At 41.7% G+C, this 288,358-nt stretch overlaps 6 protein-coding genes across 26 annotated transcripts; 4 read left to right on the forward strand and 2 right to left on the reverse strand.

The window, feature by feature from the left end:
• Window positions 1-1,221: 1,221 nt before the first annotated feature.
• On the reverse strand, window positions 1,222-223,096 carry MYO18A (myosin XVIIIA). 21 transcript variants are annotated; one of them, XM_072138302.1, is made up of 47 exons: window positions 154,969-155,108; window positions 151,884-151,963; window positions 148,788-148,846; window positions 143,100-143,822; window positions 135,901-135,975; window positions 134,195-134,233; window positions 132,866-132,934; window positions 130,851-130,938; window positions 128,506-128,612; window positions 127,436-127,612; window positions 120,990-121,200; window positions 120,314-120,456; window positions 119,129-119,229; window positions 118,340-118,397; window positions 116,155-116,299; window positions 108,541-108,717; window positions 106,937-107,027; window positions 102,060-102,252; window positions 100,493-100,579; window positions 91,303-91,444; window positions 88,790-88,949; window positions 86,927-87,113; window positions 86,169-86,406; window positions 83,159-83,268; window positions 70,194-70,259; window positions 67,726-67,854; window positions 61,891-62,034; window positions 55,213-55,302; window positions 54,051-54,170; window positions 50,484-50,595; window positions 49,041-49,168; window positions 48,437-48,591; window positions 46,839-46,962; window positions 43,021-43,221; window positions 39,807-39,917; window positions 38,687-38,791; window positions 38,414-38,560; window positions 35,550-35,663; window positions 31,328-31,444; window positions 28,850-28,933; window positions 24,117-24,254; window positions 23,018-23,203; window positions 21,000-21,139; window positions 20,831-20,875; window positions 12,469-12,591; window positions 9,496-10,889; window positions 1,516-1,654 (listed from the first exon to the last, which is right to left on the reverse strand). In XM_072138302.1, exons 2-46 carry the CDS (start codon window positions 151,921-151,923, stop codon window positions 9,500-9,502), a joined length of 7,389 nt encoding a protein of 2,462 aa, XP_071994403.1. In that variant the 5' UTR covers window positions 151,924-151,963; window positions 154,969-155,108; the 3' UTR covers window positions 1,516-1,654; window positions 9,496-9,499. The 21 variants fall into 21 exon arrangements, with proteins under 21 accessions (XP_071994406.1, XP_071994407.1, XP_071994410.1 ...); XM_072138297.1 differs by lacking the exon at window positions 132,866-132,934 and adding an exon at window positions 142,556-142,642 and having other exon boundaries at window positions 134,099-134,233; XM_072138303.1 differs by lacking the exon at window positions 132,866-132,934.
• Window positions 223,097-231,247: 8,151 nt separating this feature from the next.
• LOC140119367 (protein kinase C theta type-like) lies at window positions 231,248-235,198 on the forward strand. Its single transcript, XM_072138312.1, has 4 exons — window positions 231,248-231,692; window positions 233,205-234,076; window positions 234,212-234,248; window positions 234,624-235,198. The coding sequence occupies exons 1-3, from the start codon at window positions 231,405-231,407 to the stop codon at window positions 234,234-234,236; spliced, it is 1,185 nt and encodes a 394-aa protein (XP_071994413.1). The 5' UTR covers window positions 231,248-231,404; the 3' UTR covers window positions 234,237-234,248; window positions 234,624-235,198.
• Window positions 235,199-241,225: 6,027 nt separating this feature from the next.
• On the forward strand, window positions 241,226-248,073 carry LOC140119368 (protein kinase C theta type-like). Its single transcript, XM_072138313.1, has 4 exons — window positions 241,226-241,620; window positions 244,838-245,709; window positions 245,845-245,881; window positions 246,257-248,073. The coding sequence occupies exons 1-3, from the start codon at window positions 241,354-241,356 to the stop codon at window positions 245,867-245,869; spliced, it is 1,164 nt and encodes a 387-aa protein (XP_071994414.1). The 5' UTR covers window positions 241,226-241,353; the 3' UTR covers window positions 245,870-245,881; window positions 246,257-248,073.
• A 5,262-nt stretch (window positions 248,074-253,335) lies between these two features.
• LOC140116749 (protein kinase C theta type-like) lies at window positions 253,336-260,103 on the forward strand. Its single transcript, XM_072133182.1, has 4 exons — window positions 253,336-253,774; window positions 257,305-258,176; window positions 258,312-258,348; window positions 258,725-260,103. Exons 1-3 carry the CDS (start codon window positions 253,487-253,489, stop codon window positions 258,334-258,336), a joined length of 1,185 nt encoding a protein of 394 aa, XP_071989283.1. The 5' UTR covers window positions 253,336-253,486; the 3' UTR covers window positions 258,337-258,348; window positions 258,725-260,103.
• A 5,847-nt stretch (window positions 260,104-265,950) lies between these two features.
• Window positions 265,951-274,213, forward strand: LOC140119369 (protein kinase C theta type-like). Its single transcript, XM_072138314.1, has 4 exons — window positions 265,951-266,334; window positions 269,868-270,739; window positions 270,875-270,911; window positions 271,288-274,213. Exons 1-3 carry the CDS (start codon window positions 266,047-266,049, stop codon window positions 270,897-270,899), a joined length of 1,185 nt encoding a protein of 394 aa, XP_071994415.1. The 5' UTR covers window positions 265,951-266,046; the 3' UTR covers window positions 270,900-270,911; window positions 271,288-274,213.
• Window positions 274,214-281,293: 7,080 nt separating this feature from the next.
• LOC140116750 (gap junction delta-2 protein-like) lies at window positions 281,294-285,164 on the reverse strand. The gene is made up of 2 exons (XM_072133183.1): window positions 285,080-285,164; window positions 281,294-283,226 (listed from the first exon to the last, which is right to left on the reverse strand). The coding sequence occupies exon 2, from the start codon at window positions 283,216-283,218 to the stop codon at window positions 282,154-282,156; it is 1,065 nt and encodes a 354-aa protein (XP_071989284.1). The 5' UTR covers window positions 283,219-283,226; window positions 285,080-285,164; the 3' UTR covers window positions 281,294-282,153.
• Window positions 285,165-288,358: the final 3,194 nt, after the last annotated feature.

Genomic DNA, 288,358 nt, shown 5'->3' on the forward strand with positions numbered 1-288,358 from the left:
ACGGAGTTTCACGTATTAGTGTATGCATTTAGCTCCTCAACTCCCTCTAGTGGCAGCCAGCATGGCAACTCCGGCAACCATATAAACAAAATGAATTAACACATAATTTGGATCCTATTTGGGAAAAAAATGTGCACTTATCTGCTAATCAAGAATTTAAGACTGTTATAAAGCTGTATCTGGATGTGTTTTTGTGTGCCAAATCGCCCATTAAAATTGTTTATGTATCAAATAATGATGCTCAATAGTTGGCAACACATCGTCCTGTATAACAATTGTTCCCACACCATCAGCCAATGCAGCTCATATCACGTCATGTTATATATGATATCCCATCATATCATATGATGTTATATAACTGATAGGAGTATGTACGTGCCTGGAGCGGGTCATGAGTACTAACTAACCAACCAGATGGTCTTCACAGATCACCATTGTGTTTCGTAAGATCCTACAAACAGCATCCTTCATCTCAGCTTCCGAGACTCTTGAGACAACACGTGGCTTATAAGCACCTAGATGACGGGGTATTAGCGGACTCGGATCTAACGCTCCACTACATGCATGAGATTCAAGAACTGTGGCTGCGATCTTTCATTCTATATCAGGGGGGGCAGCAACAATGCCCCATTTTATTGATAAACCGCGATGCTGTAAGTACTAGTGTCACTGTTACACTGTAGCAAAATTCAGGCAACGATAAGTGTTCATGCTGCAAGACTTATACGCAGAATGGTTTCCTCTTAAAATTGACTGCAGATGACTAAAGGAGAATTTGTTTTGGCCAAAAAGTTGTAAGATTATTGGTATTATGCCCGAAAAATACCAATGTGATAGCTCTGTGTCCACCCCGTGGCTACCTAAGAGAATTGGGATAACCCCACGTTAGAGGATGTTATATACCTATATATTGCAGCTCGCATCTGTTCAATATCCGCAATAATGACCCCCAGAAGAGCCAGCCCTAGTGATCCTATACATAATACCTGCTGTCCCAGGATAGCGACTGTATATACATAACACACGTATGTAAGAAGAAGAAACAGGATGATCACTTTCAGGGGTCTAGTAATAGCAATGTGGGCAGAGAAAGGCACCGTTCAGCTAGGAGCCCCCATCAAGAATGTCCAGGACTCTCCTAATATTTACCTATACATAGAGCATAGAGAAATCCCAGCTATCGAAAATTCACCAAGGGGTGAAAAAAGATGCAGAAAACAGTACATGAAAATAATAATTTATCTCATTCTCTTCTCCATGAGCCACCAACAAGTAAAAAGTAAAAGACAATCCAATGAAAGCACCCTGCAACGTTACACGCAGAAATGAGCCCATGCAGAAAGGTTGTCAGGTGGTGGCAAGAATTTGGGGGGTTTCCTTTTAAAGTTTGTATTGAGATGTACTGAGGTGCGGGTCATTGTTCTGCACACACAGTTCAGGGACACCTATAGAAACGGCATATCTGAGTCCGTGGCAATATTCTCCCCTTCCTATAGGTGGCACTGTTTAGGACAAGGGTTCAGAGGATTTGGTTTCTGTGTCGCTGTCGCTCAGGTAGCTCCGGGAGGAATATTTCGGTCGGTATGTGCTTTCATAGTTGTCCTGGTCATCGTCGCCTCTGTCGTAGCTCAAGGCTTTCCTATAGGTTGGGGGGCTGAAAAAAAAAAAGGAATACAGGATTATTTTTCTATAGTGGCAACGATTCATTTTGGTTATAAGTATATGAAAATCTGAGAAGGTCAATTATTTTCCACACACAGAAGGTTAAGAGTTTTAGTGCGTCACCTGTCAGGCACAATGCATACAGGTTATCATGTCAAGGATTACAGTACAGTTATTGCTACATATACAAGTATATTCCATACTCATGCAGTTTACAACCATCATTATGTTATAGAACAGGAGGAGCTGAGGAGATTGGACATAGTTTACTATATGCACAAATCACCTATATAAAGCAAGAGCTGCTGAGCAGATTGTATATAGTGTCCTATCTGCAGGAGTCATGACATAGAGCAGGAGGAGCAGAACACATATGCTTGCAGATAGAACACATTCTGTACAATCAACTTATAAAACAAGGGTCAGGAAGTAAGAGTTCTCTTATGGAGAGTTTGCCAATTAAGGTCGCCTTGTAGGCATGTGGAGACTTCTAGCCATTGATGCTCCACTATGAGATTCTGGGATATATGCAAATATGTTTTGCAAGGTGGGAAATGGAAAATAACGCCTCAATTTCCTTAAAAGGCAGCCCCCTGAAGATCATGTTCTTGGGCTTCTTGTAAGTCATGCTTGATGTGGGATTAAGCCAAACCAGCATATCTATTCCAGAAGAAACAGACTCCCCAGTGGAGCATCTATGGCTTTAAGTCTCCACATGCCTATAAGGCGGCCTTAATTGGCAAAGTCTCTATAAGGAGAACTCTTACTTCCTGACCCTCTCACTCCAGCCAATCCAGTTCCCTGCGCTGTACTGAGGAGATACAACCAGGTCGGAACAGTTCTGTCTACTGTTGGGAGTCTGTTCCTTCTGGAATAGATATACTGGTTTGGCTTCATCCCACATCATGTTATTAGGCTTCTTGTAGGTCATACTTGGTGTTAAGGGGGCTGCCTTTCAAGGAAGCAAAAGGAGGAATTGTTTTCCATTTATCACCTCGAAAAACATACTTTCATATCCCCCCCTCCCCCACGTGTAGAACAAGAGCAGCTGAGCCGATTGTATATAGTGACCTATCTGCAGGTGGCATATTATAGAACAGCTTGCAGATAGAACACTATGTACATAATGCCTGCAATTAGGACACTATATCGAATATAGAAGAGCTGAGCAGTTTGTACAGAATGTCATATATGCAGGAAGCATGTTATAAAGCAGGTGGAGCTGCTCAGATGGTACATAGTGTCCTATCTGCAGGACCCATGCTATAGAGCAGGTGGAGCTGAACAGATTGTACATAGTGTCCTATCTGCAGGACCCATGCTATAGAGCAGGTGGAGCTGAACAGATTGTACATAGTGTCCTATCTGCAGGCAGCCTGTTATAGAGCAAGTGGAGCTGCGCAGACTCTAGTACAATAATTTTGTACTGGTTAGACCACATTAATGATGTTCTTCTTTCTAAGTGACAAATACTAAAGGGCATTTCTGCCCTTATTGTTGACATACTCTATAAACCCCTGCTATTGAGTGTGCCCAGTCAGCAAGGAAAGCTTATTTTGGAGAAAACGATCTAATATCCATGGTCTGCCTCTAATTAAAGTCTTAAAAGCCCAGCACAATTTGGCCTCACCCTTTAAGAAGCACAGTTTTTAAACTGCCGATTCCGGCCTCCATTGCTTTCCATCTCATGTGAGGTGAAGAGTGGCCACTTATCTGCAATCTATCAAATGAGGCATGAAAAATATTGTATATATTCATTCTTTCTTAATCTTAAGTAGATTACCGCTCCTCGTTGCCTCCGAAACGACATCCTGCGCTCTGGCATGCACGCGGTTAATGCTTTGGCATGACACAATAATCCTAATGAATCTCCCCCCATCTCAGTTTATGAAAGAGGTCTGCACATCCTGTGATACTGCACAATGCGGAAGGAGAAGCAGCATCATTAAGTACTGATGGCGTCCGCTCCATCATCAGGCGGCCGGGGACATTAATCCATTTAATAGATGCAAACTACCGACTCCCACTAATTAATACATTAACCATAGCAATGCGCGGGGAACGCGGCTTCCCAACCACCGGGCTCTGAATAGCGTACACCCCATGTGACATATGTATACGATAACTTACTTCACGCATACGACTTCCATCTAACTAAATGCTGATAGAAGCCGGAGAAATTCAGTGGGGAGACGTTCCAATCAGAAAGCTGGAAGCTGCGCTTAGTAATTGCTCATAACTGCACCCGCGTGTGCCCTCCTTGCTCGTATTCCTGATTTTCTACCCCTATGAATCTATATTCGGCTCCGAAATGTGACCTACAGGCAGAAACAAATTGTGTTGAAGTTGTGCAAATTGCAGGCAACGCCGGAGTATTAATCCAGATCAATGAGCGGAGGGAGATGGAAAAACAAAAGGATCTGTCGGGGAATTAGCTTCCTGCCCTGCGAGGATTCTTCTCCTAAATAAGAGAACATGCAGAGCCTGGCAGCCATGTCGCTCTGATCGTAGGTGGAGGGCAACGTGGTTCATGTAACCCGTATCACAAGTAACCTCCACCGGCTACAAAATGTACAGCTAAACCTTGTCATGTAAAGGTCACGTATGCTGCGAGAGGTTACCTGAGATCAGGAAATGTGTTTTTTTTATTATACAACCACTTAATAATAATATTAGTGGTTCTTTAAAGATACAGGCAGTCCCCGGGTTACATATAAGATTTGTAGGGCTATTCTTAAGTTGAATTTGTATGTAAGTCGGAATTGTATATTGTATAATTGTAACCCCCAAATTTTTTTTGATCTCTGTGACAATTGGATTTTTAAAATGTTGGGTTGTCATAAGGATTACCAATAAAATTTAATTGCAGATACATATTTATTATAGCGGTTTAAGGTTAAAGTACTGTAAATTACCAACATCCAGAGGTCTGTATGTAACTAGGGGTCATCTGTAAGTTGGGTGTTCTTAAGTAGGGGACCACCTGTACTTTGCCTTGACTATTCACATAATTCCCTTTTTACACATAATGATCAGGGAACATTGTTTTCTGCTGCTTTGCTGTGTAGACTCGGACAGAAACTGTACCACAGTTGTGCTGTTCTGAACGATGCTGGGTCCTGGGCTGTATGAAAAACATGAGTCTAATTCTGCATTTCAGGGTCATTGGCGGGTCCTAGATGGGCTTTTGTATACATGTGCGTCAGGAGCCAGCACACATGTATGAGGGTTTCAGCGATAGAACAATATCTAGAGTATTTGGTGGATGTTTTGGTGGCCATGGGTAGCCCCAGGCTGCCACCCAAACCATCCGTATTATAATCCACTAGTGCTGTCAGTCCCTTGTTGATCAGGGGGAAAAAAACAGAACTCCTTGTGGTGTTTGCCATTGCAGGGCATCTTTTCAGGTTGACAGAGCCTTAAAATGACACCTACCACCAGGATGTAAACCAAGCACACTGACACTGATACTGGTGGGTCCCCCTCTGGCAGGACCCATGCTTTTGTTTTTAAGACTAAAAAAAGCTTTAAAAATTATGCAATAAGCCTGAGGGGCTCCAAGCTCTATACATGTTAATGGACCAGAAAGGCGTGATGGGACACCGTAATGTGACCAGAAAGAGGTGATGGGCTATATCATGCTGACGTGAGGGCACTGTCTTGCATCCATTGGTGGAATTGTAATGAATGCTTTGGGGGCTCAATGGGGACTATGTTGTTGAGAAGGGCTTCATGTGAGCAGTTCTATTAGGCATTTGCCCTTGAGCGGATGTAAAGATCTTCCCCCTTGATAAATCTTAGCAGCACAACTATTTTTAGCCAACCCAAATATTTGCCAAACTGCTTAGAGAGCGACTAATTTGTAGGCAAGAAATATCAATTAATATATTATAAAGGTCGACATTTCATTAGTAAACCTAACACACCTTAATTATATATCCTAATTACAAGTGAAAGGAGCCAAATTGTGTCTCCGAGCTGATGGCAATGCAGGCAGAATCCAAAACGTATAGAGAAGGAGGCTGATCAACCCAGAGCTGGGGGAGGCGGGGGGTTGTGTACTGCATATCTAAGATGTCTCCTAAGTAGATTGTAACTACCAGAAAGGTTTGTGCACCTTTGTCACTCTTATATTCGCCATCTATGGGAGAGCTTTGGGATGGAGCAGTAGGAAGCGTATGTGTGGGAACGAGATCCCCATTACCAGGGATCCTGTTCTCGTGGTTGGTGGTGGTGGTGCTAGAAGTCAGACCCTTACTGATCGGCTTGTTATACCCTACCTTGTGGATATGATATTACTATTTAAAGTTAAGATATAACCCATTCAAATTAAAATGCCTATTTACAAAACCTCCAGTTTCTGATGTTTTTCCCAAGAACAAAAAGTTAAAAAGTCCTATTTCATCTAATTTATAATGAAAACTGGGATACATATGAACAATTATTCTTTATCTGTCTCAGGAAGTCAACTTTTACGTTGCTCTACTTTATGGTCCTGTGTCTGGCTGTATTGAGTGTGCCCAGTCAGCAAGGTTTGAGGTCTGCCTCTAATTAAAGTCTTAAAAGGCCAGCACAATATGACCGCCCCCTTTAAGAAACACCGTTTTTAAATGGTGCTGTGCCCTGCCTGAAGCAGGGCATGAAAATAGTCCCCCTAATCAATTTTCAGCTGACATTGAAATGTTCTGCAAATGTTCTATCGGATCATGCAAATTGCTCTGGGTTTTGTGGTCCGCCCTAGCTATGCTTGTAAAGACCATTCAATCTTCAAGGTGGACTTTTAGCCAACTCCATCAACTTCATTCCCTTCTTTCCTTTTTGAGGTGACATGTCACAGATTCTGCAGCAGTTTCATGTTTTTCACTAGTCCTCCTGATACCCGAGCAACCAATATACTGGGTGTTGGCTCCCAATATACTAATTAAAGGGATTCAACCACCAGGTTCAATGATTTTAAACTAAGCAGACTAATATGCAGGTGTGTTCCCCCTGCTATTCCCTTGTTTTTAATAGCTATGGAGCCCAGAGCCCCTCAGGCTAACTTACATGCTGGTTTCTGCCCCAGTTTTTATGAAAAAAGGGTTGAAAAATTTATGGAAGTGTGCTTGGTTTACAATTCTTAATCCTGGTGGTAGATTTTCTTTAAGCATTCTATCGTCGGGTGGGTGGTAGCACACAATGTATTCCAAACCGCCAACATAGGCATTACAGGCGGTCCCCTACTTAAGGACCCTTAGTTACAAACGGACCACTGGATATTGGTAATTTACTGTACTTTAGCCCTAGGCTTCAATGTTCAGCTATAACAGTTATCACAGGTGTCTACAATTAAGCTTAATTGTTAATCCTGGTTTTTATGACAACCCAACATTTTTAAAATCCAATTGTCACAGAGACCAAAAAAATTCTGGCTGGGGTTACAATTCTATAGTATACGGTTCTGACTTACATACAAACTCAACTTAAGAACAAACCTACAGAACCTATCTTGTACGTAACTCGGGGACTGCCTGTATTAGCATATTAGGCACTGGATTGAACAGCATTGATTGCTTGGGAACAGAGGGGGCCAGACATTAAACGTCAACTTGGTTTTGCCTTTATTTAGTTATAAGTGCATACACGGAATATGGTAATGAGAAGTGGCAGCATCCTCCTCTCTGGGAGTAAAGGGTTACTCTGTGAAGTGCTAGATTGCTGCACTGAGACTATGGATAATAAAACAGGCGACAAGAACTGCAAACTGTTCCTGCTGTGCCGATTAATTTTCAGTCTGTTCACTCACTGGCTTCCTTGACAGAAAGAGCTTCACAATGCTTAGCAAAAGTGGTATTTTCAACAAATATGTACAGAGGGACATTTGCATATCTGTGGATCACCAAAGACTCTTTTAACCGCACTGGAGGGATTAAGGTCACTCATAGGGGGGGGTGTAGAAGCTGCACAGATTAACAGAACAGCCTTAAAAACATAACTGGGCTCATCATTCATGTGCCTGGATTTCCAGGGTGGCTACAATATGCACATTCACTCTCATCGACGCTTAACATCTTTTAACCCCTTCACGCTCTGTGACGGATATATCCGCCATGTAGCTATGAAGGGTGTATGAAGAGGGCTCACGTGCTGAGCCCTCTTCATACAGAGATGGGCTTTGCTGCATATTGCAGCAAAGACCCATCGTTAACACCCGCGGTCAGCGATTGCACCGATTGCGGGTGTAACCTTTTCTTTGTCGCCGGGAAAGTCGCCGGTGGCACTGAAAGCATGGCGGCGCATGGGTGCAAACGTCATCGGGGGGTATTGGGGGAGGGGGGAACAACGGTTGCCATGGCTGAATGGCTTCTGCATATTCATTACAATGAGCCAGTGGCTCATTGTAATGAATGACCTGCAAAAACTCCATATACTGTGATACAGTTGTATTGCAGTATATGGTAGGAACGATCTGACCATCTAGGGTTAATGTACCCTAGATGGTCTAAGAAATAGTGAAAAAGTATAAAAAATGTAAAAATGTATAAAATATTAAAAGTTCAAATCACCCCCCTTTCCCTAGAACTGATATGAAATATAATAAACAGTAAAAATCACAAACACATTAGGTATCCCAAAATGCCCGATCTATCAAAATATAAAAACGGTTATAACCGGCGGTGACCTCCGAGATGGGAAATGGCGCCCAAATGTCCGAAATACGACTTTCACACCTTTTAACATGAATGTTAAAAGTGATCAAAATGTTGCACAGTCGTCCAAATGGTAGCAATGAAAATGTCGGCTAATTTTGCAAAAAAAAAAAAAAAAGACACCTCGGCTCCATACACCGAAGTATGAAACCTGACAGGTACTCCTTAAATATGACTTGTGGTACATATGTAGACCCCTCAACAAAGTCCATCTCAGCCATCTACTGTCTGAATGACAAATCTCGTGTTCCCCTATTTGGCTGCTAGAGCTAGGATGGGTCATATATATCAGATCAGCCCAAGATCCCATCTTCACTTATCAGCTATATAAAGCTCTGTTTATTGACTCTAAAGACCATCTCTACCACCAGGATAAGGATTGTAACCCAAGCACACCTACATACAGGTGTGTGCTCCCTATGGCAGAATGTGCTCTTCTTTTAGCTTCTTATGCCCTGGTTTAAAAAAATAAATAAATAAAATTATGCAAACAAGTCTTAGGGGCTCTGGGCTCCATAGGCGTCAATGGAGTCTGGAGCCCCTAAGGCTCATTAGAATAATTTTTGAAGCCCTTTCTTCTTAAAAGCAAGGGAATAAATAGCAATAACACCAGCGGACCCTGCGAGATGGTGGCACACACCAGTATGCTTGGATCACAATTTCTCGATCCTGGTGGTAGTTGTCCTTTAAAGAAACAACAATGTCAAACAGCAAAGGTCACCACTACTTTAAGCCTGGAAAGTCCTTTAAGCTGTTCGAACATTAACTTTTTTTAAACTGATCTCTAACATCTCTCTTTAGTATTATAAGATTTCCAGGGTCTGTTGACCGGCTTTCAGCTGGAGTTATTTTCAGCTACATAAATGAACTATGTCTACATCTATCTTGTAAGCGTCCTTGTTATAAAACCAAACCAATGAAGATCCTTATCCGCCTGCAAATATATTACACAATCTACTCTTTGCCAGCAAAGAGTTTCCATCTAAATTGTGGATCACCAGCTTTCCAAATTCCAAACACTATTACAAGAGGTGACACACACTTTGTTAACAAGCACCAGCTTGTAAAACACCACAAATTTTGGTTAGTAGTCCACTCCGTGCAGGGCATGCTACTGTAGGTTGACTCACAAGAAAACACCTACTGCATTAATCACTTTCTGGTCGGTATAAATATTTCATCATCAAGCTGTCAACTTGTTTCTTCCTTTTCTTATCATCCTTCTTTCCCTGTTTATTGTTTTTTCCATCTTTTTTGTCCCCTTGGAGCTCTTCTTTTTCTTCCAAATCCTTACTTTTCGGCCCCTTTTTTACACTGCTTCCACTACGGTAAGATACTGTAGAGCCTGATGAGGAATCAGACTCTGAAGATGATGAAGAGGAGGATGAGGATTCAGACAGTTGTTTCTTCTTTGATTTCTTTTTGGACTTTTTGGAACGTTTCTTGGAACTCTTTTTCTTGCGTTCCTCCTCAGAACTAGATTCCGAACTACTCTTGCGTCTACTTCGTCTGCTGGAAGTTCTGGAGAAGTCTACAGCGGATGCGGACCTTTTCAGACCAGAAGAGGACTCTCCTTTTTCTGCATGTAAGCTCTTCATACTTCTGACACTTTTTGAGTCAATGTCCTCCTCTGAATCTGGATCAAGACTCTTTCTCTTGAACTTTATAGGCTTATAGCTCAGAACTTCATTGATTGCAGCTTCTAGATCTGGATCTAAGTAGTTACGGTGGGAGACAGGTTGAAGATCTCTACTTTCTAGTTCAAGGTCTTCTGGGCCTGGTGTTCTAGCCTGAGGTGGTACTGAAAAACTACGTCCAGAGGAGTGCTGACTATAGAGAGACCGACTATCACTAAACCCAATGCTTACAGAATCATCAAAATCATCTAATGTGCTTCTAGCCATAGACAAACGAGTGTCAGAGCGGTTGCCGAGCGTTGGACTTTCTAATCCAAAGTCTGAACGTCTGCTGAGTGAAGGACTTACTGCTGACAAGCCATTACGTGGTTCATCTAATTTTGAGGTGCTACGTCTTAGACTTGGTGGGCTGGTAATACCAAAACTGAGCGATGATTTTGTTTCATCGTCATCTTCCAAACCACGTCTACTAGAGAGGCGACTGGAAACTACAGACACTTTGTCAAACTCTGGACTCGTAATGGACCATCTCTTATCAAGTCCCTTTCTTGCTCGACTAGATGCTTCGGTAAATGCTTGAGACACCAGTGATGCCCGATCATCCAGGTCTTCACTCCCTTGAGATTTTCTCCAAGAAGTAACTGACATTGTATCATCGAGTACACTACCTGAAGGATCCTTCTGTACCTTTCGAAATGACCTATCAGGGGACTCTGATCTATCTTTCAGAGTGGAAAACAAAGAATCCTCATCACCTTTACCACCTATAGAGTCCTTAATGTTTGCCCTTTTTCTATAGCTCAGAGAACTCATTACCGACACCGGCCTTTCATCCACCTCTTTGACTGGTTTGACAGGCTTTAGTTCTTTTCCTTCCTTTAGCTCTATGCTTTGGCTAGGTCTTTATTTGGGTGAATGTGTGGAAGTTTGATGAAGGATGAAATGGCATGGAAAGCAAAGAAGAAGACAGAAACAGTTAAAAGTAAAACAATAAATAAGGAGAAGATGTAAAAACAGAAAACAGGCATGAAATAGAATAAAATGTTAGAATTGGAGTAGACAGGATAAATGAGCTCTACAGTATTAAGAAGAAAATGAAAAACCCTGGGAATTTTTTTTTTTTCGGCACATTAAATGCAACATCTGCCAACATGTATGACATATAAAAAAAATCTTCACAATTCAATACCCCAAGAAGACATCAACTTCCCCTACTTTACCTGGGAAAATGAGTGCGGGATGTGCTACACATACAAGAAACCACTCATGCCTCTAGCATGGCTCCGAGATGACATTGTTTATTTGGCTAGATAATGAAATTAGGAGATCATAATCTCTGCCCCATTTTAACTTTGCGCCAAGAAAAATGAGTTTGGGGACATTGTTGTTCGAGCTTCGATGCTGTGGCGCGTTGCTAATTGCTTGGAAATGACTAATGTATTGAGTGATATGTGCTGGCTAGAGAGCACCCCAAGTTATAAATTGTGATTGGTTTCGTGGTTAATGACGCACACTATTTGCTGATGACCCTCAGCAGAGGGATAGAATCGGAAATAAACACGCTTCTTCAAGAATTCTTCGGCGCTTATTGTCTCCTTCACAATTGAAAAATACAGTTACGACTGCAATGTTTGGCCACAATGCACAGATTGGAAAAAATGAAAAATGCAGTTACAGAGTGATGGATCTTATTGCCTAATTAAAGGGGTTGTCCAGAGATATTATACTCTCCCAATTATAAAAATACTTCTAATAGGACCTATGCACAATATTTGGGTTTGGATGAAGTGCAGCATGACCCAGTTCAGGTCAATGGGCTGCAGTCTCAAACAGAACCAAATCAACTGACTGGAAGGGAACCCATAGCAGAGGCTAGTTACACTGCTGAATCTCAACAGCCCATTTTCAGCATTAGTCAGGGGTTGGACAACCACCAAACAAAATTGTTTATAAGATGCTAACATGCTAAAAACAACAAAAAAGTAATGAGAAGTATAAACAATTCCCGATACTTGAAGAATTCAGAGACTATATAGATCTTAAAAATTCATGCCTGAATTTTTTTTTTTTTTAACATTTGCGTTTTTTCTGTTTCCTACAGGAAGCTATATAATCTTCTCTAAGGGATAAAGTAGCAGAGGTGCCCCAATATGCAGTTCCCAGTTTCAGTCCCTGCTTTATTTCCAAGTCTGTGCTCCGCACAGGATAGAGTTTCCCCGTTTGGCACGTGACCAGTTTCTTTCAACGCTGACCCATAGGCAGATAAGGCGGCTACACACAAGGCACTTCTCACGAGTTGACATTGGGAAATCCTATCCTGAATGGAGTACAAGTCAGATGTGGAGCAGAAACTGGAACCGACAGCAGAACATCAGTACATCTGCGTAAACCTGGCTAAGGAATGGCTTATTTAGATTTAAATATAGTATACTGGGGTAAAAAATGTAGCCTTATAACCTGCAATATTAATATTCACTAACCTTGAACTCTTTAAACTGCCGTCATCTGAGTAGGCTTTGGAAGAACTTTTGTTTTTAGACAGCCAAGACTTTACTCCGTCCACTCGTTCATCAAGTTCAGAGTCCGCATCGGAGTCTCCATCACTGTCAGAAAGCAAAGATGCCAATTAATCCCAGCAACGGAGAAGATCAGGCAGGCGGCCAGGAGAAGGGGGCATGCTATAGTCTTACAGGGTTAGTCATTGTAAAGTTTTCAAAAAGATTAAAAAAAAAAGCAACTGTGAAAAAAAAATTATAAAGTTTTCAACATTACAACGTATGTGTTCCTTCTAATTTTCTGAGCTCTACTCTGCTTCAACAAATTTTAGGTGAAGAAAGGTAATAGCAAATCTGACCCCAAGATACCAACGTAAAAAGTATTTTACTTATAATTCAGCCCAACTCAATATAATGTGCATTATTACATACACAGAATGTAAACATCCTAAGTATTCAAATTATAACTCCGGACGCTATTGTGTCATTTCTTTGTAATACATGATAAACATGTGAATAAATTGACAAATGGGTGTTACCGCTTTGTCAAAGGGATGTCCTACACAGTCTGGAAGTCTTTGTCATTATTACACTGTTACACCCAGTTATTAGTTTATTTATCTCTTTCTAAGGTGAATAAGGAGAACAGAACAGTTATTAGATAAGATGATCCAACATTATTATTTCCCTAACCAGAAATACCAGAAGAGGCGACAGATGTTGTTTAATGTTGTCCATGATGATTATGTGTTATGACTACAATGGGAGTCATGCCTACAGCACCCATCCATTACACTTTCTAGCGGTCTCCTCAGTGCGGTGCCAATCAGAGGATAGACAACCCTATTAATTTGTTGTAGCTAGAGAAGATTTTCTATTTCTATGTTTAGTATAAGTCATCAATGTTCCAATATTGGTGTATGAATAACCTTGATAAAAGGGATTCTGGCAATAACCATAAAAAGGGGTTGTACCAAGTTTTAAAAAAAAAAAAAAAAATTGTAGAAAAGGGACGCCATTCACCAAATTCACCCCATGGAGCTTTTTCCGACTTCGAAAGACTTTTGTGTCGTGGACTATTTCAAGGGACTAGAACACCGTGTGCCACTTCCCTCCCAGTCTAAGTTACTAAATATACTGATCTTACAGAATGTTTGCGATTTTCATTTAGAAAGGATGAGACAAGAACTTGGAAGCAGTGGCGCAGCATTTCTATTTACTTGTAACAAGTTTGCAAGTTATCCCCTATACCGTGGACAAAGGACAACTTGCTGATCAACTGCTGGAACCATCATCAATCACAACAACGGGACCCCTAACAATTCAAAGAAAGGCAGTGCAGATCAAACTTTCCATGCAGTAGCATGGGAGTGTCAGAAATGCTGGCACACCTATTTGCTGTCTAAGCAAGTAGCAGAACTAGGCAGGGCGGTACTAAGCAATTTCTGACACTCCCATTCTTTTGAATGTAGCGGCAGGACACATGCAGAACCGGCCACTTTACCGATTAGTGAGAAACGGAGCCTCTCTATTGATTGCTTTGAGTTTTTTCTTGTGATCGGTGTGGTTCCCAGCAGTCATGCCCCTACCCATCAGACTGTTATCCGCTATAATGTGTGTAGAAGCTAAACCCCTTTAAACAATGTCCCAAAGATAGGTATATACACAAAATAAAGTGTTTTACTTTGTCTTTTTTTATTATCTATGACCGGAGTGTGAATGATCCTTATTTTGTATATTTAGTGATACAATTCCCTGACAAGGTGAGGGAATAGAGCCTTGCAACATTAGAAATCTATTCATATTATTAGAGGAGTCTGGTAAAGGTTTAGCATCAAACAGGAATGCCAATTGCAGTGTGAAGACAGATTCACTCAGGCATCTGCTAGCAAACCTGAAAGCATCACGGGTAATTTAAGCCGACTCGCCTGTTACAATAATTTAAAATCAATAAATATTTCAGCATTTCTGGCCTGGCATCCGTATTGGAGATGACTAGAGCAGAAGGCTGGGCGGCAGGACGGGCTGTAAGCGGGAGAGGAGATTTCAGCCAAGGCAGCGTTACATAATATTTAGTGATGCTATGTAAAGAAAACTAATTTGCGGCACACAGTGTATTAAAAGGCTGCTGTCACGGCAATGTGTCACCAGCCAAACTCTTCATCCCCACACCGGCAGCTGGTACTATTCATCAGGGAAATAGCTTTACAGACGTGTGAAAGAAAACACCAGAGCATCCAAAATAAAGGACACCTTTTAAAATATTGACACCTAGCCATAATAACGAGGGAGTAGTAAACTTTCCAAATAATAAAAGGTAGAGCAAGTGCATCGGCTCAAAAAAACCTATTAGGGCTTCAGCAAGCAAAGCTCAACTTAAGGGTAAGTTCCAGCAAAGGGGTGGTGTTGTTACTGATCACCTATACTGTGGTTATTGGTATCTGATCAGGGAGGGTCCAGCATCCGGATCCTGCACAATTGCCTGCTCTGCCGTAGTAAATAGGACAGATCTGTAAGCAGGAAACTATGTACCCTATATATCAGTGATGGCAAACCTTTTAGACACCGAATGCCCAAACCTACATACCTTTTAGCAAAGTGCCAATTCGACAATTTAAGCAGTAACTTATGACTCCCTGCTCTGTCACAGGTTTAGGGTACATTTACACAGCGTATGCCCTCCGGTCGCAGCTGGGCGGGCATACCACTGTGCGCTGGAGAGGAGGTGGCGACCCCTCCATAGAGAAAAGCGGCTCACGGTCGCACACATGGGGAAAGATAGAGCATGCTTTATCGTTTCCCCATGTAAGGCGCAGAACAGTGCCACACATATGTGGCACCGTACCGCCATTGCCATCTGAATGTACCCTTAAACAGGCATTTGAATGTACCCTTAAATTGTAATAGTGCCAGAGTAGAAAGAAGGAGAAAAAGTTTCAGATTATCATTGTAGCTTCCTTCGAGGGTCCTAGGGTGCCTGGGACTGCAAGAGGCCTTGAGTCCTGTCTGGCGAACTCTGCGTCCAGTGATGGTGCGGGTGCCCATAGATAGGACTCTGAGTGCCACCTCCGGCACCTGTGCCATAGTTTCGCCACCACTGCTATATATCATAGCTGGCAAACGTTTTTGAGGTTCCCAAACTTCAACCAAAACACACATAATTATCACAAAGTGGCAACACAGCAATTTAAGAAATAACTTATTGCTCCCCTATCGCAGGCACCAACATAGCAGAAATTAGGAGGGCAAATTTGGAATATCATTGTAATTTTTCTTCAGGGTCCCTCTGTGCAGGAAGAATCTTGAGGCCAATAGAAGGAAATCCAAAGATAATCAACCTTGTCCACACATTCTCACTCTCTGGCACCCTGCTATAGGTTCGCCACCACTTCTATACATTGTGAACAGAGTATTGAAATTCTTCTCGTGTGAGAGCTGCAGCTTCCAAGCACATCCACCACTACCTCCGTCTCCTGCATAGATTTCAGCACCATAGACAACTGACTGTGATCGGACCCTAACCCATCCAACACCGATAACCAGGAGACCAGGCAACCTCTTTAAATGCACACAGCACAAGTTTGTTTCCAAAAATCCATTGTTTCCATATTTAGTATTTTAGTAGTGTATCACACTACATAGCAAGCTGCAGGATGCCTCTCGTGGTGGCTCAGTCTGCAGCTACTTCTCTCTTCTGACTTCTGTCTGAACAATCTTCTCAGTTCAACTGTGATCAAATTAACCCAAAAATAATTTACCTTAAATAATTGCTTAGGACAAAGCTGCAGGGACCAGACACCACCATGTGAGCATTCTACGGTTTGCAATGTAGTGTAATAAATATAAGCAGCCATGAAGCTGAAGCCAAGAGGTTGAAAAAGTTTAATTAAAAAAAAGTAGTAAAAGGAATTAACTACCCCTCTACGAACAGACACCATCTTTGTATGGTCAGTTATGTACTTGCAGTCCCGAGTTGCCATGAAGGATTAATGGCTGCATGAAGTACTGTTTTTTCTATTCTTGAACAGTTAGTCGTGGAATTAAAATGATTTTTTTTTCCATCGGAAAGTTTACACTTCACCAGAATGAAATAAAAATAGATCTTTGTGATCTCTTGCTTTACTGTTCCGTAATGGAATCTAGTTTACCCAATAGCTCATTGCTTAGATAGGAGTTTAATGGTGAAATCTAAAACTCCTCCAACCTTGACAAGAGTTTATTTAAGTTAAAAATGTTTGTTTCTGGAGGTTTATACAGCTTTCAGGGGGAAAACAGAGCGCCGCGAACATTAAATGGGGGGAAAATAGTTGAGATTGCTACTGTAGAATAATAGCAGTCCCCTGAAGTGATGGCAGCTAAAGAATTGGCCTTGTTTAACGTCTCCCTCCTCGGAGATGAATAACAATTTGATAGACCAGGTAAACAGAGTTTTTAAAGTGAGATTGGGAATCCGGGGGCCATAATCTCTTCTCATTTGACTTATACCTTCACAGGGACCAAGCAAAACTTGTAAATCCGCTTGACATATGTAGCCCTGCTATAAATTACCGCCTCCTCCTCCTCCTGGCACATAGAAACATCCGTCAGCCGCCCCTCTTCTCCCCATCTTAGCATAGCATTGATCTGATTTCCGACACTGCTGTGGAGCTTTGCTAAATCCATTCCCTGCATGCTTAAAGCAGTTTTCCTGTGACATGGTCTGAATACAGAACGGCCTCCTGCTCTCATTATGTGCAAAAGGAGCGGCCACTGTGGCTGTGCAGAGTAAATGGACGTAATTTCTTTCCTGCTTGGATAGATAATGGTATGAAAAGCGCCCCCCTTCCCTCACCCTTTAACTCTCTCCCTTCTTTCCTCCGCCCGCCCAACTACCACCAAATCGGAGGCAGCAGAGACCAGTCTCCCGGGAGAGCGGGAGAATCTCGGCTCAAATTGAAAGCATGTCTGGAAACTGGTGCCAGGCATTAGTAGCAATAAGCTATTTATTCACTAACATTAGGCTTTTCAGTGTCTAGAGACACCGAGCACCGACCATGTTCCAGCTCATGGTAGGAATTTCTATATCAAACACATCCGACACCAAACTACTGGCAACGCCGGACTACTGGCAACGCCGGACTCCCGGAGAATGGGTCACCCCGAGTTCTATCTTGTACTCACACACACACTCCAACAGTCCGATAGTCAGGAATGATTGGTTTGATACAAGAAGTCAGTCTATCAATACCCAATGATGACTAGTAAGTATCCATACTCCATAAGCTCCACCCCTTATGCAAAGTCAACTATAGGGGACTTTTATAAAATGTGTAACTAACTATTCAACAAAATTTGTACAAATTAAAGAGTACGTTGTGTACATAAGAAATAACATTATTTTTGGCCATTACAGGTCTTATGTTTTGGCCTTTGGCAGAGTCTAATTCTAAGTTGTTCTTGGAGCTAGGGGTGGGAGACTAGCTGCAATAGCTGCATCTTTATCCCCCTCTCTTACATCCTTGCAGGGGGTCATAAAGGATATCAAAGTTTATAAAACTAGGATGTTTAAGGGGTTTGCCAACACCTCTATTGATTGCCTGTCCAAGCGATTAGAGTCTGAGTGTCCAAAGTAAATTTAAAACCACAATTATCATCAACTATCACAGCTTTTTGTAACGGCATCTTGAGGATACCAATACAATTGAAAGAAGAAGAAAGTTAAATTACCATGTAGCATCTCTCCAGGGAACGATGAGCCTGAAGGACTCTGGGGGCAGTACCAGAGCTCCTCAGTGCTGCAAATTCCCAGGCTGTTACACTGTCTGCTCTCTCCCTCCTCCTTCTGCCTGTGTAATCTAGTAGCAGCAGCAGGAAGCGCTCTGCTCATTGTAACAGCCGGTGAAGCTACAGCAATGCAGGGCACTGGAAACACCCACCACAGCCCTTCAGGCTCATTCGAACAATGATAAAAGCTGGTGTAAGAAGGAAGGATTCCTTAGAAGGGAGAAGTGCCTGGTTTGTCATGTTTTATTTTGATGGTAGATTTTGTTAAAATGTTATACTTTTAGCTAACTTCGCTTGAAGGTAACCACTCTCTCTTATGTTTGAATTGAGTGTCCCAAATTTCCCCATATCATTCCCTATAACAGTGATGGTGAACCTTTAGCAGCCGAGTGCCCAAACTGCAACTCAAACCCCCCTTATTTATCGCGAGGTGCTAACCAAAAATTGGCAGTAACTTATTGCTCCCTGTTCTTCAACAACTTTCAATCAGATTGGCCTCCTGAGGACACCAACACAGTAGAAAGATGGAAAATTTTCATCATTCAGCTTTTTTCCAGTGTCCCTCTGTACACAGAGAATCGTGGGGCCAGCCGGAGGTCCTCCAAAAATAATTCGGCCCCGTCTACTCATTCTCCCTCTTCCTACAGTCCCTAGTAACGAAGTATCAGAATATGAGTGAAAGCAGCATCTTTTAAGTTGCTTGGAACTGCAGGAAGATTCTTGTGTGCTGGGGCGATGGCCCAAGTGCCCACAGAAAGGGCTCTGAGTGCCGCCTCTGGCAACCGTACCATAGGTTCGCCACCACTGTCCTATAATCATGTAACTTATCAACCTTCTCTTTAGGCTAGAATAAGTGTTTTTTTTTTTTTAAATAGTGGTCATGGACTGAGGTGTCAAAGGTTTTTATGGACCTGTAGTTTAGTGTCCACATCACCCTATAATATGTTTAGTGTCCCTATTTGCCATGACCAATTCCCTTTAAGGTCCCACTATATGTAGAGATTTTAGGACTTCCGATTTCATTAACAAAATGACATCCACAGACCATTGGGATGGTCTCTTTCAAATATGAACTAGGACAGTGATGGGCAACCTTTTGAGCTTGGTGTGTCAAAATTCGCCAAAAAAATGAGCATAACTCGGGTGGTGTGTCACCTTGACAAAAAAAAAAACATAATTTTGTGATATTTATAGTTTAAATAACAAATATGTATACTATTTAACTTCTAGGGTACTTTAACCGTAGGTTGTCTGATTGATCCTACCATGTACTGCCGTACTACAGTATGGCAGTATATGGGGATTTTCCCAATCATCTATTACTATGTGCAAATCGCACATTGTAATAGATCGGTTACAATCAGACAGGTGTGGAAATGCTTAGTAACCTGTGAACTTTCTGTCATGAAAGTTCACAGGTTATAGCGAGGGCGCAGGCGCCGCTGTCTGTATCTCCCTCATGCCCTCTTGGCATGGAGAAGGTGTGAGGAGCAAAAGATTCGCAATGTCTGGGCTTGTACATCACAAAACTGACACGCAAGCCCTGATGACTGTCTTCTATCATACAGTGCACTGACCTTACTTACTATATGATGAGAGTTGTTGTCCTCCCTTGCCCCTGCTGTGGAGATGGTCAGTGTAGAGGTGGCAGCTGCTGGGACATCACACAAGGCAGCAGAGATGTGGCCTCTGACTGTGTTGCCATCCTACCCCCACCACAACTATCAGGAGCTGCAGAGGAGCCTCCTGGGTGTATGGAACGGGTCACCTCTCCTGCTGTGCCCCATGCTGATACCTGTGCTGACTGGAAACACTAGGCAAAGCTCACACATGGGGAGGGGCCGGCCCGGGGGAGGAGGAGGAGGGAGGAGTGCCGGAAGCTCAGTGTAATCTCTCAGCGTGCACCTGGTCATGTAGGTTGAAACTTAACTCTCAGGCAGCCGTGTGCCAGTGAAAATGGCTACGTGTGTCAGCACTGACACGCGTGTCATAGGTTAGCCATCACTGAACTAGGATAATCTCCAAGATTTCCATTGATGTCAGCTTATATGTGTTATGTTCTGCCTACTGCATGTGAGCTCTTATGAGCATGGACATTATTAGTGTTTGTTACAATACCATTTTCTATATTTAGCCTCCAGTGGAAATACAGATACGCAATACAATATAAATAACTGCAAATAACATCTGCAAACCTAATAAAACCAGGCACTAATGTAATGTAGGCAACTACTCCATCCACAGTGCAATCTGACTATTGTCTCTTATATACACATGAATAATTCAGAATGAAGGAAACCTCTTTGTAATCCAGCGGATAAGGACTTCGGATTTAACATAACAATGTTAATGGATGAGACACTATTAAGATGGACTGCAAGTAAAACAGGTTATGTATTGAAACATGTAAAAGGGTTAAATAAATGGGCATGCACTCGCCAGGGTCAGGTAATAACCATGCAGTTATGACGGAGACCAGGAATCTTTGTAGAAAAATTTATATTTTAGGGAAGGCTTTTGATGCTTAAAGCATGCGGAGGTTAAGGAGTAGTATAATAAACATGGGGGAACATTTCAATCTCACTTTTTATTCTTGCGTTTATGATACTTGGTCACCATATCCTGTAGACTGAAAACATGGAGATAAAATAAAACGTGAAAACAATGAATGACGAAAAGCCAAATCAACAAGTAATGAACCCAATGAGAACTAATGGAAAGCAATGACAGCCGAGGCGAGGCATATTTCCTACCTGTTGATCAGGTCTTCATTGTCATCACTTTCCATCTCATCCTCGATGGCAGCTTGAAGATCTCCAATGCGCTTAAAGGCCAATTTCAGGTCTGACTGTAGACTCTGATTCGCAGCTTCCAGGCTCTCTAGATCCATTTCCTGCAGAGGTGGATACAAATTTAGGTGCCTATAAAGTTTAGTTGTCGGTCATGATTTCTAACCATATTTAAGGCCCCAATCCAACTTCCCACAGGGTAAACAATCTAATTGGTGGGGGTCTGATTGCTGGGATCCCCACCAATCCACAGGATAAGGAGATAACAATCTGATTGGTGGGGTTCCGACTGCTGGAACCCCCCCATTACACAGGATAGGGGAATAATCTGAATAATGGGGGTCTGACTGGTAGGATCCCACCTTCCCACAGGATAAAGCTATAACAATCTTACTGGTGGATGTCCGTCTCCTGGGACACCCCATCATTACACAGAATAAGGAAATAATCTGATTGTGGGGGTCTGATTGCTGGCACCCCCAACATTTTACGGGATAAAATAATAATCGGACTGGTGGGGATTCGTTTGCAGGGACAACCCCAAACCTACACAGAATAATGGGATAAAAATCAGATTGGTGGGGGTATGACTGCTGGGATCCCACCTTTACACAGAATAAGGGGATAATCTGAATGGTGGGGTCTGTCTGCTGGGACCACAACCTTCCCACAGAATAAGGGAATAACAATATGATTGTTGGGTTCTGACTACTGGTAACAAGTGGTCCTGTTATCAATAATTGGATAAAGCAGCAGGTAGCTATGTTAGCACTGGAAACTTCCAAGTACAGTGCTTATTTTTCACCAACGCTCTCAAAGATGGTAACAATGGTAGTGCTGGAGACGGCCAATACGTGTGTTCAGCAATTTCTGGTGCTACCATAATGACTAATGGAGTGCAGGACACAAGGTCAACTTGTTATCCCCTATCCTATGGACATTGGCTAACAATCAAAGTTGTCCCAACCACTTCTAATCTTTCACTATGACACCTCAGTGAGCTTCTGTCTGTCTTGCTAGGAAGAGGAAATTCAGCAAATTGCAGTGAATCTCTTTACAGGGTAGCGAGTCACAGCAGTTAGGTCTCCACCCGCCAGTAAAAAACACTGTAGAAATAAGAGTTACATATGATACATGTGGGCAGTTTAAGTAACAAGAAAAATAGGTTCTACTTTTTTCTAGAAACAGATTTACTACTGGGTATGAGCTGTGCCTAATGTTACAATTTAGCCTCCTGCAAGCGAATGGAGATAAGCTGCAATGCCACCAACAGCCTACTAACAACTGTGGCGCTGTTGTGGGGCTATTATAGGAAAATTAATTGTGAGGTAAAATTTATATAGGTCTAATATGCAACAGTATTTGTAGATGAGGATTCACTTTGAAGTAGGACTGGTCAATCTCAGTGCTAATCAATTAGGGCTGCAGGAGATATCTAGGACTCCCATGACTCCTATGGGGCTGCATGAGATATCCAGGACTCCCATGACTCCTATGGGGCTGCAGGAGATAATCAGGAGTCTCATCACTCCTATGGGGCTACAGAAGATAACCAGGGCTCCCATCACTTCAATGGTACGATCAATATTTAGCATGTGCTCCAGAGCGCCATAGAATAGAGGATTCACTTTGAAGTAGGACTGGTCAATCTCAGTGCTAATCAATTCATTCAGAAGTTCTGTGTTTTTTTTGTTACCTAGTTATTCAGAGTAGATATTTATAAATAGATTGACAACTGGGTGGTGTCCTTGCACAGTCTGAGACTGTCTAATCAGTGCTAACAGGGCCATACTGTATACAGCCACACCCCTTTGACAATCTATGCACAAAATACTAGAAGAAATAACAGAGGAACAGTAAAATGTCATAAGATACAAACTAAAAGAAATGACTCAAAACAGACATGTCAGGGTGGTGACAAGTCCCCTTTAAGTGAACCAACAGCAAATGTGATTCTTGTACCAAAGAATGGGTCTATTTACCAATTCATGTTTTTTCCGGCTGGCTTCTGCCTCTTTCTTAGCCAGTTCACCCATCTCTTCCTTCATGTCTCTAATCTGCCGCTGCATTCTTTTATTCTGTTCTTTTTCACGGTTCTCTGCTGCGGCTCGCTGATCTCGCTCCTCAGTCAGCTTCTCAATGTTCTCTTTTAGCCGTGTTACGAGGCTCTGCAGGGGACAAAAATAGGCTTTTAACAGGAATACATCTACCTTTTGTTATCTACAATACTCAACAATCGCGATACATATTTGGTATGATAGATTAGCTGGATAAAGCAACTAACTAAGCGATCATCAGCTATGTTGAAAAAGGGTGTAAGACCCCCATACACATTAGATTAAAAAGTTACAGTCTGCAGGAGATAACCAGGAGTCTCATCACTCCTATGGAGATACAGGAGATATCCAGGACTCCCATCACTCCTATGGGGCTGCAGGAGGTAATCAGGAGTCTCATCACTCCTATGGGGCTGCAGGAGATATCCAGGAGTCTCATCACTCCTATGGGGCTGCAGGAGACATCCAGGACTCCCATCACTCCTATGGGGCTGCAGGAGACATCCAGGACTCCCATCACTCCTATGTCTATGTCAGATGCAGGAGATAATGAGTATTCCAATCACTTCTATGGGGCTGCAGGAGATATCCAGGACTCCCACCACTCCTATGGGGCTGCAGGAGATATCCAGGACTCCCACCACTCCTATGGGGCTACAGGAGATAATCAGGGCACCCATGACTCCTATGGGGCTTCAGGATATAACCAGTATTCCCATCACTCTTATGGAATTGCATGAGATAACCAGTACTCCCCATCACTCCTATGGGCCTGCACGAGAGAAAAAGGGCTCCCATCACTTCGGTACGATCGGTACGGTATGCGCTCCAGTGTGCCATAGAATAGTACACTTGCCGGTTCACATTTTAAGAAAGACACAGATGCTGCCCCCCCAGCAATTAAACATGTTTCCCCTATCATGTCTACCTTGAAGGAAACCGTTACCTCTAGATTTTGGAGATAAACCACTGACAGAGGAATCTGTGGTCTTCTCCTCTTTGACACATGCATAAAAAAACCTACCTCCATGCGTTTCACTTGGGTCCTTTCAAATTCCAGACGAGTTTCCAGTTCCCGGATTTTGGCCTCCTGTCTGCTCACCACAGATTTATCCACCATGGATTGCTCCAAGAACTCCAGCTGACTTTGCAATCCTTGTAACTGCACAAAAATGTGAAGAATATAAGCGAAACTTAAAAAAAAAACATGGATAAACAACAAAAAAAACTAAAGAAAAGCTGCAATTCTCCCAATGTGTTTGCTAAATTTTTACAAGGCCCTCCATGTGTTCTATATAAAGTATAAAAAGTTAAGCATAAAACCAAAGACTCCACAGTTCATCCCAAATTTGGAAACTGAAGAAGTGTTAGTCATGGTCTAGCCATGCTTGGTATAAATGGTGGAGCCATTGATGGAAGTGAAAGCCAAAACGTTGGCCTTGGAGGTTCGACATTTTCAAAGAATGGAGTCATTGTGATATAGAAGAAGAGGACTGGCTTGTCAAGCTTTTGTTGCTTGTATTACAAGGCAAGGGATAAAGAATTTGAGAGTCTAAGGTCTTGAGGTGGGAAGTCAAAGAGTTTATCTTTAGGGTTTGTGATACTGACCACCAATCCTATGTGTAGGGATTGAGTGGGATATACGAAGGATATGCCATCAATTGTCAGTCCCAGACAATTATTTCAAGGCAGATGAATAGTAATGTGACTATGAATACTTTTCTAGAGATCGATATCAACCTCTCTCCCGATAAGGATGGATTTGGGGCACAGCCATATAAATGATAGCCTAATCCAACTGGCATCCGACATGTACTGGAGATCAATAGGTCATATTATTCTTTAGTACATTTTGCTTCATTTTCTTGGCATCATAATATTAAAAACCCCATTCCCCCCCAAAAAATTAATAAAAGTATTGGGTTAAAATGTGATTAAAAAACAAACAAACAAGGCTTACATAGGGATATTATAGAGGAAATACACAAAAAAAAGAAAAATCTATAACATATTGACTCCTTATTCCTCCAAGCCTAGATTAATCCACCAGTGAAGAGGTGTCCTCCTGCTCTTACATTACTATTGACTGGGAATTACTTAATGCGTTTTATTTACTCGGTTTCACTGGCCCGCATCCGCGCCGCTCTTAATTACTAAAGATGACTGCACCAGGTGAATGACCTGTATATATCCACCATAGGGGGATGGGAAAAGGTCACGCAGGTACTCGCTCTCCACAGTTATCTCTAATGGAGACCTGCAATCCTGCAAACACTTCATACTCATATTTAGGAGTATCTACTAGAGAGAAAACCTGAGGCTCTTGTAAAACTTAGGCTGCATTCACACTACAGTATGGGGGACGTATTTACGGCCGACGTATATGCGGCCGATATACGTCCCCCATACACTTCTATGGGCTCGCAGCCCTCTACGGGAGCGGTATGGTGCAGCACACATGCGGCACAGTACCGTTGCGTAGCCCGGGAAAAGATAGGACAAGTCCTATCTTTTCCCGTATTACGGCGCCGCGGCCACACATCGCTATGGAGAGGCGGCGGGCGTGAGCTGCGCTTTATGTCTGGCAGTCTTTTCCAATTGTCCTCGGTACGTGAGTGACGCTTACCCAATGATGATAAGAAAGTTGTTTGGTCCAATATAACTGCACACGTTGCGTGCAAGTAGGTTAAGTCTGTGGGTTTGACCTATATCTAATGGGTAAGGCAAATAGGTAACACTCTCACACATTGGGGCAGATTTACTTACCTGGTCCTGTCGCGATCCCGCGGTGCTTTGTCCAACGAGGATTCGGGTCTACTGCGATTCATGAAGATCGTCTGCGGCCGAGTTCCTGCATGTGTCGCTTCCGCACCGAGGTCCCGCCAGAGTTCACATTCCTCTTGGTGTCTGGTGTCTTGCAACACAATTCTAAATATTAAATCTTGCGCGTTGTCTGAATCCGTCGGGTTGTCCGACCCCCCCCCCCCCCCTGATTTCTGTCACATCCAAGCCGGTGCCGATGCACCAAAATCGGATCACGTGCGCCAAAATCTCGGGGTAATTCAGCGCAAACCGGAAATCGTCGGGAAACCACTGACCCTTAGTAAATGAGCCCCATCGTGTCTGAATTTCATTCAGAAACACAATTCAAAACTGATTCAAATTTAAAGTCTGAGCTTGGCCTAAGTCTTTAGTAATATGAAAATGCAAAGAAACTCTCCACTTTTTTACAAGGACACTGCTAGTTCTCCAATACCCTCATGCTCCAAAGAACTGAGAACTGCTCCAAAGTGGGGCACCCCAAAACTTCATGCAGCAATGGCGAGATGCAAATGGTAATGAGCTATGCAAAATATATGTACGTCGGTCACAACTCATCACCTGAAAGCACAAGCATTCATTTTACTTCTCGGTGAATCGTTTCTTTTTCCCTGACCGCATAATTTTCCTCTTGGCTCAGCTTAGAGCACAGAAGATATGGACGCACCAACCACAACCTTCTGTAAATTAATGATGCAAGCTTTAATATATTAACATATAGATTTAGTTTAAGAAAAAAAAAAAAAATAGGATCAATGTTTTAGGCTTAGTGCCGATGATCCCTGTTGATGCCGAAGACTTACCCTGACAACTGAGGGATGAGATATCATAGATTAGACGATGCCTCATTAAGTTCACACTTACAGGTCAATGATACAATTTGCATCGGAGTAATAGTATTTCATTTGGCTCCCGTGATCTCTCTCAATCAACTTCTAGGTTTCTTTTAATGTCATCTAAAATTGTTGACTGCACAAATCTAACAATTAGTGGGTCAATTTGGCTGCAAGGTTACATATGCCACAGCCATTAATTGGCTAATGATACCTAGCGCAGGCCTGCATTAAGGAGAAATTACAGGTGAAGAGGAATTCAAGGGAGTGTGTTGCCAATTTTAGCTTTTTGACCGATTCAAACCAGATAACAGAATATAACTTTTTTTCTTGTTTGTATTTTTTTTCTGAATGTAGAATTTTTACTTCCATTTATGGGCTTGGGAGATGCAATTTTGCTTGCGCTCTAGTAACTGCATTTTGTGATATGCTTTACAGCAGCCATGGGCATATGCTACGATGGTCTGGAGAGGATTCATTGAGGTCTATAGAGTTGTCTAGGTATGCTCTATGTGGATAGGCTATGACAATAAGATTCTGAACTCTACAGCATCGCACCTCCCATCACCGCTGGTCTGTGCTTATATACGGAGGATCAGCAGTGATCTGGCATTAACAGTGGATGCCTTTTGCATGACTCTCGGCTTGAAGTCACCTTTGTATATAAACAGATAGTGTAGGGAGCTGCACTGGAGCAGTGTCTGATGTGTATGTGGTTCCAAAGACCCCTCCAACTTATTATAAGGCCCCATGCACACGATGGTGCACTCATCTGGGCTGGAACCCAAGGGGGGCACACCGCTAAGTGGAGAAGATGGGTTGAATTAGTGCTCCCCACCCCTCTCAACAGGGAACAGAGCGTCCGCGCCGCAAATCAGGATAAGAACACCGACTCCGCCATAATATGGTGAAACACTCTGTGCTCATCGCACTGTGACTAGGCACCAACTATAGGGTGTTACAGTCCCCATTACCCATTAATGTCCTGTGCTGGCAGCATAGTGGTGGCAGCATACATGTATAAGTCACCAGTATGACACCTGATGATCACTTACTCTGAGGATAGGTAACAAGTTTAGAACTCTTTAAATTTCTACACGGCATGGCTTGCAATCGCCAATTGGCATTCACTTCGAGCATTAGCCCAATCATTCCACTAATAAAGAGCATGACCTCTGTCTGCTTATGCAATCCTGCTATAACGTATGTAGTAATTAAGGTAAAAAGTAGATAAAAGACTTTCTGTAAAGATAAAGAGCTTCTAGTCCCAAGACAATTATGTGTTTCAAGATTTATCAAATTATTACCATGCTGTCTGGGCCGATTATTAGATCTGTAAAATGTGCATACAGGCAGCAGAAGGAAATTCATACAGCGTCTTGTAAGGTGCATTAATGTTACCACAGGAAACGTGAAGAAAGACTTACAAAGAAATAAAATTGTAGACAGTCAATAGAAGTTTAAGCCTTTTTACCAAGGACAGCTATGTTCAGACAAGTGCTGCAACCTCTTCCCCAGTTGGTGTAAAAATAAGAATTTATACTCGCCTCTCCCCTCCTCCCGCGTCTAGGCAGGCGTCTATTGAGACTGCAACGTCATGTTGACAACAGTGTGCACCCGCACAAGTTGCATGAAAGTTGGGGCGATTGCACCAAAATCGATTGTGTGCGCCAAAAAGCCCTGTTAAATGTGGTGCAATTCATAGTCGGGAAACCCGATGGAAATGCGGTCCACGGACCCTTCGTAAATGTGCCCCAATGTCCCTGCCGAGGCTTGCAGTGCCAGGCAGTAGCAGAGCATCCTATGAGAGGAGCAAGTGTACATTTTTGTTCTTCTTCTTCTTATTATTTTTAACTAAAAAAGCATTAGCAAAGCATTTTCCAGGAAAACCCCTTTAGTTCTTACCTTTTTGGCGGTACTAATTGGCAAGTAGCACCCTATGTAAGGTGTAGAGCCCAAACTGAGAATCATTATAGGGGAAAGTATGAAACATGTATCCTCTCTTTTCCCTTTTATGTGCTATATAAAACGTTATACGTTTGTGTCAGAAGGCTACTTTAGGATCAATACACACATCTAATGATAGCAGAAAGACTCCATTTACCTTTTCCTGAATTTCTTGCTTCTCCTTACTGGCTTCCTCAAGTTGCGTCTGCAGATCATTGATTTGAGCCAAATCTCTGGAGGACTAAAAAGGAGAGAATGACAAGGTTTGTTAGCTGGCTCATTTAGAAAGGGATGCCCTCCCTACCTAAAAACACAAGGAAATATTCACTGCTAAGAGTTGTACAAAACGCACCAAGTCCCAAGGCTCTCAGGCTGAGCTAACTGGTGTGCAGCGAAAATCAATGTGATTTATATACATTACAGGCAGTTCATCTATTGATAAAGTTGTGCATTTAATTAAACTCGATGTTTCTAAGCAGCAGATTTTTGTGCTGTACGTCGTCTGCTCAAGCATTCGGCTCAGTGTGCAATAATCCAAGCTGTAGGGCAAGACCTACAAAAGGCACATGAGAAACTGTAGTATAGCTACTATGTCTGCTGGTGAATACATATACAGTATGTGTGTATGTATATACAGTAAAACCGTTTACATTTTTCACTCTTTTTTGATCTTGCCAATTGGCTTCAAGCAACAAAGTTAAAAACTGAAATATCACATGCTCATAAGTATTCAGACCCTTTGCCTCGAGACTCCTTGAGATGGTTCTACGCCTTCACTGGAGTCCAGCTGTGTTTAATTATACGGATTGGACTTGATTAGGAAAGGCACATACCGGTCTGTATGTGTGCCTCAAACATATGGACAGTGCACATATAGACAGTGCATGTCAGAGCACATAAGAATCATGAGGTCTTAGCAACTGCCCAAGGAGCTCAGAGAGGTCAAATATCACTGCAGCCTTCACCAGTCAGGGGTTTATGGCCGACAGATGCCTCTCCTCAGTGAAAGACATATGAAAGCAGCGGCTTCAGAACAACTCTGCTCAGTAAAGTACAGCTTTTGAGCTAGTACAGCTGGTCACAAAGTTTCTGAATACTTATGACCATGTGATATTTCAGTTTTTCCTTGTTTAATAAATTAGCAACAATATCTACATTTTTCTGTCAAGATGAGGTGGAGAGTGTACATTAATGAGCAAAATAAAGCCAATTGGTAATATCAAAAAGATTAAAAAAGAGTGGAAAATATACAGGGGTCTGAACCCACTGTATACATAAATATATAGATACAGGCGTATGTGGCATGTACACGGTTTTCCTGCTTGGCTCTAGGCCTAACTAAATACATAAATGGGCTTGATAGTTGGAAAGATATTTCTCTTCTGCATTGCCTCCATTGCATATTTGGCTTCTCTGTAACTCAATGTATTGTTTCAAGGCATATCATTTATAAGATCGGATAACCGGATACATCTTTGTTACACAGTATTACCTAAAGCCTTCATAACTTTTTGCACCTCTCTTAAAATAAACTTGTGAACTTTCTCCTGCCCTTAGAGTAGGACATAATCGAGAGAGAAGGAGGATTCTGTGATACATAGGTTTATTTTGCAGCAAAATGTCACTGTGTGTGGGTGGGGTAATTAGGACTATCATTATAGGTCATTGTGTGTGTGTGTGGGCGGGGTAATCAGGACTCTCACTGTCAGTCACTGTGTGTGGGCGGGGTAATCAGGACTCTCACTGTCAGTCACTGTGTGTGGGTGGGCGGGGTAATCAGGACTCTCACTGTCAGTCACTGTGTGTGGGTGGGCGGGGTAATCAGGACTCTCATAGGTCATTGTGTGTGTATGGACAGGGTAATCAGGACTCTCACAGTCAGTCACTGCGCATGAGCGGGGTAATCAGGACTCTCTCAGTCAGTCCCTACGCATAGGTGGGGTAATCAGGATTCTCACTGTCAATCACTGTGTGTGAGTGGAGTAATCAGGAATCACTGTCAATTACTGTGTGTGGGTGAAGTAATCAGGACTCTCATTATAGGTCATTGTGTGTGGGTAGGGTAATCAGGACTCTCATAGGTCATTGTGTGTGGGTAGGGTAATCAGGACAGTCACTGTCAGTCACTGTGCATGGGTGGGTTAATTAAGACTCTCACAGTCAGTCACTACGTGTGGGCAAGGTAATCAGGACTCTCACTGTCAATCACTGTGTGTGGGAGGGGCAATGACGATTCACTGTCAATCACTATGTGTGGGAGGGGCAATGACGACTCACTGTCAATCACTGTGTGTGGGAGGGGCTATCAGGACTCTCACTGTCAATCACTGTGTGTGGGAGGTGCAATCAGGACTCTCACTGTCAGTCACTGTGTGTAGGCAGAGTAATAATCACTCTCACCATCTCTCCTTGGATTTAACTTTCTTTTTTTACTCTGTAATCTATCATCATATAAACCTATGTATCACAGAGATCTGCTTCACACCCTCATTCATATCTGGGATATTCACTTTAAGAAGAAACTACTTTCCTAACATATTAGGGACAATAAAAACTAAACAGATAAAAACAAACAAACAATAACTATACAAAATATCAGGTATAGTCAGTATATCAGATACTGCTGAGGAGTCACCTGGGCTACAGCTGCCTTATGTTTCTTCATCAGCTCATTCATGTCCTCCTGGTCCTCCTCCATCCGGCTCTGTAATTCATTCTTCTCCCTCTGCAGGCGGCTGAGCTGCTCCTCCAGCTGTTAATTAAAAGGACAGAATCCATTATTGATGAGCAAAGACCAGAGACAAAGAAACAAACATTAGACTATTAAAGTTGTCATCTATTTCCAGTAACTTTCATTACTTTAATCCTTCTTCTCATTTCCGACGTCACTGATGTGACCAAATATACAATAGAAACCATCAAAATGCAACCAGTGCAATGAAAATAGGAAGGAATATGTTTTCTATTTTATCAAAATCATTCAATCACCTTAAAGAAGAAGTACATTCATACAGTAACAGCCAGAGAGAGGAGCAGCATAATAAACACAATATTAGTAACATAAAACTATATACTATGAGAAGGAACCTCGGTATTCTCCATATTGTTGGCATGGCAGGTAAATTAGTCTCTGTTCACACAACCATTGTGGCTTTTATTTGGGGGATCCGACGGCCCCATTGACTTATAAAAGAGGTCCAACAAGTTTTATTATGGTTTAAGATAATTTGACAAATTTGACTAAATATGCCAGGACTTCTAAATGGAGCCTCTATATTTAGAGACTGCGAACATGTAACACACAAGATAGGTAGGTAGGTAGGTAGGTTTGTTCTTAAGTTGAATTTGTATCTAAGTCGGAACTGTATATTTTACTATTGTAGATCCAGAAAAAAAAAAAAAAATTTGCCGCAGTGACAATTGTTTCAAATTTTTTTGCTGTAATTGGACCAAGTATTATCAATAAAGCTTCATTACAGACACCTTACATCTGATCATTGCAGCCTGGGACTAACGTAAAGCATCCAGAGAGCTTCACCAGAGGCCACAGTGGGCAGAGGGGTCCGTCTTTAACTATTGGTCGCCTGTAAGTCGGGTGTTCTTAAGTAGGGGACCGCCTGTATATCCATAGACTACATGGAAGCAAGGGCCTGAGACTATGGAGGACGTAGCTATGGCCAACCTTATCACACTTATCTACTGGAAGTAGGAGACTGAAGGGTGGATGAGAGCTATAAGGTCTATATACCACGTTCATGCATTGCATTAGTGTTCACCCGCTCTTCTATAATACAATACATTAGTCATTCCCCACTTATTAACCTCATAATTTGATCTCATCCTCTTTAATATCAAATCTATGAGAAATGTAATCTGTCCGGTAAAATCCTTCTATACTTGTTCTGGAAGATTCGTGGCTCCTCCTCATTATCCAGTGTCTGGATTACAAGACAACTGGCTGGAGCAGGAGCCGCTCCCATGTGTATTATTTGCCTGCAATGGAGAGATCTGCATGACACCGTTTCATTATTATTTCTATGACCAGAGTTTCTTTAATTCAGAGGAGGTTAAAAACATGTGTGGTCACTTATGGTATGTCTAATAATTGAGATTATTATACTGGATTTAAAATAATGATATTGACTATTCTACAAACTGCATCTTCCTCTCACAGGGTGACATTTATCAGGGCTTGTACACACTTTTTCTGGTGTATATCTATAAAAAAAAAAAAAAGCATAGAAGAGTTATATTTGTCTGAGAGGAGTCAAGTCTAGAGGCTGCAGGTGATGTAAGTACTATGTTTGGTTCTGTAGTACCTAGAAACATATCTCTGGTGTCGTATTAAAGATAATAATCTCATCTTGCAGATTTTGCAAACAAGAAATACCCAGTCATGGACAATAGTGGCAAGCATAGGAATGGGAACGCTGGAGGTCCATTATTTTATTATTGTAATATTCTTTGATCTTCTCAGAGCTTTGCGGCATAGCAGCTAAAGGCAGAAAGCCCCGATGCTGGGTTTGGGAGGGGTAGCGCTGTTAATAAAGAGAATAATGCTGGCTTCAGAAAGTTAATGAATCTATTAGCACATCATTCCAAAGCAAAACGACTTCTCTGGCTCCGGCTATGCTGTCATCTATCTTATTATTACTGGGGGGGGGGGGGGGAACTGGACGCAGCTTAGGAGAGAAATTTATTAAACTTTGTTTAAATGAAAATGTCATTGCAAGGCTGCCTGCCCCCGCTATCCGTATCAATGTATCCAGCAGCAGAGAGGTTAACCGAGGACAAAACTTTATTCGGGACTCAATGCAACTGTGACGGTCACAACGCAGATTGTGTTATTATGCTGGAAAACCAGGATCATGAGATCCAATTATGTTACTAGCAGGATTTTTTTTTTTTTTTTTGGTAGAGACATTTGAAGGTCTTCTGCAAATATTCTGTAGGTTTTGTATTACAATAAATATATCCTAAAATAGAGTCAGTGACAGGGGCATCAGATGCAAACAGGATAGGTCTAAACTCATACAAACGACATAGCCATTGCCCTTGAATAAGGCAATGATACTGCTGTGCAATTACAATCGTGTCCAAAGCAGAGGCCTGAAAACTGTTCTGTGGAAGTAAATGCCTGATACAAGATAATAAAGACACAAAACGTAGATGGTAAAGAGCTGAGACAAGATAAGTAGATACCGGGGAGTCAAAGTGATACAACATAAAGGCAAGCGATGTATTTCAGCATAGCCAAAAACAGAGTCGATAGTTTAGATACCAGAGCGGGGACGTGCAAAAGATCTGGGACAGAAATCACATTCATATAGTGCAGAACTGAGCCATAGGTAGGTTATCCGTACCCAACAAAAAGATTTGATTTGCGTAAGGAAATCTATCATCAAAATCCATCATTATAAACCAGGGACACTAACTTGTAGATCCAGACACAGTGACTGTGGTATCTTCTTATATGTGTTATCCATGGCCTCCTTCTTTCCAAAATCAACTTTTTAGGGCTTTGTGGGCGTTACCAAGGCCGATACGGGTCGGTAAATTCTCAGGCTCTTACACTGTGCAGGAGCATCCCCCCGCCACAACATTTCTCCTCCCTTAGCCTTCTTCAATCTCTTACAGCGGCAGTGGGAAGTGCTCCTCTACAGTGCAACAGCTCGTGAAACTGCAGCACCAAGGAACCCTAATAACACCCCCATAGCATAATGTCAAAAGTTGATTTTAAAAAGAAGGCCATGGATAACAAATATAAGAACTTCACCGCAGTCACTGTGCCTGGATCTATGACTGTCCCTGGTTTATCATGATGAACCTTTTCAACATCTCACAAACATATATAAACAAACATACATTATGTAAGGGCTGATACAAAGATTTAGGGAGCACTTAGATTTTCTTTCTAGCTCCCATGATTGCTAAAATATCAGGCACAGTATCTGATCATTAAAATCCTCTCCACTGTCAGAGAGGAGGGACTGGAGCAGAGGTGTAATGTGTAATGATAGGCTTCTATTTGTCAGAGAATATTCGCATAACACACGCCCCCTTCCAGAACCTCATTTCTTACAGTAGAGATGATTATAATGGTCAGATACTGGGACTAATATCTTAATTGTGGGAACTAGAAAAAATTCTGTGTCTCTTAATCTGTGTAGCAGGCCTGATAACATGGTATATTTATCTCTACATTTGTGAGGTGGTGAAAGGTCCTCTTTAGGATATCTTTCTTAAAGATAAAATGGAGGAACCTTCATTCATTTTTTTTTTGTGTTTTGACATCGAAGGATCTAGAAGGAATTGTAAAAATACAGCACATTTATAAGGGCTGTTGTATACTCTAATATTGAACCTGAAAAAGTGCACTAAATCCAATGCAGTAATTCCACGTTACCCAGTTGAATAAATTTGGTACAACTTGCATCAGACGTGGAGATTCCTAAATTTTAACAACAGCTTCACCCAGAATGCTGAAGAAACTATAACCAGCATTGCAGTGTATAAGGATTTGATGTTGAATGTTTTCACACTGCATAGCGGTGGATTAGTTACGAGTGCTCCTAGCAGTGGGGTCAGACAGGTTTGGATGTTTTCCCTGTATCCTTAGAAGTTTACACAAAGAGCACCAACTTCCTCCCATACTTGAAAAAACCTGATTAAATTAATTGGCTTCCAATGAGACTGGCCCCAGAGTATGCATGGACGCCTGAGATAGGGAAATTACATTCAGAGCCCCAGGAAAAGCGCGTTCAATAGTCGTGCATTCTCTGTATATCACTGCTGGATATGTTGGCTCTAGGTAAAAGAACATTTTATAAAAAAAAAAAAAAAAAAGTAAACCTTACCGCTGTCTTGGCTTTGGAAAGATCATCGATCTGAAGATGGAGATCCTCCATTTCAACCTCCATAGATTTTCGAGACTTTACTGCAGCTGCGCAAGTAAATTCAGATTCTTCCAGCTGTGATTAAAATACAGAATTCAATAAAGACGGTTAGGCAAAGACTCGGGGCTATCGATATTTCCTAGAGATTTGAATTACAGCCTGAACTTCATAGACGGTAAGGAGGGAGGAAGAAGAGCAGTAGCTATAGTATAAAACCTAGATGAGAATTATACATTCACATCAGCCAGCACCAGCCTTGAGGAGATGCACAAAACTACTTTCATGACTCGATTCCTATGGAACTCCTGTAAAACATCCTACTGATGCATGTATACAGTCTGTCTGCTATGATAGCAGATACTTGAAGGCAGATTTACAGCACGGTGTGTCAAAGCCAGGGAATATTTCACCAGGAGTAAATAACATTGCAGCAAAGAGACAATTTATGGCTTGGCAGTATCGGGAGGGAGAAGACATTGTGAGCACAGGGCACCCGTCTGCTTTACATTATGGAAGAGCCTCTTGGGGATTTCTCAAAGCTTTCTGATAATTGTTTTACCCCTATGGCGTATACTTGAGCACGGAAAGGAAAGCTCGGAGGATGTAACACTTTTATCAAGAAGCTTTTGCTGGAGCGATGGTAAGTAATTCCATTATGTGCTCAGCTCTTTTATGATAATTACAAAAGGTACTTTTTAAAGGGGTTTACCATCTTCCGTATTTATGACATGTCCACAGGTTAAGGCCCCATGCACACGACCGTATAAAAAAAAAGGCCGTATATATGACTGGAATACGGCCCCATGCATTCCAATGGTCAATATGGCCATCCATGTACATGACCGCATTATCCACCGCACCGTACCGTAAGCGAGCCGTATAAAATATAGAGCATGCCCTATTTTTCCACCATATTTCGGTTCGGTGCGGCCCATAGAAGTCAATGGGAAGGTATAAAATATGGGCTAAGTACCTGCTGCATATGGCTGTGCACCGTACGCTGCCTTATATACGTGCAGTATCCAGAACCAGTGGGAGGTGCGCTCTGTCAGCCAGCTAGTAGTCAGCCATCCATCATTTACCAGCCCAGCGTATTTTATACGGATACAGTGCAATACATTGAAATACTGCTGCAATACGTCCTGTATTTAAGGCCAGAATACAGCCATATGTACAGAAAAGACCATACGGTCGTGTGCATGAGGCGTAAGGTTGCATTCACACAAACGTGCGACTTCTCCAGTCGCACGTTTGTGTGAATGCAAACGTGCATTCACGTTCAAGGTATATCCGTATGAATCCGTATATAGGTGGCGATTTTCATCCTTATGTGCACATATGTCACTGTATCCATGGCACTGGCAAATGATGGATGGCTGACTATTGGCTGGCTGACAGAATGCACCTACCACTGGTTCTGGGTACTGCATACGGGTGCACAACCATATGCAGCATGTATGCAACACGTATTTTATTTGTTCCCATGGGGCATGCGGAACGGAAATACACAAGAAAGTAGAACATGCTGTATATTTTTATACGACTTGCTTACGCTATGGTACGATGGGCAATACGGCCATGTAAATGGATGGCCGTATTGCCTATTGAAATAATTGGGGCCATATGCTACCTGTATATAAGCCGTTTTCATATGTTAGTGTGAATGCAGACTAAGTCATAAATACATGTTATGTGCCATAACCAGAGGTGCCATAACAGGATCTGTAGACCCCCTTCCCAGCTGATTTAAAAGGTTGCTGCACTTGCGCAACCACTCATATAATATAAATGCAAGGCTATTATTATGCTCCCATAGACATGAATACAGAGAGGGTGGGCATGCATGGCAAACTTTCCATTTACGTCTATGGGAGCACCAAGTCGAAATGATTGGCTATATTTGGAACACCCATAGACCTGAACAGAGAAAGGGTCTATGGGAGCACCTAGAACAAATGGTCTGCTAGTTTCGGTGCTCCCCCAGACAATAGTGAGCTTGTGTGCATGCGCAGCAAACTATCCAGCTCTCTCTCCGGTTAGGATGTTGAAAGGGGATCTGTGGATTTGTCATAAATAAAGAATATGCCAAAACCCCTTTATCCAAGGCATTTTAAAGAACATTTTCCACGTTCAATCCAGCGATTTTGTAAATCAATCAGTGACCTGATTGTGCATTACTTGCAAGCTCAGCCATTTCATTCAGTAGGGCATTAATGGTAAAGCAGATGGAGTGTTTAACAGAGTATTCCCATAGTGCATAGCATAAAAACCTTGTAGATTTTACCCCATGGATCTCAAGAACAGGGCCTGTTCTAGACCGCAGGTAAATGGATAGGGTTTGCAGGCACAAATTAAGCTACATTATTTTGGGATTTCCTATTAAAGCAAACAAAGACACTCTCCCATGTACTTGCAACCATGAATAGTGACCCATTCCCATTCTCAAGATACATGCTGGTTCCGGTCATTTATAACATATACTATGGATATAGCCATAAATACTGTGATGGAATAGCCTTTAACAAAAGATTGAAGCTCCTCCTAGCTGAAGTTTTGTAGTTGTGGATAAAGGAAGACCAGCCCTGCCCTGTCCTGGACCCTTCCATGATTTCCAACAATTTAGCAATTATAACCCTACACATTAGGCGGATTATAATACCTCTTACCAGAATACCTCTTATTACCCCAACAAATATGTTGCAGCTAGGAATACAATAAGGATCTTTTAACAAAAGAAAGAGAAAAATACATAAAAAAACACACATTGTGCCGCCTTATAATACCGGGAATGCAAACAATGTCTGACATATTCAGTTTATTAGTACCTGGCTTCTAAGCTGTGCTATTTCCCGCTTGCTAGGAGCATTGTTCTTTAAGTGGTCCAGCATGATCTGTGCATCAGCCAGCAGAGCTTTGGTTCTCTTCAGGTCTTTTCGGAGACGTTTTTCAGTTTCAAAGTCACGATGGCTGACCTAAAGCCAAAGGAACAGTGTGAATGATGATCCTGGAGCCCGGTTCTGGTCTAGTACAAGCTGCTTCTGGCGCTGAGGCTGGTGCCATGCATGGCTGCATGTACTGACCTTTTTATTTTTACATACCTGCTCGCTAACAGAATTTAATCTGCTTTCCAGGTCTCTCTTCTCTCTCAGGACCTTCTGCTTATCCTCATATTCCTCTTCTAATTGAACTTCCATCTGTTTCAGCTATACAGAACGAGAGAAGAACAAGGTTTAAAAAAACGGTGTCTTCAGTAATATGACAATAAAAATCACAAACACGTTCTGAGTTTAGGAAGCAATTGTTAGATTTGTAATTTCTTGATTTAAAAAAGTTTTCAGGGCCCAATGCTGAAATGTGAAGATAGGAACCTTTGTAGTCGCTTTATACAGCATGATATGTAATTGCACCATGCAATAGATCACAGATAAGAGCTTCATAGAAGGGGTTGTAAAGATTTATACAAATAAACGTGCTTGGTCTGTGAATCTCAGACTGCATGGTGGCTGGATTTCATAGTTATATATGATGTAAAGAGTCCCTGCTTCCCCTACTTGTAACATAAAAGCTGGGAAACAGGGACACTGTGTAATACTGAAAAAATGTAAAAAGGGGGAAAGGGAACAGATAAAAAAGACAGCACCAGTATCACGGGTGTATGTAGAGATTATGGTCCTAGACAAACTTAAAACAAACTCCACATTACATCACGTCCTTGCTCCTAGTCTAAAGAGGAAATACAACAATATATACTTTAATGTGTCATAATAAAGGATGACATCTTGAAAATTGGAGTGCTGGATTAAACCCTCTTTTCGTTTGTTGGACTTGATGTAACGTATATCACTATGATGAATCCCATCCCCCGTCATAGTGTTTGATCTGTCAAATCGGCAAACACATGATCTGGGAATCACGGACCAATCATCTTCACAGATTTTAAAGGCTTAAGCTTAGGCTCAATTCAACCTCCTGTATCACAGACTCTTTTACTTATAACAAAGCCTCTAGGGGCTTGTCTACAGCTATTGTACAGGCCATAAACAACTAAACAAACATGATGAGCACAAGGACATCTAAAGTCAACCAGACTGGGACCAGGTCTGATAGTTGAGGGGGCACACTATCCCTTATAGGGATGGTACAACCTCTTCAACTCTCACCCTCAAAACCATGTGGCCAAATCAATCTGTAATGTCAGGAATACATTTATTCCATTACCTTTTTCTGACAAGACTGACGGATTTCCTCCACTTCATCGTCTTTGTTCTCAAGTTCCTTGGAGTGTGACTGTCTTAGCCGTTCCATCTCCATCTCAAGGCGCAGTTTGGACTTAAAAAGTGGGGGGGGGGAAAAAACATAAAAAATACTTTTACTTAAAATATAAATGACTGATAATCCTGTTACAATATCATATTTAGTGACCTTTTCAATTGTTTGGCAGGACAAGACACGTCTTGTATTGTTTTTACCATTAGTAAAGCAGCTGAAAATGTAGCTGCGGTGGGGATTACAATATTCTCTTTCATCCGACATTCTGAGGGGTTTTTGGGTAATGATTGCGGTCAATGCACCAACTTTCTTACAAAGCCTTCAGTTGTCCACATGAGAGAGATTTCTGGAGCCGTTACTCTACAAGCATGGACAGATCCATCAACACAGAGAGGAGTATATCTGTAAAACACACCCAAGGGGGCACTAAAGGAGAGTGACTGCCCCACAGAGGAGCATGTAAAATGCCTGCTCACCGCTACCAGGCCACATTTTCTGCAAAAAGATGATATAAGCAGCGAGGAGAGAGCTCCAAGTGCTGAACATATAGGAACAGAGGCCAGACAAGTCTCCTGGTGACCATTCATCTCTCCGGCCCAGTCGCTGACTCTGCAATCGCTCCCTGATGTGCGGACAGCTAATGGCACTTCTTTAACTTTTACAGCTACCAACAAGGAAGATATATAGGTAACGGCCAAAGAAGTGCCCAGGGAGGAGGAAGAGCAGCGGATGAGCAAGGACATGAATTTTTTTTTTATTATTATTATTATTCTAACAGTGAAGGCATGAATGGCCAGGAATCAGAGCCATGTACTGTGTTGATTGAAACCTGCAGCAGAAATGGAAACAGGATATCACCAGCCTTGAGATGCTCCTGTAAGAGACCTTAACCTCAAATCTACAACATACAGATATGGGGTCCTAGAATGACGTTTAAGGGGAACCGGTCATCAGAAATTGACCTAATAAACTGTTACCAATATGTTGCCAAGCAGCTGCTGGATGATGTTTCTTTCATGGTCCAGGTCGGTGTCATCATTCAGAAAATCAACTTTGAAGTAAGATGTAAGTTGGATGTATAAAGTTAGGGAGGCGGAGAGTTTAGCACTAAAGTTAAGCTCTCCATGTCTCTGAACACCTCCTATTATGTGACTGACATCATGTGTCTGACTGTCCCTGGATGCAGGACCGTCAATTACATTGTAATGGGGTATTCACTGAGGCAGAAAGAGCTTGACTTTAGTGTTAAACTCTCCGCCTTCTTGACTTCACTAAACCAATTTACATCTCACTTCAAAGTTGATTTCCTGGATGATGCCACCACACTCATGAAAGACACAGGGAGGTGTTAAGCTGCTTGTCAACATACTGGTAGTGGTTTAGAAGGCCAATTTCTGATGACAGGTTCCCTTTAACTCCACAGTCAAATTATGTCCTTCTCTGTCTCTCTGAATTACAGTTTTCAAAACATTCTTAAAGGGGTGGGACACGTTTTAATAAATCTCTTCTATAAGACTTTGTGTTTGCCTCCTTTGAAAGCTTCAGCCTTTCCTGTTCTCACCATGCTGCACTCTGCACATATACACTGCATATATAACTTCCTATTTCTCACTCCTTTAGTCCGTCTAATGGCGTCTACCACTGTGTCTCTATCTCTCACAGTCTGTCTCACTAACTGACATAGATAGAGAGGAAAGGGAGAGCAGGATGAGTCATAACTCCCCTGCTACAACTCCTCCTATCCATCAGAGACATGTAAGAATCAGGAGAGTCTGCACACAGCACTAAAATAAGTAGTAGGAATGTTGAATCACTTGATGAGCATCAAGGGATTTTTAAGGCAGTAAAAACACATGGAAAACTTACGTAAAAGAGAGGCCAACCACTATAAATTAGATCAATATGTTATGTAAAGTGATAGGCCCCCATCGCAAAGATGGGGAGGTGTATGACTGGCCCTATTGCTTGCAGGGTAGGTAATTGGCACGTCCCTGGTGCAATAAAAAAGGTGCCTGCCCCTCACTGTGAACATGCCCACTAGAAGGCTACAGGACCATGAATTAGCCACAATTTGTGCAACACCCGTGTGCATGAGGCCTTATGGTACCAAACCTGTTAAACTCATCGTTATCCGTCCCCAATGAAAATTAAATTGAGCTGTACAACCCATTTGCCTGATGTGAGGAGCACAAGAGGTGATCAACAAATTAATGTGTGTTCAAAGCATCTGACAGGTTCCCTTTAACAAAATTTAAAGCGAAGGTAAGCGCAGACTGTCTGTATGGTGTAACAACCCTTTGTAAATTTGTCTATAGCACAAAACATCAATGGATTATCCTAAGGCTTTCTTCTTGAATGTTCTTGGCTTTTACAAGTAATACATAGTGTAGACATTGATCTATAACAATCTGATAAGCCAGTGTCTCGCTGATGCCTCCATCAGATTTAAGAATTCCCGCTATATTTAAAGAAGTGTATGAAGCTTTCTAGTAAACCCCAATAAATCCGATTCAACTTTTCTCCTCCGTTGCTCAGCTTGTGTTTACACTGCATTTAAAAGAAGAAATCCTGTGAATTCAGCACAATGTCCTCCCACTATCTCTCTAACTCCTTATTACTATTCCCCATCTCTCTCAGTACTCTGCTACCATTTACCCCTTCAAGTGTACAATAGTCCAAAAACTCTAAGCCAAAATGACTGTTCAGGGAAGAAAAACCTGTGTTGATATCCGGAGTACAACAAGTTGCTTTGTAGATCCCTATTACTCATAGTTAGTCACGCTCCAATACTTTCCTAAAGTAGATTTCTCAGACACAAAAGCAAATGCTTAAACTTCAATGTAAAAGATACGAATGGGAAAAATATAAATATAGATATAGGAAAAAACGGCGGCAGCTTGATCTGGACGCACACAACTGTGATTATAGAGAACCGAAGCTGAATTGTAGGCAGTAACATAATTTATCATTGATCCATAGGGGACTTTCCAAAACCCCTATCAATACTCACAATATTTGGAGATCGGTAATCAGTGCGTTACAATTTGTGACTCTGGGCATCAGTGTGTCAAAAAAAAAACAAAAAAACACTAGAAAATCTAAAAATTTCAGTTATGATAAATCTATCTCATCTACCCATTGGCTCTCATATATGTGGACGTACCTGCTCCAACATCTGGATGGTTCCCGCTTGTTCATCAAGTTCTTCTTCTTGGTCTTTGACTTTGGCCTCCAAATCTCGGAGCTGCTTCTTGACCTTGGCGAGAGACGCCTCATCCTTGGATTCCTGAGAGGAGATATCCTGGAGTTCTGCCTCCAGCTGATCCACCTTATGTGTGAGGATTGATATCTCCGAGTCTTTCTCCTGATAAACAGAGGAAGAGGTAACATTTTAAATATTTTAGAAACCAAGTAGCTTCTAGAAGATAATGAATGAGGACCTAAGACGTGTGAAAACACTACAAACTGATGCATTGGAGGGAAAAAAAAAAGATGGGTTATTTTCTGTTGTAACAAATATCAGAGCAGGTATAAAAAGACAAAATTACAGTAAAGTGCCGGGCTATTGATTTTAGAGAAGTTTAAGTTGGCGGAAGAGAGAATAATAGGTTATCCTGCTGAGCTAAGCATGCCATGCAGCGCCACCATTTATACATGAGAGTCTTCTTAAAGTCCCACAGCTTAATAATTCCAGGACTGTCATGAAATCATTATGCAGAGTTGCAGGGGTCAATATTTTGTACTAAATATGAAAGACTATTGATGCATCATAATAATTCTCCATGCTGTAGCTACTTCAATGACCTATAAAGAGCGGCTAGAACATGGGCATCACTGTCTTTTCCTGCTAACAAGATTAATATTTGGTGCTGCTGTTCGGCAGGGAAGCAGGGACTCCTTGCACTATGATGCGCACAGTCCTGTCCTCTACACTGGTCAGTTCACATAATACTGCACCCACAGCATCTGTTTTTCACAGATGTGACACTGTCATGTGGTGACGACCTTATGCATTATACAAATAGATTGTAGTATAACTGGGAGTAGTCTGTGGAATACAAGTGTAGTTATCAAAACAATATTTTTGCTCTCCACATACATTTACTCATAGATCCAGGCGCCGTGACTGTGGTAATATTCTTATATTTGTTATCCATGGCCTCTTTCCTTCTAAAATTATGCTAATGAACCACAAGGCCTCCTATGGGTGTTAAAAGTGCCCCTCCGTGATGATGCAGATTCACAGACTGTTACACTGTGCAGGAATACTCTCCCTCCCCCCCCTCACCGTGTGATGAAACTTCCTCTGCTACAGTGAGATTACATAAGAGGGAGTCATAAGAGTTACATACAGTTACATAAGAGGTAAGTGCAATGAAAGAAAAGGGGAGGAGTGAGACATTGTAATAGCCTGTGAAGCTACACCAGTGGTACTCTCGTACCACCCCAAAAAGCCCATCATTACTACTACCAGTATATTGTCAAACAGCATAACACCTTCAAGTTTTTGTTTCTTTCAAGGTCCAGGGTGGTGGCATCATCCAGAAAATCAACTTTAAAGTGAGCCGTAAATTAGTTGTCAGGGAGGCGGAGAGTTTAACACTGAACTCAAGGTGGGGAGCTGTGAACGATGTGATTGACTTCATGCATCGCACTTCAGGAGATCTGGTTGGTGATGTCTCTGGATGCAGGACCATCAATTACAGTGAAAGGGGCTTTCTGAGGAAGAGAGAGCTTGACTTCAGTGCTAAATTCTATGCATCTTTGACTTTATACAGCCAATTTACCACTCACTTCAAAGCTGATTTTCTGGGTGATGCCACCACACTGGGTAATAAAAGAAACACAATCTGGAAGATGTTCAATTGCTTGGCAACATACTGTTAGTTGTTATTAGGTCCCTTTCTGCTGACAGGTTCCCTTTAAGCTCATTAACATAATTGTTAAAGTTGTAGAAGGAAGGAGGCTGCGGATAATAAACATAAGAGAAGAGTCACTGTACCTTGATCCATGAATAAGTGTCACTGGTTTATCATTCTTGATGGTGTAGTTCCTTTAAAGTTTTTTTTTTTTTTTTTGGAAAAACTTTTCAGGTTACATTATATGATTATATAATTAAGACTGCAGTTTTCCAGATGTTATTGCACTAAGGCGCAGGCCACAGTATTTTTTTAAAATGATAAAATCCAGGCATTGCTTTCCTTCACTTTCTCCACTCACACAACACTGGAATCCATAAGAAAGCAATCTAGACTATAGATGTACATAAGGACAAGATCACGGTGCAATTACTTGAAGTGCTTCTTAAGCAGGAGCCCCCAAAGCTATGGAATAATATCTAAAAATCATGAAGACACAGAGATCATCACTCACAAGGCTCATCTTCTACAAAAATCATGTATGTTCTGTATCTACTACGATTCCCTCTAAATAAGCCCTAGCGTGATTTTTAAGCCTTTTTGGAGAAGGGTTGAAATAGAAGCCCCAATCTGAGAATAAAGCCTAGTTATAAACTGCTATATCTTCTATACCAGTGCACAAAAAAACAAACACAGTGCTGGTTTCATTTAGAGGAGGTGAATCATCATTTTATTATCACATTACAGGAAGTCCCCGGGTTACATACAAGATAGGTTCTGTAGGTTTGTTCTTCAGTCGAGTTTGTATGTAAGTCGGAACCGTATACTTTATTATTGTAACCCCAGGCAAACTTTTTTGGTCTCTGTGACCATTGGATTTTAAAAATGTTTGGTTGTCATAAGAACCAGGAGTAACACTAAAGATTCATTACAGACACCTGTGATAACTGTTACAGCTGTTTATTGTAGCCTAGGACTAAAGTACAGCAAATTACCAAAATCCAGAGGTTCCGTTTGTAACTACGGGTTGTATGTAAGTCAGGTGTTCTTAAGTTGGGGACCGCCTGTATTTATTATTAATGTAGCACTGGAACTGGAGAGATCTATGGTAAATGTGACTAGACAGTAACTGTGGATATCTCTGCGTCTGTGGCACCTAGAAACACAGGGGAGATCAGTGACGGGGAGATCATCACTTTCGAAATAATGTGTTTCCAGGTCCCACAGTTCAGAAATTATGGCAGTATCAAATGTGTCCACTACTGTCAGCTGAAGGCAGAACTGAAGAGGAGGTGGGAGCCGACGGGTAGAAGGGGGGAGCCGACAGATGCAATGGCTTCAGGAAGCTACATGAACATAAGGGGATTATATAAGGAACGTGCCATGAGAAAGTGGGGCCAATGATTCACAAGAAATTCACAATGGAATTCAGCATTTTTAGATTTAGCATGTTCCAGAAGGTGATGGCATGATTATATTTTAATTACAAAATAAGAGATCCCCTAATTAGAAAATAAAATAAGACTCTGCCTAATATAGACTTTGTTGTAAGTTTTGCTCTGTTGGTCAGGCAAGGGGTGGGGTAGGGGGTCACGGTTTAAAATCTATGATTCAATTTACATATAGGGGCAGATTTATCAAGCTAAAAGTCAGAATATTCTTAGTTGCCGATGGCAACCAATCACAGCTGCCCTTTAAAATATACATGAGCACTGGTAAAATGAAAGCCGAGCTGTAATTATTGCCATGGGCAACTAAGAATATTCAGACTTTTAGACAGCTTGATAAATCTGCCCAATCATCTTAATTCTACTCCCTATATACAATAACAGTAATGCAAGTCAAACTGACTTGGGTATAATGTAAAATAAAAATAAAATTTCACTCAAGAATGTAAAACATGAAGTACATAGTAAGGTTTACTTTAATTTAAGTTAGTTTTTGGCTACAGAGGACAGAAATCTGAATACGTAGGTGGTGTATACATGTAGCACTAGAATAACAGATCCTACACGGCACAGATGACTCATCTCTGCAGATGCTCATTGTACCTGACTATATACTACCATGTGCTGGTATGTATTCAGGCTCATGTCACAACTCATGAGTATAACAGACTTACCTCCAGCTGCTGTCGGAGGCTGAACACCTCAGATGTGAGCATGTCCTTTTCTCGGCTCAGCTTTTCCTTCATGATCTTCTCCCTCTGTGCCTCCTCCTGTGCCTGTGCCAGCTCAGTGTCAAACCTGAGAGAAATACAATGCCAGTGTGTACAGAGCCTGAGGCAGTTTCAAATTGTTAAAAACTTTTTGGATTTGAGAAGGTTTCAATGGAACAAGGGAGGGAAATCTCTGCACTAATTACGTGGCTAACGCAATCTGCTAATCACATGGAAAGTGTTTAATGTGCACAAGCCCCATTACTTGGCTGAGGCCATGAGCCTACAACTTTTTAGGGGAGGGTGGAATCCAGAGGACACTATGATTAGGTTTACTGGAGGATGTAGACAATGACCACAGCTACCAACGCGCTAGAGGACAAATAGTCCATGTAATTACAGGAAAAACTTTTATATTCGTTTTTATGGGCAGTAATGTCTTCCTGTCAGGATACTTTGGTCTACATTATCCATCATGATAAAGCAGGGACACTTACTTATAGATCTTGGCACTGTGGACTATGGTAATCTGCTTATATTTGCTATGCATGGCCTCCATCCTTCTAAAATCAACTTTTAAAATCATGCAAGAGGCTACCCTTGCCCCGCTGTGATCTGGCTTTACAGGCTGTTACACTGTCTAACCCTCCCCCCTGCTCCCTCAGAACATGTGCAGTGCAGCACTTGCTGCTATAACCTCAGTACTGAGGGAGCAGGGGGAGGGTGAGACAGTGTAACAGCCTGTAAAGCCAGATCACAGGGTAGTCCCTAAAGCTCATTAGCATAACTTTAAAAGTTGATTTTATAAGGAAGGAAGTCATGGAGAATTCTCTGCCAGGAAGTAGAAGGTAATGAGGATCAGGGCATCATCTTTACTGGATCAGCAGACCGGGGGCGCATCTTCTGCCGAAGCAGCCATAGCAGTGGGGGAGCTTCATGCGTGAAACAGTTCTACTTTAGGTCCCACCTGGAATAGAACTGTGCTACAATCTGCCGCCCAAACCTGGCGCACTACACCCCTCCCTGCCCAATCGGCCAAAAGGGCAGAGTAGTCACTCTGTGCTGGGAGTTACAACTACATCAAAGCTTGCATGACACTATTCAGGCATACAGGCCCTGATAAATCATGTTTATTGCTTTGCTAGCCCCCTATGAAATATATTTTTATATATCCTCGACAACCATGTAATGCTTTAGGTCCCCTGTGGAGGCGCTGCAGGGAAACTGAATTATACTGCAGAGTGCAGAAAAGAATCACTGTGACCAGCCTTTTCTGTATACCCCAACCTGACCCAAAAAAACTCTGTACAAAATGGATAACTTAATTTTTAAAAAATATATGAGGCCCAATGATTATATAGATAATAGACTATGGAGTATAGCACCATAGGAAACTTGTAACCTAAAATATTAAATACAAACTGCACATATAAAAGGACAACTATATGCATCGCTCAAGTTCTACAATAATGAACCCTGATAAGTGCATCCAGCTTTCACAGCACACAATTTCTTCTGTAAAAATGAGCAGTGAACCGAGGAGAACTTGTAACATCACTGACCTTCGCTGCTTCTTCTCCAGTTCATGATTACGTCCCTGGTGCCCTTCTAAGTGGAGCTTGGTGTCTTGTAGCTCAGACGTCAGCCTCTGGCACTTCTTCTTCAGTTGCTGCAGCGTTCTCTGCGACTCGTCATTATCTGCCTGCAGATCTGCAAGCTAAACCGCAGAAAGTTTTATGTAGAGAGCACACGAGTGGACAGCACCGAGAACAGAGAGAAATTTCCTGACCCTGAGGTTTCAGCATTTCAGAAATGGTTTATGTAAAGAAAAGGGGAACATACAAATAGTTCAAACTACATATCCACATTGACGTAAAGAAAGACCACCACCGTTTTGGGGCTGTTGAATATGCCCTTGCCACCTCCCTCTCCCACCCTCCGTGCAAGGGAGAGGCTGGTGACGAGGGCGTGCATAATTAGCAGCCCGGAGTGATGGACATCTTGACCCCAAGCTCCGGCATGCTAATTATAAGTCTTTTTTCTAAGCATCTCAACATTATAGAAGACCAGCACCAGGATCGGAATGAAGAGGAGCGAGTATCTGTAGATTGTTTTTTGATAAACAAAGTGGTTATTTTCCTTTAAGCAAATTCTATCACAACTTACTCTGCGTTCCAGCTGCCTCTTACTCTGCTGCTCCACTTCCAGTTTATCTTCAAACTCCTGCTGCATGCGCTTCTTTGTAAAGTCAATCTCACGTACAGATCGCTCATATTTAAGGCGCCATTCACCACCTGCAAGGAAAACAGCGGAAAAAGAAAAAAATGAAAAAAAAAAATCGAATATACAGGTGTCTGATTAGAAAAGAAAACAGTCAAGAGAAAAGAACTTGGGGGGAACGTACTTTATACTTTCACCTCCTCCCCCTCCCTATACAATGGGGGTCATTTACTAAGGGCCCGATTCGCGGTTTCCCGACGTGTTACCCGAATATTTCCGATTTGCGCCGATTCTCCCTGAATTGCCCCGGGATTTTGCGCACGTGATCGGTTTGTGGCGCTGGCATGCACGCGACGGAAATCGGGGGGCGTGGCCGAACGGTAACCCGGCGGATTCAGAAAAACCACCGAATTAAAAAAATAAAAAAATTGGTCGCACGGGCCATACTCACATGCACCACGTTGAAGACGATGAACTCCGGGGCACCTCAGCGGACTTCGGTGCAGCAGCCCACCTGGTGGACATCGGGCGCAGGACCTTCATGAATCGCCGGAAGGCCAGAACGCTCGGCAGAGAAGCCGCCGCTGGAACGCGAATGGACCGGGTAAATAAATGTGCCCCAATGACTTCTGCACAGGTCCCAGAGCATGCCCACAACACTCTCCCATAGTAGACAATGAATGTTCAAAGCAGCTCAGGCAAGATGTCCGCCATCATTATCCTGCCCCGCAGCAGCCTTTGCCTTCGACCATTCAAGCCTGAGTGGTCGCTGGTAATAGTGCAGTGAACTGTACAGAATCGCACCTAGCCACTGAATATATCAGGCGGCCAGAGCATTCGGACGTATCTAGCGGTGTTGAAGGGACGTGGCTTTTATAATATACAAGAGACATGTCTAATGGAACAGATAAATACCCCACAGTGGGTATATACTTCTAAAAGGAATCAAAACATTTGGAACTCCAAGATTAGTTTTAGAATAATCAACCTCATGTCGCTGCCTATATACACATATCTGCAGGTGTCCATTTACTACATGGATTTAAGGAGATAAATAATTATGTACACCTATATGGTAGAAATCCAGATAGTGGATGCAAAACTTATATAAACTTATGTAAAAAGAGTGGCCAACCCCTTTAAGGCATTGGTCATTGGAAAAAGTGACCAAAAAGAGCACCAAAAGAATAGAAAAAAAAACCTGCCTTGGAAGAAACATTTATGGGTGACTACCCTGTAAATAAACACACAACCCCATTAAGGTGCCCATACACATTGGATGGGAGCAGTTTTGACTTGAGGGCACTGGAGGGTTGGTTTTCTTCCTAGAGGAATTGGAGAGTTTTATTGATAAACAAAGATGAAGGGTAACGAAAAGCCGCGGCTTACCAGAATCATCATCATCCATCTCTCCATTCAGCTCTGCCGCTCGGATCAGTCTGGCCTCCATTACCTCCACTTCCATGGATTCCATCTGCTTTTTAAGTGCATCATATTTGGCCTACAGACAAAGACAACTGGTTAGAGGACATCACTGGTCACATATCCATATCACACAGTCCATTTGTTTAAACTATTAGGCATTTATCAAGGTCCTCTTAAAATATGAAATAGACATTACAGCCACACGTATTAACAGGGTTTCTGAAGAGAAGCCGTGTTATGAACTCACATACAGACAGATTGGTGGAACAGATGAGAATATTAGATCCTGTCCGCTATTGACAACTAGACCCCCGAGGGTGCTGCATATATCTGCATAAGCAGATTCTCACGTTTTGTCCAGAATAGGAGACACTAATGCGTCTGTTTAAAGCTACAGCTACCTGGTACATACTGACAGGGACACTTACTCATAGATCCAGGCACCATGACTGTGGTAATCTTCTTATATTTGTTATCCATGGCCTCCTTTCATCTGAAATAAACTTTACAAATTATGCTAATGAGCTTGAAAAGCTACTGGGAAGTCCTAAAAGCTAGTGGGAGGCCATGGATAACAAATATAAGAAGATTACTACAGTCACAGTGCCTGGAGCTATGAGTAAGTAACCACTTGTCAGGTTATGGCTTCCTTGGCAAAATAAGGTTATGCTAGGGCTGGAATTTAAGGCGATTTGCTCATCTCCTTGTAAACTACAGTCTATGTAGAGTTGTCAAACAATGGTACAAACCTATTATTTCCTGCCCCCATATTAGTTTTTGATACTGTTGATCTACCTGCAGGAGATCCCACACCCAAATCCCATTATCCTGTGGACAGGACATCATGATCTTGCGCTGTGGAATATGATGGCGCTTTCTAAACGATTTTTTTAATTAATCAGTATAATATTAATAAGGGACAACAAAACCCCTTTACATTAATATATTGGGGTCACATTAAATGTGAGTGCTCCTGTATGACAGACACAGGAGATTGCCATCTCGTGACTGGTGGAGGACAATTTAAGAGCTTTATTAAATGCTGGCATTAGGTAATGAAATACTTTTAACTTTCTTTGCAAGACAAGTTTTATCTTGTGTACCAATAAGAATCCCAGTCCTTTAATCTAAATGGTAAATAGATCATTACGGAAATGTAATTATGTCGCCATTAGTGAAACAAATGGTAGCCATTAATGCAATGGTCCTGAAAGCATGAGAAGATCATTTACTCCTCCAGGATACTATATATATATATATATGGAATATATATATATATACTCCAGAGTGACTGAAAATGAAGTGCAATTTTATAGAAAGGAAACCAATGCACAGAGTCTCCGGATCAGAACACAGGTCGTCTATTCTTCTTGCGGAGTCAGACTTTATAAACCTGCACAGAATACTTTTCCCACATTAATACTGGCAGACAAAACAAATCTGAAGTGTTCTCAGTCACAAGAGGCACTCGGACCACGGATCTCGCTGCCAATCTCCTCCACTCCATCCCAGACTTACAAGTAATCAGTATTATTAGAAATGCCGACAAAGCCAATCTGGAGCGGGCACAATACAAACACAATGGAAGAGAATAGGAGGGGAACATCCTGGCTGGCTACTGAAAGGGTGTTAAGGTATTAGAGGTAAAGCTATTCCCTAAAAACAAACTAGGACACGAGCCTGCAACACCTGCAGAGTAACGTAACATTACACTACACGGCCAAAAGGCAAGGGAAGAGCCTGTGGTAAAAGCCAGATGGCACGACAGAAGCTTTTTAAAGCATCATGGACATCCTAAAATGGTAAGTACTGGAAATGAAAGACCCCTGTTCAATGTGCTGGAGGACTTTGAAGATCCATCTGTCTATTCTGTAAACAAATGTAGATCTCTATTGAAGGCTTACAAAAAGTTTGTTGTCTAGAAATCAGCATAAACTTGATATACAGAGTACGAGATCAACGCTTTAAAAACTTCAGCATTGTGTAGGGCGCCTTATAAGCCTACATGGTTCACAGGGATATGGCATTTTAGGGAAAATACAAGTTTTTAGGCATAGGAGGTCATCAGTGCATAAAAAGGGTCTAGTTCTGACTTGTGGTGCACCCATTTAAACTTTTATGCTGCAGAGCCCCACCCATCACACAATAAATTATCTATGGTAAGCAGATATTTCTGGAAAGTTTTTTTGTACCCTACAAAATGGGGGAGATGCACTGAACCTTGTCTGCATTGCTCATTAAAATCATCGCTGCAGACTATTTTATGCTGTTAGCGCCCCTGGCAATCTACTTTGGGCGTGACAGGACGTGCAGCGGAAAGCATTTGGGGGACGGACGAGCCCCCCTTCCACCAGCATGCCTAAGTTACTAAAGACTCTACATGAAAATACTCTGGTTTTTAGACCGTTTTTTAATTTGGTACGCTGGTGGAGTGGGGGGGGGGGGCGGACAACGAAGGTTGGGGTTTAAAATGCCAGTCTTCGTACACACCATCTGAATGTGGGATGATCTGTAAGAAAGTGGATTGATATTGACTACCGGCACCACCAGTAAGGTGCTTTATATCTGTGAGGTTTGCACTAGCTGTACAATTCAGAAATAAGATCGGGAAGAGGATATTGACTTCAATGAATCGCTGTGCAGACACCAAGAGCATCAGAAAGGAGTTTGATGTGCCTTATTGGACTGATCTATAGGCAGGTATACATTTTTTCTGATAGTTTCAACATACAGAGATAACAAGGTGTTTAGGGGCAGTAACCACGGGTTCTCAAGGACCTGTAGTTGGTTTATCGACCCGATATCTGTAAACCTGACTGTTGACGAGTATGAGTGCTCCCTTGTATGATGTTCACTTATATGGCATAAAGATAGAGACCGTCTTTTAGAACATTACCCCATAGTGATTAATCTTACAGCAATTATTTGTGTAGCAGAGAAGTCTCGCAGCCCCCGTAACTTCTTGTTAAGGCCAACGAGTCCTTATAAGGTTCTGTGAAGGGCAGCACTTAGACAAACACAGCTGAAGAGGTCGCCACATTGGGGCACATTTACTTACCCGGTCCAGTCGCGATCCAGCGGCGCGTTCTCTGCTCTGGATTCGGGTCCGGCCGGGATTTATGAATGTAGTTCTTCCGCCGTCCACCAGGTGGCGCTGCTGCGCTGAAAGTCATCTCATCGCGCAGGAATGCACCACCTCGGACCAGGTGAAGGTAAGCGCTCCCCAAGCGGCACTTTTTCGGTTTTTAAATGCGGAGGTTTTTCCGAATACGTCGGGTTTTCGTTCGGCCACGCCCCCCGATTTCCGTTGCGCGCATGCCGGCGCCGATGCGCCACAATCCGATCGCGTGCGCCACAATCCCGGGGCAATTCAGGTACAATCGGCGCAAATCGGAAATATTCGGGTAACACGTCGGGAAAACGCGAATGTAAATGACCCCCATTGTCTTTTGTAACTATAAGATCATATCCAAAGAGATGAAGAGGCAGATGGAAGCGCAGGGATCAGACATCAGCAATAAGAAGTTTTACCTGCAGATCCCTCATGTCTTTTTCTACTCGCAGCCTCTCGGCAGTCTCGCTCTCCAGTAGCTGGGAGGCAGATTCGCCCGTATTTCTCTCGTCTGTGAGCTCAGAATTCAGTTCTGTGATCTACAAGGAGATTAGTACATGGCATTGTCAGATTTTTCCACAGAAGAAGAAGAAGGACTTAAGCCTGAAACAGACGTAAAGATTTCTCCTAATCTGATCGACCAGATTTTTTTCACTGTCGTTAAATATAAAAAATAAAGATTAAAAAATGTTAAAAATGTAAAGATTCTTGAAAAATATTTTTCAGTCTTTTCCCCGACACAAATCACAACGATCGTTTCATGGCCCATCTGTTTATAGGCTAAAAGTATAACAATAAAGAAATCTTCCTTCATAACCGGAAAGCGCTCAGTAAGGGCATGACAGACACACACATTCTCTTTGTGAAGAAGACAGAAGTGTTGGGGATCATAATCTATGTATATATAACCAGGTTTATAGTCAAACATTTGGTTTAAATCCCTCATTTTTTTTCTCCTATGAATAAAGATGGCAGTACTTCAATCCCATGTACTTACACGCATCTTTTAATTAAAGGGGTTTTCTGGGGCTAAAAATATTGCTGATATTGGGATAGGTTCTGAATCTCAGATTGGTTCTGGTCCAACAACCCAGCACCCCAAAGATCAGTAGGCAGACCGTTCTCTTCTGTCACTGCAGCCTCAACCCCATTTAAATGAATAAGAGATGAACTGCATTTACCTGCTCAGACGACTACACAGATCTGATCTGTGGGGGTGCTGGTTGCTCCGGTGGAGGACCTACATTTAACTGGTCTGTTGAGATGGCTGCCTCCCTTGGCACAACCATTATAGAGCATGGAGATGGAAACACAGCGCTGTCTACAGTATAGTGGTCAATTTGGTTCTTTACAGCTCAGTTCCCACTTATCATCACGGAGAATCCAGACATTTCCATGAATGTCAAGTATCTTGGCCATGAACACAGTCTGTTGATTCAACAAGAGTTGCTAGGACTGAAAATATTACCCAATTCTGATCAAAATCGTACAATTTGACACTGGTCAATCGGCAGATTTATTTAGGATTAAACTAATATGACTGTCTATCCTAAGAGCTGATAGCTGTGCAACAAGTATTACCCTGCTCTCCAGGCGGTCGTTGTTCAGACGAAGCTCATTCCTCTCTTTCTCCACTTTGTCCACCCTACTTTTGAGTTGTTGTATCTCTTCCTGCAGAAAGAACAAACATAAGAATTGAACATTTTAATTTTGTGTAATAGATAAAACATTCTGAAACTAATTACTCTAGCCTATTTACACCTTTCTTTACTGTGTAACAGACATACATATCTTATATAGCTACTAGAAGAAAAATGACCTATGTCCATTAAGTTCAACAAATGGAACACAATTCTATATTATAATATAACCATCTAGGCCAGTGGTGGCGAACCTATGGCACGGGTGCCAGAGGTGGCACTCGGAGCCCTTTCTGTGGGCACCCAGCACAGAATTTACCAGATAGGACTCAAGGCTTCCTCCTTCAGTCCAAGACACCTATTTGGCTGCCAGGACTACAGGAGGAGCGAGATGGTGTGGGCAGAGATGGATTATCTTTGGAGCCCCTGCTTTGGGTCCCCTGATTCTTTCTGTTCAGGGGAGCCTGGAGGGAAGCTACAATCCAAATGTCTCCTGCTTTCTACTGTATTGGTGTCCGCAGGACACCAATACGATTGAAACTTGTGATACAGCAGAGATCAATGGGGTACTGCCCAAATTGTCATGTTGGCACTTTGCGACATAAAAGTGGGTTTTGGTTGTAGTTTGGGCCCTCTGTATCTAAAAGGTTTGCCATCACTGATCTAGGCCATTCTACCTTTAAAAAGAAACTATGCTCTTTCTGAAACTCTCTGCCATCTCTGCTGTGCTCTGCTCCTGAGCTTAGCTGTTCGTCAGATTCACAGTTCTGGTGCAAAAGCTTTGTCTCTTCTGGAGATTAAATGATTCTGGTTATCTTGACTAGGGGATAACCAAATTCCATAATAAATAATTATTTGGTCAGTGGTTTCTTACTGCTGATTAAGAAGTCACTTCTCTTACTGAGAAGTCACAGTATATAGCATAGTAATAGGTCTACATTAAAGAGCTATGCCTTGTATACATGGAGAACCTCACTAATATGTAGCAGACTTTATGAAAATCTGCAATGAAATGCAACATCCAAATCAACAACTAATTGTTTTTCAGCCAATTTAAAACTTGCAACTTTAACTGATAGAAAAAATTGATCATAGCCGAAAATATTGAGAGGTTCTTCCCAAAATTCACTGAACTTAGAAAATGCTCCATCCTTACATGCAGGAGGACTATAGTTACAGTGAGCCAGGTATAAGTTGGAGGTCAGACTTTCGTCAACTTTGTGCGCTCATTAGTGCAGTAATTTATCACTTGTACCATGGCATCCGTCTCCCTCCCTCTGCAAGGCAGTAACAGAGCTAACAATTCCCTTGTGTGGTTCTTGCTAATCATAAACATATTCTCTGCCACTCCTCCTCGCTCAGACAATCCTCCGGTGTACAATAAATGTAATGTGAACATCCCTCCCAGCAGCAGCTTCTAGCCGAGGGGAGGAGAGGCAGCAGGTCTCTCGGCTCACATTAATTCTAACATTCACACTTCCCTAGGTCTGCAAGGTTATATTTCATGGGATGGTTGGCAGCCGGTGCCAATCAATGGCATTCACAAAGGCAGTGGGGAACAACCTCTAGGATCCTTAAAAGCAGGACCTAAGGCCTGAAATAATGTATTCAATAAATAAACCAATTAGGGTTTGTAATAAATCTCAACTGGTTAAAGAAAACTGATCATTGTGAAGATGGAGTATCTGCATGCATCATGTTACAGAACAAGAGGAGCAGAATGATATACATAGGCCCAAGATCTATTATGTTAAAGGTGCACCTAAAAAAAAAAAGCTGGTGCACACTTTAAGAAGTAGTGCTGGGTGCAACAGATTATTGAGGACCATGCGGCAGTATAATCTGGCGCACCCTGCACATTCGAAGCGCAAACTGCATTACTACTAAAAATCTGGCCCATACTGTGCTATGTGCATGCAGCATGTTATATAGAAGGAGGAGCTGAGCAGATTGTACATAGTGTCCTATTTGTTGGCAGCATGTTATAGAGCAGGAGGACCTGAGCAGATTACACATAGTGTCCTATCTGCAGGCAGCATGTTATATAGAAGGAGGACCTGAGCAGATTATACATAGTGTCCTATCTGCAGGCAGCATGTTATATAGAAGGAGGACCTGAGCAGATTACACATAGTGTCCTATCTGCAGGCAGCATGTTATAGAGTAGAACAACCGTCTATCTGCAGGTCGTGTTTATAGAGAAGAAAGAACTGGGCAGGTTGAACAAAGTCTCCAATTTGCAAGAAACATGTTGTAAGGAAGGAGAGCAAAAGAAATTATACATAGTGTCACATGTCCTGGCAGCAGGTTACAGAGTCTAAGTCGAAAAGTAAACGGTGTCTGCAGGCAGAATTTAATTGGGCCGGGTGAACTATAGAGATGGTGCATACTGTCCTATCTGCTGCCAAGCAGAGTGATTATAAAACAATATTGTTTTTGGGCTAAGAAGCAATGTTGAGTGGACGTGAACTGCAAAATTTAGGTCCATCTCACCTCACTTCCCCTCCCCCATAACGCCTGCGATCGGTACCATTCCCTGGTAATTTTGCCAGCAGCATTTAAATTGTTGTGACCGGGAGCGATGACCCTCCGCAAATTGGCGGGGCGCATCAATTTAATTTCCACTGGTGAATTAGCCAGCAGCATTTAAACAGTTAACACCTGTGATGGAACATGGGCATTATTCGTCAGAGTTTGGTACATGGACAGATTTATAAAATTCTAATTTTAATCATAGCTACTTAGGCTACATAGACATGTCCACAGCTGACATGTGCCAAGAGCGAGGAGAGAGAGAGAGGAGTGGGGGGTGAGGACTACTCTCCCCTCCCCTCTCTACAGTGAGCTGAGTGTCCACAAGGCCCGGACAAGACGTGGTGAGGCACGATGTTCTCACCGAATGGTGTCCGAGCACAATGCACACAAAGACCACAGCTAGCTCAATGTCGCTACTTGTGGATTTGGGAATATACCCTTAGAGTGAGCAAGATGAGCAGATTGTACATTGTGACCTATATGCAGGAAGCGTGTTGAAGAACAGGACAAGTTGAGATGTTTGTACATAGTCTTCAACCTGCAAGTAGAATGTTAAAGAATGGTGGGAAATGAGAAGGCTGTCCACCGTGTCATATCTGCAGGCAGCATGTTATAGAGCAGGAGGAGCTGAGAAGATTGTATATAGTGTCCAACCTGCAGGCAGCATGTTATAGAGCAGGAGGAGCTGAGAAGATTGTATATAGTGTCCAACCTGCAGGCAGCATGTTATAGAGCAGGAGGAGCTGAGAAGATTGTATATAGTGTCCAACCTGCAGGCAGCATGTTATAGAGCAGGAGGAGCTGAGAAAATTGTATATAGTTTCCAACCTGCAGGCAGCTTATTATAGAGCAGGATGGGATGAGAATGAGATATAAAGCTTTCAATAGAGACATGCATTATAGCTGCTCTGGCCACAATGACTCAAAATACCGTAGTCTTAATTTTCTTTAAAAAAAAAATTAACATAACTACAAAATATTGGTTACTATTGAGGTGCCCTGTGCATAGAAAGTTTTAGGTCTTGAGTGCAAATGCCCATTCACATGGCAGGACACAATGTGGGAACTTAGATTTTTACTGGCAATATTTTTTTATAATTTTTTTTTTTCACTTTCACATAAAAGACTCTTTAAGCTTCACCAGTCGTCGGGATTACAGCCCAGTCATTGTGTGACGGGGTGAGTCATTGTCCTAAAAAATATAAAGTGAATCAGCTCTACCAGTAAATGCAATCGGTTCTCCCATTAGGAACAGATTTCACAAACCGTGTTGTACTGGAGGACACAATGGGCTGGTAACAGCTGTAATTTTACCTCTATAGGAGTTAAAGGACCACTTAACCCAAAATGCAAGCAGCTTTATATGAAAGACCTCCATACAAATATCCAGCATGCAAAAGCGACTATGACTTATTAGGAAATATTGCAGATATGATTTAGATTACGGTGGAAGATTTCCTAACACATGCCCAGCGTGCGCCATTTTCTCTAGTAACACGGAGGCGCCGCTGGAAACCCTCTTACCACTTAATCCTCCTGATAACAGTGAATCACTTGCATTCATAGCAATGGTACACAATATTCATGTTATTTAAGACTTTCAAAAGTTGTATTATTTCTTCCAAAAGTTTATCGGGATCATCATGTTTTAGGCAGATTGTGTATAGGACAGCAATAACGCTTATTGGAAAGTGACGCGCTGTAACGAAACCGTAGCGGTCACGGTGCATGGAGAACATCTAGGGATCACAGTCTGATGCTTTCCAGGTGCTTCACATTACGTCCTGTAAACATATCTCCTTGGATTTCCTTCTTGAGGCTTTCACGGGAATACTCAATTGTTCCATTTGTAGGCTCCAAGTTTAATAGAGAGTCCTAATAGAGCGTGGTAAGCCAAGCTTTATATGGCATTTATAGTGGAGAACTGCTGACCACCAGCAATGCCAACCACAACTACAGAGAAGTGTGAGGATTATGTATCTACAGCATCCCCCTATACGAGAGATGAGAATGTAAGGGGAGCACCTCACCAAATACTAGTCACCAAACTATTACAGTCCTAAGTGCTCCGCGCTAGGCTTCTCCTGCATCTCCGCAGTAATGATTTTGGCTGAATCTTGGACAGAGAAGAAACCACAAGAACTCCACATAGGAGGCTAAAGTTACAAGATAGATTGTGCTTGGCCTCTGTAAATGTAGTATCCATTTCCTCCGAGTACAGACATTTCCCATTAGATGGAAGTGTACAGCAGAACAGCCATCGAGAAACGTACAAAGGCTCAAAGTGGAAATGTATGAGAAGACATAAATGTGCTAATATAATTCTATTCTCATAAAGGGACGCTGTCATCAGATTTTTCACCATTAAATTAGCCCTAAGGTAGGGTATGAAAGTCCTTTCTAGAATTTCCCCTTTTAAGAGGTTGGCCACTATACATGTTTTTTGTAGTCTGTGTGGGGGCAGGATATGAGGCAATTTACCAATATACATTTATGAAAAGTTCTGCTCCACTTTCTTGATATGTAAAGTGAAGCCTCCTGTATTTTACCTCATCAGTCTGACATTCCTGTCCATAAAATGGCTGCAGATGGAGGGTCATGTGATCTCTGACGGTTTATGAACAATGAACCCGCCAGGACCTTGATCTTATATTAATGAATATTATCATAACGTGCTGGCAGGGTGATTGCTAATGGACAGATGGAGATCACATGACCCTTCATCTGCAGCCATTTTATGGTAAGGAATCTCTGGTTGCTGAGGTAAAGCTGTCCTTGAACAATGAACCTGCCAGGACCTGGATCTTATATTTATGAATACTATCATAAGGTCCTGGCAGGGTGATTGTTCATGGATAGATAGAGATCACATGACCCTCCATCTGCAGCCATTTTATGGTAAGGAATGTCTGGCTGATGAGGTAAAAGACAGGAGACTTGACTTCACATTTCAAGAAAGCGGAGCAGAACTATTAATAGATGTATATTGGGAAATTACCCAATATCCTTCCCCCCACACTTACACACATTACAAAATAACTTGTTAAAGTGGACAACCCCTTTAAATCTCCCTCATTTGCATATTAAAAAAAAAATCACCACCAGCAAATGAACAAAAGAGTCATGTACTACTTGAGATGAATCACTTTGTGAGACGGGAGGCAAAGAGTCACTTTAGATGCCCCTATTTTATGCTCTATAGCACCTAGAAACATGCTTTTGATGTAACGAAGATAGGAATCTCCATATTTCAAGATTGCGGTTTTGTGAACTACAAACCCGGAGATATGGGCAGCCAAAGTCTATTGCAACTAAGCTCCAATCATTCTCTATACAGCGGAGCAGCCCATGGTCAGGTTTGGAGCTGTTTTTGGAAGAGAGCAGCCATGTTTTTCAGCCTCCGGACAACTCCTTTAAGAGGAGCCCAACAACCATTACATATGTATTCTGAGTTATTCAGGATGGTAGACGTAGGGGGAAGAAAAAAGTTGAACATGCCCAATGCTTGTGTCCTTGGTGACCTATATTATAAGCATATGCTATGTATATGGTCAACCTTCCAGTCCCAATTGTAGTCATCCAATATGTTTTTTGCTTTTCTTTTCTAGTGTATGATGCACAAACATTGAAGTAATAACGAAAATACATTATTGTGTGTCAATTTTTAGTTACTTATATAGTGCACTTGTATCCAAACCAAAATGTTAGCACTAATACAGCATGAAATCTAGTATTATATCTACATTTACACAGTCATACACAAAACACATATACCACGTACAGACAGCATTAGCTTTCGCTTTAGCATTTATCATTATGCATCCTTGGCTTGGAAATAACCGCACTTGACTACAATCTCTAGGTTACGCATTGTATTAGAGGATTTAACCATTGCCGTCATTTTCTGGAAATCAGCAGAGAAATGCAGACAGTTTTCTGCAGGGGAAGCGCCATCTTATAACACGTCTAAGGTCGATAAATGTATATTATATCCTTATACATAAAGCATTCAGATCTTCGTGCAATTTCCTTTAACAGCATAGACACAGCACATATAATCGTGTCTCTAGACCGTCATACTTACGTCTTTTCCACGGATTTGGTCTTCCGTGAGCTGCACCTGTATCAAGGGTCGGACAGTAGTGAAGAGTTTCCACCAGGGCCAGTCTTTTACACCTTTGTTCTTCTTGATGTTTTTCTGGATGCAGCGAATCGCAAGCTCTTGGATCTATAGCAACACAGAAACAGGGATCAGTGATCAAGAGCGCCAGCATGTTTGATCATCATAGTAATAACGAGAGGCAATGTGCAGTCATGAACATCAGGCAACGTAGACTGGAAATAAAAGAAAACAAGCTGCTTTCAGCAGACAGGAACAATGCCAAGGACATCACTCCGATAAACTGTAGCCAGCGCGCCTTGTATGGGAGAAAGAGAAAAGAAAGATGGAGATGTATGGTAAAGGCAGGACCATGACCAGAACACTATTGTGCAGAACAGGGACCGACGGGAGTTACGGAGAATGAGAGGACGGAAGCCATTGTAAGATGTGTGATAATGATGAGATAAAGGGAGAAGACACAACAACAAGGAGTGGCAAGAAAAACAAAATGTAACTCGGCAGAAGATTTACTTTGTGGTTGGAGCATTGTCCTATTGTCACTCATGCGCTGAGCAGAATACACCTGCAGCAAAAGATGTCAATCCAAAGCGCCGTCACAAGTGACAACTCCGAGAGTGGAAATTATTCTTTGAGTGACACTAATAAAATCGTCTGCAAACTACTTCTTGACGTCTTATTCAGCAGTGAGATGATGTGCTTAGTGTTACCTAGTAGGAGCTACACAGTCTATACAATCTACTGCTAGGTGGTTACTGCCCCATGCCCCAAGAACAGGGAGATAGAACCAAGTACTGCTTTACCACTTCAGTTCTCAAGTACCACCGTGAGATCATGGCTGGAGTTTGTCCCGTAGAGAGAAGACACAGGGTAATGCACAGACAATTATTACATCCCATGTTCAAGTTAGGCTGGACCCATGGCCTTTAAGTATTGAGAAACTTACTGGCTTGCATATTAGGGACAAACAGTCCCACAGGTTGACACACAGTGCTCTGTATTTGGAGCAGGGGGTCATCCAGTCCATTGCCCAGGACTCTACGAGCTGGAATGTCATCCAATCTAGTGCACCAAACTCTAGTCATCCAATCTTTTGTAATGGACTCTACGGGCGGGGGGCATCCAGTCTAATGCACAGGATTCTACAAGCTGAGCAGGGGGGTCATCCAGTCTAGTGCACTACACTCTATGAGCAGGGGGGTGGGGTCATCCAGTCTAGTGCACTACACTCTATGAGCAGGGGGGTGGGGTCATCCAGTCTAGTGCACTACACTCTATGAGCAGGGGGGTGGGGTCATCCAGTCTAGTGCACTACACTCTATGAGCAGGGGGGTGGGGTCATCCAGTCTAGTGCACTACACTCTATGAGCAGGGGGGTGGGGTCATCCAGTCTAGTGCACTACACTCTATGAGCAGGGGGGTGGGGTCATCCAGTCTAGTGCACTACACTCTATGAGCAGAGGGGTGGGGTCATCCAGTCTAGTGCACTACACTCTATGAGCAGGGGGGTGGGGTCATCCAGTCTAGTGCATTACACTCTATGAGCAGGGGGGTGGGGTCATCCAGTCTAGTGCATTGCACTATAGGAGGAAGGGGTCATACCGTTTGGTGTACTGTAACCGAAGACTATTAACAGGTTGTCTCATTTATACCTACACTGTAGCTCAACATTGAATTGAACTTTTATTTACTAATATTCAGTACTGTAGTCTAGGAATATGTTAAATGCACAATAGGCCTAGGAACTGATGCACTATGCCCTAGGAAACTTGTGGCTATATGTTATACTGAGAATATCATACAGAGCAGTAGCAATGACTATTTTAGCAGACTATAAATACATATACACAGAATCCTTCCCACAAGAACAAAAGATCATTATTGTACATTTACTGATGTCAACAAACTTTGTGACACAAGACATTCCCCTCACCTCAATGAAGTCATTAATCAAATGAATATGACCTGAACATATGAGAAAACACTAGCGCATCAAAATGCAACATTAACTAAGTACTCGACTAGTTGGGACCTATGGAAAAATAATAAATACTTCAACCCATAACTTGACTGTGTGCTCTGGACAGATGAACACTCACAGCTTGCCACTACCCCCACCTAAATAGCTTACCTCCCCCTCTTCAATTTCTTGGGGTTTTGTCGATTCCCCACCATTTTGGTTTGAAGTATTATAAACGTTACTTAGGAAACCGCAGTTTCTCTTGTACCGTACTATTTGTGTTACACCTGAGGACTGATTTAATTAAAGAAAAGGACACTATGGATAACACCAAGCAATCGTCAAGAACCAAAGGACGGTCTTTAGCAATTGAAAAGTCTTAATTTTTCTTACTGTACTCAATGTTATGTCATGAATTGTAAAAACTTAATAAAAAGAATTTACAAAAAAAAACAAAAAAAAAACCATAGCACATCCTGCTGGTCCCTGCAGGTATAAGCCATTAAATTCGGCTAATGACCCTTCTCCTCACGCAGAATGGACTTAAAACACTTAAACGATCAAGCTGCCGGGTAACCCCCAGCCCTTAATCCAGAGACTGCTATCTACAAATATTATGTGTCAGTTCTGGCAGAACCTCTAATCTCAAGTCTGATGCAGAAGGCAGAGGGAATTGAAAATATATAAAAATTCATAAACAATAACATTCCTGGATAAAAATTCAGTTCGCCAGATGTACTCCCTGTGATAGGAGAAAGCTCCTCAAACACCAGCAAATTTCATTTAGAATATGGCCGTCATCTCATTTGTGCAGCTGTGTAAACACGTCCGTGTCCTGACAACAGTCCTGTCTCTGCTCGGAGCAAAATATTATTAGAACTGCAATGGAAATGTATTTATTCAATAAATATGTATAAAACGAACCTGCAAAGTGAGAACAAATTTGGGTCAGAATTCTGTATTGCATGTACGTGGCTGCGCAGTGAGGAAATCTTCTTATTATAAGGGATTTCCCTACCGATGAGGAGCAATGACTCGAAGAGACTTATCCCAAGTCATATCACAAGGCTCCTTGAAAGTGGGGACAATGATCTATAGAGAGCTGCCTTATTTAAGAGGCATAGGTATCCTTTTCAGATCCTGAAATACTTCGTTGCATATTTCTTTCCCACCGCCAATTCTACATCTACAAGATAGGGAATTATGTAATACTGGGGGTCCAACTGCAGAGACACCAATGTTTAAGTGGTGCCCAAGCCTTAGTGAAGTAGCAGTACACATACATGACCAACAGCTACCCATGTCAGTCCCACAGAAGTAATTGGAGCAGTAGTGACACCTATGTAAATGTAGTAGAAATGTACATAAGACTCAGGTGCCCCGGGATGTGTCCTCCAGTGCACTCATCAATAAGAACCTAACGCCAATGTTGAAGGGCTTTTCCTATGAAAGAGTATATGGATATGTCATAAATGTCTGAGAGATGCTGCTCCATTACAATCTCAAGGAGAAGCATAAGGCTTATAGTAAATTGGAATAATGGAAAGAGGGTAAACCATGACTTGTGCCATTTAGGGAATTCTGATTCACTTCTATGAGAGTTACCAAAACAGCGTTGTTCAGTTCCCCACTGATTATGTAAAATGTCAACCACTGACAAGCAGGGAGCCGTGATAAATGGGTTATGCACTTCATGTTAGAGATAGAGGTGTGGGCTCCAGACGTGGGACTTGTGTTCATCAGACCTTTAAAGGGGTTGTCTGGAGGTTGAAAGTCGTGGCTGATTTCTTCCCCAAAAAAGTGCCTCCCTCATCTGACAATGGTTTGTATTGAAACTAAGCTGCACACAGATGAATGGAGCAGAGATACAATACCGACTCAAACCATAGTCAGGTGTGGCGCTGCTTTTGGAAGAAAAATGCCACATTTTTTAACCTCTGGAAACCTTTAAGACATATCCAATCGATATACTGTAAATGTCTGCTGTGGGAACCCCTTTAACTTTCTTAAATAATACCTTTCAACAATAACAGGTGTAGGATATTTACTTTTGTAACTGTATTATTAGTAATCTATCTGTAGTTGGCCAAGTGGGTGTTACCAATTGTTGGGGGGGGGGGGTAACACAGACTGACACATTTGGTTCTGACTGGAGGTGGACACATCCTAAATTGGTACTACTAAATGAGTAACTCCTGATAAATTACTATGAAGAATAACAGAGGAACCACACAACACAAAGTTGTTACAACAGAATTAGTTAATGGGGAGTACAATCCCTGAATGTAATGAAATAGACTTGTCAGGACTGTTGACGGGATCTCTTTAAAGGGGTGTTACGATTTTGTCAAAAGTAATAAAATTATTCTTGGCCAATTGTCCAAAAATTGAGCACCACTGCACGTTCAATTGTTTTCATGGAAATAGGGTTGAGCTATAATACCAAGTCACTATGAAATAGGTATGACCGTACACTAGGCCAAGTCTCCACAGTCTCTTCCCTTTCATGATCCCTGACAACCCCTTTAAGATAAGCTGCCATTAAACCGGTTGTGATTCAGTAATAAATACTACTACTCTAACATAATAAACTGTGTAAAAACCACAGTCAAAAAGGTTTCTAAAAATACTTCTGCAGATCAATACGAACGCACATGGTGTATATGTAATTTTGCTACTAAAATAAAATCATACAACACACAACTCTGTTCTCATACATATTCTTTGTGGGGAATTTACTTACACAACATTATGATGTCTAGCTGCTGCGGTAAAATGTGACACAGCCAAAATGTAACCCGATATACGCGGTGTCCGATGTGAAATGAGTGAGCAACCCTGAAACTTCTTCATCTCCTTTCCGTAGAACAATACTGTAGTGATCTTTTATGTATGTGAAACAATGGGAATACGTTTTTTTCTTAATTGTATACATTGGAAAATCTGCTAAACGACTTGTTGAATGCAGGTTCAGACAATTTTTGTCTTGTGTGTGTGTGGATCCTGAGAAATATATCTTATTGTTGCAAGGTTAAATGCACAACAAAAATAAGAATCGAAAACACTACGCAGGGTATGGACTTAAAGGAATAAAATATTCAATATTCTTGTGCACGCAGTCCCCAGGTTATGTACAAAATAGGTTCTGTAGAATTATTCTAAAGATGAATTTGTATATAAGTTGGAACGGATACATTTTAGAATTGTAACTGCAGACAAATATTTATTTTTGTTCCAGTGACAATAGGTTTTTCAAAGTTTTCTGCTGTCATGGGAACAAAGATTATCATCAATAAAACTTTGTTACAGACACGCAACAGCTGATCATTCCAGCCTGGGACTAAAGTAACATCCAGAGAGCTTCAGCAGGGGTCACAGTGTGTAGAGAGGTCCCTCTGTAAGTTGGTTGTCCTTAAGTCGGGGCCGACTGTATAGATAAATGTAGCAGGGGAGGAGAAATGACACGTCTGTAGCAGATCTGATCACACTTGACCCGAATATTCCGCAGTAAATAGACAACTGATTATTCTTCATCGTTCTAGGAACCCAACCCCATGCATGTGATAAGAAGCACCCAGCCCTTACCGTATCAGAGAGCACTTGATCCCAGCTGTGTTACTAGGCACTTGATAAAGTCTCTGCTGAAACACAGCTGAGCTGTGAAGGGGAACACAAAAAAGACCTGACTGTCCCTCCCAGTCCGTGCAGACGTTTACAGGGAAACCCCCCTGTCTGACATCAGGCTGTAATCTTTTATAAAAGGCGAGGAGTTTACCATTTTAGGTTACTGGAGAAGAAAGTTCTCAGCAACTCCAAGTTGCCAGCCTTAAACTTTTTACCTTTCTCTTCTTGAACTGCTGACGTGCCAGGTAACCCCTGCATGCGGCCTGGAACAGTACCAGGTTCTTGCGGGTCTGCTCATCCCTCTGTTCTTCAAGCTTTGTTAATGTGCCTGCTCGGAAGAAAACCTGAGAAGACAAAAAGATAGAAGTAGATTGAGACCAGAGACGCCTGCAGAGTGTCACATACCCGCAGACCCTCTTACTACTGGAAGGGAAATGTGTATTGCTTCTGATAAATGCAGTGTGTATACATGTGCAAGTTAACACAGATGGCTCAAGAGATCAATACAAGCAGAAACAGAGATAAGCTTGTCAAAATAGGAAAGACAAGTGTCAATGCAAGAAATACTTTTTTTTTCTGGTCAGTGTTAATATTAGGATGGTAAACCCTGACCTGATGAGAGGTAAGGTCTATAACCACCAAGCGCACTTATAGGCTGGGACTATAATGAATGTTCTTCGCCGTCTACATCCTAAACAAGTGCCGCTTCAGATGGGCAAAGAATAAACAGACACACTTAGTTTATAATAGAAGGCTGCACAAGAAGAAGCCAGTGACCTCCCTTTTATCAGTGAAAAGTAAGAAGCCGGGATTCCAGAACTTTACCCTTTGTTGTCTGGGCAGTGAACGCTTGGCACCAGTAGATCAAATACAGACACCTTAGCAATGCAGAGGATGAACGTGTTAACCAGGGGGGGCCTGGACCTCTCTAAGCCTTCCCTGTATTCCCCCCAGGCTGATTTGCATGAGGAATTCTGCCTGTGGGAAGAAACTCCTGGTCTGCACATTATACAAGCCACAGTATGCACAGGGCTTTATTCTACTACATGCAAGCAGTGCATTGTGAGGGCATGAATGGTGGATGAATCTGCTGCATTCTCCCGTTACTGCTGGACATGACGCAGCATCGCTTCACCCATCCAGGATATGACCGCTGGCATTTACAAAAGCCCCTATGATGGTCCTTTAAACATAGTGATTAAATAATCCCGCTCAGAGAGTTCTACTAGTTGTAGGAAGTCCAAGCGCGGACACATTACTGCTGACAATGCGAGATATGGATGCAACAATAGGTTAATGGAAAGTACTCAATAGAGGGAAACCATGTAACACCGAGCAGTGAAAATGATACCTAGCAAGTATAGTACAAGCAGCCACATATGTAAAACGGATCATCTCCCCATAAAGGGAATTTAACTAGCATGGACTGAAAGACTGTGATATGTATAGAAAGAAATTTCACTCAATCCTAAACCCGCCCAGAAGCCGAGTTGTATAAATTGTTTAACGTAAATTATTTGTATGAAAAATTGTATTTGTTTTAACATGCAAATATTTTATCATACACATTTTGTTAATATAAATATTTGATATTGAAACGTTAAATATTTGAAGAAAAATATTTTAGCACTAATATGTTATAAAAATTATGAAAATATCTGCATGTTTGGAAGAAGATGGGCACGGATGCTTCATAGGGAGGTCACAAATGGATCCCCGTGGAACCTATTGGTTATAATGGGATCAATCAGGTCACTGTTCCTCTGCCAGAACTGGCTGTCTATTTTTATTAGTGGCTTTTAAGGCAAAAAAGCTCTGAGGGTGCGTTCACACGTGGGGTTAACACATGCGTTTAATACCGCATTGCAAAAGATGAAGAGTTGTGCCTAATTAAATTGCTGTTAACATTTGTGTTAGCAAATACATCAACATTGTTGTGTTTTGTTAACAGTCCGTTAACACATGTGTTTTGGTACAGCAGTGTTAACACATATGTTCATATGCCTGAGATTAGAAAATTATTGTTATTCTGCAGGGGCTGATATAAAAACAATGGGCCTGTAGTTCCCCTCGTCTTCTCTCCAGTCCAGCACAGCGCATTGTATTACAGTGGTCTGGGTTTGCATGTGACCACTTTAGCCTATCACCGGCCTCAAAAGTGTTGTGCTGAGGCCAGTGATTGGCTGCAACAATGATGTGCTGTCGATGTGATAGATAAAAGCACTACAGGACTGGAGGGGAAAAAAAGACTGATTGTGTAAGTGAAAAGTCATTCAAGTGGAAAGCCATTCAAAGAAGTCTGTCTCTATAATTTATCTACACAAACTAACAGCTATATTATGTAGGGCTGCACCTTCCATACCAAAACATGGGTTATATGCAAATGAGGCTGAAGTGCTTTAGGGGCTGTTAGCAGAGCACCTTGGGGCTCTGGTTCCACATCTCACTAGACCCAGGAGTGATGTAGCTGAAGAGGGAAGGATAAGAGAAGCCTTTGGGTGATGGAAGTGTAGCTGGGGGCATTGTTGTGATGCTTGAATTAGGAGTGCCTGATAAACTTCAACCTCATTTGCATATTTCTAAACTTAAAAGTTTTGGAACAGAAGGAAAAGATTCCATATAATAGAAGAAGTATATAGAAGATCACCAACATCCACACAATCATCCAGAAATCTGCACGTACCCGGCTCAGACCCATATGATAACTGCTCTTCTCCAGATCCAGGGATTCTAGAAGCTCTTCTACAGCCTGGAAAAAAAAAAATATATTAAAAAAATTCTAGTAATAGCAGCAAATATCATTTACAGCAAGTATCATTTACATTATAAATGCAGCATAACATTATCTCTTTGAATTCCAAAAGTGCGAAAACCATGACCCATTTCGACATAATATTTGTTGATCAAAAGGACTGGACTGCCCACTACGAACCCATCTATATAAAATAATGAGCAGTACATATTGTATTGTCTGCGATGGCTATAAATGATACCACTAAAATGAAAACAAGGACAGTTTTGTTGGGGGCCGTCAGAAGACAAACCATATTATTGCATAATGGAAAATTAAAGGAAATCTACCATCAAAATCCATCATGACAAACCAGGGACATTTGCTGCTAGATCAAGGCACTGTGACTGTGGTAATCTTCTTATGTTATCCATGGCCTCTTTCCTTCTTTCTCATTAGCATAATTTTAACAGTTCATTTTATGATTTTTAGAAGAGCTCTGGCCGAATTGCCACCCAGGCTGCGGCTTCACAGGCTGTTACACTGTGCACTTCCCCCTCCCACTGTGGGAGATAACAGATGGGAGGGGCGAGGGGGGAGCAAATGAGCAGGTGAGAAATGCTCTTGCATAGTGTAACATTGAAGTAACAGCACAAAGGGGCTCTGGTAATGACCCCCAGAGCCCTTCTGACTCATTAGCATAATTTGAATAGTTGATCTTAGAAGGAAGGAGGCCATGGATAACAAATATAAGAAGATTACCACAGTCACGGTGCCTGGATCTATGAGTAAGTGTCCCTGGTTTAACATAATGGATTTTGATGGTAGATTTCCTTAAAAGGGTATTCCCTATACAAGTTATACATGACATACTCATGGGAACATGGGAAACCTGAAATTACGACTGCAACAGGCCTTGCAAAAAAAACCCAGTAACTTTTACAATATGATGCTGAAACCTGTTAAATACACGTCTACCCCATGAACGTTGTTCAGAACCTTTGCTAAATAACACTACATTGATAAGGCAAAATGTCCATTTCATTTCAGCTGGAGACAATGCCAGGCTCTTTAACACTTCTTGTCACGACTCACATTGCCTGCTCCCCGCTGATTTATAATACTCATTAACACCTTTACTTCTAGCAGAACACGCTGCACATAAATATTAATACATCCTCATGTAGATGCGATGCTATGTGTGCGGCACAACCAGGGAAACGTATAATGACTTGTCTTTGGAGCCTGCTACACTACTATTGAGTACAATGCTATACAGAGGCAGGACCGGGTCCCTTGCTTTATCCAATCTGTATCTGACTATCACATTCCATATGGAAGAGACAGCGTTCCTTTGAAAGGAAATCTATTAAGCATAGTGACAACGTTTTGGGTGAGAACCTACCATTCTTCAGACCTATTATAGGGTACCACAAAAAAGATAAGGGCTATGGAGGGTCTCAGTTATGAGGAAACTAGATTTATTTAGTCTGGAAAAGAGACGACTAAGAGGGGACGTGATTATATTATATAAATCCTTTCCTCATCCAATCCCTTCCTTTCCTTGGTTGAACTTGATGGACATGTGTCTTTTTTCAACCGTATAAACGATGTAACTATGTAATAATGAGAGGAACTGCAGGCAGAAAAACAACCCTATCTTATTCTTGCCACTTTATACAGCAGGAAGCAAGGCCAACAATAACCAAACCAGCTGCTAACGTTGTCCATACACATTAGGTAAAAATCATGGTAATCAGCCAATATCTACTGGATCAGGCCACCTTCTAAAAAGTGTATGGAGGGGGAACGACCTGGGCTAATAATTACCAGATGTTTATGGGCTCCATCCTGCGAAAAGATTACAACCAATGTTGTCTATGTTAAAAACGGCTCTGTGACATGCATAAAACTACAAACAAGCGGGAGGAGGACCCCATCTGTGAGGGCTCACAATCTCTATGATTGCACATAGTAAAAACACCATAGATGTCAAAACTAATTTAAAAAAAAAAAAATGTAATGTAGAGATGTAGGATGAACCCCTCAACTAGAGCTCACACAATGGGGGTCATTTACTAAGGGCCTGATTCGCGTTTTCCTGACGTGTTACCCGAATATTTCCGATTTGCGACGATTTCCCCTGAATTGCCCCGGGATTTGGCGCACACGATCGGATTGTGGCACATTGGCGCTGGCATGCACGCGGCGGAAATGGGGGGGGAGGGGGACGGATTCGGAAAAACCGCCGCATTTAAAACACAAAAAATCTGTCGCGGAACTTACTTCAGTCAGCCCGAGCCGGTGAACTCCAGGGCGTTCCGATGCTTTTCAGCGCAGCAGCGCCACCTGGTGGACGGCGGAGGAACTACCTTAATAAATCCCGGCCGGACCCGAATCCAGCGCAGAGAACGCGCTGCTGGATCGCGAATGGACCGGGTAAGTAAATCTGCCTCAATGAGTGTTTCATACATCTACCAACAATGCCAAACAACATAAGCCATATCTAGAAGATCTGAAATAGAATCCTGATGAGCAATAAAAGCCTTCAAAAGAAAATCACACAACGAGAAAGCTTCTCTTTGAGGAAGAACAAATTGTACGTTCCAGGACCCAGGGGAACAAGCCGAGGTCTATATCAACAGCTTCTCCTTTAAATCCTTCCCACATCTTTATTTTTACAAAAATTAAAGCCTTCAAATTATAATGAAAATTACCTATAGACTGCAGGATTATGGGTATTTATAGTATTCAGTGCAACTACTTTATCAGGTTTATAGCATTTCAATACCTTCATATAGGTTTAGTGGTGTGGGGAGGGGGGGATCTTTTTGGGAAAGTCCCTTTGGAGCTAAAAAACTTCTGCACAACAGTTTTAGACACAGCAGCTTAAAAAAAAGTTTTGTCAAAAATTAACTTGATCAATTTTCAACTTGGGTTTGACCTCCTTAACCAATTTCTTTTAGTAGGGTCCAGTGGTATCCCCTTTACCCGGAGGTAGGTTAGAGACATTAGATATATATTGCCTGATGCAATGTTGCAGGACTTACTAACAAATTTATTTATTTTAAGTAAGACACACCCTAAACCAGGGAGCCTTTTGGATTGGTCGATTTTGGGGATTATCGAGGACACTTAGTGTTTTTATACAAGTTACTAATTTCCATACTCACATAGAATCAAAAAGCAAGTATGGGGAGAGATCATCCATGGTAAATATCTGGGTTACAAGTATCTGAGGAGTCACTTTTATGGACTTGTGCTGATGAACATGCGACCATGTGCTAGCAAGCTTTTTGTGGGTAAGACAAAGCCCCATTATTTTCATTATGATCATGCTCATGGTCATTGCATGCTATGGACGAGTTGACTGCCCGCACCACAAGTTAGAGGGCAGGTCTTATTTCTTCCCATTCTCCATGGACAGTCATTTTCTATTGACATCGGTGATGTGAGTGATGCTCAACCACCAATGTCAGACACCCGAAAAACAAGCAATCACATTCCCTTGTTTGTGGCCCAGAAAGTGCATTAGGCACATAATCATCAGAATGTGTGTTTTTTAATCATTCAGATACTACTGAACAAAGTTCAAGATGCCACATAGAATGAGCACTAGAATGTCTCCATTAAAAACCTTGGTCAAATGAAGATGATTGTTCAACCTATTCCTACTCCCATAAAAAACAAGACCTGGGACACCAGCCCGAGCCCTGTTGTCTGGCTAGGCTGACAACCAAGCAGATCAATGTCCAAGCCAGGGTCAAAGTCTTTAAATACGACTCCTACCAATATGTAATAACAGTATTTTGACCCATCTAATCTTTATTTTGGGTTGCATACTTTATAATGTTCTTAGATGGGTAGGAATGTATATTTCTAGTCTACCTTTTAAAGATCAGTAAATTACATTTGACTATTCAAGACGACATTTTACGTCCTCCTTAATTTCCAACATTTGGTTTCATGTAACTATCTAACAATTTCACCTAAAGGAACAAATAAAACATATTCCATCACTAGGATTGTGCAATAAATAAGAAAATATACAAGTCAATAACTTTTTCCTCTACAGTAATGAACGGTTTATTGGGTCTTCACACGAGGCAAAACAATTCTATTGTTTTGAATATCACTTGTCGTTCTTATGATGCATATTAAAAGTTACGTTACGATGACACGCATTAAAGAAGTTTATGAAAAAAAGAAAAGTTTTATACGTCAAGTTTTTACTAACTTTTTTGTTTTCCTCTAGCATTTTCACATTTTATCTCCAGCTGCCAGTGCACAAATTATGTACAGAGCGACAGAAGATAAAGTTGAGTGTGATGGTCCTTTGGGGAGAGAAGGAGGGATAAACTTAGATCAGCGCTTATAGCTGTTAACCCTCTCAACGTCCTAACGTAGAAAAACTATTTTTAAGTCACTTCTTATCACATATCAATGTGGTCTTAAACAAAATTGTAAGAAATGTAGATGCATAAAAAAAAATGTAAAAAACAAAAATTACATACTTCTATTCAATTTCCTAAAACAATTTTAGATTTAGTACTTTGCACTTATAAAAACAAATAACTGATTATTGGCAAAAAAAATGCATGCATGAGCAGTTTAGACAACTTTTTAAATGTGTTTTATATGCTATTTTAAAGGGGTTTTCCCACGAAGGAAGGTTAGGCCCTATCCATAGGGCTTGCTGATCAGTGGGGGTCTCGGTGCTGAGACCCCTGCAGAACGCGAAAACGAGGGTTGGACCCCTCGTCACTCTGTCAGATTAATGGAGCAGATGGTTGTGTAAGACCGTTCTGCTCCAGTCATCTCTATGGAGCTGACGGGATAGCGCTCGGCAATTTCCGGCAGCTCCATAAGGAAAGGTCATGCAATCTGATGGAGCGACGAGGGGTCAGACGGACCCCTCGTTTTCGCAATTTGGGGGGGTCTTTGGGTCTTAGGCCCTATCCTGTGGAAATCGTAATCATGTGGTTATACGAAGAATAAAGCCATTGGCCACAGCCACAGTGTAGCAGTAACCCCAGGGAATTGTAGGTTTTGGGATTTTTATGTGAATGAGGCCTACTATGTTTACGGTGAGTAAAGAGGTCGGCTCCCCTATAGGCAGAAATATTTGCTTCCCTCAGCTAATCGGAATGGGTGCCTATTGATAGGTCATTAACGGATTGGGGCTGAAAATCCCTTTAAAAGAGAAAGTAAATGGAACAATAGAAAGTAAAGAACAATGAAAGGTAAAGGACTATTGGTTACTATGTGAATAATTACTATTGTTAATTTTGGTAAATACAATATTTATTGGGCCGGCATTAAAACTTATAACACATTAACTGCCCATTATAGGACCAAGTTCAAGGAGTTAATTGGAAGAAGAAAAACATCAATTGAATTAGTATATAAAAAAATAAATACTTTTGTCAAGCGGCGCATTGAAATTACTGTGTAAATTAATGATGACTCATGCAAATAAACCGTTTAGCATTTCTAATCCTCTGCCAGTAGGGACCATGATTTTATTAAGAGCAAAAGAATTGTTCTCTCCGGGCCTGCAGAAAATGAATTGTAATATTCAGTTCTCTGTGGTATTAAGAGATCAGCTGTGTTTAGAGAACAGCCATCCAGACTTCCCCCAGTGACTCCGCATTGTTTACGACGTCTGCGCTTGTACAGGGCGACCTGCTGAGGGCTACAAGTTTATGGGCAGTATCTTGACCTCCGCACATAAAACTTTATACTACAGAACTGGTAGCCTCTGTGGTTTAAGACTGACAGGGGCAAGGCCTGGAGACGAAACCACTGCAAATCAACAACTCCGACTTGTCACAATGCATAAATATAGCTTTATATCCATAGGCATGGAATTATAGAACTACAATATTAACAACTAATACATAGCACATAATGCAAAGAAAGGATTGGTGTGGAAACCTGGTGACATTGGACAGGTAAGTCTAGCAATACAAACAGAACCTGTCACCAGATACAAGAGGCTGATGGATATCCACCATTTCATTTCTGCTAAGCTGATCATTTATTTATGTGTATAAATTTAAAAATTTGTCTACCCATTCAAAGAGATGTCCTCAGTAAGCCAATGTGTGAAGCAACACCAAATTTTGCAACTTAAATTTTTCTGGAATTGTCTGTGTATGGTATGAAAATATGCCCCCCCCCCCCTTGGCTAGTATGAGTCAATATAATCTTTATAAAATATAATATTCCAGGGGAGGTAATAGCTTCTAAAATGTGGGGCACACAATGGACATAGAATTGTACCTCATCCACCCTGTTAGTGTTTGAATAAACTCGCTTTATGTTTAGCCCAGTAAGTCAAATACACGGAGCAAGTTTGTAGGAAATAAACTCACATGCAAGCAATCGTGGACAAAGAAAGACCATCAATAATAAAACAGAAATTCACATCCACTATATAGCCACAGAACAGCACCATAAACTGGATCCATCAGGAAGCTCATATATGGATGAATCGCAAATGAAACCTGGTGGACCAGTTAATGCGTATTTGATGCTTACAGGAGGAAGGCGGGTGTATAATTTCATTATTTTTCAAGTGTCTATTTCTCAAGGAGATATGGCATTTTCAATTCACCTGTTTCTATTGAGAATACATGCATGCTCAGCAGATTAGGGGGGCACTGGTATAGAGAAACACTTGTTGGCCAAAAACCATCCAAGATGTATGGTCTCCTTCAAGCTATGGCTGAAACTAGGTAGACAAGTTAATGGTGAGGAGTGTACCCATCTCTACTTAATTCCGTCTGTGCTGTTGTGTCCCTCATCAATGATTACATTAGTAAGATCCACAATTCTAGATTTGCTCAATCAGATAATAAACTAGAAATCCATTAGCAAGCAAAATGTGCAGCACTCGCTAGATGGCCACTAAATTGTCAATGCTTTCAGGCTGCTAAATAGCTAAAGTAAGCACCTGAACGTCTCTTCACGGTAATCCACCGCGCCATAAATTGGCAGGCGCATTATGCTAAAACCAGGAACATTTTTATAACAAATCCCTGAATGCTAAAAGCTTTATTACCATATTATATATCCACAAGGTAAGTTAAAATGTATGAGGACATAGTTAACCATCCATCTGTAAACAATACACATAGGGTGGGTATTTATATACTTTTGGTAAAATAGTATATTTTTAACGTTTCAAATCTACAACAATGACTGCAAGTGGAGGTCTCCAAGAGTGAAAACTGAAAAACAGCAAAGCGGTTAAAACTTGGTTCCTTTATTAATTCATGATTAAAAAGTGATGAACAGTGCCCTGCGAAAGTATTCGGCCCCCTGGAACTTTTCTACCTTTTGCCACATTTCAGGATTCAAGCATACAGATATAAAATTGTAATTTTTTGGTGAAGTATCAACAACAAGTGGGACACAATTGTGAAGTGGAACAACATTTATTAAATATTTTAAAGTTTTGTAAAAAATAATAAACTGAAACCTGGGCGTGCAATATTATTGGGCCCCTTTACTTTTAGTGGAGCAAACTCCCTCCAGAAGTTCAGTGCGGATCTCTGAATGATCCAGTGATGTCCTAAATGACTGATGATGATAAATATGATCCACCTGTGTGTAATGAAGTCTCTGTATAAATCCACCTGCTTTGTGATAGTCCCAGGGTTCTGCATCATGAAGGAACACACCAGGCAGGTCCTGATGCTGTTGTAGAGAAGTTTAAAGCTGGATTTGGATACAAAATTATTTCATAAACTTTAAACATCCCAAAGATCCTTGTGCAAGCGATCATGTTGTAATGTAAGGAGTATCAGACCCCTGCAAATCTACCAAGACCCAGCCGTCCCTCTAAACTTTCATCTCAAACATGGAGAAGACTGATCAGAGATGCAGCCAAGAAGCCCAGAATCCCTCTGGATGAACTGCAGAGATCTACAGCTGAGGTGGGAGGGTCTGTCCATAGGACAACAATCAGTCGTACACTGCACAAATCTGGCCATTATGGAAGCGGAGCAAGAAGAAAGCCATTTCTCAGAGATATCCATAAAAAGTCTTGTTTAAAGTTTACCACAAGCCACCAGGGAGACACCAAACATGTGGAAGAAGGTGTCTGGTCAGCAATGCCAAATAATATGTTTGGCGTAAAAGCAACACAGCTCATCCCCCTGAATACACCGTCCCCGCTGTCACACATTGTGGTGGCAGCATCATGGATTGGGTCTGCTAGTCTTCAGCAGGGCCAAGGAAGAAGGTTAAAATTGATGGGAAGATGGATGAAGCCAAATACAGGACCATTTTGAAAGAAAACCTGTTGGAGTCTACAAAAGACCTGAGACTGGGACGGAGATAAATCTTCCAACAAGACAATGATCCCAAACCTAAAGCAAAATCTACAATGAAAGGTTCACAAAGAAACGTTTCCAGGCCAAGTCACATCCAGACCTGAATCCAATCGAGAATCTGAAAAGTTCTTTGAAAGTTTATTGAAATAAATGGACATTTTAATGGATTAATTATCCTCCTTTTAGTGACAAAGGAGAATAATGGGTGTCAAAAAGCAGGTGTGACCTGGGGGCCTAGCCTAGAAATAGAGATGCACTTTTTGTAATTAGAAATGACAGAAGCTGGAGATAAGAAACAATAGCGTAAACCAAGTAATAAATATATATTCTATGACCTGATTCCTGGATATAGAAGATACTTGGATGTTGATCATCACCCCTCATCCCTCGGCAGGCATCACCGGCTCTCCTGTGGAATTAGCAGTCATGGCAGCATGCGGACAGAAACGCCATGGCTGCCCCTCGTGCCTCAGTTGTATTTTTCTATTACCGTTGGCTTTGTTAAGCAAACAAGCTAAACCCCCGGATTGAATTCCCACCGGCGATCAGACACGCACAGGTGGTGCATATTACATGAGGAGTCGGCTCTTGCAAACACGCTGTCAGATCGTGGAGTCTCGGGGTGACATTTAATGCTAAACAGCGAAGAATAGCTGAGGCTTCTAAACAGCACAATAAATGGCATTGAGATGTGCAGATGCTCAGGTGACTATTCCATGGGCATCGCAATTATACAAGATGCGGAGGCCCTGCAACGCTTAGCATTTCTAGGTTATTGTTCTGCTGAATGTCTTGTTATGACGCCCGATACACTGCAGGCGCAGGGGCACAGCGTCTCATTCCCAAGAGAAAAATTATTTCTGCCTCCCAGGCGAGGAGGATGGTTAACCACAGGTTTCAGGGTGGATCCAAATTATTTTGACATTAACCCTTTTACATTTTCAAGCAACATGTAAAGGCCTTTGCGACTTAAAAAAATAAAAATAGTAAATAATAAATACAATTTTTCTTGGAACCTGGAAAATGGTTGATTTTTGTGATCACATAATAGTCATAGGGAATTTTTAAACCTTACATTGGGTTTATATCACAATGGCCATTGATAAAATGCACATACAAGTGCCGTACGTATCCAATATATTTCTTAAGGAACTTTAAGATGGGTGCCATGGGGTCAAGATGCAGGGAGTCCAGATCAGATCATGGACTTCACATTATTTAGTGTATGAATATTAGCCCTCATCCTGGATGACAAAACATTCCTCTTCAGTGCTACCTTATAAAAAGTAGATATTATAAAAGTCAAGGTCCAGCCATTATGGTCATGTGACAGGGCAGACAATGTGAACCCATACAAGCAAGCATTACTGCTATCCATATTGAACCCTTCAATGGTGCAAAGGTACTTTTTGTCCTTTTGACTGAATCTCATCCTAAGGGACAATTGAAAAATGAAGCGAATGTCCGACCCTTTAACAGGCCTTGTGTAACCTGTGCAACCAATCACTGTACAGTATAAAAGCCGAAATAACCAGCAGGATCTACTATTCTACAGGGGCCACAGTATGATCTCTTCAATTGGTGTCAACTCATATCCTTATATTGGAAATTATAACATTTTAACCCATTTTTGGTCGCTCCTTTGTGTCTCCCAGCTACGTGCATGCACTGTAGAATATTCAACATAAGAAAAGTGCTACATCTCTAGCAATGAAAAAAATATATAAATTCTTATAGGAGAACATCATATGATGTACGGCTTAATATTTCAAACCCTATCAGGCCCTTTTCTAAATTATGAAACCGACAACACCAAGAGAAGATCCCTACAGCATGTACTATTTATGTTACAAACAGGAGTTACAGACGCGGCTTCCAATGATGCATCCTTAATCACAAGCTAAGTCGGCCATATATTAAAAATGCACCGTCCCACTGTCTCTAGAGACGTTTCGCTGTCTTGAAATAGTCACTGGTAAACTCCAAAATCTCATTTCGCTTGACAACCTGTACTAAACAAACAGGATCCCCGATGCGTACTGCTGTGGATATGGCCTTTAGGTATTGTGTCCAAAAACAGCCAACACGCCGTACACTGACCCCCTTATAAGCCACAATGAATAGTGTAACAAGAGCTCCCTGCTGGTGTTATACAATGGTGTCCAGTCACCTGTCACATGCCGTTCTCTTATTTCATGTGATAGAAGAGTTATAATGATACAAAAATCTAGAAGCAGAGTGTGAAATTCCTCACTCAACGGAAACAAGACTGGGATAGGAAAAAGACAGTAAAGTGATGCAGGGAGTGACTATAATACTATATATACATATAGATATACATATACATATATATCGGGTTACGTACAAGATAGGTTCTTGAATTTTTATGTCAGTTGGAACTGTATATTATTTTATCATTGTAACTCCGCCCAAAATATTTTTTGGTCTCTGTGACAATTGGATTATAAAACTTTTGGGTTATCATAAGAACCAGGATTAACAATTAAGCTTCACTGCCGACTCCATTGATAACTGTTACAGATATTTATTGTAGCCTAAGGCTAAAGTACAGTAAATTACCAACATCCAGAGGTCCGTTTGTAACTGGGGGTCGTATGTAAGTCGGGTGTTCTTAAGTAGGGGACCGCCTGTATATATAATTCAGTGTGAGTTTATTTTGACTCATATTATAGTTAAAAGCTATGAAATCTATTAGGATTTGGGGTTTTTTTCAGCGAAATTGCATCCTCCTTGTCCCGTGTTTCGTTTTAGAAGGAGCCTCCCCCCTCAATGGATATTCTGGGATTTTAAAATTGATGGGTGTATCCTTATTAGGACGTGTGGGGGCGGGGCTCTTATAACTGCCACTGATCAGCTGACTGCCCGGCGTTATGTCCGTTGTGTATGGCCAACTTACAGGAATGGAAAGATAGCTGCTCCATTTCTAGTCAGCCAGATGTAAGGTTGGATAAATTATGTTCAAAATTTATGACCCCACAGGTCAGTGGGTCTACAACCTATACAACGTTATAGCTAATACACTTGTACTACAAGTAACCCCAGCACTATTAAATAGGCCGATATTATAAGCTCCATCCCACACACACAAATGGCTCTTTACAGCATCGCTGTAAAATTTCACATATCCCTGAAAGACAAACTAAAAACCTCCTGGGCTAAATTAAAATGCATTTTGATTTAGATAGTCAGGTTGACAAACCAAAAAAAGAAAAAAAAAAAAAAAACTGGACCCACCCCAGAGCCCAACACTAAATTCTCATTTGGCAAAGCCCAGTGGTATTTATAGTCATCACCCTGATGTGCTGCTGCTGTGAAATGCAATTGTCGCTGTACGAGTTTCAGATAAAGACATCAAAGTGGAACAGGACATCCATATAATTTACTATAGAAATTCAATTCAGAAACATTGGGCCCGGAGCCAGCAGTACCGCAGGCAAAAAGCTGCATTCATTCACTGAGAGCATTACCTGCTACAAGCTGAATATCACTCATTCAACTAAGAGCATCATTTTACAGAAATAAAACTCCTGCCGACTCAGATCGGGAAAAGCCAAAAATTCTATACCTGGTGTAAAAATCCAATGATCCTACGGGTACTGTGGGATTACAAGATTACAGGCAAATTTGGAAAAATTTCAATTAAACTATAAAGACTTATAAAAGAAGGAAAATTGTCAATAATTTTCTCCTTTTTTTGACTAAAAATAAAATTTTGCGCCATTTAATTTCATACGGATCTATTATCCAGTTTGTTAGGATCATTATAATTATGTAGTCAGTGAGCTCCCCCTTGTGGTTGCAACAGATATCACAATTTTTTTCTCATAAATCCTCTTAAAAATTGGGCCCTTGGCTCCTACAACTCCCTCCCAAAATGCCCAATTCATTAGTTAAACAGACTGCAGACCATAGAATACAAAGACCGAATGGAAAAGTAGGATTAAGACTGAAGTAAGAGAGTCAAAAATCTTTTAGGCTTCTTGCACAAGACCGTGGTACCTGCCTGTGCACATGGCCTAGGCGGAATGAGCACTCCTCACCTCTTTATGGAAAGCCTAGCACCTGCCACCACATTTTGGTAAAATATAGGACGTGCCGCAGCAGTCCGGCTCTGTCACAGTGCGACGGGGAACTATGTGCTCACAACACCGGGACCAGATGCTATACACCTCTATGGAGGCCGTGAAATGGCTGCAAATTGTGCGGCCATATAACCGCTGAATGGTCTGAATGGGCTCTTATTCTCTTCCTCGTCTCTCTCCATAGAGGTATATGACCTACAGTCTGAAGCCAATTTAGCAGTATATTGGGTAGTGTAGGAAGAAGCCAGTTAAGTTGACAAATTTCTCAGATAAGATATATTACACAACATTCTTTTCATAATTGAATAGTGCAGTCCATAGTAAGAAACTAAGGGATTTAGGAGCTTGCCCCAAAATTATCCCTTAACCCTTTGCAGCTATCGGGTACATATTATGAGTCACAATACATAGAACCTATAAGAAAATGGCATTAAACAGAAGACATTGTTATCATATATAAAAGAAAACCTACCCTCTTTTCATCTGTGACTATATAGTTGCGGCCATGTTTCTTTGTCAGATGAGGGACCAGGACATCAAACCTTCTACGGAATTCGCAGAATACCATGTGATCAGGATAACCTAGACAAATACACAAAGACATATGATGGCAACTGTATAAATAGTTACCCACACGAAGCCTCGACACTATTTCCGCCACACTTCCACACTTCCGCCAAAGAAACGGGAAGTGAATCCCAAACCTGCCGAAAAGCGAGAGTCATACAGAACTCCTCTCACAGACTAGTGCACGTCAATGATACAGTTCTGTAGGTTACCTTACATAGCAGGCCAAGGCCATAACCACGAGAAGTGATAGTAGTTTAAAGGGACTATGTCACCAGGTTTTACCCCCGGAAATTACCAGCTCCCTGAGGTAGTGGATGAAATGTTCTTTTTTAGCATTGCTCATTTTCGTATGAGTTTTATGAAATCTTGCCCAAAGATAAAATCTCCACCAAAGAGGTAGAGAAGAGTATAGTTTAAAGGCTGCATGGGAAGTTTCATTTAAGACAATCCCATCTTCAGTTCTGTAGCACCCAAAAACATGCTTCAGGTGTCATATTTAAGATCAGAATCTCAACTTTAGGGCCACATTCATCTGACATAGCACACAGCCGGGAGAAGGAGGAGGGGTTAGCGATCCTCGTCCCTCCCCTCTCTGCAGAATTTGTGAAGCGGCCTTCAACCACTATTGTCGCTTTGCAACACCGTGTGCTCAATGCACCGTGAACAGGTGCCAAAATCTTCCATGGGGGCAAATTTTGTGGCAGGATCTTGGCCCCCATTACATTCGTGTGAATAAGCCTTAAGATCACATCAAGCTTGTGTTATGAGCTACAAAACTAGAAATACAGTTTTTTCTTTTTCGTTTGTTTTATTTTTAAGCGGTTGCATTTTCAGCTCTGTAGCTCACAGACCCACAAGCCTGTAGTCATCTGAAAGATGAGATTCTAGGTACTATAGAACCAAAAATAAGGGAGTCTGAAGTGACACTTCCCCTGCAGCTTCTAAAATATGACTGTTCTCTGCTTATTTTCATATGACTTTGGAGTTCATAACCTTCCTTAAGGGCTAGTAGGTTATGGTGGTAAACTCTGGTGACAGGTTCCCTTTAACTCCTGGAACACCAACATGAAATATGACTTGGTTCCCAGCCTCTCTAGACAAGAAGTCAAGGACACACAAAAGGCAATAGTAATCTTCACTCAATACTACGTTCTAGGTTGAAAAGTGCAAAAGTTTGTTGTTGTTGAAGGACACGACTTGTATAATGATTCTTAAACTCTGCTTCACTGATGCAAGGACCTGGAAGCGATAATGTAACAAGCCGGAGCGCAGTCGGGGTCATGTTTGCTTCGAGTGTCTGCAAACAGAACGTGAAAACAACCTGAAATTCATTTATACGTGAGATTGAGGCGCTGAATGCGATTGTGTGTGTGTGTAATTAAATCAAGCACTGAGCTGGTTATTGGAAAAGCAGCTTTTGCTCGCAATTGTTGGAGGATTCCACTTCAATTGACTGGCGAGACCAAGACGCTTATGTTCTGTCTCCTAATCTGTCGCTATCTATTGACTGCTGCACCATCCAGCACCGGCACGGTAGGGAGCCTGTATTGATCCCATTGCTGGGATATGTTCATCGATTTTCGTAGGGAGACCTGTTTGTTTATTTTAACAGGACGGTTTTTCCTTTTTTATCATAATGAGTAGCATAACTAAATTCTGAGGCTTCTATTGATGAAGGCTCACATGGCAGCACACTGTTACTTCACTGCCCATACAAGATGAAACCAAGAAGCCAGGGCCATCAGACTATGCAACAGTAGATGGGAAAATAAAACAGTCATTAAAATAAAATAGATGACTCAATGTCCTAATGAGTAGTGAAATAAAGTGAATATGAAATATAAAATTGTGGAAGGAAAAAAGTATTACAAATATGCTTCTTCCCAAGTGAATGGGCTTGGGGGCTTCATTTCCAAAAAATTCCAGCCAGAAAAAATATCTGCTATAAATACAAAGGTCTTCCCTTTGCTCTGAGTAACAGGTGTAATATCCAACTAGATGCACTTTACAGCTGTTATTTAGAGGGTCTGTGTAGTAGCTTAATACAGAAAGCAGTAAGCTCTTCAGGATGAAGCACCTTGTTATCTATGGCCTCCTTCCTTCTAGAATCAACTTATGGTAATGAGCCATAAGGGCTCTGGGTGGGGGTTTCAGTGCCCCTGCATGCTGTAGCATCACAGGCTGTTACAAGTCTCAACTTACCCATCTGCTCCGTCAGCAATTCCCCCTCCCTCTGCCTGATGAAACTTCCTCTGCTGCAGTGAGAGTGCATCACACAGTGGGAGTACACATAAAAAAATCTACAGAATATGACATTACCAGTACAGCAGTGGTTCTCAACCTGTGGGTCGCAACCGCAGCGGGGGTTGAACGACCAAAACTGGGGGTCGCCTAATGCCATCAGAGCCGCAATTTTATTGCATTTTTACTGCGAATCTCATGGTTTGGGGTCACCCCAACATGAGGAACTGTATTGCGGGGTCACAGTATTAGAAAGGTTGAGAACCACTGCACTACAGTTTCTACTAAGATAGGCCCCATGCGCACAAACATGTGCAGGACTGATATCCGACTGCTCAGTTTGCGGATGGATATCGGTCCCCGTTCTCTCTGAGTGTTCACTGTAAAATATAGGACAAGTCCTATACTATGATGTGCTACATCGCCGGCTGGGCGCTTCTCTAGGGAGAGGAGATGGGAGGGTTGAGCAGCACTCTTCCCTCCCTCTCCTATGCGCAGCTGTATGCTCGCCCGGGTGAGAATACGTTTGTGTGCATGTAATCTTAACCTCTTGTTTATTAGCAAAAAAAAAAAAAACATGTGGTTTCCAAATGTACAATTACCTTGATGAAAAATAATTCTCTGCAGTAGCAGAGAATAAGGCCACTTTATAGGCCATGATAGGAAATTACCTTGTCTATACATGCGAAGAGCATCCAAAAGGCGGGAGCCCCGAAACTGAGCCCTCAACAGGGGAACATCGACTTGCATCAGCTCCGCATCACATCGTTCACCTGACAGGTCGGACTCACTGGAGCCAACTCTTGCAGCTGGTACCAGCCGGGCCTCACCACTGAATGCCTCAGCTTTGGGTAGAAAGCAGTAGACAAAGTGAATTTTGGATTTCTTAATAGTGTCAATCAGAGCATCCTAAAGAAAAAGCACAAAACAAAACCCATAAGAAATGAGAATAAATAATTATTGTCATATATAAAATTCCCTTCCCAATACTATGACATCACAAGTGGATTTTATTTAGTTAATTACTCTGACGTCACAAATGGGTTTACTTTTGGTAAAATACCATGACATCACTAGTGACTTTTCATGTGGTGAAATACTGTGACATCACAAGTAGGTTTCATTTAGTTAAAATATTGTGACATCACAAGTGGATTTCAATCAGGTAACATAGTATGAGGCTACTGTGACATCACAAGTGTGTTTCATCCAGGTAAAATATTGTGACATCAAGAATGGCTTTCATTCAAGTGAAGTTCTATGAGGGATCTGTGATGTCACACAAGGGTTTTTCTTCAGGAGGGCTATTGTGACATAACAGGGTATTCTACTGTAACATCACAGAAGATTTCAGCAAGACCATCTGCTGTGATATCACTGCAATGTCATTACAATTGTTTCAGGGAGAGATCTGAGAATCTGCACTTACTACTTGAAGTTTTATCTGAATACAAAGCGACTTCTTCTTCACAGCAGCCACGCCAGTCGTGAATGTTTTTCGCATGCTGGTTGCTCTGCGCAGGGCCAGCTGGGAACCCCCCTCTAGGCCAGCTACTGAACCCGACAAGACTGTCGCTGTGCCCGTTCTGCCAGCAAATAAGCTGCTAATTATTTTCCTGCAGTTGAATAAAAAAATAGTTTATAAAAAAAAAAAAAGAAATCATTTATGTTAATAAAAGTTCACTAAACATGGAAAAACTACATTAAATAAAATAAATTGAAATTCAAGTAATAATGCCATACATTGACTAGACTCCCAGAGCGTTCAGCCATGAGTAAAGCAGCTTTAATAATATTAGAGGTTAAAATAACAGGCCTACGGAAACCAATCAAATGTGTTCCTTAAAATAATAAAGTGCAACTAAAAAAAGCAAAAATCAAATCAGATGCAAAGCAAAATTTATGATCTTATGCATATGGCCAGAACTATGGTGTATACATGATTACAGTGCAGTAGCATCATATTAAAAAAAAGTATGCGCATAGACAATCAAAGGTAACACCATAAGGCAGTGATGGAGAACCTTTTAGAGATCGAGTGCCCAAAATGAGACCCAAGACACACTAGCTTTTCCCAAAGTGCCAACACGGCAATTTAGGCAGTAACAAACTTATTGCTACCAGAATCTTTGAGCTCCAATCTGACCCTAGCCACACCTTCTTACTCTTTGGACAGGACCATGCAGCACAGGATGGGTCACCTTAAAATAGCACTACTATTGGACTACCTGAGACTGCAGGAAGGTGCCATGTCAGGCAAACTCTGTGCCTGGGAGACAACACGTGTGCCCACAGAGAGGTCTCAGAGTGCCATCTCTGGCACCAGTGCCATAGGTTCGCCACCATTGCCCTAAGGTTTTAATCTTCCCTTTCAAACTTTATAGTACAGATCCACATCATTTATGGTCTGTGCTACAGAATTGGTTGGCACTGCCATATACTGTGCCAACAAGACACTGTAAGAGCAATACCTTTACTTATATTAGATGATTAAAGGGTTTTTCCCACTAAACAAGCTAGGCCCTATCCACAGGATAGGGCGTAACTTACTGATCGTGGGGGTCTTAGTGATGAGAACCCCACAGATCACGAGAATGAGGGGTCCGATTGTGTCCCAGGTACCTTCATCAGACCCTTCGTTGCTCCCCGAGATTAATGGAGCAGACGGCTGTGCATAACCGTTCTACTCCATTCATCTCTATGAAGCTTACAGAGATTGGCGAGTGCCAATTTAAGCCCTTTTAAAGGGAATCTGCCATCAGATGTTACCCCATTAAACTACTAGCCCTGTCGGGTACAGTGTGAAATGTCCTTTCTAGAATTCCCTCCTTGATGTGTAATCTCAGCCGTTTACCTTTCAAGATTGCATCAGGATTGTCTGTGAGCTACAGAACCGGAGATGCAGACAGTTAAAAACACTGTTGGAAATGTTAGCTGAAGATAAAGATCCAGTTGATGCCCAATTTTCTTTTTTTATTGTCTGTATCTCCAGTTCTGGAGTTCATATAATCTGAAAGATGTGATTCATATCTTTAAAATGATACAATAATGTATCTAGGTGCTATAGTTAGATGTGTCTGATGCAAACATTATCTGCTCATTCAGGAGTTCCGAGGAGATTTGAATAAAATAGAGAATTCTAGAAAAGACATTTCATACCTGAGTTAGTAGTTCAATGCGCTAAAATCTGGTATAAATGTGCAATAAAAAACAGAGGTGCTTAGGAGAACCCAGAGAGCCCTTATTTTAATTGATGTTTTACCAATACTCAGTCAATACTCAGTGATCTTACTTCTGGGAATCTTGCAGCAAACTAGCAGCGTTCTGCGAGGCAGGATTTTGCTTGGCATAGTTTAACCATCCAGTAGCATCATACTCCACCCAGTTGGTGCCATAGGAGTGCCCCAACATGAAGTGATGTTCTTTATTGCTTCGAAGTAAAGGTTTTTTACCTGAATGAAAACAGCAATAACAAAAGTAGTAAAAAAAATAGTCATTTGTCAAAGGGGAGTTTTTCTTCACGATCTGTCTATGACAGAGAGGCGGGAGGGAAGGGAAGAGCTCTTTTTGGATTTTTGGAAGGTGGTAATTGCTTACAGGCTCACGAGTATGGTTGTAGTAATTCTTATTCAGGTGTGATGATATGTAGGATTGTCTGGACACAGTAGCTGCACTGGTTCTGATGAGAAGCAGAGGTGATATGGAATGGCTCATACCTCCTTAGGCTACATTCACATTAACGTGTGCCAGCCGTACCATAGCACGGCGGGTACATGTTGGCGCCGGGGAGAGAAAGAAAGAGTGCTGCTCACCCCCGCCCCTCTCCATGTCCTATCTTTTCCCGGGGTACGGAACTGTACCGCAGTTCTGCTGCACCGTACCGCTCCCATACGGCGCCGTGCGCCCACTGCGGTCTGTGGGGGACTTGTAGCCGACGTATATAGGTTGCCTGTATATACGTCCCCCAAACGGCTGTGGGAATGCAGCCTTATTTTGTGAGTCTTTGCTACATTCACATGACATGGGGACGTGCATACAGCTGCAAACTTGCAGATGCATATACGTCCCCATAGACGGCAATAAGCTACTGGCAGTGGTACGGTGCCATACACAGGGAAGCCATAGAACAAGTTCTATCTTTCCCAGAATGCATGGCCGTACACCAAGCATCACAATGTAGAGGGGAGGGGAGCGCAGCACTCACCCCTCCTCCTTTCCAGCATGCGTTCCGTATTCCTGCACGGCTATGGCCGGGCATACGTTCGTGTGCATGTAGCCTTATACTGACAACTTGCTTTGGGGCTTTATCAATTGTATAAGACTGGTTCTTATGATGAGGAGAGAGTGGTCACAAGTATGAGTACACCCGTCCCTACACATCATCACAGCCTCAGACACTGCAGCCCTAAAACATTTTCTGATGTTTGTGGTGTGCCATTTCACCACAATCTGACACTATCCAAACTGACTGCACATTGCCTGTGCACGGACATCCCCTTTCCCCCCAAACTAGTAACACTCAGTTGTCAATTTATTCAATCATTTTTAATGTTTATCATGGCAGCCAGGAGTCAAAAATTACCAGTGTCTGCCATGTGTATCTGCTTATTATGCCCTGCCTAAATGTAGAGTAATATACCATGTACATATCTCAATAGTTTTACGTATTACAAGAAATCAGATTGGACCTGCTGTCCACACAACCACAACCCCCTTCCCCCATAAAATAAAAGGGAACCTACCACCACCCTCGTCCAAGTCGGCGGCATCTGCGGCATTCTGCGCATGCGCAGTAGCTCCGGCCCCAGAGCTGCAGCCGCGCAGCCGAAGGCCGGGGACTCGGACGAGGGCGCACAGCTACGAGGAGCTGCGTGCCGAAGATTAAATGGTAGGCGGAGAAGAGAGGCTACTGGGGCGTGGAGTAGCCGCGACTTGTAGCCTCATGTCCGACTACTCCACGCCCCAGTAGCCCCTTAAGAAAATGTACATATCCCAGGATTAAAGTTTTCTAAAAGATAGTCGGGACGTGAGGATTAGCCCAAAGAAGGGCTATCCTCACGTCCCATTCATCCACCTACCACCCAATCTACCTTTATAGGTAGAATCGTGGTGGTAGGTTCCCTTTAAGTGGGCAAAATTACTGAGTTTTCGCTAAATAGATGATGTGCCAAGTTTGTACATTGTGGATAGGGGATAGTAAGTTGACGAATTCCCAATAGTCTGACCCTCACCCATCAATCCCAAGAAAGGAAACCCCAGCAATCTGGAGAGTGAGGATCCCATTCTTACTAATGGATGTAGCTTGTATGGGAGAGTTGGAAATCGCAGAGAATAGCGCTCAGCTATCTCCAGCAATCACTTCTCCACTCCCATTAACGGTCTGAGATAGACGAGCACTGTGCTCAGCAATATCTTGACATATTCTAGCTGCCACTTCACCAGTTAGTGAGAAAGAGACCCCAATTTTTGTGATGAATGGTGATCCAAACAGTCAGAAACCTAAACAATCAGCCATTAAGCCCTAGGCCAAATTATTTTCTTTGCTACTGAGAAATTATAGGAAATCTACCACCAGGATCAAGGATTGTAAATGAAACACACGAACATACTGGTGTGTGTCCCCTCTGGCAGGATCTACTCTTTAGATTCTTATGCCCTTGTTTTTATGAACAAAAAAAAGGAAAAAAAGGCTTATAAATTATGCAAATTGAGTAAATTAGGATGTATATAACAGCAATGGTGTGGCAGTTTTATATGTAAAATTTCTTAAAAAGCTAAAAGTTCATAAAACACTAATTTTATTACCAGTTTCTTCTCCTTCCTGAGGTCCATAGTAAGTAAAAAGTCGCTCCAAAAGGGTGTTTTCATTGCCACCGGGCTGCAACGCTTCTTCTTCCAATAACCACAAAAGACCTCTGGCCTCATCCGTCCTTGCGAGGGTCCTTACCTGCGATTAAAAAAAGTTCAATACCCAGAAACCAATTCTCCCGTCTCCCCCTGTCAAACAATAGTTGGCGACTTATATTTCATGTGCAAAGGAGCGCAATGAGACACGCTAACAAACCCCCATTAATCAGAGTAACAAACTGCTGCGTCCCCTCTTATCCACAATCTCATTTCTCCAGTCCTCCGGCCGCTTTGCCTATAATTGCCAGCCTGATTTTCTTGATGAAATGCAGTAAAGAAAAGGGTATTAAAAAAAAACACACAACAAGGCAGCAGATTCAGCGGGGGTAATTCTCAGCCCTATTTTAAAAGGCCACTCGAAGAGAGGAATCAATACTTAATGCTCGAGATAGTAAAAACACATCATTTTGTAGTAAAACGCTTCAGTCAGGATCATGGGCTCTATTGAAGATTCAGTCAGGGGGAGACTAGAAGGTAAAATTACAGCCGTCATTGTAGGACAAGATAAAGATCCTCCGCACGCTGATACTGGGCCTACGCCTCCTTCACATTCACCAATTACTCATCGTAAACTAGAGGGGGTTTTGGTTAACAGGTTTTTAAAGATCAATAGAACTTTAATTGGTTTATAAATGTATCTAATGGGGAAAAGCAAATCTCGTACCCGTGGAATAACACAAGAGGCGCTCACCAGGAAAAAGGAAAAAAAAAAAACTGGTTGGGATAAGAAAAAATATCACGGTTTATTAAAATATATTACACTTATATGTTTTTTTCGATGGAAACGTTTTTTTTTTCTTTCTTTTTATTATCTATTGTTTTGTAATTTTTGCGTATGTACTTCCCGCACTATGTAGCCAATACCCTGCTAGGGTCCGAACACTTGTACCACTGTTCTCTATGAGGAGCACACAGTGGTGCTGTCACTCATTTGTATGGCTTTACCGGAATAAGGGTCGTCCAACATTATGCAAATGAGCCACCTAAAAGCATATTCAAGGTTAGACTAGATTATTCTTATACCACAGCAGATTTGTCATCCAGTATCAGAAATCTTACGCAGCGCAGGACTGTCTATTGTAACTTTGGTATAACCCAAGGTCTAGGAACTATGATAAATCTGGTGTAGTTTTAAACAGTGAATAATAAATCTAGCACAGTAGAAGGCTTCATTCACACGACCGTAACGGGACGTATATATAAGGCCGCAAGCATGCGCCCATACATACGTCCCCCATAGGCCAGCAATGAGGGCACAGAGCGATACGGTGCCGCACAAGTGCAGCATCCTACCGCTCCGTACACGGGGAAAGGATAGGACATGTCCAATACTGCCCAACTTTGCACCTCCAATAACTTGGCTTAGGGGTTGTCTGGAATTTTAAAAAATGTTACATATGGCTGGATGGATATATAAAAAGGTGCATAGGACACATTATACTTGTGTTACTGGTGACACTAGAAGCTGGACAGATGAATGCTGTACACGATGTGGAAACTGTACTTGAGCCTTATTCATTGTTTATATGATGCATCTTATGTATATGTGCAGAGACACAGAGACTACTCCTTAGTTTTATGTATGATGTCTGTATTTTGTGTTTTTTTTTTCTTTTTTTACTTTTTGAAGACCAATCACACTACAGTACATTTTTTTATTAGGAACATACAAAGTGAAGTTAATCCAACCATGTGCAAAAAGATATTAAAAAGGGACTGAAACATCGTAATACTTCCTTAAAGGGAACTTGTCACCAGGAACCTCATTTTCACTAAAGACAGATTGTAAAAGCCCATGACACCTGCAGTGCAAAAATGCCTCTCTGCCTTCTCTAAGCATTTGCATTACAATCCATTACAATCCTGGGGTAGTCACAGGGGTTGGGCTTTGGTTTGGATGCATTTCAAAAAAACATTGGGGGTCATTTACTAAGGGGCCAATTTTTCCGATTGCGCCAAATTGCCCCGGGTTTTTGGAGCACACGTTCGGATTGTGGCGCATCGGCGCTGGTTGCCCCCGATGGAAATCGGGGAACGTGGCCGTCGGAAAAACATCTGAATTTTTTTTTTAAAGTGTCGCTTGACACGCGCTTACCTGCACCTAGCAACGGTTGGTGAACTCCAGTGAACTACGACGGACTTCAGCGCAGCAGTGACACCTGGTGGACATCGGGCACACTACCATAGTGAATCGCCGGAAGACCCGAATCCTCGACAGAGAACGCACCACTGGATCGCGACAGGACCAGGTAAGTAAATCTGCCCCAATATGTGAATTATCTGTGCCACAGACTCCTTAGATCTTGGCCTCCACCTTTGTGCTCCTGTACAGCTCCTCCCTCCTGCTTCTTCACAGAGGTAACAGCCTGGTGAGCTGACATCAGTGGGGGAGGAACACAAAGGTGGGGGCCAAGAGCTGGGCAGTCTGCATCACAGACAAGTCAAATGTTGTTTTTTGAAATGCATCCAAACCAAAGCCCAGCCCCTGTGACTACCCCAGGATTTTATCAAGGTGCAAGGAAAGTTATAACATCCAATTATATTGCAATGCAAATGATTATAAAAGGCAGGGAGGCATTTTTGCAATGGAGGTGTCATGGGCTTCTGCAACCTGTCTTTAAATAAATTAGGTCCCTTGTGACAAGTTCCCATTAAAGGTCACTGTCCTGCACTTATTAAAGCTCCTGCACCAGTTTTTGGTCGGACTTTGCACGTTCTTTTCCGTGCAAACGGCTTGCACATCTATTTATAAAGTGTCTTAGACACATTAGTGTCGGAGTTGCACTATTCCCAACACAACACAAATTTCTGCACATAAAGGGGCGTTCTGTTGCTTAGTTGGACCGCACACCACATTCATCACACAGTGTACGACAGAAATGTGTCACACCCCCTATGTTAAAAAGTGCACCAAAAAAAGCGGTGCACTCTGTCGGAGTAGTGCAGGGAGCCCCAGATTCATGAAAAACGGGCACCACAGTTCCAGAATCTGGCACCCCCTGCACACTACACAGGAAACTGCACAAAGTACAGACTGCACTGTTTTTGATAAATGTGGCCTACTGTGTTATTGTGATTTCTTTGATTTAAAAGATGCAGAATTTGGCAAGATCCACTGTAACATGAAAAGTCTAGTTTAGGGCTGTGACATAGCTATACCATTTTTCTCCAAAACCTAGCATAGCATGATGGAAGTGACGGGATTAACTTTAGCTTGGCATGTCATTGATAGTTGTCATTTCTTCATTAAAAGAACATCTAGTTTATACATGGCTGCTATACAAAATCCAGAAAGACTGTAGTCATATCTAAAGAACGTCCTTCTTCCTCTGCCACAGCAAATACTATCATTTTGTAGTGTTCTTTCTCCATGAGGAAGGAAATGGCTCTGTGCATTATGTACAAAAAATACTTTAATACTTTTTTTTTTACAAAGTTTTTCTTCAGTGTGTTACATAGGAAATGCATTTATGGGAATGAAAATTATATAAAACCTGCCGCTACTCATTTCAATGAGGGGAATAATATAACGGCATGACCTATCAGACTCGGCTTTTTTACAGAAACTCCCTTAGAAAGTAGAAGGTGGCTCAAAGTCTGCAATGGAATAACTTACATCCTTTGATGTCAATTTTCTGTATGTGTCAGCGTGCCATAAGGGGACCAAAGGAGTAGAGATCAACCTAACTTATTCATTACATGCAGGGCTTCCTTTCTTTTAATTAGTAGTGAAGTTTTTAGCTAAAGGTTTCAGGAAAGGTGCACTCTTCCCCTTATGCTGCAATAAGGCTTAAGGGTGGTTGTCCGGTTTCCACAAATATATCTTATGGTTTATATACAGAAAAATGTAACAATATTCTAACATATTTTATCTATCAATTCTGCACGGTTTTCTAGATCTCTGCTTGCTGCCACTGTACAGGAAGCTTCAGTGTTCACTTCCTGTGGATATCATGAGATGTCACACAGGTGCACAGTTTGTTAGTATCAGAGTAATCAGAGCTGTGTGTTATAATGAGCTGTGCACCTGTGTGACATCACATGACCAGGGACAGGGGTTTTTTCTTTATCCCCAGGAAGTAAACAATTAAGCTTCCCGTTGACTGACAGCAAGCGGAGATCTAGAAAAAGTGAGGAATTGATACAATATTGGAAAATCATACAAACAATATGCATTATTGGCTGAAAATTGACAACCCCTTCAAAAAGAAGCTATGTTATGAGCATTGCACACGATCAGTAAGTAATATTAAAGTATCTGTATGTTCCATTGTACAGGTCACTAAAAAGATTTTGTTTTGTAGAAGGAAGGGCTATAAGTTTTTGCTGTCTTGTCATATTTCTCCATGTTGGGTTATACATCCATCCACTTCGCTACAACTACTGCGTCTGTGCACTTTGCTGAGGTCAACTTCTTTGATTACAGTGGACGAAGCCATATCATTACATATAATATCGTCATTAAATATGCTGGAATCTCTCGGGAACTCATTCCATTTGAAAGATAACACAATATTGGTAAGTAAAAACATATGGATTTCATAGTAGTCTCCTGAAAAATACCCTTAGCCTAAAGAGTGCTACCATAAATGTCAATCAAAGCCGTGATTATGAAGGTTTAGCAGCGAACATAAAATAAATGAGGCGTCACAACTTTCAACCACAGGCCATTAAGAGGTAAAAGCAATTCATATGGGACTTTATATTCAGAGGAGCCAATAATTTCCCATCTGGCGTCTGATAAAAGGTGGGATGGAATTTAAAGGAGAGGATTAGACAGATCCTTGAGATTTCGAGACTAGGTGCAGGGTCAGTTTCAGTGGTGAATCTTAAAATATTGGAATATCAGGGTTTTTTTTCCTGTTTTGGGCCAGAAAGCTTTATTTTGAAATTAATATACAAATCATCTTGGAAATAAATTTTAAAGAGAACCATGAGCTGTTGTAAGTGATAAACTTTTACAGAACGGCTCCCGACATATACGCCGAGCATACCCATAGACTTATACTGGCAGAAAGAGGCATAGTTTTTGCCTCAGTCTTCACAGCATAAAAGTGCAGATGAGAAGAAAAAAATAATAATTATATGTTTCCATCCTGCTCCCTACTGCTCAATGGAGGCCATAGAAACCTATGTGAAACGGATGCAGTATTCGCCCCAGCCTCCAATGAGCATATGATCAGGCAGGTTCCCAGTGAAGTCACTGTCAATATAAGGAGAAATCCTGGAACTTACTGAACATCGGAAGGAGCCAATCACTGGCTGCCACCAATGTTCACTCTTCCAAGACTCTTAGGAGAGGGTGCAAGTCCTCATCATCCTGCCGTCACAAAACATGTGAAGCATTGATATAGGGAGAGCTGTCAATCACGGTAAGCAATTAGAACTCTTAGAGTCCCTCCAAGAGTCTGGTCATGGTTTACCCAGAAATCTTGTTCCAAATACTATAAACCATTTCAGAGAAACCATATTCTGATCAACCAGCTTGAGGAGTTCTTAGAGCTTACATTTACAACCTTCACATGGACAAGGAAAAAGTTATCCCAATGGGAGAATCCTTTAAAAAGGACCTTATGATAACTCTTTATAGCAATCAATCGGTGCAGCCCCACTGATTCCCACATAGTTGGAATTTTTTTTAGTAACCCGTTTCTGCTGTTGATTGTCATGTGGGCGGTCCTGGGCTGGAGACATTCCCAAAGTAGAGCACATAATAAAAATATATAATGCTGAGGTTGCACGCAAACTTGATTGGTCCGTGGAATCATGTGCTTTTCAGTTCCCCTGGAAGGAGCACAGTGCATCAATAGTGAAATATGAAGAAGGGAATCCCATCCACGGCACTGTGCTCAGTCCATGGGATCTGCACAATGTCTCCTTTCCACAGACAAAGCAGTTTAGTCTGTATCCAGCCTCAAAATGGATGCCACCAATTACTCAGGAACAGAGGGGACTAGAGCAAAAAATCCCAACTGCATTGTAAAAAGTGGAGAAGCACATATGAAGTAGGAGAAGTGTGATTTGGACACTACCCCACCCACAATTCCTTATGGAGCGGCGGTTAGTGTTCTTAATCGCCCCCCGTATGCAGATGCAGCACATCCTGGGTTCACTGTGTATGTGCCGTACATATAGAGGACGCACAACAAAGCTGCCCTGTACTGCCCCGGCTTCATTGAAACAACTCATAGTCACCAGGAGAACCAAAGATAAGTACAATGTGCATTATTTGACTACAGGCAGTCCCCGGGTTACATACAAGATAGGGACTGTAGGTTTGTTCTTAAGTTGAATTTGTATGTAAGTCGAAACTGTATATTTTATCATTGTAGTTCCCGACAATTTTTTTTTTTGCCCCAGTGACAATTGGAGTTTCAAATTTTTTTGCTGTAATAGGACCAAGAATTATCAATAAAGCTTCATTGCAGACAATTTTAAGCTGATTATTGCAATCTGGGACTATTTTAAAGCATCCAGAGAGTTTCACCAGAGGTCACAGTGGGCAGAGGGGTCCGTCTGTAACTATGGGTTGTCTGTAAGTCGGGTGTCCTTAAGTAGGGGACCGCCTGTATTATCAAAACCATTATCACTTGATGAAGAATAAGACTCCGCTGATCTCTTGTTTTTTTAGCGAACATTTCGATCGCATAAAGCCACAATTCACAGTCACTTTTCTCTGTAAGCCGCATGTGGATATCTGTATTGAATTTACCTTTCTGGGTCATCAGAAAAAAAGATTTCTTTTATGATTAAAATGTCCTCCCCTGGATATCCCTGTTTATAAGCCTTTTAAATATTCCTTAATGCCGCTGAATACATCAAGACGTGTCTCTCGACAGCGCAACTTGAACTTGAACAACTTTAACGAAACAAACATATTACATTTGTCTTTGATCTTTAAATGACCGAACACGTATTGCGAGGCAGCTGTGCGGGCAGTCTACGGGAAAGCTCTGCGTCTTCTAGTTACCATTCGCGCAGGTCACGGATACTCTTCTGAGCTATGAAAAAAATAAACCGGTTTCCCCTTGAAGAGAAATGCCATATTTAGAATCTTTCCTAAAGCTCTTCTCTCATTAGAAGATTTATCTGCAGGCTGCCTGGGAATGAAAGAGAAGTTTACCTGACCCGGCTAATCTCCCCCGAGAACCGGCGATTCACAGCGCTCGTCTTCAAGTGTCCTTGCAAAGGTGCATTTAAAACTAACTCTCTCCTTCCGTCGCTATTGTTTTTACTTGAACAGGGGTTCAGGCGCCTCTTTATTTAGAGCCCTGATGGAATAAATACCATATAAATTAAATATAAGGAGAAGATGAATCATTTATGAAGCCACAACAGGCTCTCCTGGGTGAAAATGCTTTACTGCTCCCTGCCTCTACCTTGGCTACAGAACCTGCCAGATCTGAGCATATGGGTATTTATGAACTGCTTTGAAATGCAGCTTCTTAAGAGCTTCAGCCACAGACATTTATTGTCAACGTTTTTATGAGTCATGCGGCTGCTGTCACATTCTATTAAACTTTGCAAGTATTTCTGCTACTTTTCCTATTAATGTGAATCTTAAGTTAAGCAAAGCAGCCAAAAGGAGGAAGAGAAAGGTGCGGAAATAAAAAAAAAAAAACCCTCATTCTCCAGAGCATCTTAGTCAGAAAACTCACTCACAGCCGCTTTATGCCTAATAAATTTAAAAGCTGCGTTTGATTGGATCAAAACACGTTTGACGTGATAATGGCGAGAAAGTGGCAGAAGGAGATTTTCCTCCATTTTCTGATTGTCATAAACTTTACTCGTGAAAGGAGATCTTTTTGTAGAAATGCGCTAAAATATTAAGTAAAAGGAAAGGGAGAGAACAGAACAAAGAGAAAAAAAACAGCATTGAAGTGTCTTTTTTGGAGGGAAATGAGCTTCCCTACAGTTAGAAGCAATATAGGTTTCACGTTAACTAAGCAAATATTCCTATGGAGCTGCAACGTACACGAGGGATGGACGATAGGATAAGGTTTCTCTTTAGAAAAGACACAAACTGTGTTAAAAACTGAGAAAATTATTTCTCTCCTTACTAACCCCCTGCTGCTTCCAATACTTGCAAGGCTACTCACAGATTTCTACTTACTGGTGGCATCATTATACATAGGAAATACCCATGTAGACAACCACCTGCCAAAGTGCTTTACCATTTCAAAAACTAATTGGCTAAATGAGCATTTCCATATAAAAGTTGGAATACAGGTGGCCATCAGTGGAAGTCATTCTCGGCTAAAAAGAGGAAGATGTACAAGCACTGATCCAACCCATAAATTACAATGGGGCTAACAGTAATGGACAATAATTCTCATTCAACTGATTTGGTCAACACAGGGTTTGCTACAAAATTATGGAAAAACCTGTGGGATGCTAGGTTTGTAAAATATAAGAAAGCGAACATACCCCATTCTGGTACTGTGCTTGTGGTCCTCAGTGCCCAGCTGGAAGTTTTGCAGTATCACGGGACCTTCTTCAGCCAATGTGTGGCCTTCTTGGACCATGCAACATCAGTTGTGGTGTAGAGAAAGTGACGGCCCATGGTCCAAAGAAGACCACTCATTGGTTGAAGTGAACCTTGGAACTTACTGCTGGGCACGGGTGTCGAAGACTGGAAGTACCAATGCCAAGAGGAATTGGGAGTCCAAGCTAGGAAGTATGCTTTCTTTTTTTTGCCACCCCTGAATGCATCTTAAGTCAGACAGACATTTAGTAACATCGAAGTTCCTAGTACTTCCATGTAGAAAACAAAAAATTATTCCCAGGAAGCGCCGTCACGTAGTACATAGAAATCAACTTTGTAGAATCCATATACAATCTATATACACACAAACTTTACATACATAACTGATTATACGTTAATAGAACTTATTTTTAACAACAATGTAAAGTCACTTACCTCCTGCTTATTTTCCTGCTGGAAATATACATACACACATAATAAACTATACAGTGTCTTTCCCTTTGCATCATTCAAACCAAATTATGTATTAAAAAAAACCCCTGGATCAAAAAATAATAAAAGTGACATCTCTTCAAGACTTCCGGCATGCCCTGCCTTGCTTACCAGTGTTTGATGCGAAGCTTGGTCTACAGCAGCTACTGAGCCAGATGTACTGGACTCAATTTCATCTAAAGCAAGCTCTATATTTTCCTAGAGGGGACAGATGAATGATTAGTATACATGAGACTAAGATTAAAGTTATGTCATCATTAGAGATCAGTCAGAAATTAGAGGCTGGATTTCCATCCTGGTGCATTGGGTATCACTGCGCTGCTACATTTCATATAAAGTATCACACATGAGTTGTCAAATGTCAGATTCGACATAGATCCGATCTGACAATACTCCCAGAATTTGCAAAAAATATAAAGTTGCCTTATAGGAAATAGTAATAGTAAGTTACATGGTGTGATTAGCTAGAAAGAGAATACCCAACTCTCCTAAAAGCTAAATTATTGAGGCAATTCTTTCAAATAATGAAGTCTGTAATCTACAGCGATATAGAGACAATTATATCGAGAGGTCAGTAGCGCAGTAATAACTTCAAACCGGTTGCTGCAGGAGCCCATTGCACCAGATCACTCAACCAATTAGGTCTAATTTAAGGTTCGGCTACGGCAGTACATCTATCAGACAGAATAAGAAATTAGGACTAAACTTAAGATCATCATTAACTGCACAACTAATGAGAAATCATTGAAAGTAGAAAGAAAAAAAAAATAGTATGAGAAGGGAGGGACTGGATGGAACAGACTTAACAACTAGGGAGACTACGGTTTAGAAGCAAACACTGGGAATAACCAGCTGATTGGTGAGGGTCTCACTGCTGGGCACCGCATTGAGCATGAGAGCAGGACCCCTCCACCCGAGACCCTGAGAAGCAGGGCAATCATGCGCCCTGGCACTCCATTTGATTTTATGGGAACAGCCAGGGATTGCCGAGCCCAGCACACAGCTATCTACAGAACTCCAATCATTGCCAATGATAGCTGAGAAATGTGCTCAGCAACACTCCCACAGTATTAAGGGAGCAGCAGGACCCCTGCTCGTTCTATTGCTCTACCCATTAGTGAGATCGGTACCCCTCTTCTCCGGGTAGTGGGGGGTCCAGTCCATGTGATTTTACAGCTGGAACCCCAAACCATCTATAGAATACTAGAATCAATCGGGAATTCCTTGTCCATCACATAGGAATGGAAGAAACATCTCTATTAATTAAAATAATACATTTATAAAATATTGCATCGTAAGGCTTGGGCTACACATCAATTATTCTCTGTGACTTCGTTGTACAAAGAGGGAGTATTTTTTCTTGTTTGAGGGGGCGTTTACAAAATCCATAAAAAACAACTCTATAAAAATTCATTAATATTCTATAAAAGACGGGGTAGCTTTCATCGCATTTATATACACAACGGATTGCATGTCGGTAAGTCATTGGTTGCCATGTAGATCAAGCCTTACATATGACCTAAAATTAGTTTTAGCTTTCCATCAAATCACATGCACTAGATTCCTAGAATTTCTCTTTCTCCCTTTTCCTCAACCTATTGGTGAATTTCCATGTTGGGGTCTTAGTGCTTGGTATGGAATGAGCCTAATCTGTGACCACTTCTGTGTATTAGGATACCTCTTTGTATCGCTCAAGTTCCTGGGCAAAAGTTTTCTCGTGAAACAGAGCTTGTAGTCTCTCCTGTGCATAGTTATGACAAAGTTCCTCAAAAGTAGCGCCACGTCCCTGTTTCACCAGCTCTGGGTTCTGAAAACCTGGGGTGTCCACAATCATGATGGAGCATAGGGAATGCTGGCTGGATTTCAAGGCTCTGTCAAAACAACAAAGAAAAACACAATAGGACGGGATTACAGAAAATTATAAAACGGGTAAATGTCGTGTGTAAAACATTCTAGAGCTGGCATGCTTCCACGGAGGATTTCATCAGCTCATTTCGGAAAGAATAATAAGCGTTAGCTTCTGCATATTCACTTACGCCTTCTATCAGCCAGAATATTAATAGCAATAAGAAAACGCAACATAATAGGAAAGTATAATAAAAAAATAAACACACAACTCTGAGCTCTGCATATCTATAATAATCATTTAAAAAAAATAGTAAATGGATGGAGCTTTACACAAAGTACACGCTCTCTGCCAGCTAGTAATAGCCTCATCCAGTATTTAAACTGCACATATAAAAGATTGGAAGCATGGCTATGAACAGGAGAACATAAATATCTTTTAGCGAGTGCAGCAGAGTAATGTTACCCTATGCACTGCAGAAGAACCCTACAATCATGAATCTCTCCGTGATAAGCTCTGGAGCTGGGATTCCTCCACAGCCCCTCACATAACCAGCAAGAACGTGATTTATACGCATCGAGTCGGCTCTGATTAACCACTACAGATAGAGGGCAATGCATTCTCATGTGTGTCTTAACACATTCATCACAGAGCACAGGTTTACAGTCTTCAGCCTTTAAACCGCTCAAGTGGTAGCGTCATTACCTGGTGGTCATTACCTACTCACAATGTGGTGGCTTTTTCTTATTAATAAATGCACTGCAGGTAGTATAAAGCAGGCCGCTCCGCAGAGGTGAACGCCATTACCCGTATCACGGTGGGTTTACATGCTGTGTTATATACATCATACAAAATTTTTTATAAAATGAGAAGGGCTTCATTGGCTAACACACTAAGGGAGAAACTATTGATATTTTTGGCTCCCAACACCTTAGACAACGAAGAGTTGTATTCACAAAACATAAATGATTATTGAGTCTTACAACCCATCTATATTACATACGGAAGGGGGATAAAAAATTTTTTTTTAAAAATAGACCCTGTGCTTGGATGGCTGGTGAAGTAACAAAAACAGAACCAGTGACAATGGTATGCAAGTTGGAACTGTATATTTTATAATTGTAGCTCCAGACAAATTTTTTCTGGTCTCTGTGACAATTGGATTTTAAAAAATGTTGGGTTGTCAAAACCAGGATTAACAATAAAGCTTCACTGAAGAGAACTTTAATAGCCCAGGGCTAAAGTACAGTAAATAAACAGAAGTCCGTCTGTAGATTGTGTATATACAGGCGGTCCCCTACTTAAAAAAATACCCACACACACATATATTATACACACAAACATGTACAGGTGGTCCCCTATTTAAGAACACCCAACTTACAGACAACCCCTAGTTACAAACAGAACTCCGGATGTTGGTAATTTACTGTACTTTATCCCCAGGCTACAATAAACAGCTATAACAGTTATCACAGGTGTCAGCCATGAAGCTTTATTGTTAATCCTGGTTCTTATGACAATACAACATTTTTAAAATACAATTGTCACAGAGTCAAAAAAAAATTTGGCTGGGGTTACAATTATAAAATATACAGTTCCGCCTTGCATACAAATTCAACTTAAGAACAAACCTACAGATCCTATCTTATACATAACCCTGTAGTTGTATAAGAATACTCTTATTTAGACAAAAATGTACTGCCAAGCAGAAGAGTAAATTCGAGCAGGACAGATATGGTCTTCAAACAGACGCCCATCCTTCCTTCAGCCTCAGTGTGCAACCATAAACTCCACTTGAGTGAGAAATAAATCACTTACTTGATGGATGATGGCAACACAAGCCATTTAAGGTGTGAACATGAAGAGCAGTGACTGACTGCAATTCACCTGAGCAGGAGACTGAAGCCCTAGTTACTGGCATGCTAAACACTCTTCTGTGTGAATACACACGTGACAAGAAAAGAATCGGGAAAGTCTTTACAACTCATATATAATCACCATTAAAGGTGTACAATTTACCACATAGATTGCCCACATTTGATGGTAATGGGTCCTATAATAAGTAGTCATGACTAGAAAGGAAATGGCTGCTAACGTGAAGTAATTCACAGACGGACATAGTGAGAAGATGAACTTTTTATGGCCACCATTTATGGTTAAGGGGCCCATCTACAATTCTTGCAGAAAGCGAGGTGACGCTCCGGTTGCGTTCACACATTCTGGTGGGAATGCGGATGAGCCTGTCCCGATTACAGATGTGTTGCAACTAAAAGCCCATGTGAACGTGTTCAAAGCACGTCATTCTCATTACTGATCGCATGCGTTTCAGCCAAAACGCATATGGGATAAGGACACAACCCCTCCCCGTTACCATTGAATTGCGTTTTAACAATTAATTCAAGCAGAACATGTGCCTCAAACTAAATTTTCTCTCGCTTTTCTCTCAGGTCTACTGCCATCTTCCAGTATGAAAATTTGTGGTAAAAAGCATTCTGTTGAATATGATTTTGTGGATTTTTTCTCATGTATTAGTCACAGATTTCTATAAAAAAAAATAAGGTTACCCGACAGATTTAAAATCTGTAACTCAATTTTTCAGGTTTTAAACTCCAAAATTCCTCCGCTAACACCCGCTATCAATATTATCTACTTCCTACAGGACACTCGTCATTAAGGACAAAGTTATCAAACCCCAGTATTCAGCATTTGCTGTTTACCAGACATTTTAGGATTTCGCTTTTCACTAATGAATAATTTACTAGGCCTCAAGGTCGACAATAGACCTCCTCACAACAGACACAGGGCTTTCTTTCACTGAGCTCTTAGAAAGGAGGGGGGGGGGCGGAACTTGTATTCTAGGCCCGTCAGTAATAGCGTGTAATTTTCACATCACGGTCACACTTATTCTTGTCAATTTTAGCATGTCTGGTTTCTTTTGTCCAGCGGTGAACACGCTTCATGCATATAAAGCAGCTGCCACCGCAATATAAGATCTAGATGAAGTATAATACATCCAGCCATAGGGGGCACTCACCATCTTGTCAGTCGCATTCTGTCACTTTACATGACTGGTTCTATTTGCTTTTGCATTTTCCTTACTATTAAAAGGTAGTAAAGCGCCACATATTTCTTTGTTTTACAACCAGCTTTTATGTGCTCGTATCAGGGAACAAGAATTATTACAGTCATTCGGCTCCAATGAAACTATGGAACCATACACCTTAAATAACCACTAAAGCCAAATGCATGTGGAATAAATCTGGGAGAGATCCTGCCCTTGATACAAATTGTCAAGAGACAGTATAAATGATTCATGGGTCATGTAGCATCCATAACTCTATGAATATATGAAACTAGGGGGTGGGGGGGGTGAAGTCTGCTTGGACCTTCAAACAAGAAGTGATTCAAGGCCTGGTCCAGGGAAACATTCACATATTTCATATATCGACTGAACATGATCATGTACGACATCAGTGGGGTTCAGCAAGCATTAATCAAATGTGTACAGTCAAATTCACAGTACTTTTTTTTCGGACTATAAGACGCACAAAATAATCCTTTGATTCTCTCAGAAATTAAAGGTGCGCCTTATAGTCCAGTGCACCTTATATATGAACCGTACTTACAGACAATAGCTGCCTCGAACTGTGCACAGGTCTGCCACCTGCAGGTCATTCATCCTTATAATCAGGTGCACCTTATAATCCAGTGCGCCTTATATATAAACCTAGACATTTTAGCAGGCATTTATTGATGGTGCGCCTTATAATCCGGTGCGCCTTATAGTCCGAAAAATACTGTAAGTCTGCACTATAAAGGGTCAAATGAGCACAAGGCCAAGCCAGTGTATAGCAATCACGTGGGGAAATGCAACGCAATTCCTGTTCAGTATAGATTCTACAACTGGCGCTCACTGGACCAAGTGATCAATGGGAGAGTCTTGGGTGTCGGATTTTCACCAATCCAATACTGATGACCTAAAACACAAAATATGTCCAGACAACACCATCAAATAAATAAGCCTAGAAGGTTATATGGATAAAGTGCACTTATTCTACTGCAATGTCGGATCTAGATGCCGTATAAACACTCCCATCACTAGGAGGGCCGTGATTAAGATGTGCTAGTTGAAATGCCTGGGTCATTTATTCCATCCCTTGATGTTATACACTGTGCTTTTATCACATTTTCAATAAAGAAGTATTATGTTATCACCATAACGTTTACCTACCCCTGCAGTGCTGGAAGCGATTAATTTGAGTCTCATCATGATTTATGCCAAAAACAGGTGAATACTACTGCACCTAAGCGATGCAGATTTGCGTTTCGGGTGCACGAACACAAGAGATATGGCACACATCTCACTACCCGGTCTTGATAAATCTCCCCTGCAATAGTTAGATGTAAGGTTGCTAAGAAGTGCACAAAGCCTTTTATGACACTGATCATTACGTCCAGACTGCTGGGACTTCTGCTGTTGCAGCTTCAGCCTTGGCCGCCGGTGAAGAACAGGACACCAATCCATTCCCTTACCGATGAGATAGCGGTACAGACTTTGCCACCCCAATTTATAGTACATCTTACCCTGGATACATTTCCCCGGACACTAAAAAGCGCATTTATTTGTGTCAGGAAATTAATTATTAGAAGTCTTAAATTAAATACCACATTCTCCGGCTAATGATCTTTCTTATGACGTCGTCACCCACCTGTTTAGCAGTGAGATGAGCAGTGTAAAAAGTTCAGAGTACAAACCGGAGGCCATTCCCTCCAGGCACTCCAAAGCGGACAACTTAGAACCTGGAGATAAAAAGAGTAAAATTAACATGGGTGGCGTCAAAGTGTAAGGGGTCGTATTTACACATGGAAGAACACACAATACTGGGGTGTAAGAGAAAATCAGCCTCACTTATCCAAAAATATCAGATCCATTATCTAAAATCCTAATTCCAGATGAACTGTTATCATATTAAATTCCATCACTTCCCAGATCCCAAATGTCTACAATAAATGCTTGACCAATACTTGCAGAGGTGGGATTGGCTGAGGAGTAGAAAGTAGAGGCTATTTTGGAAAATATTGATATTACAGGCATTGCTGCGTCCCTTTGGACATCTTCGAGTACAGTCCTCAGGGTTTACCCATTAAAAAGAGATTCTAGAAGTACAAGTGACTTGTAACCGGACCTTAATATGTATACAAGCATGTCCGTAAGGTCAGCGTGTCCTATCATAATGCAGGTCACTAATATGGCTGTACCCAGTCAGGGGGGGACTTATTATAGAGTCACTTATGCACAATCCTTTGCTTTGCCATTGTCTAATTGAAAACGTCAAGCGCAAAAGCAACAAGGACCCAAATGAAAAGAAAATGTCATGCGAACGTCTGAGGCGGCTAAGGAGATGTTTCAATTAAAGGCTGGAAATTCTACATTTCTAAAAGGTTACGGAATTTAAAGTCAACAGAAAATTGTAGACATTAAAAAAAAAAAAAAAACTGGTAGCATTTCAGGCAAAAGTCGAGTCATCTTTTAATATGGTGAAAGTATAATGAAACAAAGCTGTAAATGTCAATCCAAAGAACGGTAGAAAAAGCAGCACTTATAGAATTTAACTTTTCGATTTTTTGGTAAAGACATATAAGATGGCATTAAAAAGATGTTCCACCATATAGTTATATATAAAAGAGACTTTTATTGGAGAATTCCTAATTTATTACTAGTAGGGCAAGTTCTGATGCTCTGGATTGGTAACTTTTAATCCAAATCACTAAAGTTACTTTGAGGGACTTTGTGGGCTAAAAATGTGATGACAATGTATACAAGATTGCTAAGGGTTTCTGATGTCAGATCCCAACCAGTTAAAGGGATTGGCCACTTTACAATAAATCTGTACCATTAGACATGTTTCTACATGTATATGTACCTTTGCCTCATTTGAGAGCTTCAGCTGTGCTGCCCTCTGCATAAATACAGTTTCCTGTTTCAGCACTAAAGTAAGCATCAGGAATGCTGAGCCACTTGATGAACATTCAGGGATTATTATTAAAGCAGGAAAGGTACATGGGAAATTTATCTAAAAAAGAGTGGTCAACTCCTTTAATGAACAGGAACTAGAACCAGAAGTAGATCGTTCCATTCTCTGTGTAGTATCTACTTCCTGTTCTTGGTTTAAGAACAGTTGATCAGTAGAAGGGCTGGTGTAAGACTAGCACCAATCTGATTTCAATGACCTCTAATATAGAAGATTCCAATGTTTTATTGTAATTTGAATCGGATCTACTGATTCTACAGAACAACAAAGGCACTGCTTACCTGGTCCGTCTCCCTGGCTTCCATCATCCAGTCCTTGCCGGAAGGAGGTAGACTTCTGCAGGCCACCGGTTTTAGGTTGGTGCTTGAATATTGAGGAGGAAAGTTCTTCCAGAGAGCATCCCAGGAGATATGCAGCTTTCTGTGCCCATTCGTGGCGGGCAAACTGCTTTCTGCCAGCTTCACAAAAACACAGATTTTTTTTTTTTAATGAAGATCACATTTATCCTAAGAGCAGAGTATAACCTAATGATAATATGGATGCAAGATGTAATTTAAAGATTCTGACCAACTGTAACTAGATATAGAGATTTTTTTTAATTCCTACTGGATGTAAAAGCATATTTATATATAGTTTTGATCAGTGTGTCAAAACTGTAACCATCTCTATGTAAATGGGGTTGGGTTGGAAATAATAAAGTTCTAAATTCATCTTTATTCAAGCAAAGATGAGAAACATCAGGGAAATTCTTTAACAAACATAAAAATTGTTTAAATTAATAAAATATCCTAATATTTTCATTTAAATCTATATTTGTTTCCCAATTGTGATTCATTTATTGTAAGGTCAGTTGTGCAGACAGGAATAGAAGTGCTTCAAATGCTGAGGACATGCCCAGAGTGCATCAACTGCCTCATTAGCATACAGATTAAAATGGGAATTTCTTGGAAATGGCATAACGGACAGAAATTATAGAGCTATGTAAGGAATCGCAGTGAATTTATTATTCAAGACATGCTGCAGATTATAATGTTTGGGGTAGGCAGTCGACACTTTCTAATCTTCCTCGACTTTTATGAGGAGTGGGGAGCAATAGGAGATTATAATTAGATATATTCAAACCAGGGCGTCCCCTTTAAGACTCTGGTTATAAGGAAACTTTTTGTGGAACTATAAACTGATTAACTTTTAAGCTAATAGGGCACACATCAACATGAATGGTGGAAAATCACATTGGTAATAAATGAATTTGCAGCGTTAGAGATAACGGGTTATTATGTAGAGGACGATGTTTATGTTAGCTACAGTGATGTCCTTAATAAAAATGGAAAATAACTTTATGGAAATATCAGAAGTGATGCCAGCTCTGGAGTGACAATCCTCTTGGCAGAGATGGTCTAATAAACAGAGAGATGAAACAATACAGTCACCCAGACAAGGCCCAGGCATGAGAGATGAGACGCACTAGTGTCAATACAACAATGACTCAATTAAACAGCTGTCACACTGCGACCGGCACGGAGAGCGCGAGCATGAATAGAAGGAGATAACACAAGAAACAAATTCACTTGGAGGTATATGAAAGGAGGAACCATGAAACACGTCTTTACCTTCATCTGCTTCTGTATTGCAACGGAGCAGCATGCAACATGCAAAAAAAACACGCAGTTAGAAAACAAACAAACACGACTGACTAATTGTTATGTAGTTCCCAATACTAAAGGATGCGATATTGAGGGAACAGGAAAACTCTGCTACCACATCGCACTGATCATAGGTGCTGCCAAATCAGGAGACTATTTTACTTGATGGATTCAGGGGGATATGAGATTGCGGATTTGTCTTCGTTTTTTCTCATTCAACCACTATCAGCTTTTCATAGTATTTGAAAGACATTAAAATGGTGATATACAAGCTGTTCTTATAAACTAACAATACCATCCTAAGGGCACTAGCTAATGGCCTGGATGCATGAGCTCTGTACTTTCTATTAGAAGCAGTGATTGTATATGGCTTCCTAATAGTGGGTGTAGCAGTAGTTGCAATAGGCTGCATATTTTAAGTACAGCTACAACCTGGCAAACCTGCACAAAGTTTTATAAAAAGCTGCATATCCCTGCATACTGTAAAGCGATGCCCCAGGGAGTCATGTGTGTCCTGTGAACCTCTGAGCTGCACCTGTCTTGAGGACAGGTCCTTGACCAACGTGCCATGGCCATAAAGAATAGCGCTTCTAACTGTAGTCACTTCCCAAAGCCTGTTCTCAAAATTTAAGGGAAGAACCTACATAAAGATGGACACAACCTTTAAAGGCAATCTAAGGAGAGAACATATAATGGTACATCTTGCATAAGAAAAGGAATACATTTGGGGGTTCTGTTAGCTCCCATTTCCTTCCTTTTGTGCCCTAGGGTGCCTCCATATAAAATGGAGCATTAATATTACTACATACAAGTTTCTACATTTTGGAACATTCTGATAAGACTTGTGATTACTGAATTTTTGGACTATAAGGCGCACACAAAAAAATCATTTGATATGATCTCAGAAATCAAATGTGCGCCTTATAGTCCAGTGCGCCTTATATATGAACCGTACTTACAGACAACAGCTGCCTTGAACTGTGCACAGGTCTGCCACCTGCTGGTCATTCATCCTTATAATCAGGTGCACCTTATAATCCGGTGCGCCTTATATATGAACCTAGACATTTTAGCAGGCATTTATTGATGTGCGCCTTAAAATCCAGTGCGCCTTATAGTCCGAAAAATATGGTATGTGATCATGATAGGATATAGGGCTTATATATATTGGTGCTAGGTACTGTAAGGTCCCTTACACACTTGCGAGTGTGATGGCTGGAATGTCCAGCCCCAACCCTTACGAGTTAATTCTGGTTGTTCTGTGTTCGGGTCGGACGTTCCAGCCACCAGACGCTGTGAGTGGGATGCGTGTTAGAAACATTGCACGCAAGTAATGGACCTGTAGATTCCTACATCATCATAATACAGGTATTTAAGTCAATCCATTCCACGCCTCCACGTTAGGACATTAATAATAATAATAATAATAATGTTTATTTATATGGCGCCATCAAATTCTGCAGCGCTGTACAAACAGTAATGTAGATATAATTGTATAGAACGGTAGGATTACATTACATACAACGGTTTCTCATGGATAGTGGTTGAATGGTTTGTAGCATGTATATAATGGCCGAAATTACTGAGCAGCACCTATAATCAGGGAAGAGCGAAATCTCAGTTAAAGAGCAGCTCCAGTCAATACTGATATGAACATTAATCTTCTAGTCAGAACAGAGACCCATCAGAGGAACACCAAGTCCCCTGAGGGATCAAACCTCCCCCCCCCCCCCAAAAAAAAAAAACAACACAATGCTTCTAGCAAAGCTTCCTTTATTCCAAAAAGGCATAAGGCGTTTAAAATATTTGATACGAAGTAAGATTATCTTTGTCCTTTGCTCATTACTATCTCCTGGTATGAATGGATTCTAAGAATCTTCATATCAGATTGGAAGCGCTCTTTATTAAAAACATTTTACCAAAAGGCATTGACACATGCATCATCTAATAAACTCTAGAGAATTTATTTTGTTTAACAAAAAAAAAAAAGAAAACATTCCAGGGCACACAGTGTTAATTTAGATATTCAGGCCATAGAAAAAGTGTAAGAGTAAATGTTCAATTTATTATGTCTGGGAAACAAGTTATAAAAGCATGCGGTCGTGTGGTAGCATGAAGATGGCATGCACCCAGGTTACAATATACATGGATCTGACAGGCCCCCTACCCTACTCCAAGGGCAGCATAGGATAGACTGCTGATGTAGATGGTTTACTATGATTTTGTATGGGGGTCAAGTAAGAGTTCAGCTACATTCACACTGCCGCAAGGGGGACATATATGCGGCCGACGAATATACAGCCGATATACGTCCTCCATAGAGGGAAATGGGCGCAGCACACCTACGGCACCATACCGCTCCATATCTGGGAAAAAGATAGAACATGTCCTATCTTTTCCCGTATTACAGCGTCATGCGCCATAAATCCCTGTGGAGAGGGGCGGGGTGAGCAGCGCTCATCTCCTCCTCTCCCTGCACGCTGCCATGTGCTCATCGTGCTACGGTACGCCAGGCAATGGCAGTGTGAATATAGCCTAAGAGTTCTCCTTATAGAAGCTTTGCCAATTAAGGCCGCCTTTTAGATGTTTGGAGACTTCTAGCCATTGATGCACCACTGGGGGATTCAGGGAATAGCGTTTTCTATGTCTCATAGAGAAATCCAGCAAGTCCTGTTTATTCCGCCCCACAGCAGGCGGCACTCATCTTATATGAGCTTGTAAACAGTGGAGCTGACAATCCATGTGAATGGGCAAAGTTAGACTTGCAGGCTCTCTCTACATGTCCTGGCACTATTTTTACAGTTTTATACATACAAGTTTAAACCAGAGCACACCCTCTCTATCCTATGCTGCTCTACAATACTGTAGAATAGAAGACCCAACAGAACATTATCTGAACTTAGTTAACGACAGATCAATGTCTGCTCTACAGGTCCTATTAGGTTTAATAACACATATAGTGGCACCATGGAGGGCACATAGTCCAGTAACTGTTGGTACCCCACAAAGACCCAAATAAAAAAGGGTTAACTGTGCTGTTTTAATGTAAAAAGGCAGCTGTAGATATACGTTACTTAGTTTGCCCATTGTGATATTCTTTATACATTAATGCATATACAAGACGTGTTAATCATAAGGATAGACATAATTCCTAAAGTAATTACATTTCTATAAGTCTATTTATACACTTTGGTGGAAAACAGTGATAGGAACGCTAAAAACTAATTCCTGTGGATACAGTTACGTGTATGTTAGATTTTGGAATAGAATTAGTGATTTGGCTCATGCAAAGCTTAGATCAGCCTGCCCTCTAGTGGTGTCAAACAATATGGCAGCTGCTATTGCATCATAAAACTTGAATGTCCTTCTATTTGATGTATACTGTACTCTCAATGACAAAGGCAAGAATGATTTACACCTAAATCCACAGGACTTTATGGATTATCAATTCATTAATTACATCTATAATTAAACCAAACAAGTAAAAGGTGCTTTTGTAATAATCTTGTATATTTCTAGTTTAAAGGACATCTACTAAAATCAAGCTGGAAAACTTGGACTTATAATCAACTGTTAAAAGGATGCTAATCAGCCAGAAGGGTTTCTGGGGAGCCTCTCAATGCTGCAGCTTCACTGGCTGTTATACTGTCTCCCCCTCTGCTCCCTCACCACTTTCCGCACTACCACCGCCTGATGTAATCTCACTGTAGCAAAGGAGGCTTCAGGGAAGAGCTCCTGCACAGTCTAACAGCCTGTGAAGTTGCAGCAGTTGCGCTGGCTGTAGGTTGACAGGCTTTTACACTGTGCAGGAGTCCTTCATCCCTCCCACTGTGTGCTGAAACTTCCTGTGATCAGGGGGAGGGCGAGACATTGTAACAGCCTGAGAATCAGTACCACGGTGGAGCTCTGGAAACCACCCCAGTAGCCTTTCAAGCTCATTACCATCGCTTTAAAAGTTGATTTTAGAAGGAAGAAGGCCATGGATAGTACATATGAGAAGATTACCACAGTTGCCTGGATCTATAAATATGTGTCCCTGGTTTATCATACTTCACTTTTGATGGTAGATTTCCTTTCATTTAAAAAGGGTTTTATTAGTCTTCAGGACCTAGGAGATAATGTGATTATTGCAGTTTATGTGATGGAGCAGTAGGGGGCAGGCTATGAGTCTGGATGGGACCATTTCCCCCGGGTCAGCGCCCGCTCAGCTTGGTCATGCTCCATGCTATGGAGTGATCAAGTGTGATCCGCAGCTGCAGGATGAGATAGAAATGCACACAAGAGAGATCGGATAGAAAACACAAAACTCAGCAAGAGTCAAACCAAGTTACCCAGAGCATCTACATCTGAGACTGCAGGGGAAGGGAAGGTTATAGACCAGTTATTCATTGCAGACACAAGTCACATAAAACCATCTGCCTCACAGTTATCAGGGAACTCGCATAAGAGGCACTAAAAGGAAATGCCAACATAAAGTGAGCCCCGAGGGACCTGAGCCACCGCAGGGCACCGTGATAACCTCAGCGCATCTAAACATATGTTCTAGAAATGTCATGTCCTTGAATTAACTCAAGGGTATTGCCAATATGGGAAACGGTGAGAAGACTGTCAAAATATTGTCACTTATGTCAATTAAACCATGGGTGCCATCCCCTGGGCTCATATACACAGATCCATATACTGATGCATAATCCGCCACCTATGGAATCTATACTGTACCACCATGAAGTGCCCGTGTCATGCAGAGGTACATGAAGGATCCTTTGGAAGGAGGCATGTCTGGCTGTGTGCCAAGCTACTTTTTTGCATATTTATATGCGTACATATTGCGTATTTTTAGCAAAAAAAAAAATTAAGTGACAAAATAAAACAACACAATTGTGTCTCAAGAAGTTGATTGAAATCATAATACAGTATTCTATACTACTGATGAGGTGATATAAAAAGGGCAAAATAAATTGTCCTAAAGAGATACCTAAGGACCATGTATTGAGCCATATAGCTCTATAATTTGGAAATTAACAAAACTATAAACATGCTTTTCTGTGTGAAACCTTAAAGGGGTTCTCCAGTTACATAGAAGTTGGGAAGTGGCTGAATTGCTGATAGAGATGAAGAAAGCAGCAGCATCCGTCTGTTCGATTCATCTCTATAGCGCTCGCCAATTATCAGCACCATAGAGATGAATAGAGGCAGCCGGCACACGCCCAATCGGCTGCTCTCTTCATCTCGAGTTACGACGGGAATAGAACAAATCCCTATCTTGTGATCCGTGGTTGTCCCATCACGGAGACCCCCATCGATCAGCAAGTTAGCCCCTATCCTGTGGATAGAGGCAAACTTGTATGTGGCTGGAGAATCTAATAACATATTAGATGAACACAGGCTGTCAGATTCAGGTTCTTGGACTGGCCACCTAATGCTTATTAGGGTTTCCTGACCTTCTCTAGGGGAAATACACACTGCGTATGTTGTATTTTAGACATCCTAATCTTTGTTCTCAAAAATAATCCACCAGTATTTGATGGATTATGAGATGTTGGGTAGCGATGCCACACATGGAGTTTTGAACCCGTTTTTGGTCTGTTTTTAAGCAGTCCATTTTGAAAACGCATCCGTTTTTGATCAGTTTTAATTAAGATAATTGGTAAAACCTGTCAAAAAAATGCATGCGCTTTTTTACAGACTGCTTACAAACGTTGCAAAACTGGGTTTAAAACGCCACATGAGGCATCACCCTTAGGGTGCTGTCACACAATAGCGTTTTGATTCCGGTTTGAAACGGAATCAGAACGCACCGGGTCGTGCCAATCTACATACAAGACACCAGGTGCTGACTGCCAATCGCATTCGTTTGTGGCGCCGGCCTTAGGGTGATGCCACACATGGCGTCCGTTCTAAGCAAGCGTTTTCAGTCCGTTTAAAAACGCATGTGTTTTTGAAAATGCATCCGTTTTTTTTACCATTTTTGTACGGACTAAAAACAGACCAAAAACGCCATGTGTGCCATCACCTTTATATGAAGCAGTTACCCGTTATACAGAAGATATACACATTGGCCAGGGAACTAGGTTGATTTCTCAAACCTGTGTGCAGCCCTATGTTATAAGCTGAATTTCCATTCCCATCATGTTTGCTGATTGTAGTTAATCTAAAATGACTGGGATCATCTGTGTTGTGTTTATATAGTGACACTACTGGAACAGATGTCCCGCCTGTACTCCGCCGTCCTGCAAGGACAAATATTGATACCTTTGGTGGCGCCAGCTGATCCCAGGTGGTAAATTGCTCCAAGTATTAACCAAAAGGCCTTTTGCTCCTCGCTGGAGATGCCCAGGATTTTCATAGCCGTCTGCAGTTTGCTGAACAGCTGTGCCGACTTCTGCTTGTCTTCGCCCTGTACAAAACATTGAAAACGGATCCTGGTGACTTCAGATAGCGAGGACAGCAGGTACTCACACAAGGAAGGAGCTTTATGTCTGGATATTAAATGCCAGCATGGCACAGTATTTAGATGCAGGGATTGTATCTCTACTTACACAATAAGAGAAGACAGTCATATACTTACTACGGATATAGTTAGAGAATTCTTCGGATTAATCAAATTTCCATTAAAAAGTTAGAATTTATTTAAAGGGATGGCATATATGCTAAGGCAACGGCACGGGTCCTGCCTCCCCCACCTACCTACTATTCACTGTGAGACTTTGCCATCTCTCAACTGTTTTTCATTCTTTATGATCGAATCCATAGCATGTAGAGAGTTTCCACTTTCCACACGCTTGACCCCTTTTGCTGCTACACTCTTGCACTTTACATTGTTTCCATCATTTTGTATTGGTCTTTGGTTTTTTGTACATTCATGCATTTTTTGGTCGATATTACTGTAGGGGATATTGTTGGATTTGTACAGATTGCTTTATTGTTTTGAGTTGGCTTGCTCCTTTTGTATCTCAATATTCCTAGGTGGTGCTGAGGGAGATGTCACTGTAGCCCTGCTTTGTACTTTCAGGAGCACAGTGTGCAATGCAACACACTGGGTTGCATTTTTTAGATGTTTTTATCATTTGCATGTTGTTTTGATTTAATAAAGATTTACTTACTTCTATTCATTTGGGTCACTATTGCATCCCTTTGTTCTTGAAATTTCCTGAGTTATAGTATTGATGCATGACCACTTTCTTATGATCCATTGTACTCATTAGTGCCTGCCTTGTTCTTGTTGATTAGATTAAGGCAACGGCACACGTGGCATTTTGAACCCATTTTTGAACTGTTTTTAAGCAGTCCGTTAAAAAATGCATGCGTTTTTGAAAAACGCATCCGATTTTAATTAAGATAGTTGGTAAAACCTGTCAAAAACAAATGCGTTTTCTAAAAAAGCATGCGTTTTTCAAAAATGCATGTGTTTAACAGCCTGCTTAAAAACGGTCCAAAAACGGGTTCAAAATGCCACGTGTGCTGCCGCCTATGCATATACGTCCCCATAGACGGCAATGGCTCTATCTTTCTGAGAGTGTGCGGCCGTGCGCCGCTGCTGGCTATGGAGGGAGGAAGGGTCACCTCCTCACCTAACCCTAATGGTAGTTTAACACTGCCATGATTGGTCCATGCAATGATCACAGCACATAGGTTGGGTACCCGAACATCATAGTGATATGTAATCCAGCAGCAGCACTGATCATTCAGATTCATTCAGAAAGAGATCCGTTCTTTTTCTTTGCAGACCCATGACTTACATTCATCCATGAAAAGGAGCCTTTGCGTCTGATCCATGCCTGCTCTATTATTTAACGGATCATGGGCACTACACAAATGTAAAATGTGTTTGTATGAATAACCCCTTAAAGAGTATTTTAGAAATGGGAATCCCCTTAATGTAAATGTAAAATGTAGAGTATGATATAGTTATTCTGCTGTGGTTTATTTTTTAGGGTATGTTGATAACACAAACACAAGACAAGACTTCCATCTCTCAGGAGCCATATTGCTCTAGACTATACGAAATTATTTTGTCTGGTACAAAGGCTCACTCACCTACAGTGTCCCCATTTAAATTATAATCTGTAAAAAGTCACCTTCCTGACATAATAAGTTCCATTGTAGAAATAAGCAGCTGAATCATCTCTGCACAATGAGGTTATGGAGAATCACAGATACCAGATAATAGTATGAATCCTATCAATGATGCGCCGAGCAGTCACTAAACACACAGGTCTACAGCCAATTAAGTCTTCATACGCTTTAATAAACCCAATATGCAGAGTCTGCTCAGCTGTGACAGATAACAACAGAAGGTGACGGTCACCAGGCTGCTTTTAGCTCTTGGTTGCTGAACTTAGAACTGAGTATGAGCCAATGTGATCCTATACATCACAAGTTACCAGCAGTGATGGTAGAATGACAGCCCTATAAGTAGTGGACGGGCACGACCTACCTTGGATGTAATGCCAAACACATTGTTTTCTGCCAAGTGGTTGAGATGAAGCTCTGTCCTGGAGAGATAAAGACAAGTATACAGTATAACTCACTACTACTACTAAGCCCAATTTGTAAGGCACCAACAGGATGAACAAGGGCAATATAGTATAGTTGTAAAAAGATATACATTTCAGTCTGCGTTAAAGGGGTTGTACTAACAGGACAGGAACACCAGCAACTGGAGAATGGGGGTCCCAGTCTGTCCAATAGGTGGAGTAGCAGGTCAGGTATGTGTCCTGCTGCTTCATTCATTAGCATGTGAGTGTCCAGGTATCTACAGCAGTCTCATTCGTGGTGGAGCATAGCAATGTCTGACACTCCCATAAAATTAAACTTTTGAAGCCGGAAATATCCTAAACCTGCCATCTCTCCCATTGCAGAGACCAGCAACCCCATTCTCTGGTTTTGACTGGTGTCCCAACTTGTTAATCTACATCCTTTAAAAAGTTGGTAAACTCCCTTAAAAGGAAAACTACCACCAGGTTGAAGGATTGTAAACCAAGCACACTTACATACTGGTGTATGTAGGGGCTTCAGGCTCATTTCCATAATTTTTACGTTAAAAAGCTGAAATAAGAGCAGGTCCTGATGGAGGGGGCACACAGCAGGATAGAAGTATGCTTCGTTTACAATTCTTCTTCCTTGTGGAAAATATCCTTTAAAATGTATGATATAGGCAAGATGTAGGTTGTAATTCAGAATGATTTTGCAAAGTTCAATAAGAAAATTTAGTTTGTAGACCTACCGGAGTGTGTTGTCTGCTCCAGCCAGGAGGTAGTAGAATACATTAAATGTTGCTTCATTTTCTGGACGTCTGGCCACTCTGAGTTTCTCCAGAAGCATGGTCTGAAAGGGTGAAAAATGTCAGTAACCAGACAGGTGGGGTTATCCAGACAAGATACACCAGACATCCTTTGGAGTATTTTGGCCACTTTCACACGACTGATTATGGCAGCCGTATGGTAGCATACGGCCGCTGTAGAAGTGCATGGTGTGCTCTCTGTACCGTGTCGTCCACGAAAAAAAGAGAGCATGCTTTATCTTTGGTCAGGAGTATGGTTGCCTCATCACTCCATCAGACTAACAAAGCAGATGGACACGCATGACCGTTCTGCTCCATTAATCTCTATGCACTCTGCAATTTCCGTCAGCTCCATAGAGATTAATAGGGCAGAATGGTCATGCAAGGCCGTCTTCTCCATTAGTCTTATGGAGCAATGAGGGGTCTGACGAATCCCTCGTCCTTGCGATATGTGGGGGTCTCAGCACTGAGACCCCTACTGATCAGCAAGTTAGTCCCTATCCTGTGGATAGGGCCTAACTTTATGTTAATTTTACGTGGGAAACCCCTATAAGGACATCCACAATAAGATTATCTGATGGTAGACCTCCCTCTCCCATCCCCAGGTGCACCGATCTTCTTCTATTAAAACTTGCATTTCCGAGAAATGTAACTTTATAAAACATGCAAACAAGCAAAACTTGCTTTGCCGAGCACCACTGTGCTCTGCCGCTATATAATTTATTCATGCCCTAGGCCCTACTTGGTCCACCTACATAGTGTAATGAGAGCCCCTCATGTCACCGACTCTCTCTCTGCATATCCCTGGTTGTTCTCCTGCATAGGTGAGTTTTGCAGAGAGTCCTGGTGACGTTATCAGCTCTCATTACACTATGTAGGTGAACTAAGTAGGGCCGAGGCCATAAACAAATTATATAGCTGCAGGTTCTTTTCAGAGCACAATTTGCTTATTTGCATTTCATAAAGTTACATTTCTCGAAAAATGCAGCCATTGCAAGTTATACTAAAAGAAGATGACTGCACTTGGTGACGAGACGGGGATCCGAGTTGTAATCATCTACGATCAGCTAATGTGATGGTAGATGCCATTTAAATCTCTTTAAGAACTTCTGAATCCCACACTCTCACCTGTATAGTAGCTGAAGCCACCTGTCCCGCCTGGTCGAAATCCAATGAAATGATCTGTGAGAACCGTGAGGAATTTCCATTCAAACTTGAGCCGCTATTCCCAAAAGCTTCCAGGATGGTATACACAGCTTGCCATTTTTCAGCTACAAAAATCACCAAAAGCACCAAACTCAATAAATCGAGATCTAATATTTATCAGAATTTTTGCAAAGGGAATAGAATCTGCTAAATTAAAAAATGTACACAGGTGGCTAGACTGCAGACTGTCCACTTTCAGCAAATAAAGGTTATGGTTTGTATAATAAAATGTTATACGAATTGCCATATACTTTCTGTTTAAATTCCTTAGTTTTCTAGATTTCTGCTTGCAGTCATTCAGCAGGAAGCTTCATTGTTTACTTCCTGTGGATAAAGACCGGCCCCATGGGGCATGGCTCATTAAATCACACAGCTCTGATTACTTTCTGTGATATAACGAGCTGTGTGACCTCACACAATGAAGCTTCTTATAGAATGACAGCAAGCAAAGATCTAGAAAACAGGAATTTAAACAAAAAGTATATTGGAAAATTGTAGAACTTTTCATCATACACATAATAATATTCATTTGCTGAAACTGGACAGCCCCTTTAAACACAAAATATAGGTTTTCAGATTAACCTGCCATTTCATATACCTGAAAAAATCTTTCCTGTGCTACCAGACACTGTAGCCAGGTATTGGATGACATGCTGACAGCTTGTAGTTTTGCCAGAGCCACTGCTCCCTAGTAAGACAATGGACTGATCCTGGCGAGTCATGAGCATATTCCAGTATGCAGCCTGCGCCACTCCATATATATGAGGAGATGTGTCTTCTCTGCGACATCCTTTGAACATGTGCATCACCTGCAACAAGACAATGAGACAGATTTATATTAAAGTTTCTATTATGGGATTCCATATCCACAATTGTTACTATGCAGGGAGACTGCACTTCCTCAGATGACCACAGTGCTACATGTGTACCGTAGGTGTCCTGTTGTGTTGTACTTCATTATAATATCTTATTTCTGATGATGGGAATTAAGCGAAGAGTACTAAGAGCCCCACAGTTGTGACAATATGTCAGCTACCGCTAACATACAAGTCGTTAATATCACAACACGTTTTGGGATAATATCCAATTTTCTCTATGCTCTACACAGATGCTCCCTCAGTTGGAGGGGGAATTATGCAGATTATTAGAAATAAGATAAAGTAATATGACTAGCAGTTTTGTCAGCGCTAAATGCTTTTTAAAAGAATTACACTAACTATTACAATGGGTGGCTCTCAAAAACCAACTATGGAAAGTATACTGCATGTACAGGAGGTTTCTAATGCAAAAAGTTATTTTTCTGAATTTGTTGTACAATAATAGACATTGACTAACGGTCATATTGCAACTCTGGGCTTTACGCATCTTTGGCAAAACTGAAAACAATTGCGTCTTAGGTTTGGATGCCTAAGACCGGTTGTACACAGGGAACTTTGTTGAGACAGACATCAATCAGTGGGCCTGCAAGGTATACCGGTCCAAACATAAAAATGGCGAGCTGAACAGAGAGGCCGAGTTCTGTTCTGTAGTTCTAGGTTTTGTACGGTAAATCTGCACTGAACTACAAAAGATTTTTTGTTAAAATATCTGCTAAAAATCGGAACAAGACCTTATGCTACACTGCAGTCTCCGATACCCACGTGCTTGTAAGCTATAGCCTTTTTTCCTCTTATAGCCAGGTGGGTGTGCGTAAGAGTAGACTTTCCCCTTTTAAAGGACTTCTACCACCAGAAACAGGGATTGTAAACCAAGCACACTTACATATGCTGATCTGTGCCCCTTCTGGCAGGATCCGCTCTTCTTTCAGCTTCTTACGCCCTTGTTTTACAAAAAAAAAGACTTTGAAAAGGATGCAAATGAGCCACTTGAGGGGCTCAGGGCTCAAATAACAGCTTTGAAGCCCCTGAGGCTCATATGCATAATTTTTAGGTCTTTTTTACAATCCTTGGAATCTTTAGCGGTAGATTACCTTTATCATAAAATCAGGTTTGTGTTTCTAGGTGAAATAGAACCAAAGAGAAGAGATAGCCATTGTTAAAGTAAAAAATAACATAAATACAGATCTCAATTTCTGATTGCAACAGTGGATATCTCCGGTTCTGTTTCACTAACAAACACTATCCTGATACAAAATGGAAATTCTCTTCTTCCCTAGGACCCCAGATTGTATTTCTAGGTGCCAAGGTTCAGGAGATCTGCCCATATGAAGTGAGCCCCCCTCCAACCCATCATTTGAAGGCAGAATGCAGACCGAGACGCAGATACATGCACCCCCTGCCTATATCTCTGAACCTAGAAAATGGTAATGGTAATTGGCACCGTACATACACATAACATATTTTGGTTTATACAATTTTACCGGTTGCATAAAAATTTTTAAACGGAAAAATTAAAAAAAAAAAAAAGTATACTTATTAAGCATTTTTAGTTTTTGTCAACTCTCTTAGAATAATATTATTGATTTAACATTTTTTAGCAAATTAAAGTCTCACATGTCATGAAAAAAAAAACAAAATGTAAAAAAATGTTATGATATGCAATACCATTCCAAAAGATATCATTTATAGAAGAGAAGAATAGAACTGCAAATATCGACATGGACATTCAGGAAGGGGTTAATACATTTTTCTACAATATCCTCTGTGTTCAATTGATGGTTTTAGGCCACTATAGGACATTTCATAAAACTTGAGCCAATCGTAGGGGTATTGGTGCACTTTTCAGATGTCTAATGAATCCTGCACTATGCACATAGGCGAGAGAATGGCAACGAAACTGCGCCCCGTGGCGCCCGGGTGACACTCGTCATACAAAATGGATTTCAGAATAACAGAACTGATGGAAGATGAGGGCTGAGTTTATTAGGCAGTGTGATAGTGGCCATAATTAGCAGTGAAAAAAATAGTAGTGACAGGGATTGAATGATCCAGGCCGCCCCGATGTATTTCACTTCAGAGCAAATTTGTAATGAAGAGCGGGGAGATTGATGTGTCTGTGCTCAGAAATAAGGGGTCTCCGCTGCTGGAAAGGAAGGGTAATTTAAGAGTAAAATGGTCTCCCCTGAGGCCTACTACAGTATGTTATAAAGAGCAAATGGAAATGACAACAGGATACAATTTCACATATACCCATCATCAGGTGCTCAAATGTCCATCTACTCCCAGGCGGCTCTCACCGGTCCTGCTGGGGAGAAGTTTTGGAAATAATACCTTAGGAACGGATCTAAGAAAATTGGGAAAATGTACCGAGGAGAGAAGAACAGATTGTTTTTGCCTAGGTTTTTGCATGAAAGTAACATCCATATAAAAAGTAAGCATATCCCAAATACTAATAAATAAAAAAACTGGAAAATTCAGGACTGCGGAATATGTCTTATACATATGTTCCTAGTCATTTGTGTTGTGCTGTTCCTCCATCATTCCTCTTCGAATTTCATGGCTAAACTGATGACTAGGTGTTCCAATCAAGTCTGTGTTGTACATGATAGTCAGGAGGGGGAATTTTTACACCTTTCCTTTAGAACAGAGAAGCAGTAATATGATTATACTTAAAGGAAATCTACCACCAAAATCAAGCATGATAAACCATCAACACATACATCCAGGCAATATGGCTATGGTAATCTTCTTATACAGGCAGTCTCCAGGTTATGTACAAGATAGGTTCCATAGGTTTGTTCTTAAGTTGAATTTGTATGCAAGTCAAAACTGTATATTTTATACTTGTAGCTCCAGACAAAATTTTTTTTTGCTTCACTACAGACACTTTACAGCTGATCCTTGCAGTCTGGGACTATAGTAAAGCATTCACAGAGCTTCACCAGAGGTCACAGTGGGCAGAGGAGTCCGAAACTAGGGGTTTTCTGTTAGTCGGGTGTCATTAACCCCTTAAGGACCAGGCCCTTTTTCGTTTTTGCGTTTTTATTTTTCACTCCCCACCTTCAAAAATCTATAACTTTTTTATTTTTCCATGTACAGAGCTGTGTGATGTCTTATTTTCTGCGTAACAAATTGCACTTCGTAGTGATGGTATTAAATATTCCATGCCATGTACTGGGAAGCGGAAAAAAAATTCTAAATGCAGTGAAAATGATGAAAAAACACATTTGCGCCATTTCTTGTGGGCTTGGTTTGTACAGCTTTCACTGTGCTCCCCAAATGACATGTCTTCTTCATTCATTGGGTCAATACGATCACGGGGATAACAAATTTGTATAGGTTTTATAATGTTTTCATACATTTACAAAAATTAAAACCTCCTGTACAGAAAAAAAAATTCTTCATTTTACAGTGTTCTTGCGCTAATAACTTTTTCATACTTTAGTGTACAGAGCTGTGGGTGGTGTCATTTTTTGTGACTTCTGATGACATTTTCAACGCTTTTATTTTTAGGACTCTGCGACCTTTTGATCACTTTTTATAGAATTTTTTCTATTTTTCAAAATGGCAAAAAAATGCAATTTGCGACTTCGGGCGCTATTTTCCGCTACGGGGTAAAACGCAGTGAAAAACGGTTATTATATTTTGATAGATCGGGCATTTTCGGACGCGGCGATACCTAATGTGTTTAGGATTTTTACTGTCTATTCATATTTATATCAGTTCTAGGGGAAGGGGGGTGATTTGAATTTTTATGTTTTTTTAATATAATTTGTTTTTTTTTAACTTTTTTTAATTTTCTTTTTTACTATTTTTCAGACTCCCTAGGGTACTTTAACCCTAGGTTGTCTGATTGATCCTATCATATACTGCCATACTGCAGTATGGCAGTATATGGGGATTTTGCAAACCATCTATTACAATGTGCAGATCGCACATTGTAATAGATAGCCGAGATCATGACAGCCTGGGATCTTTATGTGATCCAAGGCTGTCATGACAACGGATCGTCACTCCCCGGTGACGTCACGGGGAGTGACGATCGGAGCCAAGATGGCGGCGCCCACGCGCCGCCGGCTCTTTAATGCCGGCAATCAATTTAATGCGGCAATCAAAGGGCTAACACCCGCGATCGGTGCAAGCACCGATCGCGGGTGTTAGCGACGGGCATTTGCTTCATCATGAAGCAAATGCCCGGTGAGTATGAAGAGGGCTCAGCCCGTGAGCCCTCTTCATACTCCCCCATGCGTAGCAAGACGTAAGGGTACGTCTTATTGCGCTATGGGGTTAAGCAGGGGACCATCTGTATTTTTTTACCATCTTCCATCTAAAATCAACTTTTAAAATTATGCAGATGAGTCAGAAGGGCTAAGGGGGGGGGGGGGTTAATAGAGCCCCTTTCGTGCTGTGGCTTTATAGGCTAATACACTTATCTCTTCCACTATGTGAGATTGTGCAGGGAGAGGGATGGGGTGCTGAAGGAGCATGGTGAGGGGGAGAAAATGTTTCTCTGGTAACCCCCCCAAGAGCACTTCAAGCTCATTAGAATAATTTTAGATTGATTTTAGAAGGAAGGAAGTCACACAACATATATGATTACCACAGTCACGGTGCCTGGATCTAGGAGTAATTGTCCTTGGTTTATCATGCTTGATGTTGATGGTAGATTTTCTTTAATGGACAAAGAATAATTTTGAATTAAGTCACGCCTCCTACTATCCCAAAGCCCTCATACACATGAACGTTGTTTTCATCCATGTCATATTTTTTTTTGCCCTGACACCTTGGGGCTTATTTACTAAGGGTCCACGGCTGCACTTTCGTCGGAAAGTGACAGGTATTTAACTTGGAATTGTGGTGTACGCAATCGGATTGTGGCGCAGCTGCGTTGTCTTTCATGCAACAGAATTCGGGGGTCTTGCAGTCGGACGATCCGACTGATTTGGACTGAGCGCGGGATTTAAATTTCAAATTGTGTTGCAAGACAATGCATTTACATGGACCAGGAAGAAGAAGGTGAACTCCGGCGGACCTGAGCGGGGAAGCGACACATGCAGGATGTTGGGCTCGCGATCTTAGTGAATCGCAGCACAGTGCATTCCGGTTGGACCATGAACTTTTGGGAAACGCGTCATGACGATTAAGTAAATGTGCCCCATTATGAATGAGCCCATGAACATGACTTTTTTCACAGATCCATGTGGAAGCTGAAGAAAAGGTCCAATTCCTTTCAGTGTTTGTGGCTCCAGTCTATGGCAGTGTGGAAAAATACAGACGCCACACAGGTGTCATGTGCACGTCACCCATATTGGTGGATCACTTACTAGGTAACACAATCAAGTGACTGGTGTTACAAGCTGGTGACCTCACTTGCCAGCTTTTTTTTGAGCAAATCTGCAAAAATGGATGACACAAGGACTATTTCTGCAAACATATGGCTTGAAAACATTGAGGACATATGGACCGCAAAAATGTCCCATAGATCTGTAGTTTGCAACCCAAGAACAGCACCTGTAGGATGTATAGTAACCATAACATGTTGCAGGATACAGAATTGGCACATTATTGGAACATAATTCATGAGAATGTAGAGAAAAAAAAAAACACACACCATATTGAGCTACATAAAATAATTTCCAATTTCTTAAATGAGTCTTAGTAAATTGCAGCCTTAAGTTTCTTAATAAGGAAACTGATCATTACTGCAAGAAGAAATGTAATGATAATGAAATCTCATAGTGTAGTACAGCATCCATTATGCAAACCCATTGAGGACTGCAATTGCAAAGAATTCCACTAGGTGGGGATATTGCATTAAGAAGTCTGGAAATAAAAGCGAATATAAAATCATATATGATACACATTATAGATATACATGAAAAAAAAAAAAAAAAAAAAAAAAAAAAATTATATATATATATATATATATATATATATATATATATATATATATATATATATATATATATATATATATATATATATATATATATATATATATATATATATATATATATATATATATATACACACACACACACATAATACACACTTGCTGGATAGTAAATCCCTGCCACTTTATGACCTTCCTATCTTTCTAAAATAATATGCAAAATAATAATAATAATAATTATTATATTATTATAATAATTAAGCTTTGTCGTACCTTCTCAGAATATATGGATGGAGAGCTCATGGGATTCATAATAACCATAGCAGGTCCAGCAAATGTATGAAGCAAGTTCCCCCCATATCGCTGCCGCAGTGTGTGTAGTACACTGGATTCATTCAGGTAAACTAGTGAAGCCAAGTCTTCCACCCGATCATGAGACGGAGAATTAGCCTAAATGAATGGACGTATAATAACAGGTTATGAATATTATACCAACTCAGCATCATACAGCCACAAAGTAACTTCAGGTCGCCTCCTTTGTATTCATTTCGTGGATTTGGATCCTTGAGAATGGATGACCCCTAACCCTGCCTGTGAATGAAGAGTCAGTGCACATGGGTGGCTGCTTCTCTGACCACAGGGAAAATTCACAAGAATATTCAATCCCCATTTATGAAGACTGAAAAATTCTCCCTTAAAGGAAATCTACCATCAAAATCCAGCATTATAAACCAGGGAGACTTACTTATAGATCCAGGCACCGTGACTGCGGTGATCTTCTTATATTTGTTAGGCAAGGCCTACTTCCTTCTAAAATCAACTTTTAATAAATATGCTAATGAGCCAGAAGGGTTCTGGGAGCCGTTACCAGAGCCCCTCAGTGCTGTAGCATCACATGCTGTTACGCAGTGCCAGGAGCATGTACCCCCTCCCATTGTGCAAGATTTCAACAAGCAGGAGGGAGACCGTATAACAGCCAGTGAAGCTACAGCATGGAGGGGCTCTGGAAATGCCCCCGATGGACTCTTTATAGTAATGGCTCATTACTATAAGTTTTAAAAGTAAATTTTAGAAGGAGGCCATGGATAATAAATACAGTGCCTGGATGTATGTTTAAGTGCCCCTTGTCTATCATGCTTGATTTTCATATTAAATTTCCTTTATTCCAAGAACAGCTCCTTACACCGTATTAAAACTAATCTTCAGTTATCTCTACACAGCTGAGATGCAATGCCGGCACAAACCATAGTCAGTTGTAGAACTGTTATTGGAAGAAAGCAGCCATGTTTTTTGTCCTCTGGACAACCCCTTTAAGAACAAGTGTTGGTATACTGAAAAATTACTTTTTCCACATCGTCCTCGTCCACATCCAGTATAGTCCCATCATTCTCCAGTCGAATTTTCACTTTTCCTTCAGGTAGATTGGCGTTTTCTGCATTCAGCTTATTCGCTGTTCACAAAAAATACAATTTATTAGTTTATTCATGTAAATCCGTGCTCCATGATCTTAGTCACAGGATAAGTCTGCTCACTGGTTTTATAACAATCTTCCGTGTATGATCAATGATCAGTCATTAACCAAAATAAGACAGCCCAGTGGACTCCGGGATCATGGGGTCACCTGACTGGTTCACTTCAAGGCTGCATTCATACGACCGCATGAAAACGGCCGTATGCTACCCTTACCGTTAATTTTACGGATTACATACGGCCACATTCATCTCAATGGACAATACGTCCGACCATTTATATTGCCGTTGTTAACACCGTTCCGTACAGTACCGTATACTAGCCGTATAAAAATATAGAGCATGTCCCATTTTCTCCTGTATCTCAGTTCCGTATGCCCTAGAAATCTATGGGGACGTATAAAATACGGGTTACATCTGGGCTGCATACGGATGAAAATCGTCACGTATATACAGGCTCATCATACGGCACGGAAAAACGTTTGTGTGAATGCAGCCTAAGTGTAAGACATAGCTCACACCACCATTTACATCTTACATTATAAAATTTAATAATGGAAACCATGTAAACAGCATACACACAAGCCCTTCTGTTTCTATCATTTCCTGTACAATTGTATGAATGGTTCCCATTCAGATATGCTACTTTTAATAAATCAGGAAAAAATTACCGGGCCTGCGGCACCATTAAATCAGGGTTAGTCTATGAACCATTCTTTGGGGTCCTTTAATAAATGGAAGGGTTATTGCTCCCTTATTTTATTCCATAAAGTAAAAGCAGAATACAATAAATTTGTAAAAATATAATTTGTAATTATAATACATTTTTATTTATAAAAATTTTATTTATAAGCACATCGCTTACTGAGTACTATAGATCTAATAGAGCTGGGGAGTGCCACGCTGCATACTATGCATGTAGCTTCATATTCATACTATAGAACTCCCATCTATAAGTGATCCGTATGAATGGCCATGGACTATTCCTACAGCTTGATGACATTTCTATCAAGACTCATTAAGGATCAGAACAAAATATGAGATTCAGAACATCAGACAATAAAACCGCCATTGCCTAGACCAAGATGTTATTATTGTCACACCATAAACTTGGTAATTGTACTGTCCCTCCTTTCCGGTCAATGCTAGGAAGTCATTTTAACCTGCTGCCAGCTACATCAGACAATCTGTCCAGACACAGGACAAGGCTTCAAAGTATCAACACATCCTTCTGGCGAGTATGCAGCTGTGTCGCCATGTAATGGTTAGTGAAATATACATTGCATTAATATCAATTAGAAATGTAAAACATAACTAAACCTGTGTGATGAGAATAGTAAACTTTGTAACATACATTGAAATATATCCCTTTCTCCTCTGCCTTTCTTCCTTATTTAAGGCTATATTCACACGAATGTATGGAGGACGTATATACGGCCGACGTATATACGGCCAATATACGTCCCCCATACACTCCTATGGGCGCACGGCACCCTACGGGAGCGGTACGGTGCAGCACACGTGCGGCACCGTACCGTTCCGTACCCGGGAAAAAGATAGGACATGTCCTATCTTTTCCCGTAATACGGCGCCGTGCGCCATAGGTTGCTATAGAGAGGGGCGGGGGTGAGCTGTGCTCACCTCCTCCTCCTCTCCCCGTACACTGCCGTTGCCCGCTACGGTACGGTACGGGCGGGCAACGGCAGTGTGAATATAGCCTAAGTTTGTGTAAATCAGTTTTCTGTCCTGTATCCACTGACAGCTGAGAGATAAAGGAGCCTGATAAAGTGTCTGAAGACTTCTCTTTACAGATTCTCTGGATAGTCTAATCTACTCAGAGTGCTAAATAGTCAAGTGAAATATTCTCTAGGTTTGGAAAGAGTTAATCATTAGCCTCCTGATCTGTCTGAAGTTGATGGCGCTTTATAAATATAGGAATTATTGTTATTATCATAGTCATACGTGGTACAAGGATTTCCTGCTTCACAATAACAGTATGGCGCTGCTGGAACTCTTTGTATCATATATCCCATTAATGCACAAAGTCTCATCTGCTCTGTGGTCGGTCAGTCAAATCCGGCCAGGGCATGATCTATGATTCATGGACAGATCATATTGCGTTCTGCTGACCTGCCAATCACCTCAAGCAAAGGGCAAGAGGCAAAAAAAAATGTCCCTAAAATTTCAAATAATCTTTTGTCCCTTAGTCAGTGACATACCTAGGGAGAATCCATCCTTGTGAACCAGCCACACTTTCTCAGTCTCGTACCAGTTCTGCTCCGCAGAGATCTGCTCCTCGGTCTTCGCCTAACAAAAGAAAACAATGCCGTTAACGTTGGAGTACATTAGATAGGTGGGCCGCCGCGGTGAAGCCGGGTGTCCGGATTGTGATCCTTTAATGCAGATTCAAAACGTGAGAGCAGGAAACAATCAAACAAAAGCCTTAGACAACAGACTTTATATGGAGGAATTACATAACACACATAACAACCTACAAAACAACATAAACACCACTGCACACAGAAAACAAGTGAAACAATGACAAAAGCCCCATAGATTATTCATTTATTATAGCGGAATGATACACTGCAGGAATCCTAAGAGGGTGGCAATATGTTCCTTCCGGTAGGAGGTCATTTTATTAGTTAGGATTTGAACCACATCAGATTTTACAGACAATATAAAGATTATGTAACTTCACCTTGGCTTAATTTCACAGACTGAACACTGTGTTGGGAACGGGACTTCAAGTATTCTTGTTATACATGCAAGGAGTGCCTTCTTCCCTGCAGAACAAAAGCCCCATTCTGCGAACATGGTAACAGTTCGGGACAGTTGTTCAGTGGGGAAGCAGGGACTCCTTGTATCATATAGTCATATGATGCTTGAAGACACATCACAGAAATCTGCCCAATTCATGGGCCAACCATAGTTGTGTGTTCTAGTCCTAAAGAGGATTTTAATAACTAAAGCAGAATATGAATCATGTGAAAGGACTGAACAATTGCTTAAAAAGAGCCTGTCAGGGCTATCTGGGGCACTAAACTACGCACAGTTCTTTATGTACCGGTGGTTTAAGGTCCTAAATTGCCCTTTACCAAAAAAAAAAAAAAGACAAACACTTTATACACCCCCCTAGAATGAAGCCGGGGTGTAGCCTTCATTGCTCATGGCTCATGCAGAGTGAAGCTGGGATATACTACACCGGCTTCACTATGAGGCTACACAGGCAGTGGATCAAGCCAAGTATAAAAATTTTTTATTTTAATAGTGCCCACATTTTCTTTCTAAAGGGCAATTTGGGACACAGAACCCCCCACAGGTCTAAAATGCCCTAAAAGGTCCTCTTTAAACACATCTGTGGTCTCAAATATATTTTGCCATATCTGTGCCAAGGTCTAATCACCGGAGGCGATACAAAAATCCTAAATGCAAAAAAGTTTAGAATAACAACACGGATTCTCTTCTTCAGAGAGCAGGGGCAGAGGTGAACTCTCAGTCCATCTGAGTCCTTTCACCAATCACTCAGCTTTCCGGGAACAGCAAGCAACAGAAGAAAAGAAAGAAGAAGTTTATGTGAGTTGTTAGTTTCATCAGGATTGGAAAGAATTAACTTATATTGAAGTTTGACCAAGTGCACAGAGGGCGTCTCCTCACACTGCTGTGCTTTCAGCTCTCAGCACTGAACAGCCTACAGGACCTCCCTCTCTTCATTGAGGGAGATTTATTAAAAATCCTTGCACCAGCATGCAACTTGTCGGAGCTTTCCGGCCTCTAAATAAATCCGGCACACCACTAATGCTCCAGAATGAAATCAACACCAACAATATCCAGACCCAGGATTTGCCTTTTCAAAAAAAAAAAAAAAAAAGTGGCATGTGGGGTGTAGATCCCTCGAAAAGTTTCAAATGCCTGGTCATGCTACTGGAACTGCAACTTTTTGTGCTTTCTATGCCAATAATCTGTTGTACAAGGCTTGATAAATCTGCCCCCATCAGTCCTGTAGTATGTAATCAGAAACCTGCTACAGCTTTTACTCAGAGCAAAAAAGAGCGACTGTGGAGAAGTGCAATGCAGAGAACTAAGAGCACAGCAGTGTGAGGACACACCTGTATTTCTCAGCTGCATAGTGTTAGAGCCTAAAAGAAAAAAACAACCTGCAACCTTGGAGTCAATATTTCAGGTAAAAGACAAAGCACACACAAAAAAGCAACACGGCAGATCATCAGCCAACCTTAGGCAGAGCACTGGGCGAGCTCAGAGGGAAAGCGGAGGCTTCTTCAGTAGTGCCCTGAGAGGCCGACTGGTAGGAGGGAGGGAAGCAAGGTCTAGTTAATGGCGAGTGCACTGCCGGTCATGGAATCAGAGAAAGAAACTAAATGACTCAACCAAGACATTCTGTAAACCATGTTATACCATGTTATAGCATGCAGTAAAAGTTAAAGAGTAACTAAACCTTTGAAGCAATTATTATTATTATATTTCAGAAATGAAAGTTTCTAGGAAAGCAGTTTGTCTTTTTCTGCCATTTCTCCTGCAGTGTGCTCCATCTACTTCAGACAGATAAGAAGCCCAATGATTAACTCTTTCCATGCCTACAGAATGATACAGCTCTCTGTATCCAATATCTGGTGTCAGTAAAGAGTTAAAGGGGTTGTCCCACTTCGGCAAATTAATGTTATTGTTTGTATGATGAAAAATTATACAAGTTTCCAATATACTTTCTGTATTAATTCCTCAAAGTTTTTTTTTAGATCTCTGCTTGCTGTCATTCTATGGAAAGCTTCTGTGTTTACTCCCAGTGGACACAAATCTGATCATGGTCACACATTTGCACGGCTCGTTATATCACACAGCTCTGATTACTCCCTATGATGCTAACAAGCTGTGCACCTCTGTGACCATTTCTGTCCACTGGGAGTAAACACAGAAGCTTTCCATAGAATGACAGCAAGCAGAGATCTAGAAAACCAGGAGGAAATGATACAGAAAGTAACATGGAAATTTGTATAATTTTTCATCATGCAAACAATAACATTAATTTGCTGAAGTGGGAATAGACGTTAGACGCTTTATCCTTTATCTCTCAGCTGTCAGTGGATACAGGACAGAAAGAGGATTTACAGAAACTGCTTCAATAAGGAAGAAAGGAAGGAGGGGGAAAAAGAAGGGCACAGGACCAGCTTTCATAATTAAGTATATTACAAAGTTTACTATTATCAATATTGTCGATTAGCAAATTCAGTTGAAAGTTTAGTTACGCTTTAATTTATAAAACGAGGAATAAAATATTCCAGAGTACGGATTTCGTGCTTTGGATGCTTAGAAGATGCTGTAGCAAACCAGGGTGATAAATCGAGCAGCACATGCAGAACATCAGCCTGGTGTTACAATGCACGCATGCACAGGGAAATGTGGGGGAAGATGGGGTTAGTTATGCAGGAAGGAGATGTGAATAGAGCCTTACACTCCAGCATGACACACGCGCACAGACACCAGCCCAGATGTGGAGAGAAGACGAGGCTGGGTCGGCAGAGAGATCCTGCGGGCAGGGGTACAGTACCTGGCTCAGTGGAGAGGAAGCAGAGGCTGCTGGGTCCAGCTATGGCAGCAAGAGAATGGAAGAGCAAAAACTATCAATAAATGTCAGCGACCGATACCTACAGAGAAGACATCACAAAAGCATCCTGCAGGTCCTTCAAGGGGAGCCTCATCTCCATATACACACAACATATGCGTATAATAGGTGTGTACAGCAGACTCCGTGCAGGATACTACAGAATACATCAAACCGGATACTTAAGTCTTAAATATGTGAACATATCCTCCAAGACGACATCAACACCGCTAGTTAGTAAGAAACTGAACACACATCTAGATATTGTTGTATCGCTAAAATTTGCAAGATTCATGATACTTAAACACTGAGACAGAAGCCAGCGGGACCCTATCATACATTTCATTTTTCTTCTCCCATAAACAGAACAACAGGTCCCTCCGACACCGTGTGTGAACCTTATCCGATCCATTGTGTGCAATAGCAGGACATCGTAGTCATCTTAACATATGGCGAATGGCCACATAAATTACTCAACAGTCATACAACAAGCAGAGAGTTATTTCCCAAATATATAAGTGCAAAAAGATTAGTCGGCGAGAGTATAAAACGCACATTACGGCTTTATGAGGTCATATTCATAAAATTAGAAAAATGCTCCTCACCAGGATGATGTAGTTTTAAAGACCATTCATCTCTGCAGACCGGTCTATTTAAAGGGACTGTATACCCAAAAAGGATTGGGGATCCTGTCCTCACTAATAGGTAGATCAGCAGGTCAAGTATGCGTCCTGCCGCTTCATTTTATCCCAGTGAATGAAAATAGCCAAGTGCTGTGCTCGGTTATCTCCAGCACTCACATAGTCAGTGAATGGAGAGGCAGGGCTCATTATCCACTTGCCGATCCACCCATTAGCGAGTACCAGGGGCGGATTAAGACTGCCATGGGCCCTGGCCATGTATGAATATCATAACTCCTACAATTCTGGAATTAACCTCCTACGTATGCTACTACAACCATGCTTCTTGGGGTATGGGTGATGCTTCCTTTCTGTCTTCTTTCAATCTGCGTTTTCAGGACCTTTGGAGGACCTTCAAAAAGGTCCTGAAATGGCTCTTATGTACATGTGCATTGAGAGCATGAACAGATGTACACACCAAAGTAGTATACTACTTCTCAGTAGTAGGACAGAACCCCTACTCATCTGGGTGAAAACAGACAAGTAATGGTCACTGGCATCGCTGAATGCAAAATTATTGGATAAAAAAAAAAATGGCAAAGGCAAAAAAATGGCAAAATCAAAGCTCAAAATATATAACTAAATATCTAAAAACTTTTACGACAACAGAAGTACACGACTTTGTATATTCAGACAACATGTCATGTCGCAAATAATATTATTTGCCATCAGAAAAAGTAAAAATATTTTCACCAACTTTACACCCCTTTTTTTTAGAGTCTTGTTTACCCAAGCTTGCTGTCTGAAGATTGTCTTTCCTTAACCTTCTTGATAAAAAACAAACAACCAGGAGTCAACAAGTACAAGACAACCTGAACGGCGCCAAACAACGGAGAATAGCTACTGTTCAGACATTAGAAACCACAGTCCAGGGAACAAATGCGCAAATTAGCTGGTTAAAAGCTACGAGTAGAAGCTGAAAACACAGAGCACAAAAAAAATACATGGAGAAACCTAAAAAATGTTATTTACAGATGCCATGAAGATCCTCTCTAGACGTTTCTGGGCCTCCTCTGGCGCGGTCTGCTGGGATACGGGGCTTGTCGCCTAAAGGTCAAATTTGCATTAGTACAATAGTAATAACATCTGACCTAGGAATCATGCAGGTTACCAGAGTAAGACTGTAATTAAGAACTCACAAAAGTGCAAAAAATGAGGTCACACACACACACACACACGACTGTAGGAAATTACGTTTTTTTCCTCTGGATTAAAGGGGTTGGCCACTTTTCCCTCATGTTTTTTGTAACGTGTGTGTAAGTATGAGGAGCAGGATATCTAGTAATTTACCATTATATACAAATAGAAAAGAGGAAGGACGGCACTCACCCAAATTCTGTGTGAAATCAAAGTTCTTCTTTATTGGGAATAAAATCCAAACATCAACACCAGGGTGCAACGGGGAGGGAGTGATGCATGATGCTCAATGGAAGGCAACGGCCGTTTCGCGCTGTCTGCGCTTCTTCCGGCCTCCGTGTGGGGATTAAAACAACTCACAGGATTATAAGCTCTTAGGGTGGGACGAACGCCCGCCCTATTCAGGTACTACAGCCAACAATAGGTTATCGTCATGTCACACAAACGGCCTATGCCAATCAAACGCTGGAAAGGTCAGAAACATTGGCTAAAACTCACCTATGGTTCTTGTGCACCGCACTTGTCCTCCCATTCCACAGGTGCATCCGTGGTAAGCGGTAACTTCCGGACTCGGCCAGTAGCTCCGCCCCCAACAAGACGCATCACGTGGGATGTGTCACCTGATCCTAGCCCCGCCCACCGCACTCGTCGGTCACATGACGCGTCACCGCGGTAACCGCTGACACTGTCTCAGTGACTCTGTATGAGCAACTGGTGGGGGGACAGGGACTTAGGAGAGAGGGTGCGAATGCGTGGAGACCAAAGTGGTGATACGAAGCCTACTGTCGTTATAACCTTAGTGCATTATACATGTATTGTATACCTTATTTGGCTGCCCATTTGAGCTCAACAAAAGCCTGTTAATTAAAAACAAAAGAGTGGATGGATCTTCCACCTAATCACCCAAACAAATGTACAGTGCAATTTTTCTGCAGGATCTAAAGATATATCAACCTAGACCAGGTGAATATAGAAGTTTATAGAAAGACGCTCCAGTCGATTTTATCATTTAACCCCACTGGTCCCATAGCGTTAGAACGTATAATCCATCTATTCTCCGTTTGCAGCAATAGGCGTTCCCCGTCTCCTCCCCTCTCTGGTGTTTCTATAGCCTCAATGCCTGCGAATTTTAGGGCTTTTACATCTCCACCATGGCATTCATGTATATGTTTTATGAGGCGGGGGGCTCCTACACCTGTTTCTATTGATCTCAAATGTTCCCTTATCCTCTGATAAAGAGGTCTGATTGTTTTACCTATATAGTATCTGTTGCAATTGCATATTAGAACATATACGACAAAGCTAGTTTTACAGTTTATGAAACTATTTACTTCCACTCTTTGTCCCCCAAACTCGATCACCTTTTTGGCTAAATTATGTGGGCAACATCTGCACCTGCCACATCTGAAGTTGCCTTTTATGGGGCCCCTTTTTAGCCAATTTTTGTCTTTCTGGGCCGAAGTAAATGAACTCTTCACTAATTTGGATTTAATGGTTTTACCTCTCCTAAAACTGACCACAGGTCCACCTCCTAGTGGTAATGGAGAGTGCCAAATACAGGGCAGAAGCCATGAGATTATTAGGAGATGAGAGAACATATCATAAATTACCCAGGGACCCCACACAAAAGTATGTGACACAGTTAAGAACATTCTTAAGATCACATGTGGAGAAAGGCACATTGTCCAAAAAAATGGCGGAAAGATTGCTACCCCCCTTCCCTAAAAAACCAGAATGGTACTTTTTGCCAAAAGTCCATAAAAACCTGGAGAATCCCCCGGGGCGCCCGATAGTGGCAGGCATTGGCTCAATAACGGAACCGCTTTCACAATATATCGACTGGTTATTGAGGCCGGTTTTAAAAGACATCCCTTCATACTTGAAGGACACGAATGAATTCTTAAATGCTTTAAACCAACAGACATGGGAAGAACACTGGTTGTTAGCGTCTATTGACGTAGAGAGTCTTTACACCCGCATACCCCATGAGAAGGGGGTACAAGCAGTGAGGGAAATAGTAGAGAACGCATAAAAAGGTGAAGACTACACAAGGTTCATTTGTGAGGCCCTACATTTTATCCTAAGCCACAACGCATTCCTGTTCGATGGTGAGTGGTATGTGCAGGGCGACGGTACGGCCATGGGCACCCCCGTATCCTGCACATACGCGAATATCTTCCTCGCAGTTTTTGAAAGTAGATACATCTACAACACTAGCAACCCTTATCTCGCATAGAAGATACATGGATGATGTGTTCATCCTGTGGTCTGGGACCAAGGAGATGTTTGAGGACATGGTCAAATCCCTTAACAATCATAATGATATGAACATGAGATTCACGCACACAATCAGTGAAAACGTCATTGAGTTTCTAGACGTACTAGTAGAGGTGAAAAACAACAAAATCTGCACATCAGTACACAGGAAAAAAACGGCGACCAATTCCTTATTGCATTTCAATAGCTACCATCCCAGTCATGTGAAGAGAGCGGTACCGTACGGACAATTCCTCAGGCTAAGACGTATAAACAACACAAGAGAGGGTTTCGAGGAACAGGCTGAGGAATTGAAACAAAGGCTAAAGAGAAGAGGGTATCCCAGTAAATTGATAGATAGAGCCTATGAGAAAGCAAGTGAAAAAGAACAAGAGGCTTTATTGAAAAAAAGGAGACAGGAGAGAGAGGGACAAGAAAGGTTCTCCTTTACTTTTGATTTTTCTCCCATGGCAGATCTTATTAAAAAGGCACTGAAAGACAATTGGCACATAATAGAAAGTGACACAGAATTGGCCGCAATGGCAGGAGGTGGACCTGTGGTCAGTTTTAGGAGAGGTAAAACCATTAAATCCAAATTAGTGAAGAGTTCATTTACTTCGGCCCAGAAAGACAAAAATTGGCTAAAAAGGGGCCCCATAAAAGGCAACTTCAGATGTGGCAGGTGCTATTGTGAAAGCGGTTCCGTTATTGAGCCAATGCCTGCCACTATCGGGCGCCCCGGGGGATTCTCCAGGTTTTTATGGACTTTTGGCAAAAAGTACCATTCTGGTTTTTTAGGGAAGGGGGGTAGCAATCTTTCCGCCATTTTTTTGGACAATGTGCCTTTCTCCACATGTGATCTTAAGAATGTTCTTAACTGTGTCACATACTTTTGTGTGGGGTCCCTGGGTAATTTATGATATGTTCTCTCATCTCCTAATAATCTCATGGCTTCTGCCCTGTATTTGGCACTCTCCATTACCACTAGGAGGTGGACCTGTGGTCAGTTTTAGGAGAGGTAAAACCATTAAATCCAAATTAGTGAAGAGTTCATTTACTTCGGCCCAGAAAGACAAAAATTGGCTAAAAAGGGGCCCCATAAAAGGCAACGTCAGATGTGGCAGGTGCAGATGTTGCCCACATAATTTAGCCAAAAAGGTGATCGAGTTTGGGGGACAAAGAGTGGAAGTAAATAGTTTCATAAACTGTAAAACTAGCTTTGTCGTATATGTTCTAATATGCAATTGCAACAGATACTATATAGGTAAAACAATCAGACCTCTTTATCAGAGGATAAGGGAACATTTGAGATCAATAGAAACAGGTGTAGGAGCCCCCCGCCTCATAAAACATATACATGAATGCCATGGTGGAGATGTAAAAGCCCTAAAATTCGCAGGCATTGAGGCTATAGAAACACCAGAGAGGGGAGGAGACGGGGAACGCCTATTGCTGCAAACGGAGAATAGATGGATTATACGTTCTAACGCTATGGGACCAGTGGGGTTAAATGATAAAATCGACTGGAGCGTCTTTCTATAAACTTCTATATTCACCTGGTCTAGGTTGATATATCTTTAGATCCTGCAGAAAAATTGCACTGTACATTTGTTTGGGTGATTAGGTGGAAGATCCATCCACTCTTTTGTTTTTAATTAACAGGCTTTTGTTGAGCTCAAATGGGCAGCCAAATAAGGTATACAATACATGTATAATGCACTAAGGTTATAACGACAGTAGGCTTCGTATCACCACTTAGGTCTCCACGCATTCGCACCCTCTCTCCTAAGTCCCTGTCCCCCCACCAGTTGCTCATACAGAGTCACTGAGACAGTGTCAGCGGTTACCGCGGTGACGCGTCATGTGACCGACGAGTGCGGTGGGCGGGGCTAGGATCAGGTGACACATCCCACGTGATGCGTCTTGTTGGGGGCGGAGCTACCGGCCGAGTCCGGAAGTTACCGCTTACCACGGATGCACCTGTGGAATGGGAGGACAAGTGCGGTGCACAAGAACCATAGGTGAGTTTTAGCCAATGTTTCTGACCTTTCCAGCGTTTGATTGGCATAGGCCGTTTGTGTGACATGACGATAACCTATTGTTGGCTGTAGTACCTGAATAGGGCGGGCGTTCGTCCCACCCTAAGAGCTTATAATCCTGTGAGTTGTTTTAATCCCCACACGGAGGCCGGAAGAAGCGCAGACAGCGCGAAACGGCCGTAGCCTTCCATTGAGCATCATGCATCACTCCCTCCCCGTTGCACCCTGGTGTTGATGTTTGGATTTTATTCCCAATAAAGAAGAACTTTGATTTCACACAGAATTTGGGTGAGTGCCGTCCTTCCTCTTTTCTATTTGTATTCAATGTTTGGACTTGCATCCTTTCGGGACATTGGCACCACATTATTCTGGGCTCTGACCACGAGCAAGATTATCTCCGATCCAATCCTCCGTGAAGCCGTCTACCTCAAAAGGGTTGCTGGAGGTGCCGCTATCACTATCTGTTTATACCAATTTACCATTATATGTCTACTAAAAGTTCTGCTCCACGTCCTTGATATGTAAAGTGAAGCCTCCTGTCTTTTACCTGACCATAAAATGGCGACCCCTTTAAAAATATTACTTGTTGTTTTTTTTTTTTACTATTACCTTTGCACATGTGCAACGTTAGTATGAAAAACTGTTAGTATCTTTTTCTATAAAAACACAACGGAAAGAAGGAGGTGGTAAAGGTCTTCTATCTCTGCAAGACCCCGTGCCCACAAGAGGTCCTGCTTCTCCGTCACCAATGTGACATTGTACGAGACACTTTCCCGAGATGTTGTAGAACAGATTTAGATTTGACATGAGGATCACTTAACATCACATGATCACAAGACAAACCTAAGCTCCTTATTACAGGCTTCATATATTTTTGTAATACCGTTCTCTATGAAGTCCCAAAAAAGTTGTCACGCAAGCTTCAAGTCACACTACGAAGTCCTGTATATAGACAACAATAAATAACCATAACCTGAAGTGCCTTCACATACAACTATAGTAACATCTGTACCAGCCAGGGAACGCTAGTAGGTCACCATGACCACAAAAAGTTGCTGACCCAGGTCATGTCACCACGAGAAAGTGTTGAGAATTCCAGCGGTTAAAAAAAAATTAAAAATAGCTCAAAATGATATTTTAAAAAACAAAGCACACTGTGTGTCATTCTCCAACCAGTAATTACTGTAAAAATATACACATAATATACGGGAGATAATGTAATAGGAGAGGCTGGCATGTGCAGTGCTGACCTGGGATATATTTACAGTAAATCACTGTGGCTAAATATATGAGGAAATGGAAATAAATTGGTGAACCAATGGAAGATGCCGTAACAGCAATCACAAGTCTATTTCCAAAAATGTGCATGTATAATAAAATGACAAAAAAAAAAAACACTAGAAAATATATTTCATGAGGAGAGTTTGTAGAGATTATGGATTTTCAAAGAAAATCTTATCTTTTACCAATACCCCCAGTTCTGTAGGGAACACGTCTACTTATACAAGGAATCTCTTTCCACGAAACACTTAAGAGTCTAGAAAGAGTCTCCAAATTCTGGAATCCCTCTTGAATCACATGATACAGAAAATTTAACCTGAAAGCATCCTAAAAACTATGTAAATTTTTAAGTCAGTAAATGTTGAGGCCTCGGCCTGAAAGCATTGTTGATTTTCGACCTTGCTGGATGCTAATCACCAAACATCCCATCATCCAAACCATCTTCAAATTATTGAACGTGGAGGACAACTCTCCTCCTTGGAGAACTCAAAAATAAATGGACCTTTAATGAGTATCCTCATCTATGTGGCTTTTCCCATGCCTATGTCAAGAGTCTCAAGAGTGCAGTGTACAGCAAAATACTCAACTTTTGAGGCTAGGTTTACATCAAGTTTGCCCATATATACATGCTAAACATGTCCATGGCCACCTGGGCTTCCGAATGACCAGTATATACACAAGAAAAACAATATAACACTGTACTGAAAATTAAAAATGTAAAAAAAATTTTAGTTTTAAAAATGGACCCAACAGGTAATGGATGCCCTGTATATCATTTGTCCAAAACATCAATTTTCCAATGTATTTGTTAAATGAAGCCAATAAAACATAATGCAAACCGAGCATTAACGAATGTAGCCACAAACTACTACAAAAAAAAAATCCAAAAGTCTCATTCGGTAGAGGCCACACACCTTGCTTAAGGTTGCTTTATCTTGGGTGACCTGGGCAGTCTTCGACTTCTGAGGTCGGAGCAATGCAATGCCCTTCTTCAGAGAATTCTGAGCAGAGGTGGGAAAATTATTTGCAACCAAACGTTCAGTCTGCAGCTATCTACCACAGATAACGCCCAAGCTCAGCCAGCAAATGGTCCTCAGCCTTTTCTACTTCTACTTTAGGCTTAAAGCTCAAATCTTCATTGATAAAAGCCAAACCTCAAGAGGAGCCAAAAATAGTTCTACAATCAGCAGCACAAACACAAGCTTTAATAGCCACAGGGTCGCATCTTGGGTGCAAAAACCTTCAAAAAAGGTAAATGCCAACATGGGAATAAGCATACAATAAAAATAAAAAGTTCTACTTGAGTCATGCAAAATTATCATCTTGTAGGTTAATATATATTACAGCATACAGCACTGCACACCGGTCCCATGCTTTGTTAATTCTGGTCATCCATACCCTGAGGAGACCTGTATTGTGGTTGGTGTTGCTCATGCACACGTTTTGACACGTGCATACCTCAAGTACAAGTCCTCTAGGTGCTTTTTGTGGCATTTTGTTGGATGGGTCAGGAATAACTTCTTTGGGGGACAGGTTATCCAGCGTATCTGGGATCTTCTCCTCTACAGGAGCAGGAGGAACAGGAGTGCTGGGTTTCTCGCTTGCTTTTTCAACAGATGGGGTAGGAGATGCCACCTTCTCACTTGCAGCTTCCACCTCCACCTTCTTCTCGGGAAGCTTAAACCTATGTCTATGGTCCTTCATCCGACCCCTGGTCATAAGGCTGGTGAGACCCACTGAGATGTCATCCTTCTCTTTCTTTGCTTCAGCTTTTGGTGTGGCCGGTTCTTGTGGAATGGGATTCTTTGGCTGACTTTTTCCTGGTTCTTGGGCGGGCTCATTTTTGCTTCTTGTATCCTCCTGTGGAATGACTTTTCTAACCATTTTTTTAACCACTTTCACCACTTTCTTTTTGCTACCAGTGTCCTCAGAAGTCTCTGAGATGATGGACTTTTGGCTTTCAGCTCTCTGCATGGTGTTGGATGTTTTTTCATTCCCGTTTTGCACTGGTTCTGGGCTGGTAACTCGCACAGGAACTTGCACCCTTTCTGGGCTCTTCACCCTAAATGGACTTTGTCTTGGTTCTGGGCTTGTTGCTCTGAATCGGCTCGGAGATAATGAATTCCTTGGAGATGATGGATTGCTTAAAGACTGCTCTCCCTCATTCTCAGAGCCTTCAGACTACATTTTGAACACAGAATACAGTAAAAGAGGAAATTTTGTAATCTACCAATAAGCTATATTCAAAACAAAATAAAATCCATTTTCAGATAATCAGTTATTTGATTATTTACAGGGTTTTCTGCAATCAAATGCATGTATCTGGGCTCTCTAGTACGTGACATTATCTAATCACTGTCCATTGTCCAGAACTTGACATACCCATAAATAACGTTCTACCTCTAAGACCCTCTACTTGATATTTAGGTCCTCTTTACCAAGGAATATGCCTTCTGTTTGATAAAATTATAACTTATAAAATTATAAGAATCTTTTAGATTGCATCAAGTTTGTAGTGTTTGGAGCTACAGAACCAGAGATACTATAAGACTTAATATAAAGGCATCTTTATATAGTGACACTCCCCCTGCAGCCTAAAAACTTGACACATCTCAGGTAAAATATGACTCTACACTGCTCATTGTCACTTAACTTTGGAGGAGATCACTCCTGAATTTGATACATTTAACCATGATCTAAATCTTTATTCTTTTTAATGTACTTGGACATAATATTGTATTGTACATTTCTCTATTATTCTGGTGACACGTAACTTTTTGAAGCTTTTGCAAACCCATTAACTAGGAAAACATTTCACTGTAATAGGTTTCCATGTTCTCTAACTAAACGAATACAAACAACTGTAGACAGTCCGCACCTGCTGTTTGTATCCCCCCCCCCCCTGCCCATATGTCCCAACGCATAAAACCCCAGACGTCTATTCACTTATTTAGCCGTTCCAGGATGCTATAGGCGCACACAGAACTGCTGTAAAAGCATGGATCCGATGAGCCTGTCACTATACAGCTGCAGTAGTGTCTGACCCCGAGGAAGAAGACTGCAGTGCAGTACCGGATAAGCTCTGCTACATACCCTGTACCCTCTACAAACCCCAAATATATTCCTAATAAGGTCATCAGAGCAGGTATTATATGTCATCAGCCGTCGCTACAATAAAGCAGGCACCACCTGACCCTTCCATTACTCTCTTATTCCATCATCCCTCCCAATATGGGCTGCAGTCATATACTATAAATGGGTTATATACGGGTCATATCATCGCTCTCCTCTTACCAAAGCCAAAATGGTATCAGTATTGTAAAAGAGGAATAAAAAAAAAAATACTCTCCATACCTGTCAAGGGTTCGTGATATCCACTGGACACAAATCTACACCCTACAGCATGAAGGGTGCGAGAGCCGGGGAAGGATAATACAAAGCTTTGTCCACTTCTTGCTGGTAAAAGGACGGCTCTGCGGCAGTGAAGAGTAGGATGGGAGCTGTGATATAAATCTGCTGACATTATATTGCACAGATCAGTACTGACCCAAGTACATAAGTAACGAGTCGCCGCTCCAGAAACTTATCACTGAGCGTTCTGTTCTCTGCAGACTTGTTGCTATTTAAAGCGAACCAAGAGCTGAAATCATTTTATATGTATAGCAGGAATTATCCCACTGGATGCATCCCAAGATACTATGACTAGCCCCCTATTCACACTGCTATTATCACCATACTTGTGCATAGCCGCTGGATACCCAGCTATATTACATCTTTACTGTCATGTCATGCCTTCAGAGTGAAATTAAAGGGGTTTTCCAGGTACCCTGGGACCATGACTCCTTTACTACAAGTGTCAGCGGTCACAGTACTGCTGTAGCCAACCAGGCGTCAACAAGAGAGGCAGGTTAACTGCAAAACCCCTTTAAGAAGGTACAAGGGGGTGACTAATGGAGATGAATACAGGCAGTCCCCAGATTACATACAATATAGATTCTTTAGTTTGAACTTGGATGCAAGTCAGAACTGGTATATTTTATAATTGCATAATCACTAGACAACCATTTCTTTTTATCCCATTTCGGGACAAATTGGATTTTTAAGTTTTTTTTTTTTTGTCACGTGAACAAGAATTATTTTCTTAGAGCTTTATTACAGACACCTTACAGATGATCATTGCAGCCTGGGACCAACGTAACATCCAGAGGTCACAGTGGGCAGAGGTCCGACTGTAACTAGGATCGTCTGTAAGTCGGGTATCCTTAAATCAGGGACAGTTTGACAGTATAGGAGAAGAGGCTGAAAGGAGGCGCCTGTGGATATGGTTATACAGTTAATTAGGCTGTAACCTCTTGCCGCTAGAAAGCGCAGCTCCAGAGCAAAGAGTGCAAGTTCTAAGGCAGGTTATACACGAAAGACTTTGCAGGAGATTTATCAGAAAGGCCTGAGAGCAGAACCAGTCCAGTTGCCCATGGCAACCAATCAGAACTCAGCTTTCATTTTCCTACAGCAGTTTATAAAATTAAAGCCAAGCTCTGATTGGGTGCCATGCACAACTAGAACTGTTTTACCTCAGAAAAATATTGCTAGGTTTCCATGTTTCAGGCCTCTGGAGAATAACTCTCACTCTCATCCAGTCCTGCTTTACACAGTCAATACACTGAATAAATTAAGTGCAATGCTCAACTTCACCTGTGGTGTCACTGCAGGGAAATTGAATATTTAGGGTGGTGGCAGATGTGGCGTTTTGAACGTCTTTTAAGGCCTTTTTTAAGCAGCCCGTTAAAAACTGCATGCTTTTTTGACAGTTTTCCCTATTATATTAATTAAGAAGGAAAAGGACAAAAACTGTCAAAAGACGGATGCGTTTAAAAAAAAAAAACGCGTTTTTTAACGGACTGCTTAAAAACTGCCTACAAACGGGTTCAAAACACCATGTGGGAGATTTATCATCAAGTTTCTGAGGTAAAACTGTTCTAGTTGCCCATGGAAACCAATCAGATTTAATTTTTTAAACAGCTGTGGGGAAATTAAAGCTGAGCTCTGATTGGTTGCCATGAGCAACTGGAACAGTTTTACCTCAGAAACTTGATGATAAATCTCCCCTCATGTGTACCCTTAGACTACCTGTACACAAAGAAAAAAATTGGTCAGTTCCTCATAAAACTATAGTCTGAGCAGTTTTACCGTTTAAAGGATCAGTCGTACTGTCCGTTAAAAAGTTTTTGCACATTAAATCTCTCCTCTGTGCAGTACGCACCAGGCGAGTATGATGTGCAACCTACGTCAAGGAGATAAACCCTTTCTGTAGGTCAAATTTGGACAAATGGACAACATGAAAGTGCACTATAATATATGGCTGGGTGACTTGCACATTCAGCTTGCTTTTAAGACAACTGGATTGAATTGTGTGAGGTTTTTCCAAAACCCTTTTGCAAAGCGTTTGACAATTGCCAAAATATCCTTTTGTTCCATGACTGCATCCAAGAGGATGCTTGTGATTATCCCTGAAAGATGGGAAACCCCATATGTTCATTTAAAGGGGACCTACCACCCCGATTCTACCTATAAAACGTAGAAGGGGTGGTAGGTGGATGGATGGGACGTGAGGAGAGCCTTTTTTGGGCTAATCCTCCCGTCCCGGGAGTCTTTTAGAAAACTTTATTGTAGCTATATGCTAATTTTTTTATGCGGCTACTGGAGCGTGGAGTAGCCGGACATGAGGCTATTAGTCGCGGCTACTCCACGCCTCAGTAGCCACGTTACTCCGCCTACCAGATAATCTTCCGAAGGCCTGCATTCTGCGTATGCGCAGAACGCAGGGGACCCGGACGAGGGCGGAGTAACGTGGCTACTGGGGCATGGAGTAGCCGCGACTAGTAGCCTCATGCCCGGCTACTCCACGCCCCAGTAGCCACATAAAAAAATTAGCATATAGCTACAATAAAGTTTTCTAAAAGACACCTGGGACGTGAGGATTAGCCCAAAAAAGGGCTATCCTCACGTCCCATCCATCCACCTACAACCCCTTCTACCTTTAAAGGTAGAATCGGGGTGGTATGTGCTCTTTAACCATTTCTTTTCAGGGTGCATCCACACTAAAGGTAATTTGTCAGCAGTTTTGGCCATTCAAACTTGTAGAAAGTGTTTGGTATTGAGGCTGGAGATCTGTGTAACCATACCTAGTTATGTGTGTGTGTTAGTAGCAGCAGGATTGTGAAAAATGCATTTCTGTTCCAGGATTGTTGCTGGACAGTTTTATTTGACCTCTGCTCCCCAAACCCTCCCCTCTGCTGTATAATCTAAACCGAAGACTGATGCTGCTCTTACCCAGGGCAGATGAAGGTGGAGTACAGATACAATCCTGGAATATAAATGCATTTTTCAAAATCCTGCTAGTACCAACAAACAAAGCTATGGTTACAAAGATCTTAAACACCATCTGCATCTTTGTCTCCTCATCTTTGTGGATTTTGAGGCAGATTTGTTAAGGATTCAATATTTACTACATCCTATTCATTCTGATCCAAAAGTTTGGAAATATTTGCTGTAAACCTGCTGACAATTGGTTTATGGGTGAACGATATGTGCTGATTATTAAGAGAGACTATAATCTTCAGAATTCTCATCTATTACTCAAAATCATTCTAAGGTATAAGGAAATAGATTTTCTGAACAATTCAGTGGTTTAAACTTTTTCTTCTTTTGTTCTTATTTTTCCTTCTTTTAAGTCTTTGTGAGCTTTTATTCCTTCATGGCTGATAAAATAAAGAATGATCGCGCATAACCACTAGCCATGAAGCCCATAATTGGAGCTTGGGGAGGAGGGAAAGGGGGGCAAACTTTGTTAGAAAATAATCTACAAAGTGAAAGCACATCCTGTCCTCTTCAGTAAAAAGACTTGTTCTCTGAGCATCTACTAATTATATCACTTTATAAAAATTATATTTTTGTTCTCAGTGTCCGGTCCAGCAATGTTCAGCATTTTATCTGCCCTGGAAGCAAAACATCCAAGTGAATGAACAACGGAGTAAGACATCTAGAAAGCCCAGATACTGCTTTTCATGCAGAAGATTTGTGTTGTGTTTTTTATATTATTTTACATACAACTTTACATTGAACGCCTTTACTCATAAAAAAACTTACAGCTCCATTCTGGTTGGACCCATTTTTTTTCTTAGCTAAAGGTTTATCTTCATCCTTAACCTAAAAATTGTGAAATAGCAGCAAAGAGGTAAAGTCACTTCCCAACCGTCAAAAAGAGCATAAAACTAATTGGACAGCAGAGGACCAGTCACCTATCCCGACATGTCTGTTTTAGTAAATTGTGAACCTTCTTTTCTTAGTCATTTAGGAGTAGTTAGCCAAGTGGGTGTTACCAGCTGGAGAGGAGGCCATGCACAGTGTAATGTTGCTGTATCAGTGCTGACTGTGCAAGGATACCATCATCTGGTAATAACATTTTTGGCAACAACTCATTAATGTAAGACAACATAGAGGGATAGTTAGATGTTCCAGAAAAATTAGGAGTAGAGAGGAGCCGACCCAATGTTCCATTTGGGTTAGGCCCGCACAACCTGGACATATTCCTGGATTAGTAGCCGAACAGCCAATCCGGCAAACTGACGCTAGTAGCTATGTCCAAGTGATAAAGTCCAAACAGTAAGGAAGACACTGGCACTACTACAGTGGGTCACTCCCATCCAACTTCTCTCCTCCCACTTAGACCCTGGGCCCCGCGTATGGGTGCTCAGCTCAAGGTTCACACATAAAGCATCCAATCAAAGTAGAAGATAGTAAAGCGGAACTCACCAAAAGTCTGCTCATTCCTTTATTAAGCAGAGTGGCAACACGAACAGACATCAAAACCTTTTCAAGCCTACAACCGGTTGTAGGCTTGAGAAAGCGCCATTCCGGCGTGAAACGGCCCATCTCCTGTTTCGGCTTTGATGTCTGTCCGTGTTGCCACTCTGCTTAATAAAAGAATAAACACTCTTTTAGTGAGTCCCGCATCACTTTCTTCAACTTTGATTGGATGTCCAAGTGATTATCTTGGCCAATTATAGACATGGCTAGTTACTAACAGGTGTCAATTTGTCGGATTGGCTGTTCGGCCACCGATCCGGCAATATGTCCAGGTCGTGTGGGCCTAACAGAAACACTGGCTTCGCTTCCCTCTAATTAGGAATTGGATAGGTCCTCTTTAATGTAAATTAGATAATATATATATATATATATTTATGAAATGTCCACTGGAAACCTAGTATTACTAATCTTTGGTGCTTTAGAGATATAGGCCAACACTTGAAATTCTAGAGAACTCTATAATGAAAACTTTTTAGAAATTTATGGGACAAGTTGACTTGCTGTGGTGAAATTAGTTATTAACTACCGGTAGTCATTGTACAGTTGCCAAACTTGCCCAAATCAAGAGAAGCTAAAGCCACCCAGGACCAAAACCGTGGCAGAGATTTATCTAGAAATTATTGCAGACATTGTTGTCCATAGTGGACTTAAAATACAAGTTATTCCGAAAGCATCTAAAAACACTAGTTTAACCTGAATTTAAAAGGGCAAACGACCGTTTTATGTATTAATAACTGCAGACATTGCAACTAATAATGAGAAATTTATGAGCCATATCTACAGTACGACCAGTAATATGACCGGTTGTGTGGTCATAGGTGAGAAAAGTCAGATAAGACACTGATGTGCAGGCCATGTTCAAGGAAAGTAGATGGATATATAACCATCATTTCCTCTACTGCATCTAATGGCTGATCATCGGTAACCATCAAATACTTTTACTATACATTCTAATTTTATAGCATGCAGAAAAAAAAATTAAATAAATAAATAAAAAGCAATAATAATAATAATAATAATAATAATAATAAATAATAATAATAGCAACAACAACAACAATAATACAAGCTCCAGCTATATTTTAGGGTTGGCCAGTCACAAACAGAGGGAGCCAAAACGCTTCTTAGGACCACCAAAATTTGTTTCCGCCCTCAAGCTATTGGGACAACCGGTCATAGATCTGATATGCCCACATAAATTGCAAAACTTGAAGATGTTTCCTTCTTCTCTGCTGTCAGATGTTTAATCAAAGGGGTTTCAACGTTTCAGGTGTTAATGATATAAACAAAGATAACATCAAATATCTTATGGGTGGGTGCTCTACCCCTATAGTGAGGCAAGTGATCCCCTGATCAGGGTAAAAGTTGACCTACAGAAGACATATTGAACCACAAACAATGTTGACAGGACCATTCAAGTGCAATGGAATAGGCTTAAAAGTTATGGCATCAGTGGAGGGACCTAGAGGTTAAGCATGTCCCTCATGCTTTACACTGCAGCTTTTCCCATTTATAATTACTTTGCTTATATGCAGAATTGTAGCACTAGTTGAGCAGGATATTAGTACAGAATATCAAGTAAAGAAAAATATAGATTATTACGGTACTAGAAAAAAAAATTATTATTTGGTTATACCAACAGATATGATGAATTGAGAAAAATCTAAGTTCACATCACAGTAAAAGCTTACACTGGAAGTATACATGAGTGGGATCTACCGATGTGTCCCCCTGATGAAAGGCTGCTATATATCTACTGATATCTATCTGCTAGTATAAAGTATTGTAATAGTAAGAATAAACTACCGGTAAGTAAAATGGCCATTACATACTACGAAAAGAGTACTATAACATATACCAACCAGACAGAGGCTAAAAGGACAGTGCTTTGACTCTACAGATACTTTTACTAGTACAGGCTTTATGCGTCATGTGAACAAAGCCTTAGAGAGGAGCGTACAGACATGACAGCAGAGAAGAAGCAGTAGGTCTGAAGGGACTAAAACTGGACAGTTCCAGTCAGATCAGCACATAAAAAGATATGAAAAATACTAAAAATAAATTTTTCTGCTAATCTTTATGAACCATCCTGTGGATATTGCTCATCAACATCGTAAAGGTGGAAGGCCCCAGTAGCAATTTACAAATCTCATATAAATGAGCAAGTAAGAGCAGATCATGAGGTATTTCCATTTTATAAAGTGATGGCTTATGTATAGGAAGCAGAAGGAAAGTCTGAAGAACTTTGCAATATTGAATATCTCAGCAAATCATAAAGCATTATTGTTGTTATTATTATTATTATTTTGTGATGTATTATGGGATAGCCTGCATTACACAGACGGGAGGAAAGACATGCAGGGTGTTACAACACTTCCCTTTTGCTCCCAGAAAGCAAAGCGAGAGGAGAATGCCATGGCGGGGTAGTCATGAGACGGAGGGTCCTACTCTGATTGTCTGGAGGAGAAATAGAGAGTCAGCACTGTGTACAGTCTTACAGACACAAAACATGAGTTCCCAATTATAGTTAGGGCCACAATACATTATGAGAGAAAAGTCACACACAAAAAAAATCATCATCTAGAATTCAACAAATTAGGAAGAGAAAAAAAAAAAACAAACAAACACTTGCTTATCGCTAATCTTTTCAGGTCCTAATTATGCTCCAATACATTATACCTTGCTGGTGACAAATATTTCTGCTCATATATTGTCACCTTTTCATCTGGGAACTTGGGAGTAGTCAGGAAGTGTGACAATTCTTAGGCACATTTGGCGCTCGCATTTCATTTCAAAACGCAGTTCAACAAAGAATTGCGAGAAGCATGTGGAGAGATTTGCCTAATTGCATTGTTTTAACTTCATTTTACCATTGTGTTAACATCATGTTTACAAAGTGAACGCGATGTTAACGCAATGCAGTTAGGCAAATCTTCTCTCCACAGCTGTGGAAAACGCAATGTAAAAGTCACGCGTCCCCACACCCTTAGGCTGCGGTCACACGTGGCGCTTTGAACTCGTTTTTGGTCTGCTTTTAAGCAGTCCGTTTTTTGAAAACGCATCCGTTTTTGAGTGGTTTTCTCAATTCTCTCGTTATCAAAAATGCATGCGTTTAATGGACTGCTTAAAAACGGGCCAAAAACGGGTTCAAAACGCCACATGTGATCGCAGCCTTAGGCTCCTTCTGGCCGACAGAGCTCCTCACTCCTCCCTTATCCATAGGTCATGCTTCCGCTCCATACTTACGACGATAGATAGAGCCATCTCTATCTTTTTTGTTGCGACGGTACAGTATGTGTACAAAGCACTTCTGTGGCGGCCGTATGATCGCTGTCGTTATTACAGGTAGCATACGGCTGCCATACACGGTGGTCTGAAAGGAGTCTTGTAACAAAATACATACAGATGTGTGAATGCAGCCTTACAGAGCAATGGGGCACATACAAGTCACATATATATGCCATGGCTCATATGTGTGTATATACATCAACCACAACAAGCAGGGACCAGAGGTAGCAGTGGTACTACAAGTAGCAGAAGGTATCCTCAATGGTTATGGAAGACAATTTTCTAGGGCGATTCCCCTGACATGGTAAGATAATTTGGGAATCATTTTACCCTCACAGAGAGAATCAGGTAGTGGACGTGCTGTTATCTATCCCTCCTGTGTTGTCCAGAATAAATAAGAAATGGCCCAGGACAAGCTGTAAAGCCGTCACTATTCAGCCATCTGTTAACCTTCCTGGGGGGTCAACTGCTGGGGAAACACCTGTCTGCGTAGTCCTCGAGGAATCGCATATTAGTTCAGCCATCAAGGTATTGGGACTATGGCAGGGACTAGCCACAGCTGAAAAAAAACGCTACATATATAATAAGAATGCAGAAAAAAAAAAAAAAAAAAAACAACAACACGCAACAAAAAAAACAGTAGCTTCCTGTCAAAATGGCCGAAAACTGTGGTAAAACCTTAAGCAGTTTTCAAATCTAAATATGGGGTAACCTGTTGCTTTGTGGCAAGCACCTTAATGTCTTAGTGATCCAACAAAATGGATAGGATTGTTGTAGAAAATGCTTGTCTGTTACCCCTTGTGCGTATTCACACAGCCAGGTCGCTGAGCCACAAACAAAAACAAAAATAAAAGGTATGTGCTCCCACAGTGACCGTCAGTGGTTTGTAACAAGCAAAAAAGCCACAAAAACTTGAAACACAAGAAAACACACCACATGGCAGCATAATCAGCGCACTGTGTGAGTATAACACAAGAATGATGGGAGTCACTGTCTAAATCCAATTCATGTCTCATTCCCTCCATGACTGTAGCTCTCAGATGTTAGGAGATCCTGAGGCTTTAGAGGGACAACATGGCAGATGACATAAGAAAAATGTTAATTATGATTATATAGATCTGCAGTATGACGGCTACCACAAAATGGCAGAAGATACCATATCCAAAATAAATCTACATCTCAATAGTGTATAAAAATATGCAATTATATTCACACATTCAAGTCAAGCCAAGAGTCAACCAGGAGTGTATGGAGAAAAATTAAAAAGTACGGTATGCATAATCGGTCCTTTATATTTTGTCAATTCATTGGTGTTGGAGTAAAACAAAAACTTATAATATATATATATATATATATACTCATATTTGCACACACAGACATACATATACAGCTAAAACTGCAAACACACCCCTAGAAATCATGCAGTGCTAAACATAAAAAGTTTTATCCAAAAAGAGAACAATAATAAGTCAAAAGTATGCATAATAAAATAGAACTTCTACAGAACACCCTCCAAAACACATGCCATTGCTAAGTAACAGTCACCCTCCCTTCCGTTGTTTGAGCTACAAAGATAACTAAAAAAAAAAAAAACTACATTCACACATAACACAAACTTTAGAGGGACACAAAAGCTTAATATACTGATAAAAATACAAAGATAAGAAATCAATGAATACACACTTTAAGCAGCAAATAGATGTAAAATGAAGTAGGTGACAAAACAACCAAGAAAGATTATAATAAATAATGGTTATAAAACAGGGAATAAAATATTTCATGATTAGGGGATATGTTAATTAAGCAATGACCAATCAGAAGAAGCTCGTCATATAAAACATATCAAAAGGTTTACCTAAAATAGTCAATTATGTACTAACAAATGCGATATAATAAAATGAATAAATGATATCCCATCCCCTGGTGCCTGTAGGAGAAGCAGTCAGGTCCCTGCTATACAGACAGGCCTGTGATACATTCAGCGCCAGCTCTAAGAATAGTCCACGTCTACAATCTGGGCCTCATTACACCGGCCACTGACTGCCAACGGGCTTGTGTTAGAGAATGAAAAGTTTAAAAAGTCAATTTAAAAAAAAAAAGTCAAAATCGGAACTTTGCAACCGGGGGAGGTGTAAAAGTCCAACGTTCCCTGTCCATTAATATTTGTACCTTACCGCAGCCCAAGGGGAATGGAAACCTTAAGAAGCAGAACCAGGGATTGAGAGAGTGCGAGCGCTTTCCGGCCAACACAGAGAGAGGCAGTGTAATGTGAGAGGAGGCCTATGAGTCAATTTCCCTAACACTGCAGCTCCAAGTCAGGGGACAGCTGCACTGATACCGGCTTCCTAAATATAGATTAGGAATGCCAAGGGGGGTGGGCAGCCACAACGTGTCCTACAGTTGCTGCGTCCCCTCAGTTTACCCACCTTGGTGTATCAGCGGGCCAGATAGAGATTTCCTCTAAGGGACGGTAGGTAGAGAGAAGATGCAACGAATATGAAACGTTTCAAGCAGGAAGGAAACAAAAGAGAAGACACAGGAGCTGCTGCCAGTGTTTTATTAACTATTTGATTGCCAAGCTGTTTATACCACCAAACTTGAGTACCGTACTTTTCAAATAGATATTATATGAATATTACACACAATATTGTTGTTCCATAATTTAGTTAGGACAAAAAGTCGCAGGCAAGTGTTCTCTACACTTTCTGTTGAGGTTTTAAGATTCTGCATGTAAGTATATGGGAAGTTAAGGTCCAGTTCGGATTTGAGTTGACTGAAGTCAGAGATTCTGTCAAAATGACAGATGTTTGAATGGAAGACCCCATAATAGTGACTGGGCAACACTGAAGTTTGTCACAGTAATCATAAGGACATACATGACCTTCTTTTCAAACCAAATCTTATCCATTATACTCCATTCTAAAGGATTTACTTCTGAAAATGTTCTCTACTATTCCCAGGTGTCAGTGAGCTGATGGGGGAAGACTAGCTGCTATGTTGTCTGCCATCAACTAAACACTAATGCAACAGCAGCAAACAGCACAACATAGAGCAGTACAGAACAGAACAGATTTGACTATAGCACTTGAACAATGAGATAGAAAAGCTGTAACATGTCTATGCTTTGGTATCTGCTTCCCCCTCTCAATAGACACCCTCTTCCAATTTCCCTTTTCTCCCTCCATAGACTTCTATGGGGAGCTGTAATCTAATCCTTCAATGATCTGCAATTCTGTATTGTGTGACCAAGACCAATTCTGGAAAGGTTTTTCAAAAGACATAACGGTTTTGGAGGTAGGAAAATGATCCTGATAAGTGGAGATTATTTGAGATGATATATCGAAACCTGTTTATATTCACAATAGATTGATGCAGAATGTACATTGCAAGGTATTTCAGTTTGCGTTGTTTATGTGGTTTGGGGGCTTTTCTTTGCCAAAACACAGCATGATCAAAGACATAATAATTAGTAATGAGTGGACCAGGTAAAATTTGGGTTCAAGTCAAGTTTTGGCAGTGGCATTTATAGATTTATTATGAGAGATCAGTGCCAGCACCGACCGCAGGCGTTAACGGTGGTGGGATTTTAGCCGAACCGGATCCCGGACTTTTAATAAAGGCAGGGGGGACCAAACCTGAACTTTGTGGTTGTGGTCTGCTTATAGAACATGAGCCCACCTAAAAGTAGTGGGAACATAAAGTAAGTAAGAGTAGATGGAGGGGGGGGGGGGACTACTTCTTCAGATGGGTGACTACTATTGGTACCGAATTTGCCAAAGTTATTGATGCTAATTTTTTCCCAAAAAGCTTATCGTGGTTTCTCCACTGCTTCATGTGAATATACCTCTACTGCAATAAAACATGGACCATCATTGTATCTTCTAGTACAGTGATGGCGAACCTATTGAAGACAGAGTGCCCAAGCTACAACCAAAACCCACTTATATCTCACAAAGCGCCAACATGACAATTTAAGCAGTAACTTATTGGAACCTGCTGTATCACAGGTTTTAATTGTATTGGCGTCCTGAATTCACCAATACAATTGAAAGATGGAGAAATTTGGATTGTAGCTTCCCACCAAGGTCCCCTGAAGAGGAAGAATCAGGTAACCCAGAGCAGGAGCTCCAACGATAATCCATCTCTATCCACACCTTCTTGCTCCTCCTGTAGTCCTGGCACCCAAGGATGTTGCTTTAAAATAGCACAGAGCTTGGCACGTCCTGGGCTGTATTGGATCACAGAGGAAAGCCTTGAGTTCTATCTGGCAAACTCTAAATTGGGGTGAAGGCCTGAGTGCCCACAGAATGAGCTCCGAGTGCCACCTCTGGCACCTGTGCCATAGGTTCGCCACCACTGTTCTAGGAGGTCTATCAGACTTTGGAAAGCTGAGATGTTAACATTTCTCCAGCGCTCACGCACATATCTACAGGTTAGACAGTGTGTGGGTGCGCCATTCTTTACTGATCCTATTGCTGCAGCAGATTTATAAAAGAGAAAAATAAATCACTCAAGTACTTTCCACTCTCTGGTACTTGAGGGCTCAATCCTGATAAAATCCCTCAGCAGAGGCGGCCTATTGTTAGAGCTTCTAATAGTTGTGTGTGCCTAGCGTTACTTAACCCCTTATCACCGACACTAGTTTTCAGCTCAATGACCAGACTCGATTTTTCAAATCTGACATGTCTCACGATAATTGGTTATAACTTCGGAACGCTTTAACATATCCTGGTGATTTTGAGAATGTTTTCTCGTGACACATTGTACTTCATGTTAGTTATAAAATTTAAGTGATAAGTTTTGCGTTTCGTTCTGAAAAAAAGTGAAAATTTGGCAAAAGTTTGTAAAAATTCTTCATTTTCCAAGTTTGAAATGTTCTGGTTTCCAGACAGGAAGTAAAACTACCCAAAAAGTTTGATAATTAACATTTACAGAATATCTGCTTTATATTGGGATGATATTTTATGCTTCCGGTCATTTTTCTAGGATGTTATGAGGCGCAGAACTTTAGGTGCGATTTTTCTTATTTTCATGAAAATTGCCATAACTCACATTTTGAGGGACAACTCGGCTTCCAAGTGACTTTGAGAGGCCTAAATAATAGTAAAACCTCATAAATTACCCCACTATAGAAACTTCACCCCTCAACATATGTAAAACAACTTCTATTAAGTTCATTAACCCTTTATGTGTTTCACATGGGTTAAAAAATATGGACCTGCGATTTAGAAACTATGGAATTTTTTTGGAAATACATTCATTTAGGCCAAAACTGACATTTTCAGAATAAATTAAATGATGAAACGCACTGCAACGCTTGATGCCCAATTCCTCCCGAGTTTACTGATACCCCATATGTGGTGGTAAACTGCTGTACGGGCGCACGGCCGAGCATAGAATGAATGGAGGTGCCGTCCACAGCAGATTTGTATTGTCACATTGTACGACCTATAAATTTTTATTTTTTTTGATAATGCGATCATATGAGGGCTTATTTTTTATGGGATGAGATACAATGTATAAATAATTTATTTTGGGAGTCTAAAGCTTATTCATGAGATTTTATTAACTATTTCAAGGGGGACACAAACAAAATCATCAATTTTTATTTTGGATTGTGAGCATTTCTCCCCCCCCCCGCTCACCGTAACGTAAAAATAATATTTTATCTTTATTCTCTGGTTCACTACGATTGCGGTGATACCTCATTTATATAGTTTTTCTTATTTTGCTCAATTTTCCTGAGCAAAACCAATATTGGAGAAAATCGCATTGTTTTTACTATTGACAAGTTTTCAGGGCCATAACTTCTGTATTTTTCTGTTGTCAGATCTGGTTGAGGGCTTATTTTTTGCGAAAACAGTTGTTCTTTTCAGTCGTATCATATTAGGTACCGTAACTTTTTTTGATCACTTTTTAGAACATTTTTTGTGATGGTGTTTGATGAAAAATTGTATATTATGGGAAGTTTTTCGAGTTTTTTTTTTACGTAGTTCACCGAGCGGGTTCAATATTGATTTAGATATATTGTACAGATTAATACGGACGCGGTGATACCTCATTTATATAGTTTTTCTTATTTTGCTCAATTTTCCTGAGCAAAACCAATATTGGAGAAAATCGCATTGTTTTTACTATTGACAAGTTTTCAGGGCCATAACTTCTGTATTTTTCTGTTGTCAGATCTGGTTGAGGGCTTATTTTTTGCGAAAACAGTTGTTCTTTTCAGTCGTATCATATTAGGTACCGTAACTTTTTTTGATCACTTTTTAGAACATTTTTTGTGATGGTGTTTGATGAAAAATTGTATATTATGGGAAGTTTTTCGAGTTTTTTTTTTACGTAGTTCACCGAGCGGGTTCAATATTGATTTAGATTTATTGTACAGATTAATACGGACGCGGTGATACCAAATATGTACGTGTTTTGTGTTTTATATACTTTATTTGCATTTTATGTGTTACTGGGGAGATTATGGGACTTTTATTTTATTTATTTATTTAATTATATTATAAAAAGATTTAATTTTTTTTTTTTTACTTTTTTACATTTTCTACTTCTTGGCTTGAATAAGCGATCATCCGATCGCTTATTCAAGCCTTTACACTGCAATACACTTGTATTGCAGTGTATAGTGTAAGTAACTGAGCATGCCGCGCATGCTCAGTTACTTACAGCCGGGTCCTGCCAGGAAGGCAGGACCCGGTGAGAAGAGGAGCCGACAGCCCCGGGTCACTCGTCGGAACCCGGGGCAGCGGCAGGAGGGATCGGATCCCCCGGTAAGCACACCGGGGGGGTCCGATCCACGGGGGACACACTTGCACGCCGCGGTCATGCTTGACCGCGGCGTGCAAGGGGTTAAACACCCGGGATCGGAGTTTTTCCGATCCCGGGTGTTAGTGCCGGGTCTGGGCTGTAATATCACAGCCCGACACCGGCACTATAATAACCCGATGTCCCGAAATCTTCTTCTGATGCGCCGCCGTAGAAAGGCGTCGCATCAGAAGAAGTACCCTTAATGACCGCCGTAGAATCCCGATAGGGCGGTCATTAAGGGGTTAAGAGGATTGTTCTGTGGCGCTGCATGAAGGAGTTTTAAACATGATCAGCGATAGGGAGCCGAGCGCCTGTTCCAAGCGGTCACTCACATGCACTTATTGCACCATCTAGTGGTCACATGCAGGGACTACAGATTTTATAACAAACAAACAGAAATTTGGGTCCTGTATCCCCACTATGTGGAAGAAGTCCAATACCCTACCCTCCAACACCAGGCTAGCCATTACCGACACTGATTCTATTGTTACTTCACCCTCTTATTGTTGTCAATTTTTGGCGTTTCCAAAACTTTTTTTTTAAGGATTGTACAGTTACTTAAATAAAAGGGGCGTTGTTCTGGGTGTACAAAACTTGATCATATGCCAACCACTGCAATACAACAAATCTATAAGGGCCTGCTGTACATGAGCTACGAGCTATGAGCTACGACAATTTTAGGATGGTAGTTTTTGCCATTATAAGAAACCAGCTGCCAAATTCCCCTAAAGGAATTTTACAGATTCATCACACCACATGCCCCAATCCTAAAGTTATACTGGGTACGAATTTAAACCCGGGTGGGGGAAAAAAAATACAAAACAAAAACAAAAGAAACTGCACCAACCTGAGCAGATTCTTTGAACAGAATCTGTGCAGATGTTTCCATTCATTCTTTGGCATCTGTCGGCGGTTTTGACCATGCAGTGCTGCAGACAGTGTTAAGCAGGAGTCCTGGTATGGTGTGTAACCATACCTGTGTTAGCAACAGCCAGACTGTGAGAAAAATGCATTCACATTCCAGGATTGTGGCTAGACTTGGAGGATTCTCCTCACACTGCTGTGTTCCTTTATTCCTGAATTCAACTGCTCTCTAGTCACTTCACTCTGCTGTAATATCTAAGCAGAAACCTGATACTGCTCTTACTCTGCTGTTCTATGAGATTTCACGCACCTCTGCACCAGGTGCTTCAAGTTCAGTTACAATCCTGGAATATAAATGCATTTTTCACAGTCATGCTGCTACTAAAAATAGATACACATAAAAAAGGTAGGGTTACAGAAATCACCAGGGCCAAAACCAAACAATGTCTGCAGCTTTGTATGGTCACAACTGATAATCCACTGCCTTTAATAAAAAAAAAAACAATATGAAATCCAAAGAAAAAAAAACAAACGGTGACATGCTGTATGATGGAGAAATCCACAACATTGCTGGACTACTATAACCAAGGACTGAAATGGTCTGAGACGTGTGAGATATTTGCTTACTCTATCTTACTGTGCTGTTAGAGTTAAAGCTACAGATTCGTTTTTACGGACCGTGGACTACTAACTATCGTTTTTCTCATCTTGCATCATCCGCAAAGAGCTAAAAGTCCTCCCACCCCTTGCTGTCGTGCACCCAGTAGGGGTGAGCTGGTTATACCTACCCGTGCAAATGCAAAAGGCAGCAAAACTTGTCAATATTTGTTTGGAAAAAATCTGTACCATGTACATACCGTATTTTTCGGACTATAAGGCGCACAAAAAATCCTTAGTTTTCTCAGAAATCAAAGGTGCGTATGGTTCATACGCACTGGACTATAAGGTCCAGTGTGCCTTATATATGAACCGTACTTACAGACAACAGCTGCCTTGAACTGTGCACAGGTCTGCCACCTGCTGGTCATTCATCCTTATAATCAGGTGCGCCTTATATTTGAACCTAGACATTTATAAGTATTTTTTAAACCCAATTCACTTTACAGTTACTGTATCAATTCACTTTGATGTTACTGTATGATCCTGCGGATTCTCAATGTGGACTGTGTGTAGCTCGGGTAAGCAAGCTGCTTACCCCTCCCCTCTCCATAGCGAAGGATAGTGCCCGGCAGTAAACACGTGGAAAGATGGAGCACGCCATAGCCATCTATGGGGAAGTATATGTGGGTGCAATATGTTCCCACAACGTTTGTGTGTGAAAGCAACCGAAGAGTACATTCAGACTAACAGGTGCTCTGGGCGAGCACACACGACAGTGCGCAGGGGAGGAGGACGAAGGATGAGCGTTACTCACCCCTCCCCTCTGCATAGAGCAGCGTAGGGTCGACGCCATAACACGGTTAAAGGACATGTCCTATATATCTCTGTGCATGGTCACGTTGCGGTGAAATAACGTGTGCTTACCGCTCAGTGTTTGGAGTCAATGTGGAGACAATACTCAGGCATGACATTATGCGGCAGATTTATCAAGCAGTCTGAAAGTCAGAATATTTCCAGTTGCCCATGGCAACCAATCACAGCTCCGCTTTAAAATATTCATGAGCACTGGTGAAATGAAAGCTGAGCTGTGATTGGTTGCCATGGGCAACTGGAAATATTCTGACTTTCAGACTGCTTGATAAATCTGCCCCTATGTTGCACCATTACATTAGTGTACACTTGTTTTGCTGGTCTACAGCTACATTCCTCATCTAGCTGGTTAGAAAAGTACTTTATGATCCCTGTCAGGATATCTTTGGTTCAATGATCTGAAGACTGGGCTGAGAGCAAGTTACCTCCTGGTTGTAGAAAGATCGGATTTGTCAAAGTTCAACCCAACCTATTATTTCACAAAATGATCCAGGTCAGTATTCCCATTGGTAACAAATTAATATCTATCATTTCTTACACGAACTGTATGAATAAGGCAGGTCCAAGCAGAACCAAGAGCAAATTATGCGTCTTTTGCCACTAGAGGGCGACAACACACCACATAACAGCTCCACACACATTCTTCCTTCAAGGACTTTTTATCCTTTTATGGGGATTTTAAGAATTTCAGAATTCCAGAAATCCGGAGATATGAATGAAGTCTCTCCCTCTTCGTATAAACATATACAACAGGACATTCCTCCTTTTAAGTGTGAAGATCAGATCTGAGATGGCAATAAAATCTTACCTACAGAATTCACTTCTCAGAAAAATCACTTGCAAGAATTATTTCATTAGCAATAAAGTGACTTTCCTACAATTGACATTGGAATGTGGGTAAGTCTGTACCTACCAATTATTTCCTCCAATATCAAATCCTGGTGCCCAATATGTGTGTGATACTATTGGATACAAGGAGTCTGAAAAGGGACTCCTTGTATCATATCACTACAACCAGCCTGGTGGTGCATAAAATCTGCAGAGTTATCCCGGGTTCTTAGACTGACCACAGTCACGTGCTCCCTCTTTCAGACCAGGCGTTTTTCATGCGAAAATCACAGAAAATTGACTAATTTTATTCTCTTTTATTTGTGACACCCAAAATAAATCCCCAGAATACATTTCCATAGAAGACGATAGGTCGGTGTGTGATCCGTTTTTTTTCTCAGATTATGCTAGGGAACCAGTTATTTTTTTTCATCTAATTTTATCCAACCATCCGTTTTTCAGTTTGCATCCCCCCATCGCTGCAGTAGAACACTGGTGGCTGTGTATTATACAAAGAGGTTAATTGGTTATACACTAGGCTGCGGTTAAAGGGACACACCCAAACTTTACATATTAAAGGGGACCTTTCATCCGAGGTCTGATTTCCCTACTCCCTATAGACAGACGTATATTGAGCCATTCACAATTAATGTAAAGAAATAATAAGTGGTTTGTACTTGTGAAATATAAGACTTTTACCCACTCATACATCTCAGGAAACCTCCCCATGCTTATAGGCTCCTATCATTTCTATGGGAGATGGATGGCATTATTGGGCATTACTTTTAATATGACTTTAGGCCCCATTCACATTACAAAAACTTTATAAACTAACAAAGCCATGTATAGTTTTTGATTTTCTACAGTTCATGTATATACTCAGCACAGCAGGAGGAAGGCCCCAGGTCTATACAGCTATAGATGGGTGGGGACGTCACCTTATTGAACACCAGCCAGTGAGAAAACAAAAATACAGCTATTTCCGAGAAAGTCCATAAAAAGTGGACTTTTTTTTTTCTGCTATCCCTACGACAACTCAAGCGGCTGTCACAAAAAAAGTCAGTGAAACCGGTTTTCTCGTCCCTTCCCTTCTTCATAGTCCGGTTACAAAAGGATCTGGTTCTGCAAGTGACTTCTGTGGCTGAAGTTACCCTGAAGTAAAAATAATAGAAGGTTAAACCTCTCCCGATGAGGGGGAATGAACAAACAATACCGGATCGCTGGGACGCCGGGAAAAATAACATAACCAGCTCTGCTCAGTCAAGAAGTCAGCACTTAGAGCACTTAACTATAGTTACATAGTCAGCACAGCAGAGAGAAGACGTGTCCAACAAGTTAAACCAGAGGACAAGAGGGAAGGGGCAGAAGGAAATCCTATTAAAACCTATTACTCCCCCATTTCTCTAGAGTAAAACATAAACCTACAATACCGTTTTGGGACAAAATCGCAACCTATGGCGAATCACTATTCATAGTCCACATGTGAAGGAGGGCGCATACTACACATTTTTTGGACAACAGCTATTCTTATTGCTGCTCACAAGTTCAGTCCCAAAAACTCGCTCAATGCACTAGTGAGATTTCCCCAACCAAACTTCGAATCACTGATCTGAATTTGAGGTTCTATCCCGGAAACACTGCAAGAGCCAGAAACATGTTTCTCAAATCAGACTCATTCATGGGCAATGGGTTTAAAGAGGAACTATCACCACCTTACACACGTGGCGATGAATATATCGTTCTGTACACAGATTCAGGGACACTTGCTTTCTAGCCCCAATGGTTGCAGAGATATCAGTCCTGGTATCTGACTTAGATACCATAAGTTTTTGAATAAGTTTCTGAATTAGAGGAGGGGACGTTAATAACAAGTAATATTCTACTTGTCAGAGAAGATCATAACACCTCCTCTGCTCCAGCTCCTCCTTTCTGACAGCGGAAAGTATTATAATGGTCAGATACCAGGACTGATATCTCAGCAACCATGAGGGGCTAGAAAGAAAATTCAAAGTGCCCCTCAATCTGTGTAGCAACCCCTACAGACTGGCATTTTCATCTCCATGAAATTAAAGTGGTGAAAGTTCTTCTTTAAAGGTAATAGCTGGAAAATCTTCTGCATACTATGGTAAAGTATGAAAAACTTTGCAGATCTTATGTACTTCAACTGCTGATTTCATCTGGAAACATAGGAATACAATTAGGCCGAGGTAGTGTATTATTTTTGTACAGGAATCCTGTAGAGTATACTAGCATCGAAGTAAATAGGATTTGAATAATAAAATAATAATAAATTTAAAAGTGTACAAAATGACAATTTTTTCCCCATATGTAATTGTTGTCTGATGCAGGAGAGAAAGTTAGCGATCACATCACTTTTCTTATGAGGCTTCATCTTATTTTGTGTATATTTATTTATTCATTTATTTGTACATTAAAAGGGCTCGTGAAACTCTGCAAACAAACTTTGTATCGATGAGAATTTGATGCAGATTTTAGAAAAAAACTGATAAAAAAAAAAACGGCATATTTTGAGCCGATTTACGTAAAAGCTTTTCCGCGTAACAAACTGTTACAGATTATAGATGTCTAAAATTTGGATGAAAATCCTCTATTATTAATACTAAAAATTCTGTACCGATTTATTAGATGTTTTTCTTTTGAGGTTTTACATAAAAATCGTGACTGTATCCAATGGTAAGAGGGAAACAATGCGTTAGTTATCCAGTACCACCAAATATCAGAGGCGTAAATCCAATATATTTAAACACCCTTTACATTACACCCCTGACTAGGGTAGGTCACACCCGCTAAATCTCAAGTCATGCTGTCAGCGCTGCCTAAGTAAGACAAGAATTACAACAATAGAAAAAGAAAAAGTTTGTGAACAGAAGCAGAGTTGTAATCTCTGCCAGAACATCCTTGTAATGAGAGCCTGAGGAATCCAATCCACCTTCAGATATTATGCAAAATGACTTAAGTCTACACACGCCAACGACTCCCTCAGCTTTGCCGGGACGGAGATTGTGAAATTCAGCAGAAATGATAATAGAGAAATTCTTCTCATTCCATCAGCGCAAACAAGCGGCTTCCTCTTTCACTACTTGGACACACTGAAGGAATCTGTAAAATACTTGTCAAAAAAAATGACATTTGTGCCTTTTTTAATCTTGCTCTTTATTACACGTCCCAGGGTAAACATCTGCAAAGAGTTTGTATGTTCTTTCCGTGTTTGCATGGGTTTCCTCCAGGTCCTCTGGTTTCCGCCCACACTCCAAAACATACTATTAGGTTGATTAGATTGTGAGCCCCATTGGGGACAGGGACCAATTTGGCATATTCTGTGCAGCGCTACGTAATCTGTGTGCGCTTAGAATTATTATTATTATACCAATACAAGATTGCTAGAGAATATTTGAAAGCCGTCCAGCACATATTTGTGGGCCACAAGAATTGAAAGATTTGAATTTATTGTTGCATTGCTTAAAAGGAGTTCTCCTGCATACTCTTCTATACAATGACAGCGACACAAACTAAAAACACACATGGGTAGTACAGTAGCCATCCAATAATAGTGAGTGCCTATAAAGACTACAGAAAAACACTATAATCAACTAGATCTACTGTGGAGTCTGACCATTTTGCTGGAGTCGGACTCAGTCTCCACAAATATATAATAGAATTATACAAATTTTCTTTGAAATGTCGGTTCTATTCCTGATCTACGGATTTAGGCCAGGAATGAGCAACATTTATTGGACCATGGGCCTTGCTGTATTACTGCACAACTTTATGAGGCCGCATCAGTAACCAGCACCCTAGATGCACCAACAACCACAATACAGCACAAAATGCCACCCAAGAAATTATAAATGTCACAGTATAGCAATACATACCACCCCAGAAACCAAATACTGCATTCATAGCAGACAATAATAGTGAAGACAACTACTAATACTGGAGACCCCCAGTGCAGACAAATACAGGAGACTACCACAGAGCGGAGAAGAAAAATAAAATAAATAAATCCTGGCCCCTCATCTGCTCCCTACACCACACTGCAGCTTCTTCTCTCCTCCATATGCCGCTCTGCTTTGTCCTGCGTCACCATCAGGATCCAGAGCATGACTGCACCAGAAGCAGGAGAGGACCCAGGAGAAGTACAGTACAGCTGAAAAGTACTTACCACTTCTGGGTCCTCTCCCTCTACTTGGGCCGCTCTTGCTCTGGGTCCTGACATTGGTGCATTCAACCAGCATCAGGAGTCAGGACACAGATGGGAGCGGGAGGAGAAGATCCGGGAGGGGAGAGGACTTCTCTGATGCACTCACCACTACTCGGCCTCCCGCACCAATGAACATCAGTTGTGGAAACCCTCATTGGGCTCGGACTGTCAGCAGGGCACGGAAGGCAACTTGAGGCTGGACAGGCTACATGTGGCCTGACAGCCATGGGTTGTGCATCCCTGTTCCTGGCTTTTAGTGGAGATAAATGTGGTTGCCCTTTATGTACATGCTCAGTAGTAAAGCTCATCTGCTACAGATCAGAGTAATAAGGCACTGGTTAGAACTGCTAGAGTGACCAGGAAACCAGTGTAAATAGCAAGTTATACAGAATATTTTCCAACAAATATTGATCTAAATCAGCCATTTCTGTTCTATGACATGCTGCCGGTAAAACACAGTGCCATTTTATTTGTGAAATGTTCCCCATGAGCCTACAAGAAAATTTATCACAGAAAAATACAAGCATAAAAGATCTGAAATGTAAAAAAAAAACATCAAGTTTAGTGTCATGGAGACCATGTGTTGTATAGTAACCCAGTACCACTAGCATCGAAAAATATGTTACCACTCTCTTCCTAGAAATGTTTTTTTGGGGAACCACATTGTGGTGCAGCATGAAAATAATCAAACTTTCACTTGTGGTTTTATTTGTTTTTCATCTTTTATCCATTGAAGTCAATGTGGAAAATCAATTCAAATACCACAAAAATGGAAGGCGATACGGAAAAGCTGTAGTTTAGGAAAACCAACATAGCAGCGGGACAAATCTCTGCTGCCCTAGATACCAGGCTTGTGCTCAGTTGACTCATCATACATGTGTATATACACGTGTTATACATATTTTATTCTACAGTAAATGTGTAATCCAGAGCTGTACTCAGGTCAGTGCCACCATTAGTGCAGATAAGTGCCTCGCCCTAACGCAGGCGACAGCCAGTATGTACTCTATGACCTAGTTTATTCCATCAAACCTGGGTGGAGGGTGTGATCCATGTAGTTAATAGACTGTGAGACAGACTTCTAGGTCATGTTCTATTACAACACACTATAAAACCAAATGGAAAGCATCATACACGACAAACTGCGTCATTCAGGGACACCACATAACTGAGCACAGCAAGAGCTGGAGTAAAGGATTACACTTCAGGAGCAAAAAAAAAAAATAATAATTAAAGCACAACCTTAAAGTGTCTTAAAGAGGACCTGCCCCCTCTCCGAACGTGGTTCATTTAGTAAGTTATTGTATTTCAGAAATCTTATAAATCTGGTGAATCTATACAACTCAACTTGTGTCCGATTCCGCGGTTATTATAATGAAGTAGCCAACTGGACAGTACTTGTTGTAATCAGTTCAAAATTTATGTATAAATATAAATCAGAAGAATTTGAGGAATAACAAATATGCGGATGTCTACGAACGGGTGATATGGAATCGTTATTCCATGGAAAACACAAGTATTTACTAAAACAGACAGGTCTGGAGAGCTAATTCACATAGCGGATTTTGCCTTTGGATTTCCCATTTGTATATCCATGGAAAAAATTGCCATTCTATTGAAATAATGCAACATGCCCTATGTTGGTGGCATATATATGTTTGGCAAGAATCAGAAAGCCGGAAAGTAAATTTTTCACATAATTTTTGAACCAGATTTTCCAAATTCTGGTCAAAATCTGTTGTGCAAGATTATCCTTTAATGGGTTTTTCCAATTTTCACTCTTCGGCCCCTTTCACTCACACACACGTATGCCACACCTGGGCCAGTATTCGGGTATAGCACACGGCTGGCTAAGGGAGGGAATCGCTCCTTGGCTAGAAAACTTTCTAAAACCAATGGCTGTGTGCATGAAGACTTCATACACACGTTGTTTAGGGACGTGCACTAGCCAGTCTATAAGCCACCTACCGGTGTAGCAGGAAGTCCTTTACTCCTGTAATTTTGACACAATGGTCAAAAAATAACGTACCACAGCCTGTTTGGGGTTTCGATATACAAATCTTAGTGTGATTGAGGCCTTGCCCACAGGATAGTGGATAAAACTGATCACTGGGGCTCCAACCACCATGAGAACAGAAGGCCACATAAGCAGAAGATGGCTATCCACAAGTCCTACAAAACTGGACAGAGACCTGGTTGAGCTGATGGATCGGCATAAGTTTTATCCAAAAACAAATGCTAGAAATAGACCAGAAAGAAAATCTAAAGTTTGTCCCTTTTCCTGCGGTTCATTACGGCCACATTGGCATCCAGTCACCAAGCGTTAGATCTACCAGAAATTATTATTATATGGATCGTATGCTACATCCAAATTTACACCACAACAGAAACATCGCCTTCATGGACATGTAGTCTGCTAGAGAACTCGAGAGGATAAGGTTACTGAAACAGATATGATATGGCAAGAAACCGAGAATTTATAAAAAAAACGGGAAAAAAAAGAAAAATATTTCATCGACTTCCTTCTCTGCCACCATCTTTCCCACTGACAAGCACTTTCCTCCAGCTGTGTCAAGTCATTGAAGTTATTTTCTTCCCATGCCCCCCTCCGCCTTCCACATACCACAATACAGGCCGGAGTATACAAAACACAAGTCTAAGCCGAAATCTTAACAAGATCCGTCAATAAGTCACTGTACTAACCCCTCCACATCACATCCTGTGACTGAAAGAGAAAGGATTCACACTCTAGAAATAAAATATATATAGTCTGTACTCTGTATTTAGAAGTGAAAAAATCCTATATAAAGTTGATCATATATTATATGTAGGGGATACATCTTATACCTGTGTGTTGTTACAATTGAAGTCACATATGTGAATATGTAGTCATTCTCTCGTTTCATATACGGGAGCAGCATAGAAACACATAGCAGCGATAATAATCAAAAGAAACAATATAACAAAATAAAGAATATAAAAAATAAGTCCTATAAAAAAACCTATGAAAAAATAAAAGTGATAGTAATAAGAGAACAGAAACCATAGAAAAACGCCAGATGTCTAAACTACCATTAGTCTTTATATTGGTTAGTAGTGAAAAAAAGAGGTTATTAGAACAGGATTAATGTTTCTACTCAGTCAATGATAGGTCCTAAAGTTTAGGCCATGGCCTAAAACACATGTGTTTAGTTTCCCATGGAAACCAATCAGAGCTTAGCTTCAATTTTATAAACAGTTGTGGGAAAATGAAAGCAGAGCTCTGATTGGTTGTCATGGGCAACTAGAACCGTTCTGCTCTAATAGATGTACGATAAATCTCCCCCATGGTACATAATTGCAGCAGACCAGAAGGGATTTATTCAGAGCCTAGAGGATTACATTTTAATTTATAACTAATTTCATTGTGCCTAGTAATTATAGATTTCAAAATTAAAAGGTTAAAATCTGCCCCATGTTGGTACCGATATGACGCAAACGGTAAATACTTCAGATTCTAAAAGTGGAATTTTGAATTCTGCCAATTCTAAACAGTTTTATGTTGCCAGATGTATATGGAAACTCCATCCTCTGATAACATGTCGTGATCAAGCTTTCTTTGTCTATAGCCTTCTAGTAATTGATTGGCGTCAGATAATTGGACCGCTTCCTTTAATACGCAAGGCAAAAATTTCCTATAAGAAAGCAAAAAAAACTGCACAATTTCCCCGATTCATGTCACAAATGACCGCGCCATTCCACATAGTTTACTACTTCCACAACTCCATCCAGAAACCAGAGCAGATTAAGCCAGGATTTTTATAAATAACCTCCACTCTCCGTGGGGAACGCTTCCTTCCTGCAGCCAACAAATTGATATGTAAATGCACATTCTTTTGTCTTTCTACTTTTAACAAGTCGATTTTCAGATTTCGGCCCCTATCAAAACAATAGCCGACAGATGAAGCAGTAAAACAGCTCTGGAATGCTACTTTTTTAACCAGGGAATATTTTGGCAATAAGCATCTTCCTCTGGGATCAAGGACCTCAGGTTTTCTGCTTATTATAACTTCATGACCTTCAGTTTGTTCAATTCAATTAAGAAGATTAAATGAAAAAAAAAAAAAACTAAATCCTTCAAATACGTTTCCAGCATTTCTTTGGGCTCATATACATCACAGTTGTTTGTACAACCCTGTGTATGGGGCTAAAAAACTCATAGCAGGTCCTATCCCTGTCCAGGTTTACGGTTCAGACAGTCTTTTCTACCGTTATCGGCACGTGGGTGGACCTCACCATAGACGACGCACAGCCACAAACAACGGATCTGTTTGTGGGGCGAGAAAGCACATTTGTATGGTTATAGGGGTATATCAAGAAATCATTAACTGCTCACAAAAAAAAATAAATTCCCCAAATACAAAACTAAATTCCAAAACTAAAACAAATGCAAAACGAATTTCGCCAAGTTGACTACGAAATACTCTTTTAAAAAAAAAGATAAAAAATAAATAAATAATTAGCATATGCTAAAGTAAAGAGAATGATCAAAGAGAAATAAAATATTTTTTTTGTTGGGGATCCAAACCCAAATAAGAAAGTAGATCGGTCATGATAGAATCAGGAGGCTCAGATGACTTTGTAGGTGTTTGATCAACTAAAGGGTTATAACTTTTTTTCACAATTTAAAAGAAGGAAAAATAAACCCAAACCACAAAATGTTTAATTACTTTGTCCAGAACAAGTGAGGCTTTGGAGCTTATATTAGTTTTGAAAAAGTTCCCTGGTTTCCATTGTTGTAAGCATCCTGCCAGGTTTTCTAAAGCCATCATGGGTCCTGCGTCTGTTCCAGGATTAGAAATTTACCAAATTCCACTGGGGCAGATCCCAACATTGCGTGAAGTACCATGGAAACACGGGTAGGATAGCCAAGATACTTTACCATACACTCACAGAAAGCATCGGATTAATCTTGGAGCAAAATATGTGACCCTTGTACAGAAGGACTGAGAAGCATAAGTCCCCATGGCAGACCCATATAGCTTGAGAGAGGAGATCAAGTTTTCAATACAGAGGTAACATATTATAGTTATATTATAGTCATATGACAGAAAAAGGACAATTTATTTGGGGCCAAACAATACATTCCAGTCATAGATGTGCAGAAAGCCAGCAGCCATCACACTATAGAAACCACCAACATGTGCGGTCACGCATGCCGGAATACCTCCTCAGGTGAAGTGAGCAACAGGAGGCTGTGACACCCTGACATACCATCCACGCCAATGACTATCTGGTCATGGAATGCAGATGCACTACATTCTCCATTTACCTCAGGAGACTTCCTCTACACAACCATACACGTTATGTATATCATTTGAGGTCATATACTTACAAACCAGTAGACCCTAAACTCGAGACCTACTATTCTGCTCCATTAGACCTGTGTAGTAAGAGCGGATAAGTTTTAGCAAAGTAACATCTCCTAAATCAGAGATGGACAAACTAAAGGAACCACAAACAATCCTCTCACTGTTCGGTCACCAAAGGTCTAACTAGCTCTTACATTTCACAATGCTACATCTATCTGAGGGTCAACAGGTGATCAGAAAAAAGTTAAGACATTTATTAAAAGGGGATTCCAACAAATTAAAGGAACCAAATACCCAGTAATCATTAGGATAGCCCCAAATAAATGGAGCCAAGACGCACAAGATCATCTGCTCCTCCATTCACTTCTATGGGAATGGTGGAGCTGTCCTGTAAGGCTACACGTGCATAAAGGCTATCTGCACGCGAACGTGAACTGTTCTCGGGCCAAAAGAATGGATCCATGTGTCATCGCTTTGTAACCTGTTGCTGAAGCCGTATGTCTGCAAAAATGGTCTTCTCTAGGTCACCCGTATGTCCCAAGGAAGGCTGGCAAATTATATCACTAGCTTGCCCCAACCCGTCCCAAAGGTTCACATGGTTGTACAACTGATCACCCGTGTAGCCAGAGGTCGCACTAACATTTTTCCAGAAGGGTAAAAATACTCCTCTCACCATTTTTGAGGAGTATTTTTACCCGAGGAGGAGTATGAAAATTTCGGTAAAACACAGCACGCACACCACTACACTACACTACACTCACACAGCACGCACACCACTACACTACACTACACTCACACAGCACGCACGCACACCACTACACTACACTCACACAGCACGCACACCACTACACTACACTCACACAGCACGCACACCACTACACTACACTACACTCACACAGCACGCACACCACTACTACACTACACTCACACAGCACGCACACCACTACACTACACTACACTCACACAGCACGCACACCACTACACTACACTACACTCACACAGCACGCACACCACTACACTACACTACACTCACACAGCACGCACACCACTACACTACACTCACACAGCACGCACACCACTACACTACACTACACTCACACAGCACGCACACCACTACTACACTACACTCACACAGCACGCACACCACTACACTACACTACACTCACACAGCACGCACACCACTACACTACACTACACTCACACAGCACGCACACCACTACACTACACTACACTCACACAGCACGCACACCACTACACTACACTACACTCACACAGCACGCACACCACTACACTACACTACACTCACACAGCACGCACACCACTACACTACACTACACTCACACAGCACGCACACCACTACACTACACTCACACAGCACGCACACCACTACACTACACTACACTCACACAGCACGCACACCACTACACTACACTACACTCACACAGCACGCACACCACTACACTACACTACACTCACACAGCACGCACACCACTACACTACACTACACTCACACAGCACACAGCACACACAACACTACACTACACTACACTCACACAGCACGCACACCACTACACACAACACTACAGTACACTACACTCACACAGCACGCACACCACTACACTACACTACACTCACACAGCACGCACACCACTACACTACACTACACTCACACAGCACGCACACCACTACACTACACTACACTCACACAGCACGCACACCACTACACTACACTACACTCACACAGCACGCACACCACTACACTACACTACACTCACACAGCACGCACACCACTACACTACACTACACTCACACAGCACGCACACCACTACACTACACTACACTCACACAGCACGCACACCACTACACTACACTACACTCACACAGCACGCACACCACTACACTACACTACACTCACACAGCACGCACACCACTACACTACACTACACTCACACAGCACGCACACCACTACACTACACTACACTCACACAGCACGCACACCACTACACTACACTACACTCACACAGCACGCACACCACTACACTACACTACACTCACACAGCACACACACCACTACACTACACTACACTCACACAGCACACACAACACTACACTACACTACACTCACACAGCACACACAACACTACACTACACTACACTCACACAGCACGCACACCACTACACTACACTACACTCACACAGCACGCACACCACTACACTACACTACACTCACACAGCACGCACACCACTACACTACACTACACTCACAAAGCACACACAACACTACACTCACACAGCACGCACACAGCACGCACACCACTACACTACACTACACTCACACAGCACGCACACCACTACACTACACTACACTCACACAGCACGCACACCACTACACTACACTACACTCACAAAGCACACACAACACTACACTCACACAGCACGCACACCACTACACTACACTCACACAGCACACACAACACTACACTACACTCACACAACACACAGCACACACAACACTACACTACACTCACACAACACACAGCACGCACAACACTACACTACACTCACACAACACACAGCACGCACAACACTACACTACACTCACACAACACACAGCACGCACAACACTACACTACACTCACACAACACACAGCACGCACAACACTACACTCACACAGCACGCACAACACTACACTACACTCACACAGCACACACAACACTACACTCACACAACACACAGCACGCACAACACTACACTCACACAGCACGCACAACACTACACTACACTACACTCACACAGCACACACAACACTACACTACACTCACACAGCACACACAACACTACACTACACTCACACAGCACACACAACACTACACTCACACAGCACACACAACACTACACTACACAACACACAGCACGCACACCACTACACTACACACAGCACGCACAACACTACAGTACACTACTCACACAACACTACACTCACACAATACACAGCACGCACAACACTACACTACACACAGCACGCACAACACTACAGTACACTACTCACACAACACTACAGTGCACTCAGCACGCACAACACTACAGTACACTACTCACACAACACTACACTCACACAGCACACACAAGACTACACTCACACAGCACACTACACTCACCCGGCCTTGATCTTAAGTCCAGTCGCCCCTCTGTCCACATGTCTCCCCTGTGGCCGGTGCTCTCACTCCGGGTCTCTCCGGCACGCCCCTTAGTCACGTGCCCCGCTGAGCGGCCCGGCGCGCGCTGCGATCGCGCTAGTGACATTTCCCTCTTTTGCAGCGCGCGCCAGGCCGCTCAGCCTGCGCGCTACAGGGAATAATTGCCATGCGTTCTTTTACGCATGGCAATTATTTTGGGGGGTAATGGCGCCTCGTCACGCGTCTATGACGCGTGGTGAGGCGTTAATGCGACCTCTGCGTGTAGCATCAATATTCTTCAGGTCCGTAGACTACTATGGCAAGGCATACACGGCAAACACGGCAAGAAATAGGATCTGCTCTGGGAATCCGTAGCCTCCGCACAAATCCGTGAAAAATATGCTTGTGTGTATGGTTCCACTAAATATCACATGCCAGTGTGCCATCTGCAAAAACAGATAGAACGAGCATTTGTGTACATGAAGGCCAAGTACAGGCAGCGTCCCCATCAGTCGGAAGACCAACAATTACACAACTGACGCTCTATCCCTTGGGTAGGGGATAAGTGAATATTGTGGCAAAATCAAATGCCTAATATGGCGTGGACATGGATGAATGATTACAGCATGAAAATCACAATAAATTGTAAAAACCTCTCAAGGCTCTTCTGTAAATTTAGTCATTTTCATTGATTATAAATAATTTATAATTTGTGCTTCAAGTCTACCCCATAGGAGATCGAGTGCTACTTACAGGTGGTACCATGTTTAATAAGCACCTAATGCAACCATAGTAGTCTATAAATAAGGGGGCTATGGATCCATTTGCTAAGTATCCCATATAAGACATGACACTGATAGAAGGAATCATCCAACACAAGTTTTCCAAGTTACTGTAGCCCTAAAGAAATGTGGATGATTGCATAGATTTTCTGAATTTGTAGATTCAGGTATGTAACAAGGTAATTTCCTTTAAGAAGCACCGCACCTATAGCCAACCGGTCTACTACTGGATGATGTCATGATCCTTTGACATGACCTGTCCACCGTTCACAACTTTGGGTGTGTGAAGACATCATGAAGCGATTAATCTCATATTATCTCATAACTCGTCATAGTGACAGCACAATTAGAGTGGTAATAACATCACAAATAAGAATTTACTCCTGAGAATCAGGAGAACACCCACGCCGCTCAGACACAATCCATCAGGAAGAAGACTTCAGCAGAGGAAGAGCGGCCATCCCAGCCGGGGAATGCAAGTATACAAAAACAGGCTACGGCAAAGGAAAGAGGCCGCACATCACATACTTTGAAGAGCCTCATTTCCTCTCCTTTCCCGGACACCATCTCCAACAACGTATATCTAGGGACTCCCCAGGAGTCAAGTGCAGTACAGGAAGGAGCAAGACCTCTGCCAGGGACAAAGAGTGGGAATCCATTCAAGTGCATCTAATTCAGGTCCAGGTTTAATATATAATGGGCAGGAAGCAGGCCCTTTCCTACTGCCTCTTCTACGGTGTCATCTCATCAGCGAAGAATGCCTCTGTAGCTTTAAATGAAATATTAATAACCACATAGGAATTCAAAACCTCTAACATCTCTTCCGTAGTTATAGGCCTTCTAGTAAGTAGGGGACGGTCTCATCCCAAACATTGGAGCACATCTACTTTCACATCTAGGTAAGGTCTCCATCAGAGGTCGCATTAACGCCTCACCACGCGTCATAGACGCGTGATGAGGCGCCATTACCCCCCAAAATAATTGCCATGCGTAAAAGAACGCATGGCAATTATTCCCTGTAGCGCGCAGGCTGAGCGGCCTGGCGCGCGCTGCAAAAGAGGGAAATGTCACTAGCGCGATCGCAGCGCGCGCCGGGCCGCTCAGCGGGGCACGTGACTAAGGGGCGTGCCGGAGAGACCCGGAGTGAGAGCACCGGCCACAGGGGAGACATGTGGACAGAGGGGCGACTGGACTTAAGATCAAGGCCGGGTGAGTGTAGTGTGCTGTGTGAGTGTAGTCTTGTGTGTGCTGTGTGAGTGTAGTGTTGTGTGAGTAGTGTACTGTAGTGTTGTGCGTGCTGAGTGCACTGTAGTGTTGTGTGAGTAGTGTACTGTAGTGTTGTGCGTGCTGTGTGTAGTGTAGTGTTGTGCGTGCTGTGTATTGTGTGAGTGTAGTGTTGTGTGAGTAGTGTACTGTAGTGTTGTGCGTGCTGTGTGTAGTGTAGTGGTGTGCGTGCTGTGTGTTGTGTAGTGTAGTGTTGTGTGTGCTGTGTGAGTGTAGTGTTGTGTGTGCTGTGTGAGTGTAGTGTAGTGTTGTGTGTGCTGTGTGAGTGTAGTGTAGTGTTGTGTGTGCTGTGTGAGTGTAGTGTAGTGTAGTGTTGTGCGTGCTGTGTGAGTGTAGTGTTGTGCGTGCTGTGTGTTGTGTGAGTGTAGTGTTGTGTGTGCTGTGTGAGTGTAGTGTAGTGTTGTGCGTGCTGTGTGAGTGTAGTGTTGTGCGTGCTGTGTGTTGTGTGAGTGTAGTGTAGTGTTGTGCGTGCTGTGTGTTGTGTGAGTGTAGTGTAGTGTTGTGCGTGCTGTGTGTTGTGTGAGTGTAGTGTAGTGTTGTGCGTGCTGTGTGTTGTGTGAGTGTAGTGTAGTGTTGTGCGTGCTGTGTGTTGTGTGAGTGTAGTGTAGTGTTGTGTGTGCTGTGTGTTGTGTGAGTGTAGTGTAGTGTTGTGTGTGCTGTGTGAGTGTAGTGTAGTGGTGTGCGTGCTGTGTGAGTGTAGTGTTGTGTGTGCTTTGTGAGTGTAGTGTAGTGTAGTGGTGTGCGTGCTGTGTGAGTGTAGTGTAGTGTAGTGGTGTGCGTGCTGTGTGAGTGTAGTGTAGTGTAGTGGTGTGCGTGCTGTGTGAGTGTAGTGTAGTGTAGTGTTGTGTGTGCTGTGTGAGTGTAGTGTAGTGTAGTGTTGTGTGTGCTGTGTGAGTGTAGTGTAGTGTAGTGGTGTGCGTGCTGTGTGAGTGTAGTGTAGTGTAGTGGTGTGCGTGCTGTGTGAGTGTAGTGTAGTGTAGTGGTGTGCGTGCTGTGTGAGTGTAGTGTAGTGTAGTGGTGTGCGTGCTGTGTGAGTGTAGTGTAGTGTAGTGGTGTGCGTGCTGTGTGAGTGTAGTGTAGTGTAGTGGTGTGCGTGCTGTGTGAGTGTAGTGTAGTGTAGTGGTGTGCGTGCTGTGTGAGTGTAGTGTAGTGTAGTGGTGTGCGTGCTGTGTGAGTGTAGTGTAGTGTAGTGGTGTGCGTGCTGTGTGAGTGTAGTGTAGTGTAGTGGTGTGCGTGCTGTGTGAGTGTAGTGTAGTGTAGTGGTGTGCGTGCTGTGTGAGTGTAGTGTAGTGTAGTGGTGTGCGTGCTGTGTGAGTGTAGTGTAGTGTAGTGGTGTGCGTGCTGTGTGAGTGTAGTGTAGTGTAGTGGTGTGCGTGCTGTGTGAGTGTAGTGTACTGTAGTGTTGTGTGTAGTGGTGTGCGTGCTGTGTGAGTGTAGTGTAGTGTAGTGTTGTGTGTGCTGTGTGCTGTGTGAGTGTAGTGTAGTGTAGTGGTGTGCGTGCTGTGTGAGTGTAGTGTAGTGTAGTGGTGTGCGTGCTGTGTGAGTGTAGTGTAGTGTAGTGGTGTGCGTGCTGTGTGAGTGTAGTGTAGTGTAGTGGTGTGCGTGCTGTGTGAGTGTAGTGTAGTGGTGTGCGTGCTGTGTGAGTGTAGTGTAGTGTAGTGGTGTGCGTGCTGTGTGAGTGTAGTGTAGTGTAGTGGTGTGCGTGCTGTGTGAGTGTAGTGTAGTGTAGTGGTGTGCGTGCTGTGTGAGTGTAGTGTAGTGTAGTGGTGTGCGTGCTGTGTGAGTGTAGTGTAGTGTAGTGGTGTGCGTGCTGTGTGAGTGTAGTGTAGTGTAGTGGTGTGCGTGCTGTGTGAGTGTAGTGTAGTAGTGGTGTGCGTGCTGTGTGAGTGTAGTGTAGTGTAGTGGTGTGCGTGCTGTGTGAGTGTAGTGTAGTGGTGTGCGTGCTGTGTGAGTGTAGTGTAGTGTAGTGGTGTGCGTGCTGTGTGAGTGTAGTGTAGTGTAGTGGTGTGCGTGCTGTGTGAGTGTAGTGTAGTGTAGTGGTGTGCGTGCTGTGTGAGTGTAGTGTAGTAGTGGTGTGCGTGCTGTGTGAGTGTAGTGTAGTGTAGTGGTGTGCGTGCTGTGTGAGTGTAGTGTAGTGGTGTGCGTGCTGTGTGAGTGTAGTGTAGTGGTGTGCGTGCGTGCTGTGTGAGTGTAGTGTAGTGTAGTGGTGTGCGTGCTGTGTGAGTGTAGTGTAGTGTAGTGGTGTGCGTGCTGTGTTTTACCGAAATTTTCATACTCCTCCTCGGGTAAAAATACTCCTCAAAAATGGTGAGAGGAGTATTTTTACCCTTCTGGAAAAATGTTAGTGCGACCTCTGGTCTCCATTTCATTGATGGGCGGCTTTTGCATTAGCCACATGGCATAGATGAGATTGTTTAATACACACTGCATGCAAATTACAGTTTAGCTGGTGCCTTCATGGTTACAAGTTAGTTCCCTCCCTACTTATGGCTTACAAATATCCATAAAATGTCCAGGCATGACTTTTTAGTCTGTATTTTTAGTATTTTTGTTCTGCATCTTTTGGAAGAAATTATGCATGTTTTATCGTATGTTATTGTGCTAATAAAGATTGGTATAAATATTACCTTACAATAGTTTTCATAGTCTGGCTTTTTCTCTCCTTCCTTAAGGGGTACAATTGGGTATATATTTATTCTTTTCGCCATTGGACTAGGTGCAATCACTAGTTAAGGGTGACATGTTGTCATAAAGCTGTTCGAGCCTCCCCATTTTGTGGTTTCTATTTTTTATTTATTTTTTTAGCCTTCTAGTAACCCTAGATTTCTGAGCATCTTTCGGTCATTAGGTTGCAAAATTAATTTTCCACAGACTGAATCTGTCAGCAGCTTCAAAGCCCTTGCTGTCAGATCCTCTAAATGCTAGCCACCCCATATAAAAGTAGTAGTCTGGGGAAAAGTAATTATATCTACAAAAGTAATAAGTTGGTACTTAAAGCTCCCCGTTGCACTCCACTTCCTGTGACATCACAGGAAGCACCAACAGAGGTCACTCAGCCAATCACTGGTTGAAGTCCTCTCCAATTGTAAGAGTGGTGTGGAGCAGCAAGGAACTTTTTATTATTATTATACTGGTCCCCTACTGAACATGTTTAAGGGCATTTTTGTTACGAGACACTAAATAAGAAATACTTATCCTTTATTGGTCCCTATTCCCCTGATTATTAGGGGTGCTCGCCCTCAGATCTGCAGCACCTATTATTAGGCTATACAATCTTATCACAGAGGGCACTACTGATAAAGAATTATGTACCCAAAATCAATTGGAATTGTAGACCAAGTGACAGTCAACTAGAGAAGAGTCCAGAGATTACACTTGCGGAGAAGAGACTTTACTAGATCGCACTGTAGGATAAGATATAATGCCCAATGAATTCCTAACAAATCCTTCACATTTAACTCAACAGAGGAGTGACCGGAAGATCCATCTCAGTCTAATGTACATAATTGTAGCCCTGTGCATTAAAATCCATCAAAAGAGCAGACACAAAACATCTGCCTCTTTGCTTTTCTCTCTGCAGAACATGACAAAGAAGTTATCTATGAAATATTAATCTCCCATCAGCACCTGATCTAAAAACCTTCAGAAGAAGATTAGTCTGTAGGTTCCTCATCAACCACCACACGCACACATGACCTAACCTACATAGATAAGTAAATAAGAGTTTGATGTGTCTAATTAACAAATACCAGTATATTGTCATACAGCGCAATACCTTCTAGTTTTTGTTTCTTTCATGGTCTAGTGCGGTGGCGTCATCCAGAAAATCAACTTTAAAGGAAACCTACCATTAGGAATGGTCGGTGTAAGCTGTAAGTACCGGGCACCAGCTCAGGGTGAGCTGGTGCCGGTACTTACTTTCGTTAGTGTTATAAACCGCGGTATCGCAGTTTTAACACTTTTAAACTTTAGAGCAGAAGGGGCTTCGGCGCTGCGCGCGACCGCAACATCTCCGTGCGCACGCAGCGCCGAAGCCTCCTCTGCTCTAAAGTTTAAAAAGTGTTAAAACCGCGATACCGCAGTTTATAACACTAACAAAAGTAAGTACAGGCACCAGCTCACCCTGAGCTGGTGCCGGTACTTACAGCTTACACCGACCATTCCTAATGGTAGGTTTCCTTTAAAGTGAGATATACAACCAATTTAGTAAGGCGGTGGAGAGTTTAACACTGAAGTCAAGGCGGGGAGCTCTGAACGCCTCCTCCGCTGTGATTGATATCATGCATCAGACTTCATGAGATCTGGTTAGTGATGTCTCTGGATGTAGGACCATCAATTACAGTTAAATGGACATTCTGAGTAAGAGAGCTTTTTTTCGGTGTTAAAATCTCCGCCTCCTTGACTTTATACAACCAATTTAGATCTCACTGTGGGTTCTGTGCATGCGCAGTAGCTCCTGCTTCAGAGCAGAGACTGTGCAGCCGGCGGCCTGTGTTCTGCGCATGCGCAGAACCCAGCTTTTCAGACAAGTGCACTGAGCCACCAGTAGCTGAGTGCTGGAGGTGTCACGGTAGGCGTAGCGCAAGAGGCTACTGAGGCGTGGAGTAGCTGCATCATGTAGCCTCAGATCCAGCTACTCCACGCCCCAGTAGCCTCTTTTGAAAATTTGCATATTACCACAATTAAAGTTTTAAAAAGATACATAGGAAGTGAGGATTAGCCCTTAAAAGGGCTATCCTCACGTACAATAGATGCACCTACCACCTGATCTACCTTAATAGGTAGATCCGTGGTGGTAGGTTTCCTTTAAAGAAGAGTCTGGGCTCGCCTCAAATTTTTCAAGTTTGCCAATTTTTTTATTTTAACTCAAACATATCTGATGAGCATTCCACATTGCAATCCATGGGCAAAACTAGATAAGGACCAGATAAGGCTGTGGTTTTTGTGCCTTTCCAGCCGGGTCCTTTTTTTTTTTGTAATACCGGACAAACAGTTAGTTTAATCACTATGCAAACACTAGAGCTGAAAACATTGTCTTGAAGTATTTAATGAAATGTTCTGGCATAAACTGGAAACTATACAAATACCTTTCTAGTGGAGAAAAGTCGATATCACAATAATCAAGTATGATGGAAAATGTGGAGAATAATGATTGTGGAACAATATGTTGTTAGAAGTGAACTCTCACAAGAGGCCCAAAATTCTATGTTTTTAAAGGACCCTACCTGTTCCACACTGTATATTTTGGCTTTACTCATGCACTTAAAAAGGTGGCAGCTTAATAGGTGAAGTTACACTCAAGAACACTTGTCTGTAACATTCTACATGAAATAACAATTCTGCAACATCTTCTCTTAGGAATAAAATGCTGCACCGATTGTCCTGTATTCCTCCTGGAAATGTATGAATACATTTATAATTAAAGGGGGTTTCCCATGAACTAAAGTTAGACCCTGTCCACAGGATAGGGCCCAACTTGGTGATCATTGGGGGTCTCCGTGCTGAGACCTATACAAATCACGAAAACGAGGGCGGACCCCTCGCCGCTCTGTCAGACAAATGGAGCAGACGGCCGCACATGAGCGTTCTGCTCCATTAATCTCTATGGAGCTGACGGAGATTGGAGAGCATGGTGCTCGGCAATTTCCATTAGCTCCATACAGATTAATGGAGCAGAACGGTCATGCGTGACTGTTTACTCCACTAATCTGACAGAGTCCGATGGACCCCTCGTTTTCGCTATCTGCGCGGGTCTCAGCACAGAGTCCCCCACTGACCAGTGAGTTAGGCCCTATCCCATGGAGAGGGCCTAACTTTAGTTCGTGGGAGAGTTTTTCATTTGGGTGTGTGTAACCATTCAATCTGACACTGCCCAATCGGTAGAGCCACAGCCATTTGAGAAGACCAATGGTAACACCCAGTTGTCAATTTATTCAAACATTTTTTTTGAAGAAATGGAGAAAAGAAAAGCAAAGATGCTCCAGAATTGTTAATCCATGTAGAATACTGGTATATTCTCAGCAGATGTGTAAGGGACATGTTCTCTTTAAATAAAAAAACTCAAGACACCACGGTGCGATTCCCCTTAGTAATAAGCGAGCATGCACTCAAGGGTAAGTGAAATGTGCAGACATTACTTTAAAATTGCTTGTCACACACACAAAAAGTGCTATGGATTAGTGGGCCTAATATTTCTATGATCACAACCCATGCGGTACCTGCATCTCCGTTCTTCATAACAACTAAATACACCTGCAGATAGAAAAAGATTAAAATGGTAATTACTAAGGAAAGCTAACAAAATGTATGCCTGCTGCCTGGAGGAGCAGCTTAGAATGGGACTGTTCTCCGTACTTTGTATGCGCAACTATTTCATATACGGTAAGAAAATTTTAGAAATGGCAGAAAACCACTGCGCCTTGGCATGTAAAAGTGATATTCTACCAATGCACACAAGCTCCCAATCTAATATGGTATGATGATGGGGAGATCAAAAGGAATTTGATCAACATTTTAGCCAATCACCATCTTATTTTGTTTTTTGGATCTTAACCAATTAGAAGATGGAGCACTAGAAACTGCTTCTAAACTTTCAAGGAGAATTACCAGAGAAAAAGTCCCCATTACAAGAGGACCTCTCGAAAGGTGCCTCTCCGTGCTGCAGCTTCATGGGCTATTACACTTTTCTGGAGTACTTACCCCCGTCCTGCTGTGTGAGATTATATCAGGTAGACGAAGGAGGGAGTGTTAAGGGAGCAGGGCGGAGAGGGAGACAGGGTAGCAGCCTGTGAAGCTACAGAACAGAGGGCTCTGGCAATTACCCCCCAGAGACCCTCAGGCTCTTTAGGATAATTGTGAAAGTTGATTTTAGAGGGAAGGAGCCCATGGATAACAAACATAAGAAGATTATCACAGTCCCGGTGCCGGGATCTATGAGCAAGTCGCTCTGGTTTATCAGGATAGATTTTCTTAGTAGATTTCCTTTATAGGCTTAGCCCCCGACTCCACACTCACATCGGGGGGGGGGGGGGGGGGGGGTTCTTTTATACTCTTCGTTTTAGGAGAGTCAGTGTAACAGAAACAACATACAGAATGTGAAATGAAGGTCTTGGCCTAATCAGACGTATGATTTGCCAAATATTTCACGGAAATATGGATTGATGATAATCTATGACCTGATATGGGTGGTCTTTTCAGAAAATTATAAATCAATAAGAGGAAAACAGGTATTTGGTGGAGAAAAGCCATGTTACCATAAATACTGCAGTGTTGTCTCTAGAAAATCCTATAAAATCTATCCTCATGGGAAATAGATCGAAAGAAGAAGACAACATGTGCCAGATGACTTCAGGCAGTAGATCTTGTACAATGACAGTAACAGGTGCTCCACACATGCACGTGCCAGCAAGATTGATGAGACAAAGATGCTCCCGACTATTTACCAGATCTTCAAGATCTTTTCCAGACACAAGCCTCAGAGTTAAGCGGTTCACAATAACGTCATGGTTCTGATCTAAGGTCCACAAATATATCTCTAAGAAATGGAAATAATGGACATCAACATTACAAATTAAAGGGATTCCATTCCTTCAAAAAAAAAAAGAAAAAAAATGGAAGGTACAAAGAAAAGAAGTAGTCTACAAACTTTCCATAAACTGGTGTCTGGCATGGTCATTGTAGTAAATAAATGGTGCATCAGGGCTTAAAACTCTGTGTGACTTTCCTGTTATGAATAAATCGAGTGTAACTAGAAATGACCACAACTGAAATTCCCGTTCGGGTGCGTCCCGCACCCCGTGGACAGATTGCAGTATTGGCTGCCGAACACATGTAACCCATTGTGGTGTTTCACTGTCAAACCAGATTGTGTAGGGACATATCCCTAGGACAAGAACATTAGTAACGCCTACTTGTCAATTTACCCATTCATTCAAGTGCCCACCACATACAGCAAAGATAATCTGGTAGTCACCCACAGGTTCTCGTATACAGACGGACAGGCACTATGGACATTTGTTCCTTATTTAGTTTTGCTTTAGTCATTATGGTTAGGTTCACATCATTTTGCAAATGTGTTCAATAAATAAATTAATTCACTCGCTGTGTGTATGTACGGAGAGGCTCTCCAGTGGCCGTGCAGATTTTATTGTAGATTGGCAGGGTGATTCCTCAATCCTGCTGAAGTGGATTTTTCACGGGCCACAAACAACGGAGGCAAGGTCCATTGTTTGTGGCCCATGTGACATTACCATGAGAAGTCCACTCACACATCGATGACTAGATAAAAAGTCTGCTCCGGTAGGTATAGGACATGTTCTATAATCCGCAACTCGGGGATTACGCTTATACACAAGACCATGAAGACTCTGTCCATGTGCATGAGCCCATTAAAATACATGAGGTTATCAGTCGAAACACATCCAAAAACAGCAGCCCTGTGCAGGGGGCCAAGTTCTAGAGGCAACTTTCAGAGACACAGAGAAAGAGATAGAGACAGAGAGACAGAGTTTTTGCCTTCTGTATATTCTGTATACGAACTTGCCTAAAAAAATGGGCTCCGATTCACCGAAAGTTTACAAATATAATTTTTCTTGTTAGCCAATAAATGCATCACTCTTTTTTTTATATAACATTGACGAATACTGTCATGTACAGTAAATCTAAAGTATAATACCAAGGTCATGGGTTTTTGAAGTTTGTAATGCCAGGAAAACCTCCCAAAAACATACACATAGCCAGGCCAGGAATCACAACAATGCAGACCATCTCTCCAGTGAAAACAGCGACTGGCCAGGGGAGAGGAATGTCACTCCCTAGAGGGTTATCCAGGGAGGAATCTTCTCTTTATTAATGGTCACACGCTGACCTTTCCTCTTTAAAGTCCTAGTATCTGCCATTACAGCCCCGTCAAGGGTTGGTCATCATTCATATTAACAATGACAGGTCCATGCATGTTTTCCTCTCTGTCCTTCCCCTTTGTTTTTTGTTTTTTTTAATTTCACTGAAGGGAATACTAGTCTTGGCCCAACTACAGGGTCAAGAAATTGTCAAGAGGATGTGTCGTCATTTACTAAACAATCCTGTACAGGATTCCAAAAGTAACACTAACCAGAATGGAAAGTCTGTTCCGTAGGATGTGTTCTGCCTGTTAAATTTTCTTTCACCATTTTATTTCACCTTTGCATGTACATAGGCCATGTATTTACATGTACACGTAGCTAGGACACAGTTTCACAAAAAAAAAAAAAAAAATATTTCACAAGACAAACAAACTATTAGAAGGTAAAGGCTTGTGAAGATCCAGCTGGTTCAGGCAATGTTCCCGGGGAAAAGGTATCCAAATCACACAATGGAGAGATAGATCATAGAAAACATCAAAGAGCTTCTTGTACTACCCATAGTCTCCAAACTACAGGAAGAGTTACAAACATCCTTGTAAACAAAAGACATCCTCCAAATGGAATTCCATCGAAATTCATCTTCTGGCATTTAAGATCTACGAAAGTCATGCCGTGTATATTTAAAGGAGTTGTATCAGGTTTGATGGTTTTCCCCTATAACAGGATAGGGGATATAAATTTGATTTTGGGAGTCCAACTGGTGGGACCCCATCGAACATGAGAAAGGGTGTTGTTCTCACTTATTAATGAAGTGTCAGACTGTTAAAGTACTGAATGGAGTGACAGCTCACATGCTCCACCTACTGCTGCATCGTTGGGTGAAAATCGGGACCCCCATTCTTGTGATCGGCGACCCACACCCATCAAACTTTGTACTCTTTTACCGATGACGGTGTAGCACTTTACCATAGTCTGTTGTTTTTTTAGATTTATATCCTCTTTGAGGGGCTTGATTGCCCATCAATGACATCCCCTTGTATTTTCTAATAGATAATAAAATCTATAAAAAGAGTTTCCCTGTAAAAGGAAAAATTTAGAGGCAGAGCTATTAGTCATCATAATAATAACCTTCATTTATATAGCTCCATTATATTATGTGTTCTTTACAACTGATAGGGGACAGTCATATGGAACAATAGGTGTCAGAGGTTGAGCAGTGTTTGTTCGTGTGCATGGAGCCAGATATTTTCACACCCATAGACACCAAAGGGAGATCGGCCACAGTGCGGTGAGCGTCCCCGAACCATACCGTCATCGTTAAAAAGATAGAGTATGCTCTATCTTCTCCCATAGATATGGCCAGACAGCACACATCCCTATGGAGCAGCGCTCAACCCTCCACCCGAACGTACATCATGCAGGTGAAGTTTACAGATGCTAATCAATACAGAGAGCTGAACAGATTTGCTAGTACACTCAAAAGGGGGACATTTATCATGTGTACTGGTGTACTAAAATAATCACAATTCCTTACAAAATTGTGATTATTTTCCCCTCCAAGCCAAGTGGGTGCTCAAAGGCATGAAGCGGGAATGCCGGTGGTGGAGCCAGATGGCACAAGGTGCCCTCGCCCTGCACCTGCGCACTCATAATAGTCCTAAATGGTCGCTGGTAATAGCACACTTCTATGCAAGGCAGGAATTAGAGTGGAATTATCCTTCTATCCGGCATCTGAATGGGCTGGCGTATATCATAAAACCGGAACCTCCTCATATCTGGCACACCAAAGGGGTGAGGCTTATATCATAGTCTTGTGCACAAAGCACTAGTGTATGGTAAATGTCCCTAATTACTACTGTTTCATCCGACTGCGTTATTACTGCGTATTATCCAATTTTATATAAATGTGTTCCCTATGACCTGTAGGGCGCTGTGGAATATGACGCCGCTATAGAAATGACAATTTATTGATATGAATTACAGTTCACCAATGAAGAGCGGTACTGACCGACAGTATAAGAAATTATCTTACAAACCTTTCACACATTTCAGGTAGATTTCTTTTCTAGTTATCCAGTAAACAAAGCTTTTCTGTTTTAATATGAGGCCGGCAGCTTCCTGATTATTTTAGGGCAGGCAGGAGACGTCCCGTGTGGAGGAGAAGCTGCTGGAGGACTTCGTGCGGAGAGCCGTCATACAGGATGAACCTGAAGACAACAATAACAAATACCCGGCCCAGTCCAATACAAAGACCGGCTCAGCACGACCGGACACTGCTCAGCGCTGGCAGCGTTACCAAATATTTCCTCTATTTATCCAGTCTATTTCTTCCCAAAAAAACACAATTTAATGCAGCAAGCAAATCCTATATCCGATCGGATATCATTTATAAAATTTACCATTGCTCCCATAATGGAGAAGGAGAAAAGTATTAAAAGTTAATAATACCTGCTCATCTGGTCTCGCCCCATATCCTGCAGATTGGTGTCTGATCAGTGGGGGTCCAATGAATGAGACCCTCACGTGTCACAGTAATGATAGTTTCAGGCATGCCAGCGAGAAGACGGAGGTCTGCTCATCTCCTGCAAGAACATCCTATTTCTAATAATTACCATATATACTCGAGTGTAAGCCTAGTTTTTCAGCACAAAAAATGTGCTGAAAACCCAAACTCGGCTTATACTGGAGTAAAAAAAACATAGGTTTTACCAGGTTTTTGTGGTAAAATTAGGGGCCTCGGCTTATACTTGGGTCGGCTTATACTCGAGTATATACTGTATATTTCCAAATGTGTTTGATCTGGGACATTTGGGACAGCATCATTCACTTATTGGCTCATCTTGCCATGTTCATGGTGGCACAGCTTGGAATACGTGGTCAATAAGCCACTCTGCCATAGGCTACAAGAACACAACCGTAGATAATGGTCCATTATGCCTGGTCACGGTATTATGAGCAGACCATGTCTCACAACATTGTGCGTGAGCCGGACGGCCGCACAGCAGATTATAGAGGAGGTCCTATTGTTGGCCAGACTTGCAGCCCGTCCCCATCTTCACCCAGCCAAAACGTACTACAAACTTTTTCATTCTCACATACGGTTGTATGTATGCAGCCTTCAGCCAGAATTAGGGTGTAAACATTGCCTTAGGGGGAAGGTAAGCCCCTACATGACCCAAAGTCAATATTCATCCCTTTAAGGAATCACATATTGAGGTCTACAAGCTCTTCTTTCATCTTTGTAATGTTACAATACATAATATACTATAATTGACAGGACTATGGGTAAGAAAATCTCTAGCTATCTGTCATTTCAAAAAAAGTGTATAATCCTCGAAATTGTCTCTGCTCTTGTAATGGGCACATCCCTTTTAATGTGGAATTTCCTGTTTCCACGTACATCTCAAATCCTTGTCTTTCTGTTAATACTCGGCAGTATGTATGGAGCGTGCACCTAGGTAACACTATACAGCAGTAATCCATCACAGGCCAGAGGCACGTGCAGAGCACAGCAGGAGCAACACAAAACTACCACACGTCTGAGCCAAAACACCAGGAGCAACGCTCTACTGAAATCACAACCTACCAAAAGAACTGAAACTTTTCCCAAAAAACCTGGCCTATTTCCCTGGCACATGAAAAGGCATTTGCAAGTTCAATAAAACTAGAGAAGTCTATATTTTTGTAAATGAATTTGCCCAAAAACTTGGAGATTTCACCAGGATGGGTTGACCCTCTAATGCAGGGGTCCCCAAACTTTTTACATAGGGGGCCGCTCACTGTCCCCCTCAGACCGTTGGAGGGCCGGACTAAAGTCTAAAAATAAATAGCGGTACATGTGACCGCATCCATAATACACTGGCACCCCCCTCAATTAATTATTTAATATACCGGTACTGCACCCCCTTGTGAACTATTTTATATATTGGCCCAATTAATTAATTAATATACTGGGACCTCTCTCCATTAATTATTGAATATGCCTCCCCCCCATTAATTACTAAACTGCCCCTCATAATTAATTATTTCCTATACCCGCACCATTAATTATTTCCTATACTGCGCCTCATAATTAATTATTTCCTATTCTACCCCTCATAATTAATTATTTCCAATTCTGCCCCTTATAATTAATTATTTCCTATTCTGCCCCTTATAATTAATTATTTCCTATACTGCCCCTTATAATTAATTATTTCCTATGCTGCCCCTTATAATTAATTATTTCCTATGCTGCCCCTCATAATTATTTCCTATGCTGCCCCTTATAATTCATTATTTACTAATCTGCCCCTTATAATTATTTATTTCCTATTCTACCCCTCATAATTAATTATTTCTTATTTTGACCCTCATAACTAACTATACTAGCCCTCAGTCGCCACAATCTTTTTACTGCCCTTTAATAAAAAAAATAAAAACCCTGTACTCACCTAAGTCTTCTATGTTCTTGCCGCGTCCGGCCAGGAAGGGGTGCGCGGCCGCGCGATTACGTCATCGCGCGGCCGCGCAGCCAAGTTCATGGAGCGATGTGCGCCGGGGTTGTATTCCGGCCACATCGCTCCAGTAATAGTGCTCGAGCGGCCGTTTCCGGCCGCATCGAGCACTATACAGTGACGGGCAGGAGCTTCCTGTCCGGACGGACGGAGGCTCCTGCCCGACTGTTGCAGGATGCAAGGGCCCGGCGCTAGCGCGCCAAGTGTCGGGGGCCGGATCAAAACGGTCCGCGGGCCGCAGTTTGGGGAACCCTGCTCTAATGTATAGGTAGGGCCCCAACTTCTCTCCAATAGACAGGAGAGGGGAGGGTTGTGTAGTACTGTATGTGTTGAACTTAACATCCCAATGACGGTTTGCCTCAGAAACTAGACCGCTCATTCACTGTATGTGTCAAACTTTGAAGCAAGGTGAATAATGCATTTAAATAAAAAATATCCCAACTATCCCATCTCAATTCTTATTTAAAAAGGGAACCTGTAACCAGGAGACCCATTTTTACCGACTTAGCCCACGTCCCCCTCCCTCCCTGACGCTGTCAGCAAGACTACAGCGGGCGGGACATGGGTAGGTGATCTGTGCAGGGAAGGGGGGGGGGGGCGAGCCACGGGGTGCAAGAATGAAGGAGAAGGGCGAGTGAGGGGCTGGAGTATTCTTTTGAAAATTACACACGGAGTAGCGGTTTCCGAGAGTAGGGGGTACTCCTCTCCAGCCCCGACTTGACTAGTCACACAGCACATGTTATTCAAAAGGTAATAAATAAGTTATCTTTTGTTCTATAAAAAACGATTTTTCAAACAAAAAATGTTTAGCAGTGTACGTACAATGCACTATGGCAGTGATGGCGGACCTTATAGAGGCCGAGTGCCCAAACTACAACCAAGACCCACTTATTTATCGCAAAGTGCCAACACAGAAATTTAATTTGTGATTTATACTCCCTTCTCTGTCACAGTTTTCATTGATACCAACGCCCTGAGTACACCAATAAAGCAGAAGATAGAAGAAATTTGGATGATCATTGTAGCTTCCCTTAGGGTCCCATAAACAGGAAGAATTGTCAGGGCCGGAGCAGGAGCTACAATGATAACCCAGATCTGTCCACACCTTCCTGCTCCTCCAGTAGTCCCAGGTAGAGCTGTCACTTTAAAATAGTTCTGTGCACAGCAAGTCCCGGGCTGTCTGTGACTGCAGGAAGATACCTGGAGTCCTCTCTAGTAATGGCCTCTAGAGTGCCCACAGAAAGGGCTCTGAGTGCCACCTCTGGCACTAGTGCCATAGGTTAGCCATCACTGCACTATGGGGACGGGGAGGTAAAACGTGGTTCCCTTCAAAGGAATGTTAATAGGAATTAGAATGTCATATGTTGTTTTTTTTTTTTAAATAAAATATAATAACACAATAACATTCCATGCGGATTCACGTCCGTGTCACTAACTACTTGAGTGATTCAGACTGACCCATCGCCGCGTCAAAATATTTTGGGAAAATAACATTCCCTAGACTTGCTTTAATCTCCATCAAATTACAGCTGACACTTCTAAGCAAACAAAAAATAAAATCCGTGAAATGTGCCAATTTGCCTCGAGCTATATAAGGATTACTTTACAGGATTATCATTAAACCGTCAGTGCGGACGGACGGGCGCAAGCTTCAACCCAATGGATTGCAGTCAGACGCATTATGCTGGCGGCATGCACAAATTTGTTCTAATACTTTTCCCAAATATCTACTATACTTTAATCATACCACCATTTCTATATAAAGGATATCTCACAAACATGAAGCAATGATTAGTTTTAGGATCCTAAAAGAATAGTCGTTGAATTATCTTGAAGTTCAGAAGAAGCCACACCTGCCCCATCCATGAGCAATTAATAGAAAAAATAGGAGTGGGTTGTACGGTGCGCCAGACGCACAGTGCGCCTAAAGGGTTCAGTCCTGATAGATCCGGTGGCGACATGCAGGGCAGTTCTAGGCCAGGTCATGCCTGGTATACCTACTGTTCCCCCCTCATGGTCACTTGGCCTGGAGGTGATGTAAGGAAGGGGGGGGGAATAGTCATAATTCCTGGCCAAGTGCCAGTATTTGCGACTGTCAAGGCATGTCAGAAAACCGGGCATACAAGCTCTGTTAAATACCCCCTTGCATCTTTTTTTGCCATTAATAACATAACCAAAAAGGTAAGGTAGACTTCCATATGTTGAAGTCAACGGGAACACAAGGTGAAGTGAAGACCCTCTATTCACTTTCCCTTTTTAGTTAGGGAACCCAATGTGAACGGAGCCTTACTTTGTAGGGTGGATTCACAGTATCACAACTCGTGCAGTGAAAAATTGCACGTTTTTACTAGTACAAAAAAAAAAAAAATTTGTGTAAATTACTACACGAATTGCAGAAATATATTTCTCTTAAACAATGCAGTGCATCTACAACACCCAAATATGTTCCCATCCTGTTCCTCCGAGTATAATTCTTATGCTTTGTTACAAGAACATATGTAGATAATCCAGATCATCAGTCTCCTAAAAACATGGACGCCTGGCCTATGTCAGACAAAGACCCAACTATAGAACCGTCCAACAAGTAATGACAGCGGTGACATGCAGTAGCTGCTCGCTCTGTGTATTGTACGAGGACGCTCCTTGTTATAGATCTGGACAGTAATGGGTCTCATCTGAATGTTCTCAGCAGGTTTGCCAGAGAAAAGAATGAGCACATATCCCAGTCATATAGTAAATGGGGGAGATTTATCAGAAGTGTCTGAGGTAAAAAAACTAAGCATTTAGAGACATATCACACGCTACAGAGCTTTTTTGTTTTTTGGTTGATGAGGTAAAAAACTATTCTAGTCGCCCACAGAAACTAATCAGATCTCAGCTTTAGTTTTATAAACAGTAACTAGAACAATCTTACCTCAGACACTTCTGATAAATCTCCCCCCATTTACAATTAGGTCTCGAAAAGACTCCAGCTGGATCAATCTTTAACTAGCTTTCTAGGTGAAGTAGTATCGGAGCAACATTTTAACTATAGGGTTGGAAATTGTAAAGCATCAGCAGCTGAAAAAAAATATTCAATAGTTTAAAATGATTAAAAATCCAGAAAAATTCAAGTAAAAGACATCAGAATCAGCTGTAAGCAGACAGAGTTGCATTAAAGGAGTTGTCCCACGAACCAAGTTAGGCCCTATCCACTATCCATAGAGATGAATGGAGCAGAACAGTCATGCGCAGCCTTCTGCCGCGCTCCGCGATCTTACTCTATTACTCTCCGGAGGCTACGAGGGATCTGACTGAGGTACTTGAGACCCTTATTCTCATGAGCTGTTGGGATCTCTTCACTGAGACCCCCACCGATCAGCAAGTTAGGCCCTATCCTGTGGTTAGGGCCCAAATTGGTTTGTGGGACAACACTTTTAATGAGTTTTTTTAAGGGTAAAGATATTAATTTTATGGCCCTACAGATTAGATAGGTGGTGTATCAGACAGCTGGCAAACCCCATGATCTTCTGTTCCCCAGCATCAAAACAAAGACCAAACAAAGCCAGAACCACAGCTCCACTCTCTATGTAATGGTAATAAAGGGTTACTGCAGCTCCCACCTTACCCCAAGACATAAATTACGCAATTATGGCTTTAGTTTCAAAGGGTTAAAACATTTTTTATATATGGCTTAAAAGGGACTATAAAAACAATAATCTGCTTATACTCTGGGATGGCACCTCCAGCCTCTGTATATAGACAGAGACCTGCAGTGACAGATAGCATTGCAGCTGATCCGGGTCGCCGGATGAGGGGAGTATAAGCGGTTTATTGTTTTATGGACCCTATAGCCATATATAACATTATTTTAAATCATGGACAAACCAAATATTCAGGCCAGGTTACCAAGAAGAGAATTTATATTCTAGTTTGTTTTTAGTGTATGGGTAAAATAACCAAAGTGCCCAGAGGAAACCCAACAAAGTAAAAATTCCATCCAGATGTTGCTGTGGCTGGACCTGAACCAAAGGCTCCAGTATATCGAAAAATGCAAGTGTATTACATCAAAAGACTAGTAGACAATATGAAAGGATTAAACATATAACACCTAACCCAAGAACAAGTAATGTAACCCTGTAATAATAAAAGTGTATTATAAAAAAGTACATTCACCTTACTCCACCTGACACACATCTAGAAACAGAAAGGCAGCCAAACCCCCAACGGTTTGCAAAACAGCTGAATTGGAAAGTCCACACATTCCACACTCGGATTATTTCCTCTGAATAAAAATTTTGATTTTTATCTGTAAACCAGTATGCTTTTAATATGCTTTCATGCAATGCATTTCGCCAAGCCCGGTGGTCTCTTGGACAAGTGCATACCCATATTCTATGTTGTAGATACAACAAAAACATTTCTAAAGCTGCAGGCTAGGAAAGAAAAAAAAAATCAACTGGAAGAAGGAATATCCAGAACATTCTTGACCATTTTTCAACTTAAAAAAAGAACCTACATTTTTAAATTTAGAGAAGGGCTTTGCAATCCTTGTCGTCTGATGAAACCTCATCAGCTAAACCATGAGGAGGACAGGACCTTTTCATCAAGCATGACAAAATTAGCAAAATGTATCAAACAAATTCTTTTGAGAACCTTTAAATAAAACATGAAGATTATGAAAGCCACCAAAAGACCAATCCTTGTAAACTTTTAACCCAGTTGTGTCCCATCAACCACTTGTTGGTGCATCACCAGTCAATCCTTCGTAACTGACCATATAGGTTCATGAACATCTTTACACCAAAGTAGCAAAAACAAACAAACACGTAACGTGACACAATACTTACATCATAAGCCTCTTTTCGAAGTCCTTTACTACTCCTCAGCCAACTTCTGCTTAGTTCACTCAGCTCAGGGATCGGTTGCACCTTCAGCCTTACTGTATCTCCAGACTGGCGGATCATTTCTACTATTTCATCGCGGGACTTATTCTCCACATTGCGACCATTTATTTCTACCAGTCGATCTCCAGGTACCAAACCCAAAGCAAGGTCTTTAGTGCCAGCACCAGGTTCTGCAAAGTGGACAACCCTCCTGTATACCTGCCCATCAAGTGCCCTATCCAGCATGGTTGTCCTACGTAATGAAAAGCCAAAATCTCCAGTGTTTCGCCTCTGTAGCACTAATTCTCTTGGCACAGGTGCCTGTGGTGGAAGCACAGAAGGTAGTCGCAAATCAGCTGGAAAGGTCTTTGCCACGATTTCTGGAATTTTGACAATCGGTAGAGTATTGCTAGGTGGGACTACCTGTACTGAAGGCACAGAGTATTTATTAAACTGGGAGTCAAAAGCTCTAATTTCAACCTGTGGTGAAGGAGCGGCAGAGTTTTCGGATGGGGTTGAGGTTTCGGACTGACTCTCATCTTTACTCTTCTGGGAGAAGGAGAATCGTTTAACCATCTGGGCCATTCCAGTAGAATTCTGCTTGGCTAGAGATCCAAACTTAGCGGCTCGTTGGAGGACACTACCTTTAAAGTTGTTCTCTTCAGTCTTCAAGTCGTCACTGGAGCTGGCTGTACTAAGATGTCCAGAGTCATACAGGGCACTTCCCCTGTTGCTGATATTGTCTGACTCTATATCCGTAAGGTTGAGTTCGGAGCTGCTAGCTACCTTTATAGGTATAGGATTAGAGATTTCCAGTTTGGTCTTGGAGTCCCTCTTTGAGGAACGATTAAGATTAAAAAAGCCCCTCCTCAAGCTCATCTCCTCCAGGCTCTTCAGCTCTGCTGCAGACATTCTTTCCTTCTTCTCTTTCTTTTTGTCCTTTCTGACCCCATCCCTATCCTTATCCTTTTTCATTAGGTTGAACATGTTGGAATGTATTTATGATGGGGTGTGCAGAACGGGAACCGTAGTGGTGATCAAAATATCCTATTCTCTAGTCTTCCTCCAAACCTCATAGATAGAAATTTCACTGAAAATAAGAAGAGACAACACAATGAGATAATAGGAATGACTTCATGGAAGACTAAACACAGAACACTAAAGAAAATCCCCCACTGCCGCAGCTGATAGAGTTAGAATGTTTCTATTGTCCGTTTCCAGAATTTGACACTTTGTATCTATGAATCCCACAGGATCTATTCCTACTGTCAGCGTGTTCCAAGGGGCTTACACACTAATGCAATTGTAAATGTGTTACTTTCTATTATTTAGTAATGGTGATGATGTATTTGCAGAATTTTAAGCTTCTAGTTCACAATATTCAATGGATAAAAAGTTAATACAGGGAACCTACGAATGCATATTTTAGCCTCAATCCTCTCACTATTTCCATAAAATGACCACCGCTTTACCAGATTACACAACGTACACTATACTTTGGTAGTCAGACAATCCACATGTTTTAAACTGGTTCATCCAAAAGCAAGGGAAGTGTCTGAACAAGTTGTTAGATATGTTGTTCTACGGTAGCAAATAGTCAGTTTTCCCCCACACTAGCAAATTCACTGTGGCACATTTACAAAGGGTCCAATCGACGCATTTTCGTCAGGTTTCGCAATTCTTTTCCGTTTTGCCCTGAATTGTCCCGGGTTTTTGGCGCACGCGATTGGATTGTGTCACATCGGCGCCGGCTTGCATGCGACACAAATCGGGGGGCGTGGACGTTGGACAACCCGACTGATTCGGACAAACCGCAGAATTTAAAAAGCAAATTGTGGCGCAAGATCAGCACTCACATGCACCGGGAAGAAGAAGGTGAACTCCGGCGGGCCTCAGCGGGGGAAGCGACAAATGCAGGAAATTGGATGCACGATCTTAGTGAATTGCGGCAGACCCGAATCCTTATCAGACAACGCACGGCGGGGATCGCGACGGGACGGGCAAGTAAATGTGCCCCATGGTGTCAACCAGTAGCCATTTTTGTTAGTTCCCAACCAACAGTCACAGTGCCCCAACAGTAGCCAATAGTCACAGTGCACGCACAGTAGCCAATTGTCCCGTTTTCTGCGGCTGGGACTTTTTAAAAGCCCATTTTCTCAGCTCTAGCCCCCACATGTAATGGCTCCCTGTGTGTAGAATCCTCTGGCCCCCTACTTGATATATGTACTAATTGTATTGTTTGTTTTTCCACAATGAAATGTACATTAACACATCTTTCCCTGCTCCCCTGAAGCAGCTGCAGTCTTCTTCTCTGTGCAGCGGCTGCACGTGGCACTAAAGCCATCAGACATGATGTGATGACAAGGAGAAGAGAGGAAGCCAAGGGGAGTTTCAGAAAATACTAGGCCCTGTGTAGCACAGCATATAGGCAAGTAGTTAGGACACAAGACCTTGCATTTGATACCAGAGCTCTAGATACCAATGCCCAATGCCCTGAATTTACACTCAATTTTAATGAGGTGCCCACTCTTGGTAGAGTGGCCTTCCCCTCCCAAGGCTGGCATTTCATTGCATACCATGACCAGTGGATGGATTCATGCAGTGGTACTGAGGAAATCCAGCACACTCAGTCACCGCAGCCGCATGTGCACAGCAGCTCCAGACCCCAAAGCAATGACTGTGGGTGCTGGATCTCCTCAGTCCAGAAGCTTAAATCCAGCCCCCAGTCACAATTGTAATGACATTTACATAATAAGTGGAAGTGAAGCGCTAGGAGCAGGCTCATGCATTTTTAAAATGGAGCCAATGCATTTTTGGAGTACTGTTTTTTTTTTGGAAGAGATTTTGTGTCCATGTTAGGGAATCCATAACCAATTTTACCAACCAGAACTAACTGCTACGTTATGTAGGGTTATGCCTACAAATGCCACACATACCACTGTTTTTATTGTCCAGCTGCTCCTTAAAATGCCAAACCTTCACTAATCAAATATGCAAATTAGGCTGGAGAGGGCATTAACAGAGCGTCTCAGGGCTACTGGTCCACATCTAGCTGGACCCCGGAGTGATGAAGTTGATGGAAGAAGGATGAGAGAAAGCGGTGGAAGTGTAGCAGGGGGCATTGATATTGCTGTGGTGCTGGAGCCCTGAAGTGCTCTGCCAACGCCCCCAAAGCACTTCAGCCTCATTTGAGTATTTATATAATTTCTAAAGGTTTTTTTATAATTTTATAATGAGGCACGTGTCATATCCAAATTCATTTTTGGCTTGTTCCTTAATAGACAGCTTCATAACAGAAATCAGTCCAGAAGAACAAAGACAAAAAAAAAATATGAGTAATGAAACTTACACATGTTTTTCCTGATGAGCGGATAAAACATTCTCGGTTATAATTATGACAAATCAGAGCTGCTCTCCAAGAGTTATGGCAAGAAAACAGGAAAGCTTTCTAGTGTGAATCTTGCCCTGAAGCAATCCATTTGTACAGTGAAAACCACAAAATGTTAAAAATATATACAGAATATTTCTGTGATTTTCTGAGATCAAAAAAATAGCAAAATTAAAAATATATCAGGACCACTTCTTGTACTTCAATATATAGTATGAAACCCCTACATCAAGCCAGCGTCATCGGTATTAAAGGGGTTTTTCCTATCTTAGCAAGTTAGGCCCCATTTACAGGATAGTGCTTTACTTGATTGGTGGGGGTTTCAATGATGCAATGATGAGACCCCCATGGATCACGAGAACGGGGTCCGATCTACCCAAGATGACCAGAGCAGCCGATCATGCATGCACAGGCTGCCCCGCTCATCTCTACGAAACTGACGGAGATAGCCAAGCGCCGTACTCGGCAATCTTCATCAATTCCACAGAGATGAACAGGGCAGCCCGTGAATGTAAGACCAGCTGGTCCAGTCATCTCGGGGTACATCGGACCCCCATTCTCATAACCACCACCAAGTTAGGGCCCAACTTGCTACAATGGTACAACCCCTTTAAAGGGATTGTACAAGATCAGAAAATACGATCAATCTCTTCAGCGAAAATTCATTGACAGTATGTATAAAAGCAGCCAAGTCCCATTCAAGTAAAGGATGATTTAGCTTCAACGGAACCCATCACCTGATATGACCCAATGAAAACTACTACCTCCCTGGGGTAGTGTATGGAATGTCCATTCTAGAATTCCCGCTTTTTGTAATATCTCATCCGTTTAAATTTAAAATGTCTCCTCCAAAGTCAAGTAAAGAAAATTAAAAAAAAATGTGTTCAACTGCATCCCTGGTTCTGTAGATCACAAAAACTCATTCCTGATGTGATCTGAAAGATGAGGATCTTATCTTTAAAAGCACATTCTATAGAAGATAAGGGCTTTGTACCGAGACACTACTGTATGAAAATTTTGTACATTAGGACTGTCCTCGACTGTCCACTTAATAAGTGTGATCGATCATTATTTACAAATAAGACAAGACAGGGTGAGAAACAGCAGATTTTATCACTTATCTGCTTCAAGGTCACAAACAAACTGTAGCTCCAATTTAGCAACACAAAACACAGTCCAAATGAATTCCATAACTAGAGCCTGCCATTATAATCCGCTGTTCAGTAGTGAGCATGCAGAGACATAGCAGAGAAGTCATTGTCATCGGAATAAAAACTCCTTTAAAAGGGACACTTTTACCACTTAACACCAGCCCCCTCAGGTATGGTATGATATGTCCTTTCCAGCATTTCCCAGTTTACAATGAAACCCAACTGCTTAAAAAAAAAAAAAAATTATCCTCCAAAGTCATATTCAAATAAGGAGGAGAAAAGTCACTTTTAGACACTGGAGGGAGATCGCCTTTTCAGACATCCCTACATGGGGCTCTAAAGCAACCAAAAACATGGTTCAGGTGACATTGCAAAGATGAGAATTTGATCGTTCAGAAAGCATCAAGAAGGTGGTTCTAAGATAAGTCAGGCAAGTTAATGTGTTCAGCACGTGGACTTTGCTTCTAATAATGATCATGGGTCATGATGCCATGTTTCGGGCAGGTGGGCTTTGTCCCATGAACACTCAAGTATTCTAGTTATATATGATGCAAGGAGTACCTGCATCCCATGGGACAGCAGCACTGCACTTTAGTCATCTTTTCAGTATCGTGTTGTTCACCTGAGGGAATGAGGGGACTTCTTGCATCAAATATAACTAGAATCTTGCTAGAGTGCTACTTAAAGTCCCCCCAGGAACAGTGTTCGGTCCAAACCTGGCTAAGTCTCAGAACACAATCATCCAAAACAAGCATTAAAGGAAATCTACCACCAAGAACAAGGATTGTAGTTATGCCATGGTTTTTACATAGCTGAGGCTCATTTGCATAATTTCCAAAGCCTTTTTTTTTGTTAAAACAAGGGAATAAGAAGCTTAAAGAAGAGCAGATCCTGCCAGAGGGGGCACACACCAGCATGTAAATGTGCTTGGTTTACAATCCTTCATCCTGGTGATCGATTTCCTTTAAACAGACCCAATTTGAAAACCCTCATTTTAAAAGAACAGGAATAACATAGTGGTGAAATATTTGACTTGGGTTTCAGGATGACCACAGCATTATTTACATAGACTTTGCATATTCGTCACCATGTTTGCTTGGGCTCATCAGAAGCCTTTACTCTCCTCCCAAAGCTCATACGAGGTGATTCACTGCTGCCCTGTACTCACAAATATGCTTGCGGCAAAGTTATCTGATAAAAAACCTCCATTAAGGGAGGGACTGCTGATAGCTAAATAACTAAGGTGAAGTATGTGCCTACAATAGACATGACACAGTATGCAAATAAGATGTAATACTGCCTACAGGTCACAGATATTTCTTTACTGTAGGCTCCAATACACAGGTTGTGGATCCATACATTTGTGTGTTTGTTGCAGGACTATGAAAATGGTTTATATTCCAGGATTCAGAACACTCTGGTGCAGCGGTGAGCACAGCACAGCCACTCCTCCCAAGTAATTGCTGTAGTATTCAAACAGAAGCTGCTACAGCAGTGACTCATTGCAGAGGGGAGGAGCTGTGATTGATGCAGTGAAGAGATCTCGCACATCAGTGCGCAAAAGAACAATGTTTGGCTCCAATTGCAGAATATACCATATATACTCGAGTACAAGCCGAAAATTTGTGCGGAAAAACCCTAACATCGGCTTATACTCAAGTCTATAAAAAAGATTAAACACTGCACTCACCTTTACGACGTCCCCTGTAGGTCCTCTTCTGCTCCAGTGCCGCCCTGGGTCCTTTGGTCCTCTTCGGGCTCCTCGTAGGGTCCCCTCACGATGCCAGTGGCTCACAAACAATGACGTTGGCAAGCAGCTGAAGAAGACCCGAAGAGGAGCTGAACATCCCGAAGAGGACCGAAAAACCTGAGACAGCATCGGAAGCAGAAGAGGAACATTGGAATGGTGAGTACAGTGTTGGCTGTATACCACAGGGGCTGACTGGCTATATACCACAAGGGCTGGCTGGCTATATACTGGGAGGCTGTGACCAATGCATTTCCCATCCTCGACTTATACTTGAGTCAATAAGATTTCCCAGCTTTTTGTGTTAAAATCTCGGCTTATACGGTAAATGCATTTTTTCACAGTCCTGCTGCTACAAGCAACACACACACAAAAGGTATGGTTACACAGATCTTCAGAGGCAATACCCACCACAGTCAAAACCACTTATATTCCCTTAAAACTTATACCAAGCGATCCGAAGAGTTGGATTTGACCAGAACCAAATGAGTAAAGCCTGTGCAAATCAGTCAAAAAGCAGCTCAAGTCACAAGGACACAAGAAAAAGCAAGTGTAACATTCAGAACAGGCTCTGCAGGGTTTCCTAACCTTTACCGTTTAGCTATCCCGGATAGAAATTGCAAGTCAGCCTGTGGCACAAGTAATCCTATACAGTTTATCAAGTTACTCATTCCTATAATGGCACAAGAGAAGAGGAACCAATAGTTTAGTAATAGGATAATACAATACTATACAGGTAACAGTAACATACTACATACAAGTACAATTTATTATGTGCTACAAAAGGTGGAATAATACAGGTTCCTCATTGTTGGTTCTAAGCACAAAGTTGACCTGTTTTTAAAGGTTTTCCAACAAAACAAGTAAGGTCCTTTCCACAGGACAGGGCCCAGCTTACTGATTGGTGGGGGTTTCAGAGGTGAGACCCCCACAGATCTCAAGAACGGGTATCCGATGTACCCCAATCAGACCCTCTGCCGCCCGCGCACGGTCGGACTGCCTCATTCATCTGTATGGAGCCAACACAGATTGTTAACCACCGTACTCCGTCGGCTCTATTCAGAGGAATGGGGCAGATGGCGCATGTGCAAAGGGAGCGACTAGGGGGCCGACTGGGGTACATTGTTTCTCCTTTCTAGTGATCTGTTGGGGTCTCAGTGAGGCCTGGGGATAGGGACTAACTTGTTTTGTGGGTATACCCCATTAAGTGCATGTCTGGAGGTCTGTAACCTTTCTACTTCCGGCACATGACATCAGTTCTTTCAGAAGACTATCACAGGTAGGTATAAAGCTGCAGGCGGCCCCTTACTTAAGAACACCCGACTTACAGACGAACCCTAGTTACAAACGGCCCTCTAGATGTTGGTCATTTCCTGTACTTTAGTCCTAGGCTACACTAAACAACTGTAACAGTTATCAGAGGTGTCTGTAATTAAGCTTTATTGTTAATCCTGGTTCTTATGACAATTCAACATTTTTAAAATCCAATTGTCACAGAGACCAAAAAAATTTTGCCTGGAGCTCCAATTATAAAATATACAGTTCTGACTTACATAAAAAATTCAAGTTAAGAACAAACCTACAGACCCTATCTTGTATGTAACCCGGGCACTGCCTGTATATCTAAAAAATGAGGAATAAACTATCCTGAAGCATCTTTATTCTAACACTGCATTCCGATATTCTTCTGTTAAAGGGGTTGTTTGGCATTAGGGGGATACGGGGGCTCTGTGGTGACAACAGGACACAGACAATACAATTGAAAGTTGCAGTTAGCGTGTGTCCGTCGATGTGACGTCACAGTGGAGCTTATGTATATTAAAAGCCGGTGGCAAAGGAAGGCACCGTGTTGAATCCTAAGAGGGGTCAGTATAGCTTGTTTGTCACTTTTTGTACCTCCCGTCCCTGGGCACATGTACAAAAAAAACTCTATCATTTAATAAAAATATTATAAATAAACTGAAAACAACTGGATACTACTGTACTCGTTTTTTTATTAAGACTAATATTCTTTTATTGTCGGGTCAGTGCCAACAATATCAGTGTAGGGACACATCTTTTTTGACAAAGGCAACAGTAACACTCAGTTGTCAAATTTATCCGGAATTTAAATATAACATTTTTTATTTGCTAGAAACCCCCCTTAAGGAACATTAGTGGATTCCAACCAAGAGATATCAATACAATACAACTACTACATCAATAAACAATATAAAAATTCTATATATTGACCATCGGCAGATTTTATGGACGGCCAAAAACTGGATCTACCAATGTAAGTGAGAGCAAGTGAATGAATAGCTCCCATGAGGGGGGTTTTCAGCCCTGCAGCGACATAAAGAGTTAATACGACAATGCATGCACCCTCAGTGAGTAAATATTGTGTAGAGGTGATCCTTACTCACTCTTCAGCCTCACATTCCTGTCCACAAAGAGGTCAACACAAAAGACACCTCCAGGAGACGTCTGTCAGTAAATGGTGCAAGTCACATCCAGCATCTTGTGATATTCCGGGCAGGACCACCAGCGAGGCTTTGTTCCCAGGAAAAACCCCACCCCTACTCCTCACAGATTCCCATTCTATTTAGGGGGATTTGGGATTCCGTATACCTCCTCCAGGAGACCTCTAGAAGATGGTGATCCTTCTCCTGTATTCAGGACATTTAGGATTCCTCAGGTGGCAGACACCACCATCTTCCTACTTTTATGATGTTAGTTCTGAACTTAACAACATCTCAATAATGCATGAAAGGAAGCAGCCGGCGAGTAGTAACAAAAGCATCCGACACAAAGGGACGAGCGCAGCCCCAGACCTGGCAGTTCTAGAAAGCCGGGCTAGCGCTTTTCAGACCTCAGCAAAACAAAAAGAAAACCTGATGTGATGAGCGGCAAGCGGCGGGTAGCAGAGGGCACACTGCCCAATAAGAGCTCAGGAGGCAGGAAGCTGGTGCATATATAGCATAAAGGGACACAACTAAAGATAAACCCTAACATTTATAACTGAATCACTAATAACACATGACAGTATGGTTCTGTATAATGATGTATAGATATACACTGCTCATAGGCTCCACTGTATAGCCACGCAGCTCCCATAGGCTCCACTGTATAGCCACGCAGCTCCCATAGGCTCCACTGTATAGCCACGCAGCTCCCATAGGCTCCACTGTATAGCCACGCAGCTCCCATAGGCTCCACTGTATAGCCACGCAGCTCCCATAGGCTCCACTGTATAGCCACGCAGCTCCCATAGGCTCCACTGTATAGACCTGCATCTCCCATAGGCCCCACTGTATAGCCACGCAGCTCCCATAGGCTCCACTGTATAGCCACGCAGCTCCCATAGGCTCCACTGTATAGCCCTACATCTCCCACAGGATCCACTGTATAGCCCTGCATCTCCCACAGGATCCACTGTATAGCCCTGCATCTCCTACAGCAGTGATGGCTAACCTTTTAGAGACCGAGTGCCCAAACTACAACAAAGACCCGCTTATTTATCACAAAGTGCCAACACAGAAATTTAATTTGTGATTTATACTCCCTTCTCTGTCACAGTTTTCATTGATACCAGCACCTGAGGACAACAATAAAGCAGAAAATAGTCCCAGGTAGAGCTGTCACTTTAAAATGGCTCTGTGCACAGCAAGTCCTGGGCTGTCTGGGACTGTAGGAAGATACCTGGAGTCCTCTCTGGTGATGGCCTGAGTGCCCACAGTAAGGGCCCGGAGTGCCGCCTCTGGCACCAGTGCCATAGGTTAGCCATCACTGTCCTACAGGATCCACTGTATAGTCCTGCATCTCCCACAGGCCCCACTGTATAGTCCTGCATCTCCCACAGGCCCCACTGTATAGTCCTGCATCTCCCATAGGCTCCACTGTATAGTCCTGCATCTCCCATAGGCCCCACTGTATAGCCCTGCATCTCCCATAGGCCCCGCTGTATAGCCCTGCATCTCCCATAGGCCCCGCTGTATAGCCCTGCATCTCCCATAGGCCCCACTGTATAGCCCTGCATCTCCCATAGGCCCCACTGTATAGCCCTGCATCTCCCATAGGCCCCACTGTATAGCCCTGCATCTCCCATAGGCCCCACTGTATAGCCCTGCATCTCCCATAGGCCCCACTGTATAGCCCTGCATCTCCCATAGGCCCCACTGTATAGCCCTGCATCTCCCATAGGCTCCATGTTAAGGGACATAAATGCTTCTGGATAGTGGAGTAGAAAAACAAGTAAAGTAAGAAACCCATTGGAAGCCTACTGATATCTCCAAATGTATATGCTAAAAGCAGGCAGCAAACAGTGAGAAGAGACGCTCTTCCTAAGGGGCCTATTAGCTGAGCCTATGGTTGACAGTAAAGATCAAGAAGCTTTGCAAATGTACAACCATCAATGGAAGGCACTGACTTATGTCCACCTAGAAGTATCTTCTATACAGTCAAACACTCTAGTTGGAAGTAGGTAAATGGATCCTATTCATAAAATATGAGCAGAGAGCCTTTAAGGGAACCTGTCAGCAGAAATAGGCCTAATAAACCACAAGTAGTGCTGTTATATAACATTCTAGTTCATGTCGCTTTCATGCCTCATTTCATGGGGTCATAATAGAGATGATTTAGGTTCTGTGATATGTAGAACAGGAGGTACAAGCGATTAGGGGGAACCGTATCTTTACCTGCTGATCACATTTCCAACTGGTTCACAGAACCACAAGCCTGATGCCATTTGAAAGAGGAGATTCTTCTCTTTGATTTGACTACACCTGTGGTCACTCCACCAGAAGGTGGATGGTTTATGCAGTAATACCAAATGATTGAGGCAACATTACAAGGGCCAGGGTTTCATGGTCTTCTGTGTGTTCGGTATTATAGAACCGAAGATAGGGGGAGGGTCTCCGCCCAGCCTTAAAATATGACTCTTTTCTGCACATTATCACATGACTTTGGAGGAGATATTGATAAACAGGTAAGATTCCACATAAAAGAGACAATGCCCCCCAAAAAGAGAACATTTCAAACTCTAAATGAGGGTTGGCTGCTAGTTTAGTGGGGTAAATCACATATTAAAATGTTGCCGTCCATAATTTAAACCACCTTTGCTGCCATACAAACAATAGCACCCCCAAGATTTCAATAATTCTAAGTTCTCCATCGAATCAACACTTCATGAATAAGCATTTATCATAGGACGTGCTAATACAGAGGCAGACTCCAAGTAACGGTTGTAGACTGTTGTGTACAAGGACTCACCTGAGCAAACACGGTCTCAGAGTGAATTCTGCTTCTCATCGTTCTTTTGTGGAACGTGTCTGGACACCGGTGGCAGAGCTTACAATGTCACAGCTGTGTGAGGAATACTCCTCAAAAAGCAAACCCATGAATCCATCAACAAAAACAATTATACCCAGAAACTATTTCTGGACACCCCTGCAAGTTGTCGGAGTATTAGAGATATAAGCCAATTGGGAGAAGCATGAAAGGGTATGGTTGTCAGGATTGGAACCGGCGTCCTCCGGCTTTTCTATTCTGTGATGTTTTTGTCTGCACTCACCACTTTCCTGTCTCTTCTCCTTTCTCTGTGTTTCCTTAATAGCGAGTGCCTTGTGGACCTGCGCTGGTTGTTACCCGTTATTCCTGTCCTCCCTATTGCCCTCCTTCCTGTATTCAGCTTCGGGTGTGAATTTGTGTGCATGCTGGGATTGCTAGTTTCCCACGTCTTGCAGCAAATCGTTTCATTAGGGGGGCTCCAAAATTTAGTACGGCAGTCCCCAGTGGCGTAACTAAGAGAGGCTGGGCCCCAGGGCAAACTTCTGCATGGGAACCCCCTTCCCCTGAAAAACACACACACACACACACACACACATATACATATATATATATATATATATACATACACAAACATATTTATACAATTATACACATTTATACACCGGAATATACGATATATAAGACAACCCCCCTACTTTCCTGTTAAAATATAGAGTTTAAGATATATTCGCCGTATAAGACTACCCCTTTTCCAACGCATACAAAACACCGGTAAAAATATAAAAAAAACAGATTTGAATTTAACATGGTCCTTTTCTTAATTTAAATTCTTATGACATGCAGGTATATAGCAGGAAAACTGTCGCTCATAAACATAAGGCATACAACAACAACATTACCATCGTCCATTTTACTGTAAATGTTACCATACTGTACTATAATACTGCCCCTTATGTACAGGAATATAACTACTATGCCATATACCACCGCCAGCCCCCCCAGTATATATCTAGCCCTCCCCTGTATATAGCCAAACAACCACCCCAGTATACAGTCAGCCCCCCCTATATATTGCCAGCCAGTCCCCCCAGTATACAGCCAACCCCCTGTATATAGCCAAACTGCACCCCCCCCCCCTAGTATTCTGCCAGCCTGTAAAAGTATTCTGCTGAATTACCGTATATCTGTATACTGGGGGCTTGCTGGCCGCATGGCAAGTGGATCTCTAGAGCTTCTCACCTTTCCCACGATCCACCGAAGCTCCACTGCTACACTCCGGCCGGCGGTGACAGCTCATTGAGCGCTGGCGGCTCACAGAATATGACGTCAGCCGCGTGCTGACGTCATATTCTCTGCGACGCCGGCACCCACGTAGCTGTCACCGGCGGCCGGAGTGTAGCAGCGGAGCTTCGGTGGATCGCGGGAAAGGTGAGAAACATTACCGGCGTATAAGACGACCCCAGACCAGACTGAAGATTTTTCAGTCTTCAAAAGTCGTCTTATACGCCGGTATATACGGTACTTATATCTCCTTCACGCTCTGCGCCGCACAGAGCTACGAAGGGTGAGCCCTCTTCATACAGAGGTTTGGTTAACTGTATATTGCAGCAAACACCCACTGCTAAAACCTGCAATTGGTGCTAGCATTGATTTCGTGGGTGCTCCCCGTGGTTGCCACGACAACCTCAGGTCTGCGTCAGACCCGATGCTATATGGCTTCTGGAGATTCATTACAATGCACCAGTGGCTCATTATAATGAATCCTATGTAAACATGCCACATACTGCAAAAAGCTAAAAAATTCAAATCAACCCCCTTTCCTTACAACTGATAGAAAATTAAATAAACAGTACAAATCAAACAGTTTGGGACAAATTTACTTACCTGGTCCTGTCGCGATCCCCAATTCGGACGGTCCGACGAAGATGAAGTCTGGCGCGATTCACTAAGATTGTGCGCCTGAGTTCCTGCATCCGTCGCTTCTGCGCCGAGGTCTGCCGAAGTTCATCTTCTTCTTCCCGTTGCTTGTAAGTGCGTGTCTTGTGACACAATTCAGTTCGGGGCGACCAGCGTTCGTTTGAGATGGTATAGACACAGAGGGAGGGGCCCCCTGAGGTACGTATCAGTGAATTATGACTCCCCACCTCCCCCCTTGCCAGTCCCTAGTATCTGGAAAGGTCTTTGTGTTCCGATAGAGAGAAGTTGTCAGGTCCGGAAAAAGCCTGGGTAAGCGGAGAATCACCCGCAGGCAAGGACTAGCTTAGCGTTCGAGTAAGGGACAGTTTTTCCTTCCCAGTTTCCCTAGTTCTTGCTGCTCTCTTTATACAGTTTCCTGCTTCCTTATAAACCATGACAAATGTATACAGTGCCAATGTCTGATGCCTTCAGCATATAAACACAAACCAAGCCAACTTGAAATCTACACTGGAAATTTAGAATTTTGATTGTGGATTCAAACCATAAATTCCCAACTGTATATAGCCTAAAGAAAGTTAAACGATTTAACCCAAAAATCTACAATTTTTGCATAAAGGCGATATGGCAACTAAATGCAAATCAGGACAGATGTAAAATTAAGTGTAAAACAATAAATGATATAATAACACGTAGATATAGCCACATTCTATGTTCCACTTATGTCAAAACTCATACCCAAAGTAAATTTTTATTACGGTATTACCCAAATTTCAAACTTTGGCAAACCCCATTCTCTGCCAAAAAAAAATTTTGGTTTGTTCAAAAAGTGGTAATAAGTGGGGTTAGCTGTGAACTGAACATGTATAGTGGACGACCCGATCACCCAACATTTCCGTCAGAGATGTTATCCATCAACCAAATGCCCAATTATCCAGCACCGATCTTTTGTGTATTGTTACATTAAGACAGAACCTTGTGGGTTAACAATTAACCAGGACTCAGGGCCATGTTCTACAAAGAAAGAGCTGAAACAAACTACGCAAACCTGACTATGCAACATGCTTTCAGTCAGCCAAAAAATCATTCCACCAATAATAGTTCCCAATGCGACCACAGACCACAATCTGATGGAAGAAAAAGAATTTTTAACATACTCTTCCAGTTGTCATTTTTGGCAGAATTTTAAAAAATTACATTAAAAGAGAATAATCTGATGACATCACAAAGACAGACCACTCCGTGCCATTTGTGGAGGTCTATGTCCAGCTGTAATTTTAAGGAAAACATTGATGTAGTGTTACAAAGAAGAACAGTGAAGAACTCAAAAATCACAAGTTGTTTTCTGTGTCTAATGCATAGCTGCTTTTTAGCTTAGAAAAATACATATTTTAAATAAATGTAATTTAAGTATAAATTACTATCCTGTTATGGTACATGGTAAATCTAAAGCCCCAAAAATACAAAAAAAATTTCCAGAAATGATCAAGGAAGTAAACTTAGCTTAAAGGAAACCTACAATGAGGAATCTACCATCAGAAGTGGATGTGATGGTAGATTCCTCCCGCCTCTGCCCTAATCTGTAATTTAATAATCCTGGAACCTAACTTGTTTAAAACTTTATTTTAGTGATATGTAAATTAGCTGCAGAGGCTACTGGGGCATGTACTAGTCTGGTCGGGCACTGGGAGCTAAGGCTACTCCACGCCCCAGAAGCCTCTGCAGCTAATTTACATATTACTAAAATAAAGTTTTTAACGAGTTAGGTTCCAGGATTATTAAATTACAGATTAGGGGAGAGGCAGGCAGGAGGAATTTACCATCACATCTTCTTCTAATGGTAGATTCCTCTGGTACGTTTCCTTTAAACAAAAAAGGAGAGTTAAATCTTAAAAGAATTTTGGGACCTAATCTTTTTAGAAACTATGTTAGACCCCTTTTGGTCTATAACATGCCGCTTGAAGACAGGTCACTAGGTACAATTTCCTCAGCACCTCCTACTCTATAGCATTCTGTCTGCTGACAGTACACGGCGTCCTATCTGCTCGGCTACATTTGGACTAACATTTCATGAACGTCCGCAAATTCCAAATTAAAATTGAATTTGGGAAACTATTTTGGACATGCCAGATGGGTGGAATTTCCATATCAGCTTCTGCCAAAAAACAGAAAGAATTTGTTTCTCTAGTTTCAATTCCTTACAAGAGGTCAAAACAGAAGACTCTGGTCCTGGTCATGTAAAATTTAAGCATATACATGTGACATCAGTTTTATAATTTATTACATAACGAAGACCAAAACATGCAAGCACTTGGACAGGATTTACAGGTAATGTATTATACATGAGGCACACTAAACACTAAGTCTATAAGACACTGGTTAGCTATGAGCATACAGACAAGTCATTCAGCTATCCTCTGCAGTATATGCAACACAACATGTACCCCAAAAACAGAACCCAAGCATTTTAAGGAGTTGACTACAAAGTCCATAATTAAAGGGCCCCAGCCATTCCCAATCCAGTCTACAAGAACTAGTAAGGTACATAACTATCGCTCCTGAGAACTATAGGTGTGTAGCTTACCACTTCCTTGCGGTTTTCTGCACCTAAGTTTGTTGCATGACTCGGCTTTGTTATTTAGATTATTGATCGCTACCACTGAACCATAGTTGCACCCTAACCTAAACCATTGCTTGCACCCTGACCTTTGGCTTATATATGGATTCCCATTACCTTGACCTGCCTGTGACTATTTTCCAAACCATGTCTCCTGACAACCACTTCTGCAAATCATCATCCCAAGATAAATCTATGGTGCCAAGCATACACTGATGAATCGTTTACAAGCTTTGTCCACCTACCTTGGTGGAGTTATTTTGTGACTCCGAGCATCCTACTTGGTTCTTATTAGTTACTTCTAAGGAGTATGGAGTCTATCCTCTCCCCAAAGTCTGACGCTAAATGTAAAGTAGGATAAGACAAGTATGTAAATACATGTTGTATGCCTCCCTCACAATGGGATGGCTTGTTCCACAATGTCATCATATCTCTGGAACGTGTACAGCAAATCTGAGATAGCGTAACAGAAGGGACTACAATTACTGAATTAGTAAGGACAGAAATTGTATTCACTGTACACAATCTGCCATTACAAGGGATTGTTTTCTCAACTTCAGAGCTTATTTCAGGCAATGAACATCAAGACCTGAATCTAGCTAATCCCTTTCGAGTTTAGACAAAGGCATCTGCCGGCCCCTCGTCTGTAACGTAATCAGTCAGTAAACAAGTCATCTAGTAATGTATACAGTCCCAGGTACACCCATACCTCCATAGCTGCTATCAGGATAGAGATTAATAAGAACTTGCAGGAGTATAGTGAAGGAAGGGGGGGGGGGGCTTGGTATTATGTGGAAGAGCAGTCACTCTAAAAGCTGGCGATATACATTAAAATTAATATAGGCATATCCTGCCATCCATCTTGTCTGAAGACTTTCTTTCACAGTAGGAATAAGCTGCTTCCGAAAGGTGTCCTATGACGATTCAGAACACATGCATGCTTGGCCAATTCAGTCATGTAGGAAGAGTGGAGAATTAGATGTTGGGCATGGTCAATAGTTTGCTAAAGAATATGGCCGTCCTTAAAGCCTCACCACTTGGTTATACAAAGAAAGGTTAGACAATACAATTTGCACATGATATCAGTACAAGTAGGGATACTATATATCCATTTATTTCAGAGGGATGACCTAAATTAGTCTTCTATGGCCATGACTCCTTATCTGCCTCTTTCACCTAATCATGGATCCAAGCCAATTGACCCTCGGACATTCGGCAGTAAATCAGCTTCAGTCAATTCAGCATTGTTGCCCTTAAGACTACGTTACGTGCTCTTAACTACAAGCATCAATAGGATCCATTAGGGTCAATACACAGAGACCGAGGCAAAGTCCACAAGAAGTGAAATACAGCTCACCGGCACATTTACACACAGCGGGGAAAATCAGAACATAAAACATAAATGGGTGGTTTCAAACATTATTTTTTAGAAAACGAAGCAGCTCTGGATGCAGGACTTTGTTGGCTCAAACTCAATACTGAGACTGGGTTAAAGTAACACCCTGGTAATTTGCATCCAGGGGTTATAGGGTGAATACCCAGAGTCCACACAATCCTTAATTCATTCAGTGACACATTTGGTCCATGTCCATTGCTTTACATGGAGTCAGATACTGAAATTCCTAAATTTTAACTAATTAACAGCAAAATAATAATCAATATTAAGGGCGGCAGTTTCCCCAAATCCCAAGAAGGTAAATGAGGAAAACAATTGCCCTGTCCCATTCATTTATCTTCGTATCCAGTTACAAAAAACTTTCCTAGGAACATTATCTGGGGTCGTCCCGTGTTTTCTGTGGATAGAGGATAATTTGATTGAACGTCCAACATCTGGGAATACCACCGATCATGTCCCATTCTCGTGATCGGGGGGGGGGGGGGGGCAGGGAGTCCCAGCAGTCGGACTCTCACCCATCACCTTGTTATTCTGTATTCTGTGGATAGGGGATAACCAGATAACTTGGGACAACCCCTTTAAAGGGAGAAATTATGGGGCGGATCCTCAAATGTGAGAAAACAGCATTAAAAAAAAACAAAAAAAAACAAACACACACTTTGCCCATCCCCTCTTGAATAAACCTATTACAGCGAAGAGTAAAATCTCGTACGGATAAGTATTTTAAGTCAATTAAACAGAATTTAATCTATAAGATATGAGCGGTGAAGCATCTGGCTGACATTAACCACGTTTAACTCCCATCGCAGTAACATATACATGGGAAAATACTTAATATAGAACAAACATTTGTAGAAATGTTCCTAGTCCATGTCATGATTGTAGGTTAAAGACCCCGGGTCATACAACAATGGAGCGCAGCTACTGTCAATACTCTGCACAGAGCTCCGGGCCATACCCAATAACTGTCTGTGTAGCAGCAAATGCATTCCATGTAAAAGTCAGCTCTAATCTCTAGATAGAAAAATGCATAAAACATAAATACACAAAGCAGAGCCTCATATGTGAGCAGAATGAAAATAATCTGGGAACCAAAAATAGCAAAACTGAGAAGACTGGCGTCACTGCAAAGCGGCCTCCTCTGATCTTATGTTTCATGTAAAAAGAAGGGAGCTCCAAATCATCTGAACTATATCCCGGGTGTTCTACAGATGTAACAACGCAACAAGTTCTGGAATACAGAGTAAAAAGTAGCATAGGAAGGGTAGCCTTAAAGAGGACCTTTCACCGCCCTCACCAACCCAAACCCTATCCTGTAACAGGAATAGGGTCTCAGATTCTGGAATAGTTGGAATTTTCTCAGTAGTCCCCAACGTTCCGGAATAATCAAAACCCTTACTTTGGGATCTTTAGTGTCACATGGGCGGGGCCAGACTGTCTGCCCCCACTCAAGATCACCCACCCAACAGACCAGAAGTTTGGAATTAGGGAAGTTTGAGGCCAATACACAAAAAGGAATGGGCAAGACTTGGCTGCTGTGTCTTTTTGGATTTGTGAATATCTTAATACGGCTCCTCCCCTCCTGACCATGGTTAAATTTGTTGAATACTACAGCAGAAACTCGACAAAGGGGAGGGGCTTTGGAGAATTTCAGTGCAGAGACTTAAAAGAAATCCACCATTAAAATCAAGCATGATAAACCACTTCTTCAACCAATCTTTTATTTGTTATCCTTCTAAAAATCAACTTTTAAAATTATGCTAAGAGCCAGAAGGGCTCTGTGGGAGCATTACCAGAGCCCCTTCATGCTCTGTCTTCAAAAACTGTTACACAATTTCAACCTTAGCCCTGCTTCCCCAGCACATTCCCCCTGCCTGATGACAGCATGGAGGAGCTCTGGTAATGCCCCCCTCAGAGCCCGTCTGGCTATTAGCATAGTTTTTAAATAAATTTTAACGTATATGAGAAGATTATCACGGACTCAGTGACTAGATCTACAAGTAAGTGCCCCTGGTTTATCCATGCTAGATTTCCTTTATGAACACAATAAAGCACATTTCGATGGACACTTGTTACATTATATCCGGAATATATTGATCAACTATCTTATAATAATTCAATAAAATTTGGCTGTGAATCAGACATTTCCATGTAGCCAGAGCTTTACTTGTATGTGAAGGAGGGCAATGCTGCATGGTGATGTGTGAAGTATGGAGCACATACAGAAGAGCTTACAATCTAATGCCATTAAACATTATACAGACATCTAAAAAGAGCTTGGACATAAAAGACATAGAAAATCTAATCATATTCACAGTGGTCCAGGCACCACTGAAGGAGGACTTAAAAGTAGTGAAGATCATATTGGATTTGGTAAAAAATTAGGAAACTCCGAATCCTATAAGAAGGTACTATAGATGACTAGTCCAAAAACAATTATGGATGAAAGCTACAACATTTCATCCAGCAAAATAATGGGATGTCATAATAGAAACCTGACAAAGTAATCAAGAACGGGATGTGGATCCATATGTGTCCATCATAAGACTTGTCCATTCACATCAAGACATGATGGGACAGAAAAACTAAAAGTCCAACACAGAAATGTGAACTGGGGTAAATGAACTGAAGTTTTTAACTTAATAAAACACAGATTATATGAAGATTTCTGACATCCACACTACACTACAACAAAATAACTAAATCTTCCCTGCCTTAACACACATGCATCTGCTTTGCAACATTGGGAAGACTACACAATTTTACAGCAGAAGCCAAAAATGAATAAAGCACCCCCCCCCCCCCATCCCACTGGTGGGGTATGATATGTTCTTATCTAGAATTTCCCATATTATATTAAATCTGACCCCATCTACCTATGCATAATCATGTGAATATGAGCAGAGAAGAGTCATATTTTGCCCGAGAGGAGTCAAGTTTTGGGCCATATACCAAAGAGTCGACTACTGCCGTCTCAATATATCCAAAACATCACTAGTTACTTCAGAAAATAAAATCCTGGTGAGCTTCACATCTGGTTCTGAATAAGTAACTGTCTGACTGTCCTCTCCATGGGTTTTGTAAAGAAGCCAAAATGTCATCTTCCATAATTGCTAGTAACCACAACATTTTTGGATACTTTCCTCCTTAGACTTCTCACTCTCTACACACGGCGCTCACACAAAAACTTTGCTTACTTACTACTCAAACCACATCTCCCTCCAGAGTTACCCGGGGCCCAACTCACAGATCTCAGGCCAAAAGTCACCAATTCATACGGGGAGAATGGAAATCTCTGTATCATACACAACGGTGGGTATGTGACTAATTACCCATGCTACGATAAAACACACCGGAGCCAAGACAAAGCCAATAAAGCAGAATTATTATTATAACTTCTCTATAAAACATCTATAAAAACAAGACATCTAGCAAAGACAAACTAATATACAAAGAGCTAACTGTACAATTATATAATGTTGTATAATAAAAAGTTACGTTGTTACACTGTATCTGGATCATAGGGTTCATGTTAAAACTGCACTGCAGCCAGGTAACCCCGTGTAGACGATAAGTTATATAGTAATTCCTTTATATAGCGCACACAGATTACGCAGCGCTGCACAGAGCCAAGTCAGTCCCTGTCCCCATGGGGCTCACAATCTAATCAATCTACTGATGTTTTGGAGTGTGGGAGGAAACCGGAGGAAGGCCACACAAACACGGAGAGAACATACAAACTTTGCAGATGCTGACCTGGATGGGACTTAAACCGAGGACCCCAGAGCTGCAAGGCTGTAGTGCTAACCACCGAGCCACCGTGCTGTCCTATAATATATCGATTCTACATCAGGACAATGGAAACTGAGAATTGAGAATATACATGATGCAAACAGAGATTAGCCTGTTGTAGTACAGACCTTCCTTGGACATCATCTAAAATAATTTAAAGTATAAAATGTAGGTTATAATATCAAAAGCAAAATAGTAAAGCTAAACAGGAAACACAAGTCCTGTCATTTACATAAATTCTTATCTAGAGGAAAGACGAGACACAAAAGTCAGAACGATCATAATCACAATGGCAGTGCAAAGGTCTGTACACATAACATATGTGATATATACAGTATATGATATGTGAGTGATAAAGCACAATAACCCTTGACAACAGAAAGTGACAGCGTAAAGCGCTTACAGTGTGACAATAAAACTCTTTATGAACAAATGACACGACATATAAACCAAACCATTGTGTGGTTATTGTATCACTGGGTGACTGAAGTTTTGTACATAGTAATTCACATTGATTAAGGAGAGTTATAGATTATTTAATGTAAGTGTATAGTTACAGAGGGTCAAACCACATGAAGTTTGTGTGAATAAAAAGAAAAATCTTCCAAAAAAGGTAAATTCCATATTCTATCCACCAAGTTTAATTTTTTTTAAGGGGGCTTTCTGCTGGACATTTTATTAATGGGAGCACTCTGCTAGACGTTAGGCAAGGCTTATACTAGAGTCAATCAGGTTTTCCCAGTTTTTTTGTGGTTAAATTAGATACCTCGGCAGATACGGTACCCATAGATCCAGCATTCTGACTGTGATAATCCCATATTTGTTATCCATGACCTCCTTCCTTCATAAATCATCTTTTAAAATTATGCCAATGAGTCTGAAGGGCACTGGGGGATGTTATCAGAGCCCCTTCGTGCTGCAGCTTCAACGGCTGCTACACTGTACAGGAACACTTCCCTCCTCCCACAGGGTGCTGAAACTTGCTGTGCTGCAATGAGATTACATCAGGCAGTGGGAAGGTTGAAGTTTTGATGAAGAAGAGGGGAGGGTGAGTGTAACAGCCAGTAAAGCTGCTGGGTAGATCTGGTAACACGCGTGTACCATAATTTTAAAAGTTGATTCGAGAATGAAGGAGGGCATGGATAACAAATAAGAAGATTACCCAAGTTACGGCACCAGGATATACGAGTAAGTGTCCCTGGTTTATCATGCTGGATGTTGATGGTAGATTTCCTTGAAATCTTATAACAGAACACAGCTGAGGTCACAGTAGTGACCTCAGCTGTATTAGGGTTTCTCAATTTTCCAGAGTCCATTTCTAAAATGGAATGTTCACCTTCAAAGATGTTGGAGGGGAAAAAAAATGGAGATACAAAAGTTACAGAACTTTTCTCTTGTATACAATAATTTATCTGTAACCTTAAAAGAACAATTAAAATATCCCCTAAATGTATTGTTCTGGAAAAGGTTTCAAAACATATAAAAAAAAATATGGGATTCAAAAAAAAAAAGATAAATATCCCCTAAGTACTAAAGTCATTTTACTATTTCTGGGAGTTCCCACACCGCCAATGTTATATCCCCAATGACTTTCCAAACCCCCACAATCCAGATACAAGAGAGTACTGTAAGTAATCTATCAGTTCTAGCAACTTGTATCCTGTGGTCTCAATGGACGGGTAAAACAAAGACCCTTTGGATATGGTAATGGAGCCATCCATCAGCCTAATCTTCTGCCACACCCTAGAAAATGTGTCACCAGCTCATCCAGAGCCCAAAAAAACTATTAATTGTACCAAAAAGAAAGCACACATATGAATACAATGTCCCCAAGTACAGGCTCTATACCATGTCTGGTGATAGACTGTGGACACAATACATGTCAGAATTGCAGAAGTGAATAAATAAAAAGATGAAGTGCTCCAGTGACATAGACGGAGAGCCCCAAACTAATTTTCTTCATTTTTCTACCTCTATATTGATGCAATTGCGGCGTCAAGAATTGTAATAAAAGAAGTCTGAACTGCTTAGTGGGACCGTCTACCATTAGTAAACTGATAGTAGATGTCCTACTTCTAGTCTTTCATTCCAACAGTTGGAAATACTGTATTTACTTGAGTATAAGCCAAGGCCCCTAATTTTACCACAAAAACCTGGAAAAACCTACTGACTCGAGTATAAGCCGAGGGTGGGAAATGCATTGGTCACAGCCTCCCCAGTATATAGCCTGCCGGACCCTGCTACATACTGTAGTATATAGCCAGCACCTGCCCCCCAGTATATAGCCTGCCACCCCATAACCCCCAATATATAGCCAACAGTGGGGGTAGCCAGTTTCGATATATATATTTTTTTTTTCTCGAGTATAAGCTGAGGTGGGGTTTTCAGCACATTTTTTTGTGCTGAAAAACTAGGCTCATACTCGAGTATAAATGGTATGTATTTTTTATTTTTTGGGGGATATTTTAAAAACCAGAGAACAAATTAAAATTTTTTTTTTTTTTTTTAGAAGTCTATTCTTAAATTGTCATTGGTCATGTAACTAGTCATTTTCCTCGTATGCCTGCAGCAGATCTAGGTATGGGAGCGGCAGTGACGTACGTGCTTGTCATTTGTGGAATTTGATCAACAACATTATGCAAGATTATTAAACTCAGAGAAATTTACTACTCAGGCCCACACGGGATAATGACAATTACTGTAATATAGAACATTTTTTTTCTGCCAGAAGTTGAATTAGTTAGGTTTCCTTCTTCCAGTTACAGTAGCTGATAGGTTTAGGTCATAGGTCATGACTAGTAATGAGCGGTCCGAATGTTTGCGTTCTGGTTTCAGCCCCACGACCTGAACATATTGTAGGACTGGCAGACGAACAGCCAATAGGGGAAATTGACATCCCTAACAAATAGCTGGGCTTATAACAGCCATGGCTAGAAACTAGGGGTGTCGATTTGCAGAATTGGCTTTTTGGCCACCAATCCGGCTATATGTTTGTGTCGCTGGGGTCCGAACCCAAACGGGTCTGCTCATCTCCTGTCATGACCTATAAGAAAAGGTAGCATGGTGGCTGAGTGAGTAGCACTTCTGCCTTGCAATGCTGGGGTCCTGGGTTTGAATCCCACCCAGGTCAACATCTGCAAAGAGTTTGTATGTTCTCTCCGTGTTTGTGTGGGTTTCTTCAGTTTCCTCCCACACTCCAAAACATACTGGTAGGTTGTTTAGATTGTGAGCCCCATGGGGACAGGGGGACATGCTTTGTGCAGCGCTGCGTAATCTGTGTGCGCTATATAAAGAATTATTATTATTATTATAAGAAAAGGTAGCCAGGGGTTCCTCTAACATCAGTCCAGTGATTGTTTATGACTGGTCAAAGTTAACATTCCTGTATGTTGCACTGTCTGGAATACAGTGCTTTCTAAGGGGTGGGCGCTGACCCTAAGGTTCATGGCAGGGCCCACCTGACCAGGGCGTACGTTCCCTTGTCACGGCCTTTTTATTAGTTGGGGGGGGGGGGTAGACAGTTATTTCTGGGATCATGTCTGCATTTCTGGCTCTAGAACACAATGAACAATGTCACATTTTAGGAAAGATGTAACAGCTCCAATGACATCTGGGCACCTCCACTAATTCCTAGATGCGAGGCTCCACTCCAGGAAGCGTTTGATGTAGAACTGCTGACATCCAGCCGACAAGTGGACGGAGCGGGAGACACCTAGACAAGCAGCGACAAGCGGAGTGACAGCAAACCATCTCCGGAGTTATGAGGAAGGAGCAGATCCCGAGTCATCGCATGACACAGACATGTGCAATCCTTCTGGGATTAGATCAGCATTTGTCATCACCACAATCCAATTGAGAATATTTTTTTTATAAGTCTTGGTGGTTTTCTCTCTCTTCTTCTAACAGATCAGCCACTGAGAAACTAACCAGGAATATTGAGGAACAGCTACTAATCCTATCGGATACATATGCAGCGTAAACTTATGCCGGACGATGAAATTAACATTTTTTGTTACAACTGTATAGCGGAATTATACGCGACCTGTTTGAAAGAAAAAAACTGACCAAAGTATTTTACATTAATACATTTTTTTGGAGCACAGTTTTGCATCAAAACAATGATACCCCTACAATCAATTAAATCTTACATCAAAATCCATCATGATAAACCAGGGACACTTACTCATAGATCTAGGCCCCCATGACTGTGGTAATCTTCTTATATTTGGTATTCATGGCCTCCTTCCTTCTAAAATTATACTAATGCGCCTGAAAAGCTATAGGACTATTCAGAGAGCCCCGCTGTGCTGTTGCTTCACAGGCTGTTACACTGTGCAGTAGCACGCCTTACCCCAGCTTCTGCTCAGCAGTCCCTTACTTACTTCTGCATGATGTAATCTTATGGAAGCAACAGAAGTTTCAGCACACAGTGGGAGTTGAAGATGCGCACCTGTACAGTATAACAGCCTGTGAAGCTGCAGCACAGAGGAGCTCTGGTAACGCCCCCCTTTAGTCTCATTAGCATAATTGTAAAAGTTGATTTTTAGAAGGAAGAAGGCCATGGATAACATATTTAAGAAGAATACCACATGCTTGGGTCTATGAGTAAGTGTCCCTGGTTTATCCATGCTTGACTTTGATTGTAATTTTAATAAACATAAAACCTTATTTTCCCTAATAAAGCGATATATAGATCCTGTCTCCTTACTCCCTCTGTGCTGCTCTCCTAGATACCTGTAAGCAGTTATAACTTTCTCTTCCTCTGTCAGACGTCCAGTATCAAGTGTCACTTGTTGAACAGGTTTTATTTAGGTTGTATCCAGTAAACTGGTGGAAGCCGCAAGATATGTGAATGTAGGGCACAAAAGCCAATTATTGCGCCAGCATTTGGACACCAGTAGTGAAAAAAAAGGGGTCACGTAATCTCATCTAAGTTCTTTTAAAGGGATTACATTTATTTCTTCAGGTTTTTAGTAGCAACAGAACTGTGAAAAATGCATTCATATCCCAGGGGGCACTGCTGTGCTGTTACTTCTCCGCACTGAAATGCTCAGAGTAAAAAACAAAATAAGTTTTCTTATTGAATACTACAGCAGCAATAACTTGCAGAGGTCAAAGAAGAAACCAGTGCTCCAAGTCCAGCTACAATCCTGGCATATAATTCCATTTTTCAAGGTCCTGCTGCTGTGACTAACAAGACACCAGTAGAATGTCATATATGAGAATCACAATGATACTTGGATAACAAGACGTCACAATATCCATCAGAGAAGTCCAATCTAGTAGGCGATCAGAAAATTACCATAGATTGTCCCCTGTGTCGCATACACACGATAAGCAAAAAGCATGAGGAGAGGAACCTCACAGCTAGGACACTCAATAAGCACAAAAACTGGTGAACAACAATGCACTTTATAGTAAATGTCACATAATGTGGTCACTGTACATGCATGGCAGCATCATGTAATTAGATGTATAGATATTGTAATAGTATTAATGATAGATAAAATGTAGATAGCTAGATGCAAGATAGATAAATATTATAGTAATATGACAGATATAGAACAGATAGATATTGTAATAATATAAGAGATACATATTGTAGTACCATGACTGTAGATAAACAGAATGATCTAGGATAGATAGATAGATAGATAGATAGATGTGCAGATAGTGTAATGATAGATAGATGTGCAGGGATACTGCAGCAGCTGATACTACATGATGTTCTCAGGGAGCTGGAGGTGTCCTCAGTGCAGTCTGTATGTGGCAGTAGACGGGGTGGAGGATCAGCTCCCTGCAGGCTAGATAACGCACTGTGTGACAGTAACGCATGATCATGTGTGGGCCAGTAATATCGCACTGTATAGATAGATATATACACGGTGCACAGCCCCGCCTATAGCAGGGTCATACATACCGGGGGGAGCGCCCGCACAGTGTCCCGCATCCACAGCGCAGCCCGATCCTCCCTCTATGGGCTCTTATCCTAGAGCTGGATAGAAATAATGGAGGACCGTAGCCCCGCCTCCCGGTGCTTGTCACCAAGTCACATGACCAAGGAAAAGACCGGATTAACACTTGCTGTGCCAGCAGGAAGCCTCTAGCCGAGCAGTGTCTGTCCTACAGCTCCGCCTGGCACTGTATACAGCGGTATTTAACTCTATATAACTCCATATGGACCGGTCTGGTAGTAAGTGATAATAATATTGCAGACACAGACCGATGCACAGTTTTCAGATGCCACCAAAATGATACCAGTGCCCTTATTAGTTGTCACTGTGCCCCCATATTGATACTAGTGCCCCCAATAGTTGTCATACTGCCCCCAATAGTTGTCACTGTGCCCCCAAACTGATACCAGTGCCCCAAGTAGTTGTCTCTGTGCCCCCATACTGATGACAGTGCCCAATAGTTGTCACTGTGCCCTGATGCTAGTGCCCCCAACAGTTGTCACTGTGCCCCCATACTGATACCAGTGCCCCAAGTAGTTGTCTCTGTGCACCCATACTAATACCAGTTCCCCAAGTAGTTGTCTCTGTGCCCCCATACTGATGCCAGTGCCCCCAATATTTGTCACTGTGCCCCCATACTGATACCAGTGCCCCCAATATTTGTCACGGTGCCCCCATACTGATGCCAGTGCCCCCAATATTTGTCACTGTGCCCCCATACTGATGCCAGTTCTCCCAATACTTCACACTGTGCCCCCAATAGTTGTCACTGTGCCCCCATACTGATACCAGTGTCCCCAATATTTGTCACTGTGACCCCATACTGATACCAGTGCCCCCAATAGTTGTCACTGTGCCCCCATACTGATACCAGGGCCCCAAGTAGTTGTCTCTGTGCCCCCATAGTGATACCAGTGACCCAAGTAGTTGTCTCTGTGCCCCCATACTGATACTAGTGCCCCAAGTAGTTGTCACTGTGCCCCCATACTGATACCAGTGCCCTAAGTAGTTGTCACTGTGCCCCCATACTGATACCAGTGCCCCAAGTAGTTGTCACTGTGCCCCCATACTGATACCAGTGCCCTAAGTAGTTGTCACTGTGCTCCCATACTGATACCAGTGCCCCCAGTAGTTGTCACTGTGCCCTGATACTTTTGCCTTCGATAGTTGTAAACGCCCCCCCATACTAAAATGAGTGGCCCCAGTAGTTGTCATTGTGCCCCCATACTGATACTAGTGCACCCCAATAGTTGTCACTGTTCTTTCATACTGATGCCAGTGCCCCCAAAAGTTTTTACTGTGCCCCGATACTGATACTGGTGCCCCAAGTAGTTGTCTCTGTGGTCCCATACTGATACCAGTGCCCCCAATAGTTGTCACTATGCTCCCATACTGATACTAGTGCCCCCAATAGTTGTCACTGTGCCCCCAATAGTTGTCACTGTGCTCTCATACTGATGCCAGTTTCCAATAGTTGTCACTGTGCCCTGATACTGATACTAGTTCCCCCAATAATTGTCACTATGCTCCCATACTGATACTAGTGCCCCCAATAGTTGTCACTGTGCTCCTATACTGATACTAGTATCCACAATAGTTGTCATTGTGCCCATAATCCTGATACAAGTGCCCCAAATAGTGCCCCCATAATGATACTAGTGCGCCAAATAGTTGTCACTGTGCCTCCATATTGAGTCCCCACAACCGCCAGCTGATATGTGCTAAAACATTTGCAGATTTTTTTTGTTTGGATTTCTCGTCCCAGTGATCCTTTTAGACATCTAGCACTGGTTACATGTAAAAATTAGCTGTACAGCAGTCCGTTGCAAACAAATAACGGAACCAACATTAATGTGAGAGGGAATTTCAATTCCATGTGTGGGATTTCCTCATGCTGCGTGAACCTATTCTGATAGTTTTGTCAGGGTCTCTGCCCCACCAAGTATAGTGGTCATGCTTTGTATTGCAGCTCAGCTCCATTTAAATGTACAGCACCCATGTAATGAATGGACACAGAAGCCACACTCACCTGAGTGCTGCAAAGGCTTCAAGCTACCAGAGGGGCTAGATGCCACCCTCCAGCAATCTGAGTGTGACAGTGATACAGCGAGACGGGTGGGCATGCCAGGTGGCCAAAAATTAGTAGGAGCGTAGACAAACAGGGGCACAGCACCAACAGACAGCAGTGTGGGGGGCCGGGAGTGCCAGAGGAGGTAAGTACCGATTTATTTTTTTTCAACAGCCCCTAGCCCAGTGATGGCGAACCTTTTAGAGACCGAGTGCCCAAACTACCCAAGACCCACTTATTTATCGCAAAGTGCCAGCACAGAAATTTAATTTGTGATTTATACTCCCTGCTCTGTCTCAGCTTTTATTCATATCAGCCCCTGAGGTTACCAATAAAACAGAAAATAGAAGAAATTTGGATGATCATTGTACCTTCCCTCCAGGGTCTCATAAACAGGAATAATTGTCAGGACTGGAGCAGGCGCTACAATGATAATCCAGATCCCCCTCCACTCCTCCAGTAGTCCCAGGTTGAGCTGTCACATTAAAATATCTCTGTGCACAGCAAGTCCTGGGCTGTCTGGGACTGCAGGAAGATACCTGGAGTCCTCTCTGGTGATGGCCTGAGTGCCCACAGAAAGGGCTCTGAGTGCCACCTCTGGCACCCGTGCCATAGGTTCGCCACCACTGCCCCAGCCCCCCTCTAGAGTTTTTATCGTAGTCAGACACTCCCTTTAAGTGATTGTTTGGGGGAATGTCTGATAAAAAATGCGTTAAAACATTTTAGCCTTATTCAGACTCAACTGATAGCAGAACCGCTTTCCTTGCTGCAGAGTGCTATAAGAAATAAAGGTCCGCTTAGGTTCTGGCTGCTGTGGGCAACCAAGACAAGTTTTTGTTTTCATAATTCTCCTGATAGTGCCCCCATAAATTAGAATTTTACATTTGTGTTTCTACATCCAGAATTCTAGTCTCAGACTAAGACTGTGAAATCCACTGTATCCGTAACTTGGTAAAATACCAAGAAAAACAAATGTCTTGATTATTAGACTCTGGGAACCGTTCCTTGCTGTGACCTTACAATTAGGCTGGACTCACAAACAGAACTTAGGTCAGGTTTAAGTGGCAGCATTTTCGGTTACTCTTTTTCCCAGATAGTGCTAGACGTCTATAATAGTAAATGACTTTCTCTACAAACAGTGCATTTTTGTTCATGGTTTTTTTGTTTTGTTTTTTTGGTCCCTGTGTTCTTTTTCCCCCCAGCATTTACGCTATGTCCAACACTGAAAACCCAACACTTAAGAGGTGGATACAAAAGAAAGCAGAATGTAATTATTTTGCTTCCATCACATACAAATTTTTTTTTATCATATTGTGATTTCATAATAAACATTTAGAAAAAATCTTTATTTATATAGTGCCATCATATTCCACAGCGCTTTACCCATCATGGGGGACATATACAAAACAAAATATTACATCACAGAGTAATAAAATGGTCAAATGAAATAATAGGAATGGCGACCCTGTTCACAAGAGCTTATAATCTATAAGGTAGGGGGGGGGGTGGAGCAGAATTCAAACCCAAAGGCTTTCCATGCCAAAATAAACTGGTTCTTCAGTTTTTGAAGCTCCACCAACATATTCTGCAGCACTTTACAGATCATAGGGGACACATACAGGCAAAATAAGACATTAGAGAATAATAACATGGTCAGATGTAACAGGGGCTCTGCTTAGGAATTGATGTCTTCTCCTTTACTATCTGCCAGTTAGTCCATCTGCCATAGTGGATGGAGCTAACCCAGACATGTGATGCCATAATTAATAGAATCATCATTGATAAGTAAATGTTTTATTTTTTTTCTTTCAGAAAAAACTCAATTCACTGTGAAATGGAAAGATAAATATGTAGAATGTTTATTTTATTAAAGGAAATCTAACATCAAAAACCAGGGACACTTACTTATAGATCCAGGCACTGTGACTGTGGTGATCTTCTTATATTTGTTATAAATGGCCTCCTTTATTCTACAATCAACTTTTAAAATTATACTAACGAGCCAGGAAAGGGGTGGAAACCCCCTCAAATCAATAAATTGGATGAAAGCAATAGTATGTGCATAGAAGTTCTGGTTCCTATAATCTTCTGCAATAAGCTCTTCCTGTGCAACCTTCACTTCTATAATAATTTCATACTGTCTTACAGGACAAGTGTCCTACTAAATATAAGGGTGGCACGGTGTCTCAGTGGGTAGCATGTCTGCCTTGCAGCACTGGAGTCCTGGGTTCAAATCCCACCCAGGTCAAGATCTGCAAAGAGTTTGTCTGTTCTCTCTGTGTTTGCGTGGGTTTCCTCCAGGTCCTCCGGTTTCCACCCACACTCCAAAACATACTGTTAGGTTGTTTAGATTGTGAGCCCCATTGGGGACAGGGAGTGATTTGTCATGCTCTGTGTAAACTGTGTGTGCTATATAAAATAAAGAATTATTATAATATAGGGGAATTCGGTCTTTCTGTCCCCTATTCTCCTAATTGCTGTGTGTACCATTGATTAATCTTTCAGTATTTTATCCTCTATCCTGCAGATAGCAGATACATTTCTATCATGGTACAACTTTCCATCACTGTATGGTTCTATCAATATTTGCAATACCCTTATATTTCTTCATAGAGAATATTATTTATTTACCCTATTTTAGAATTGATTAAAAATTCAAATTCAGCATCAGAATTATAGCTACATTCATTGCTCCCTTCATAACTGCTGACAGTCAGCTGTGGGGTTGTTGATATTTTACAAATATTTTCTGCTTTTTTATCAGAACACACTAATTACAGAATAATTCCAATAGGAACATAGTAAGTTTTTTTTACAAACATTAGTATGACTGTATTGCAATAGTAAGTATAGTGGGACCTCTGCTGGACATGTTGGGCTTTGACTGCTCAGCTGTATCAGCTATTTTCCCTTCTTGTTACCTAAGAATGTAACTACAGGCGGTCCCCTACTTAAGAACACTCGACTTACATACGACCCCTAGTTACAAACGGACCTCTGGATGTTGGCAATTTATTGTACTTTAGTCCTAGGCTACAATAAACAGCTGTAACAGTTATCACAGGTGTCTGTAATGAAGCTTTATTGTTCATCCTGGTTCTTATGACAACCCAACATTTTTAAATCCAATTGTCACAGAGACCAAAAAAGTTCTGGCTGGGATTACAATGATAAAATATGCAGTTCCGACTTACATACAAATTCAACTTAAGAACAAACCTACAGACCCTATCTTGTATGTAACCCTGGGACTGCCTGTACGTGTTTTGTATAGCAATGTATGATTAACCCCTTAACGCTGAAGACACTTTTCACCTTCCTGACACGGCCCATTTTTTCAAATCTGCCCTGTGTTACTATAAGTGGTTATAACTTCGGAACGCTTTAACATATCCAAGTGATTTTAAAATTGTTTTCTCGTGACACATTGTACTTTATGTTAGTTGAAAAATTTTGGTGGTATGTTTTGCAGATGTATTACACTGTGTAATGTAACACACTGAGCATGATGCGCATGCTCAGTGTGTTATAGCCGGGTCCTGTCAGAAGGCAGGGACCCGGCAGCCGGAGGAGGATCGCGCAGCCCCGGGCACTGCGGGCACTGCGATCGGAAAAGCGGACCCCTCCGGTAAGCGCCGCGGGGGGGTCAGATTCACTTTAAATGCCCCTAACACACCACGGTCAGCGCGACCGCAGCGTGTTAGGGGTTAACACCCGCGAACGGAGAAATCTCCGATCGCGGGTGTTAGAAGCAGGTGTCTGGCTCCGTTCAGGAGCCGGGGCCAGAAGCATGACGTAATAGTACTGCATTTTGCAGGAACGCACCTCCCGCGATGCAGTACTATTACGTCAAATGTCGGGAAGGGGTTAAGAAACATAAAAAAGGATGGTAACTTAGTTGATATTTGTGTACTTATAGGAGTGAGGGCCCTGCTCACAAGAGCTTTCAGTCTATGAGGATGAGGGGGTGACACAAGAGCTTTCAGTCTATGAGGATGAGGGGGTGACACAAGAGCTTACAGTCTATGAGGATGAGGAGGTGACACAAGAACTTACAGTCTATGAGGATGAGGGGGTGACACAAGAGCTTACAGTCTATGAGGATGAAGGGGGTGACATAAGAGCTTTCAGTCTATGAGGATGAGGGGGTGACACAAGAGCTTACACTCTATGAGGATGAGAGGTGACACAAGAGCTTACAGTCTATGAGGATGAGGGGGTGACACAAGAGCTTACAGTCTATGAGGATGAGAGGTGACACAAGAGCTTACAGTCTATGAGGATGAGGGGGTGACACAAGAGCTTACAGTCTATAAGGATGAGGGGGTGACACAAGAGATTACAGTCTATGAGGATGAGGGGGTGACACAAGAGCTTACAGTCTATGTGGATGAGGGGGTGACACAAGAGCTTACACTCTATGAGGATGAGAGGGTGACACAAGAGCTTACAGTCTATGTGGATGAGGGGGTGACACAAGAGCTTTCAGTCTATGAGGATGAGGGGGTGACACAAGAGGTACAGTCTATGAGGATGAGGAGGTGACACAAGAGCTTACAGTCTATGAGGATGAGGGGGTGACACAAGAGCTTACAGTCTATGAGGATGAGGAGGTGACACAAGAGCTTACAGTCTATGAGGATGAGGGGGTGACACAAGAGCTTACGGTCTATGAGGATGAGGGGGTGACACAAGAGCTTACAGTCTATGAGGATGAGGGGGTGACACAAGAGCTTACAGTCTATGAGGATGAGGGGGTGACACAAGAGCTTACAGTCTGTGAGGATGAGGGGGTGACACAAGAGCTTACAGTCTATGAGGATAAGAGGGTGACACAAGATCTTAAAGTCTATGAGGAAGAATGGGGCGACACAAGAGAAAAAAAAGCTTATATGATGGCCCAGCCATTCTTAATGTGGGAAAGGAACAAAATCTAATATAATTAGAGATGAGCAAGTATACTCGTCCGAGCTTGATGCTCGTTCGAGTATTGGCATACTCGGAACGGCTCGTTGCTCGGAAGAGTATTTCCCCTGCTCGAGATCAAACATTTAATTAAGAAAAGACAGTGAAGAACAGTGAAGAATACAATGAAAACAGTGAACACAGGATCATTTAAGTGAAGAACACATTGAAAGAACACAGTGAAGAACACATTACAGACTGTAAAATGCATTACTGCAAGGGGGTGATCTCTATGTGCAGACAAGTGGATTAGAAAGCTTAATGGCAATGACATGAATGGTAGCTACTTGTAATAATTATAGCACCTAAGTCAATAAGAGTGATTGCCATCCTAGTAGGTCATCCTACGCCACTGCAAGTGGGAAACCTAATGTTCAGCTCTAATATTCCTGCTTGAAAAGTTCCAAAGCAATTGATCAAATAAGAAATTACTCACTAAGGGTTCATTCAGACGGCCGTCTGGGGAGGGGGGGGGGCACCATTCCGTGCCTACAGCGGCATGCAACGTGTGAATGATGCCTAAACCTAATTCCAGAGAACGCTTTATATGAAGGACTAATGAATGTATGAGTCTAATTAAACCCAATGGGGCAGATTTACTAAGGGCTTTGCTCCACTTTTCTGACAGACTTTGTACGTTCTTTTAGGTGTGAACTACTTGCACAGGTATTTAAGAAGTGTCTGCACCAAAAATGTGTTGCATGCAACCATTTTGTGTCGCAGCTGCATAAGCCACCATGGGACACAAATCAGGGGGCGTTTCGGCGCTCAGTCGGACCGTGCGCCTGATATAACTTGCAAAGTCTGTTGCACGCCCTATGTTAAAGGTGCACCACAAAAAAATTGGAGGTGCAGGGAAGTGACAGATTCATGATTTTCTTTTTAGTGAATGTGAGTAAATGTCTCTGGGTCAGCGCACACTATTCTCACTGTCTGGGAAGCTTTCCCCTGTTTCATGTCTATCTGCTGTCGGCTCTGTGCATCACTGCAGATATGTGGCTGGGAGTCCTAAAGGAGGCGATGACATCACTACAGTGGCCTAGAGCAGAAGGTGCGATATAGTGATGTCATTGCACCTCCTACTGCAGACTAACATGATAAAAAGTCGGGAAAAAAGAGAGGTAAGAATTATACAATACAATAATACATACAAATATACTAATTCCTCTGGAAACTGTACTGCCATGTCTGATGCCCACAGTATAGATGGCAGAGCAGGTACATGATCCTACTGGCAGGCAGGTGCCACCTGAGCATTCCGTGACCTCTGACCTGTGACCTGCACACGGCCAACTGTCAGTTACCTTCAACTGTCGAAGGCAGCGACTGGATTGGATTCTACTGGATTCCCAAAGATGGCGTCTACAGGACACAGAGAAAGCGAGAAGAAGAGGAAGAGAGAAGAAGAGATGAGGAAGAGAGAAGAGAAGAAGAGGAAGAGAGAAAAGGTGAAGAGGAAGAGAGAAGAGGACAGTGAGAGCGGATTGAAGATAAAGAGGAGAGGAGAGATTGCCGGATTATTAGAGGATGACGGGCCAAGACCGGGCAGCAGCCAGGACCCTGTAACATCAAGCCCCTACCCCGACTTCTATGTCTACCGCCTCACCATCCATCAGGTGCTGGGTAGGGGCGGCTTTGGGAAAGTAAGTGGCATCATTTCTTATTGGTTACATTTTGCCTTTGCCGTTAGTTTCTGTTAAGAGACATTTTTATCCAGTGAATGTCTAGAGCTGAGAATCTCCAGTAATATTTGTAGCCATATGTATGATATGTGGGGTCACACTGATATTGGGAAAGATACATTGTTATTGTTGTTATTTATTTGTTCCACAAAGGTCATATTATGCTTATAGTGATGTGTTCAGCGTTGTATTTGCTTCCTTCCGGTCCGCTCTTGGGTCTAATTGCTACCCATTGGATTAAATCCAATATCCATAGACAGTAGAGCAGCAAAGGCGCCTGTAAGGGGAAAGGGTCCAACACGGATCTTCTCCTGACAACGATTGCTGCATTTGGAGTCATCACTAGGGGGAGCTCTATTTAATATACATTTTTAGTTTCCATTGAGCAGAATAAAAGCTGTATTTTTCTATCCACTGAGCTCCCCCTAGTGGTGATTGTATGCAGAAAGTTTCATCATTAAGAGATGTATAAGAGACAATATTCATTGTTTTATGCCATTTGTCTTCTGTAAATACATTGAAAAATATCATAATCTGATTACGCTCCATTTTTATGAAGCATGAGGGTGAGATGGTTTAAGTGTGAGGTTTTAAATTTAAACTTTCTTGCTTTGTAAAGATATGACATGGAAAAGTATTCTTCAAGGAAGAGATTGGGGGATATTTATCAGGACCTCTGCGCACCGCCAGTGGCGCAGAGGCCCTGAAATAATCGCAAATGCTAGCTTATTGCTAGCTTTTGCGATTATTTTCCCCAATCCGCCACCTTCACGCCAGTGGGGCAGGAAGGGGCGTGGAGGGGGGGCGCAGCCGGCCGAGCGGGGGGCGCGGCCGGACGGGAGTGGGCCGGCGCGGGGCGTTACTGTCCCCGCGCCTGCGCACTCGCTGCTGCCGGCGACTTTTCAAACGTGAAAAGTCGCCGGTAGCGTCTTTTTCTACGCCAGACCCTGCCTGGCGTAGAATAAACGCTGTTCATCTGGCAGCCCGATACATCGAGAGGCAGAAGCCAGTTGATGTATCGGGATGCGAATTTGTAGCGGCGGGGCTATCATATGCTGGCGCACGAGCGCCAGCGTATGATAAATATCCCCCATTGTTTTAAATTGCTGGCAACAGATTTATTAAGAAAATGATAGCATAAACGGGTCCTCCGTTTTCCTCCCGCAATCCAAAACATACGGGTAGGTTGATTAGAAATGGACCGATTTGGCAACCTCTGTGCGGTGCTGCGCTTTCTTTGTGCGCTGTATAAAAAAAGGAATTATTATTATAATAGTACAGAGACTCTGACACCTGTATGACCATAGCCTGACTACCACCATTTTAAAGATTGTGCACTGGAAAGGCGAGCTGGTTGGTGCTTTATGTGAGCGGTGTACCGCACTGTCATAGCCAGAAGAAATGTCTGACCCCCAGCAGATCACTTATCTATGTAATAAATGTATAAGTATCTCCCCTTCCCATTCTCTTTAGGTGGTCCTGGCGTCATTCCCCGGCCGAAACACCTTCATGGCCGTGAAAGTTGTCCTCAAAACACCGGACAATACAGCAATGTTGATGAGAGAGCGACGGATACTCCAAAAAGCCCGAGAGTGCCCATTCCTATGCCACCTGTATGCCGCACATCAGTCTCAGCACGGGGCGTATTTCATCACGGAGTATCTGTCCGGCGGCAGCCTGCAGGCGTTAATCAGAATGTGCGGCAGCTTGAACATCGATAATGTGAGATTCTACACAGCAGAGATAGTATGTGGCCTCCAATTCCTCCATGGACACAACATCGTCCACAGAGATCTAAAGCCAGGAAACATCATGCTGGATAGAAGTGGGCACATCCGCATCATCGACCTGGGCCTTGCCCGCGATGGTGTCACCTCCTCCAATAAGACCCGTGGAGTGGTGGGCACAACCTGTTTTATGGCCCCAGAGGTGCTGCTGGATGAGGAATATGACGCAGCAGTTGACTGGTGGAGCCTGGGGATTGTTGTGTCCATAATGTCATCCGGATACTCCCCATTTTACTATGGGCCCATCAGGAGTGAGGCGGTCGAGTCCATCATCACCGAAATGCCAGAAATACCACCCTGGCTGGCCTCCGATTTAAAACATCTGATTAAAAACCTGCTGCGAAAAAATCCTGAGATGCGGCTGGGTGTGTCCGGTAACATCAGACACCATCCCTTCTTTGACAGCATTGGCTGGGAGGATCTTGAGGCCGGGAGAGCACAGCCCCCATTTACACCATTCAGGGCCGTTCTGAAGAACAAACACCTGCAGTGGCCGGGAGATGAAACACCTACTAACCCCGTGGCCGAATTCTCCTACATGTCACCTAGCTGGGCCCGGTAAGATCCTTCTCCTGTACAAAGTTTACATGTAATAGTCATTACTAACCTGATGTAGTCTCTTCCATAGTCCTCTCCCTCCTGTTCTTCATTATTATTGCTCCTAACAATTACTATGTCTCTGCTTATTCTTAGGATGATGGAGAGATCCAGATTGTAAGATCTATGACTGGTGAGTTCTCCATATATACATATCTAAGCACCTATTACAATATGTATATAGATATGAACTACAAGTAATATACAACAAATACACATTAAAACAAATTTTCCCAGAAGTTTATTTTAAAAAATTCCTCTAAATTACCTTCCATGCGTTTTTGGAGAATCTAGTAGATCAGTATTATCCCCTCTACTTTGGCTCCCTCATGGGCAGGACTAACAATACATATTATTGGCTAATACAGTTTTGAGCTTTTTACAGAAATTTCCACATTTATATATAAGGCACAAATCTCATAAGAATAAATATTTTCATGTTACATTAGTTCTCTTGTCTATATATGTACAAGTGGTAGAAGTAACATTTCCCTCTTGTGTCTTGTAGGATCCGCCCGTGCCACTGCCCAGACCTTAATGCCTCCTGTACCCACCTCTGCTGCTGTGTAAGACCTCGGCTCGCCTACAACATCCTCTCTATGACATCAGGTTGCTGTACATTTCCATCATGATGTTTCCTCGGTGCTTGGCTTCGATCCTCTGATATCCGGCAGCGTCTGACATCACTTCCCTCCTGAAGAAACGTCCGGCTCCTGGAGAGGCCTGTGTGTCCTGCTCAGCACAGGCCTGGTAAGTTACACACACTACACACACATAGATACACTGATAGACACTTAGATAGATGTAGGTATAGACACACACATACATATATAGGACAGGTGTAGATATTGGCTTTGGTCCTGGGAATTGTTCCGATCGCCATATTTGGGGTCAGGAAGGAATTTTTCCTCCTTGAGGAGCATTAGTTTGCTCATCAAGGAGGTTTTTGCCTTCCTCAGGATCATACAGAGCCATAAATAGGTATAGTATGATAGATTTACAATCCTAAAAAAATATAATTTACCGTATATACTCGAGTATAAGACGTCCCAAGTATAAGCCGAGGCCCCTATTTTTACCTGGCAAAACCTATATTTTTTTTACTCGAGTATAAGCCGAGTTTGGGTTTTTAGCACATTTTTTTTGTGCTAAAAAACTAGGCTTATACTCGAGTATATATGGTATATAGAAAAAATTAGAAAAGTAAAAATATAGATTTCCCCTCCCCCCTCATACTAGGATAAATAATGGCAGTTATAATATGGATAGTGTAGGTTAGATTAGTATTTGATCCTGGGAATTATTCTGACCCCCATATGTGGGGTTAGGAAGGAGTTTTTTGCCTTCCTCTGGATCAACTCAGCCATAAATAGTTTTAGTGCTAAAGCTCTTTAAATTATTATTAACTATTAATATAAATAAAATAAAGAATAACCCCACCCCGAAATAATAGGTGTAGTCTCATAATAATAATTTACATAGAAAATATTAGAGAAGTAAAAATGTAGACCCCCTCACACACTAGGTAAGATAATGTGGGTTATAAAGTGGATTGTGAAGATAAGTAATTATTAATTAATATAAATAAGAAAAAAAATCTTAAAATCTAAAAAAAAATAGGTGAAGTCTAATAATAATGATTTACATAGAAAATATTAGAGAAGTAAAAATATAGACCCCCTCACACACTAGATAAGATAACGTGGGTTATAGAGTGGATAGTGTAGGTAAGTAATTATTAATATAAATAACCAAAAAATCTCAAAATCTCAAAAAAATAGGTGTAGTCTAATAATAATGATTTACATAGAAAATATTAGAGAAGTAAAAATATAGACCCCCTCACACACTAGGTAAGATAATGTGGGTTATAAAGTGGATAGTGTAGGTAAGTAATTATTAATTAATATAAATAAGAAAAAAAATCTAAAAAAAAAATAGGTGTAGTCTAATAATAATGATTTACATAGAAAGTAAAAAATATAGACCCCCTCACACACTAGGTAAGATAATGTGGGTTATAAAGTGGATAGTGCAGCTAAGTACCGTATTTTTTGGATTATAAGAAAAAATCTTTCTTGCTAAGGTGAGCTATGTGTGTGAATAGCTGAGCTGTGTGTGTATAGGTGAGCTGGGTATGTGTGTTTATAGCTGCGCTGTATGTGTGTATAGCTGAGCTGTGTGTGTTGTGTGTATAGCTGGGATGTGTGTGTTTGTGTATAGCTAAGCTGTGTGTGTTGTGTGTATAGCTGAGCTATGTTTGTTGTGTGTATAGCTGTGCTGTGTGTGTTGTGTGTATAGCTGAGCTGTGTGTGTTGTGTGTATAGCTGAGCCGTGTGTGTTGTGTGTATAGCTGAGCTGTGTGTGTGTTGTGTGTGTATAGCTGAGCTGTGTGTGTGTATGTATAGCTGTGCTGTGTGTTGTGTGTATAGCTGAGCCGTGTGTGTTGTGTGTATAGCTGAGCTGTGTGTGTTATGTGTATAGCTGAGCTGTGTGTGTGTGTTGTGTGTAAAGCTGAGCTGAGTGTGTGTGTATAGCTGGGCTGTGTGTGTGTGTGTATAGGTGAGCTGTGTGTGTATAGCTAGCTGTGTGTGTTGTGTGTGTGTATAGCTGGGCTGTGTGTGTTGTGTGTGAGTGTATAGCTGAGCTGTGTTTGTGTATAGCTGAGCTGTGTGTGTCTATACCTGAGCTGTGTGTGTTGTGTGTGAGTGTATAGCTTAGCTGTGTGTATGTATAGCTGAGCTGTGTGTGTGTATAGCAGAGCTGTATGTGTTGTGTGTGTATAGCTGAGGTGTGTGTGTGTGTGTGTATGTATAGCTGAGCTGTGTGTGTGTGTATGTATAGCTGTGTGTGTGTGTGTAGCTGAGCTTTAGTGCGACCAACAGGGATATTTTAATTGGTGTAAAATACAGTTTTCCTTTTTTTGGAAGCCTAAATCTGGGGTGCGTCCTATAGTAAGAAGTGTCTTATAGTCCGAAAAATACGGGTAATTATTAATTAATATAAATAAGAAAAAAAATATAAAAATATAAAAATTTAGGCATAGTCTCATAATAATCATTTACATAGAATATAATAGATAAGTAAATATATATTCCCCCCATACACTGGGTTAGATAATGTAGGTTATAACGCGGATAGTGTGGGTAAGTGATCATTAAAGGGGTTTTCCCATCAGGGCATTTACATTTAATTAAATTCATTTGCCTTATGTAAACATTTCTTCAATTGGATGTTATGTTAATAAAAAAAAAATGTTCCTGTGTGAAGATCATTTCTCATAAATGTAGTCATGTTGTCCCTTAGAAATGAGATATCTTCCTCGGATACGACCACCTTACACTCTGGCTGCGGTGACCAGACTTGCGCTATAGACTCCTGCTGGACCACCAGGATTCAGCAATCATTACCACAGGGTGGCTGTGGGACATGTAGTAACTCCCGGAACATTTCATATACAAAATCAATTTGTTTCTTTGTGCAATCACTCCAGCAGAGGTGGCCGTATCCGAGGACCATATCACTACATTTATGAGAAATTATCTTCACACAGAAACATTTTTTTTAATAACATCCAATTGAAGAAATGTTTATACATGGCAGATTAATTAAACTGAATGTGAGTGTCCAGATGAGAATACCTCATTTATAATTAACAAAAAAAATATAAAAAGCTAAAAAAAAGTGAAAATTCATAATTTTTATATTTTATGAATAAATACTAATACAGAAATAGTAATATAGCTTAGATTTATAAAATAAAATACAAAAAATATTAAAAACAGAATAGATATCTATAAATAAAATATTTTCCCCACCCCCTTATATCTTGGTGTCTGTGTCTTTATTTGCCTTGGATTTCCATGTAGTGATCTAATACACGGGTCACCACAGTCGTCCATGGAACATCCAGTCCTGGGTCGCACCCAAAGAACTTTAGGAAAAATAACCACCCCTTCCCCCAGTAGTCCACTTCTCCTCTGTGTGACCACTGTACGCTGAGCTGAAGCCGGCAGACATGATGATGTCATCACACTGCGTCTGTCGGCATCAGAGCTGCGCACTGCACAGTGTAGAGGAGAAGAGAACTGCAGGTGCCTCAGGGGTGGGGAATGGTGAATAGATGATTGGTTTTGTAATTATTCACAGTGAAAAGAAGTAGGGAGTGTGGGTGGTGATCTGCATGGAGGGGGCATACATTGCAAGGCTACAGGTAGGTGGCCATTATAAGTGTGGGTGGGGCTAGAGAAAAGGGAGTGTTATGATCCCCCCTTTTCTGTGTTCTGCCCTTATAAGGAGGGGCCTACAGAAAAGGGGGCATTATATCGAGGAGGCTACAAGAAGGGGAGCACTATAAGGAGGGGGCTTCATTAAATAGGGCACTATATGGAGGAGACTACAGAAGTGAGGGTACTATAATGAGGAGGGATGAGACGGGGAATCAGGAAAGAGCATTGTAAAGGGGAACACTCACACAGCACATACATAGAGGGACTAACTTGCATCTTTAGTAGGCCGTAAATTGGGTGTCTGTGGTGTTGGGCGGTTAGCTGGCTGTGGCATCAGGTGGGCGGTGCATGGCATTCGGCTGGTGGGTGGGCCATTGCATCAGGTGAGTGGGCGGACGGTGGCATCGGGCGGGCTGTGGTAACCAGTGGGCCTGTGTGGCACCCGGTGGGCAGGCAGCAGCAGCAGCGGGCTTGGCTGTCGGTGGGCGGGCCATGGCAGCGGGCTGTGGCAGCGGTGGGTGAGCCATGCAGCGGCAGTGGCAGGTGTTTGATTTTATTAGGCCCCAAAAGGAAAAAGATTAAAATTTTCTCAAAAAAGTTTAACCCCTAAGTTTTGTAAGCCATAAGGGATTAAATATGAAACAACCCCCCCCCCCCCCAAAATGTGTACTATTATTTCTGACAAGTATAAAATTACACCACATCTGCATATAAAATGTTGTATGGGCGCATAGAAGAGGGAAAGAGCCTTCTAGAAGACAGAAATCTTTTACATGCATTTGGAGAGCCCTACTGGTATAAAACAGAGGAGAACCCAAAAAGTGACCCAACGGTCCAACGGAGTTCACCATCTTCTTCTTGGTGTATGTAAGTGCATTGTTTTTCGACACAAATTGACAGTTAAATCCTGTGTGAGTCTGAATCAGTCGGATCATCTGACTGCCCGCCCCCCAATTTCTGTTGCATGGAAGCAGCGCAGCCTGCGGCAAAATCCCATCACGTGCGACACAATCCAAGTTAAATACCTGTCATGACCGTGCATCCCTGAAAATCTCAGAATGCCCTTCCTTGAGGTGCTCAGGTGACGTAGGCTGCGCGCCCCAGGGTAATTTGCATAACGTTTATAACTCTATATTTACGAAATCCCAACATATAGAGTTTTAATAAAAGAAGCCCTAAGTAACTATATTTCTCGGGAACTTCTTATTATGACACATCTACCATCAGTTCTTTAATGGTTTTCCAAAAAAAGACCTATGCCCCATTTTTCCTCTGGTGACATCACAGATGTGGCGAAACATATGAAATATGCACATTTTTCTATGTACTAGGCCCCCGCTACTAATCAATCCTATGCTGCACATAGGAACCTTTCTATAATAGTCCATTTAGTTTGTATGTAGGGATTAGGTATTGGAATTTTGAAAAATAGTAAAATGCATTACTGCAAGGGGGTGATCTCCATGTGCAGACAAGTGGATTAGAAAGCTTAATGGCAATGACATGAATGGTAGCTACTTGTAATAATTATAGCACCTAAGTCAATAAGAGTGATTGCACATCCTAGTACAGTGGTGGCGAACCTATGGCATGGGAGCCCTTTCTGTGGGCACCCGGGCCATCACCCCAGCACACCAGACAGGACTCAAATAATCTTCCTCCAGTTCCAAGCAACTTAAAATATGCTGCTTTCAGTCATATTTTGATACTTACTGCGCTACTTGGGTCTGTAGGAAGAGGGAGAATGAGTAGTCAGGGACGAATTACCTTTAGAGGACCTCCTGCTGGCCCCACGATTCTCTGTGTACATAGGGACACTGGAAATTTTCCATCTTTCTACTGTGTTGCTGTCCTTAGAAGGCAAATCTGAAGTTGTTGAACAGGGAGCAATAAGTTATCGCTTTAATTTTTGGGTGGCACCTCGTGATAAATAAGGGGTTTTTGGGTTCAGTTTGGGCACTCGGCCACTAAAAGGTTTGCCATCACTGTCCTAGTAGGTCATCCTGCGCCACTGCAAGTGGGAAACCTAATGTTCAGCTCTAATATTCCAGCTTGAAAAGTCCCAAAGCAATTGATCCAATAAGAAATTACTCACTAAGGGTTCATTCAGACGGCCGTCTGGGGGGGGGGGGGGGGGCACCATTCCGTGCCTACAGCGGCATGCAACGTGTGAATGATGCCTAAACCTAATTCCAGAGAAAGCTTTATATGAAGGACTAATGAATGTATGAGTCTAATTAAACCCAATGAGGCAGATTTACTAAGGACTTTGCGCCACTTTTCTGACAGACTTTGTACGTTCTTTTAGGTGTGAACTACTTGCACAGGTATTTAAGAAGTGTCTGCACCAAAAATGTGTTGCATGCAATCATTTTGTGTCGCAGCTGCATAAGCCACCATGGGACACAAATCAGGGGGCGTTTCGGCGCTCAGTCGCACCGTGCGCCTGATATAACTTGCAAAGTCTGTTGCACGCCCTATGTTAAAGGTGCACCACAACAAAATTGGAGGTGCAGGGAAGTGACAGATTCATGATTTTCTTTTTAGTGAATGTGAGTAAATGTCTCGTGCACACTATTCTCACTGTCTGAGAAGCTTTCCCCTGTATCATGTCTATCTGCTGTCGGCTCTGTGCATCACTGCAGATATGTGGCTGGGAGTCCTGCAGGAGGCGATGACATCACTACGGTGGCCTATAGCAGAAGGTGCGATATAGTGATGTCATTGCACCTCCTACTGCAGACTAACATGATAAAAAGTCAGGAGAGAAGAGAGGTAAGAATTATACAATACAATAATACATACAAATATATTAATTCCTCTGGACACTGTACTGCCATGTCTGCTGCCCACACTATAGATGGCAGAGCAGGTACATGATCCTACTGGCAGGCAGGTGCCACCTGAGCATTCCGTGACCTCTGACCTGTGACCTGCACACGGCCAACTGTCAGTTACCTTCAACTGTCGAAGGCAGCGACTGGATTGGATTCTACTGGATTCCCAAAGATGGCGTCTACAGGACACAGAGAAAGCGAGAAGAAGAGGAAGAGAGAAGAAGAGATGAGGAAGAGAGAAGAGAAGAAGAGGAAGAGAGAAGAGGACAGCGAGAGCGGATTGAAGATAAAGAGGAGAGGAGAGATTGCCGGATTATTAGAGGATGACGGGCCAAGACCGGGCAGCAGCCAGGACCCTGTAACATCAAGCCCCTACCCCGACTTCTATGTCTACCGCCTCACCATCCATCAGGTGCTGGGTAGGGGCGGCTTTGGGAAAGTAAGTGGCATCATTTCTTATTGGTTACATTTTGCCATTGCCGTTAGTTTCTGTTAAGAGACATTTTTATCCAGTGAATGTCTAGAGCTGAGAATCTCCAGTAATATTTGTAGCCATATGTATGATATGTGGGGTCACACTGAGATTGGGAAAGATACATTGTTATTGTTGTTATTTATTTGTTCCACAAAGGTCGTATTATGCTTATAGTGATGTGTTGTATTTGCTTCCTTCTGGTCAGATATTGGGTCTAATTGCTACCCATTGGATTAAATCCAATATTCATAGACAGTAGAGCAGCAAAGGCGCCTGTAAGGGGAAAGGGTCCAACACGGATCTTCTCCTGACAACGATTGCTGCATTTGGAGTCATCACTAGGGGGAGCTCTATTTAATATACATTTTTAGTTTCCATTGATCAGAATAAAAGCTGTATTTTTCTATCCACTGAGCTCCCCCTAGTGATGATTGTATGCAGAAAGTTTCATCATTAAGAGATGTTTAACCCCTACGGGACTCAGCATCTTTTGGCCTAAAGGACGCGGACCCATTTTTCAAATCTGCCCTGTGTCACTATAAGTGGTTATAGCGTGGGAACGCTATGAGAAATCCAGGGGATTATGAGATTGTTTTCTCGTGACACATTGTACTTCAAATTAGTTTAAAAATTTGGATGAAATCTTTTGCGTTTAGTTATGAAAAAAAACAAAATTTGGCAAAAAATTGGAAAAATTCTATATTTTCAACGTTCTAAATTCTCTACTTTTGATGCAGATAGTCATAGCTCCCAAATAAATTCATAACTTACACTTCCCAAATGTCTGCTTTATGTTGGATGGTTTTTTTAAGATTCCACATATTTTACTAGAATGTTATGAGGCTCAGAATTTAGGTGCCATTTTTCACATTTTTTGTAAAATCACCGAAACCTGTATTTAGATGGACCTGCTCAACTTCTAATTGACACTGAGAGGCCTAAATAATAGCTAGACTCATAAATTACCCCATTGTGGAAACTACACCCCTCAACGTATGAAAAACCACTTTTAAGAAGTTTGTTAACCCTTTAGGTGTTTTATAGGGGTTAAAACAAAACGGAGGTGCAGTCTGCAAATTGTAATATTTTTTCACAATACACTCATTTTGGGTGGAAAATTAAACATTTACAATGGATTAAATGAAAAAAGGCTCCACAAAGTTTGATACCCAATTCCTCCCGAGTACACGGATACTCTATATGTGGTGGTAACCTGCTGTATGGGCGCACGGCCGGGCATTGGAGGGAAGGAGGCGCCATCCAGAGCATGTCACATTGTACAGGCTATAATTTTTTTCTTTTTTTTATTGTGCACCTATAGAGGCTTATTTCTTTTGCCACATGAGATGCACTTTTCTGGTATGTAATTTTGGGGCATCTATAGCTAATTGGTGAGCTTTAATTAACTCTTTGTTGGTGGAGGAAATTAAAATCGTCAATTTTTAGGAACATTTTTATGTGGGTTTTTTTTGGCCGTTAACCATACCATAAAAATAGTATATTATTTTTATTCTATGAGTCGCTGCGATTACGAAAATACTTCATTTATATATATTTTTTATTTTTTCCCATTTTTACTGAATAAAAAGTAATTTGGCGAAATTGTTGTTAATTTTAGCATCACCGTCTTCCATATGCATAACTTTTTTATTTTTCACCTCACAAATCTGTTTAAGGGCTTATTTTATGCGAGAATGATTGTTCTTTTTAGTGGTCTGATTTTAGATTGTGTAACTTTTTAAAATCACTTTTTATAGCATTTTTAAAGGGCATTAATAAAAAATCATCTTTTTTTCAGAGAGAGTTTTTTGAGGTTGTTTTTTACGGGGTTCACTTTGCGGATCTAATAACGATTCTGTTTTATTATGCAGATTGTTACGGACGCAGAGATACCAAATATGTGGGGGTTTTGTGTATTTTATTCAATTGTACTGAATAAAAACTAATTTGGAGAAAATCTTATTCATTTTAGCATCGCCATCTTTTCATATGCATAACTTTTTTATTTTTTGGCTGACAAATCTGGTTAGGGACTTAAAAGAACAGTTGTTCTTTTTAGTGGGCTTATTTTAGAGTGCATAAAATTTTTTAAATCACTTTTTAGAGCATTTTTTATAGGGTATTAATTAAAAATTATCTTTTTTCGGAAAGTTTTTTGTGTTTTTTTCTTCCGGCGTTTACCGTGCGGGTCCAGTAATGATTCTGTTTTATTATTCAGATTGTTACGGACGCGGCAATACCAAACATGCGGGGGTTTTTTGTGTTTTTATGTTTTTTATACTTTATTAAGTGTTTTTATGGGAAAGTGACATTTTAGGGGCTTATATTTTTATGTATTTATTTTTTATTTATTATAATGTGTAGTGTTAAGTGTTTTTGCATAATTTTACTTCTACATACTTGAACTTAAACCAGTGATACTCTGATCTCTGGTTTAAGTTCAATACACTGCTCTACAATACTATTTTATTGTAGAGCAGTGTAAACTGTCAGAACTGTCAGTTTGCAGTCAGAACCGGAAGGGGTCTGGCTGCCATGGAAACCGGGCAGCTCCGGGGCACATGCCAGTCCTCGGAGCTGCCCAGGAGAGGATCGGATCCCCCGGTAAGCGGCACGGGGGATCCGATCCATAGGGGGAAGACCCTATGGTGGGTCAACACCCACGATCGGAGTCGGCTCCGATCGCGGGTGTTAGCGCAGGCTGTCAGCTGTACTAGACAGCTGACAGCCGCTGCTTCTGGTACCGGCTCCGTTCGTGAGCCGGTGCCAGAAGCAGGACGTTATAGTGCGTCCTGGTGCGCTAAGTATCTAGCCACCGGGACGTACTATAACGCCCTGGTGCCCCTAGGGGTTAAGAGACAATATTCATTGTTTTATACCATCTGATTACGCTCCATTAAGGAAATGGACCAATTTGGCAACCTCTGTGCGGTGCTGCGCTTTCTTTGTGCGCTGTATAAAAAAAGGAATTATTATTATAATAGTACAGAGACTCTGACACCTGTATGACCATAGCCTGACTACCGCCATTTTAAAGATTGTGCACTGGAAAGGTGAGCTGTTTGGTGCTTTATGTGAGCGGTGTACCAGACTGTCATAGCCAGAAGAAATGTCTGACCCCCAGCAAATCACTTATCTATGTAATAAATGTATAAGTATCTCCCCTTCCCATTCTCTTTAGGTGGTCCTGGCGTCATTCCCCGGCCGAAACACCTTCATGGCCGTGAAAGTTGTCCTCAAAACACCGGACAATACAGCAATGTTGATGAGAGAGCGACGGATACTCCAAAAAGCCCGAGAGTGCCCATTCCTATGCCATCTGTATGCCGCACATCAGTCTCAGCACGGGGCGTATTTCATCACGGAGTATCTGTCCGGCGGCAGCCTGCAGGCGTTAATCAGAATGTGCGGCAGCTTGAACATCGATAATGTGAGATTCTACACAGCAGAGATAGTATGTGGCCTCCAATTCCTCCATGGACACAACATCGTCCACAGAGATCTAAAGCCAGGAAATATCATGCTGGATAGAAGTGGGCACATCCGCATCATCGACCTGGGCCTTGCCCGCGATGGTGTCACCTCCTCCAATAAGATCCGTGGAGTGGTGGGCACAACCTGTTTTATGGCCCCAGAGGTGCTGCTGGATGAGGAATATGACGCAGCAGTGGACTGGTGGAGCCTGGGGATTGTTGTGTCCATAATGTCATCCGGATACTCCCCATTTTACTATGGGCCCATCAGGAGTGAGGCGGTTGAGTCCATCATCACCGAAATGCCAGAAATACCACCCTGGCTGGCCTCCGATTTAAAACATCTGATTAAAAACCTGCTGCGAAAAAATCCTGAGATGCGGCTGGGTGTGTCCGGTAACATCAGACACCATCCCTTCTTTGACAGCATTGGCTGGGAGGATCTTGAGGCCGGGAGAGCACAGCCCCCATTTACACCATTCAGGGCCGTTCTGAAGAACAAACACCTGCAGTGGCCGGGAGATGAAACACCTACTAACCCCGTGGCCGAATTCTCCTACATGTCACCTAGCTGGGCCCGGTAAGATCCTTCTCCTGTACAAAGCTTACATGTAATAGTCATTACTAACCTGATGTAGTCTCTTCCATAGTCTTCTCCCTCCTGTTCTTCATTATTATTGCTCCTAACAATTACTATGTCTCTGCTTATTCTTAGGATGATGGAGAGATCCAGATTGTAAGATCTATGACTGGTGAGTTCTCCATATATACATATCTAAGCACCTATTACAATATGTATATAGATATGAACTACAAGTAATATACAACAAATACACATTAAAACAAATTTTTCCAGAAGTTTATTTTAAGAAATTCCTCTAAATTACCTTCCATGCGTTTTTGGAGAATCTAGTAGATAAGTATTATCCCCTCTACCTTGGATCCCTCATGGGCAGGACTAACAATACATATTATTGGCAAATACAGTTTTGAGCTTTTTACAGAAATTTCCACATTTATATATAAGACACAAATCTCATAAGAATAAATATTTTCATGTTACATTAGTTCTCTTGTCTATATATGTACAAGTGGTAGAAGTAACATTTCCCTCTTGTGTCTTGTAGGATCAGCCCGTGCCACTGCCCAGAACTTAATGCCTCCTGTACCCACCTCTGCTGCTGTGTAAGACCTCGGCTCGCCTACAACATCCTCTCTATGACATCAGGTTGCTGTACATTTCCATCAGGACGTTGCCTCGGTGCTTGGCTTCGATCCTCTGATATCCGGCAGCGTCTGACATCACTTCCCTCCTGAAGAAACGTCCGGCTCCTGGAGAGGCCTGTGTGTCCTGCTCAGCACAGGCCTGGTAAGTTACACACACTACACACACATAGATACACTGATAGACACTTAGATAGATGTAGGTATAGACACACACATACATATATATACCATAGGTGTAGATATTGGCTTTGGTCCTGGGAATTGTTCCGATCGCCATATTTGGGGTCAGGAAGGAATTTTTCCACCTTGTGGAGCATTGATTTGCTCATCAAGGAGGTTTTTGCCTTCCTCAGGATCATACAGAGCCATAAATAGGTATAGTATCATAGATTTACAATCCTAAAAAAATATAATTTACCGTATATACTCGAGTATAAGCCGTCCCAAGTATAAGCCGAGGCCCCTAATTTTACCACAAAAACCTGGCAAAACCTATATTTTTTTACTCGAGTATAATCCGAATTTGGGTTTTCAGCACATTTTTTTGTGCTGAAAAACTAGGCTTATACTCAAGTATATATGGTATAATTAGACAAGTAAAAATATAGATTTCCCCTCCCCCCTCATACTAGGATAAATAATGGCGGTTATAATCTGGATAGTGTAGGTAAGATGATGGTATTTGATCCTGGGAATTATTCTGACCCCCATATGTGGGGTTAGGAAGGAGTTTTTTGCCTTCCTCTGGATCAACTCAGCCATAAATAGTTTTAGTGCTAAAGCTCTTTAAATTATTATTAACTATTTATATAAATAAAATAAAGAATAACCCCACCCCGAAATAATAGATGTAGTCTCATAATAATAATTTACATAGAAAATATTAGAGAAGTAAAAATGTAGACCCCCTCACACACTAGGTAAGATAATGTGGGTTATAAAGTGGATTGTGAAGATAAGTAATTAATAATTAATATAAATAAGAAAAAAAATCTAAAAATCTAAAAAAAAATAGGTGTAGTCTAATAATAATGATTTACATAGAAAATATTAGAGAAGTAAAAATATAGACCCCCTCACACACTAGATAAGATAACGTGGGTTATAGAGTGGATAGTGTAGGTAAGTAATTATTAATATAAATAACCAAAAAATCTCAAAATCTCAAAAAATAGATGTAGTCTCATAATAATAATTTATATAGAAAATATTAGAGAAGTAAAAATATAGACCCCCTCACACACTAGGTAAGATAATGTGGGTTATAAAGTGGATAGTGTAGGTAAGTAATTATTAATTAATATAAATAAGAAAAAAAATCTAAAAAAAAAAATAGGTGTAGTCTAATAATAATGATTTACATAGAAAGTAAAAAATATAGACCCCCCTCACACACTAGGTAAGATAATGTGGGTTATAAAGTGGATAGTGCGGGCAGCTAAGTACCGTATTTTTTGGATTATAAGAAACATCTTTCTTGCTAAGGTGAGCTATGTGTGTGAATAGCTGTGCTGTGTGTGTATAGGTGAGCTGGGTATTTGTGGGTATAGCTGTGCTGTATGTGTGTGTATAGCTGAGCTGTGTGTGTTGTGTGTATAGCTGGGATGTGTGTGTTTTGTGTATAGCTAAGCTGTGTGTGTTGTGTGTATAGCTGAGCTGTGTGTGTTGTGTGTATAGCTGAGCCGTGTGTTGTGTGTATAGCTGAGCTGTGTGTGTTGTGTGTATAGATGAGCTGTGTGTGTGTTGTGTGTATAGCTGTGCTGAGTGTGTGTGTATAGCTGAGCTGTGTGTGTATAGGTGAGCTGTGTGTGCATAGCTGAGCTGTGTGTGTTGTGTGTGTATAGCTGAGCTGTGTGTGTTATGTGTGAGTGTATAGCTGAGCTGTGTATGTATAGCTGAGCTGTGTGTGTTGTGTGTGAGTGTATAGCTGAGCTGTGTGTGTATAGCTGAGCTGTGTGTGTATAGGTGAGCTGGGTATTTGTGGGTATAGCTGTGCTGTATGTGTGTGTATAGCTGAGCTGTGTGTGTTGTGTGTATAGCTGGGATGTGTGTTTTGTGTATAGCTAAGCTGTGTGTGTTGTGTGTATAGCTGGGCTGTGTGTGTTGTGTGTATAGGTGAGCCGTGTGTTGTGTGTATAGCTGAGCTGTGTGTGTTGTGTGTATAGCTGAGCTGTGTGTGTGTTGTGTGTATAGCTGTGCTGAGTGTGTGTGTATAGCTGAGCTGTGTGTGTATAGGTGAGCTGTGTGTGCATAGCTGAGCTGTGTGTGTTGTGTGTGTGTATAGCTGAGCTGTGTGTGTTATGTGTGAGTGTATAGCTGAGCTGTGTGTGTATAGCTGAGCTGTGTGTGTTGTGTGTGAGTGTATAGCTGAGCTGTGTGTGTATAGATGAGCTGTGTGTGTGTTGTGTGTGTATAGCTGGGCTGTGTGTGTATGTATAGAAGTGCTGTGTGTGTGTATGTATATCTGTGTGTGTATAGCTGATCTGTGTGTTGTGTGTATAGCTGTGCCGTGTGTGTTGTGTGTATAGCTGAGCTGTGTGTGTTGTGTGTATAGCTGAGCTGTGTGTGTGTTGTGTGTAAAGCTGAGCTGAGTGTGTGTGTATAGCTGGGCTGTGTGTGTGTGTGTGTGTGTGTATAGGTGAGCTGTGTGTGTATAGCTAGCTGTGTATGTTGTGTGTGTGTATAGCTGGGCTGTGTGTGTTGTGTCTGAGTGTATAGCTGAGCTGTGTGTGTGTGTATAGCTGAGCTGTGTGTGTCTATAGCTGAGCTGTGTGTGTTGTGTGTGAGTGTATAGCTTAGCTGTGTGTATGTATAGCTGAGCTGTGTGTGTGTATAGCAGAGCTGTGTGTGTGTATGTATAGCTGTGTGTGTGTAGCTGGGCTTTAGTGCGACCAACAGGGATATTTCAATTGGTGTAAAATACAGTTTTCCTTTATTTGGAAGCCTAAATCTGGGGTGCGTCCTATAGTAAGAAGTGTCTTATAGTCCGAAAAATACGGGTAATTATTAATTAATATAAATAAGAAAAAAAATATAAAAATATAAAAAATAGGCATAGTCTCATAATAATCATTTACATAGAATATAATAGATAAGTAAATATATATTCCCCCCATACACTGGGTTAGATAATGTAGGTTATAACGCGGATAGTGTGGGTAAGTGATCATTAAAGGGGTTTTCCCATCAAGGCATTTACATTTAATTAAATTCATTTGCCTTATGTAAACATTTCTTCAATGGGATGTTAATAAAAAGAATGTTCCTGTGTGAAGATAATTTCTCATAAATGTAGTTGTGCCTTAGAAATGAGATATCTTCCTCGGATACGACCACCTTACACTCTGGCAGCGGTGACCAGACTTGCGCTATAGAGTCCTGCTGGACCACCAGGATTCAGCAATCACTACCACAGGACGGCTGTGGGACATGAAGTAACTCCCGGAACATTTCATATACAAAATCAATTTGTTTCTTTGTGCAATCTCTCCAGCAGAGGTGGCAGTATCCAAGGAAGCTATCTCGTTTCTAAGAGACCATATGACTACATTTATGAGAAATTATCTTCACACAGGAACATTTTTTTTAATAATCATCCAATTGAAGAAATGTTTATAAATGGCAGCTTAACAAAAGTGAATGTGAGTGCCCAGATGAGAATACCCAATTTATAATTAACAAAAAAAATATAAAAAGCTAAAAAAAAAGTGAAAATTCATAATTTTTATATTTTATGAATAAATAGTAATACAGATAATAGTAATATAGCTTAGATTTATAAAATAAAATACACAAAATATTAAAAACAAAATAGATATCTATAAATAAAATATTTTCCCCACCCCCTTACATCGTGGTGTCTGTGTCTTTATTTGCCTTGGATTTCCATGTACTGATCTAATACACGGGTCACCACAGTCGTCCCTGGAACATCCAGTCCTGGGTCGCACCCAAAGAACTTTAGGAAAAATAACCACCCCTTCCCCCAGTAGTCCGCTTCTCCTCTGTGTGACCACTGTACGCTGAGCTGAAGCCGGCAGACATGATGATGTCATCACACTGCGTCTGTCGGCATCAGAGCTGCGCACTGCACAGTGTAGAGGAGAGGAGAACTGCAGGTGCCTCAGGGGGGGGGATGGTGAATAGATGATTGGTTTTGTAATTATTCACAGTGAAAAGAAGTAGGGAGTGTGGGTGGTGATCTGCATGGAGGGGGCATACATTGCAAGGCTACAGGTAGGTGGCCATTATAAGTGTGGGTGGGGCTAGAGAAAAGGGAGTGTTATGATCCCCCCTTTTCTGTGTTCTGCCCTTATAAGGAGGGGCCTACAGAAAAGGGGGCATTATATCGAGGAGGCTACAAGAAGGGGAGCACTATAAGGAGGGGGCTTCATTAAATAGGGCACTATATGGAGGAGACTACAGAAGTGAGGGTACTATAATGAGGAGGGAGGAGACGGGGAATTAGGAAAGAGCATTGTAAAGGGGAACACTCACACAGCACATACATAGAGGGACTTACTTGCATCTTTAGTAGGCCGTAAATTGGGTGTCTGTGGTGTTGGGCGGTTAGCTGGCTGTGGCATCAGGTGGGCGGTGCATGGCATTCGGCTGGTGGGTGGGCCATTGCATCAGGTGAGTGGGTGGGCGGTGGCATCGGGCGGGCTGTGGTAACCAGTGGGCGTGTGTGGCACCCGGTGGGCAGGCAGCGGCAGCAGCGGGCTTGGCTGTCGGTGGGCGGGCCATGGCAGCGGGCTGTGGCAGCGGTGGCTGAGCCGTGCAGCGACAGTGGCAGGTGTTTGATTTTATTAGGCCCCAAAAGGAAAAAGATTAAAATTTTCTCAAAAAAGTTTAACCCCTAAGTTTTGTAAGCCATAAGGGATTAAATATGAAACAACCCCCCCCCAAAATGTTTACTATTATTTCTGACAAGTATAAAATTACACCACATCTGCATATAAAATGTTGTATGGGCGCATAGAAGAGGGAAAGAGCCTTCTAGAAGACAGAAATCTTTTACATGCATTTGGAGAGCCCTACTGGTATAAAACAGAGGAGAACTCAAAAAGTGACCCAATGGTCCAACGGACTGCATGGAAGCAGCGCAGCCTGCGCCAAAATCCCATCACGTGCGATACAATCCAAGTTAAATACCTGTCATGACCGTGCATCCCTGAAAATCTCAGAATGCCCTTCCTTGAGGTGCTCAGGTGACGTAGGCTGCGCGCCCCAGGGTAATTTGCATAACGTTTATAACTCTATATTTCCGAAATCCCAACATATAGAGTTTTAATAAAAGAAGCCCTGAGTAACTATATTTCTCGGGAACTTCTTATTATGACACATCTACCATCAGTTCTTTAATGGTTTTCCAAAAAAAGACCTATGCCCCATTTTTCCTCTGGTGACATCACAGATGTGGCGAAACATATGAAATATGCACATTTTTCTATGTACTAGGCCCCCGCTACTAATCAATCCTATGCTGCACATAGGAACCTTTCTATAATAGTCCATTTAGTTTGTATGTAGGGATTAGGTATTGGAATTTTGAAAAATAGTAAAATGCATTACTGCAAGGGGGTGATCTCCATGTGCAGACAAGTGGATTAGAAAGCTTAATGGCAATGACATGAATGGTAGCTACTTGTAATAATTATAGCACCTAAGTCAATAAGAGTGATTGCACATCCTAGTACAGTGGTGGCGAACCTATGGCATGGGAGCCCTTTCTGTGGGCACCCGGGTCATCACCCCAGCACACCAGACAGGACTCAAATAATCTTCCTCCAGTTCCAAGCAACTTAAAATATGCTGCTTTCAGTCATATTTTGATACTTACTGCGCTACTTGGGTCTGTAGGAAGAGGGAGAATGAGTAGTCAGGGACGAATTACCTTTAGAGGACCTCCTGCTGGCCCCACGATTCTCTGTGTACATAGGGACACTGGAAATTTTCCATCTTTCTACTGTGTTGCTGTCCTTAGGAGGCAAATCTGAAGTTGTTGAACAGGGAGCAATAAGTTATCGCTTTAATTTTTGGGTGGCACCTCGTGATAAATAAGGGGTTTTTGGGTTCAGTTTGGGCACTCGGCCACTAAAAGGTTTGCCATCACTGTCCTAGTAGGTCATCCTGCGCCACTGCAAGTGGGAAACCTAATGTTCAGCTCTAATATTCCAGCTTGAAAAGTCCCAAAGCAATTGATCCAATAAGAAATTACTCACTAAGGGTTCATTCAGACGGCCGTCTGGGGGGGGGCACCATTCCGTGCCTACAGCGGCATGCAACGTGTGAATGATGCCTAAACCTAATTCCAGAGAAAGCTTTATATGAAGGACTAATGAATGTATGAGTCTAATTAAACCCAATGGGGCAGATTTACTAAGGACTTTGCGCCACTTTTCTGACAGACTTTGTACGTTCTTTTAGGTGTGAACTACTTGCACAGGTATTTAAGAAAAGTCTGCACCAAAAATGTGTTGCATGCAACCATTTTGTGTCGCAGCTGCATAAGCCACCATGGGACACAAATCAGGGGGCGTTTCGGCGCTCAGTCGCACCGTGCGCCTGATATAACTTGCAAAGTCTGTTGCACGCCCTATGTTAAAGGTGCACCACAACAAAATTGGAGGTGCAGGGAAGTGACAGATTCATGATTTTCTTTTTAGTGAATGTGAGTAAATGTCTCGTGCACACTATTCTCACTGTCTGAGAAGCTTTCCCCTGTTTCATGTCTATCTGCTGTCGGCTCTGTGCATCACTGCAGATATGTGGCTGGGAGTCCTGCAGGAGGCGATGACATCACTACGGTGGCCTATAGCAGAAGGTGCGATATAGTGATGTCATTGCACCTCCTACTGCAGACTAACATGATAAAAAGTCAGGAGAGAAGAGAGGGAAGAATTATACAATACAATAATACATACAAATATATTAATTCCTCTGGACACTGTACTGCCATGTCTGCTGCCCACAGTATAGATGGCAGAGCAGGTACATGATCCTACTGGCAGGCAGGTGCCACCTGAGCATTCCGTGACCTCTGACCTGTGACCTGCACACGGCCAACTGTCAGTTACCTTCAACTGTCGAAGGCAGCGACTGGATTGGATTCTACTGGATTCCCAAAGATGGCGTCTACAGGACACAGAGAAAGCGAGAAGAAGAGGAAGAGAGAAGAAGAGATGAGGAAGAGAGAAGAGAAGAAGAGGAAGAGAGAAAAGGTGAAGAGGAAGAGAGAAGAGGACAGCGAGAGCGGATTGAAGATAAAGAGGAGAGGAGAGATTGCCGGATTATTAGAGGATGACGGGCCAAGACCGGGCAGCAGCCAGGACCCTGTAACATCAAGCCCCTACCCCGACTTCTATGTCTACCGCCTCACCATCCATCAGGTGCTGGGTAGGGGCGGCTTTGGGAAAGTAAGTGGCATCATTTCTTATTGGTTACATTTTGCCTTTGCCGTTAGTTTCTGTTAAGAGACATTTTTATCCAGTGAATGTCTACAGCTGAGAATCTCCAGTAATATTTGTAGCCATATGTATGATATGTGGGGTCACACTGAGATTGGGAAAGATACATTGTTATTGTTGTTATTTATTTGTTCCACAAAGGTCATATTATGCTTATAGTGATGTGTTCAGCGTTGTATTTGCTTCCTTCTGGTCAGATATTGGGTCTAATTGCTACCCATTGGATTAAATCCAATATTCATAGACAGTAGAGCAGCAAAGGCGCCTGTAAGGGGAAAGGGTCCAACACGGATCTTCTCCTGACAATGATTGCTGCATTTGGAGTCATCACTAGGGGGAGCTCTATTTAATATACATTTTTAGTTTCCATTGAGCAGAATAAAAGCTGTATTTTTCTATCCACTGAGCTCCCCCTAGTGATGATTGTATGCAGAAAGTTTCATCATTAAGAGATGTTTAACCCCTACGGGACTCAGCATCTTTTGGCCTAAAGGACGCGGACCCATTTTTCAAATCTGCCCTGTGTCACTATAAGTGGTTATAGCGTGGGAACGCTATGAGAAATCCAGGGGATTTTGAGATTGTTTTCTCGTGACACATTGTACTTCAAATTAGTTTAAAAATTTGGATGAAATCTTTTGCGTTTAGTTATGAAAAAAAACAAAATTTGGCAAAAAATTGGAAAAATTCTATATTTTCAACGTTCTAAATTCTCTACTTTTGATGCAGATAGTCATAGCACCCAAATAAATTCATAACTTACACTTCCCAAATGTCTGCTTTATGTTGGATGGTTTTATTAAGATTCCACATATTTTACTAGAATGTTATGAGGCTCAGAATTTAGGTGCCATTTTTCACATTTTTTGTACAATCACCGAAACCTGTATTTAGATGGACCTGCTCAACTTCTAATTGACACTGAGAGGCCTAAATAATAGCTAGACTCATAAATTACCCCATTGTGGAAACTACACCCCTCAACGTATGAAAAACCACTTTTAAGAAGTTTGTTAACCCTTTAGGTGTTTTATAGGGGTTAAAACAAAACGGAGGTGCAGTCTGCAAATTGTAATATTTTTTCACAATACACCCATTTTGGGTGGAAAATTAAACATTTACAATGGATTAAATGAAAAAAGGCTCCACAAAGTTTGATACGCAATTTCTCCCGAGTACACCGATACCCTATATGTAGTGGTAACCTGCTGTATGGGCGCACGGCCGGGCATAGGAGAGAAGGAGGCGCCATCCAGAGCATGTCACATTGTACAGGCTATAATATTTTTCTTTTTTTTATTGTGCACCTATAGGGGCTTATTTCTTTTGCCACATGAGATGCACTTTTCTGGTATGTAATTTTGGGGCATCTATAGCTAATTGGTGAGATTTAATTAACTCGTCAATTTTTAGGAACATTTTTATGTGGTTTTTTTTTGGCCGTTAACCATACCATAAAAATAGTATATTATTTTTATTCTATGAGTCGCTGCGATTACGAAAATACTTCATTTATATATATTTTTTATTTTTTCCCATTTTTACTGAATAAAAAGTAATTTGGCGAAATTGTTGTTAATTTTAGCATCACCGTCTTTCATATGCATAACTTTTTTATTTTTCACCTCACAAATCTGTTTAAGGGCTTATTTTATGCAAGAATGATTGTTCTTTTTAGTGGTCTTATTTTAGATTGCATAACTTTTTAAAATCACTTTTTAGAGCATTTTTAAAGGGCATTAATAAAAAATCATCTTTTTTTCAGAGAGAGTTTTTTGAGGTTGTTTTTTACGGGGTTCACTTTGCGGATCTAATAACGATTCTGTTTTATTATGCAGATTGTTACGGACGCAGGGATACCAAATATGTGGGGGTTTCGTGTATTTTATTCAATTGTACTGAATAAAAACTAATTTGGAGAAAATCTTATTCATTTTAGCATCGCCATCTTTTCATATGCATAACTTTTTTATTTTTTGGCTGACAAATCTGGTTAGGGACTTAAAAGAACAGTTGTTCTTTTTAGTGGGCTTATTTTAGAGTGCATAAAATTTTTTAAATCACTTTTTAGAGCATTTTTTATAGGGTATTAATTAAAAATTATCTTTTTTCGGAAAGTTTTTTGTGTTTTTTTCCTCCGGCGTTTACAGTGCGGGTCCAGTAACGATTCTGTTTTATTATGCAGATTGTTACGGACGCGGCAATACCAAACATGTGCTGGGTTTTTGTGTTTTTATGTTTTTTATACTTTATTAAGTGTTTTTATGGGAAAGTGACATTTTAGGGGCTTATATTTTTATGTATTTATTTTTTATTTATTATAATGTGTAGTGTTAAGTGTTTTTGCATAATTTTACTTCTACATACTTGAACTTAAACCAGTGATACTCTGATCTCTGGTTTAAGTTCAATACACTGCTCTACAATACTATTTTATTGTAGAGCAGTGTAAACTGTCTGAGCATGCTTGCGCATGCTCAGACAGTTTGCAGTCAGAACCAGAAGGGGTCTGGCTGCCATGGAAACCGGGCAGCTCCGGGGCACATGCCAGTCCTCGGAGCTGCCCAGGAGAGGATCGGATCCCCCGGTAAGCGGCACGGGGGAACCGATCCATAGGGGGAAGACCCTTACACGCCGCGGTCATGCTTGACCGCGGCGTGTAAGGGGTCAACACTCGCGATCGGAGTCGGCTCCGATCGCGGGTGTTAGCGCAGGCTGTCAGCTGTACTAGACAGCTGACAGCCGCTGCTTCTGGTACCGGCTCCGTTCGCGAGCCGGTGCCAGAAGCAGGACGTTATAGTGCGTCCTGGTGCGCTAAGTATCTAGCCACCGGGATGTACTATAACGTCCTGGTGCCCCTAGGGGTTAAGAGACAATATTCATTGTTTTATGCCATCTGATTACGCTCCATTTTTATAAAGCATGAGAGTGAGATGGTTTAAGTGTGAGGTTTTAAATTTAAACTTTCTTGCTTCGTAAAGATATGACATGGGCTTATTGCATTCTACTATCAGGGCCTTTATGTCATGTAGATCGCTCAGTGTACCCTATAGTGGAAAAGTATTCTTCAAGGAAGAGATTGTTTTAAAATGCTGGCAACAGATTTATTAAGAAAATGATAGCATAAAATAACAGTTTCCTCTGGGTCCTCCGTTTTCCTCCCGCAATCCAAAACATACTGGTAGGTTGATTAGATTAAGGAAATGGACCAATTTGGCAACCTCTGTGCGGTGCTGCGCTTTCTTTGTGCGCTGTATAAAAAAAGGAATTAATATTATAATAGTACAGAGACTCTGACACCTGTATGACCATAGCCTGACTACCGCCATTTTAAAGATTGTGCACTGGAAAGCTGAGCTGTTTGGTGCTTTATGTGAGCGGTGTACCAGACTGTCATAGCCAGCAGAAATGTCTGACCCCTGCAGATCATTTATCTATGTAATAAATGTATAAGTATCTCCCCTTCCCATTCTCTTTAGGTGGTCCTGGCGTCATTCCCCGGCCGCAACACCTTCATGGCCGTGAAAGTTGTCCTCAAAACACCGGACAATACAGCAATGTTGATGAGAGAGCGACGGATACTCCAAAAAGCCAGAGAGTGCCCATTCCTATGCCATCTGTATGCCGCACATCAGTCTCAGCACGGGGCGTATTTCATCACGGAGTATCTGTCCGGCGGCAGCCTGCAGGCGTTAATCAGAATGTGCAGCAGCTTGAACATCGATAATGTGAGATTCTACACAGCAGAGATAGTATGTGGCCTCCAATTCCTCCATGGACACAACATCGTCCACAGAGATCTAAAGCCAGGAAACATCATGCTGGATAGAAGTGGGCACATCCGCATCATCGACCTGGGCCTTGCCCGCGATGGTGTCACCTCCTCCAATAAGACCCGTGGAGTGGTGGGCACAACCTGTTTTATGGCCCCAGAGGTGCTGCTGGATGAGGAATATGACGCAGCAGTTGACTGGTGGAGCCTGGGGATTGTTGTGTCCATAATGTCATCCGGATACTCCCCATTTTACTATGGGCCCATCAGGAGTGAGGCGGTTGAGTCCATCATCACCGAAATGCCAGAAATACCACCCTGGCTGGCCTCCGATTTAAAACATCTGATTAAAAACCTGCTGCGAAAAAATCCTGAGATGCGGCTGGGTGTGTCCGGTAACATCAGACACCATCCCTTCTTTGACAGCATTGGCTGGGAGGATCTTGAGGCCGGGAGAGCACAGCCCCCATTTACACCATTCAGGGCCGTTCTGAAGAACAAACACCTGCAGTGGCCGGGAGATGAAACACCTACTAACCCCGTGGCCGAATTCTCCTACATGTCACCTAGCTGGGCCCGGTAAGATCCTTCTCCTGTACAAAGCTTACATGTAATAGTCATTACTAACCTGATGTAGTCTCTTCCATAATCTTCTCCCTCCTGTTCTTCATTATTATTGCTCCTAACAATTACTATGTCTCTGCTTATTCTTAGGATGATGGAGAGATCCAGATTGTAAGATCTATGACTGGTGAGTTCTCCATATATACATATCTAAGCACCTATTACAATATGTATATAGATATGAACTACAAGTAATATACAACAAATACACATTAAAACAAATTTTCCCAGAAGTTTATTTTAAGAAATTCCTCTAAATTACCTTCCATGCGTTTTTTGGAGAATCTAGTAGATCAGTATTATCCCCTCTATCTTGGATCCCTCATGGGCAGGACTAACAATACATATTATTGGAAAAGACAGTTTTGAGCTTTTTACAGAAATTTCCACATTTATATATAAGACACAAATCTCATAAGAATAAATATTTTCATGTTACATTAGTTCTCTTGTCTATATATGTACAAGTGGTAGAAGTAACATTTCCCTCTTGTGTCTTGTAGGATCAGCCCGTGCCACTGCCCAGAACTTAATGCCTCCTGTACCCACCTCTGCTGCTGTGTGAGACCTCGGCTCGCCTACAACATCCTCTCTATGACATCAGGTTGCTGTACATTTCCATCATGACGTTGCCTCGGTGCTTGGCTTCGATCCTCTGATATCCGGCAGCGTCTGACATCACTTCCCTGCTGAAGAAACGTCCGGCTCCTGGAGAGGCCTGTGTGTCCTGCTCAGCACAGGCCTGGTAAGTTACACACACTACACACACATAGATACACTGATAGACACTTAGATAGATGTAGGTATAGACACACACATAGATATATAGGATAGGTGTAGATACCGGCTTTGGTCCTGGGAATTGTTCCGATCGCCATATTTGGGGTCAGGAAGGAATTTTTCCACCTTGTGGAGCATTGATTTGCTCATCAAGGAGGTTTTTGCCTTCCTCAGGATCATACAGAGCCATAAATAGGTATAGTATCATAGATTTACAATCCTAAAAAAATATAATTTACCGTATATACTCGAGTATAAGCCGTCCCAAGTATAAGCCGAGGCCCCTAATTTTACCACAAAAACCTGGCAAAACCTATATTTTTTTACTCGAGTATAATCCGAATTTGGGTTTTCAGCACATTTTTTTGTGCTGAAAAACTAGGCTTATACTCAAGTATATATGGTATAATTAGACAAGTAAAAATATAGATTTCCCCTCCCCCCTCATACTATGATAAATAATGGCGGTTATAATCTGGATAGTGTAGGTTAGATGATGGTATTTGATCCTGGGAATTATTCTGACCCCCATATGTGGGGTTAGGAAGGAGTTTTTTGCCTTCCTCTGGATCAACTCAGCCATAAATAGTTTTAGTGCTAAAGCTCTTTAAATTATTATTAACTATTAATATAAATAAAATAAAGAATAACCCCACCCCGAAATAATAGATGTAGTCTCATAATAATAATTTACATAGAAAATATTAGAGAAGTAAAAATGTAGACCCCCTCACACACTAGGTAAGATAATGTGGGTTATAAAGTGGATCGTGAAGATAAGTAATTAATAATTAATATAAATAAGAAAAAAAATCTAAAAATCTAAAAAAAAATAGGTGTAGTCTAATAATAATGATTTACATAGAAAATATTAGAAAAGTAAAAATATAGACCCCCTCACACACTAGATAAGATAACGTGGGTTATAGAGTGGATAGTGTAGGTAAGTAATTATTAATATAAATAACCAAAAAATCTCAAAATCTCAAAAAATAGATGTAGTCTCATAATAATAATTTACATAGAAAATATTAGAGAAGTAAAAATATAGACCCCCTCACACACTAGGTAAGATAATGTGGGTTATAAAGTGGATAGTGTAGGTAAGTAATTATTAATTAATATATAAATAAGAAAAAAAATCTAAAAAAAAAATAGGTGTAGTCTAATAATAATGATTTACATAGAAAGTAAAAAATATAGACCCCCCTCACACACTAGGTAAGATAATGTGGGTTATAAAGTGGATAGTGCAGCTAAGTACCGTATTTTTTGGATTATAAGAAACATCTTTCTTGCTAAGGTGAGCTATGTGTGTGAATAGCTGTGCTGTGTGTGTATAGGTGAGCTGGGTATTTGTGGGTATAGCTGTGCTGTATGTGTGTGTATAGCTGAGCTGTGTGTGTTGTGTGTATAGCTGGGATGTGTGTGTTTTGTGTATAGCTAAGCTGTGTGTGTTGTGTGTATAGCTGAGCTGTGTGTGTTGTGTGTATAGCTGAGCCGTGTGTTGTGTGTATAGCTGAGCTGTGTGTGTTGTGTGTATAGCTGAGCTGTGTGTGTGTTGTGTGTATAGCTGTGCTGAGTGTGTGTGTATAGCTGAGCTGTGTGTGTATAGGTGAGCTGTGTGTGCATAGCTGAGCTGTGTGTGTTGTGTGTGTATAGCTGAGCTGTGTGTGTTATGTGTGAGTGTATAGCTGAGCTGTGTATGTATAGCTGAGCTGTGTGTGTTGTGTGTGAGTGTATAGCTGAGCTGTGTGTGTATAGGTGAGCTGTGTGTGTATAGGTGAGCTGGGTATTTGTGGGTATAGCTGTGCTGTATGTGTGTGTATAGCTGAGCTGTGTGTGTTGTGTGTATAGCTGGGATGTGTGTGTTTTGTGTATAGCTAAGCTGTGTGTGTTGTGTGTATAACTGGGCTGTGTGTGTTGTGTGTATAGGTGAGCCGTGTGTTGTGTGTATAGCTGAGCTGTGTGTGTTGTGTGTATAGCTGAGCTGTGTGTGTGTTGTGTGTATAGCTGTGCTGAGTGTGTGTGTATAGCTGAGCTGTGTGTGTATAGGTGAGCTGTGTGTGCATAGCTGAGCTGTGTGTGTTGTGTGTGTGTATAGCTGAGCTGTGTGTGTTATGTGTGAGTGTATAGCTGAGCTGTGTGTGTATAGCTGAGCTGTGTGTGTTGTGTGTGAGTGTATAGCTGAGCTGTGTGTGTATAGATGAGCTGTGTGTGTGTTGTGTGTGTATAGCTGGGCTGTGTGTGTATGTATAGAAGTGCTGTGTGTGTGTATGTATATCTGTGTGTGTATAGCTGATCTGTGTGTTGTGTGTATAGCTGTGCCGTGTGTGTTGTGTGTATAGCTGAGCTGTGTGTGTTGTGTGTATAGCTGAGCTGTGTGTGTGTTGTGTGTAAAGCTGAGCTGAGTGTGTGTGTATAGCTGGGCTGTGTGTGTGTGTGTGTGTGTGTGTGTATAGGTGAGCTGTGTGTGTATAGCTAGCTGTGTATGTTGTGTGTGTGTATAGCTGGGCTGTGTGTGTTGTGTCTGAGTGTATAGCTGAGCTGTGTGTGTGTGTATAGCTGAGCTGTGTGTGTCTATAGCTGAGCTGTGTGTGTTGTGTGTGAGTGTATAGCTTAGCTGTGTGTATGTATAGCTGAGCTGTGTGTGTGTATAGCAGAGCTGTGTGTGTGTATGTATAGCTGTGTGTGTGTAGCTGGGCTTTAGTGCGACCAACAGGGATATTTCAATTGGTGTAAAATACAGTTTTCCTTTATTTGGAAAGAAGTAAGAAGTGTCTTATAGTCCGAAAAATACGGGTAATTATTAATTAATATAAATAAGAAAAAAAATATAAAAATATAAAAAATAGGCATAGTCTCATAATAATCATTTACATAGAATATAATAGATAAGTAAATATATATTCCCCCCATACACTGGGTTAGATAATGTAGGTTATAACGCGGATAGTGTGGGTAAGTGATCATTAAAGGGGTTTTCCCATCAAGGCATTTACATTTAATTAAATTCATTTGCCTTATGTAAACATTTCTTCAATGGGATGTTAATAAAAAGAATGTTCCTGTGTGAAGATAATTTCTCATAAATGTAGTTGTGCCTTAGAAATGAGATATCTTCCTCGGATACGACCACCTTACACTCTGGCTGCGGTGACCAGACTTGCGCTATAGAGTCCTGCTGGACCACCAGGATTCAGCAATCACTACCACAGGACGGCTGTGGGACATGAAGTAACTCCCGGAACATTTCATATACAAAATCAATTTGTTTCTTTGTGCAATCTCTCCAGCAGAGGTGGCAGTATCCAAGGAAGCTATCTCGTTTCTAAGAGACCATATGACTACATTTATGAGAAATTATCTTCACACAGGAACATTTTTTTTAATAATCATCCAATTGAAGAAATGTTTATAAATGGCAGCTTAACAAAAGTGAATGTGAGTGCCCAGATGAGAATACCCAATTTATAATTAACAAAAAAAATATAAAAAGCTAAAAAAAAAGTGAAAATTCATAATTTTTATATTTTATGAATAAATAGTAATACAGATAATAGTAATATAGCTTAGATTTATAAAATAAAATACACAAAATATTAAAAACAAAATAGATATCTATAAATAAAATATTTTCCCCACCCCCTTACATCGTGGTGTCTGTGTCTTTATTTGCCTTGGATTTCCATGTACTGATCTAATACACGGGTCACCACAGTCGTCCATGGAACATCCAGTCCTGGGTCGCACCCAAAGAACTTTAGGAAAAATAACCACCCCTTCCCCCAGTAGTCCGCTTCTCCTCTGTGTGACCACTGTACGCTGAGCTGAAGCCGGCAGACATGATGATGTCATCACACTGCGTCTGTCGGCATCAGAGCTGCGCACTGCACAGTGTAGAGGAGAGGAGAACTGCAGGTGCCTCGGGGGGGGGATGGTGAATAGATGATTGGTTTTGTAATTATTCACAGTGAAAAGAAGTAGGGAGTGTGGGTGGTGATCTGCATGGAGGGGGCATACATTGCAAGGCTACAGGTAGGTGGCCATTATAAGTGTGGGTGGGGCTAGAGAAAAGGGAGTGTTATGATCCCCCCTTTTCTGTGTTCTGCCCTTATAAGGAGGGGCCTACAGAAAAGGGGGCATTATATCGAGGAGGCTACAAGCAGGGGAGCACTATAAGGAGGGGGCTTCATTAAATAGGGCACTATATGGAGGAGACTACAGAAGTGAGGGTACTATAATGAGGAGGGAGGAGACGGGGAATCAGGAAAGAGCATTGTAAAGGGGAACACTCACACAGCACATACATAGAGGGACTTACTTGCATCTTTAGTAGGCCGTAAATTGGGTGTCTGTGGTGTTGGGCGGTTAGCTGGCTGTGGCATCAGGTGGGCGGTGCATGGCATTCGGCTGGTGGGTGGGCCATTGCATCAGGTGAGTGGGTGGGCGGTGGCATCGGGCGGGCTGTGGTAACCAGTGGGCGTGTGTGGCACCCGGTGGGCAGGCAGCGGCAGCAGCGGGCTTGGCTGTCGGTGGGCGGGCCATGGCAGCGGGCTGTGGCAGCGGTGGCTGAGCCGTGCAGCGACAGTGGCAGGTGTTTGATTTTATTAGGCCCCAAAAGGAAAAAGATTAAAATTTTCTCAAAAAAGTTTAACCCCTAAGTTTTGTAAGCCATAAGGGATTAAATATGAAACAACCCCCCCCCAAAATGTGTACTATTATTTCTGACAAGTATAAAATTACACCACATCTGCATATAAAATGTTGTATGGGCGCATAGAAGAGGGAAAGAGCCTTCTAGAATACAGAAATCTTTTACATGCATTTGGAGAGCCCTACTGGTATAAAACAGAGGAGAACCCAAAAAGTGACCCAACGGTCCAACGGAGTTCACCATCTTCTTTTTGGTGTATGTAAGTGCATTGTTTTTCGACACAAATTGACAGTTAAATCCTGTGTGAGTCTGAATCAGTCGGATCATCTGACTGCCCGCCCCCCAATTTCTGTTGCATGGAAGCAGCGCAGCCTGCGCCAAAATCCCATCACGTGCGACACAATCCAAGTTAAATACCTGTCATGGCCGTGCATCCCTGAAAATCTCAGAATGCCCTTCCTTGAGGTGCTCAGGTGACGTAGGCTGCGCGCCCCAGGGTAATTTGCATAACGTTTATAACTCTATATTTACGAAATCCCAACATATAGAGTTTTAATAAAAGAAGCCCTGAGTAACTATATTTCTCGGGAACTTCTTATTATGACACATCTACCATCAGTTCTTTAATGGTTTTCCAAAAATAGACCTATGCCCCATTTTTCCTCTGGTGACATCACAGATGTGGCGAAACATATAAAATATGCACATTTTTCTATGTACTAGGCCCCCGCTACTAATCAATCCTATGCTGCACATAGGAACCTTTCTATAATAGTCCATTTAGTTTGTATGTAGGGATTAGGTATTGGAATTTTGAAAAATAGTAAAATGCATTACTGCAAGGGGGTGATCTCCATGTGCAGACAAGTGGATTAGAAAGCTTAATGGCAATGACATGAATGGTAGCTACTTGTAATAATTATAGCACCTAAATCAATAAGAGTGATTGCACATCCTAGTACAGTGGTGGCGAACCTATGGCATGGGTGCCAGAGGCGGCACTCAGAGCCCTTTCTGTGGGCACCCGGGTCATCACCCCAGCACACCAGACAGGACTCAAATAATCTTCCTCCAGTTCCAAGCAACTTAAAATATGCTGCTTTCAGTCATATTTTGATACTTACTGCGCTACTTGGGTCTGTAGGAAGAGGGAGAATGAGTAGTCAGGGACGAATTACCTTTAGAGGACCTCCTGCCGGCCCCACGATTCTCTGTGTACATAGGGACACTGGAAATTTTCCATCTTTCTACTGTGTTGCTGTCCTTAGGAGGCAAATCTGAAGTTGTTGAACAGGGAGCAATAAGTTATCGCTTTAATTTTTGGGTGGCACCTCGTGATAAATAAGGGGTTTTTGGGTTCAGTTTGGGCACTCGGCCACTAAAAGGTTTGCCATCACTGTCCTAGTAGGTCATCCTGCGCCACTGCAAGTGGGAAACCTAATGTTCAGCTCTAATATTCCTGCTTGAAAAGTCCCAAAGCAATTGATCCAATAAGAAATTACTCACTAAGGGTTCATTCAGACGGCCGTCTGGGGGGGGGCACCATTCCGTGCCTACAGCGGCATGCAACGTGTGAATGATGCCTAAACCTAATTCCAGAGAAAGCTTTATATGAAGGACTAATGAATGTATGAGTCTAATTAAACCCAATGGGGCAGATTTACTAAGGGCTTTGCGCCACTTTTCTGACAGACTTTGTACGTTCTTTTAGGTGTGAACTACTTGCACAGGTATTTAAGAAGTGTCTGCACCAAAAATGTGTTGCATGCAACCATTTTGTGTCGCAGCTGCATAAGCCACAATGGGACACAAATCAGGGGGCGTTTCGGCGCTCAGTCGGACCGTGCGCCTGATATAACTTGCAAAGTCTGTTGCACGCCCTATGTTAAAGGTGCACCACAAAAAAATTGGAGGTGCAGGGAAGTGACAGATTCATGATTTTCTTTTTAGTGAATGTGAGTAAATGTCTCGCGCACACTATTGTCACTGTCTGAGAAGCTTTCCCCTGTATCATGTCTATCTGCTGTCGGCTCTGTGCATCACTGCAGAGGCGATGACATCACTACGGTGGCCTATAGCAGAAGGTGCGATATAGTGATGTCATTGCACCTCTTACTGCAGACTAAGATGATAAAAAGTCAGGAGAGAAGAGATGTAAGAGTTATACAATACAATAATACATACAAATATATTAATTCCTCTGGACACTGTACTGCCATGTCTGCTGCCCACAGTATAGATGGTAGAGCAGGTACATGATCCTACTGGCAGGCAGGTGCCACCTGAGCATTCCGTGACCTCTGACCTGTGACCTGCACACGGCCAACTGTCAGTTACCTTCAACTGTCGAAGGCAGCGACTGGATTGGATTCTACTGGATTCCCAAAGATGGCGTCTACAGGACACAGAGAAAGCGAGAAGAAGAGGAAGAGAGAAGAAGAGATGAGAAAGAGAGAAGAGAAGAAGAGGAAGAGAGAAAAGGTGAAGAGGAAGAGAGAAGAGGACAGCGAGAGCGGATTGATGATAAAGAGGAGAGGAGAGATTGCCGGATTATTAGAGGATGACGGGCCAAGACCGGGCAGCAGCCAGGACCCTGTAACATCAAGCCCCTACCCCGACTTCTATGTCTACCGCCTCACCATCCATCAGGTGCTGGGTAGGGGCGGCTTTGGGAAAGTAAGTGGCATCATTTCTTATTGGTTACATTTTGCCTTTGCCGTTAGTTTCTGGTAACAGACGTTTTTATCCAGTGAATGTCTAGAGCTGAGAATCTCCAGTAATATTTGTAGCCATACGTATGATATGTGGGGTCACACTGAGATTGGGAAAGATACATTGCTATTGTTGTTATTTATTTGTTCCACAAAGGTCGTATTATGCTTATAGTGATGTGTTGTATTTGCTTCCTTCTGGTCAGATATTGGGTCTAATTGCTACCCATTGGATTAAATCCAATATCCATAGAGAGTAGAGCAGCAAAGGCGCCTGTAAGGAGAAAGGGTCCAACACGGATCTTCTCCTGACAACGATTGCTGCATTTGGAGTCATCACTAGGGGGAGCTCTATTTAATATACATTTTTAGTTTTCATTGAGCAGAATAAAAGCTGTATTTTTCTATCCACTGAGCTCCCCCTAGTGGTGATTGTATGCAGAAAGTTTCATCATTAAGAGATGTTTAACCCCTACGGGACTCAGCATCTTTTGGCCTAAAGGACCCATTTTTCAAATCTGCCCTGTGTCACTATAAGTGGTTATAGCGTGGGAACGCTATGAGAAATCCAGGGGATTATGAGATTGTTTTCTCGTGACACATTGTACTTCAAATTAGTTTAAAAATTTGGATGAAATCTTTTGCGTTTAGTTATGAAAAAAAACAAAATTTGGCAAAAAATTGGAAAAATTCTATATTTTCAACGTTCTAAATTCTCTACTTTTGATGCAGATAGTCATAGCACCCAAATAAATTCATAACTTACACTTCCCAAATGTCTGCTTTATGTTGGATGGTTTTTTTAAGATTCCACATATTTTACTAGAATGTTATGAGGCTCAGAATTTAGGTGCCATTTTTCACATTTTTTGTAAAATCACCGAAACCTGTATTTAGATGGACCTGCTCAACTTCTAATTGACACTGAGAGGCCTAAATAATAGCTAGACTCATAAATTACCCCATTGTGGAAACTACACCCCTCAACGTATGAAAAACCACTTTTAAGAAGTTTGTTAACCCTTTAGGTGTTTTATAGGGGTTAAAACAAAACGGAGGTGCAGTCTGCAAATTGTAATATTTTTTCACAATACACTCATTTTGGGTGGAAAATTAAACATTTACAATGGATTAAATGAAAAAAGGCTCCACAAAGTTTGATACCCAATTTCTCCCGAGTACACCGATACCCTATATGTAGTGGTAACCTGCTGTATGGGCGCACGGCCGGGCATAGGAGGGAAGGAGGCGCCATCCAGATCAGATTTGCTATGTCACATTGTACAGGCTATAATTTTTTTCTTTTTTTTATTGTGCACCTATAGGGGCTTATTTCTTTTGCCACATGAGATGCACTTTTCTGGTATGTAATTTTGGGGCATCTATAGCTAATTGGTGAGATTTAATTAACTCTTTGTTGGTGGAGGAAATGAAAATCGTAAATTTTAAGGAACATTTTTATGTGTTTTTTTTTTGGCCGTTAACCATACCATAAAAATAGTAAATTATTTTTATTCTATGAGTCGCCGCGATTACGAAAATACTTCATTTATATATATTTTTTATTTTTTCCCATTTTTACTGAATAAAAAGTAATTTGGCGAAATTGTTGCTAATTTTAGCATCACCGTCTTTCATATGCATAACTTTTTTATTTTTCACCTCACAAATCTGTTTAAGGGCTTATTTTATGCGAGAATGATTGTTCTTTTTAGTGGTTATTTTAGATTGCGTAACTTTTTTAAATCACTTTTTAGAGCATTTTTAAAGGGCATCAATAAAAAATCATCTTTTTTTCAGAGAGAGTTTTTTGAGGTTGTTTTTTACGGGGTTCACTTTGCGGATCTAATAACAATTCTGTTTTATTATGCAGATTGTTACGGACGCAGAGATACCAAATATGTGGGGGTTTTGTGTATTTTATTCAATTGTACTGAATAAAAACTAATTTGGAGAAAATCTTATTCATTTTAGCATCGCCATCTTTTCATATGCATAACTTTTTTATTTTTTGGCTGACAAATCTGGTTAGGGGCTTATTTTTTGCGAGAACAGTTCTTCTTTTTAGTGGGCTTATTTTAGAGTGCATAAAATTTTTTAAATCACTTTTTAGAGCATTTTTTATAGGGTATTAATTAAAAATTATCTTTTTTCGGAAAGTTTTTTGTGTTTTTTTCCTCCGGCGTTTACCGTGCGGGTCCAGTAATGAATCTGTTTTATTATGCAGATTGTTACGGACGTGGCAATACAAAACATGCGGGGGTTTTTTGTGTTTTTATGTTTTTTATACTTTATTAAGTGTTTTTATGGGAAAGTGACATTTTAGGGGCTTATATTTTTATGTATTTATTTTTTATTTATTATAATGTGTAGTGTTAAGTGTTTTTGCATAATTTTACTTCTACATACTTGAACTTAGACCAGTGATACTTTGATCTCTGGTTTAAGTTCAATACACTGCTCTACAATACTATTTTATTGTAGAGCAGTGTAAACTGTCTGAGCAAGCTTGCGCATGCTCAGACAGTTTGCAGTCAGAACCGGAAGGGGTCTGGCTGCCATGGAGACCGGGCAGCTCCGGGGCACATGCCAGTCCTCGGAGCTGCCCAGGAGAGGATCGGATCCCCTGGTAAGCGGCACGGGGGATCCGATCCATAGGGGGAAGACCCTTACACGCCGCGGTCATGCTTGACCGCGGCGTGTAAGGGGTCAACACCCGCGATCGGAGTCGGCTCCAATCGCGGGTGTTAGCGCAGGCTGTCAGCTGTACTAGACAGCTGACAGCCGCTGCTTCTGGTACCGGCTCCGTTCGTGAGCCGGTGCCAGAAGCAGGACGTTATAGTGCGTCCTGGTGCGCTAAGTATCTAGCCACCGGGACGTACTATAACGTCCTGGTGCCCCTAGGGGTTAAGAGACAATATTCATTGTTTTATGCCATCTGATTACGCTCCATTTTTATAAAGCATGAGGGTGAGATGGTTTAAGTGTGAGGTTTTAAATTTAAACTTTCTTGCTTCGTAAAGATATGACATGGGCTTATTGCATTCTACTATCAGGGCCTTTATGTCATGTAGATCGCTCAGTGTACCCTATAGTGGAAAAGTAATCTTCAAGGAAGAGATTGTTTTAAAATGCTGGCAACAGATTTATTAAGAAAATGATAGCATAAAATAACAGTTTCCTCTGGGTCCTCCGTTTTCCTCCCGCAATCCAAAACATACTGGTAGGTTGATTAGATTAAGGAAATGGACCAATTTGGCAACCTCTGTGCGGTGCTGCGCTTTCTTTGTTATTATAATAGTACAGAGACTCTGACACCTGTATGACCATAGCCTGACTACCGCCATTTTAAAGATTGTGCACTGGAAAGGTGAGCTGTTTGGTGCTTTATGTGAGCGGTGTACCAGACTGTCATAGCCAGAAGAAATGTCTGACCCCCAGCAGATCACTTATCTATGTAATAAATGTATAAGTATCTCCCCTTCCCATTCTCTTTAGGTGGTCCTGGCGTCATTCCCCGGCCGAAACACCTTCATGGCCGTGAAAGTTGTCCTCAAAACACCGGACAATACAGCAATGTTGATGAGAGAGCGACGGATACTCCAGACAGCCCGAGAGTGCCCATTTCTATGCCATCTGTATGCCGCACATCAGTCTCAGCACGGGGCGTATTTCATCACAGAGTATCTGTCCGGCGGCAGCCTGCAGGCGTTAATCAGAATGTGCGGCAGCTTGAACATCGATAATGTGAGATTCTACACAGCAGAGATAGTATGTGGCCTCCAATTCCTCCATGGACACAACATCGTCCACAGAGATCTAAAGCCAGGAAACATCATGCTGGATAGAAGTGGGCACATCCGCATCATCGACCTGGGCCTTGCCCGCGATGGTGTCACCTCCTCCAATAAGACCCGTGGAGTGGTGGGCACAACCTGTTTTATGGCCCCAGAGGTGCTGCTGGATGAGGAATATGACGCAGCAGTTGACTGGTGGAGCCTGGGGATTGTTGTGTCCATAATGTCATCCGGATACTCCCCATTTTACTATGGGCCCATCAGGAGTGAGGCGGTTGAGTCCATCATCACCGAAATGCCAGAAATACCACCCTGGCTGGCCTCCGATTTAAAACATCTGATTAAAAACCTGCTGCGAAAAAATCCTGAGATGCGGCTGGGTGTGTCCGGTAACATCAGACACCATCCCTTCTTTGACAGCATTGGCTGGGAGGATCTTGAGGCCGGGAGAGCACAGCCCCCATTTACACCATTCAGGGCCGTTCTGAAGAACAAACACCTGCAGTGGCCGGGAGATGAAACACCTACTAACCCCGTGGCCGAATTCTCCTACATGTCACCTAGCTGGGCCCGGTAAGATCCTTCTCCTGTACAAAGCTTACATGTAATAGTCATTACTAACCTGATGTAGTCTCTTCCATAGTCTTCTCCCTCCTGTTCTTCATTATTATTGCTCCTAACAATTACTATGTCTCTGCTTATTCTTAGGATGATGGAGAGATCCAGATTGTAAGATCTAAGACTGGTGAGTTCTCCATATATACATATCTAAGCACCTATTACAATATGTATATAGATATGAACTACAAGTAATATACAACAAATACACATTAAAACAAATTTTCCCAGAAGTTTATTTTAAGAAATTCCTCTAAATTACCTTCCATGCGTTTTTTGGAGAATCTAGTAGATCAGTATTATCCCCTCTATCTTGGATCCCTCATGGGCAGGACTAACAATACATGATATTGGAAAAGACAGTTTTGAGCTTTTTACAGAAATTTCCACACTTATATATAAGACACAAATCTCATAAGAATAAATATTTTCATGTTACATTAGTTCTCTTGTCTATATATGTACAAGTGGTAGAAGTAACATTTCCCTCTTGTGTCTTGTAGGATCAGCCCGTGCCACTGCCCAGAACTTAATGCCTCCTGTACCCACCTCTGCTGCTGTGTAAGACCTCGGCTCGCCTACAACATCCTCTCTATGACATCAGGTTGCTGTACATTTCCATCATGACGTTGCCTCGGTGCTTGGCTTCGATCCTCTGATATCCGGCAGCGTCTGACATCACTTCCCTCCTGAAGAAACGTCCGGCTCCTGGAGAGACCTGTGTGTCCTGCTCAGCACAGGCCTGGTAAGTTACACACACTACACACACATAGATACACTGATAGACACTTAGATAGATGTAGGTATAGACACACATATAGATATATAGGATAGGTGTAGATATTGGCTTTGGTCCTGGGAATTGTTCCGATCGCCATATTTGGGGTCAGGAAGGAATTTTTCCACCTTGAGGAGCATTGGTTTGCTCATCAAGGAGGTTTTTGCCTTCCTCAGGATCATACAGAGCCATAAATAGGTATAGTATGATAGATTTACAATCCTAAAAAAATATAATTTACCGTATATACTCGAGTATAAGCCGTCCCAAGTATAAGCCGAGGCCCCTAATTTTACCACAAAAACCTGGCAAAACATATTTTTTTTACTCGAGTATAAGCCGAGTTTGGGTTCTCAGCACATTTTTTTGTGCTAAAAAACTAGGCTTATACTCGAGTATATATGGTATATAGAAAAAATTAGAAAAGTTAAAATATAGATTTCCCCTCCCCTCTCATACTAGGATAAATAATGGCGGTTATAATCTGGATAGTGTAGGTTAGATGATGGTATTTGATCCTGGGAATTATTCTGACCCCCATATGTGGGGTTAGGAAGGAGTTTTTTGCCTTCCTCTGGATCAACTAGTTTTAGTGCTAAAGCTCTTTAAATTATTATTAACTATTTATATAAATAAAATAAAGAATAACCCCACCCCGAAGTAATAGGTGTAGTCTCATAATAATAATTTACATAGAAAATATTAGAGAAGTAAAAATGTAGACCCCCTCACACACTAGATAAGATAATGTGGGTTATAAAGTGGATCGTGAAGATAAGTAATTATTAATTAATATAAATAAGAAAAGAAATCTTAAAATCTAAAAAAAATAGGTGTAGTCTAATAATAATGATTTACATAGAAAATATTAGAGAAGTAAAAATATAGACCCCCTCACACACTAGATAAGATAATGTGGGTTATAAAGTGGATAGTGTAGGTAAGTAATTATTAATTAATATAAATAAGAAAAAAAATCTAAAAATCTAAAAAAAAAAAATAGGTGTAGTTTAATAATAATGATTTACATAGAAAGTAAAAAATATAGACCCCCCTCACACACTAGGTAAGATAATGTGGGTATAAAGTGGATAGTGCGGGCAGCTAAGTACCGTATTTTTTGGATTATAAGAAAAAATCTTTCTTGCTAAGGTGAGCTATGTGTGTGAATAGCTGAGCTGTGTGTGTATAGGTGAGCTGGGTATGTGTGTGTATAGCTGAGCTGTATGTGTGTGTATAGCTGAGCTGTGTGTGTTGTGTGTATAGCTGGGATGTGTGTGTTTTGTGCATAGCTAAGCTGTGTGTGTTGTGTGTATAGCTGAGGTGTGTGTGTTTTGTGTATAGCTAAGCTGTGTATGTTGTGTGTATAGCTGAGCCGTGTGTGTTGTGTGTATAGCTGAGCTGTGTGTGTTGTGTGTATAGCTGAGCTGTGTGTGTTGTGTGTATAGCTGAGCCGTGTGTGTTGTGTGTATAGCTGAGCTGTGTGTGTTGTGTGTATAGCTGAGCTGTGTGTGTGTTGTTTGAATAGCTGAGCTGAGTGTGTGTGTATAGCTGAGCTGTGTGTGTATAGGTGAGCTGTGTGTGCATAGCTGAGCTGTGTGTGTTGTATGTGTGTATAGCTAAGCTGTGTGTGTTATGTGAGAGTGTATAGCTGAGCTGTGTGTGTATAGCTGAGCTGTGTGTGTTGTGTGTGAGTGTATAGCTGAGCTGTGTGTGTGTAGCTAAGCTGTGTGTGTATAGCTGAGCTGTGTGTGTGTTGTGTGTGTATAGCTGGCTGTGTGTGTGTGTATGTATAGCTGAGCTGTGTGTTGTGTGTATAGCTGAGCCGTGTGTGTTGTGTGTATAGCTGAGCTGTGTGTGTTGTGTGTATAGCTGAGCTGTGTGTGTGTGTTGTGTGTAAAGCTGGCTGAGTGTGTGTCTATAGCTGGGCTGTGTGTGTGTGTGTATAGGTGAGCTGTGTGTGTGTGTTGTGTGTAAAGCTGGCTGAGTGTGTGTGTATAGCTGGGCTGTGTGTGTGTGTGTATAGGTGAGCTGTGTGTGTATAGCTAGCTGTGTGTGTCCATAACTGAGCTGTGTTTGTCTATAGCTGAGCTGTGTGTGTTGTGTGTGAGTGTATAGCTTAGCTGTGTGTATGTATAGCTTAGCTGTGTGTATGTATAGCTGAGCCGTGTGTGTGTATAGCAGATCTGTGTGTGTTGTGTGTGTATAGCTGAGGTGTGTGTGTGTGTGTGTGTATGTATAGCTGAGCTGTGTGTGTGTATGTATAGCTGTGTGTGCGTGTGTAGCTGAGCTTTAGTGCGACCAACAGGGATATTTCAATTGGTGTAAAATACAGTTTTCCTTTTTTTGGAAGCCTCAAACTGGGGTGCGTCCTATAGTAAGAAGTGTCTTATAGTCCGAAAAATACGGGTAATTATTAATTAATATAAATAAGAAAAAAAATATAAAAATATAAAAATTTAGGCATAGTCTCATAATAATCATTTACATAGAATATAATAGATAAGTAAATATATATTCCCCCCATACACTGGGTTAGATAATGTAGGTTATAACGCGGATAGTGTGGGTAAGTGATCATTAAAGGGGTTTTCCCATCAAGGCATTTACATTTAATTAAATTCATTTGCCTTATGTAAACATTTCTTCAATTGGATGTTAATAAAAAGAATGTTCCTGTGTGAAGATCATTTCTCATAAATGTAGTCATGTTGTCCCTTAGAAACGAGATATCTTCCTCGGATACGACCACCTTACACTCTGGCTGCGGTGGCCAGACTTGCGCTATAGAGTCCTGCCGGACCACCAGGATTCAGCAATCACTACCACAGGACGGCTGTAGGACCTGCAGTAACTCCCAGAACATTTCATATACAAAATCAATTTGTTTCTTTGTGCAATCACTCCAGCAGAGGTGGCCAAATCCGAGGACCATATCACTACATTTATGAGAAATTATCTTCACACAGAAACATTTTTTTTTAATAACATCCAATTGAAGAAATGTTTATATATGGCAGATTAATGAAACTGAATGTGAGTGCCCAGATGAGAATACCTCATTTATAATTAACAAAAAAAATATAAAAAGCTAAAAAAAGTGAAAATTCATAATTTTTATATTTTATGAATAAATAGTAAAACAGATAATAGTAATATAGCTTAGATTTATAAAATAAAATACACAAAATATTAAAAACAAAATAGATAGCTATAAATAAAATATTTTCCCCTCCCCCTTACATCGTGGTGTCTGTGTCTTTATTTGCCTTGGATTTCCATGTAGTGATCTAATACACGGGTCACCACAGTCGTCCGTGGTACATCCAGTCCTGGGTCGCACCCAAAGAACTTTAGGAAAAATAACCACCCCTTCCCCCAGTAGTCCGCTTCTCCTCTGTGTGACCACTGTACGCTGAGCTGAAGCCGGCAGACGTGATGATGTCATCACACTGTGTCTGTCGGCATCAGAGCTGCGCACTGCACGGAGTAGAGGAGAAGAAAACTGCAGGTGACTCAGGGGTGGGGAATGGTGAATATATCATTTGTTTTGTAATTATTCACAGTGAAAAGAAGTAGGGAGTGCGGGTGGTGATCTGCATGGAGGGGGCATACATTGGGAGGCTACAGGTAGGTGGCCATTATAAGTGTGGGTGGGGCTAGAGAAAAGGGAGTGTTATGATCCCCCTTTTTCTATGTCCAGCCCTTATAAGGAGAGGCCTACAGAAAAGGGGGCATTATATCAAGGAGGCTACAAGAAGTGGAGCACTATAAGGAGAAGGCTTCATTAAATAGGGCACTATATGGAGGAGACTACAGAAGTGAGGGTACTATAATGAGGAGGGATGAGAAGGGGGAATCAGGAAAGAGCATTGTAAAGGGGAACACTCACACAGCACATACATAGAGGGACTTACTTGCATCTTTAGTAGGCCGTAAATTGGGTGTCTGTGGTGTTGGGCGGTTAGCTGGCTGTGGCATTAGGTGGGCGGTGCATGGCATTCGGCTGGTGGGTGGGCCATTGCATCAGGTGAGTGAGCGGGCGGTGGCATCGGGCGGGCTGTGGTAACCAGTGGGCGTGTGTGGCACCCGGTGGGCAGGCAGCGGCAGCAGCGGGCTTGGCTGTCGGTGGGCGGGCGGGCCATGGCAGCGGGCTGTGGCAGCAGTGGGTGAGCCGTGCAGCGGCAGTGGCAGGTGTTTGATTTTATTAGGCCCCAAAAGGAAAAAGATTAAAATTTTCTCAAAAAAGTTTAACCCCTAAGTTTTGTAAGGGATTAAATATGAAACAACCCCCCCCCCCCAAAATGTGTACTATTATTTCTGACAAGTATAAAATTACACCACATCTGCATATAAAATGTTGTATGGGCGCATAGAAGAGGGAAAGAGCCTTCTAGAAGACAAATTTGACAGAAATCTTTTACATGCATTTGGAGAGCCCTACTGGTATAAAACAGAGGAGAACCCAAAAAGTGACCCTACTTTTTGAATGCACATAATGTATAATATGTGTATTTGCCCCTACAGGTGTATGATCCAATTAGGCCCTAAAAAGGAAAAGGTGAATATTTTCCTATAAAGGCCACTTTTACCCCTAATTTTTGTAAGCCACAAGGGATAATATGCCCTGCATGTGACGTCCTGTATGTGGTTCCCATTATGTGATGCCCTGTATGTGATGCCGTTATGTGACGCCCAGTACGTGATGCCTGTTATGTATCATAGTTTATACGGTTGAAAAAAGACACTTGTCCATCAAGTTCAACCAGGGAAGAGAAGGGATTGGATGAGGTATGGATTTAGGGAACAATTCTATATAACATAACCATCAATGTTATTTAGGTGTAAAAAGACATCTAGACCCTTTTTGGAGCTCTCTGCTGTCCCTGCTGTGACCAGCGCCTGAGCTCGGCTATTCCACAGATTGACAGTTCTCATAGTAAAAAAGCCCTGTTGCCTGCGGTGATTAAACCTTGATTTCTCCAAACGGAGACAGTGCCCACTCGTCTTTTAATTTGATTTAATCTGAAACAATTTACCACCATAATTTTTGTGGTGTATGGAATGCCCTGTATGTGGTGTCCATTATGTAATGTCCAGTTTGTGCCACTGTGAAATGTCAGCTCTCTGATTAGGAAGCCATGTTTACTAACGTGAGAAAGACCATATATGTGATCCTAACCGCGAGCCAGAAAAAACAGCAGGGCTCAGAAATGATAAAGCACTTGGAATATAAATAAACAGGGGCGGATTGGGAATTTAAAATGGCAAAAACTGGAAAAAACTGGAAAAGTGGCCCCATTTTATGGGCGGAGTCATAACAAGTGGGTGTGGTCAGACAATGTGGGTAGAGTTATAACAGACAAATTGTTGGTAGATGCCCTTAATGCAAAACAAGAACATGTTTTGCTAGTAAGTGAGTCTAATGTGCAAGGAATGTGACCTGTCGATCAGTAAATGATGCAAACACACGACCCGATAAGTCTTAAATGCCTTTCCCCTGTGCAATACATGTACAATTGAGAGAAAGAATATATTGATACTGCCTCCTATTTACAAGAATAATGCTACAATAACACATTTAGAATAACACATTCAATCTTGCCTTCTATATACAAAATAAAACTACTACAATACCTTCTCCCATATACAACTTCTATAATCCTGCCCCCTATGTACAAGAATATAATCACTATAATACTGCTCTCTATGTACAAGAATATAACTACTATAATACTGCCCCCCATGTACAGGAATATAACTACTATAATACTGCCCCCTATGTACAAGAATATAATTACTATAATCCTGCCCCCTATGTACAAGAATATAATTACTATAATACTGCCCCCTATGTACAAGAATATAACTACTATAATACTGCCCCCTATGTACAAGAATATAACTACTATAATCCTGCCCCCTATGTACAAGAATATAATTACTATAATACTGCTCTCTATGTACAAGAATATAATTACTATAATACTGCCCCCTATGTACAGGAATATAATTACTATAATACTGCCCCCTATGTACAAGAATATAACTACTGTAATACTGCCCTATATGTATAGTAATATAACTACTATAATACTGCCCCCTATGTACAAGAATATAACTACTATAATACTGCCCTATATGTATAGTAATATAACTACTATAATACTCCCCCTTATGTACAAGAATATAACTACTATAATACTGCCCCCTATGTACAAGGATATAACTACTATAATAATACTGCCCCCTATTATGTACAAGGATATAACTACTGTAATACTGCCCCCTATTATGTACAATGATATAACTACTATAATAATCCCCCTATGTACAAGAATATAATTACTATAATACTGCCACCTATGTACAGTAATATAACTACTATAATACTACCCCCTGTGTACAGGAATATAACTACTATAATACTGCTCCTTATGTACAGGAATATAACTACTGTAATACTGTCCCCTATGTGCAAGAATATAATTACTATAATACTGCCCCCAATGTACAAGAATATAACTACTATAATACTGCCCCCTATGTACAAGAATATAACTACTATAATACTGCCCCCTGTGTTCATGAATATAACTACTATAATACTGCCCTATGTACAAGAATATAACTACTATAATACTGCCCCCTATGTACAAGAATATAACTACTATAATACTGCCCCCTAGGTATGGGAATACAACTACTATTATTAGTTGCCAGCCCTCCCCCCCCCCAGTATATAGCCAGCCAGCCCCCCCTAGTATATAGCCAGCCCCCCCCCGCATATAGCCAGCCAGCCCCCCTCAGTACATAGCCAGCCAGCCCCCTCTCAGTACATAGCCAGCCCCCCTCAGTATATAGCCAGCCAGCCCCCTCTCAGTATATAGCCAACCGCCCCCCCCCCCTCAATACATAGCCAGCCCCCCTCGGTCGTGCGCTTGGTGTGCCGAAGCTGCTTTACATATAAAGATTAAAAAGTTTTTAAACCGCAATACAGCGGTTTATAACAATAACAAAAATATGCTCCGGCACAAGCACACCCTGAGCTGGTGCTCGGTATTTCAAGCTTACAACTACTATTTCACGTGGTAGGTTTCCTTTAAAGGGGTATTCCGGGAATCGGCATAATTTGTATACAAAGGGGTCCTTAAAATATAAGCTAATATGTAATTAGTTGTTATTTATACATTTTCCACCCCTAAGCAGAAAAATGCTGCTGACATACACTGAAATGAAGCATTAAAATGCTACTGGCCCTTTAATCAGTCCGTTAATTTCCTCCGCGCGGAGATGACACAGGACAAAAGATGGCCGCTGGTCACATGTCCACATCACATGTCCTGCACCAGCCTAGATAGGTCATGTGATCACCACTATGTTTGGTTGTAGTCGGTTGGTTACAGTGCATCCAGTGTGACCAGTGTTGTGGTGATGTGCAGAGATGGCAGTAACACATCATTACTATGTTAACAAAGCAAAAAAGTTTGTTAGATCACTGGAAACAGAGCATAAGAAGTAGGAGTAACTGAGCACTTAAGGATCATGGGACTTGTAGTTTCCAGTGGTGTCCATCTTGGTGATAACTCCGCCTACTTTAGAGAGGCCATAACATTTTTTGAATCATAAAATCAAACTTTTTAAACTCCATTTTGTAACTAATGACATTGAGTTTTGTTATATTCATTTATTTATAGCATTCATATTCCCGGAATACCCCTTTAAGCATATATACTTAATGCATACTAAAATTTTTGCTTCTCTCGTTTTGCTAATCGTTATTCCCATTTTATATCAATGGCACCAAAAGGTTATGAAAAGGTAGTTGTCAAGTAAGTAGGACTGTGTTGTACTTCCCATAATATGGTGTGAAAAATCTTCTCCCCTAGTCCATTGCACCATAAGATACAGACACAAGTACAATTCTAAATATGGATTTACACACAGTTTATTTTACAGCAAGGTTAATGTACAGACTTATGTATAACCACACATGTGCAGAAATAGTCAAACACCACACACTGAGGAAGATATATCAATGCAAATGAGACAACTTTCTGTCATAAATCATGTGAACTGTTGTGTACTGTCCTGTGAACCTGCTCAATAAAATCTTGTTGAACCATAAACACATTGAAAAATTTTCTATTTGGGTCAAGTGCACTATACCATGTTTTAGGTACGGAATAAGCAAATACGTTTTTTAGTGTGGGAAATGGAAAACTATACCAGCGGTCCTACCTCAACATCTAGGTCTGACTTTCAGGAAGCCTAGTGATGTGGGATAAAAGCCAAATCAATTGGTATTTTCCAAAAGGAATAAATACCCAACTGTAGACAGAACTGCATTGTAGTAGTAAGAAGATTGCTGCTGCCAATGTGCCTGGATTTTTTCCTTTAGGGTAGGCATAATTTTCCTTTGCAACCCTGGAAAACCTATTAGCATATTCCTTACCCAAAAACTCCAGCAGAGCATGCATGGATTTTAAGCATCCATGTGCCTTTAAAAGATAACTAGCAAAGGCAATCTCCTTAAAGGAAACCTACCACTTCTGAAGGTAGGTATGAGATGTAAACACCGGGCACCAGCTCAGGGTGAGCTGGTGCCGGAGCTTACCTTAGCTAGGGTTTTAAACAGCTATATCGCGGTTTAAACACATTTTGATTTACAGCCCCGAGGTAGCCTCCATAGGAAGTGCCGGAGGCGTCACGTGCGCACGGCCGCGCGCAGCGCCGAAGCTACCTCGGGGCTGTAAATCAAAATGTGTTTAAACCGCGATATAGCTGTTTAAAACCCTAGCTAAGGTAAGCTCCGGCACCAGCTCACCCTGAGCTGGTGCCCGGTGTTTACATCTAATACCTACCTTCAGAAGTGGTAGGTTTCCTTTAAGGATAAAGACCAATTTTTAGGACACATCTGCCCAAAAGAAGTGATGCATTTTTTCGATAAGTAAGAAAGTCACTTGGTAACATTGTTGACCACATATCTTCTTTGAAAAGTGTTGGGAATCAGGGGGATGGAGATTCTAACATTGGGGCACATTTACTAAGGGTCCGCAGCCGCGAATCCGTCGGGTTTTTCCCAAATATTTCCGCTTTGCACTGTATTTCACGGGATTGTGGCGCACGCGATCGATTTTTGGCGCAATCGCGCTGACTTTCGCGCGACAGAAATCGGGGGGCGTGGCCACCGGACAACCCGAAGGATTCGGAAAAACCGCAGAATTTAAAAAGCCATTTGTGTCGCAAGATCAAGCACTCACATACACCAGAAAAAAGCAGGTGAACTCCAGCGGACCTCGGCGCAGCAGCGACACCTGGTGAATATCGGCGCACGGACCTTAGTGAATCCCGGCAGAACTCGAATCAGCATCGGAGAACCCGCCGCTGGATCGCGACTGGACCGGGTAAGTAAATGTGCCCCATTGTGTTCATAGTGTGTACTATGAAGATGAATCTGACAAGTCGTTAGTGTTAAAGCGATATTTCATATTGAAAATTCAGTCTGCTCTGCAGAGCAGGAGGAGCTGAGCAGATTAAATATTTTGCATAACATGACACTAAAATATAATAGCTTATCTTGGCTTGCAGTTTTACTCTTTGACTGACAGGTATCCCATACAGATATTGGGGCTCATTTACTTACCCGGTCCAGTCGCGTTCCCGCGGCGCGTTCTCCGACAAGGATTCAGGTTCTGCCGGGATTCACTAAGGTCGTGTGCCCAAGTACCTGCAGGTGTCGCTGCTGCGCCACGGTCCGCTTGAGTTCACCTGCTTCTTTCCGGTGCATTTGAGTGTTTGATCTTGAGAAACATTTAATTTTTTAAATTCCGCGGTTTTTCCGAATCCGTCAGGTTGTCTGACGACCACGCCGCCGATTTCAGTCGCGTGAAAGCCGGCACGAAACCTGATGGAAATGCGGCCGTGGAGCCCTTAGTAAATGAGCACCATTCTGTCTAATACTGCATGGGACTGCCTAATGGACTCCTAAACCTCAAATTTTCAGTACATAAAATTGATAATTGACGAACGACATAATGGGGGTCATTTACTAAGGGCCCGATTCGTGTTTTCCCGACGTGTTACCCGAATATTTCTGATTTGCGCCGATTGTACCTGAATTGCCCCGGGATTTTGGCGCACGCAATCGGATTGTGGCGCATCGGCACCGGCATGCACGCGACGGAAATCGGGGGGCGTGGCCGAACGAAAACCCGACGGATTCGGAAAAACCGCCGCATTTAAAAAAGGAAATTGTGTCGCGGAGCTTGCACTCACCTTCATCCAGGACAGGATCGTGAACTTCAGTGCATTTCAGGGAACTTCAGCGCAGCAGCGCCACCTGGTGGACGTCGGAGGATTTACCTTGATGAATCCCGGCCGGACCCGAATCCAGCGCAGAGAACGCGCCGCTGGATCGCGAACGGACCGGGTAAGTAAATCTGCCCCAATATCTTTTCCCATAAAAGTGTATATATTGATCAACTTAGCCCCCTGTGCTCTATGGTGCCAGCAGATGAGATAGAATGTTCAATGTGAAAGGTTTCCCTAAGGTTCTTCCTAAGGTAATCAATGTACCGATTTTCACATTTTACAGCCAGGATTTATTAATCTTGGCTATTTTAGCTTTGTTACTGTGCTTTATATCTGGACTTTGTCTTGAGGTAGAATCATCATTATCGTCATTAGTAAATGATATTGTACTTGTAGGTGGGGAGGGTAGAAAACCCATCTTTTCTGGAGATAGACTCGAAGATGTCTTCAAGACGAAGCGTTCCTGAATAGTGTCTTTTAAGTGAATAAGCAGGCTATTTTGCTCTGGGTGAAGCACTATGGGCCTCTTCTTCTTTTTGCTCTTGAATTCACAGCAGGTGTTACAGGCAACTGCTAAGATCCGAAATACATAGAACCATCCCAAATAATGCAACTCTACAATGTTCAGTATAAAACACCCAAGACCAACTCCAAACATAAAGTTAAGAAAGACTGTCTTCTCAGTAGCCCTGGAGACAAAGCAGTCAGTCTGGGTGGGACAAGGGTAAGAACGGCACTGGAAAAGATGAGGAACTTCAAAACCATACAGATAGTATTGCCCGACTAAGAATACCATTTCCATAATGGACCTGAGGACCACATGAACGATGTAAATTATATGCATCCTATCAAACACTGGGATAGGACCTTGGATGGGATCCATAGCAATTTTTGGTCTAAACCTGTCTCCTTTCCTGGTTACATCTTTAACCTCTACAGGTTCGTTGGCTCCAGGATCATTTAGAAAATTTTCTCCGACTGATAAACTCTGAAGAAGTTCCATGATGTAGGCCCTTTCCAGATCACTTTTCTCATCTTTAGCAATTTTATGGAGGACATAGATTATGTAAAAGATGGAAGGTGTGGACACCAAGACAATTTGAAATATCCAGAACCTTAGATGTGAGACCGGAGCAAAGCTATCATAGCAGACGTTGTTACAACCTGGTTGAAGGGTATTGCAGGTGAATTTGGACTGTTCATCTCCGTACATAGCATCTCCTACCAACGTAACTAAGAGAATTCTGAAAATGAGAAGCATTGTCAGCCATATTTTGCCGATAACTGTTGAGTGGTTCTGGACCTCTGTTAAAAGGCGACCTAAGATCGACCAGTCGCCCATTTTCTAACCTAGATATAAAGAAATAATAGGTCGTTAATTACAATGTGGACCATATTACGTCAAGTCAAGATAACTGTAAGGTCACAAAATAATGATCATAAGTGATAACATATTTAAATAGGGAAAATCTTCTAAAAATATATAAAAAAAACTACACTAACATTAGCCATATAACCAAGCTCAGCTCCAGGTTTCATTAGGCTCCTGGGCGTCAGAGCCTCAGTGGGCCCCTTTGCAGTGAACACACATAGAGGCATTAAAAAATCAGAAACTAAAACAGTCTCCTGTTTACTAGTTTATCATAACAAACAGCCCCTTAAGGGTTATTTTATATAAGCTCCCCTCACACCATGGATTCCTTATGTACAGCCTTATGTGGGGCCCCCAGCAGCTCTGGGCCCTGGCACTTGCCCAAGGATGCCCAGTGCTGGCGCCAGCCCTGCATACAACCTAAAAGGTTATTACTCAACCCCATCATTTATTCAGGAATGGCAAGCCATGATAGGTTTATGGAGCCCTTCTTTCTCTTTGCAGAAAGAAGATGCTGAAGGTGTACTGAGTCAGGATTCTGGATTCTTTTCTTCTTAGGGACGTAGGAGGATTCTGGCAACATCTTCTTTCCCATTTAGAACAATGTACACTTGTCCAAGGAAAGAGTGCAAGCATATAGGAGTCTAGGAAAGGCTGCTGGGACCAATGCAAAAACAAGTTCCATATACCCTGGTGTCTTCATATGGGAAAAAGACACCATATAAGCCCAATAAAGCTTTTGTAACAGCACCCATGTGCAGTAGTGGTTTATAATATAGGCGCTTTGGGTGGTAGCCAGGGCCCAAACATTCTTGGGGACCCATGGCTTCCCAACCAACCACCAAGTTTTATACCTAGAAGGACCTTTACCCATAAAATCCTCGTACATCTGTTCCTTCTCTCACTATGGATGCACACAAGAGCCATTTCAGGACCTTTGAAGGTCTTCTAAAGATCCTGAAAACGCAGATTGAAGGTAGATGAGACGCATCACCCATTCTCCAAGACACTTGGTTCTAGTACCATAAGTAGTTAGTGATTCCAGACTTGTAGGGGCTATAATATTCATACAGCCCAGGGCCCATGGAGGTCTTATCCAGCTCTGCCTTCTCACAGCTATGAGAAGAATAAGTTTTTCTAATGACATTGATGGTGACAGAGACAATAATACTGCAGACTATAGAGTTGTACATTTCTGCAAAAGTAATTGTCTTCAAGAAAATGGCTCAAGTGATTACATACCTAAAACATATTAGTATAAACCAAAACACTGCATATTATGTAGGTAGCCACAATGACGCAATATTAATATTTTACCTACCAAAATATCTCTAGGCATTTACATTCCACATGACCTACAGATCGGAACGGCAGATTAGGAACAACTCACTAATTCAGATACACGGATGTGATCTTGGCTTTTTGAGAAGAAGAGGAACATGTAGCCATTCCGTATGCCACAAATATCAGGAGTCCTATAGCTTCATATTTTATCTAATTGATAATATCTGAATACTTATAAATTGTCACCAGTCCATTAAATGTAGAAATTCAGAAAATAAAGTGTCCACTAGTTGGGTAGAAGTTATTAAAATAAAGCATTTAGTAAACTGGTTGTTATTATTTTTGTGGGTGTTAATAGTCGCTAGAATTGTTTTAGTTAAAACTTTTGCAACCAAAAATGATAACAATGATTATAAGAAAAGATAATATTGTGTTATGGGCATTGCATAGTGTGGGGTATTCTTTATAATTGCCCTATGTTCTCCCAATTGTATAGGAAGTAAGTGCAAACCATTCTGCTGCAGGGTTATAAATATTCCAGACTTACCGTATTGTGTGTGTCTCGCATAGGTGATAGTCACATCGTGTGGCTCCAGGTTGGATCAGTCTGGGTGTGCTGGACTGTCACTCTGGGCCACTGTTGGGAGAATAGGCTGACAGCACACATCCAAATTGTTTAGCGCACACGCTCATTGTACTCTATAGGAGGACAAAAAGGTTTAATTTACAGTGAGTGACAAAGACACAAGTGTGACATGGGGTCATTACCTTTTTTTGCAGTTATTCTGCAACTCAGCACAACAGAACATGCCAGAAAGAGGCAAAGAGAAGAAGTAGATGAGTTATTTGCCTGAGATCCGATGCTGCATCTGAGGAACAGGGATTATCAGAGATAAGAATCTAGATAATTGGGAACTTATACTAAGAGGCCTAAATTTATATTCTGAAAAAATAGGTAAAAAACGCTAAACAGAATAGCCATCCGTTACCAAAGCTGAGATGTTTTGTATGATAGCTATTATCTATTATAATATAGAATTTTGGTGTAAGGTGATAATTCACCTTCAATATTCTAAGATACATACAGGCAGTCCCCAGGTTACATACATGATAGGTTCTGTAGGTTTGTCCTTATGTTGAATTTGTATGTAAGTCGGAACTGTATAGTTTATCATTGTCCAGACAAAAAATTTTTGGTCTCTGTGACAATTGGATTTTAAAAATGTTTTGTTGTCATAAAAACCGGGATTAACAATAAATCTTAATTGCAGACACCTCTGATAACTGTTATAGCTGTTTATTGTAGCCTAGGACTAAAGTACAGTAAATTACCAACATCCAGAGGTCCGTTTGTAACTTGGGGTCATCTGTAAGTCGGGAGTTCTTAAGTAGGGGACTGCCTTCTGAAACCATTACAGATTTCTTCCTATGGAAGGCCATCGGTTTTTGATTTATGGAAGCTTACCTTTTGTGGAAACCTCAGTCGCTGTTTAAACATTCAAGAGCATGCCACCATCGCATAATCTTCTTATCATGGGGGTCTCTGAGGTCAGGCAAGTCCACAGATAGGTTGCCAGTGTTTAAGTGTTAACCCTTTAATCAATTAACTTTTGTTTGCAAGTATCGTATTTTTCGGACTATAAGGCGCACAAAAAATCCTTTGATTTTCTCAGAAATCAAAGGTGCACCTTATAGTCCAGTGCGCCTTATATATGAACCATACTTACAGAAAAAAGCTGCCTTGAACTGTGCACAGGTCTGCCACCTGCTGGTCATTCATCCTTATCATCAGGTGCGCCTTATAATCAGGTGCGCCTTATATATGAACCTAGACGTTTTAGCAGGCATTTATTGATGGTGTGCCTTATAATCCGGTGCACCTTATTGTCCGAAAAATACGGTAATCAATCCTGTTGCAATATTTCAGCCCATTGGTTGCTTTAAAGAGTAAAGCCAGCCTGGAGACCCAAGTCCTGACTTCTCTCACATGTAGTACAGGCAGTCCCCGACTTAAGAACACCCGACTTACAGACGATCCCTAGTAACAAATGGTAATTTACTGTACTTCAGTCCTAGACTACAATAAACAGCTGTAACAGATTTCAAAGGTGTCTATAATGAAGCTTTATTGTTAATCCTGGGCTTGGCTTGGGCTTCAATTGAATATACCAGTTATGACTTACATACAAATTCAACTTAAGAACAAACCTATCTTGACCTACGGAACCTATCTTGAATGCGACCTTGGGACTGCCAGTAAAAATATAAGTAAATGCTTAAAATGTAAAAGCCACAAGGTCAGTGCTTGGTTTTTAACAACTATGAGCTCCTGAGGAAACTTCCTATTCCCGAACCTTCGACTTTGACCTTGATTTGTCCACTCGTGATCTCATTGCTGACCTAGCCTGACCTTCTGGACTAATAGTAATCTGAACCTTCACTTCTGCAGTAACACTACATAAGGGCATACCTAAAAACAGTAGAGTTCAAGATTTGGGGGTCCCTCATTACTATTATTCCATCTGACATCTTTATTTCTCTGTAGTAATAATTCTTTATTTATATAGCGCACACAGATTATGCAGCGCTGCACAAGGCATGTAAATTGGTCCCTGTGTCCATGGGGTTCACAATCTAAATAGCCTACCAGTATGTTTTGAAATGTGGGAGGAAACCGGAGTACCCAGAGGAAACCCATGCAAACACGGAGAGAACATACAAACTCTTTGCAGATGTTGACCCGGGTGGGATTTGAACCCAGGACCCCAGCGCTGCAAGGCAGAAGTGCTACTCACTCAGGCACCGAGACGCCCTATTGTAATGTCTTGATTGTACCATATTATCTATGTGGAATATGGTGACAATAAAAAAATATTTTTTTATGATTCATTTCCTGAAGGTATCAGACGACATGGACTAACAGGATGACATTGCTGGATGTAACATCTGTGCCAGTGTCTTTGTCTGGAATGGGGCTTAGGATGAGTTAATTTTCTCTTTTTTAGTTTTCATAGTGTGTACTGTGCTTTTTTTTTGTTGCTGGCTGTGGTTGAGATTAATTGCACCACACCTAGTCTCTGCAGAGCTCTGCTTTGGTTCTGCAATAGTTAACCTGCTATGATGGACAGAGTCCTGTTCCAATCAGCTGGGCTTGAGAGGCTCCGGTTTCATATATATGCCCGGCTCACAGCTAGTACTTAGCTGGTTATATTTCCTGCTTGCTCCATTGTTCTTGTTTTGCAATTGCTATATTTATAAATTTCTGGTTAGCTGATCCTGACTTACCTTTTGTGACTTTCCCTTTGGACTCCAATTTTGTACTGTAGCCAACGCCGTCCTGAACCCAGCGTTTGGGTCCATGCTTATACAGGGAGGACAAGCCACTGCCCGTCTCCCGCTTCTATGATGGGCCGACGTCCATTATATCTCTAAAGCCGATTATTTCAACTTAATTTTGCACATTATTCCCCTGAGGAGTGTACCCTGACCGGTACATGAAACGCGTAGGGAAGTGAATTTGTTATGCATCCCCTAGTTTTTAGGGCATAATAGCCACATTCAGGGGCAGACTGGGGACCGCCCTTGTAAGGGCCGGGAGCTATTCCAAGGGATCAGGGTGAAGATAAAGGAAGGGATACTAGGACTGCGCTGCAGCACACTTCCCTACTCCCGTTCCTTGGATGAAGACAGGTGAGAGCTTAACCATATGCTTGCTGTACCTGGAATGAAGACTGGTGAGACTAAGCCTTTCTATCTCTTCACAATTTTTGTATAATTTCCCCTGTCTTGTAATGCCACCGTATTGCAAGAGGTATTTTTATGCCCT

This window comes from Engystomops pustulosus, chromosome 2, assembly GCF_040894005.1.
Source record: "Engystomops pustulosus chromosome 2, aEngPut4.maternal, whole genome shotgun sequence".
In the NCBI taxonomy this organism is placed as follows: Eukaryota; Metazoa; Chordata; class Amphibia; order Anura; family Leptodactylidae; genus Engystomops; species Engystomops pustulosus.

Coding starts and splice junctions, on each gene's coding strand:
- LOC140116749 (XM_072133182.1), top strand. CDS start 253,487: ATGGCGTCTACAGGACACAGAGAAAGCGAGAAGAAGAGGAAGAGAGAA. Junction 253,775..257,304: donor GTAGGGGCGGCTTTGGGAAA/GTAAGTGGCATC, acceptor CATTCTCTTTAG/GTGGTCCTGGCGTCATTCCC. Junction 258,177..258,311: donor ATGTCACCTAGCTGGGCCCG/GTAAGATCCTTC, acceptor GCTTATTCTTAG/GATGATGGAGAGATCCAGAT.
- LOC140116750 (XM_072133183.1), bottom strand. CDS start 283,218: ATGGGCGACTGGTCGATCTTAGGTCGCCTTTTAACAGAGGTCCAGAAC.
- LOC140119369 (XM_072138314.1), top strand. CDS start 266,047: ATGGCGTCTACAGGACACAGAGAAAGCGAGAAGAAGAGGAAGAGAGAA. Junction 266,335..269,867: donor GTAGGGGCGGCTTTGGGAAA/GTAAGTGGCATC, acceptor CATTCTCTTTAG/GTGGTCCTGGCGTCATTCCC. Junction 270,740..270,874: donor ATGTCACCTAGCTGGGCCCG/GTAAGATCCTTC, acceptor GCTTATTCTTAG/GATGATGGAGAGATCCAGAT.
- LOC140119368 (XM_072138313.1), top strand. CDS start 241,354: ATGGCGTCTACAGGACACAGAGAAAGCGAGAAGAAGAGGAAGAGAGAA. Junction 241,621..244,837: donor GTAGGGGCGGCTTTGGGAAA/GTAAGTGGCATC, acceptor CATTCTCTTTAG/GTGGTCCTGGCGTCATTCCC. Junction 245,710..245,844: donor ATGTCACCTAGCTGGGCCCG/GTAAGATCCTTC, acceptor GCTTATTCTTAG/GATGATGGAGAGATCCAGAT.
- MYO18A (XM_072138289.1), bottom strand. CDS start 196,776: ATGTTCAACCTAATGAAAAAGGATAAGGATAGGGATGGGGTCAGAAAG. Junction 54,171..55,212: donor ACGACCGCCTGGAGAGCAGG/GTAATACTTGTT, acceptor ATCTCCTTGTAG/ATCACAGAACTGAATTCTGA. Junction 38,561..38,686: donor TAAATTCTGTTAGCGAGCAG/GTATGTAAAAAT, acceptor CTTTGGCTTTAG/GTCAGCCATCGTGACTTTGA.
- LOC140119367 (XM_072138312.1), top strand. CDS start 231,405: ATGGCGTCTACAGGACACAGAGAAAGCGAGAAGAAGAGGAAGAGAGAA. Junction 231,693..233,204: donor GTAGGGGCGGCTTTGGGAAA/GTAAGTGGCATC, acceptor CATTCTCTTTAG/GTGGTCCTGGCGTCATTCCC. Junction 234,077..234,211: donor ATGTCACCTAGCTGGGCCCG/GTAAGATCCTTC, acceptor GCTTATTCTTAG/GATGATGGAGAGATCCAGAT.